The 220,374-nt window shown below is 37.2% G+C and overlaps 13 protein-coding genes across 14 annotated transcripts; 2 read left to right on the top strand and 11 right to left on the bottom strand.

Annotated features, from left to right (window-relative positions):
• Window positions 1-8,517: 8,517 nt before the first annotated feature.
• Window positions 8,518-41,929, bottom strand: LOC103047769 (tubby-related protein 1-like). Of its 2 annotated transcripts, XM_049479480.1 has the most exons (15): window positions 41,822-41,929; window positions 38,633-38,684; window positions 38,474-38,513; window positions 26,830-26,956; window positions 26,624-26,731; window positions 24,465-24,608; window positions 22,820-22,930; window positions 20,675-20,845; window positions 19,986-20,074; window positions 18,403-18,570; window positions 17,060-17,172; window positions 15,692-15,800; window positions 15,437-15,535; window positions 12,485-12,656; window positions 8,518-10,452 (listed from the first exon to the last, which is right to left on the bottom strand). In XM_049479480.1, the coding sequence occupies exons 2-15, from the start codon at window positions 38,677-38,679 to the stop codon at window positions 10,319-10,321; spliced, it is 1,632 nt and encodes a 543-aa protein (XP_049335437.1). In that variant the 5' UTR covers window positions 38,680-38,684; window positions 41,822-41,929; the 3' UTR covers window positions 8,518-10,318. The 2 variants fall into 2 exon arrangements, with proteins under 2 accessions (XP_049335437.1, XP_049335438.1); XM_049479481.1 differs by lacking the exons at window positions 38,474-38,513; window positions 38,633-38,684; window positions 41,822-41,929 and adding an exon at window positions 36,236-36,380 and having other exon boundaries at window positions 17,060-17,175.
• Window positions 41,930-82,008: 40,079 nt separating this feature from the next.
• On the bottom strand, window positions 82,009-86,496 carry LOC103022025 (adenosine receptor A1-like). The gene is made up of 2 exons (XM_007241048.4): window positions 86,146-86,496; window positions 82,009-82,812 (listed from the first exon to the last, which is right to left on the bottom strand). Exons 1-2 carry the CDS (start codon window positions 86,475-86,477, stop codon window positions 82,116-82,118), a joined length of 1,029 nt encoding a protein of 342 aa, XP_007241110.2. The 5' UTR covers window positions 86,478-86,496; the 3' UTR covers window positions 82,009-82,115.
• Window positions 86,497-94,443: 7,947 nt separating this feature from the next.
• LOC103047448 (adenosine receptor A3-like) lies at window positions 94,444-99,544 on the bottom strand. Its single transcript, XM_007241044.4, has 2 exons — window positions 99,204-99,544; window positions 94,444-96,590 (listed from the first exon to the last, which is right to left on the bottom strand). Exons 1-2 carry the CDS (start codon window positions 99,533-99,535, stop codon window positions 95,996-95,998), a joined length of 927 nt encoding a protein of 308 aa, XP_007241106.3. The 5' UTR covers window positions 99,536-99,544; the 3' UTR covers window positions 94,444-95,995.
• Window positions 99,545-108,964: 9,420 nt separating this feature from the next.
• LOC111193665 (adenosine receptor A1-like) lies at window positions 108,965-111,071 on the bottom strand. The gene is made up of 2 exons (XM_022675084.2): window positions 110,645-111,071; window positions 108,965-109,580 (listed from the first exon to the last, which is right to left on the bottom strand). Exons 1-2 carry the CDS (start codon window positions 111,028-111,030, stop codon window positions 108,965-108,967), a joined length of 1,002 nt encoding a protein of 333 aa, XP_022530805.2. The 5' UTR covers window positions 111,031-111,071.
• A 2,194-nt stretch (window positions 111,072-113,265) lies between these two features.
• Window positions 113,266-119,108, bottom strand: LOC103021694 (adenosine receptor A1-like). The gene is made up of 2 exons (XM_007241047.3): window positions 118,737-119,108; window positions 113,266-116,066 (listed from the first exon to the last, which is right to left on the bottom strand). The coding sequence occupies exons 1-2, from the start codon at window positions 119,066-119,068 to the stop codon at window positions 115,400-115,402; spliced, it is 999 nt and encodes a 332-aa protein (XP_007241109.2). The 5' UTR covers window positions 119,069-119,108; the 3' UTR covers window positions 113,266-115,399.
• Window positions 119,109-122,007: 2,899 nt separating this feature from the next.
• On the bottom strand, window positions 122,008-129,445 carry LOC111193687 (adenosine receptor A1-like). The gene is made up of 2 exons (XM_022675113.2): window positions 129,114-129,445; window positions 122,008-123,278 (listed from the first exon to the last, which is right to left on the bottom strand). Exons 1-2 carry the CDS (start codon window positions 129,443-129,445, stop codon window positions 122,624-122,626), a joined length of 987 nt encoding a protein of 328 aa, XP_022530834.2. The 3' UTR covers window positions 122,008-122,623.
• A 4,566-nt stretch (window positions 129,446-134,011) lies between these two features.
• On the bottom strand, window positions 134,012-136,943 carry LOC111193686 (adenosine receptor A1-like). Its single transcript, XM_022675112.2, has 2 exons — window positions 136,612-136,943; window positions 134,012-134,727 (listed from the first exon to the last, which is right to left on the bottom strand). The coding sequence occupies exons 1-2, from the start codon at window positions 136,941-136,943 to the stop codon at window positions 134,073-134,075; spliced, it is 987 nt and encodes a 328-aa protein (XP_022530833.2). The 3' UTR covers window positions 134,012-134,072.
• A 3,518-nt stretch (window positions 136,944-140,461) lies between these two features.
• On the bottom strand, window positions 140,462-143,896 carry LOC125802244 (adenosine receptor A1-like). Its single transcript, XM_049479625.1, has 2 exons — window positions 143,565-143,896; window positions 140,462-141,107 (listed from the first exon to the last, which is right to left on the bottom strand). The coding sequence occupies exons 1-2, from the start codon at window positions 143,894-143,896 to the stop codon at window positions 140,462-140,464; spliced, it is 978 nt and encodes a 325-aa protein (XP_049335582.1).
• Window positions 143,897-147,604: 3,708 nt separating this feature from the next.
• On the bottom strand, window positions 147,605-151,101 carry LOC125802208 (adenosine receptor A1-like). The gene is made up of 2 exons (XM_049479504.1): window positions 150,770-151,101; window positions 147,605-148,259 (listed from the first exon to the last, which is right to left on the bottom strand). Exons 1-2 carry the CDS (start codon window positions 151,099-151,101, stop codon window positions 147,605-147,607), a joined length of 987 nt encoding a protein of 328 aa, XP_049335461.1.
• A 3,269-nt stretch (window positions 151,102-154,370) lies between these two features.
• Window positions 154,371-157,010, bottom strand: LOC111193685 (adenosine receptor A1-like). The gene is made up of 2 exons (XM_049479524.1): window positions 156,654-157,010; window positions 154,371-155,570 (listed from the first exon to the last, which is right to left on the bottom strand). The coding sequence occupies exons 1-2, from the start codon at window positions 156,983-156,985 to the stop codon at window positions 154,889-154,891; spliced, it is 1,014 nt and encodes a 337-aa protein (XP_049335481.1). The 5' UTR covers window positions 156,986-157,010; the 3' UTR covers window positions 154,371-154,888.
• An 11,063-nt stretch (window positions 157,011-168,073) lies between these two features.
• LOC125802243 (adenosine receptor A1-like) lies at window positions 168,074-172,186 on the bottom strand. Its single transcript, XM_049479624.1, has 3 exons — window positions 171,915-172,186; window positions 169,659-170,157; window positions 168,074-168,079 (listed from the first exon to the last, which is right to left on the bottom strand). Exons 1-3 carry the CDS (start codon window positions 172,184-172,186, stop codon window positions 168,074-168,076), a joined length of 777 nt encoding a protein of 258 aa, XP_049335581.1.
• A 6,523-nt stretch (window positions 172,187-178,709) lies between these two features.
• On the top strand, window positions 178,710-185,095 carry LOC103047745 (adenosine receptor A1). Its single transcript, XM_007237294.4, has 2 exons — window positions 178,710-179,173; window positions 184,009-185,095. Exons 1-2 carry the CDS (start codon window positions 178,842-178,844, stop codon window positions 184,673-184,675), a joined length of 999 nt encoding a protein of 332 aa, XP_007237356.3. The 5' UTR covers window positions 178,710-178,841; the 3' UTR covers window positions 184,676-185,095.
• A 17,271-nt stretch (window positions 185,096-202,366) lies between these two features.
• LOC103040267 (adenosine receptor A1) lies at window positions 202,367-208,545 on the top strand. Its single transcript, XM_007234295.3, has 2 exons — window positions 202,367-202,816; window positions 207,724-208,545. The coding sequence occupies exons 1-2, from the start codon at window positions 202,452-202,454 to the stop codon at window positions 208,349-208,351; spliced, it is 993 nt and encodes a 330-aa protein (XP_007234357.2). The 5' UTR covers window positions 202,367-202,451; the 3' UTR covers window positions 208,352-208,545.
• The last annotated feature ends 11,829 nt before the right edge of the window (window positions 208,546-220,374 follow it).

Raw genomic sequence — 220,374 nt, 5'->3', positions numbered from 1 at the left:
TATTGTACTTTATTTTGTTTGTAGCAATGCACAAATTATTATTATATGTTCATTATTATTATACACAAGAAAAGTGCAGCAAAGTTCCTCAGTTCAAAAGAATTAAAAGGTTGTTTAGACTAGATTAACTACAGAAAATCTTTTGATATTAGGTACTTACTTTTAGGTACAATAATAAACTAGCCTAACACTAAAAAAAAGGACTTCAAAGTTAGGCCTGCTACTGCTGTGGCTGGTTTAGTTTAGAACTGGTTTAAAATAAAAATAGTTTACTTGTAGGAATGAATCACATTAAACACAAGAAAAGTGCAGCAAAATTTCTTAATTAAAAATAAACTAATTTTATTACACCTGTAGAGTAAATTCAATCATGAAATTTAGACTGGTTTAAAAGTAAACTACAGGAAAGCTTTCGATATGAAATATTTTATGTACAATAATAAACTAGTCTGAAAATGACTTAAAAGTTAGGCTTGCTGCTGCTGCTGATTTAGTTTAGAAGTGGTTTAAAAGAAGTTTAAGAAGAGCAGAATATTTCACATTATTTTATTTGTAGCAATGACCTAGTCCAGTATTAACATAACACAACATTAACACAAGAAAATAAAAGAAAAGTGCAGCAAAGTTCCTCAGTTCAAAAGAATTAAAAAGTTGTTTAGACTAGATCAACTACAGGAAATCTTTTGATATGAGGTAGGCTACTTACTTTTAGGTACAATAATAAACTAGCCTAACACTAAAAAAAAAGGGGCTTTAAAGTTAGGCCTGCTACTGATGCTGCTGGTTTAGTTTAGAACTGGTTTAAAATAAAATAAAAGTTCTTAAAGTTTAAGAAGAGTAGAATATATTTTTACTTTATTTTACTTGTAGGAATGAATCACATTAAACACAAAAACTGCAGCAAAGTTTCTAATTTTATTACGCCTGTAGAGTAAATTCAGTCATGAAATTTAGACTGATTTAAAAGTTAACTACATAAAATCTGTTGATTTGAAATATTTTATGTACAATAAAAAATTCAATCATGAAATTTAGACTGGTTTAAAAGTAAACTACAGGAAAGCTTTCGATATGAAATATTTTATGTACAATAAAAAAACTAGTCTGAAAATGACTTAAAAGTAAGGCCTGCTGCTAATGATGACTTAGTTTAGAAGTGGTTTAAAAGAAGTTTAAGGAGAGCAGAATATTTCACATTATTTCATTTGTAGCAATGAACTAGTCCAGTATTAACATAACACAACATTAACACAAGAAAATAAAAGAAAAGTGCAGCAAAGTTCCTCAGTTCAAAAGAATTAAAAAGTTGTTTAGACTAGATTAACTACAGAAAATCTTTTGATATTAGGTACTTACTTTTAGGTACAATAATAAACTAGCCTAACACTAAAAAAAAAGGGGCTTTAAAGTTAGGCCTGCTACTGATGCTGCTGGTTTAGTTTAGAACTGGTTTAAAATAAAATAAAAGTTCTTAAAGTTTAAGAAGAGTAGAATATATTTTTACTTTATTTTACTTGTAGGAATGAATCACATTAAACACAAAAACTGCAGCAAAGTTTCTAATTTTATTACGCCTGTAGAGTAAATTCAGTCATGAAATTTAGACTGATTTAAAAGTTAACTACATAAAATCTGTTGATTTGAAATATTTTATGTACAATAAAAAATTCAATCATGAAATTTAGACTGGTTTAAAAGTAAACTACAGGAAAGCTTTCGATATGAAATATTTTATGTACAATAAAAAAACTAGTCTGAAAATGACTTAAAAGTAAGGCCTGCTGCTAATGATGACTTAGTTTAGAAGTGGTTTAAAAGAAGTTTAAGGAGAGCAGAATATTTCACATTATTTCATTTGTAGCAATGAACTAGTCCAGTATTAACATAACACAACATTAACACAAGAAAATAAAAGAAAAGTGCAGCAAAGTTCCTCAGTTCAAAAGAATTAAAAAGTTGTTTAGACTAGATTAACTAAGGAAATCTTTTGATATGAGGTAGGCTACTTACTTTTAGGTACAATAATAAACTAGCCTAACACTAAAAAAAACTTCAAAGTTAGGTCTGCTGCTGCTACTGGTTTAGTTTAGAACTGATTTAAAAGAAAAATAAAAGTTTAAGAAGAGTCGAATATATTTTACTCTAGTTTACTTGTAGGAATGAATCACATTAAACACAAGAAAAGTGCAGCAAAGTTTCTTAGTTCAAAGGAAACTAATTGTATTATGCTTGTAGAGTAAATTCAATCATGAAATTTAGACTGGTTTAAAAGTAAACTACAGGAAAGCTTTCGATATGAAATATTTTATGTATAATAAAAAAACTAGCCAAACACCAAAAATGTTTTACAGATAAAGTACCACAGTTTAAAAGAAACTAATAGCATTATGCCTATAGAGTAAATTAAATTATGTAATTTAGGTTTAACACTTAATCTTTATTTTGGAATGTTAAAGACTGAATTAGGAGTTAACTACAGGAAATATTTTAGCATTGAATATTTTAGGTACAATAGTATACTATGACTTCAAAGTTAGGCCTGCTGCTTCTGGTTTAGTTTAGAACTGGTTTAAAAGAAGTTAAAACTGAGTTCAAAAGATACTACCTTTATTATGCCTGTAGAGTAAATTAAATCATGCAGTTTAGATTGGTTTAAAAGTTAACTGCATGAAATCTCTTGATTTTAAACATTTTCTGTACAATAATAAACTAGCCTAACAATGAAAAGGTTGGCCCACTTCAAAGTTTCCTGCTACTGCTAGTTTAGTTTAAAACTGGTTTAAAAGAGGTTTAATAAAAGCAGAATATGTTACATTTTATTTGTTGCAATAAACAAGCTCAGCATTAACATTAAGATTCCACAGAACCCTGGATTTATTGTTCAGTTATTAACCTTAATGCAGACACAACTGTTAATGATTTGGTAACTATTAAGTTTATCATGACTTACGGAGTCCCACAGGGTTCAGTTTTGGGGATCATAAAACTATGTTAAATATGTTATATGATAGACTTGTCATTATGGCCGTGTGGGCTTACATACACTGTTTAAGGAGAAATCCAGTGTGAAATGTTCTTGGGTTGTAGTGAAACATGATAATGAGTGCAAACTTTTGTCAAATAGCCCACCTCCATTTACCCCCAGCATTCAGAAATACAGCACTTTTAGCTGACCACTCTAAAGGCTTACAATGCTAGTGATAGGGGCATAGCGCTGCCCATGCAATGAAAAGACTATTTTTACAACATTAACAAACTCAAAGCAGCTCTACGTTTCATTGGTAGAATTCTGAGAGAACATTTTAATTTATTTTATATTTGAGAGTTTTTTGTTATTTCAGCCAGTTCTAATTTTCTGCAAATAAATTCATTTATATAATAACCAAAAAGATGCAGAGCTTTCAGACCTCAAATAATAATGCAAAGAAAACAAGTTCATATATTCATAACGTTTTAATATATTGAGTTCAGAAATCAATATTTGGTGGAATAACCCTGGTGGTTTTTAATCACAGTTTTTTTCATGCATCTTGGCATCATGTTCTCCTCCACCAGTCTTACACACTGCTTTTGGATAACTTTATGCTGCTTTACTCCTGGTGCAAAAATTCAAGCAGTTCAGTTTGGTGGTTTGATAGCTTGTGATCATCCATCTTCTTCTTGATTAAATTATATTATATTTGCAATTTGGTAAAATCAAAGAAACTCATCATTTTTAAGTGATCTCTTATTTTGTACAAATAATATGATTCTAGTGCAGCTTAGAAAACTCAAAATGCAAAACGTATGATGCATCACTAGAAGTTTTCAATTGGATAATCATAAAGGCTTAGTTTAACTGCTTATTATTATGTGGAATGTAGGATACGATTATGATATAAAGAGCTGAATCTTTAAGCTTGAGGATATTACAGTGAGTAATGTACAGAAACTGACAGCAGAAGTATTTGTGGAATTCGTGTGTGCACGCTCTGCGAAGTCCTGAATGAAAATGCTGATTTGAGCAGCTCTAAACCCTTAGAAGGCCATAATTGTCCAGGAATTCAAAGAGAATTCACTCACATTCCAGAGCGATGAGTGTGAACAGTGAAAGCTCCCACTGGTTAGCCACTTCGTCTCAGGAGAGTAGAGGAGTTGAACTTAGTGATGTAATGCTCTGGAAGAGAGCCTAAAACTATAATACTATTTCTTTTGCGAGCTGCTTCTGCCCCGATCCTCCCTTTACCCCTTTCAGAAGCACAGAGCTCCTTCTATTGGTCAAATATGAAACTTACAGCGACTCAGTGGAGCTGGAGGAGACAGTTTAGAGAGGGGAGGTTGTGGAAGAGCTCTGGGGAAACTTTAGATCAAGGGTTCTTAACTGTTTTCAGCCTAAAACCTAAATTTTCTGGCACTTTTATAGAAAATAAACCAAATTATGTTTTTTATTTTTTGAGAAATAGCCTTTAAAACGCATTTGAACATGCATATGCATGCTGAGTGAATTTAAGAGCATTTTGTTTTAAGAAACTGAGGAGGAACACTACAACTACATGTATAAAATGTGCTTCATTCAGTTTAATTACTGCAACAAAATTAAATATCAAAAGAGCAGAAACTAAATAAGGCCACAAAATGAGATATTTCACTTCTCTGCATATCTCTGCATTCAGAGACTATTAATAAGAAACTTTCTCTGTCCATTTCTTTCCAAATTTAAAAGAAGAGAACAAAATCAGATTAGCATTCATTATTATTGGGCCGTTCCACCAAACGAGTGCCATTTGCATGTTGTGACTCTTCCAAATTAAACTTTTTTTTTTTTTACTTGTTTCAACTCTAAATCTAATAACACATATATTTAACTATTCAAAACATGTACTGGTTAAACACAGACAGCGTTACTTTTATTTTTTCTACAAGGTTTCTAATCTGAAAATGGTTACAAAACTTATGTGAAATTTAAAAAGCATATTTAAAAGGAAGTTCTATAAATTCCTTTGATTTTCTCTCAAGAAAGTCTTTATTTAAAGAAATGATTGACTGCATGTTCACATAATTGATATTTATGACAAAAAAAATCAATCCTGTTACTGATACTCTTTACTTCCTGTTACTGGAACTCATTCATGTTACTGGTATTTTTTATGTTTTGAGTAACAGGAATTAAAGTAACAGGAATGAGTTTTTGGCATAGAATAAGCAAAAACATAACATAAAAAAATAACCAAATGGCTTGTATTTTAAAAATAAACAAATAAAATCTAAGAATTAATTTAGTTAACAGGACTGAGTGTTGAGATTGAGCTCCTCAGTCATAGTTAAAATAAGATCAAATATACAAAAAAAAAACTAATGAGGGAATTTTTAATGTTGGTCTTCCCATGATCTTCAGAAAAAACAGCTGATGTCACTTCCTGTTGTAGATGTGACTTCCTGTGTAGAATGTTCTAGATCAGGGGTGTCCAAACTTTTTTTGTTGGGGGCCAGAAGGAGAAATATATTTGAAGTCACGGGCCACAGACTCTGTAATAAAACAAATAATCAAATATAGCACTTTAAATAATACTTTTTTCCTGATTATTTCATTTACACACCATTTTACTTGACTAACTATCTTTATCTTTGACAGTGTTGTGTAAACTAAGATTTTTCAAATTGATGTTTAATTTCATGATGTCTCTTAATATTAAACTCCTTACTTACGGCAACTTTTAGACTCTTTGGACCGTTTTTCTGCGCTAGAAATGCGCACCCTCTCCACTTTTAGACTCTTTGGCCCGTTTTTCTGCGCTAGAAATGCGCACTCTCTCCGCTTTTAGACTCTTTTCCCTGTTTTTCTGCGCTAGAAATGCGCACTCTCTCCGCTTTTAGACTCTTTGGCCCGTTTTTCTGCGCTAGAAATGCGCACTCTCTCCACTTTTAGACTCTTTGGCCCGTTTCTCTGCGCTAGAAATGCGCACTCTCACCGCTTTTAGACTCTTTGGCCCCGTTTTTCTGCGCTAGAAATGCGCACTCTCACCGCTTTTAGACTCTTTGGCCCCGTTTTTCTGCGCTAGAAATGCGCACTCTCACCGCTTTTAGACTCTTTGGCCCCGTTTTTCTGCGCTAGAAATGCGCACCCTCTCCGCTTTTAGACTCTTTGGCCCCGTTTCCCTGCGCTAGAAATGCGCACTCTCACCGCTTTTAGACTCTTTGGCCCGTTTTTCTGCGCTAGAAATGGGCACTCTCACCGCTTTTAGACTCTTTGGCCCCGTTTTTCTGTGCTAGAAATGTGCACTCTCTCCGCTTTTAGACTCTTTGGCCCGTTTCCCTGCGCTAGAAATGCGCACCCTCTCCGCTTTTAGACTCTTTGGCCCGTTTCTGACACCTAGCGTTCAAACTTTGAATCTCACATTATAAAAACCTGCTTAACAGCGGGCCAACTTTCATTCTATTTCTAAAATACCTCGCGGGCCGCTCCAACAAAGGAAATGGGCTGGAAATGGCCCGCGGGCCGTAGTTTGGACACCCCTGTTCTAGATGTTTAAGATGGGGTAATGTGTTACGGTAACAGGACTGAAATGTAAAAATGTGTATTTTAACTTAAATATTATGTATTTTTGAGTCACACAACAATGCAAAGAAAAACATCTTGACATCATTTATATATACAGGAAATTATATTTCATGGTAAGGTTTATAGTTAGAGAGTGCAGACAGCAGCAACAAAGGCTATTTTTTGAGTGTTATAAGTAGTTTCCATTCATTTTTAAATGACATATCTTACTTTTGCAATTAGGTCAATGTACAAGACACTATGTTTAATAATAAAATGTATTTAAAAGTTATTTTGTGTGCACATTTATACAGGTACTTTTTTGGAGACTGAAATGGCACACATTCTGTGGAATGGCCCTCTTTTATACTATTTTTACGTATTCATTTTTTATTAATTAATTTTGACCTGCCCAGAATGTGACTATACGACCCACTTTTGGGTCCCGACCCACCAGTTGAGAATCACTGCTTTAGATTTTGCTCTTAAACCCGTGAGTTAACGTGACGAGTCGAGCAGGCTGAGGCAGGTCCTTCTCTCTCTGGCCTGAGGGCCTCAGTGCTCAGACAGGTTTTTCATCCTCACTGCACCTGCACTATCAGCGCCTCCTTAAAATCAAACCTTTGCTTGTTTTAAAGGAGCCATAGACGGTCTAATTGCATTTATCTTGGCAAAGTTGAGTAATAAGAGTTCAGTACATTAAAGTGACAAACAGAGAACATCAGACAGTGTTGTCTCATCATTAAAAAAATCAAGCATAATCAAAATAAACGCCCAAATTGCCGTGAACCAGTCCTTACATGCAGTATTTACTGAAACAGTAATACAGGGTAGTGACCAGAGTTGTGCAAAATTCAGATTTTAATTAAGTTTTAATTAAATTGGTTCATTATTACCAGTCTTAAGCATTAAATCTCTATATTTGCACTAATGTTTATACAGTTCTGTTTGTACTGTTACTGTCATTCCTTCTTTAATCCCTTCATCATACCTAACTGGTAAACTTTACACTTTGTTGTGTCTCTCGCTCACATATATCTATGTTTGTTAACTTTTAAAGTATCGTTTTAACACATAAAATGTTTATCAGCACAGTTTTTATTTAAATTACTTTTATTGCAGACATATAGGCTCCTACACATTTAGTAAAAGTACAATTTTATCATAAAAAGCACAGTTTTATGATAATATTCACTGTATATATTTGTATTATTTATTTATTTATGTATTTATTTTTTTATTATTTATTAAGTACATAACCAGTACTAAATTAAGCGCAGCCAAATAAAGTATAGAACATATAAAAGTAAAGAACTGAATCCTTAAATTAATATTAAACAGGTAAAAACAAATATTATTAGGAGAAAAAGTATATTTTCATTACTCTGCATATTTTGCATTTTTTGCACTTTTGCATTTTTCATATATTACTGCTCTTGATAATCATACTGTCATATCCATAATATATTACTGTTATCATGTACATATTTCCATCCTGGATGTAAATTTGACACCAATTTAATATTTATATTTAGTTAGTTATATTTTAATCTTATATATTTTTATTTTATATATTTTTATATTTTAGTTATACTTTTATCTTTATGCGGCATAATTGGCGAGGAGCAAAGAAAGGAACGAGGAATCTTGTTTCTTACTGTGCACATGACAATAAACTCTTTGAATTGAATTGAGTTGAATTGAGTTAAATATAATTGAAGCACACTTTTATTATATTAAAATATACAGCTTTTTCACAAAGGTATTCAGATGCACTGTTGCTAATTGCATTATGCAGTCAGAGGGTGTGAAATCAGACTGTTGGCGGGGTGCAAGATTAAGGTCCTTAACCTTTTAACATTTAATATAAATTCAATTTCTCTCAAATTTTATGTAACTATGTCTATTTGAGCAGTTCTTAAATCAGCATTCATGGACTGATATATTTATAAAGAAAAGAAATGCAAAATAAAGATAAGCAAAAAAACAGAAAACAATCATTGTGTATGCAAGCATTTTATTTCATGCCAAATTACTGTTTGCTACTCTACACATTTACAGTAAATTCTCCTTATAATTAAACTAAATATGGATAATCAGGATTTTATATAAATTACAATTACCCCGACAAGGCTACAATGAAAATATAAAAGGCATTCATCTTAAAACAAAGAAAAAAAAAAGGAAATTTCACTACTAAAACAAGGGTGGTACAAAGAGAGATTTCTGCTTATTACAACACCTATGTATTTGGGCATGTGCAAACAGAATCAGAATCAGAATCAATGAGGAGAGAACAGAGTTTATTCAACATATTCATGCAAACACAACACTCATACTCTCTGACACACACACAATCACACACACTCATTAATAAATAAATAATGAAAACTAGTGTAGTTTCTAAATATCTGTACAGTCTGGTTTGCTTATATAATCATACCATAACCCTTTCTGACTCTGCGTTCATTGCAATATACAGCTCTGGAAAGCCACTTAAAAATGATAACTTTCTTTGATTTTACCTTATTGAAAACCTCTGGAATATAATCAAAATTTTTATCGGCACAGTTTTAATTTAAATTACTTTTATTGCAGAAATATAGGCTCCTTCACGTTAGTAAGAGTAGTAAGTAAGTAAGTTTTATCATAAAAAGTACAGTTTTATAAAAAATATATATTTATTAAGTACATCACGAGCACTAAAATTAGCACAGCCAAATAAAGTATAATTTTTGAAAGGATACTGAATACTGAAATACAGATTAAGCTGGTAAATTTATTACTTTTTACCAATTTTTTACCAAATTGAAAACCTCTGGAATGTAATCAAGGGGAAGATAGGTAATCACAAGCATCAAACCAAACTGAACTGCTTGAATTTCTGCACCAGGAGTAAAGTAGCATAAAGTTATCCAAAAGCAGTGTGTAAGACTGGTGGAGGAGAACATGATGCCAAGATGCATGATTAAAACTGTGATTAAAAACCAGGGTTATTCCACCAAATATTCATTTCTGAACTCATAAAACTTTGTGTAATAATAAATGCTCTAAATGACAATATTTTTATTTAGAATTTGGGAGAAATGTTGTTTGTAGTTTATAATATAAAATAAAACAACAATGTTCACTTTACTCAAACATAAACCTGTAAATAACAAAATCAGATAAACTGATTCAGAAACTGAAGTGGTCTCTTAATTTTTTTCCAGAGCTGTATATCATGTGTTTTCTTTATTGTGGTGTACTCTTGCGCTCTAGTCTATTCTATCAGAATATATATATATATATATAAATATATATATATGTTTTTATTAACCAATCAAAGAGCAGCTTAGCCCCGCCCACTGCATCATTCCAGGTAATGAGGCAGAGTCAAAACTTTTCCTCATCATGTTATGTTGGGTTGAGTTTATTTTACTGCTTAGGAATGATTTTTAAAATAAAAAAAAAAGTTGTATAAAAGTTTAATAAAATTACGTTGTTTTTTTTTTAAGAAAGGGTTAAGCGTCTTTGCAAATCTGGGATATTCACTTCCACTGAAACAAGAAAGCCAAAGTAAATCAGACTTCCCTCATTTTATCACTTGTGTCGACTCACTCAACACAAAACACTGCATGAGAAATCTCACGAGGTCGTGATCATATCCTGCCAAAGTACAGCAACTCTGAACCTTAACGCTTTCTTTATCAGGCATCTTCACTCCCAGTCCTCTCAGTGAAATCTGGAGGAGTCTGCTGAAGAGCTTCTGGCGGGTGGTGTCTCAGACTGTGCTGAAGGCTGTGTGACGCTGGAGGCTCTTTACTCACAGGCGATTTTACCGTCGAAGCTGGACAGGGCGATGGCGAAGGCCTGCACCGCACACAGAGGGTAGTTATAGTCCAGAGTGAAGGCATCGTCAGCAACTCTCCCAAACTGCATCACAATGTAGTCCTCTGAAATCACATGACAAACATCTGCAGTCAGATTTGGATACACTGCATTTATAGTCATGCCACAGTTTACCAGTGGCATGCAGTTAATATAGTGGGAACTCCTTTTGCAACCCACCAACAATATCTGTCTTATTTGCCGTCACAATTCCATGATAGTTAGCTAACTATTGAACTAATCCAGCATGCCAGCGCTCCGTATTACGACTAACCGATGCATAGCCCCTTCATCAGAACGCTGCTGATGTGTGACTTTGCTAACAGACTCAGACAAACCAAGTCTCCCTGAAGCTGCGGGAGTCTCCCGCATTTCGGTAGTGGCTCCCTGATGCCCGCGAGTCACATATAATCTCCCTGAATTCAGAACGAGTGCGACAAACGCGCACACAGGCCACAGACTTTTTTTCTCTAATCGTGTGTGGGAAGGAGAGAGAGAAAACAGAGAGGGTTCTGATTGGCCTGTTCTCTGCAAAGAGTCTGTGAGACAGCCAATCAGTTTTTAGTGTGGGCGGGCAGTGTTTTTCCCCCCTCCCGGACGGGATTTGTTCAGTGAATGAGAGAAAGCAGATCATGGCGGAGGCATTATTAATAATTATTGTAATATGATATGAAATGTTTTTGATGTTGTGCAATTTCTTGTGATATTGTAACTGTCAATTTTTGTCAAATAAAGGCTTTTTTTCCAAAAAAAAAAAGGAAAGCAGAGGCAGGGCCTTCCAAAAAGAAAAAAGATAAAACTCATTTCATCTCTGAATACTCTAAATTTAATTTAAAAAAAAAAGTAAAATTTATTAATATAAAAGTAAAGTTTCGTTATCCTTTATTGTGTGTGCAAGTTTTTTTTTTTTTTGGCCCTGGGGTTACCTCCCTGAAATCAACTTTTGCAAATTGGGATGTCTGCAGACTCATTACTACACCCTTCTCAAAATCAATAGAAGGGTCACACAGACACACTGGGGCAGAAGCCATTTTAAAGTTTTGATTGGTTAGAATCGCTGTCAGTCAGATAAGAGTCCTGTAGCAACTGAAAAACACAGACTAATGTTTTTATTTCAGTTAATTTATAAAATATATGCTAATAGTTTACAATAACTATAACATATATTTCCTTATTAAATATTATGTAATGATTTACATGCACCTATTGTCACCCCTTCTCTGAAGGGTTAGAAGGGCCTTACTGCACACCACTGCAGTTTACACACTGACTTCAGAGGTTATATTACTTCAGAGACCTAGAGCCGTATTTTAGCATTCTGTAGCTTTGGTATCATGAGGGAGCAAAAAATAAAACTTGCGCGTCTTGAATCTCACAAAGGGCATGAACTACTTCTCTTAATTAATCATGGGTGTGTTTTGGGTGTAACGTGAAATAAACCAATCAGTGTGTTAGTTGTCATTCCATTTACATTTACATTAAAGGTGTTTAGCAGATGCCCTTATCCAGAGTGACTTTTTAACAGTGCTTCGTTGTTTATTTTAAGATAGCTTTAGCTAGTTTGTAGAGACTAGGATCAAGAGATACACCAAGCTTGATAATGTTTAGAACCCAAAGAGATTTTTTTTGAAGATTAGTTTAAGAAGTCTTTGGAAAGATGAGTCTTCTGCCGGCGTTTGAAGACCGCGTGTGACTCTTGAAGCTGATCTGACACCCAGTGGAAGTTTGTTCCACTACCTTGGTCCTCCAGCACAGAGAAGAGTCTGGATGTTTGTTTTCTGTTGGTTTTGAGGGATGGTGGGTTGAGCTGAGCCATACTGAAAGCTCTAAGAGCTTTTGGTACAGAGCTGGCTTTGACCATCATGCCATCAAGTATGAAGGAGCTGCTGGTCCATTTTTGGTTTTGTAGGCCAGTGTCTGAGATGGTTTTGAATTTGATGCAGGCGGCAACAGGAAGCCAGTGGAGGGAACGCAGCAAAGGCGAAACGAAGTCCACATGAATAGACTTCAGTAAACAAGATACAGGTTTTGTGGAGGTTTAAACATCTGAAATAAGAAACAACATCTAAAACAAAGAAAGGTCTGGGGCTAGCTTACGGTCTTTGCTGTGCACAATCTGGAAGTTCTTGATGGAGGCCTGTGTGACCCTGCCGTTGAAGTTCAGTACGTGAGAGCATGTCTCCTCGTTCCACACGGGCGTCTTGTTGCGCAGCTCGATCATGTTCTCCATGTTTCTGTTCTGGTGGCGAATCAGAAGGCCATCGTTTTCCTGTGGAGACCAAGACAATCAGATTTGTGTTGTAGTGATATAACCACCAAGCAGATCACATGCAGCTCTGGAAAAAAATAAGAGACCGCTTAAAAATTACGAGTTTCTTTGATTTTACCTAATTGGAAACCTCTGAAATATAATTAGGAGGAAGATGGATGATCACAAGCCATCAGACCAAACTGAACTGCTTGAATTGTTGCACCAGGAGTAAAGCAGCATAAAGTTATCCAAAAGCAGTGTGTAAGACTGGTGGAGGAGAACATGATGTAAGATGCATGAAAACTGTGATCAAAAGATTTCTGAACTCTTAAAACTTTATGAATATGAACTTGTTTTCTTTGCATTATTTGAGGTCTGAAAGCTCTGCATCTTTTCCTCATTTTCTGCAAATAAATGCTCTAAATGACAATATGTAACACTTTAGCCCATGTCTGTCTTCTGTTTCTCCCTTATTTGGTCTCTTGTGCTCCTGCCCCTCTGTTTTCCTGTCAAGTGTTCCCAGCCATGTGCTTGTGTTGTTGTTTTTGTACCTGTCTCCACCCTAGCTCTGCCCCAGCCCTGCCCTAGCTATTAGTGTTCTCACCTGTGTCTTGTCTATAACCCCGCCCCCTCGTCATCCTAGCCCAGGTGTTTCTCACTCTCCTCTTGTATTTAAGCCCCTCTGTTTGAATGTTCAGTGTCAAGTCTTTTGTATCTTTGTATCCTTATATCCTTGCTGTCCGTATGTATCCTAGTCAAGCCTTTGCTGTGTATGTGTCAGGTCGGTTTTTGTTTCTTAGTCTTTGTTTCTTAGTCTTTGTTTCTTAGTCTTTGTTTCTTAGTCTTTGTTTCCTAGTCTTTGTTTCCTAGTCTTTGTTTCCTAGTCTTTGTTTCCTAGTCTGTGTTTCCTAGTCTGTGTTTCTTAGTTTGATATTATCCTAGCCTTGTTTTATGTAAGTTTTTTTGCGTTACCCGCGTTTTGTTTATTGTTTTTATTTATCTTGTTTGTTTAATAAATAAATATATAATTTGCACTTATGTCCATCCCTTCTCCCGTGTAACACAATATTTCTATTTGGAATTTGGGAGAAATGTTGTTCATAGTTTATAGAATAAAACGACAATGTTCACTTTACTCAAACATAAACCTATAAATAGCAAAATCAGAGAAACTGATTCAGAATCTAAAGGTGGTCTCTTAATTTTTTCCAGAGCTATATAGATCAACTCTGGACTGGATTTTCTGCTGGTGCTGTGCTGGTTGGAGGCAGCAGAGGGCAGTAGATATCTGTAGAGTGTGAGAAATTGTAAAACCATGGCTGTGTCCCAAATGTTTACTACACACTTATACTGTATGGCATATACTATATTCTAATCTTAGTAGTGTGCATTTGGCAGGGTAATACACCAAATATTAATAAACTAACTAGTTTTGTACTAACAAAAATGAGATTAAAAGGATTTTTCCCTTTTATATATCATGAGAATAGTTTTAGAACTATAAAAAGAAGTATTTTTGGACTATATGGCGCACTGGATTATAAGGCACATTAAGCAACACTAGTAAGGATGCCACATCGAAGTGAACAAGGGTTTCACCATGTTTCCCTTTTAACTGAGAAGCTGGGGGAAGCGCCTAAGTAAAATTGCAATTCTTAAAAAGTCAAAGGAGAGCTGAATGTCAATCTGCACAGATTTCTCTGCTAAAAAACATTTATTTTGGTAAGTAAAGCACTTTCGTTTATTTACAGATTTCCAATATTTTTGTCTAAGAGTGAGTTTTCTGTGAAGCACTAAGGAAGGCTGGGTGCAGCAGCATTAGCATTAGCCGCTAACCACAGTGCTAATGGGACGTAAATGCTGCCCGATAGTGCTAGACAAAGGAACCCTGAGTGTTCTGGTAACCCAGGGCGCTATCAGCTAGCGGTTTGGCCCATGTTTTGGCTTGTTTTAACATGGAAAACATGCAGACTACAGTCAAATATACTCCCCTCTTAACAGCGTAAGAGCTATCTATCTATCTATCTGTCTGTCTGTCTGTCTGTCTGTCATTGCATTTCGCACGGGTTCTCAGTATGAATTTTGGATTTTTAAGTATTTTCAATCTTAATTGAATTGGTACCACTTTAAAATAAGACTACCTTTATAAAGGGTTTGTAAATGGTTTAAAATGAGTTTATTAATAGTTGCTAATTAGGTTGTAAATGCCTTAAAAATTGCATTAATAATCATTTATAACACATACATAGAAAGGGCAACAATATAGATGGCTGTGGGTTCACTATTTGGCAAACAACAGGTCATTGTTGCCCTTTCTATGTATGTGTTATAACTGATTATTAATGATTTTAAGGCATTTACAACCTAATTAGTAACTATTAATAAACTAATTGTAAACCCTTTATAAAGGAAGTCTTATTTTAAAGTAGTACCATTTAATTTATAGTACATACTTTATACTCAAAAACTAGTTAGTATAAGTAACAACTTAACAATTTGAAACACAATAAATCCTGTCTTGATGGCTTTCTGCCCACACTACTGCAGTGTAATGATGGAGGACTCCCTATCTGAAGTCTTGATGCTACTTAAGTATGGACAGGTCTTCTAGGTAAAAGCATTTTGTGTTGTTTTCATTAGCCGTTAGCATCCTAGTCAAATAAAATATAAGGTTAGATCACTCAACTTCAATTCAGACATGACTGAGCTCCTTCCTGTCTCAGAATCCTGCCTAAAAAGGCTGCATTTCCTACGTTTCAGACGCAGCCCATGTATGAATTGAGTAAAGTTTCTCTTACGCTGCGTGGTCGTATGGGTACTCGCTCTCCGTCCTTGTTCATGCCGGGGATAAGGACTGTCATCCTTCTCGGACCTTTCATTCCCAGAACGTTGGTCTCCTGGAAGCCAAAAAAGATAAAGACAGATATAAAGTCCAGCCTGAGCAAAGGAGAATGTGTATATATTTTACATTATACACTGATCCATGTTCATTAGCATTTGGTGTTAAGGCTGACTAAGTCATCAGATGAGTTACAGAGACTTAAAGGACTTACGTAGATTATGGCTGCTAACTCCTGCCGTGCGTTCGACAGGTCTGGAAGGGCTCTGTCCGGGTTCAGTGCGTTATCAAACACTGTGAATTTGGTGCCCATCAGATTAGACCTGAAACAACAATCCTTTACAATTAAAGGACTAATACAGCCAGTGGGCAACCTGCATACCCCTTTTTACATATTACATAAATTTATATTTATGTACTATTAATCAATGCTATATACACTTACACACACACACACACACACACACACACACATATATATATATATATATATATATAAATGGTATACATGTTTAACACTGTCACAGTTTAGCCCATGTCTGTCTTGTGTTTCTCTCTCATTTGGTCCCTTGTACTCCTCCCCTCTGTTTTCCTGTCAAGTGTTCCCAGCCATGTGCTTCTGTGTTTTGGTCCTGTCTCCACCCTAGCCCCACCCTGTCATTAGTTATTTGTAACCCCGCCCCCTCTTGATTGATCCTCAGGTGTTTCCAGTTTCCTGTTCCCTCCTCTTGTATATAAGCCCCTTTGTTTCAAGCCTTCTTTGTCTAGTCTTTTGTTGGTTTGTTTGCTGTCTGTGGTCAGGTTTGTCTCATGCTGTTTGTTAGATTCTGCTTTCTAGTTTAGTGTTCTTTAGTTTTGTATCCAGTATAACTTCGGTTTAACATGTTTGTTTGTTTGTTTGCTTGTTTTTTAGTTTGTTTTAGTTTGTTTATTTAATAAATATAAATATAATTCTGCATTTACGTCCATCCCTCTTCATCCCCTCACTTTCGTAACAAACACGTTTTGTTCATTAAATAATTACATATATTTTTCTTCATAGTTTTGATGACTTTAGTAGTAATCTACATTTAAATAAAAAATAAATAAATAGTCTGAAACTAATCTGAACAAGAGAGCTTGGTTCAGAAATGTTTTAATGAACATGATGATTTAAATCCACCACTTTCTGTACAAGTGTTGTTTGTATTTATTTTTAAATTATATAGACAGATAAATAGATTTTTTTTTTGGTTCATTTATTCAGTTATTGCATTCTTATTTTTGTATTTCCTTTGGTTTCATGATGCCTACTAATTTATTATTTCTGTCGTATTTGTTTTATATCTTGTTGTAAAATATCGTATATATCTTGTAAAAATGCTTTTTATTTATTTATTTATTTATTTTTTTAATTGATTGCTTGATTTATTCATTAATTGGTATGTAATAGATGGGTGGATGGATGGATGGATGGATAGATAGAAGTACTACACCGTAAAGACCGTTCTTGTAAGGTGAAGATCTGTTGAATGAGCTGAGGTCAGTAGTAGTGAGCTACTGACCTCACACAATCTCACTTAGAGTAACACAGTCTGCTTACCTCAGTTTCCCTATGAAGTTTTCACCGCCTCTGGAGAGATCAGTCGGGTCAACTGAGATCAGGTAGTTGGACGTGGTGCTCTTCTTACGTTTCCTGCCTGCCAGCAGAAAGACCTGCTTGTAAAAGGAAATTACAAGATTAAACCTTCACATTCATCTCAAATATTTTCACGCTGAGTTAACTTAAACCGCAGTTCTTCAAACTGAAAGCAGTAGCATATCTAAGTTGGGAGGGGACAAAATATTGAAATAAATGGCATTAATGTGCTTCTGCAATTGTCCCTGCAAAGGCAATTATATTGAAACTGAAAACAAGAGTGGTCTGGTAGGCCTTTCTTGGAGTTCTTCTGATCATGACAGCATTTGCTGGTTATTAGACCACCCACTGTGATGCTAATGTTGCTAATACGAGAGCTACTGCAAAAATAGGGATATTAGAACAGCAAACTCAGTATTTATCTGCGTAATCACACATTGTTAAACATCCCTTTATCTACAAAATTTGTCTGGGTGCAACTTTGGGTCCTATTTTAGTGCGTTTTGGGCATAACATGAAATAAACTTTTAGGAGACAAGTGCACTTTGACTTTCGCACATTGATATCTTAAAAGTGCGGCCCTTCTTTGTATCTCAGCAGATGAGACTTACATGCACGTTCACGCTGTAAACAAACCCCAGCACCTAATTTAAGGGAAGAGCAATGTTATTTTATTCTTTATTTTGTTTATTGTTGATGTATAAGCTGGATTTGCACTTCTGACTGTTGACAGTTGTCAGGGTTTAAATCGGTCAGTGGCGCACGTTTTTCTCGCCGCCAAAAATTTACCTGAACACACCACACTTCTAGACCACCACGTCCATCGGCGTTGATATATTCATAAACTCTGACAATATTTTAACAGTGTGGGCGCAAGGTGTGAAAATACACTGTTGGCGGGGTGCAAGATAGCAGTGAGCATCATAACACGCCTTGCAGGGTGTACGATAGGGCTCTATATGACTTCTCCTTGGCTGATGAGAGCTTGCTCACATAAAGGGGTATAAAAAGTCATACTCGATGTGAAAGAGCCTTAACATTGGCCCAAATTAATCAAGAATTAAACAAGAAAAACTTGTTTATGTGAACTGTGATGATGTGATCCATATCCCTATTTAGAAGTCAAGCAGACACATTCAGTTCTAGGTAAATGTCACACACTGATCTCAGATAAGAATGTTTAGTCTGAGAAGTTTGATAATTTTTAGTTAGGTATTGTAAGGTATTGTAAGGTTTCCTAAGAAACAGGACTTTTTACACAATGGAGAAACCTGTTGACGACCACAAGACCACAGGACTTGGCTGACCTTCTTTTCATTGTCTAGGTGGAGGTAGTAGGTGGGATAAAGGCCCCGGTCCATGCCTCTCTTGTCCCGGGTCACTTTGCATTTCACTGTGACTCCCTGCTGTGCGGGCTGGAGCACGAACTCCTCCAGGTCGTCGAACTCGATGACCGGGGAGGGCGGCCGCTCCTCCTGTAGAGTTTCAGAAAGGGGACATGGTTTTATTCCTCACTTAATAAACCAATAATATAGTATATAAATATAAAAAACTTAGTTATGCCATAGTTAGTTATGCCATGCCATGTGCACACTAAGAAAAGTAAGTACAGATTTGAACTTAAAAGAGTACAAAGCTTGTCGCTGGGGCTGTACCTTATATTGAGGTACAAAAAAGTACCTTTCAGTGAAAGTCCTTTTTTGTACCCATGGTTTTTGTGCCAGTAAATATTATAAAAATTATAAACATTATCATCAACTGAATATGGCTCAAAAACTTGATGATCGAACTTGTCTGGCTTTAAAAAATGTCTGCAATTAAAATAAATATTGTTTATTAGTACAGTGATACAGAATACTGAATGTACCTTTTGGCTGCAGGTTAAATGGTACAAATCTGTACTTATTTCTGTTAGAAATCACTTTGTACTTCAGAGGGAACAAATCTGACCCTGTAAAGACCAATATTGTACTATTGAGGGTACAATTATGAAAAGTGTACCTTTACTTATATCATACCTCTGTTTTTAGAGTGTAGCTACAACACATGTATACACTATTATTATGACTACAGTGAGACAGTAGGGATATAATGTAACACAGTTTTTTTTCCTACATTGTAAATTAATAGTGAAGTCATCTAGACTATGAAGGAACACATAAGGAATCATGTAGTAACTTAAACAAGTGTTAAACAAACCAAAATACTCTGTGAAGCATTTAGGTGCTCTTATCCCTTGTGGTTTCTGAGGCTGGTAACTCTAAATAACTTATCCTGTACAACAGAGTTCACTCTTTTTCTTCCTATGACTGATGAGTGCCAATTTCATCAGCCCAATTTGACGGTCTTTGTGACTGCACTTGAGGATACTTTCAAAGTTCTTGAAACATTTCGGATTGACTGACCTTCATTTCTTAAAGTTATTTTTTTCTTTACTTAATTGATTAGATCTTGCTTTTCATAATATGGAAAAGATCATTACTCAAATAGGGCTATTCACATACTATTTCCTATAGCAATAATAACCACAGAACTGTAAGTTATATTAGCCAACACATTGTGGTGCATTTCCACTCTATAAAATTCACAAAAGTCAAGTAGGTCGCACTTCTATCTAGGGGAGTTCTACCTAAGTTGAAGAAGTCAGTTGAAACTGTTGATTACTGTTGAGTACCCTTATAATGTAAATAGTAAGTCTTTACTGCTTTGTTTTTTACAACCAATTTCTGCAGCAGATTATATAAAGCTATGATAAATACTAAATACTCACTAAACCGAAAATAAGCATTTAAAAATGTTGCTTGTCACTCCTCAGTGGAGCAGCAATGTTTCCTTCCTTCTGTTAATGAAAGTAACGTTTTCACATGTCAGAAATAAAACCATATTTTACCTTTTTGCCCTTTTTTCCTTTCCCCTTTTTCTTCTTCTTTTCTTCTTTCTCAGAGTCAGACTCATCACTCTCTTCTGCTTTTGCAGGACCTGAGGAAAGATACAACGATACAAAGTCCTTTATTATTTTTTCCATGTTCTCCACAATTTATCTGGCCAATTGTCCCACCCATTCAGCTGTTACTCTGCTGTATATCCCCTATCACTAGTGATGCCACAACACAAGGAGGGTGAAGACTAGCACATGCCTCCTCCGACACATGTGAACTCAGCCACCGGCTTTTTTACGAACAGATTTTTGCTGATGCAACATTACCGAGTAGCATCACAGTGCACTTGGAGGAAAGCGCAGCAACTCATTTCTGATACATCAGCTCACAGAGGCAGCCTTGTGCTGATCTACATCACCCTAGAAAAAGCACCATCTATCCACCCAAAGAGAGCAAGGCCAATTGTGCTCTCTTGGGGCTCTGACAGCTGATGGCAAGCAGCATGACCGGGATTTGAACCTCTTCATAATTATTTATTTAAAAGTATAGCAACGGTATGTATTTTTAAAAAGGTATGTTTTAGTTAAAGTGTAGGTTTAAATGTGAAAACTTCTGAGGAAAGTTAACCACTGGTACCAATATTTGGATAAATGAAGGTCTAACCATAATATGATAATATTAAAAGATTGCCACAACTCACTTTTGGACTTCTTGGACTTTTTATCCTTCTCCTTATCCTTGTCTTTGTCCTTCTCCTTGTCTTTGCTTCCACCAGTCTGGAACATGGACGCTGGATTCGAGCTGCTCTTCTTCTTGCTCTTGCTGTTTTTACTTTCAGCCTCACTCTCCTCTTCACTCTCTGATTTGGCAGCTGATGCCAGTCATTCATCACATTACCATGTAACACAGAACAGAACAGAACTCAATGGGTTGACATGAAGTTTGGAGGTGTGTAGTAGTGATGAACTCTGAAGCTACATGAAGTTTGGAGGTGTGTAGTGATGAACTCTGAAGCTACATGAAGTTTGGAGGTGTGTATTGATGATGATCTCTGAAGCTACATGAAGTTTGGAGGTGTGTAGTGATGATCTAATCTGAAGCTACATGAAGTTTGGAGGTGTGTAGTGATGAACTCTGAAGCTACATGAAGTTTGGAGGTGTGTAGTGATGATGAACTCTGAAGCTACATGAAGTTTGGAGGTGTGTAGTGATGAACTCTGAAGCTACATGAAGTTTGGAGGTGTGTATTGATGATGATCTCTGAAGCTACATGAAGTTTGGAGGTGTGTAGTGATGATCTAATCTGAAGCTACATGAAGTTTGGAGGTGTGTAGTGATGAACTCTGAAGCTACATGAAGTTTGGAGGTGTGTAGTGATGATGAACTCTGAAGCTACATGAAGTTTGGAGGTGTGTAGTGATGAACTCTGAAGATACATGAAGTTTGGAGGTGTGTAGTGATGAACTCTGAAGCTACATGAAGTTTGGAGGTGTGTAGTGATTGGTGTAGTGACTCTGCAGAAAGTTGGTGAACTCTGTGCACTATGCTCCTCAGCATCCGCTGACCCCGCTCTGTTATTTTACACTGACAGAGCACAGAGTCGCTGTCGTTCCCAGTCTCTTCCACTGTGTTATAGTATCACTGACAGTTGGCTGTGGAATATTTAGTAGTGAGTAGTGACATTTCATGACTGGACTTGTTGCACAGGTGCTGCATCCTATCATGGCACCACAGTGCTGGAGTTCACTGAGCTCCTGAGAGCCTGAGACCCATTCTTTCACTAATGTTTTATTTCACTAATGAATTATTATAGACCTGTGGACATGGAAGTAATTGGAATCTGAATTCAATTATTTGAATGGGTAGGTGAATACTTTTGACAATATAGTATATATATATAAGTTTTAGAAGTTTAAGAAATATTTCATATATGGTTGTTCATTGGAAAACCTCAGTTACTGTGGACAAAGTTATATTTCTTGTACAAATACTGTATGGCGGAGCAATATAGTAATATATATGGTCATTTCAGTGTGTGGTAATGAACTGTTCCAACTGGGATCCTTAAGTAACCCTTTGCTATATCATTTGCATGGTTAGTTGCTCTAGATAAGATTCAAATGTTATAAATGTACAATAAAGTAAGGGTATTGTTTATTTTACACCTATACATCTACAGCAGGGGTGTCCAAACTTTTTTTGTTGGGGGCCAGAAGGACAAATGTATTTGAAGTCACGGGCCACAGACTCTGTAATTAAACAAATAATGAAGTATACCAATTTAAATAATACATTTTCCTCATTACTTTCATTTACACACCATTTTACTTGACTTACTTTATCTATCTTTGACAGTGTTGTGTAAACTAAGATTTTTCAAATTGATGTTTCATTTCATGATGTCTCTTAATATTAAACTCCTCAATTACGACAACTTTAAGACTCTTTGGCCCGTTTTTCTGTGCTACAACTGAGCACTCTCTCCGCCCCTTTTTTTTGCGCTACAACTGAACACTCTCTCCGCTTTTAGACTCTTTGGCCCGTTTTCTGTGCTAGAAATGCGCACCCTCTATGCTTTTAGCCTCTTTGGCCCGTTTCTGACACCTAGCATTCAATCTTTGAATCTCACATTATAAAAACCTGCTTACCAGCGGGCCAACTTTCATTCTATTTCTAAAATACCTAGCGTGCCGCTCCAAAAAAGGAAACGGGCCGCAAATGGCCCCCGGGCCGTAGTTTGGACACCCCTGATCTACAGTATACACTATATTTTGTTGCAGTTACTCAAATATTAAGGGTAGGCATAAAATAAAACTACAGTAAGTTAACACCAATCAGTACTGACCTTTCTTTTTACTCTTGGTTTCAGGCTTTTCTCCATTTATCTGGAACATAGACGCTGGCTCCTTCTTCTTGGTTTTGGACTTTGCTTTACTGTCTTTGTCTTCTTTGTCCTCTAAGAATTCCCGGCATAAGTGAGACATAATCAGTGAGAAATAAGGTAGAAATAAGAAACAAGGTTTCTATACAGAGAGCTTCAGTATGGCATCAATATTGGACTAAAATTCAGATAAAATGAAAATGTTGATTGGTTTCCTCAATTTAGAGTCAATCCAGTGACAAAATAGCCCAGGTGTATTTTTAACATTCTATATATTCTCCTTGTTCTCAAGTTTAAAACTGACCCAAAGACAATATATCCCTACCCTGGTGATGGACAGCTTTCATGTTTCACTTTTCTTCAGCTAAAAAAGTTGATTTCTCAGTTTTCTTAAAAAAATCCAAACATGTTTAACCTTAGGGAAAAACAAGGGTTTTTTTGGGGGAACAACAATGAACAACACAAAACCCCAAAACAATGACTAATGTAGCTAAAAAGGTGATTTTTGAAGATTTTAAGAGTTTAAAACACAAAAGCAGCTTATCTGGCTGGCCTAGACTATTTTAGAACTGACGACTGAAAAATAATAAAAACTAAAACATTTCAGATCTCAACACTATAATAGCTGTGAAGTGTCCAAGAACATATTGAAGTTAGAGATAACACAATATTACTTTTCCTTCAATATTGTAATTTTAAGTCTTAAGAAATCTTATTTCATATTTCTTTGTTTTACTGTGTTTATCTTTATTGTCCTCAAAAAATTCACGGCATGAGCAAGACAAACTGTGAGAAATAAGATAGAACAGGGTGCTTTAATTAGAGATGACATCAATATTGGACTAAAATTCAATTAAAATGAAAATGTAGATTGTCATCAGTAATTAAGAATGTAATACTGAAGGAAAAAGTGATATTTTGTCATCTCTGACTCATATTATCTGAAAATATTCCTGAACTTTTTACATCTACTACAGTGTTGAGATCTAAAATATTTTAGATAGTGATGATTTTTCATTTGTCGGTTCTAAAACAGTCTAGACCAGTCAGATGAGCTGCTATCAAACAATGAACTCATCTTCAAAAATCATCTTTTTAGCTTTATTAAAGGCCATAATTGTGTGGTTTTTGTCTTGTCAACTTTTGTTATGTCATAAGTTTAAACAATGCAGTTTTAGCTGAATAAAACTGAAACATGAAAGCTATCCATTACCAGGGAAGGTATATATTGTCTTTGGCTCAGTTTTGAACCTCAGAACAAGAAGAGTATTCAGAATGTTGATACTACACCAGGGCTATTGTGTCACACAAAACAGCTAGGCCAGCAACAGCAGTGTGGTCATTTTCTAGAAGAAAACTGATTAACCTGACTGGAAGACTGGCTCCAGATCCAGCATGTCCAAGGATATCAAGCCTAGCCTAATCCTATTACATAGCTAAAAGCCTAGTCCAGAGCATGTGCTCTCCAGAATATATCCTTCCATTCTTACAATAAAAGCACAATAATCCTGTACAATCCAAGCCTCATAACATTGGGACGATTTAAACCCAACATGGAAGCTGATTATACTAAAATAAGTGGGGAAAGAAGAGTAAATGTGGAGTTTACCTTTAGATTTAGATTTCTTAGAGTCCTTTTCTTTTTCCTTCCCATCAGAACTGTCCTTTAAAGGCTTTTTTTTCGTCTTTTTCTGTGCAGTAGGCTCTTCTTCTTCCTCGTCATCCTCGTCTTCATCATCATCTTCAGTTGAGCCTAAAGCACAAGATATAAAAATGTGCAGAGATCAGAACAGATCTTAAAACGTCATATTTATTTCTACAAAACCAAGAAATAACTGAAGATACTGAGCAGAGATTAGCCTCTCAAGCCAACCACATAACCACATTATTGTCACAATTGACATTCTGCCAACATAACAATTCCAAATCAGAGGGACAAAATAGGGACAGTATGGAAAATGAACATCTGTTTATTTTTTCTAGTCTATTTTCCTTCTTCCTCTCCTTCACTCCTCTATCCTATTACTCCCCTTTGTCCTCCTTTTATCCCTATCCAAAGATGTTTTACCTTTAAACTTATTTTACATTGTACTTGACTACTGTAAGTCGCTTTGGACAAAAGCGTCTGCCAAATGTAATGTAATGTAATGTAATATTTTCATACATAAAGTGCATCAGATTATAAGGCGCATAAAGAGACACTAATAAGGATGCCTACATTGATGTGAGCAAGGATGTCGCCATGTTTCCCTTTTAATAGGGAAGAAGGGGGAAGCCCTTAAATAAACAAAACTGTAATTCTTAAAAATATATATATTTTAAAGTTAAACGAGCGCTGGATGTTAATCTACACAGATTTCTCTGCTGAAAACTGTTTATTTGGGTGAGTAAAGCGCATCAGTTTATTTACAGTAAGCTTAGATTTCCAGTATTTGTTATGTAAGGGTAAGTTTTCAGTGAAGTTTCTCCAGCACTAAGGCTAGGTGCAGCAGCATTAGCATTAGTTGCTAGCTGCAGTGCTAGCAGGACGTAAATGCCGCCTGATAGAGCTAGACTAAAAAACCCTGAGTGTTCCTGGTAACCCAGGGTGCTATCAGCTAGCGGTTCATCCCACGTAGCTTGTTTTAACACAGAAAACACACAGACTACAGTCTAATATAGTCACCTCTGAATGGCAAAAGATCTAGCGCAGTGGTTAGGGGCTAATGTTAATGCTGCTGCACCCAGCCTTAGTGCTGGAAAAACTTCACTGAAAACCCAACCGTAGAACGCTGTACTTCAGCAGAGTGACTTTACTGCTCCTTAATACCTGACTGGTAAAATTTATACATAAGGAGCACCGGATTATAAGGCACACTGACGATTTTTATGAAAGTAAAAGGATTTTAAGTGCACCTCATAGTGTGAAAAAAACGGTGCTATCATTCATTTGGTCTTTTATTGGATTTCCAACAGTATTAACCCAATATATTTCATGTTTTATTTTCTGAACCTACATTTAAAACCTTCAACACTTTCCAAAAACAAGACGATAGAGCATTTGGCTCTATTCCTTCTCACAAAGTGATTAAATGTTTTAGGTTTTATTTAGTCCCATTAGTTAAGTAACAGAAACAAAGCTGCCAACTTGAGTCAAAGAACAGGAAATGATATGTGCAGCAAATGGATTTACATTGTTTTGTTGAAAAATGCTTGAAATTAGGTAATTTTAAAGGCAGCATATGTTGTTGTCAGATCTCAGTGTACTTTTCTTTATTAATATCGATCAGACTTTAGCTTTTGGACTTGCTGATGCCAGTCTAGGTGGTCCTAAAAAAGGATGCCGCTTTTGTACCAAATAACAATTATAGAATTAGTATCATCAGTGGACGTGACCTATTTAAAATCAAAGCACTGTTTAGTTTATTGTCCTAAATTGCATGTCCCAACTTTTTTTTAATGTTTCACAGGTCTGAAATTAAATAAATTAAACAAATTAAACTATGGTGAACAGACAAAACATACAATTTTGTTTGGCATGTCATGTCTGAAATGAAACATAAACAATTCTGAGGTAAATGTAAAAAGCACTTTATTCAATATTATGAAATTATTTTTACAATGCCCAAATTTTTTCCTATGAGACTCTACATGATGTGCCAAACTGCATGGTTACCAAATAACAATCACAATAGTTTCTGCATTAGTATTTATAAATTAATAATACATCTAGAATTCAACAGGTTAATAACTTAAGTATGTACTGTTATTATACATGAAATAACTTACTCTTCTTCTTCTTTGGGGCACTTTTGGGTTTCTTTTTTGGTTCTGCTTTCTCCTTCGACTCCTTTTCTTTCTCCTTCTCTGTTTTCTTTTTCTTCACTTTCTCACCATCTATTTAAAGGATTTTGTGTTAAATTTAGCATTTTATTGCTTCAGAACCTTGACAGAATAAGTGTACACCAAACACTGAGGGTTAAACTTGGCCTTACTCTGAGTAGCAGGGCTGCTCTCTGACGACAACTCTCCGTTTTTCTTACTCTTCGTCTTTTTAGGTTTTGCTTCTGTTCCATTGGTCTCTGCTGGGATAGACTCTGGCTTCTTCTTCTTTATGGGTTTCTGGTGATTTAAACTGATGAGCAGAATGAGAGAATAAAAGTGATCCATCAGCAATAGAATATAAATGAATTAAACTAATGAAAAAAAAATGTTTGCACTAAAATGAGGTGGTAAATGAAACATAAAATATTAAACTTACCATTTAAATGAACAACAAAGGCAGCAGTAGAAGGAACAAAAGAGGAAAAAGATTTAAAATTGTAAATTATTATTTTTGTACTTCTACCTTAACATATAGGGAATAATCATAATCATAATATATATATATATATATATAATTTTTAAGCATAAAACAGGTCTGTAGGGGTCTGTATCCAACATATATATATATATATTGTATGCTATGTTGTTCCCTGAGGTCTACTAGTAATATACAGGGGTTGGACAATAAAACTGAAACTCCTGTCATTTTAGTGTGGGAGGTTTCATGGTTAAATTGGAGCAGCCTGGTGGTCAATCTTCATTTATTGCACATTGCACCAGTAAGAGCAGAGTGTGAAAGTTCAATTAGCAGGGTAAGAGCACAGTTCTGCTCTAAATATTGCAATGCACACAACATTATGGGAGACATACCAGAGTTCAAAAGAGGACAAATTGTTGGTGCACGTCTTGCTGGAGCATCTGTGACCAAGACAGCAAGTCTTTGTGATGCATCAAGAGCCACGGTATCCAGGGTAATGTCAGCAAACCACAAAGAAGGACCAACCACATCCAACAGGATTAACTGTGGACGCTGTAAGAGGAAGCTGTCTGAAAGGGATGTTCGGGTGCTAATCCGGATTGTATCCAAAAAACATAAAACCATGGCTGATCAAATCACGAGAGAATTCAATGTGCACCTCAACTCTCCTGTTTCCACCAGAACTGTCCGTCACCACAATCAATTATTGTGCTCTAAAAACAGGTGTTTCAGTTTTATTGTCCAACCCCTGTATTTTTACATGGCCATTTTTGTTTTTGCTACTGTCACTTTTAAACCAGAATACAGTAAGTACATGGTAAACATCACTGCCCTTCCAGTGCCTGAATATGATTAGATTTTTTTAATTGTTTCCACAAGCATTTAATCTTTATGCTCCATAGCAAACTAAAAACGTTTTAACTGGTTAGTCTCGCTGTTAAATGGTTTTCTTAAAGCTTCACAACAAATCCTTGGAGTTCCCTTAGCACTTCCAGTGGAATTATGTTCATGTATAAAGCTTTTCGATCGGACGTACGAATTTCGGTAAATTTCCACCTAGGAACATCTTAGCAACCACTTAATGACACCTTAGCAACCACCTAGCAATAGCACCCACCTAGCAACCACTTAGCCACACTATAGCAACCACCACAGAAACCTTGGCAACACCTTAGCAACCACCTATCAACCGCTTAGCAACGCCTTAGCAACCACCTATCAATCGCTTAGCAACCACTTAGCAACACCTTAGCAACCCCTTAGTAATATCATGGCAACCAGCCAGCACTGCAATCACACTCACAGTTTCAGCAGGAACTGCAATCTAGTTGTCATTGTTCTGTGTAAAGCTGGCCAATGGTAACACAGGAAATCACTAAGGACCCTTCATATAATTAGCTTTAGGTCACATGAGAGCAGAAATTGTCCTGAACATTTTTATATAAAACATGTGGGTATTATCATATATGCAAGTGCCTTTAAGAGTACATTTAAAAGATATAGAAAAATTAGGACAATACCCTTAATTTTCTCTTTTATTGGGGTCCTCTGTGATTTTATTCTTGTCCGGAATGACCATGTACATGTTTTTCTCAGACGTCCTCTAAGAAAATTACAGAATTATCTACTGTTTTTCTCTGAACTCCATGGTCCTCCGGTAATTTTAGTCCTGTCCGGACGCACATCTCTTTCGCCTCCTCACGTTTAATAAAATACCTATTTGTCTACTGCTATGCACCATAATTACACTTTTAGTGCTCTTTTCCACAGCGATCCACATAAACACAACAGCGAGTGGAAATGCAGGAGCTACTGAACGTGAAAAACTCACTGGTCCTCCTGTTTTTTCAATTGCAATCCGGATGAAAGAGTTTCATCACTGGGTAGAAGTGTGAAATATGTTTCACAGACGTCCCCCTGAGACACTAATCCTGTCTGGATAGAGCTTAAGACCCTGAGAAGCTACTCCCTGCATCAGTTAGGGTTATGGGAGGCACTTAGCTATTTGCTTAGTTAAATCAGTATGGATATTTTCTGTTGGACGGCAGTGTATTACTCAAAAGTAAAAAAAAAAAAAAAGGCTTGAGTCCTCACATCATCACAAGCATTTAGAGGTAGCATGACGAATTAGGATTACTGACCCATGTACTGCCATATGAGTACATATAAATAACCATCCCAACCCACATCAGCTTTAGCTTCTTTTGAGTTGTTACATGAAGGTGCCATTATTTACTATCCCACAGTCTCGCTTTTAGCTGAAGCCTCACTGCAGCAGAGCACAGCTACCTTACACAACTCGCCCTGTTCCTGACATGAGTGATTAGTCAGTTGTGGAAAACACATTGCATCACCAGCACACATAATGCACTAACCCGCCTCAGCGCCAAGTCCTCACACAGGAGGTTTGAGTTGAGTAAGCCCACATCAGCCAGAAATCTCAACAATATTTATGTGTTCAAATCAGTGAGAATCATAAACAGCTCACATCTGAGCTTTACGTTCTCTATGGTGAACTCTACTGTGGTAAATGCACAGCTAAATCAGCTGAGCTGTTATTATTAACACTTTCAGACCCTGCGTCAATTACAATAAACATCATGTCATTTCTTTTTTGTAATGTTTTTTTGGACAGAACACTAATTGAGACCTGTTGTCCATTAGAAAAGATCATAAACCAGCCAATGAAACAATAGCTTAGCCCCGCCCACTGCACCTGACCCAAATGTTATTAGCGCATTGTTACTAATTCTCTGTTATTTGGAACATATTTTATCATGTCTAGGAATAAAACATTTTGTTCATTTGATTTATTTTACTGTAATATAGATTTTATATAAGGATAGTAGTGTCTTATATCGTGTGCATTACAGTCAGAAAACAACATTCATACTGCCCAATGAAAAAGAAGTATCTCTATTTAGTAGATTTTTAGTTTACTTCATACTTCAGTTACACTGTCATAATTTCTTGATGAACGAAACAATAAATATACTTCAAAATGACCTCAAAATAAACTCTTTTCACATTGACTTCCATTGAAAGTGTAGATAGAAGATACTTATCTTTAATTGGACAGTGACCATATATTTTTCAATAACTGGAATATAATTCAGGTCTGAAAGGGTTAATTAATTAAGAGTCCCACTTTATAGTAACTGTATCTAATAGCTGTGTAGATACGCATTAACAATACATATATTAACCCTATAATTACTGTTGTAGTATGCATTGTTACAGATTTATTACAGTTGTACAGGTTATGTAATGACACATGAATATTAGTGTCAGGTAAATAGTTAAATATGTGTTGCCACCTTATGATAAGTGTGTCTTATAACTGTGTAGTTACACATTCACAAGCAATGTTATAACAGTATAACTACTGGTGGAGTACACACAGTTGTTACATATCTATTACACATGTGTGTAAAGGTCAGATAGACATATCAAAATATGTTGTTCATCTTGCCATAATGAAATTGGAGTTATGATTTTTAGTCATTTAAAACCAATTGCAGCACTAATTACATACCACACAAGAGCTGTTACAGAAATTTATACACACCATTACATAATAAAATTATTGCATTTATATATAAATATTACATAGATTGTTAATGTGCAACTACACAATTATTATAAATATTTAGACCCATGATAAAATCTGAATAATGATTTTTAGTATTTAAAAAAAACAGAGCTCTAATTACCTACCAGACACAAGCTGCTTGGGAAACAAATATACACTAATTACACAACTAATTACACAGCTAGTTACACACTATTATGCACTTTTACATGGGTAAATTAAAATTCAAACAAAAACACTATGACACTTACATGGGTTTTTAAAGTGTAACTACACAGTTATTTCACTATTAGTTCACTATTATTCTGTATCTGCTATGAATAATCTAATAGCCACAATGAATTATTCAATATCTGCTTATTAAGTAACTATATTAACTCTTCCCAATATCCACTATGAGTTAATCAAAATCAACTATGAATTATTTAATATCTGCTATGATTAATTCAGAATGTTTTATTTAGTAACTACTGTTCAGAACAGCATCAACATGATTTAATTCAATATCCACTGCAAGTTATTCAGTAACTGTAAAGAACAGTTCAGTTTCAATAAGTCAGAATGTGCTCTGAATTATTTCATATCTACTCTGAACTATTAAGTATCTATTTAGTTCTATTCCGAATCTGCTCTGTACTTTTCAGTATATATGCTGTTCTATTTAGTATCTACTAAATAAATAACTTTGAGCTATTTAGTATCTACTTTGTTCTACTAAGTATTATTTATACTCGAAATGATTCTGTATCTGCTCTACATTACTCAGTATCTACTCTGTTCTACTAAGTATTATTTATTACATTACATTACATTACATTACATTACATTTGGCAGACGCTTTTGTCCAAAGCGACTTACAATATTGAAGTGCAAATAATAGAAGAGGTTAAGTACAAAAATAATAGAAGTTAAAAATAAAGCATCTATAGATAGGGCCTTAAGGAGGTCAGAGGGAAATAATGGGATAGAGGAGTAGAGAAGAGGAAGAAGGAGATGAGGTTAGAATTAGTTAGTTTGTTAGAGGTGTTAGGAGAGTAAGTGCTCTTTGAAGAGCTCTGTCTTCAGGAGTTTCTTAAAGATAGTGAGAGATTCTCCTGATCTGGTAGTAGAAGGTAGTTAGTTAGAGGTGTTGGGAGAGTAAGTGCTCTTTGAAGAGCTCTGTCTTCAGGAGTTTCTTAAAGATAGCGAGAGATTCTCCTGATCTGGTAGTGGAAGGTTGTTTGTTCCACCATTGGGGAACTCTGTATGAGAACAGTCTGGATTGCTTTGTGTGAGTGTTTGGCAAAGCGAGGCGAGGTTTATTGGAGGAGCGCAGCAGCCGGGAGGTAGCGTAAGCCTTCAGGAGCGAGTGCAGGTAGGAAGGAGCCTATACTGTCATCACCTTGTAGGCGATTGTAAGCGCTTTGAATTTGATGCGAGCAGCAACCGGTAGCCAATGGAGCTCAATGAGCAGCGGAGTGACATGTGCCCGTTTTGGTTGGTTGAAGACCAAACGTGCTGCTGCATTCTGAATCATCTGTAGTGGTTTTACTACGCAGGCCGGGAGGCCAGTTAGTACGGCATTGCAGTAGTCGAGGCGTGAGATTACCACAGCTTGTACCAGGAGTTGGGTGGCCTGTTGCGTCAGAAACGGTCGAATTTTTCCGATGTTGTAAAGCGCAAAGCGGCAGGATCGAGCAACTGAGCCCACATGGTGCGTGAAGAGAAGCTGGTCATCAACCATGACACCCAGGTTCCTAGCAACCTTTGTCGGTGAGAGAGAGAGAGAGTCGATGGTTATGGCAAAGTTGTGTTGAATAGAAGGTTTTGCTGGTATGACCAGAAGTTCAGTCTTTGAGAGGTTTAGTTGGAGGTGATGTTCCTTCATCCATGCGGATATGTCTGAGAGACACTGTGATATTCGTGCAGAGATTGAGTGATCATCTGGTGAGAACGACAGGTATAGCTGAGTGTCGTCAGCAAAGCAGTGGTAGGAAAAACCATGTGAGCGGATAACCCGACCTAGAGAGGTGGTGTATATTGAGAAGAGAAGAGGTCCCAGTACCGAACCCTGGGGAACCCCAGTGGGTAACGAGTGGGCTGGGGACAGCCGTCCTTGCCATGACACCCTGAACGAGCGCCCAGTGAGGTACGATCTGAACCATGATAGCGCATTGTCTGAGATCCCCATGTTCGAGAGTATAGTTAGGAGGAAGTCATGGTTGACTGTGTCGAAAGCAGCCGAGAGGTCCAGCAGAATGAGCACTGAGGACTGACCTGCAGCTCTAGCAGTTTTTAACGCTTCTGTCACAGATAACAGAGCCGTCTCAGTAGAGTGCCCTTTCTTGAAACCAGATTGGTTCTGGTCCAGGAGGTCATTTTGGGTGAGGAAGCCAGAGACTTGATTGAGAGCTGCTCTTTCTAATGTTTTAGAGAGAAAGGGCAGTAGTGAGACCGGTCTGTAGTTGTCAACCTGGGCGGGGTTGAGAGAAGGCTTTTTAAGCAGTGGTGTGACCTGTGCTTGTTTAAAAGCACCAGTTGTTAAAGAGGCATTGATCGTGTGAGTAATAGCCGGAATGATTGCAGGTGCAATAGTTTGCAGAAGGTCTGAAGGAATCGGGTCAAGTGGACACGTAGTAGGACGGCTAGTGGACACGTAGTAGGACGGCTAGTGGACACGTAGTAGGACTCGAAATTATTCAGTATCTGCTCTACATTATTCAGTTTCTGTTCTACTAAGTATTATTTATACTCTAAATTATTCAGTACATGCTCTACATTATTCAGTATCTACTCTGTTCTACTACGTATTATTTATACTCTAAATTATTCAGTATCTGCTCTACATTATTCAGTTTCTGTTCTACTAAGTATTATTTATACTCTAAATTATTCAGTACATGCTCTACATTATTCAGTATCTACTCTGTTCTACTAAGTATTATTTATACTTTAAATTATTCAGTACCTGCTCTGCATTATTCAGTATCTACTCTGTTCTACTAAGTATTATTTATACTCTAAATTATTCAGTACATGCTCTACATTATTCAGTATCTACTCTGTTCTACTAAGTATTATTTATACTCTAAATTATTCAGTATCTGCTCTACATTATTCAGTATCTACTCTGTTCTACTAAGTATTATTTATACTCTAAATTATTCAGTACCTGCTCTACATTATTCAGTATCTACTCTGTTCTACTAAGTATTATTTATACTCTAAATTATTCAGTACCTGCTCTACATTATTCAGTATCTACTCTGTTCTACTAAGTATTATTTATACTCTAAATTATTCAGTATCTGCTCTACATTATTCAGTTTCTGTTCTACTAAGTATTATTTATACTCTAAATTATTCAGTACCTGCTCTACATTATTCAGTATCTACTCTGTTCTACTAAGTATTATTTATACTCTAAATTATTCAGTACCTGCTCTACATTATTCAGTATCTACTCTGTTCTACTAAGTATTATTTATACTCTAAATTATTCAGTATCTGCTCTACATGATTCAGTATCTACTCTGAACTATTCAATATATACTAAGAATTATTCAATATCTACTCTGAATGATTTAATATTCACTATGAATTGTTCAGTATGTGCTTTTTACTGTTCAGTAAACACTATAAAATATTCTGGATCTGCTATAAAGGATATAAATAGATAAGTAAATATATGTGCTGTTCATTAGTAACACTGTGAGGGCTTTAATGCGGCTGGTGTTCACTAAAACTCACAATAAGTGTCACACTTTGCACACAGCAGAGTTTTACAGTCCTAAACCAGCAGATTCTCAGTTCTGTTTTAAGGACCAGCATTGGCTAACCTCTCATGGTTTTGTGGTTGCGCTCTGTCTCTCTCTCTTCCTCTCTCTTCCTGTCTCTCTCTCTCTCTCTATCTCTCTCTCTCTCAGAAGGAGGTCACTATGAGTCTGGCACAGTGTAACACTGGCTGTCTATGAGTGGCTGAGTGTGTGAGATCCACTTATGAGGCCATTAGAGCAGTGCTATTAATACCCTCACCTACCAATCCCCTGTGTGTAGGAGACAGACATGACCCTTATTCAATCAGGCTCTCAGGGAAGCAGCAGTGGGTGATACAGCAGAATTAGATATAGAAGCTACAGGACACAGTGTGCATCCTGATATTTATATTTTAGACGCTTGGTTAGGTAAAGTAGACAAAAAAGAAGCAATAAAGTTTTAAAATATTTATTATTTTTACTCATCCCCGCATTGAAGCATTATTCCTACCTGCCGTAATGTTTAATCATTCTGTATTTTTTTTATTGTACCTACAGGATTTTTTAGAATAAAATCATTAATGCTTAAAGTTCATTATTTAGAAAAATAATAAGTCCAGTTTAATTGGATAAATAATAATTACACTACTAAAGTATTAAGTATGGGATTTTTAAAGAACTGTCACTTCTTGACTGTGATCATTTGTATCGTGATATACTGCATATCTTGTATCGCGAAAATCTATTTTTAAATATTGTAATATATAATTTGTGTACCATATGTATATGTATATAATATATTGTCACTGTTACCCAAAACAAACCCTGTCAAAATGACATCTTTACAGGTGAAGTAAAAAACAGCCTTCCTAACCTCCAGTGGACGACTGTGTAAAAACGATATATTATAAGTAATTTTGGAGCATTTATTTTAGTCTATCCATTATTATATTTTGACACAATGTAAAGAATAAGTCCCAGATTCACATTAAGTAAAAATAGGGAAAAAATGCAGAAATTGAGAAATAAGGTTTTTGTGTTACAATTACTTACAAAAAAGGTGAATGGTTAAATATTTTTAAATATAACATGTTTTTATCTGAACTAATAAAAAACAATAAAAATATCTTAACGGATTTTTTAAAATACAGATTACTTTTATCTGTAATTATAATTGTGAAGTGATTTATTGGTACACAACCTAACTAGTATTTGGTAGTATTTACTAGTTGGCAACTTTGGGCCTAGTTAGTGTTATTGACAGTGGACCAGAATGTATATATGTTTTATGGAGAATTACAAAATAGTATTAACTTTTAATGTTTTTTTAAATAATAATAATACATTTCATTTTAAGTAATTTGGGGCCATTTTAAGGAATGCATTAAATGTTTTGTACTGCCTAAAGATCAAATGATGTCAATAAATATGTCAATAATTTGCTATAGTGTATCTCAGAAGTCCTAATAAATCATATGATCAAGAATAACTTTTCCAAAAGGCGTAAATACAGTTGATATATATAATTATAACAGCTTACATAATAGTTGTAAATAAACTTTAAACTATCTGTGACCTAATCTGATAGAAACTTCTTTATTTAAAATAAATTATTTAAAATGATTCTTTGTGTTAAACAGTGTTTACACACTCACTCCTCCATCTCTCAGAACTTACTCAAACCATCTGTATCACACTCCCACTTTATCACAGTTCTATAGTCTACAGTTAAATAATAAATACAAATTTCACAGCAACCCATATAAACTCACCTTGTCGGTCGACATGCTTTCAGCTTCACCAAATTTTGAGTTCCACTCGCTCTGGTGCTACGCTAAGGTCTAGGATACGCTGACGGTCTACAGGCTGGAAGCTCTAATCATGTGATGAGAAAGTGTGGAGCTTTACTCAATGAATCACCATCAGCAGAAAGTTCCTAAGAGGATTTTCATTCTGACCCATCTGCTGCACCAACACCTCAACCTGACCAACCACTTGCTGGGAGGCGAGAGGGAGGTTCTCCAGATCCAGAGAACTCAGTTTATACCTCTATCACTGATCTGAGGTCAGTTGGCTTATTCGTGATTTATGTCAGTGTGATTCTGATGAAGGATTGGTTTATTAATGATCAGAGATCAGATGTAAAGGTACCAGTTGTTGGGTGTTGCTGTGTACAGGTGATGAGCTTAATACCAGAATCTATCTAAACCTAAATCTGATTAAATGAAATCAATCTCAACAAAAATGACCCATGTGCAAATTTGATATGTTGCAATCAGAGACGTATAGTATGGAACTACTTCACTAATGTACTTAAGTACTAAAATGCTGTATCTGTATCTACTGGAGTATTATTTTTACTTCACTACTGTACTTAAAGGAGAACTCCGATATAAAATGGACTTTTGTTGTAGTAAAACATGATAAAAAGTACTTTTTACGTTTGTTGAATAGCCCACCTCCACTCTCCCAAAGCTTTCTAAGATACAGACATGTTGTGCTTTTTGCCCAGCAGTCTGTACAACGTCCGCTCAGGGGCAGATTTTGCCCCAATAAATTGCTTTTTACATCGTTATCCAGACTCAAAGTAGCTCCACACCTCATTGGTAGAATCTGGAGAGCTCTCTCTCTCTATATATATATAGGGGTTGGACAATAAAACTGAAACTCCTGTCATTTTAGTGTGGGAGGTTTCATGGCTAAATTGGAGCAGCCTGGTGGCCAATCTTTACTAATTGCACATTATTGCACCAGTAAGAGCAGAGTGTGAAGGTTCAATAAGCAGGGTAAGAGCACAGTTCTGCTCAAAATATTGCAATGCACACAACATTATGTGTGACATACCAGAGTTCAAAAGAGGACAAATTGTTGGTGCACGTCTTGCTGGAGCATCTGTGACCAAGACAGCAAGTCTTTGTGATGCATCAAGAATCATTACTACATCTCTGCTGTTTGTAACAAACCAAACTGTGTGAAAGTTGTGAATATTACATATGTATTAAACACCTTCCTCAGTACAAATAAATGCACTGGGTGCTGGCTGCGACACCAGGAAGCTGGCTATGCAGAATCTATGTGTATAATGTCTGTCATTATCAGTACAGTGATGGAGGCGTCTGGAGCTGCAGCTTGCAAACAGAGCTGCAGTTGTAAACAGTGGTTTTTAATAAACTTGTTGTGCACTTTTAAAGTTATTAATGCCTTGTTTTAAATGTCAGAGCTCTTCGGATTCTGCCAAGGAGGTGTGGAGCTACTTTGAGTCTGGATAACTGTGGAAAAAGTGATTTATTGGGGCAAAATATGCCCCAAAGCGGCCATTATAAATAGTGCTGGGCAAAAAAGCACAAAATTACTGGATCTCAGAAAGCTGTAGGAGAGCGGAGGTGTGCTATTCAACAAAGGTTAATACTTTTTATCAAGTTTTGCTACAACCAAAGTCAATTTTACACTGGAGTTCTCCTTTAAATAAAACGCTGTATTTGTATCTACTGGAGTATTATTTTTACTTCACTACTCTATTTAAGTATTAAAATACTGTATATGTCCCAGCAGGAGTATTATTTTTACTTGACTACAGTATTGTACTTAAGTACTAAAATACTGTATATGTCCCCTATTGGAGTATTAGTTTTACTACACTACTGTAGTTAAGTACTAAAATACTGTATCTGTATCTACTGGAGTATTCATTTTACTTCACTACTGTAAGTAAGTACTAAAATACTGTATCTACTGGAGTATTATTTTTACTTCACTACTGTACTTAAGTACTAAAATACCATATCTGTATCTACTGGAGTATTATTTTTACTTCACTACTGTACTTAAGCACTAAAATGCTGTATCTGTATCTACTGCAGTATTATTATTAAAGTTCTCCTGTATGATCAGTGGAGCTAAAAAATACTGTAGCCAAATTGTAAACTTTATATAGAAAGGAAACCTACTAACCTGAATAAAATTTTAAACTAAGATGCCAAAAAGAAATGCTAAAAAGCTAAAGAACCTACCCGATGCAGATCATTAGAAAGCAGAGTGTCGCCATGAAGCCTATGAAAGAATAGTCAAAAGGAATCAGGTTGTTTTATGTCACTTTACTTATGTATTTAAAAGTTTGAGAGATTATTTCTGTTATTTTTATTTGCTAGAGATGATGATAAAATGCTCACGTTTTCTCAGTCCAGACTTCTCTAAGAATCTCCTTCTGAAGCGGCATGATCACTGCGGACAACAGAAATCAACACAACATCATAAATATAATATAATAGCAAACAGAACCAGAAAAACTAAAATTAATTATTATATGAGTATTTTTATTTCTTTAAACCTATTTAAACAGCATGTCCCTTTTAGAGGGAGAGCTGGCCAAGACAGCTCACTGTTTCCAATTACAGACAATTACATCAGACAATTTACATAAACACATTAAAAATAAACAAAACACACACACACATACACACTTAAAAATGATGAGTTTCTTTGATTTTACCAAATTGAAAACCTCTGGATTATAATCAAGAGGAAGATGGATGATCACAAACCATCAAACCAAACTGAACTGCTTGAATTTTGGCCCCAGGAGTAAAGCAGCATAAAGTTATCCAAAAGCAGTGTGTAAGACTGGTGGAGGAGAACATGATGCACATATATATATTTTAATTTGTCATTGTTTCTAGTATTTTGTTTCTTATCTTATAATGTGCTATGTACAGCACTTTGTTGCAGCTGTTGTTGTTTTTAAAGTGCTCTATAAATAAAGTTGAGTTGAGTTGAGTTGAGATGCCAAGATGCATAAAAACAAGGGTTATTCCACTAAATATTGATTTCTGAACTCTTAAAACATTATGAATATGAACTTGTTTTCTTTGCATTATTTGAGGTCTGAAAGCTCTGCATCTTTGTTATTTCAGCCATTTCTCATTTTCTGCAAATAATATTAGCAGAATAATATGCTATTATCAGAGCATCCTGAGCAGCTGCATCACTGCCTGGTTTGGGACCTGCACCGTCTCTGACCGCAAGACCCTCCAGCGTATTGTGAGGACAGCTGAGAGGATCATCGGCGTCTCTCTCCCCTCCATCACGGACATTTACACCACCCGCAGCATCCGCAAAGCAACCAGCATTGTGAATGACCCCACCCATCCCTCACACGAACTATTCTCCCTCCTGCCTTCGGGAAGAAGGTACCTCAGCATCCGGTCCAGCACGACCAGATTCTGCAACAGCTTCTACCCCCAAGCCATCAGACTCCTCAACTGCAGAGACTGAACTGATGGTTTTTCTGTACATGCACACACACTCTTACCCCACTTACCCCAGAAAATGGAAAGCACTAAAAACCCTACTACCTCACTGGACTCTATTGCACACTGTGTAATAGAGGTAATTACTACCTCACTGGTCTTTTTTGCACACTTTTTGCACACTGCATAATTTGCACACTGTCTTGTTATTTATTATTCTTTGTCTGTATTGTGTTGTATTGTCTGTCTGCACTTTTGTACTGTTGCACTATTGTTCTGTCTACACTGTGTTTATGTGCACCATGGTCCCTGGAGGAACGTTGTTTCGTTTCACTGTGTACTCTGTATATAGCTGAAATGACAATAAAAACCACTTTGACTTTGACTTTGACTTGACTAAATGCTTTAAATTACAGTATTTTTATTTTGAATTTGGGAGAAATGTTGTCTGTAGTTTATAGAATAAAACAATAATGTTCATTTTAATCAACATGTACCTGTAAATAGCAAAATCAGAGAAACTGATTCAGAAACTGAAGTGATCTCTTATTTTTTCCAGAGCTGCATGTGACATACATCTTAAACACTGATTTTAAATAGATAACCATGCATATTCCATGGCACAAACATATATTATTATAAACTGTTCCAATTTATTACAGGTTTTGTATATAGTTTGTACATATATGTCCATTTTTACACATATGTACATTTTTACTTCGGGTTGTGATTTATGTCATATATGACAATATCATATACTATATGTCATTATTTTGAGATAGTATGTCATTATTCTGAGATACTAAGTCATTATTTTGAGATACTTTCTCAATATTTTGACATACTAAGTCATTAATTCGAGATAATATCTTAATATTTTAACATACTAAGTCATTAATTTGAGATACTATCTCAATATTTTGAGATACTGAGTCATTACTTTGAAATAGTAAGTCATAATTTTGAGATAACATCTTATTATTTTGAGATACTGAGTCATTACTTTGAAATAGTAAGTCATAATTTTGAGATAACATCTTATTATTTTGAGATACTGAGTCATTACTTTGAAATAGTAAGTCATAATTTTGAGATAACATCTTATTATTTTGAGATACTGAGTCATTATTTTGAGATACTATATCAATATTTTCACATACTAAGTCATTATTTTGAGATAGTATCTTATTTTTTTGAGATACTGAGTCATTATTTTGAGATACTATATCAATATTTTTACATACTAATTCATTATTTTGAGATAGTATCTTATTTTTTTGAGACACTGAGTCATTATTTTGAGATACTTTCTCAATATTTTCACATACTAAGTCATTAATTTGAGATAATATCTTAATATTTTGAGATACTAAGTCATTACTTTGATATAGTAAGTGTGTTTGCTTTTAGGATTACATTTACAGAAGGATAAAAAAGATATATCAGTGTTGCTGTCTTCTTATGCTTCATGAAGGCCAAGAGACCAAGTCATAAATCATACAATGATGTGTGTGAGATAATGACTATAATGAATAATGAATAATGTCCTATTTAACTATTACTTTTAAAAACCTATTTTTATTGGATGATATATTTTTACAGAAATAATTGCAATGTTTAATACATTATTAAATTGTATAATACAATAAAATAATAATGCAATAAAACACTTTTACACTCATTTTATTGATTTTAGATAATAATAATTTGTAAGATGTGTACTTTTGGTCCCCATAATCAAAAACGCTTAAAATATAGCTTTTACAAGTGTTTTTCTTGGGAGCTTTTTTGCATTTAAAATAATAAAAACCCAATGTAGTCTCAATTCTTTTTTAACAGAGAACCTATGAAGAGCCTATCGTCCAATCAAATCCTCTGTTTCCTGTATCCAAAGAATATATAAATCAATTTATGTACAAAAGCATTTTATACAGGTCAGCAAAATATAGGCTACTCACCAACACATTCATCAACATGTCATGTCCTAAGCATATGGAACAATTAGTTCCCACAGTGACAGCAAAACCAGCACACACACACACACACACACACACACACACACACACACACACACACACACACACGCACACACACACACGCACACACACTTACCCTGAGTGGTCTGATGTGGATCCTAATTCAGTGTATTAGATGTTTACGTCCCGTGTGCCCACTCTACTCTACTACTGCAGAATGGGATGTTTGGCCGCCCACCAGAATAAAGCTCCCAGACTCCTAATAGGATTTATTCTGGAGACAACAGAGCCCACCTCCCCCTTTATAAAACATTTCTTACAGTGTAATCCTCACTGTTAGTCTCAGTCAAGCTAAACCACAGCTCCATCCATCTGTGGAGCTCTGACTTCAGGCCCAAAGCCGTATTACAGGCCTGCTACACCCTGTGGCTCTTCATCACTGCAGGTTCTGAAGGTGCAGTTTTTACCCCACTGCAGTACGAGCACTAAACAGCAAGACATAGCACTCTATAAGTGCAGTTTTTAATAGTTAAATAGGGCAGCGTGCAATCTGTCAGTATTTCATATTAAATACATACAAAAATCACATTTTCATATAACTTGGGACTGTGCAATATTTTTTTATATTTCAAGATTTTAAATATTTTATTGTTGAATAGGGCAGTGGGCAATCTGTCAGTATGTTGCATCTTATTCGTTTTTGCTGTTATCTTCTTTATGTAAATCTTTTATATGCTATTTTCCAATTGTTTTAATTCAATTTTAAGCTTCTGTGGAAAACGCACAAAGATTTTAGTCTTTATTATAAACCTCTTAAACTAATACATGATAAAAGACCCCCCCCCCCCCCCCCCACACACACACACACACACATTTTTTTTTTTTTTCTATTGGTGCACCTTTCTTTACGGAAGCCCATTCCCACCACTTAAAAAATAATCCATCATATTTTAAAATTATTATTAAGTAATTATTAAGTAAACTGCTATCTCATTATTTTGTGAAAGTAAGTTATTATTTTGAGATGGTAAGTAATTATTTCGAGATAATAAGTCATTATTTTGAGACTCTAAGTCATTATTTTGAGATACTATCTCAATATTCTGAGATACTGAGTCATTATTTTTAGATACTTTCTCAATAATTTGACATACTAAGTCATATTTTGAGATACTATCTCAATATTTTGAGATACTGAGTCATTACTTTGAAATAGTAAGTCATAATTTTGAGATACTATCTTATTATTTTAAGATACTGAGTCATTATTTTTAGATACTTTCTCAATATTTTGAGATACTTTCTTAATATTTTGAGATACTAAGTCATTATTTTAAAATAGCAAGTCATTATTTTGATATACTATCTCAATATTTTGAGATACTGAGTCATTATTTTGAGATTCTAAGTCATTATTTTAAGATACTATCTCATTATTTTAAGATTGTAAGTAATTATTTTGAGATAGCAAGTGATTATTTCAAGATACTATCTCAATATTTTGAGAGAAAAATATATATATTTTGAGGGAAAGAAAAATATATATTTTTTTCCTCCAAGAAAGTCTACCATACATAAGCCACAGCCACACTCTTCTACACACTAAAATAAAGGTCCAGTGTGTTTTATTAAATGAATCTCTTCTCTCTGGAGGTCCGGAGGTTTATTTTGATATTGTGTGATTCCTCTAAAAGCACCAATATTTCATGATTTGTGAATCCACGTCTGAAGCAGTCCTCAGTGATAGAATCCATTTTGCATCTTTGTCTCACCTGCTTCTGTCTCTGTACAGTCTACTAGTATCTCAAAATAATGAGATAGTATCTTAAAATAATGACTTATCTTAAAAGAATATCTCAAAAGCAAGACTTATTATCTCGAAATAATGAGATAGCAGTTTACTTAATAATAATAAAAAAATGTGCTGCATTTTTTTTAGGTGGTGGGAATGGGCTTCCATGTTTTTATGTGTAGTAATATATTTATTTGTGCCGTATTGTAGGTAAATTGCACTTTTCTTTCTCTGTATGTATGCATTTTTGTTGTTCAATAAAAATAAAAATAATATATATATATATATGTATATATATATATATATATATATATATATATATATATATATATATATATATATATATATATACATATATATATATGTGTGTGTGTGTGTTCTGAAGGAGCTGGGAGATTCTCGTTCCTGCCACTAAGGGGAGATATAGCCGCAGATCTTGAGGAAGAGTGCAGTGCTGAGTCCTGCAGTGAGGTGGCGCTGTTCTGCACCTATTTGCACACTGTGATCCGGAAGAGAAGAGCTGCTTGTGTTTCTTCAAGGCCTTATATTCACACAGATCCTGGCAGAGGGCCTGAGGAGGGCCGCTGAACTCTGGGGAGTCTAATAGACACAGTCAAACTCTTAAAGAGACAGAACTGGATCTGTTCTGGACCATGTTGTTTAATGCTGAGATGAGAAGTGAATAAAACTATATTTATATAAAACATATCATCGCTGTCCAATGAAAAACAAGTATCTCAGTTTTTGTAGATTTTTACTTTAATACATAATTTAAAAAAAGACAAACTGTCCCTTATACTGTGTCAAAATGTCTAGATGAACAGACCAATAGAAATACTTCAAAATGACCTGAAATAAACTATTTTTACATTGACTTCCATTAAAAGTTTAGAAGGTTTTTTCTCTCTCCTGTAAAGTCACTCTTTTGGAGATCCAGCTGCATGATCCACAATTGATCTGTGCACTATAGAGTGGTAAAATAGGGCCCATATGAGTAATTTATTTATTAAACCTTTATTATACTAAAGATTAAAGAGAAATTAAAGATTTTTTTGACATGAGAAGTGGCTAAAACAGCACACCATTTCAGTTACATAAAAATATCAGACAATCAGACACTTTAAGCACTCGGCAGCCATAGTTGCGGTTCCTGGGAAAACGTTTATTTTTATTTTTTTAACAAAGTTTTAAATTTACTGATTTAGATCGAATGGTACAAAAAAGAAGAAAGCTTTTCTGCCCAATTCTAAACTATTTTTCTGAAATAAACTCTTTTTACATTGACTTTCATTGAAAGTTTAGAAGTTTTAGAAAGTTTCCCTCTCTCCTGTAAAGTGGCTGTTTTGGAGATACTTGTTTTGGCACCACTTTAAAGTAAGGCTCCTTTATAAAGGGTCTGTTACTAAATAGTCTCTGAGGTTTATGAGTTTATTCATGGTTAAAAATCAGGTTGTAAATACTTTATAGACTAACTAATTATAACACATACAACTACTACTATCCTACTTAGTTGTTTTTTCCATCAGTTAAAATAATAAAGAAAGTCAGTTATTCAGTTATCAGTTGAATTTTTGCACCAGGAGTAAAGCAGTTGGAGCAAAGTTATCCAAAAGCAGTGTGTAAGACTGGTGGAGGAAAACATGATGCCAAGATGCATGAAAACTGTGATAAAATAACAGGGTTATTCCACCAAATATTGATTTCTGAACTCTTTAAGCTTTATGTATATGACATTATTTCAGCCATTTCTCATTTTCTGCAAATAAATTCTCTAAATAACAATATTTTTATTTGGAATTTGGGAGAAATGTTGTCTGTAGTTTATAGAATAAAACAACAATGTTTGTTTTACTTAAACATACACATATAATTAGCAAAATTTAGAGAAACTGATTCAGAAACTGAAGTGGTCTCTTAACTCTCCTGTTATGTTCTGGGTCAATTTGAACCGTTTTAAATAGTAAATATAAAGTTTTTTTTCAGTATTAAACTTCTTCTGCTTGCTTTAATTATTTTAATCAACATATAATATGAAAATGGTTAATCTGAAATATTTGCAACCCCCCCCCCCCCGTGCAAAAACTACAACAAAATTGCAATAATGTTATGTTTTAATGCTATACAAAACTATTTTGTAACTTATTATGTTGGTCTTAATGGAACATTAAAAAAGTTGGAACATGTATTTTTTTTTATGAAAATGAGTAAATTATCCTAATTGAAGCATTACCTGTTAGAGGTAAGAAACACTATTGCACTAAATATTGATAGAAGAATTAGTAATGAAGTTAGTAAAAAATATATTTTTTTAAGTTTGAGACAAATAAACATGCACCGGGTCAAATTAACCCCCCGGAACACCATTGCTGTTCCTGACAAATGAACATAATAGATATAATTAATATTTTAATAATTAATATTTTCCCTTTTTTTCCATAAAGTAGAGGTAGAGTTGGTATACAGTGAATAGCCCTGTTCTATTACTGTCTATAGTTTGAATAACTTATTAATGTATTAATTTACAGTGTAGAAATCGTTGAATTTAAGTCTAGTTTAGACTCTTTCCTGTTAATTCATGCATTTTTACAGGCTGGTTACTGGTATCCAGGGCAGAGAGTAAACGTTTAAAGAAGAGGAAGAGTCGGCTGTTTGCTTGACCTATGAGTGCTGAAGCAGCGTGACTGTGAGGACATGAACTCAATCCACCAGATGAATCACACACACACACACACACACACACACATGCTCCCATCTCAGGAAACGCAAACAATGAGGACAGCCCAGGGAGATGTGGGTCAGAGAAGCACACACGGGCTCTTGAGGGAGTCAGGGATGCCTCTGTGTGTGTGAGCCTGGACTCATACAATACAGACAATGGCAGGAGGTCTGTGTCTCACAGTAAAGTAAACCCAGAGAGTCAAGGCCAAGCCATCGGAGACCAGGGCAGCCCACAGGATAAAAGCAAATACAGTACATGCCTGCCCTCGGTTACCCCGTCCCAGGGTATCGGCCAGGGGGATGTGCAGTCTGACCGTTTCTGATATTTGAGTATCCGCAACTGAACGGATATTCAGAGCTCAGGAAAACTATGCCAAACTTTTTCTACAGGCCGGATGTAGTTACTCACTTTACTCAAACAAACATGGTAAACCAATGCATTCAACCACTAAACAGGTATACTGTATATATATATATATATATATATACAGTACCAGTCTAAGCTTGTTCTGCAGTGTAGATTTAATACTAAAGACATTCAAACTATGACGAAAAACAAACAAAAAAATGTTAAACAAACCAGAATATACAATATTTTATATTTTAGATTCTTTAAAGTAGCACCTCTTGCTTAGATGATCAATTTTGCACATCTTGGCTGGATTTTCTCAGTCAGCTTTATCAGGTAGAGTCACCTGGAATTCAGGCTTTCAGTTAACAGCTGTGCTGAACTCATCAAGAGTTAATTAAACTTGAATTTCTTGTCTCTTAATGTGTTTGAGAGCATCAGTTAAAGTAAAGTAGTGATGAGGTAGAGTTACAGGTGTACAGTGAACAGCACTACCTCTAACAGGTAGTGGTTCAGTTAGGATAATTCACTCGTTTTTCATAAAAAAAATGTTTAAACTTTTTTTAATGTTTCCCTACTTGTTGAAAGACCAACATATAAAACAATAGTTTTACATAATATTGAAACATAACATTGCACTTTTGTGTTAGTTTTAGTTTTAGTTTTTGCAGGGGGTGGTTGCAAATATTTGAGATGAACCATTTTAATATTATATGTTGATTACACTAATTAAGGCAAGCAGTACAATTTTTTAGATCTTTAAACTTCAAGACGGGTCAATTTGACCCAGAACATAACAGGATTGTTAAGTACAGCTAAGTATATATATATATATTTTTATCAAGGAACTGGAGTCTGCAGGATCGGGAACCATAATGGCCTGATAATGACCTTGGTAGCATATGCCACTCTGGCACTCCATAGGGTCATTATGTCTGAGGCAGCTGAGCTGTCGGAGCTCAGCAGAGCAGAGCGAGGGAGCCAGAATCAGCTTGTTTACTCTCACACAGGAACGCCACTTGACCTGAGACGCCCTCGCGGCCCAGCCCTACCCAGATCCCACTAGGGAGCCTCCGCTGAAACCGCAGCGAGCACAGCGCTGATCCCGGATCAGGTTTCACCCTCTTTATATCGATCTTGGGTCCGAACCAAAACTGATCCAGAAAAAAGTGGCATGTGGCAATGACCCTGCGTTGGGTATTTTTCCAGGGAACGCATCGACATTGTCGAGCTTCCAAAAAAGTTTTTTCTGAGTGTGAGCTCGCGGTTTCGCAATGATGAATGACGATCAACTGCAGATGCAGCTATGCGCTCTCTTGACGACAGCCCACAAAAAACATGTGCTTACTTGACTGGTGTGTAATATATTCATCACTGTTAAATAGGGCAAGACTACAGAAACAGATATACGCCATATTTCTTCTTTAAACAGGCGCAGTTTAAAGAAGCTGTTTTCTTGTTCTTTGTGAAACACAGTAGGTCTCTCTGAGTTGTACAGGGGTTGGACAATGAAACTGAAACACCTGTCATCATTTTAGTGTGGGAGAATTCATGGCTAAATTGGAGCAGCCTGGTGGCCAATCTTCATTAATTGCACATTGCACCAGTAAGAGCAGAGTGTGAAGGTTCAATTAGCAGGGTAAGAGCACAGTTTTACTCAAAATATTGCAATGGACACAACATTATGGGTGACATACCAGAGTTCAAAAGAGGACAAATTGTTGGTGCACGTCTTGCTGGAGCATCTGTGACCAAGACAGCAAGTCTTTGTGATGCATCAAGAGCCACGGTATCCAGGGTAGTGTCAGCATACCACCAAGAAGAACCAACCACATCCAACAGGATTAACTGTGGATGCTGTAAGAGGAAGCTGTCTGAAAGGGATGTTCGGGTGCTAACCCGGATTGTATTCAAAAAACATAAAACCACGGCTGATCAAATCACGGCAGAATTCAATGTGCACCTCAACTCTCCTGTTTCCACCAGAACTGTCCGTCACCACAATAAATAAATCATTGTCCAACCTCTGTATATGATGCTGCACATGAAACTCTTCCTTGACCTCCATTTTGTCTGCAGTAGCTAGTAAAATAAATTATTCAGAAAAACAAGTCGATCAGGAAATGCATGTCAAATAGTCAATGAGTATTTATGGCCTCAGGAAGCAACACGTCTCGTCGTACAGGAGCTAACAGTACTAGGAACAGAAGAGCATGGCAGTTCATTCATGTGTTATTTGTGCAAATAACACATCAGTGTTATACATATGCTTTGTCCAGTAATTCAGAGCTAAGGAACAAATGGTTAGAATTTGTCTCTACGGAAATCCACCAGTTAAGTACAGTTGAGATAGGTAGGTGTGTATGCCTAAAACATTTCTGTTTACATTAGTTAAAAGTAAAAATCCACCCTGAGGTTTTGTTCCAACTGCCTGTGCGTCTCTTCTGTGGCTCAGTCAACAAAACCCCAGGGTGGATTTTTACTTTCTGGACCTGGACTATCCACCCCCTGTGTGTAACTATAGGTTTACATAGGATCTCCGGTGGATTTGGTGTTTTACTCAATTTGGCAATACTCTTAGACTAGGTCAGTGGCTGAACTGCACTAAACTAGCAGGGCATTACACATGTTGTAAAGTAACATATGACATTACATAACAATACATAACCAATCAGAGGCGATATCTATGCATGTATGAATATAGATAGATAGATAGATAGATAGATAGATAGATAGATAGATAGATAGATAGATAGATAGATAGATAGATAGATAGATAGATAGATCTATAAAGATAAATAAAAAATACTTTATTAATCCCGAAGGAAATTTAGGCATCCAGCAGCAACAACACAATACAATAAGTAACATATTCTAACATAAATTAAAACAAAGAAGAATAGAAAATATATAAGGCTATAAAAATTACTATACAAGGTAAAGATATACCTGTAAACAGAGCAGTGCAGTAGACGTTGCTAATGGTCATTAAATAATTAAATAATTAACAGAGCAAAGTGCAATGTGCAATGACATTGATTATGAAAGTGACTGACATAGAAATATAATATAAATATGCATCTGTAACAAATATAGTTCTAAAAAGAGAATGTAAATATGTAAATACCCAATCATGAGTAAAGTGTACTTGAATGTAAGTGAGGTTGGGGAAGTGTTAATGTAAATAATTAAGTGGTTGAGTCTCCCTCTTCCACACACACGCTCCTCCACTGGACTAAAGCAGTGTTATACTGGATCACGAGAACACTTTTTATATATATTTTTTTTACAAATAACAGCTCACATGGCATTCATTCATTTATACTAGAGACCATAACTAGACATTTTAAAATGAATAAAAAAAAACGATGAAATGAGACCTTAAAGAACTTAAAACCTCTCAAATAAGCTTCGGCCACAGAACGACCTGCATTTCCATTTCGTCCCAAAGCCGTTTGCTCCACATTCTAGCGTAAAGTCAGCCCGTCACAAAGGCGGAAAGGTGGAAATCAAAGGTTAACTCGACCGGTTGTGTCAGCTCACCTCAGTTGACTCTGCTAAGAATCATGTGATAGGGCCTTGGGGGAAATCCTAACATGACAATCCTGTTCTTGTTGCTGCTTTCAGAGACGTGGAAGGTTTTTGTTTAGCTTTGCACGTTTGATTCAGACCTTTCCAAATGTGGATTAAATCTTAAAGTTTTAAATGCAGCATGTCGAATACATTCTTTATAAAGAAGCACAAACGGGAAGAGAGACGCATTCCAAGCCCACGTGAAAAATAATACAAAAAAACACTTGTGCACTTTGACGGAAACCACAACACACATCAACACACTGTTAGTATTAGGGCAAGTTGCCATAACCTGCTAAATAACACAAGCCACATACTGTAGACAGTAAATACTAGACTGCATTTGCTTAATGGTGTTAAAAAGGCATGCCTGAGACTGTCTAGCAGTCGGATACAATATGATACCATATGATCAAATGTTTTAAATAAAAAAATGCATGGTGATAATTAGTGAACTTTACACTGATTTTGACACAATTTGTTTGTTTTTTTTAAATACACAATCAAGTCAAAACTTTGTAGGCCAGGGTATGGAAATTGAAGTTCAATATGTCTGGATAATAAAACAATAGGGAGCAGTGAAATGGGGAGAATGGAAGGTGAGTCAGTTTGTCAGTTTATTCCTGTAAACAGTTAACCAGTTGACTCTGATCTGAACATATAAAGAACTGCAGGTCTTGCTTGCTCTGTTAAGTAAGGTAAGTATTAATGATTCAATACTAAGAAAGAGAAATGGTCTCCAAGGGAGAGATCATCTTGATGATCCGCAGGATTTCGGGTAAATATTCTTTGGATTGACGTGTCAAAAGCAGATTTTTTTGTGTGTAAAACTAGCACACAATTTCATAAAAAGAACATCATACTGAACGTAGTAAAACATGGTGGTGGTAGTGTGATGGTCTGGGGCTGCTGGAAAACTTGCTGTGATAGATGGAACCAGGAATTCTGCTTTTTATCAGACAATCCTGAAGGAGAATCAGAATCCGGCCATCTGTTCGTGACCTTAAGCTCAGGAGTACTTGGGTTCTGCAGCAGGACAATGACCCAAAGCACACAAACAAGTTCACCTCTGAATGGCTTAAAAAAAAAACTAATTGAGATGCTGTAGATGATCTTAAACAGGACGTTTATGCTGGAAAATGCTCCAATGTGTCTGAATTAAAACAAAATTAATTGCCAGTTATCAGTAACCCTTGATTGCAGTTGTTGGTGTTAAGGGTGGCAGAACCAAGCTATTAGATTTAGGAGGCAAATACTTTTTTACACAAGGCTAGATTGTTTTGGATTTTTTTTTTTGTTCCTTTAATAAATAAAACAATAATTTAAACAGTGTTGTTTATATATATATATATATTTACTTAGGTTATCTTTGTCTGATATTTTCATGCCACTGTATATACAGTAAGTTTCTCCAGAATTAATGATTTCACAACATTCTACTCTGAATCACAGAGTAGTGAGTGAATTATTAACACATTTTAAAACGTTCTCTATTAAACTGTAATCTACAGACCTACCGACGCTTTCTTTCTGCTCAGGCTGCAAACGACTGAAAAATCGTCTGAACCAGAGTTAAAGGCCAGTGACAGGTGACAGCAAAAGCAGGTAACCAGAGGATTTTAATGACTGTTGCCATTAACATGGCCTGAGGTGACTTCTCATTCATTCATTGAGGAAATGACATTGGAGTAGCAATCCTTAGGGATTCTGCCCCTTCTAAACAACTCCTGGCTCAGGCAAGGCTTTTAAGCTTGGCAGAACCCTCCCCCCCCCCTCGCTGTGAAAGGGGAACTTGTTCCCCTCGCCCTCGTCTGCTTCCCCCCCATACAGTCATTAAGTGTCATTAAGGCAGTAGGGTCATTTGGAGAGGCGTCACAGCAGAAGGCAGGATTATCAGTCCATCAGGGCCAATTTACAGTCTACAGGCCTGCTAAGATGAGGTCATAGTTAAGGCACGCAGAGTGTGGTAAAGCAATTGCAATGGTTCTAAAAGTACTCAGTACAGGTTCAACTGCATATTTCATTACAGAGACTATAACTAGACCTGTTTTTCTTTATGTAGTGCAGCAGATTTGGAATAAAATCATGAATCATCTACCAGATTTTCTCAATTTTCAGTTTGGTCGAAAGCAAAACAGCAGGTGTTTTAAGGGGGGCACAAACCAAGAGTTTGGTCTGAACAAAAAATTGAGGTGGTCTCGATCTGGATCTACTGAACCGTGGTCTCATTCATCTGGGTGGTTAAACAACTTTAGACCAGGGGTGTCCAAACTATGTTAAGCAAGTTTTTACAATGTGAGAGTCCAAAAGCGGAGAGAGTGCTCAGTTGTAGCACAAAAAAAAGGGGCCAAAGAGTCCAAAAGCGGAGAGAGTGCGCAGTTGTAGCGCAGAAAAATGGGCCAAAGAGTCCAAAAGCGGAGAGAGTGCTCAGTTGTAGCGCAGAAAAACGGGCCAAAGAGTCTAAAAGCGGAGAGGGTGCTCAGTTGTAGCGCAGAAAAACGGGCCAAAGAGTCTAAAAGCGGAGAGGGTGCTCAGTTGTAGCGCAGAAAAACGGGCCAAAGAGTCTAAAAGCGGAGCAAGTTTTTAGTTGTAGCGCAGAAAAACGGGCAAAAGAGTCTAAAATTTGGCGTAATTATGGAGTTTAATATTAAGAGACATCATGAAATGAAACATCAATTTGAAAAATCTTAGTTTACACAACACTGTCAAAGATAAAGATAGTAAGTCAAGTAAAATGGTGTAAATGAAAGTAATCAGGAAAAATTTATTATTTAAAGTGGTATATTTCATTATTTGTTTTATTATAGTCTGTAGCCCATGACTTCAAATACATTTCTCCTTCTAGCCCCCAACAAAAAAGTTTGGACACCCCTGCTTTAGGCCTATTAAAATATGTTGAGGCAATCTGTCCTAAGCCCTAAAAAAACAAACCGTAGGAAAAAGGAACCGGTGTTGTGCAGAAATCTGACTCATTGTGGTTGGTGTGGCACAGTGTATAGCACCCCAGCCTGGGTGACTGAATGCTGCGCTACACAAATAAGAGTCCTTGGGGTAGACTCCTAACACTACACTGACCCACCTCTGTAATAGGAATAACATTGTAAGTCGCTCTGGATAAGAGTGTCACAAAAAAGCCATTAATGTTAATGTAAATTATGCTTACAACAGATTATGCTGGCGATTTCCGTATCCACTGTAACTGTAGATTAACCCTTATCAAGAAAGAGAAATAAAGGGAATCCGACGGGAATCATTAGGCTACGCTCATTCTGCTGCATGACATGGAGTCAGATTTTGGCAGAGAGCTAGAATTCAGCATAACACCTGGAAAAGGTGCGACAGCATTCTACAAACCAGTCAGTGTAAAGTATAGAAAGACGCAGGTCATGTATCTGATGATGACAGGATGTAGCTTTAGGAAGTGCTTCAGTGCTAAAGTTCATTAAACGTCAGTGTGAAAGCAAAATTAACCAGACTAAATGTAACAAACCTGTGTACCTTGATGTGTTGTACAATTTACATCCTTAAAGAAAAAAACAATTACAAAACTACAGTAAAATGTATTTATTGCGCAACAATAGTTTTAACATCACAGTAGACACACCAACAAAGTGCAATACATTGTTTTCATTACATATATTTTGCAGTGGTGGCCCTCACTTATTTTGACTTGTACCATTATCTAAGTGAGTGGGCTGGTTGTGAGCAGGTTAGCTACAATGCTAACATCTAGGTTAAAGCTACAGTGCTAGCAGACAAATCCTCGGGAAAAAGTTTAAGTGGAAAGACTACACACAGATGGTGAATAAGGCTGCCAATGGGAAGGTGTGAGATTTAACTCATCAAGGCGTGCAAATTCATAGTCATGGCAGATTAAACCTTCTGAATTTGAATTAATTAGATCTCTAGATGTGTAGAAGAAATAATAAAGAAATAAGCAATGATAAAATATCAAGAAAAGCTCATTCATTTAGGTAAAACGTATGAAAAACGCATATATTGTGCTTAAACAAACAGCCCCTTAAAACAATGTTTTCTGAGTTTTGAGTACACTACACTTGTCAAGCTTCTCTGGAGTAGAGGTTAGATCGGGCCCAAAAAATCCAACCCGACCCTGCCCGAGCCCGACCCAACCCGAACCATAAACTATATATAACTATATATAATCAGAATTATATTAATTAACACTGTAACATGGAAACATAGAACTATTATTTAACTAAAATGATTTTTAAGAACAGCTACACACAGTGCTGCAAGTCAAACGTGGGGGAGTTCACATGCGAGAGAGAGAGAGAGAGAGAGAGAGAGAGAGAGAGATTTGCGTGTTCTGGTGTATGAGCTACTCACAGGTAAAGGTTCTCACATACTGTATCTCCTGTTTCTCTTTTATCTCCTCGTGCTCATATTCTAGTCCCACACATAATTCTGCAGCTCCCTCAGTGTTTTCTGTCGTATTTTGCGGCTAGCGCGAGCGCTTACAACTAACACCGCGGACCACAAGGTGCTGCCGGGCTGCCACTGTTGTGCCGAATCCGACTCCCTGCTGAATCCGACTCCCGCTTCGCGGACAGAATCGGCCCAACACCCCTCGCTGTAGAACTGCGGGAGTGAAAACAGCGATTATAAATAAATTAGTTTTTTCACTTTCAGTTTTCGTTATTTGGTTCGTTTTCGTTATCAATAATTGGTTACTTAGCAACATTGTGATTATCACACCAGAGCTTTATTTAAAAATAAAAAATATAATTAAAAAACAGATGCCTACATCTCAGACTATTTTCTGGAGCCCGACCCGATGCGGCCCGAGGAATGTGGTGGAAAATCTCGGCTCCTACCGATTTTGGGTCGGGCCTTGGGTCAGGTCGGGTTCAGGCAGACAATCTAAGCTCTACTCTGGAGTCACAACAGCAAAGCAGCGGCATGGTTGATGAAAAAGCCGAGCCTTGTGTTCTCTTGTCAAACACATGGCCTTGCACTCTCTCTTTCTCTCTCTCTCTCTCTAAAAGCTTGGTGAAGCCATCTTTGATATGGGAGCCCTTTTGGTACAGTTGAAAGGCATGTCTGGAATGAGTCTAATGCACTTCGTCACGTGCAAGAAGATAAACATCACCTTAGCGGTGGTCTTCCTATACCGCACAGTTTTTGTGTATATGTGTATGGGTGTGTATGTATGTGTGTGTGTTTTGCTGTGAGCTTCCTCAGAAGTGGTGCAACATCTGCATGGTGCTGTGCAGCTGGGGGGAAATGTGTGCATGCATTTGCGGCCGCAGAGGCATGTGGGCGAGCGATGAGGGTATGCGCATGTGTGTCTGTGTGTGTGTGTGTGTGTGTGTGTGTGTGTGTGTGGACTGAGACTCATATGGTGGGAGAAGGGCAGTGTCCTGAGTTGACACCTGCAAACCACACGGCTGTGCAAACAAGCAACAGGTGGCCGAACCCAGAGCAGACAGTTGATAATGTTACTGCAGATAACGACACTGTGCTGTGCTTTTACTAACTTCTCCCACAATCTCTCTCTCTCTCTCTCTTTCTCTCTCTCTCTCTCTCTCTCTCTCTCTCTCACACACACACACCTTTCACACACTCATAAAAGGTTTTGCATTAACAGATAAGTGCCCAACCCCTTCATATGAAATCCTTTTTACAGACCATGATCTAGCCCGCACTGGAAAAGCAGAACAGCCAGTGCAAATGCTCTATAGAAAATCTATATTTACATTACAAGCCTTACGTAGCTTGCATAGCTCTGCTTTTTGCTCAAATCTGATCTCAAATTCATGCTTTTAACTGACCCCCAACCACCATATCTGCCATTAGTGTAAACACGCCTCTGCACTATGCTCACTTGTTGTCACAAGTTGGCTGATCCTGATACAGTATGCTGTGAGCAGTAATTAAAGGCATTTAGTAAGTAAAGCCGTCAATCGTGCATCGTGCAGCTTGTTTTAGGGCGTGTCAGTGTGTCTTTGCTATCATAACAACAGGAAAAGTACACCTTGTGTGGCTCAAAACTCTGCGTGAGCGGGAGACCTGGCGGACGTGTGCTGCGGAGGACTGGGAGCGTCTGGGACGACCCCGAGGTGCCCCCGGGGTGCCGGCTTGCCGGGGTAGCGAGCGTGGAAATCAGCGAGAAGAGCAGGATCCAGCACGTTCCCAGCAGCAACCCAGCTACGCTCCTCCGGACCGTAACCCTCCCAATCAATGAGGTACTGAAATACGCCACCTCTCCGGTGAGAATCCAGCACCTCACGAACCGCGTATGTGGACGAATCCTCCCCCTCCACTGCCGCGGGTGGTACGTCACAAGGAGCCCCCTCAGCGAGCGGACCCGGGACCATAGGCTTGAGGAGAGAAACATGGAAAGAATTATTGACTTTATACTGTGCAGGGAGCTCCACCCGGTACGACACTTCATTAATTTGAGACAGTATTCGAAAGGGGCCAATGTACTTGGGCAGGAGCTTCCTGCAGCACCCCTCAAACCTAAAATCCCGGGTCGAGAGCCACACTCGGTCACCAGGTTGAAAGTGGGGGATATCGCCTCGGTGCTTGTCAGACTGCTCCTTGTATCGCTGCAAAACCTCTGAGACCTGCCGGTGAGTCTCCTCCCACACACGCTCGCTGCGATTCATCCAGTCATCCACAGCTGGCACATCAGAGGACACCACTGTCCATGGTGCCAATGGGGGTTGGTATCCCAGAACACACTGAAAGGGAGTGAGACCAGAGGTGGAGTTAATAAGTGAATTTTGTGCAATTTCAGCCCAAACGAGATAATGAGACCAGTCTGTAGGGTATTTAAAACAGTATATACGCAGAAACTTTCCCAATTCTTGATTTACCCTTTCACATTGCCCATTGCTCATCGGATGAAAACCAGAAGTCAGACTAACATGAACACCAAGGTGTTCAAAAAAGGCCCTCCAAACTCTAGACGTGAACTGGGGTCCTCTATCAGACAAAATATCCTCCGGAACACCAAAATGACGAAACACATGAGTGTAAATAGCCTGAGCAGTTTGAAACGCAGTAGGTAAAGCAGTAAAGGGAATAAACTTAACCCCCCGAGAAAACCTGTCTACAACAGTAAGAATTGTGGTATAGCCCTCAGACACGGGAAGATCCGTGACAAAATCCACGGCTAAATGCGACCAGGGTCGCTCAGGTACTGGCAAAGGCATGAGCTTACCGGCTGGAAGGGTTTTTGGGGTTTTACACTGTGCACAAATAGAGCACGAAGTAACGAAAGCATGCACATCAGCTCTCATAGTGTCCCACCAATACCGAGAGGAGATTAACTGCAGCGTGCGAGTAACACCAGGATGTCCAGAAGATAACGAAGAGTGAGCCCACGTGATAAGTCTATCTCTGAATTTTGATGGAACGAACGTTTTGTCTGGAGGACAGTCCTCCGAAGATGGAAATTTTTACTGTCAGGTCTGGTGCTAAAAGCACTGCTGTCTCTCCCACATTCAGCGCTGCAGACGATCTCCAGTCTCCCAACTACACTTCCCAGAACACACCACACTCTGACATCACGCACTCACCTGTTCACCTGCCACCACCCGGAAGCCCTGAATATTGATTACCCACACTATAAAAACCCCCTTCACTTACACTCTGTGCCGAGTAATCGATTGGTTAGCCCTCATTACAAAGCATATTCTTGTTATCTATATTTTTGATCTCCTGGTTTTGACTCTCTGGTTTGTTATTCTCGATTCTGATTTTTGCCTTCTCCCTATTGTTGGAACTCTGTGTATTACCTGGACTGTTACCGTTTCTGATTGTTTGGATTATCCTCTCTTGTTTGCCTCCCCGTGCATGAACTTTGGACTGTCCCTCACTCTGGTTAGTGCTTTTCCTCTCTGGTTGTTGTTTGCTCCCGCTGACCTTATATTTCAGTCTGACTACCCTGTTGTTATTATTGATATCTGCTCTATTTAATAAAATATTCTTTATACTGCACCTGCGCTTGTCTGAGTATATCTGATCATTACAGTTTAGGGCATGTCAGTGTGTCTTTGCTATCGTAACAACAGGAAAAGCACATCTTACGTGGCTCAAAACTCTTAAAAGGCATTTACTAATTCTCTTAATTAATCATTAATCATAGGTGTGCGTTGGGTATAACATGACATAAACCACTCAGCATGTCACCTGCCATTCTCTTTAAGAGTCAGGTGAGCTCTGACTTTGGCGGATTGCTATTTTAATGGTACATGTCCAACGCTTCTCAGCAAAGGAAACTGACCTGCTCATTCATTCTGTAAAGGTGCAATGGCAACCCATTTATAGGAACAGCAATGTTATTTTATTTTGTATTCTGTTCAATATTGATGGGTTTGTGTCTCAGAGTGTCACAAATAAAGATGATTTGCTGTTTGGACACTCCCTATTCAGTTCACTGTGTGGCAATAAGTGTATAAGCATACACCTATTGGCACTATACCTAAAGCCAGGGGTGGGCAAGGTCAGCCCAGCTTAAATTGAGTCAAAATTATTTTATTATTTAAAAAAAAAATCTGTATTGTAGATTAATACTAAAGTCATGCAAACTATGATGAAAGACATATTGAATTATTTGTTGTATTAAAAAAAATGAATATACAGCTCTGGAAAAAATAAAGAGAGCACTTCAGTTTCTGAATCAGTTTCTCTGATTTTGCTATTTATAGGTTTATGTTTGAGTAAAATGAACATTGTTGTTTTATTCTATAAACTACAGACTTTCTCCCAAATCCCAAATAAAAATATAGTAATTTAGAGCATTTTATATAGTAGCACCTCTTGCTAAGATTAGACATCTTTGCACAGCTTGGCTGGATTTTCTCAGTCAGCTTTATGAGGTGGAGTCACCAGGAATTCAGGCTTTCAGTTAGCAGCTGTGCTGAACTCACCAAGAGTTAATTACTTGAATTTCTTGTCTCTTAATAAAGTGTTTGAGAGCATCAGTTAAAGTAAAGTAGTGAAGAGGTAGAGTTACAGGTATACAGTGAATAGTGAATATTTGAGTAATGTTCCAATCCAGATTATGCCAAGAAGGACTTAATTAAAAAAAATTGAAGGTCAGTCCATTTGAAGCATTTCAAGAAATGTCACTACCGTTTGATGAACACTTTTAAGTTACTATATGATTTCTTATGTGTTCCTTTATATAGTCTGGATGGAAAAAAATAATACTGTAATACAGCCTTAATGATATGAATGAATGTTGGTCAGGGCAGCCCTTCCCTCCTCCTTCTTCTCACTCTCCTCCTCCTCTAAACCCTCCTCCTCCTCCTCCTCTTCTCTGATTCACAGACCTCAAATGACCCCAGAGTAGCTGCAGCTGGCATGCCCCCACCGCCAGCCTCCCCAGCCTCCCCAGCCTCCCGCCTCCTAACCTGTCACCATGCAAAGCCCACAGACCATACACACACATGCACCTCACTGACCCCCCCCCCCCCCCCTCCACCACCTTCTCCACCCCCCCAGCCCCGTCCTGTCCTGCTCTCAGATGCTCCCCACGCTGCTATAGAAGCAGCCAGCCCTCTTCTTGAACTGCTGCCAATGGAGGCTGGCCCTAAGCCGTCGCAGCTGAAAGTTTTACAAGCTCCCTGCTCGCGAGAAGGCAGGCAGAGAGAAAGAGAGAGAGAACGAAAGACAGAGAGAGAGAGAGAGAAAGAGAGAGACTGTCTTTTTTAATTTCGTCTACATTTTTCACCACCGTAACCGTAACACACTGTAGGCGAGAAAACTGCTGTCAACTCAGGAACTGCCTCTTTCCTCTTTCTTCGCCTAATTTTTCGGGACGTGGTTTTTTTGGGGAGGGTGCTGAAAGTGTGTGTGTGTGTGTGTTGGCTGCAGAGGGGAGGAGCTGAGGAGTACAGTGGGGAAAGAGAGAGAAATAAATGAACAAACAACAAAAGAGAGAGAGAAAGAGAGAAAGAGAGAGAGAGAGAGAGAGAGAGAGAGAAGGGGGCCGTGACATCACACAGTGAGCTGCCCTGGACAATGCCTGAGAAAAGGATGAGTGGAGACGACTGAAGCACTTGTCTAGTAGACTCTCTCTTTTTCTCTTTCTCTCTCTCTCTCTTTCTCTCTTTCTCTTTTCTCTCGCCGCCTTTGCCCTAGGAGGAGGGCGAGGCACACTTTTTGGCAGGGTGGATTATTTCTGGAACTCTCCCCTCTCTTGCCAAGCCAGCTGCCTGGATTTGCGAACCCTGCTTTTCTCCCAAGATTCATCGCAGACCTGCCACCAACTACTCCCACAAGTCAGCCGGTGGCGTTTTTCCCTTTTTTTAACCCTTAGTTTTAACTTTTTTTTCCCGCAGCCCAGCTGATCGTCATCCCGGATGAGCGGAAAGCAAAAAGACATGGACGTTTCTTTTTTTATTGCAAAGGCTCTTCGTGAAAAATCAGGACTTCTCTTTCACCTGCTGCGCCGCGTCTCAGAAGTGACGTGGTTGGATTGTTTCGTAACTTTTTTCCGCAAGATTTGGTGGATCTTTTGTTCGAGAGATGATGAACATGTTCTCCCAAGGCAGAACCTCGTGCAGATTCGTGTGCGCTTGTGTCGGCGCCAAAAGGAGCTCGAAAGTTGAAAAGTGAAAATCGTCTCTAAACGGCACAGGCAGCGGCAGGACAGCCAAAGACACTGCGATGACTTCTGTAGAAGGAAAACGGAGAGGCATGTACTACCTGGGACGGATGCCAAATGCTGACAAAAGACTTCACCACACTCTCTCTTTCTCTCTCTCTTTCTCTCTCTCTCTCTCTTTCTCTGGGAGAAGCCGTGATTCTGAGCCTTTATTTTAAGAGGCATCTTAAATCCTTAAAGACTGTTGTATCTCAGTTGTATCTTAGCTGCTGGACTCCAGGAAGAGAAGCCAAAGACTGCGTAAGTACGTCCATCTCTTTTTCTGATTTTCTGATGTCCTGATTTCCTGATTTTCTTTCTTCGTGGTTTGTTTGTGTTTTTTTTTTTTTTTCGCAACGACCTTGCATCCCTTTTTGGTTGTATACCCCTGCTATTTCCTGCTATCTCTTTCTTACAATCCGTTCTACACAAAGTACCAGAGGTTGGATGTGTTTAGAGATTGAGGTTGTCATGTTGTTGAGTTTTGGAGGGAATTGATCAGATCCTTCTTTTCGAGGCCTTGCCAGGTGACGCCGCTTGTGGCGTTCGAGGCCTGGATCAGAAGAACTGATCAGAAAAGGGGAATTACGCTAAATATACTGCCTGTTTACAATGTAAACGCAATGCAATGCAATGAATCAAATGCGGCCGTGCTCTTTTCTTCTCTTTTCTTCGCTTTTATTTTCTATTCTTTTCTTCTTCTCATTTCCTACAAGAAGTTAGGTTGTGCTCCAAAACTACAGTATATCTACAGTAGATTATGGGTATATGGCTTATATGACTATATCTCTTTTCTCTTGCCTTCTTGAGCTGTGGTGACCTCATGCTCTCTCTTTCTCTCTTTCTTTCTCTCGCTCTCTCTCTTTCTCTCTTGCTCTCTCTCTCTCTCTCTGTCTCTCTCACTCGTTTTTTGGCAAACTGACTGAAATGGGCATGGCCGGATAGCCTGGCCGCTCTCAGGCTCCAGCCCTCTGCGAGCGCGAGGGTAGTCCACCACCGCCTCTCGCGCTCTCTGCCTTTTTCTCTCACCACTGCCAGGGAGCAATCCAGACGAGGCCTCCCTTCGCCCTCTCCTCCTCTTCCTCCTCCTTCCTCGCCCGTTTGCCCGTCGCCCTTCGGTCCAAGCCTCGCTCAGGTATTTCCCCACTTTTTCCTTCGAGTTTCGGGACGCCGCCCCATGCAGCTCGCCTAATGCTCTGCCCTTCTGCTTTCCTCTCCAGCGCTTCTTTTCTCTCTCTCTCTGTTTTTCGCTCATTCTCACTTCTCCTCATCCTCCTGCACACGTGTCTGCCTTTCCCTCTGCCGCCATGCAAACGCGTCCGCCATTACGGTACGTTTTTAAATCACGCTTAACTTTTTAAGACCCACATTTTGAGCGAAATATATCATCGATTGAACACGAGACGAGGGAACCTTGCACCTTGTGACGATGGCTTTGATTTTAATAGATTTCAGTTTGGTTTCTGTTCGATCGATCTTCGTTCGATCGGGGTTCAATTTGTGTATTCCAATCGAAGCTCGAGTCGCTCTTTTCTGGGCACGACCCGCTTGTTTTATGTCGTTTTTTTATATATGTTAACATGGGTGTGTATATGTGTTTTTTGCAATAGAAGGCAACAAAATAGGGCCTCCCAAAATCGTTGAAGTGTTTTTACTTCAATGTCAAAGCAAGAGAGACACAGAGATTGTCATTTCTGTCGTTTCAGTCGTTTCAATAATTTCGAGTGTAATCAGTGTCCTAATAAATTATTGCAACACAAATACCCTCAAAACAAGCGGCCTACTGCAGGAGATAAAAGTTGGCGGGATAAACGTAAAGACAATGTAACGTTCTCTTTGATTTGGCGTTCAGTCGAGAGCTGTAAAATTAGCCTCCACTCTTCAGGCTGATGTTTAACTGGGCCTTTAGGTCTGAAATGTGTAGATATCGTATGTGTAGATAGAAGAATTTAAAGCTCTATATGCTCTACATCAGCTCCAGCCTTGTAACGAAGACATTACCAGTAATCTCGAAAATGGGCGAACAAAAGAAAGTAAGAAAACAAACAAATAAAAAAAAAGAATACATATGAAAAGAACCAGAATAATTTATTGTACATCCTTGTCTTTGTGTTTATGATTCGAATATGGCGAAGTCGAAAAAAGATGAATTGTTTAAATAGTGAGAAATAGTGAGAGTTTATTTGCATGCATGTCTTATCATGCCTCTACTAAAAATCAATTTACAAAAATACTGCATACTATGAAAAATCATATTATGAAGTTCAGAAGCACAGTTCCTTTGTTGAAGATTGTCGATGTTTATATTATATTTTTTTAGTTTTTGATTTGATCAGTCGTCCAAAAGATTTGAATCGGAAGCATTTGAAGATTTGAATAATGCTTACCGCTTTATTAAATTATTGTTTTTGTTGAAAAGTATGAATGTATTGAACTTCTGCACACTCCCTGCCACGCTGATTATCCTCCACACTCCATCATGCTAATAACTACTGTATCATGTTACTGTATGACACAGAAAACAGTCCGTTTCCAGTTTCCAACTGTAGTAAATGATACGAGCGTATAAAACAGGCGTGGGGTGTCCAACAGAAAAACAGAAATGGAGACGCAGAGAGCAGGAGAGAGATGAAGGGCGGGGTGATGGGTAGAAAATGAGAATGCTTTCTCCTCCCCTCTTAGGCTATCCTCAGATGAACTCGCCATGTTACTTGATGATATTTTCCTTCTGGCCCGCCATCTCTACTTCCTGCTATTTTTATGTTCCCTCCCCCTCTCACTCTCTCTCTCGTTCTCTCTCTCTCTCTTTCTCTCTCTCTCTCTGTCTGTCTCTCTCTCTTTTTATTTATATATATCTCTCTCTCTCTCTTTCTCTTTCTCTGACTAGTATTGCTGTGCTAACCAGGAACAAAGTCACACTTCCTTCACCAGGAAACAGATTTCAGCTGTGGACTGTGATTATAAGACTGGACTAATAATGATAATAGAACGGCAGTAATGAAAAAAATATATATATATTTTTAGGTTTTTATTAAGCTATAGATACTATATATTCTCCAACTGTGATGTATGACTGATTCTAATGACTGTATGCTGTATTTTTATATTATATTAGGCAGTAAAAAGAGCCCTGTCTGAGCCCTGGGACTGTCTTTGACTCTATTCCCTGTACAAACACTATTAAAATGTAGTTGTTTAGCAAGGACAGTGCACTGTGTGGATTTTGACACTGAATTTCAGACCAGCGTTGGGACTAATATACAGCTGCAGAACTTTGAGCAGGAGTTTCCTCTGCAAGCTGAATGAGTCTTCACTGTTTACTGCAGTTTTATGACAGAAAAAAGGAGAAGCCAGTTCTTCTGAGAGCTGTTTTTTTTGTTCGGCATGCTACGCCGCTATCAGAGAGATAAGAGGTAAATGTCGAGGGACCTCGAGAACACAGGACGGAGTCAAATCAGGTCGACGGCAGGCAGACTTCCTGTTTTGGGACGCTATTTTTGTACGCAGGGCGTTTTCCCCCCTTCGCTTGCGCCGAATGACAGATTGACTCGAAAAAGTAGCCAGAGAGATCTTCAGCTTCAGCTTCTACAGCTTCAGCTGCAGCGGAGTAATGTCACATTGTTGTCTAGACAGATTATTTTAAGAGAAGTTGAAAGAAATGATAGATTCTGACCTGGATATCAACAGCTATTGTGAGGACGAACTTTCGGCGAACTGAAAAAAGGGGTACTTTCCACCATATTGCAGCATATTGCACTTTTTTTTAAGTTGTTATGCTGTTGTTGTTGAGAGGATTGTTTGCAGATCACACTGAATAAAAAAGAGGTAGGTCTATACTTTTATTTATTTAAAAAAAATAAGAACTACTCTTAAAGTAAGCTCTAAACAAAGTAATTTTTACTTTATTTGAATCACCGCTTAGAAGTGCCTCTTGCTGCAGCCATACTTGTTGTAGTTGTTTCACCACCATGCCACGTTTTCTGTTCCTTGTATAATCTCTCTTCTCAACCTCAAGTTCTTGGTCTCTTACTTTTGGTTTCTTACTTTGCTCAATGTTTCTGTTGATGGTGTTCGAATGTTGAGGCTCTACAATCGTTTATTGCATCTACTTGAGCAATTTCATCATTTTATCATAGTTTATCATAGTTTATCACAGTGCCAGGGACACAACAAAACTCATAAATCTGTTGATCTCGATGGCAGCATGATCTTTCAACTCAAGCAACTAATCAATTTTAGCACCCCTAAGGCAGTGTGATCCAGCAGCTTTGTGTGGTTGTGAAAGCTTGCTTGATTGAAACTAGCTCTCGTCGCTTATCTCTTGTCATCTAACCAAGCTAACCAAGGTCATTTGACGTGTTTGGAGCGATGCAAAAACTGCAAAACTGTCCCAAAAGTCTCTGAGGCAACACTGTAAGAAGTACTGAAAGAATGCACTTTAGCTGTTACTACATACTGTAGTTGTTGGTGCAGCAAAAGCTTGCCAAGCTCTAACACTTTACAGCCAAGATGTCAACTTGCATGTTTTGCCTTTTCTCTTTTTTTTCATGGCTCTAACATTCTTTTAAAAGTTCCTTGTCATAAAATGCGACTCTCTTCCTGATAGAGTTGGGGAGCAGATACAAAAACCAGTATCAGAGATGTGGAGATATAAGGGTTTAAAGGGTTTAAAGCTACATTTGAGGTTAGCTTGTCTTGCAAATGTTTGCATAGAGAGGCACATTACACCTAACATATACAGTCGCCCACAAGCCACGAAGAGAGACTCAAGAGCCTCGTGTTGACATAGGCATTACTATGCTCAATGGCCCATGGGCTTCAGCAAGACACGGACCATATATAATGATACAACAACAAATAATTCTTTCGAGATCCAAAGAAAATGAAAAGCAGGGCTGCACCAAGAGGCCACGGGGACCGTAAATCAACTGCACGGTCTCGTGAGGAAAAAAAATACTTTACGCATCTAGTTTCCGCATATGTTCAAGAAGATGACTGCATGATACTGCTTGAGGAGGAAATTGTAGTGGTAGATATCATAGATATTGTGTGTTCTAAGACCTTAAACTAATGGAATTGACAAAATACTGATGGCTTACATCCATATGTTAACTTTTTTAGAGTTCCTAACTTTTCAGAAGATTATTTTAGAGATGTTTTTGACCGTTTTTGAACTTTGGCAGCTGTCTTTTTTGATAGAAGAGTGTTAAAAGTAAGTAGCTTCCAAAGTAGCATCATTCTCAAAATGGTTACCTATCTGAAACCATTCATCTAATTTAATCACTGTCTCAATCAATGTCTCAATTAAGCGGCTCCTATTTATTCAATTCCTTCATCCCAAAACATTTAAATCACGGGAAAGTTGAAGCAGCTTTAAAGTAGCGTCATTCCAAAAGTAGCTACTGATCTGAAACCGTTCACCTAATAATAACAATCTCAATCAATGTTTCAATTAAGAGGCTCCTTTGATTCCTTCAACCCCCACCTCCCAACAATCACACTGTTTCCTTCCAATCCATCGACAATTGCCAAAACATTTAAATCTCTGCAAAGTTGAAGCAGCTTCAAAAGTAGTTACAGATCTGTAACCATTCACCTAATTGAATCAATGTCTCAATCAACGTCTCAATTGAGAGGCTTATGTTCCTTCCCTTTCTTTAGTTCCTTCGATTCCTTTGACCCCCACCTTCCAACAACCATGCTGTTTCCTTCCGTCCGATCAACCAGAGCCTATCTTTAGCTTGGCCCATGGCTATGCCAAAATATTTAAATCTCTGAAAAGTTGAAGCAGCTTCAAAAGTAGCATCCCAAAGTAGCTACCGATCTGAAACCGGTCACCTAACTGAATCAACGCCTCAATCAACGTCTCAATTAAGAGGCTTCTGTTCCTTCCCTTCCTTCGATTCCTTAAAGCTTCCACCTCCCAAAAACCATGCTGTTTCCTTCCAATCCATCAACCAGAGACTGCCTTTAGCTTGGCCCACGGCCACACCAAAACATTTTAATCAGTAGAAATTTGAAGCAGCTTCCAAAGTAGCATCATTCCCAAATTAGCTACTATTTGGAAACGGTTCACCTAACTGAATCAACGTCTCAATTAAGAGGCTTCAATTCCTTCAATTCCTTCGATTCCTTCGACCCCCACCTCCCAAAAACCATGCTGTTTCCTTCCAACCCATCAACCAGAGGCTGCCTTTACCATGTCAAAACATTTCAATCACTGGAAAGTTGAAGCAGCTTCCAAAGTAGAATCATTCCCAAAGTAGCTACCAATCTGAAACTGTTTACCTAATTGAATCAACGTCTCAATCACTATCTCAATTAGGAGGCTTTTGTTCCTTCCCTTCCTTTAATTCCTTAGAGCTCCCACCTCCCAAAACCATGCTGTTTTCTTCCAACCCATCAACCTGAGGCTTCCTTTAGCTTGGCCCATGGTCACACCAAAACATTTTAATCAGTAGAAATTTGAAGCAGCTTCCAAAGTAGCATCATTCCCAAAATAGCTACTGATCTGAATCCGTTCACCTAACTGAATCAACGTCTCAATTAAGAGTCTTCAATTTCTTCAATTCCTTCAATTCCTTCGACCCCCACCTCCCAAAAACCATGCTGTTTCCATCCAACCAATCAACCATCGGCAAAACATTTCAATCACTGAAAAGTTGAAGCAGCTTCAAAAGTAGCATCTTTCCCAAAGTAGCTACCGATCTGAAACCATTTATCTAATTGAATCAACTTCTCAATCAACGTCTCAATTAAGAGGCTTCTGTTGAGCCTTCCCTTCCTTCAATTCCTTCAATTCCTTTAAGCCCCCACCTCCCAACAACCATGCTGTTTCCTTCCAACCCATCGACCAGAGGCTGCCTTTAGCTTGGTCCGCCGCCATGCCAAAACATTTCAATCACTGTCGCCATTAATTAGGCCAAAGAGGAATTCTGAATGTTAATGAGCTACTGTGGTGCTTTTCACTGTCTCTGGTTCACATGCTAATTTATGCAAAACGACAGGGCAACCGCTCCGCCTCTCCCCCCTCGCATGGCGGGCGATTGTTTGGCCTGCCCCCGTGACCCTCGTCTGCCAGCCTCTCGGGCACAGCTCCATGCCAGGGCCTGGCATTGTCCGTCTGCCTCAGCTGCCACCGCAGACGCAGAGTTTATACAATGAGATCTGGGGTTTATTTATGTAATTATGAGCTAAGGATCATATCTTCCATGTATAATGTATTGTATTAGTATTAGTATTGAATTACATTGGATTTATGTTGAATTTAAATCATGAATCACAACAATTTGAAAAGTTTAACAATAAATGCCAACAAAAAAAAGAGTGGCACATATGTGGTGTTTTTATGTGATTTGCAATGTAATTGTAAACAGTAAAATCAGTGATGAAAATGTTTACAAAGCTCTATGCCAATAATAAATCAATGTTAAATTTTAACATTAATTCCAAAGCATTACATAATATTGAACAAAAACCTTTACAAGGTATCATCGCAACAATTTAATCCAAAAATAAATAAAATAACATAATAACAGAGGGTACCCCTTAAAAAAAAGCTTCTTTATAAAGGGTATATGAATAGTTTATTAATGCTTAAAGTTATAAATTAAGTTGTAAATACCTAAAAAAAACTAAACAAGTTTAACTTACAACACATAAATAGAAAGAACAACGGTAAAAATAACTTTTTTAACATATCTAATAAAACAATATAGAAAGTCAGATTAGTCATTTAAACCTTTCAGACATTGCGACCATTACAATGGACATCACATTTTTTTAAAGATGTTTTCTTACATATAACGCTAATTAAGACATATTGTTCATTTGAATAGAACATCAACCAGCCAAATATATTGTATTACATTATTTAATGGACCATTTTGTATTTTTTACTAAATAATAAATCAATAATTGTAGAGGTAACAGATCAGTAACAAGTTAGTAACATTTATATTTATTATTTTTCTTTTATTACTATTTTTTGCATCACTTTACGATAACTGTGTAGCTACACGCTAACAATACATCTAATAACAGAGTAATAACTATTGGTGAAGTATGTATTGTTACAGATTACCTACAGATTTATTACAGTTGTACAGTTGTACAGTAATTACATTATTTAATTAAACATATGTATTAAGGTCAATTACACAAATATTGCAAATATATTTTTTTGTTTTTTTTTATTTTAAGTATGCAAAAACAATCATAACAAGCCCTCATAGAAAACACAACACACAAGAACTGTTAGAGAAATTAAAATTTATATACAATTTATTCTACACGCACTTTTACAAGTTAAAATTCACACACAACATGCCCTATAAAACATGTAAAACATGTCAAAATTCATTCTAGTACATGTGTAATTACAATAACAATAAAACTGTAATAAATCTGTAACAATGCATAATTCAGCAACAGTTATTATTATTATTATTATTATTATTATTATTATTATTATTATTATTATTATTATTATTATTATTATTATTACACTGTTATTACATGATGTTAATGTGTAACTATACAGTTATTAGAGACACTGGTCATATTATAATTATAACATATAATTATAATATTATCAATTATAACCAGTTATTCACTGACATTAATAACGACATTATTAAACATTACTAACATTTATTTTGTAAAAATGGCGTAAATAATTTTAAATAAAAAATCTATCTATCTATCTATCTATCTATCTATCTATCTATCTATCTATCTATCTATCTATCTATCTATCTATCTATCTATCTATCTATCTATCTATCTATCTATCTATCCTTTCTGTGGTACATTAGTGCTACCAAACCAGGTTGTCCTCTGGAATAAACTTGCATTGTCACATATTAATTACAGATTTGTTACAGTTGTACAGTAATTAAATCATGTAATTAAATGTGTGTATTAAGGTCAGTTACATATATATCTTCACACACTTTTAGAAGTTAAAGTTTACACCCAATACTCTATAAAAAATATATATAAATATACATAATATATAAAAAAACTGTAATAATGCATAATTTACTAATAGTTATTCCACTGTTATTACATGGTGGTTAAAGTATAACCGCACAGTTATTAGATACACTGGTAACACTCTACAATAAGGGTCAGCATTAACAGTACTAATACATTAATACTAATTATAACTAAATATTAATTGGTGCTAGTTAAGACGCTATTAAACATTACTAATATTTGCTTTGTAAGAATGGTGTAAACAATGATTGTAATTGTTGTAATAATTATTAATGACCTAACTACTGTTAATTAATGTACCAGTTTATAAAGTGCTTCAGAGGCACTTTTATAAAAATGGAACCTAACTTGTAACCTGTTACCCTGTAAACCAGTTATTAGCATGCTAGCTGGCTGGTTTAAGCCATAACACTTCCATTTTCCAAAGATATGTGTCAGTCAGGCTGCACAACAGTTACTTAGCGTTATCTGGCAACTGATAAGTCAAGTCATCTTTATTAATTAAGCAGATTTAAAAGACAATGAGTGCCGATAAAAGTTCTGTACAATAGATCATCAGACATAAAAGAAACAGGGGGAAAAAATACTAGCAATAAAACAATCAAATAAAATAACCGGATAGAACAAGACAGAGCAGACCAAGGCAAAACAGTGAACTAACAGCGTAATCCACTCAGAATGCTGAAATGCCTGAGAGTTAGATAGATTTTGCTTACTTAATACCGACTGTGTCTGATTCCTTTATAAAAAGTAGAAGATTATTCCAAATTTTTTAAAGCTGCTACAGAAACGGCCTGATTACTTTGAATTTCAGCTGAAAGCGAGGAATATTTAAACACAATATTGTATTAAAGTTGCAATATTTTCATAATTTCATTAAATAAACTTACTTTAGTTAGAATAAATTAATCAATAGTGTATGTTTGTTTAAGGCCTCATTCAGACATTAATAAATTAGTTGTGTTAGGTCTCTCAAGGTAGATTTTGGAGTCTTCCGGGCTAACAGAAAAATACGACTGTTTTGTCTTCATTTTTGTCCAGAAAGTGCCTGAAATGTTTTTTTCCCTTTGACTTATAACATATTGACTGAAAACCTTAATGATCATTTTCTAATTATTATATAAAAATTGTATGTTGAGGGCTTTGACTGGTCCAGCGGTCTAAAGCGCTGCCACTATGATCGGGAGATTGCTGGTTCGAATCCTGCTCATGCAGCTTGCCGTCAGCTGCCAGAGCCCAGAGAGAGCACAACTGTCTGGTCTTGCTCTCTCTCTCTGGGTGGGTACAGTAGATGGCACTCTTTCAACCAAAGGGTCGACATCACTCCAAAGGGTGATGTCGATCAGCACAAGGCTGCGTCTGTATCAGACCGAGTCGCTGCTCTTTCCTCCAAGTTCTGAGTCTTCACTGAGTTTGGTAATTGGCCTTGTAAAAAAATTTGAAATAAATAAAAAACCCTATTCTTTTAGTTTTTGGGGTACATTTTTTTTTTATATTTCATGCTGTGCCTATGTTTTATTTTAATATTCACAGAGCACAAGTGAAGTTTTCTTTTTACAGTGTGAGCACTACAGTCGTACAGCGTAACTCGAAACTCCTCAAAAAGCCTCGTGTTTTTTTTTTTCTTTCTAAAATCGTTAAACTAGATTGTGGGATCACAGATGTTTTCACATGAGAGCCAAACACATTACCTAAAATGGCAGGAGGGCGGCCATTTTGTTGGAGTCCTTTCCCCTCCTTATCTGTGTGTCTATACGAGGCAGTTCGCGGACGCGGCAGGGTTGGGGCAGCTGAGGAAGCCGTGTGTAAATTCAGCTATTTACCTCCGCCTGTTAAACAGCAAGCTTTCATGGGCTTCTATGGGCTACAAAAGAGCCAAGTTCTTGCAGAAAATGGGCACTATTTCCTGGCGCAGATTACCCGTATTACGTGCCAACCACACTCAACGGCAGTGAGTTATGCACAAGGCTTACACAAATTAGCGCACTTTCTGTTGTGATTTTATTTCGGGTGCTGATTAGTTTTATTTTTTTTCTAAAAGAGAGCATAAAAAAGAAATGCATGCACAAAAGAAGAGCCTGATAATAAACACTTCTGATGGTGGATGTTTGTTGATGATTGCTGTGATGATTTGCTGTAAAACCACTGAAATCTGAAGCAAGATCACTTTTATTGAACTTTTAAAGAGAGCTGAATGTGCTTTCCTCCACAAACTCCAGCAGGTTTATAAAGAGGAGAGAGGAAATCGCTCCCTCAAGCTAATTTGCTGTAAAACTGCTACCAGATTCCCTCCCTCGGCTCTTTAGTGAGCAGAGTGTCATTATTCAGAAGTGAGGATGTGGATGTGACCTGCTATGAATCTAATCTGAAGATTAGCATCTACGCCTTCCTTATTTAACTCTTCGAAAGACATCAGTCTTCTCTTTTACTCGTCTGCCTTTGATTTTAGTTTGTTTATTTAACACACATTCATTGAGTATCCAATGAATCAGATTATTAACAACATCCAATCCAGGTCAATCTATATAATAGTGCAATAATTTCATTGGTGGAATGGCATTTATGACTATTGACTATCAATATATAATTGACCCTACACAATAGTAGGGTACTATAGGTACAACTAGAGTGAGAATGTTTGTCTGAGAAGATAGTGTTTGATTTATTTACTAAAAAACGCAAATTAACAAATTTAAACTCTATCTTAATTACATATCTTAATTTTTAATTAATATCATGAAAAGCAAGAAAAAAGGGATTTTAACCAACTTTTTTCACGAGGTTCAACCAAAAATAAAAAATGACTCATCGTCAAAAATGGTGCATCAATCACTCTGTAGCATAATAAAGCAAAATCAAGTTTTTTATTCAATTAAAAACCTTCATAAGATATAACCATATTCTCATAATATCAATAATATCAACACCATCTGTCCTGTCATGAGATTTGTATTAGGAGGATAAGAGTTCATTTGTGATAATAGATAGACGTTATTCTTATTGCTTACATTTATCTAATTGTGTTACATTTTTAGAGTGGCTTCTATTAAACCATTAAATCTTCAGCTTACTTCAATGTAAATTTATCTTTTTACAGATACATTTTATATACTCCAAAATAACCTTTTTTAAATAACCAAGTTGAATATTTACAGTGTAGTTTATCTAATCTAGTCCTTCATCTAAATAAAATAAAATGTTTAATTAAACATCTCCATCAGATATTCCCATATTCTCAAAATATTAATAATATCAGCATGTAATCAGAATTTTATTAAGACAAGACCAATAGAAATACTGCAGAGAAAAAAAATAGAGAAGAAAAGTGAATTTGTTAGAACGATAGGTGCTTAACGTTAAAGCTTGAATTTTTCTTCAACCTATTTTTAATGTGAATTTACCTTCATATAGATACATTTTATATACTCCAAAAGTTTCAATAACTTTTGTTTTCAATCATCTTGATAAAAAAATTATAATTTTAACTTTTGCAAGTTGGAAATTTACATTCAAGTTTGTCTAATATAGTTATTCGTCTAAATAAATCAGATGTTTAATTAAACATCTTCATCAGATGTTCCCATATTCTCATAAAATATATATAATATCAACACCAACTGTCCTGTGATCAGAGTTGTATTTAGACAGGAACAATAGAAGTAGTGCAGAAAAAAATAGAGAGAAGGAGTCATCCTTACATTTATCTAATTTTGCAAATTGCATTTTTAAACCCTTTTTATAGTGGCTTTCATTAAACCAATAAATCTTTAACTTACTTTAATGTGAATTTACCTTTTTATAGATGCATTTTATATATTCCAGTTTTGTTTTCAATCATTTTGAATTAAAATGTAATATGAATGTAATTCAAACTTTTGCAAGTTAAAAAAAATGTAGAGTGTATTTTATCTAATCTAGTCCTTCATCTAAATAAATTAGATGAGCTGCTGGTGGATCTGAACTAATCCATATCGATCAGCACCCAAACCTGGATTTTTTTAACTGTATTTCTGATGGTGTTCTTCTTCCCAGTGTTTCAATCCCATGTTTTGATCATTTGGTTTGATTGGTTTTGGTTTGATTTGATTGGTTCTAATTGAACTAATTATTAATATAAACCAACAGTAAAAGATCAATGTTAAATATAATAGCTGTAGCATGACTTATGATTTCTGTCCTCTTCTTATCTTCATCCAGACTCATGATGGGATGAGATCACAGCCTGGGTGTGGAAGCTACTGTCCTTAAGGCTGAGGTAGTAGATTGAATAGTTGTGGGGTTTTAATCCTCCCTCTGAGATAACTATACAATCTACTGTCTTTCCTAAGGAGACAGACTGATCTACGCTCTGCTCATAGGCGAATGGACATTGTGTTGGTGCAACATGATCAACAATCTCAGGTGTTCTCTTGATACTTTGATTTAAGTCATCAACTTAAATTCAATGAATTCCATCGCTGTCCAATGGAAAAACAGGATTTTAATTTTTAGTTTACTACATAATTAGAACACACAAGTTGTCCCTTGATGAATAAACCAGTTTAAATTCTTCAAAATGACCTGAAATAAACTTTTTTTTATTTTTACATTAACTTCCATTAAAAGTTAAGAATGTTTTATCTCTCTCCTGTAAAGTTGCTGTTTTGGAGATTCAGAGTTTTTCATTGGACAGCGACAATTTATACAGCACCATATTTTTTTAGAAATCAGACAAAAAGAGACAAGACAAAATAAGGTTTGTTCCTAGAAATAAGCATGATAGAGACCACTAGGGATACTCGTCCTTCTTTGGTCAAAAATATTATTCATTACTAAATAATATAAACCCCGAAATGCAGCATATTCAAATATTCATTTTCTAAGGCAGGCTGGCACCAAGCCATGTCACTAAGTTTAGTACACTAGTTGTGTTGAATGCTAAAATCTAATGACAAAACAGCTAAATGTTCATATTCAGGATGCAATTTTTTGTGGATATAGAGGTCTGTATTACAACTTTGCATTTAAAACCAGGCAGCAAACCAGCTAACAATGAACATTAAAAGAATGTTTAGCAACGTTTCGAAAAGATTTGGGAAAAAATTGCTTGCAACTTCACAGACATAATGCTTTAAATGTTCTAAAAACGTTCTAAAAAGGTTCTAAAAAGGTTCAGGTGTGACATAATAAAGCTTTGCATCACTATGTAATCAGAACATACCGAAAGCAATTCGGTAGGCAGCAATTTTAGCTTTAACTTTTAAGTTAAATAAACTTTTAAGTTAAATAATAAAAAAAAAAACATTGTAAGACCATCCAGCAAACTTAGATAGATAGATAGATAGATAGATAGATAGATAGATAGATAGATAGATAGATAGATAGATAGATAGATAGATAGATAGATAGATAGATAGATAGATAGATGGTCCATTATTTATGTCTTGTAGATCCACTGTCTACAACTAACATTCAACTAATTCCATTAAATTATAAGTTAAAGTCCATTAAATGCAACTGAACTCTATATGTTAAATGTAAATGATTTCCTATTAAATGTAACCCAACACCTTAATCTATCCCCATATATCCTAATTTACTCTTTGAGTGTTAAGTTTAGGGTCAAACTTAAGTTTTAGGTTATTTTAGGCTTGCGGTTAGGTTTTAAGGCTGATTTAAGGTTAGGTTTAAGGTTAAAATAAGTATTAGGAATCATATACATCCAGCTGAGAGTTCAATAACATGTTTAATATAATTTGAATGTTAGTTAAGCATCTATGAAGCATCTATAATAGAGAAGGCATCAAGTCAGCATTTCTTGTATTCTGGAAACAGTGGAATTCACCTTATAATCACATTATAACCAAAGAAAAGTAGTATTTAATTTGATTTGGGCTGAAGTTGTATACATGCCATGTGTTCCTGAACTGGATCTGGAATAATATCAGGAGCTCTGTCTATCTGGAACTGTGTTCCCGCGAGGTGAGGTAGTAGGTTGTATAGTTTGTGGGAGGAATAACATCCTATTGCGGTGATAACTATACAGTCTATTGCCTTCCTTGAGAGACCCGACAGCACAGATGATAAGAAAAAGTGGATGAACTGCTCTTCACTGATTATCAAACTGTCTGGAAACATCCATGAACAACTGAATAAAACAACAGGTACTGTGCTTTTAATTAATAGTGCAAACAGTGTAAATAAATATAAATTAAATGTATGTAAACAGTCTTTGTGAAACCTTTGTCCAACTTTCTTTACCTTGTATAGATTTTTTTTATACCCTTATATTTTCTATTCTTATCTATCTATCTATCTATCTATCTATCTATCTATCTATCTATCTATCTATCTATCTATCTATCTATCTATCTATCTATCTATCTATCTATCTATCTATCTATCTATCTATCTTTGCAACATGTGCTGTGTTTCTTTTGAGTGATTTGATTTCTTAAAAAAATAAAAATCTATTTTAACATGATTTGTTGTGTCTGTGTCTGTTTTTAAATAAATTAGCCTATTTGATAAATAAACTCTATTGATTTATTGACTTTCAGGTGATATATTGAGTGAATATGACCTTATTGGCATCTTTAATAGAGTAAAATGGTTAAAAAGTCTAATAACATAGTCATTACCATGTAATAACCATTTTATTATGCTACACTATCTATATTTGTCATGAATGCATTCAGCAACTTTAATATACAGCTTGTCTAGACATAATAATACAAAAAAGCATCAAAAAACTAAAATTTAAAACTTTGAAACAAGTGGCATTGCAGCAACATTAGATTTAATATTTAAAAATTAATTAATTATACCATGGTTATTTCCAACCCTGCAATGTGATTGGCTGAGAGGTGTTCTATAAGTGCCATTATCAGCCAGTAATGCACTGTAACCAGTTAGTTAAACAGTTACAGGCACCACTTTTGCATTATTTCTATACAATTAAAATATAATAAGTACCAATTTTTTTTTTTTTAATTAAATATAACTTTAAATATAGTGATTAATAATAATGTGGCTACAAGAACACTTTAGTTCTCTATAGCATAATAATGATTAGTATACTGTCTACTTTTTTTCAGTAGAGTTAAATTGTGAAGTGAATTAATTCAGTTATCTTCTATTGACTGCACAGAACAAAGTTGTTTCAAAGAAATATAAAGAGTTTAGAGTTTAGATTATATCTGGTGTTTGGACAGTATAACCTTTCCAGAAACTCACACTGTTTCCCCTCCCTTACCATCAGTTTATAGTCATCCCCCCAGGCTACCTTCACCACTTACTGTGAACTCTTAAGTTATTTGAACTCAAATAAAAGTAATCTGTTGTATGCAAATCAGGATATTCCCACACATCACTCAACTGATTCACTTAAGGTGAATATTTGTGGTTCGGAGGTATTCATGAAGGTCATTTTTGTAACGGTTGACTGCCAGGTCTCTGTGTTTTTTTAGGTAATTAGTTTCCTCTATGCTGGCTGTGTCCTAGCATTCACATAAGTGCTACACCAGGATTATACTGTTAATGAATGAAATAATAAAACAAGATTGAAATAATTCAATAAAATAATTAGGACAGTTGTTTAAGTACATTCAACAACAAAAAAAATCGGTCCCACTTTATAATAAGTGTCCCTAAGTACTATGTAGTTACGTGGTAACAATCCATGTAACTACAGTGTAACTACTGATGAAGTACACATTGTTACAGGTTAACTACAGAGGCACAGGTTATGTAATTACACATGTGTATTCATTTTTATTTTGACTTGTGTAAGTACACATGTACCAGGGTGAGCGTACTTACACAAGTAATAGAGCAAGTGTACTTACACATGTGTAACAATGTGTGTGCACTCAATCAGACCTAATTACATACTAGACAACAGCTGTTGGATCTGTTTATACTCAACTTATCACACACACATTGTTACACATGTGTAAGTACACTTGCTCTATTACTTGTGTAAGTACGCTCACCCTGGTACATGTGTACTTACACAAGTCAAAATTAACCTTAATACACATGTGTAATTACATAACCTGTACCTTTGTAGTTAACCTGTGACAATGTGTACTTCATCAGTAGTTACACTGTAGTTACATGGATTGTTACCGTGTAATTACATATTACTTAGGGACACTTATTATAAAGTGGGACCAAAAAATCATATTTTATTGGGTTTCACGTTTTTTGCAACAATATAAAAACATACAAAACTACACAGCAAAAACAGGAGAGTTGAAATTTCAGAGTTAAACAGCTGAGAGTTGATTTTCACTCTCAAAGTGTAATTTTAGCTCATTCATTCATTTGACAGAGTTGAATATTTTAGTGTTAATCCCACTAAACCCAATAAATACTGACCAACTCCACAGAGATTTAATTAAACCCCGCCCAGTTAAACACGTCATTTGCATAATGGGTGTGTCCCCCAGATCCTAACTTACCATCAGTGTGAACTCTTGCCCACCAGGGCTCCCTTCCATTGGGTTGTGTGTTATATTTTGTTTAATGGTTGTTTGTCTAGCCAATATATTGTAGGCTATAAGAGCAAGTTACCATCCTTTGTACAGTAAATTGTGATAAAGTGTTGGTAATGCACTAAGAAATACAATGGAAAATTACACGCTAACCTGTCCTGAATAATAATTAAATAATAAAAAGTCATATTAATTGACTAATTATAATTTTTTTTAACTCTTTCCATTGTTAGTGTAACAATTTAGGAAGTTAAAGAAATACAAATGTGAGTTAAGAAGGAACTCTGGCAAGGTGTTAAATGTTTAACTATTTTGAAAGTGTTGATTTAACTCCAAAGAGTGTGGACCTATATAAACCCTGAAAAAGAGTTAAAATCAACTCTGTGGGAGTTCATTTAACACTTGCAATTTTGCTGTGTATACAGTATAGTCCAGTTTAACAGTATAAATGCAGATGATAAATAGATGAAGATGAAAGTTTGTGTCTCTTAATGTAGTAAGTATAAGAACACCTTTTCCTCAGTTGCCAAGTATAAACACAGAGGGGACATTGCCTAATAAGATGCACTATAAAATGTGACTTTGAGTTTTAGTCAGAATAACTAATATAATATTAATGCATAAACATGCTGGCCAGTATAATTCAATTAAAATGAGTTCTGAGAAAACTTAATTGTTAAGCCAATGAAAAATGGGATTTTAACCAATGTCCTCCAAACCTTTAGTTTTATTATGATTGTCTAGCTTTTATGTCTATTTTAAACCAGCAGAATTTGGGTTGATTCCTATTACTGGAGTAGATAATAAAAAAACAGGCATTTTCTTCTTAAAGTGTTCTGTAGAAGATTTCAAACCCTCAAATAAATTATTTTACTGCAGAAAAAAAGGGTTTTGTACACCTGTAGCCTGTAATCGGGACAAGGCATTTTAAGGTGTTAAGGTTAGGTCTAGGGATAGATTAAGGTGTAGGGTTTGGTTCTATATAGTAGACATTCAGTTGTATGTTAGTTGACCATCTACAGTATGAGGCATCTACAATGGTCCACCCAAATACAGTGTTACCAAAAGTCCATCTTTAACTGTATGAAACTGTAACTTCTGAAGATCATTTTATCTTACTAACCTATTCTTACTCAAATATCAATTATTAACTATCATTATAGTTATAAACTGTTATGAACAGTATAAGACATTCTGACTATGGCTGCTAAAACCTTTGCATGCTACTGTAAATACAGTATTTAACAGTTTACAGAAACTTCTGCTGCTTAGTGTCACACTGAGGTATCTGATTAATGTGGTGTTCGGAGACGACCTGCTGGACAAACAGAGTTACTGCAGGTCATTTGTTTAAATGAAATGAAAAGTACAGAAAAGAAAAGAGCAAAGATTAATGTTAGTTTTAGCTTTAAAATAACATTAATGCCAACTAAAACTAGAGGATATTGTACAAATGTCCTTAACCCTCCTGTTACCTTTAAATTTATTAACATCTTTTGAACCCAGCAATAACTTTTGGAGACAGACCATAATAACTTAAAAATTTTGGAAGGTAGTGTACTGGTGTATCTAAAAAAAAAGGGGGAATATTATTGAAAAGTTACTTTATTTCAGTAATTTCAAGTTGAAAATGTGAAACTCTGTGTATTACACACAGAGTGATCTATTTTAAGCGTTTATTTAGATTATTACATAAGACCAATTGATACTCTGGGCAGTGTGCCAAGTCCTGCTGGAAAATGAAAACCGCATCTCCATAAAAGTTGTCAGTAGCAGAGGGACGAAGCATGAAGTGCTGTAAGATTTTGTGGGAAAACAAAACTGCACTGATTTTAGACTTGATAATAAAACACAGTGGATCAACACCAGCAGATGACATTTCTCTCCAAACCATCACTGATTGGTGGAAACTTCACACTAGACCTCAAGCAGTTTGGACTGTGTGTCTCTCCACTCTTCCTCCAGACTCTGATCCCTTGATTTACAAATGAAATGTAGAATTTACTGATGATCAGTGATGGTTTAGAGAGTCATGTTTTTACCCAGTTGTCCCCATTAAAAAACACTAAACCCTAAACCATATTTTTTCCATTAATACCTGAAATGTGTTTATTTGAAGTAATACAACAAACCATTCCTGTTTACAGTTATTTCATAACTAAAAAACTCTTTTATTGTGGACATTTCTGCCTCTCAGGTTCAACTGTGCTATAGATAAGGGTGATGTGTCCACTTACTTTGATATGTGGGCACTCAAAATATGTAAACCATATAATAATAATACCGCCCCCTCTAGAGATGTCCAACCATCTGCGTCTCACTGCTATCAGAGGCACACTGCTCAGCCCAATCAGCACTCCCACCTGCCCTGCCCCTAAACCCATACATCACTCCCCTAAACCCATGCACCTCCCATTTGTTTTTTTAAATCATTTTTCAAATTTGAGCTTGAGAGTGGAGTCAGCTAAAATCAAGAAGTTTAGTTACCCTTTAAATTAGTGAAAAGTCATTTAAAATAAATGTGTTCCTCGGAAGTAATGAAACATACCAGTTCTGCTTAAAATGTTTTATAAACATTTCCTAACCTTTAAAAATATAAAAAGTTGAGAAAACTCTAAATTTCAAGGCAACTTACTGCACTAGATTTTTGAGTTTTAAGACCAACTCAAACTTTTAAGTTTTAAAGAAAACCACATGCTGTTTGCCAACTAGAAATCTTTAGTCCAGATGTATTATATGTATTGAAACTTCAAATATTAACTCTCATCAACTTAAACGTTTAATTTGTGCTTTTAGTTGGCCTGATTTAAGTTTTATGAAATGTGCATTAACGTGTATAAGTTTCGCTGACTATCATTTAGGATCAATTAAAAAAAAATAAGTTGTGCCAATAAAAAGGTGTACATTAATTTAATCATTTAGTGGGTGCAACACTATATTTTGGTTAATTTAACAAAGCAACTGGGGAATTTATTTAGTCTATTTCATACCTGCCTTATGGTCAATCATATAAGATTGCAAATAATGCAAATGTTCCCAGCTGGACTCAGCCAGTATATAGCCTTCAACACTGAGGCCAGGCTGCTAATAGTATATAATACATATGCAAATTCCATAAGAAGGCAGTCTGTGGGGAATGACTACACACTAATGGTGAGTGAGAGGTGGAAGGACACGCCCAATATGCAAATACCATGACCAACATCAGGTGAAAACCTCTGCTGAATTGCTTCGTAGACCCCGTTCAACTAAAAGGTCAATCTGAGCATGTGCAGTAGAGCAGCGTAGTTGGCTCGGCCTCAACTAGAGTTCAACTACAATTTGTCAATTTTGCAAACACAAATGATTTAGTTCAGCCAATTTTTAACAAGAATTTTAAAAACGTTAGTTGAGGCAACTAGTTTGGTATAATTTAGAGTACAATTCAATATTTTTTGTTCAGCTGACTTAAAAATCACCTGAAGGAGAACAATTTTAAGTTTTGTTTTTTACAGTGTATCAGAGGCACACTGCTGCTGCTGCAGCTCAGTCAATCAGCTCTCTACCTGCCCTGCCTCTAAACCCATACATCACCCAGTGTACCTCCCAAACTACTTCTTCCATTTCTTTTAAGCATTTTTTTTTATTTGAGCTTAAGGGTGGAGTCAGCTTAAATCAGGAAGTTTAGTTACCCTTTAAATTAGGAAAGGTCAATAAATATGAAGCAAAAAAAGAACAATAATAATTTATTTAAAGACTTTAAACAATAAATGGGGTAAAATTAAACCCCAAAATAATAATAGGGGTTAAAGTGCGGAATAACAATATATGGCATTTTTTTTACAATTTAGACAAATAAAAAATGTGACATAATATAATAATTATAGTACACTCAGAGCACTTTAGGTTTACAGTTTGTCATGAGTTATGAGTAGCAGCTGGAGTGTGTACTGCCCCCTCCAGTATGGTACTGATATTTTTTGCATTGCTGCCTCTATTGCAGTCAGCACCATCACTGTGTTTATTTCCCAGCTGCTCTTTGTGGTAAAATCTCCTCCACAGATTCACACACGTCTCTTTTATCTTGGGGATCCTGAAGGCGTATACTATGGGATTAAGAGCTGAATTAACATGAGACAGAACAACACCTGAGTGAATGATAGCAGAGGAAACCTTAATGCTGCGAACATATAATCTGACAGTCAGAATAATGAACAGAGGGAGCCAACAGACACAAATCAGAACCAAGACCAGAGCCAATGAGATGGCCAGCTTGTGCTCTTTATGATAATCTGTGCTGGACACTGGAGTCTCACCGATATGGGCTCTTAACTGCCTTCTAGTGGTCAGAAAGACGTACAAATACAACCCTGCCATAATAACTAGAGAAGGAAGTAAAGAGCTGAAGAATATGAAGTTTACAAGATATGAAGTGGGGATAATGGTCATGAAACTGCACTCGAAGCTGGTGGAGTTTCTACTGCTTTGGTTTTCTCTGTCCAATGTAGTGTAATCGTTCCATCCGAACAGAGGGATATATCCCCACACTGCAGCAATGCCCCAACAAAGAACTACCATCATCCAGGAGCGTTTATGAGTGACTGTAGATTTATACCTGTAGAACAAATAGAAAAAAAAATCTTTAATTTGGGAAAGAATAAAACATAAAGACAATAGAATAAACCTTTCTGCTCTCATTGTTCCATTAAGAGGTTGAGAACAGCATCTAAAATCATTTTCTATTAAGATAAAAAAGGTGCTGCAAAGGAAGATATGAACCAAAAATCTTTGGCTTTTTTAACCTTAATAGAGTATAATTTTAGATGCTATTAAAGCACAAACAGTGCAAATGTGGCCTCAAAGGTAAGAGATGGTCCTTCAGATTCAATTAAGTAACTTAAATGTTGGAAAAAATAACTGCAAATTAATATATTACAAATACTGTTAACACTTTAAAGTACACAGTAAAATTTACTCCCACCAAGTCGATTTATTAATAATAATAATAAAAATAATAATAATAATAAACTTTATTTATATAGCACCTTTCATACACAAAAAATCAGGTCAAAGTGCTTTACATAGGGAGAAAGAGAGTTAAAAAATGCACACAAGCAAGCAAGACATAAAAAGCCAATTAAAATGAACACCAATAAAATATGATATTTAAAAACAAATGAATGAAAATTATGATAGAATAAAAATAACAATCAAAACCAGACAGATAATAAAAAGGACTAATTAAAAGCCAGAAAAAAATAAAATAAGGTAAAAAATAGTGTAATAATAAAATCAGAACCAAATAGTAAAACAGTTATAAAAAATAATAATAAGTAGGATCTAACTAAAAGCAAGAAAAATAAGAATAAGGTTTAATTAAAAGCTTTTTCTTAAAAAGACAAATATTTATCAGTAGTGTTTTCCTGATATTTAGTGCATTTTTGACAATTTCAACTCTTTCCCAGGATATATAATAATGATAATAATAATAATAATAATAATAATAATAATAATACTAATAATAATAATAATAATAATAATAATCATAATAATAATAATAATAATAATAATAATAATAATAATAATAATACATTTTATTTTTATAGCGCTTTTCAGGAAACTCAAAGACGCTTTACATTGCATAAAAAAACACAATATAAAAATACATATTAAAATAATCAACATCATCATCATCATCATCATCATTATCAATACCATACAATAAAAATCAATAGCGCAAAACAATAAATGCATAAAAGATAAAAAAAAAAAAAAAAAAAAATTAATAAGTAAAAACAGATGAAGAAAAGGAGAGGAGAGGAAAAAGGAGAGGCACATAGAAAGGTTGCATCATGTGTTGAAAGCAGATCTGAAAAGGTGAGTTTTGAGGAGAGATTTAAAAGTGGGAAGATCAGAGCAGTCGCGGATGTGTTTTGGGAGAGAGTTCCACAGGGAGGGGTCAGCTATGGAAAACGCTCTGTCGCCCCAGGTCCGGTGCGTATATATATATATATATATATATATATATATATATATATATATATATATATATATATATATATACAGTAGCTCCACACTCTTTAGAATTAAATCAACACTTATTAACACAAATAGTTTAACATTCAACACTTAAGAGCCAGAGTTCCTTTTTAACTCACATTTGTATTTATTTAACTCACTAAAAATTTAATTAGAAGAAGATTAGTCAATTACTCTTATTATTCAGAAGAGGTAAGCTTTTGTTTTTGGGTCCTAATACAGGATAAATACAACACTTTGTCACAATTCACAGTACAGAAGATGATAACTTGCTCTTATAGCCTACAACACATTGGCTAGGCAAACAACCATTATATAAAACATATTTTCCGACAGTTAGTTCAGACCCTGCAATGTGATCGGCTGAGAGGCGTTTTACGAGTGCCGTTATCAGCTGGTAATGCACTGTAACGAAGTGCTCCATGTATTACTCCGCCACATACAGGTAACCTAGCAACGATGCAGCGCTTACAAGCCAAACAGCACAGCTACAAACAGAGCAGCAATAGAACTATTTTACCTGGCGAAGTTTTATAACCGAACAGATCCTATTTTCTTCTCCTCTTTAACTCAAAATCTTTCAATAAACAGAGATAATGTAACTGTGGTATAATCACAATAATACCCTTGAGGTTTGCGCTATAATTTGTAATAATTGTCACATTGACCGCATCACAGGAGTGCCAATATTACATGTTATAGCCCAAACCTTAAGGGTATTATTGTGATTATACCACAGTTCCATTATTGCTGTTTATTGAAAAAAAATTGAGTCAAAAAATTTATTTCTGTGAATAAATGCTTTAAATGAATTTGGGAGAAATGTTAGTTTCAGACCTGAATTTTGTGCTTGTGTTGAAAAAAATATATAATAATAATAATAATAATAATAATAATAATAATAATAATAATAATGCTGTTTTCTGTCTGCAATGCACACAATGCACACAAAGGAACATTCCAATATCATAATATAAAATTTACATTAATATTAAATCTACTTATCTAGTAAGTAACTGTTTTTATGTCTATTGGATTGGAAGCCTGTGCTTAACATTTTTATTTTAGATTTGATATTGACCTTTTTGTTCACAAGCCATCCCTAAACACTACAGTACAGGCCAAAAGTTTGAACACACCTTCTCTTTTTCAATGCGTTTTCTTTATTTTCATGACTGTTTACATTGTAGATTCTCACTGAAGCATCAAAACTATGAATGAACACTTGTGGAGTTTTATGTATTTAACAAAAAATGAGCTGAACCTCCACAGTCACCTGACCTGAACCCAATCCAGATGGTTTGGGGTGAGCTGGAGCACAGAGTGAAGAAGGCAAAGGAGCAACAAGTGCTAATAAACACCTCTGGGAACTCCTTCCTTCGAGACTGTTGAAAAACTTTTCGTTTCAGGTGGCCACCTCTTGAAGCTCATTGAGAGAATGATGCCAAGAGTGTGCAAAGCAGTTATTAGTTGTTTCACTATTTTTTTGTTAAGTACATAAAACTTCACATGTGTTCATTCATAGTTTTGATGCTTCAGTGAGAATCTACAATGTAAATAGTCATTAAATTAAACAAATTGTGTGTCCAAACTATTGGTCTGTGTTCTAAATTACATTCAATAGGTAAAAATTATGTCTTTTAATTTTGCTCTAGTGATGTTTTTTTTTTTTTTTTTCAGTGCAGTGCTATTGTTTCACTGGCTTAAAACGTTTTATTTGGCTAATTTATATTATAGTCTATTATGATAAATAAAAAAAAACTGGCCTCAATTAGTTTTACGTGCAACAAAACATAAAAAAAAGAAAATACGTGATGTCTATTGTAATGTTCATTTTACTCAAACATAAACCTATAAATAGTTAAATCAAATCCAAATAACAAAAATAAAAAAGAATCATTTAACTCACCTGAAAGGGATGTAGACTCTGAGAAAGCGATCCACTGCGATGGCCAGGAGTAAAGCTACAGAAACTATCTTTACCATAATGAAAGCGCAGCACATGAACACGCAGGCGTGAAAAGAGATCTTCAGATGAATGTCCACCAGAACAGACAGAGGAATGGCCGCCGACCCCACCAGAAAATCAGCCACTGCCAGAGCCGTGATGAAGCAGAAGGTGGGCTGCCTGAGAGCTCCACCTGTTCTCACTGCCCAGATCACCAGCACATTCCCCAGGCAACATGCTGCAGCAATCACCCCCTCAAGAGGTATGTAGCTCCATCTGCTACTGCTAGCCATGGAAAAAACAAGAGAATAAGATCCAGCAGATGAGAAAGCAGATGCTTTAGATGAGCTGGCTATGACAAACTTTCCTGTAAACCTGTAAGTGTGGGGACAGCCCACAGGAAGTTCGATAAGTAAAAAAAAAAATTACTTAGAAAAGAGAACCACAGACCAAACACCACAATCACCCTTAGCAACATATATCTCATACAAACTACACTGAACAAAAATCATGAGTAAAATTTACCTAGTTTCACAACTTTCTGCATTTGCTTTTTTTTTTTAAGTAAATTTAATTTCAGATAAATTTAAGTAACTTCAACTCGGTTTCAAGACTTAAATGTTACATAGAGTAAATAAGTAAACTGAACTCCAGTCAGTCCTTTCTTTTAATAAACTTTTACTTCATTTCTGCATATAATATTATATACAAATAATATTACTCAAATAATTTAATATAATATTACTTAAATAATTTATGATACATAATATATTGTAATACATGGATGGCATAAAATACATTCTTTTTAGTATACTATAAATAATGTATTACATGCTATCCATGTGTTGAGACAGTATTTTTAAATTATAGGAACTATAATATATTGTGTATCATAAATTATTTGAGTAATATTGTATAAATTAAGTAATTGTAATTAGGTAAAATTGTATTGTATTGTATTGACTGAAGTTCAGTTCATTTATTTACTCTATGTAACATAAAATGTTTGAAACCTTTAAGTCTTGAAGTTACTTAAATTTATCTGAAATTTAAATTTACTTAAAAAAAGCAAATGCAGAAAGTTGCGATTTACTTTTTATAAGTAAATTTAAATCATTTAACTTTTTTTTTTTTTGTAGAAGAGCTGTGCTGACCTGTGTCAATGACTGCAGAATTATCGACTGCAAAATAGTTGATATAGTTGAAGAATGATTTGATGTAATGAGTTGATTTAATTTTAAAATAAAACAATAAGAATTGTTGATCTATATACACCATGCTTTGTATAATGCTTTGTATAATTGTTTTTGGAAATGATCTGATAAACACAGGAAGTGTACTTTTAGATGAATTGCACAATCTTCACATAACCAACCGATCACAAAACCATCAGTGACATAAAAAAAAAAAGTGCCAGAGCCAAGAAATAGGTCAGATGCTTATAGATGTAACGGCGAGAGTTACTGTAAGTTTAATACACTGCCTGACCCAAATAAAAGTCTCCACCTGGATTTAAGTAAGTAAATGATGTGGGGTTGGTTGGTTGATGCTGCAGTTGGTCTGCAGGTTTAGGTTCAGCTACAGTATGTGCTGAAAGAATGAGGTCAGCTGACTCTACCTGAACATACTGAATATTATAGACCAGGTTATTCCATCAATGGATTTTTACTTAATATTCCAAGATAACAATGTCAGGATTCATGGAGCTGGAATTGTGAAAGATTTCAGGATTCAGGGAGCATGAGATCATCATTTTCACACATGGATTGAGAGAGTTCACCACAGAGTCCAGATCTTAACCTCATTGAGAATCTTTGGGATGTGCTGGATGGAGAAGAGCTGCTTTGTGCAGTGGTCAGACTCTACCATCATCAATGCTGCTGCAAGATCTTGGTGAAAAATTAAGCCAGCAACACTGGATCTAAATAAATCTTGTGACATTGCAGACTTATAGAAACAATGCCACAGTGAATGTGTGCTGCAATCAAAGATAAAGATAAAGATATAAATACTTTCAAGTACTCAAAGGTACACTTTTTTTTATATAATTGTACTTTCAAAGGTATAATATTGGTCTTTGCAGGGTCAGATGTGTCCCTCTAAAGTACAATGTCATGTCCTGTCCCTGTTTCCTGTCTGTCCTCGTGCCTGTGTGTTATCCCCATGTGACCTGTGCTCCTCTGTGTCTCTTGTCAGTAGTTTTCCACCACTTGTTTCTCATTTGTAGCTCCGCCCCTTCCCCAGGTGTTTCCAATTCTAGTGTGTTTCCTGTTTGGTTAAATAGATTCCCTGTGACACTTGTCCTTCGTCGGTCTTTGCACTAACCCATGTTGTTTGTCTCTCCTCCTTTCTCTGTTTTCATTGCCTTCGTTTTCATAGCCCTAGTCCCTTGTTCTATTTTTGATTCATCTTCTTGTTTATTTCTTGTTTTTCCTAGTTCATTTCTCCATGTTGGTTTCTTGTATATTGTCCCTGTTTATTTTGTTATTTTTTATCTCTTGTTGGTTTAGTTTATGTTCTCTTGTTTCACTGGTTTGTTTTGGTTACTGGTTATTCGTTTATCTTTTTTTTACGTGTTTACTTGTTCCTTGTTTCTTTGTTAATTTGTTATTTATGTATTAAATTATTTATTTCGCCCTACCTGCACTTGCGTCCGTCTCCTCGTCTCCCTGCCTGGGTCAACCTGACATACAAAGTCTTTCCTAACAGCAGGAAGTACAGATTTGTACCATTTAACCAGCTAAAAGTTACTTTTGGTATTCTATATCACTGTAGTAATAAATAATATATATTTTAATTATACATTTTTCAATTTCGGATCATCAAGTTCTTGACAAATATTCAGATGATGATAATATTTATAATCTTTTTAATCTTTACTGGTGCAAAAACATGGGTACAAAAAAAGGACTTTCTCTGAAAGGTACTCTATTGTACCTCAATATCAGGTACAGCCCCAGCGACAAGCTTTGTACTCTTTTAAGAACAAATTGTCAAGGATTGACCCAGGCAGGGAGACCAGGAGACGGACGCAAGTGCAGGTAAGGGCGAAACAAATAATTTAATAAATAAATAACAAAGATAAACAAAGAGACAAGAAACAAATAAACAAGTAAACATAAAACAGGGAGAGATATATACAAGGAACTGGGGAATAAACTAAATAACTGAAAACAGATAAACATATAACCAAAAACCAAAACAAACGAGAGAAACTAAAGAACATAAACTAAACCAACTAGAGATAATAATGAGAAAATAAACAGGGAATATATATTCAAGAAAATAAACGAGAAACAAGGGACTAAGGCTTAGGAAACAAGGAAAACACTGAGAGAAGCTATGGAACACTGAGAGAGACAAACAACAGAGGTTAGTGCAAAGACCGACGAGGGACAAGTGGCACAGGGGATCTATTTAAAGAAACAGGAAACACACTAGAATAGGAAACACCTGGAGAAGGGGCGGAGCTACAAATTGACACAGGTGGAAAAGTACCGAGACAGAACACAGGGGCACAGGTCACGTGGGACACACACAGAGACATGAGACAAGGCCAGGACGTGACACAAATCTGTACTATTTTTTTTATGTGTGTATAATGTAAACCAAAAGCCAAATTAGAGGTCAAAGCAAACAACAATTAGAAAAACCGAAAACAATAAGAGATTGATAACAAAGAGCAAAATACAAAAGAGCATGCATGATACTTATAAGTTGTACAAAGAGGTATTTCTACAGATGGAGCCACACATGGAAAACTGATGTGTGTAATCCCGTGGTGTGCAGTGAGGCCCTTCTAACTCTTCAGAGAAGGGTTGATAATAAATGCATGTAAATAATGACATCATTTTTAAGCAGGAAATATATATCATAGCTATTGTAAGTGTAAGAATTTATTTTATAAATGAACTAAAATAAAAAAATAACAAAAACAGCAACTAATTTAAAGCATCAGTCTGTGTTTTGTTTAGTCGCTACAGGACTCTTATCTGACTGACAGCGGTTTTAACCAATCAAAGCTTTTTAAAATGGCTTCTGCCCTCACGTGACTGCGTGACCCTTCTCCTGATTTTGAGAAGGGTGTAGTAATGAATCTATTAGCAAAGTCGAAGCAAGTCTAACCAATCAGATTCATGATTTTCACTACGGGGGCGGGACCATGGCTGTTTAACCCCTTCTCAGTGCTGTGCTGAAGGGGTTACGTGTTGCTTAGTCATAAACGGAGCTCATACTGGATTAGTTCAATAGTTAGAGAACTATCATGAAATTGCGGCTGAAAATCAGACAGATATTGTGTCATATTATATTAAAAAGCCTTTTTAAAGGCTGTCCTTCAATGTGCAACTAAATCACAGTAATAGGCCGCCTGACTGGTGAGTTTTTGTGTGTACCTAATGTTTTGGCTGCCCTAGTGTACTACCGTCATACAAATGAGTGATATTTGTTGAACGGTTGTACTTGTAGGCAAATTAAGCATTGATTGTTGGGTCTATTGTATACTTTTGTGGTTTGTAGCTGTTGTATTTGTGGGCTGTTGATTTGTATTAAGTTAATATAACTAAGTCAAGAGAATATGTAGTTATTGTAATATTTATCTATGTGTCGATCTGTGGTTGCAGAAGGGGTTCCCACTATATTCACTGCGCGCCACTGGTGTAACCTAATAGTTGATTGGGTTCGTGGGAAGTTTCTCTGTCTCTAAATGGAACGTGACAAAAGAAAGAAAAAGAAAAAGATGATACCTATTATTTAAATCAGCTAAATAAAGCACTTCTAATATTTTCTTGTATAAGAAGCACAAGGATCAGAAGCGTTCAGTGCTGTCGCAGACCATGTGTAAGCTCTGTGTATCAGCACACCAAAAAACACTCCAAATAAGCATTAGATTAAGTGTTTCAGATCAAGTTTAAATCCTTTTTTTTAAACGGGCAACTGGTAGATAATGTGTTTACAGGCCTCACTGACATTAACATGATATTTATCTCACAGTGAGGAACCACTGTGAGGAAACATAGTGAGGAAATGGAAGACCACAGCCACAGTTCTAATTTAGGCCTGAAGTAGCAAACCAAGAAAAATATATGATAAGTAGAGGTGAACTGAAGTATTATCAGTTTTCTTTAAGATAAAGGAGCAGTATAGTTCAGAAGGTGCTCTAAAGAACTATTTCCACACAAGATAATGTGTGGAAATACGACACACACTCAAAAACTAGTCTAGATCAGTGTAGATTTTTCTTCCATATATGTCTAAAATATTTAGTTTACTGAGAAACTGCTATTTTTGCCTTAAAACAATCAAAATAGACATGTTAGATCATTTAATGTGTGTAATACTCACCCACCTTAAAGAAAAATTCATAGGGCTACTTTTAACTTATTTACTCACTTAAAATAATGCATTTAAACATCGTTGTAACATACAAATGCTGTAAAGACACCAGTTTGCAGCCATTGTTACTTAGGATTGTAACAGAAATATGATAAATAAATTAAACGCAAATGTTTCATGATCAGACAAGACTCAGACACACGCAGATACAATAAACATACTTTATTATTTATTTTTTATTATTAACAGACTTTATTCATTATTATAGAAATACAGAGAGCAGTCAGAGCAAGCCGAGTTAACACCAGTAAACAGAAGTAACAGGGGTTTAACATTCCAAAAATGGAGACAGTTCAGGGGTCAAAACAAGGCAAGGCAATATTAGAGGCAAGGTCAGAATCAGGGTCAAAAAAATACAAAACAAGGCCAGTAAACAAGAGAGAGGAAATGAAAGAGCTTTGTGAAGTGGCAATATTTGGTGTGTGTGTGTGTGTGGAGTGAATTTGTATTTATAGTGAGGTGAACAGGTGAAATCAATACTCTGGTGATTCTGGCTTCTGGGTAGTCCCATTGCATGGCAATATGTGCAATACATACAACACACCTCAGTTAAAGCATCCATATTAATTTGTCAGTATTTAGCCATATATTTAGCCATTTATTATACTTTTTTTTAACCTCCAGCCAGTTACATACCACAAAATTGGCTGTGTTGCTTTATAAAATGCATTTTGAAAGGTCACCAGTGTATCTTCAGCATACTTTACAGGATTAGATCTGCTCTGGGAACAGCAAAGAATCAGTGGGTAAAAATGATTTGAGTCAATATGTTCATACATCAGTGTTAGTTTATTTACAGGATTAAAATGAAATAATAATAATAATAATAATGATTAGCAAAGTTATTTGGGGGACCCCCAAATTGTACACTTAACAACTGTCCAGTAAAACAGACAAACTTTTTTTTTTCATGCTATTCACCATACATTTGAAATTAATTAAGATACAAAAGGCTTAAATAACTAAAATACTTTCCAAACAATGACATATAAAGAAAATATAACAAAATGTGAGCCATATATGGCAGCGACAGTGAGAAGTGTCAAAATATAGGTCAACAAACTTTTACAAAGTACCTACAGACTACTAATTTCTGCTACGATGTGTTTATTTAATGATACATTTTATTAAAGTTTATACATACATATTTTACTTGAAGAATAAAAAAAGCTTATTTTGAAGCAACAACATGCTTTGTTAAATGTATAGAGTGGTAGGAAACATTTTGGGCACCCCTGATCATTTTCATGATTTTTTATTAATAAACCCTTGGTTGTTCAGATAAGCAATTTCAGTTAAATATATCATATATCAGAGAAACACAGTGTTATTTGGGAAGTGAGATGAAGTTTATAGGATTTACAGAAAGTGTGCAATAGTTCTTTAAACAAAATTAGGCAGGTGCATCAATTTTGAGTACCTTAAGCACTAGTTTTTGGAAAATTGCATGTTTTTTCTCCACTTTGCATCTTCGCTGAAGAGTGGCAACATGGGAGCCTCAAAACACATGTCTTAAATCATCTGAAAATAAAGATTGTTCAACATCATGGTTTATTTAGAGAAAGGATACAAAAAGCTCAAATCTCAGAGCTTTCAGCTGTCAGTCTCCACTGTGAGGAACATGGTGAGGAAATGAAAGAACCACAGGCACAGTTCTAGTTAAGGCAGACCAAGAAATCTTAAACAGAGGAGACCACAGACCAGCTCCAAACACCTACATCATCATCTTGTTGCAGATGCAGAAGGTGTTACTGTGCATCGTTCAACTATTCACTATTCAGTGCACTTTGCACGAGGAGAGGCTGTATGGGAGAGTAATGCAGAAGAAGCCTTTAGTGTGCACACGCCACAAACAGAGTCACTTGAGGTATGCTAAAGCTAAAGCACATTTAATCAAGCCAGCTTCATTTTGGAATGAGGTTCTGTTGGACTGATGAATCTAAAATTATGGAGTTGGATGGTTATAGAGGAGGATGGTTATTTATGCATGGTGGAAAAAGAAAACAGCATTCCAAGACAAACACTTAAAAAAGCTCCCCACAGTAAAATTTAATGGTGGTTCCATCATGCTGTAGGGCTGTGGGACCAGTGCTGGTACTGGCAATCTTGTTAAAGTTGAGGGTCTCATGGATTCCAGTCAATATCAGCAGATTCTTGAGAACAATGTTTAAAAAATCAGTGAGAAAGTTGAAGTTAAAGCGCCGGGGCTGGATCCTTTAACAAGACAACGACCCTAAACACCCTAAACACTGCTCAAAATCTACAAAAGCACTAAAACATTCATCAAGCAGAGAACAAATGTACAGCGTTCTGGGATGATCATCTCAGATCATCTCAGAAACCTGAATCAAACCTGACTGAACTGAACTGGAGATGTTTAGCAAAGAAGAATGGTCCAAAATACCTTCAACCAGAAGCCCGACCCTAATTGGAAGCTTTAGGCCAAATAAGCCCAAATTTATACACCTGCTTAACCCTTGTGTGGTGTTCGGGTCTGTGGGACCCGTTTCATTTTTCATCAAATGATACTAAAAATATATTTTTTCTAACTCAAACTCATTGGCATTGGCTCATTTTTTTGTGAAAAACACATATCAAAACATATTTTCAATAAACACACACTGTACACCCCCCCCCCCCCCCTACACATTTATATTACATACAGTATGTTTGGCCAAGGGCTAATAAACATTGCTTCATTTGTAAATTTGAAACTAAACAAATTTTCTACTCATATCTTGAGTTTAATTCATTTTCCTTTACATTTTATAAAAAAAAAAACTAATAAAAAAAGAGTAGCACAAAAATATGAACACCACACAAGGGTTAATTGTGTTAATTAAAAAAAATATTGCACACTTTTGTAAAACTTTTTTCCTATAAACTTCAATTCACTTCTCAAATATCGCAGTGTTCATCTGTTGATTTTTATATTTACCTCAAATTGCTGATCGGAACAACCAATGATTTATAAAGGAAAAGGAAAATCATGACTATTACAATTACCAGGGATGCCCGAACTTTTTCATACACTGTAAAACTTGACAAGTTAAGTAAATTCAAACGATTTGAGGAAAGCGATTGCCTTAAACCATTTAAGTTTAAAAACTCAAACAATTTGAGCATAAATTATTTTTTAAAAGAGTGTGAATAATGCACATAATCATTATTATATAGAATTGAATAAATCAAGTGACTTGTGCTAACCATGTTCACAGTGTAATTGTTAGTTTATTTAACTATTTTGGACTCATGTGCTCTTTATAAACCCTAATAAGTTAAGTCTACTCAAATCGTTTTTTGAGGAAATTCGTTGTCTCAATGAATTAAGTAAAAAAAAAATAGTTATTTTGAATACTGTGTAGAGTTCAACAAAGTTATCCTCAAAATTATGAATTCACATAAATTACCTACAGAGTGAACAGTATTGAGAGCACAGCCAATAGAGAGTTACTGTAGCAGCTCAGAAAAATGCTGCTTGTTCTTACAGCCTACAACAAAACAGAGACCAAGCAGTTAATCATGATATTTGAGCTACAAGTTTATCTAAGGTAGGCTGGGGGGAATGACTACACACTGATGGTGAGTTTCAGAAAATGGGGGACACACCCAGTATGCAAATAGATTTTACCAGAAACCAATGGAAACCAATGGTTCAACTCAAAGATCACCATTTGGATGTATATAATAGTTGTGCCAACGTGTTAAAATTAAGTATGCCTGCCTTAACAGGCATGCATTACTTAAATTCAATTTAACTTAAATGTACTGTTTTTACACAACTCCAGCAAATCAAGTTGAGCTAACTTATTTACAACTAATAAAGTAAAATATAGATTATAAAATGTAGTTATAAAAACGTCCTATCAAACGGCACCAACTTATTTTATTTGAGGAATCCGATTGCCTAGATTTTTTTTTCCCTTAAGTTACATTAACTCGAATCAAACATTTAAAACAAACATTTTTTTAAAGTCACATAATTTTCACATAATTTTTGAGTTAGTTTGACTTTATCAGCATAAGTGATGCCAAGTTTCTGTGATAATATTTAAGTTATGCTAACTTAAATTAGTTCAGTAAGAAATGCAGTTAGGTTTTACAGTGTACCCACTGTATTTTACTGACAAAAAAAGTTAACTGGTATTTCTTAAATTGTATTTATAATACATTTATCATTGTTAACTGTTTGATGAATAGAGAATTATTCTGGTGCCAATGGCATTTTTAAAAGATAGCGTACAACCAATAGACACTAACAGTTGTGTAACTACTTAACTACTGATCTGTTACCCAACGTTACTGCAACGCTACAGTTCCCTATTCTCGTAATGTCTGTTGTGTAATACTGTGGATTTTCTACCTTTTTTTTGGTATTGCTGTTTCTGCTGTTTTCATCATCATTCTGTTCATCGCTCTAAAACTGCTCTTCTCTGCCGTGGTAATGTCTGCGCCACATCTTAATGCACGTCTCCTTTATCTTGGGGATCCTGAATGCATATACTATGGGATTTACAGCTGAATTAAAATGAGACAGAAGGACACCTATATCAATCAAGGTTGGAGGTACAGTGATATTGTTACCGTAAAGTTGTGCAGTGTTCATAAGGAACAGAGGGAGCCAGCAGACGGCAAAGAGAACCAAGACCAGAGCCAGTGAAGTGACCAGCTTATGTTCTTTCTGATAATCTGTGCCAGTTGTGGTAGTTTCACCTATATGTGCTCTTAACCGCTTTCTAGTGGTCAGAAAGATGTACAAATACAGCCCTGTCATAATAACCAAAGGAGGAAGTAGACAAGTGAAGAATATGATGTTTACCAGAAAAGTAATGGGTATAACAATTAAAAAGCCGCATTGAAAGTTGGCGGAGTTTGTGTTGTTTTGTGCTGTGCTGTCCAAACTGTTCTGGTTGTTCAAGCCAAACATCGGCATAAAACCCCAAACTGCAGAAATAATCCAGCAAAGAGCGATCACAATCCAAGCGCGTTTCGCAGTGACTGTAGAACTGTACCTGCAAGAAAGAAAAAATAACAAAAAAAACTTTACTCTAATTTGTATTTGTATTTTGTGTCAGTGCAGGTTAGGGGTGGAAATAATGGGAATCTTGCTATACTTTTCCAATGATATACAGCTCTGGAAAAAAAGAGAACTTAAAAATGACGAGTTTCTTTGATTTTACCAAATTAAAAACATCTGATAAATAATCAAAAGTAAAAGCCATCAAACCAAATTTTTGCACCAGGAGTAAAGCAGCATAAAGTTATCCAAAAGCAAAAGTGTGCAAGACTGGTGGAGGAGAACATGATGCCAAGATGCATGAAATACACTGATTAAAAACCAGGGTTATTCCACCAAATATTGATTTCTGAACTCTTAAAACTTTAATTTTAACATAAATGTAATCAATATTTGAATAGTTGATGTAAAAATAAAGCATTTTTGTATTTCAACCTGTAGTAACTACTGTAGACTAAATATTATAAAGGCTTTAATTTTACATTATTTACAATCTAATTATGCGAATTGTTTTATATATCTACATATTAAGTTATACAGCTCTAGAAAACAATAAGAGACCACTGAAAAATGACGAGTTTCTTTGATTTTACCAAATTAAAAACCTCTGGAATATAATCAAGAGGAAGATGGATGATCACAAACCATCAAACCACCAAACTGAACTGCTTGAATTTTTGCACCAGGAGTAAAGCAGCATAAAGTTATCCAAAAGCAGTGTGTAAGACTGGTGGAGGAGAACATGATGTCAAAATGCATAAAAACTGTGATTAAAAACCACCAGGGTTTTTCCACCAAATATTAAATTCTGAACTATTAAAACTTTAATTTAAACATAAATGTAATCAATATTTGAATATTTGATGTAAAAATAAATATGGACTTTTTACATTGCAACCTGTAGAAACAATTGTAGACTAAATATTATAAATGCTTTAATTTTACATTATTTACCAGCTAATTATGCTAATTGTTTTATACATCTACATATTAATATATACAGCTCTGGAAAACAATAAGAGACCACTGAAAAATGATGAGTTTCTTTGATTTTACCAAATTAAAATCCTCTGGAATATAATCAAGAGGAAGATGGATGATCACAAGCCATCAAACCAAACTGAACTCCTTGAATTTTTGCACCAGGAGTAAAGTAAAGTTATCCAAAAGCAGTGTGTAAGACTGGTGGAGGAGAACATGATGCCAAGATGCATGAAAACTGCGATTAAACACCAGGTTTATTCCACCAAATATTAAATTCTGAACTCTTCAACCTTTAATTTTAACATAAATGTAATCAATATTTGAATATTTAAAGTAAAAATAAAGATGGACATTTTTGTATTGCAACCTTTAGTAACTACTGTAGACTCACAGTTCTCATATATTGAGAATATTACTGAATATTAAGCCGTCAAACCAAGCTGAACTGCTTGAATTGTTGCACCAGGAGTAAAGGTGTAAAGTTATCCAAAAGCAGTGTGTAAGACTGGTGGAGGAAAACATGCCAAAATGCATGAGAACTGTTATTCCACCAAATGCTGATTCCTGAACTCTTAAAAATATATATAAATATGATGAATATGAACTTGTTTTCTTTGCATTATTTAAGGTCTGAAAGCTCTTCATCTTTTTTTTTGTTATGTCAGTCATTTCTCATTTTCTGCAAATAAACGCTCTAAATGACAATATTTTTATTTGGAATTTGGGATAAATGTTGTCTGTAGTTTATAGAATAAAACATAAATGTTAATTTTATTGAAACATAAACCTATAAATACAAAAACCAGAGAATTGAGATTCAGAAACTAAAGTGGTCTCTTAATTTTTTTTCAGAGCTGTATATCGCAAGATTATTCTCTACGATACACAATGACGTCATGACGTGTTACTGAAATTATGCCTATACTGGTGTCAGTTTCACATAATTCGACAATGAATATTCTTCTGAAATTTTAGTCAAATTAGGGAGTTTGAAGTGCCAATGCTTCAATAAAAATATTGATATTCGATGCCATGCATCGATATTATATGATTTAAAAAAAAAGATATGGTACAATACGTTGTGTTTAAAGAAAAAAATATTGTTAATATTGAGTTTAATATGTTAGGTATGTTTATTATTTGATGCTTTTAAGAGCAAACAAATTGGGACCTGGGTCAGATAGGCCAGTACAAGGTTATTTCTCTTATGTGCTCTTATGTGCATTTTTTACTTCCGGCGCCGACGCGAGTGGCTGCCTGTTCCAGTAGCTCCGTCTCTTTGTGTGTTTTTCTGAGTTTTTTTACGTTTCAAGAATTTCCCCCCGGGGATCAATAAAGTATCTATCTATCTATCTATCTATCTAGCTAGCTCTAAAACACAAATTCTAAATTATCATATTTAGAATTACAGAAATTAATCTTATTTTGGACTTTTTGTTCCATTAATTTTTTAATTCACTCTGTATTTGTTTGAATAAAAATATATGATGCCAGTAAAGACCCCTCCTAATTAATTTAATCTTCCTGTTTTTAGGGAAACACCAGATCAGCACTTTTCCAAACTATTTATTTAATATTTCCATATTTTCTTTTAATTTTTAAGTTCTTAAATAATTCAACTCACCTGAGAGGGATGCGCACCAGGAGAAACCGGTCCACTGCGATGGCCAGGAGTAAAACAATAGAAGTTATCGGCAGCATTAGCAGAACACAGCACATGAAAAGGCATCCATGAAAAGAGGCCTTTACTTCAATATCCAACAGCATGGCCAATGGAATGGCCACAAACCCCACCAGGAAATCAGCCACTGCGAGGGATGCAATGAAGTAGAAGGTGGGCTTCCTGAAGACTTCACATGTCCACACTGCCCAGATCACCACCGCATTGCCCAGGCAACACGCCACAGCAATGATCACTTCGAGCAGTATAAAACCCCATCTAGCACTGGCATCCATCGAAAGAAGAAGAGATCCAGCAGAAGATACAGTGGTACAGTGGTGGTGATGATGTTTGTGGAGGAGAGTGTGGTACAATGTCCTTAAAAGCACTTGTGAGAGGTTTTATAAGTAGTGAGATCAGGAAAGTCTCACTATTAACCACGCCCATTAACAATGCCCACACAAAATGTGTGTTAACAAATAAGAGGAATTGGACTAACCATGTATGGAGGACACAATCACAATCAGTGTCTCAATGTCAGCATAATGTCTCATCAGAATAACTTTATGCAGAAGGAAGTACCTTACACCACTTGTTTAACATTGTTTGAAGTCAATAAAGCCAAGGTTATTAGCGATCTGCCTCGTTTTGAATTAGTAAGTAAGGCACTCTTTGTAAATCACATGATGAGCACAGGATGTACGATTATAGAAGCACTGTGAAAACCACAAGTACACGCTCCTTCACCTTTCAGTAGAAACAAACATTTGGTACAGTTAGAAGATTTGAGATATGACTAATAACACCATCAGCATCCATAAACAACCGCAAACATTTCAACATTTATGGATGCACCATTGACCCCAAATGGCCAACAGGTCAAATAAAATTAGCCAAACCGCGTAACATGCAATAAACCAATCAATGTGTCTCTTTCCACTCCCTTTAACAGCCAGCTGAGCTCTGAAATGGGCGGATTGCTATTTTAACAGTGCAGCTACCTGAAATGTGATATGACTAAAAAAAAAACATCCATAAACAACAGCAAACATTTCAACGTTTATGGGTGCACCATTGACCCCAAATGGCCAACAGGTCAAATAAAAATAGCCAAAGCGCGTGACATGCAATAAACCAATCTATGTGTCTCTTTCCACTCCCTTTAAGAGCCAGCTGAGCTCTGAAATTGGCGGATTACTATTTTAACGGCGCAGCTACCTGAAATGATATATGACTAAAAACTCATCCACATCCACTAATCAACAGCAAACATTTCAAAGTTTATGGATGCACCATTGACCCCAAATGGCCAACGGGTCAATTGAAAGTAGCCAAATCATTTTCTATCATTATCAATTGTTCTCTCTGCAAATTTGGTATGTAGTGCATTTTGTTTAGCTTTTATATATTGGCAGTCCATGTTCCAGTTTGTTGCGAAAAGTACTAACTCTTTCAAATAAATATGGCTGTGTTTTAAGCATAACGCAATAAACCAATCAATGTGTCGCTTTCCATTCCCTTTAAGAGCCAGGTGAGCCCTGCTTTTGGCAAATTGCTATTTTAACAGCGCAGCTACCTGAAATGAGATCTAACTAAAAACACATCCATTATCAACAATTATCAATTGTTCTGTAAAGCTGTTTTGTGAAATCAGTTGTAAAAAGCGCTATATATATATAAATTTGATTTTATTTGATGTTTGCAAAGGTAAACACATAATTTTAAGACCACTACACCTACTAGATAGATACTAGATACTACTACATAGATAAACAAAAAAATGTACACACCTTCTCATATTTCCTACACCGTAGATCATATGTCGGGAATAGGCGGCTCAGATGTGTCCCGCAAGCATGAAACATTTGGGCCTTGATGTTGTTTGAACTATAGTGACTGATAATGAAAAAAAAAAAAAGCTTTTGTTTGTCTCTCTGTTGCGCTCGGCGGGACTTTAGTTTCCACCTGTTCTCATTTTTACGCCTGTTTTTGGGCTCCCTATATATTAATCAGTGCATTTTGTCCCGGGTGTGTCCCAATTTACTAGCTGGGGCAGCAATAGTGTATTGAACCGCGGCCCTGAAGACACGGATTTGATTCTGCACGAGGAGTGTGTTTATTTATTTATTTATTTTTCTTTTTTCTTGAGTTTACCTGATTTAAGATCAACTGTTCTGCAACTGGGTTCAACAACCCTCTGGGCTGGAGAGCTACTAGTCTGTAGCACTCCATCACATTACACTTCATTTTCCAAAACAGATTTTGTTTTTTGTTGCCCCCCGCGTAATGGCTTGAAAAAAAAAAAAATCTGGCCTGCGACCAAACTTAATTGTCGACCCATGTCTTGGATTAATATTAAAGGTAAGAAAATCATTAACTAATAAAAAGTAATGTGTCTGGCTTTGATTTGATTTGGAATGAGCTGGAGCTTCACAACGTGAAGGAAAAGCAGCAGCTATTGTTCAGCACCTCCAGGAACTCCTTCCTTCAAGATGCTGAGAAAACTATTCCAGGTGACTCTCCCTCATGAAGATACTGAGATTAAAATCTCACCAAGAGTGCGCAGATCTGTCCTCAAAGATAAATGTACTACTTAGAAGAATATAAAGTATAAACTATGTAAATATGTTTAACACTTTTTGCTTACAGAATAATTCCACACTTAACTGTATAATTGCAATATGGTCTTCAACATTAAATTTATAATGTAAAAAAATATTTTAGCCCAAATCACTCTCACTAAAGTTATTAGGAGCATTAAATACATGACTGCTTTCTGATTGAGTGCATACTGATATACAGAGGCTGGACAATGAAACTGAAACACCTGGTTTTAGACCACAATAATTTATTGTCCCGACAGACAGTTCTGGTGGAAACAGGAGAGTTGAGGTGCACATTAAATTCTGAATACTGTTGAATACTCTGTATCTGAATAAATATAGAAATACTATGCAGAGAAAAAAAACATATAAATCTATCAGTCTGGACTTCAGACTTACCATATTTTTAACATTTTATATTTTAACCCTTGTGTGGTGTTCATATTTTTGTTACTCGTTTACTTTGTTATTTGTATTTAATTCAGCAAAATTAAGCAATTTTACATTAAAATGCTTTACACATGCTCGCTTCACCTAAATTGCAAGCAATATAAACAGCTTACATGGTAAATATTTGCCCTTTACCTTTCTATTGTTACATTTCTTTTAAAAAGTGCTACTCTTTTTTTATTAGTTTTTAAATAAAATGTAAAAGAAAATGAATTAAACTCAAAATATGAGTAGAAAATTTGTTTAGTTTCAAATTTACAAATGAAGCAATGTTTATTAGCCCTTGGCCAAACATACTGTATGTAATATAAATGTGTGTGTGTGTGTGTGTGTGTGTGTGTGTGTGGGTGTGAGTTTTTCAAAAAAAAAATTTTTTGTATCATTTAATGAAAAATGAAAACGGGTCCCACAGACCCGAACACCACACAAGGGTTAAATATGCATGTTCCTTATGCATACTGCCCACTAATCAATGTCAATTCCGTTATTTTCATTATAAATCCATTACTATGCATGAAAAGTAAACTAAAAAAAACAATAAACTATTGTTCAGCACCTCCAGGAACTCCTTCCTTCAAGATGCTGAGAAAACTATTCCAGGTGACTCTCCCTCATGAAGACACTGAGATTAAAATCTCACCAAGAGTGCGCAGATCTGTCCTCTAAAGTCTAATGCTACATCTAAAGTCTAAAACATATTCTGGTTTGTTTAACACGTTTTGCTTACAGAATAATTTAATATGTATTCCTGTACAACTTTAATACAGTCTTCAATATTAAATTTACAATGTTAAAAATCATAAAAAAAGAAAAAAAAAAACATTAAAAAAGAAAATGTATGTTCAAACAAAGAGGAACTGTAAAGACCAATATGAGGTGACTCAAAAATATCTCAGAACAAGAGACGTACTGTAACATGATGAAAAATCTAATGGAACGATTTCAACATGTTATAAAAAGGATATGGAAGCTGTGATACATGCTAATGTAAAGTCCCTTAAAAGTATTGGAACAGTGAGGCGGATCCCTTTATTTTTTTCGTAGACTGAAAAAAATTGGGTTTGACGTTAAAAGATGAAATATGAGACAAAAGATCAACATTTCAGCTTTTATTTCCAGGTATTTAAATCTGGGGCTGATACACAGTTCAGAAGCTTCAGCACCTTCTATCTGAACCCATCTATTTTTCTTGTAAGCAAAATTATTGGATCAGATCAAATTGAAAGTAAATTAAAGTGGATATGACTTCATATGTAGCTGCGAATCCTTCGCTTGCAGTAATTGCATCATGTCTGTGACCCAATGACATCACTCAACTTCTGCATTCTTCTTCTGATCTGTGATGATTTCCAGGCAATGTGTTTTGAGTCATTATCTTGCTGCATGATGACATATCTCCTGATCAGATGGTTTCAATTTTTCTTTAAATTCACAGAAAAAATGTTTCTGTAGACTTCTGAGATCATTAAACATCAATAAAGCTTATTGAGATTGTCCCAGTGTAAGCAATGCAAGCTTAGGCCATGATACTACCTCCACTGTGTTTCACAGATGAGCTGGTATGTTTGAGATCATGAGCAGATCCTTTCTTTCTCCAAATCTTAGCCTTTTCATCACATTAGTATCTGTCCACAGGTTTTAGTCTTAGTACTTCTTAGTAAATTCCATCCTGGTCTTCCTATTCTTATTGCTGATTAGTGGTTTTCATCTTCTGCTGAATCCTCTGTACTTTTATTCATGAAGTCTTTTTTTCTGTGAACAGTAGATTATGATACCTTCACTCCTGTCCTTTGGAGGTTGTTGCTGATGTCATTAACAATTGTTTTAGGGTTTTTCTTTACAGAAATCCTAATGTTTCTGTCATTAACCTGTTCATCACCTGCTACTTAGTACACCAGTGATGACTTTCTTCTTCAGGACATTCCAAACAGTCTTTTTCTGGCTATGAACAATATTTGTGCTCAGATAAAACCCAAATCTGAAACTGAGCAATTAGACATTCAGTGTTGACCTAGAGATCAACTTTGTCACTGACGTTTCTCCAAAAATTGCTTATAAGGAACTTCATCAGAAAACAGTGAGACATAAGATACTTCTGATGGTAATTTGGCTTTAGACACATATGACACATGGGAAGATCCATTATTGGTATACCAAACCCAAACCCATGTCAAATCCACAATCGTGTCGTCGATGTCCCAGTTTTCTAACCACAAAAATACCACTGCTTAAAACTAGCAGCGTTATTCAGAAGTTAAGCACTAAAGTTTTTTAACCCTCATTAAACAGATTTTGTTTAACTGGAACAACTGTTCATTTAAATTCATGTGTGTGTATATGTTTTCTCATATATATATATTTTTTTTGTCTGAGTTTACTCCATCTAGTGGCTGGGGTGAATATGTCATTGCTAAAAATGACAGGTGCTGTTACCAGGAGGGCGTGGCCACTTTCTGTGGCAACTTTCTGTGGACTTTGGATTTAGAGAAGCAGACATTTTGGTACCACTTTAAAATAAGACTACCTTTATAAAGGGTTAATAAATGGTTTACAATTAGTTAATTAATGGTTACTAATTAGGTTGTAAATGCCTTTAAAATCATTAATAATCAGTTATGTTGCTGTGGGTTCACTATTTGGCAAACAACAGGTCTATGTACATTTCTATATGTGTTATAACTGATTATTAAAGATTTTTATGGCATTTACAACCTAATTAGTAACCATTAATAAACTAAACCCTTTATAAACCCTTTATAAAGGTAGTCTTATTTTAAAGTGGTACCGACATTTTTTCCTATACACCTTAGTGGTTATTAATTGACTCACAAGATGAGAGCAGGACCTAGCAAAAAAAACTTACCACTTCTACACTGAAAAAAGTGATGAGTAAAATTTACTTTAAAAAGTTTCGCAACTTTCTGCATTTGCTTTTTAAAGTAAATTTATTTTCAGATAAATTTAACCCTTTCAGACCCTGCATCCATTACAATGGACATCTTTCTTTTTATTTCTAAATCATTTGTTGCATATAACACTATTTGAGAGCTGTTGTCCATCAGAATAGACCATGAACCAGCCAATGAATAAGTTTTTAAACCAGCAGTACTAGAAACAGTATAAAAACAGTAGTACTAGAGTCACTGAGGCAAAGTAACAGCTCATTTTTACTAATTTAATGTGATTTAGAACACTTTTTCATCATTGTTTTTTTTACAGTTTAAAGATGATTTCTGAAATAAAAAGGTCAATATGAAATATAAAATATTACACAGGGGCTTTCAATGCAATGGAAATAAAACAAATATTAAATATTATATAGATTTTAGGGTGAAATATTAGAGTCTCATTTTCTGTGCATTACAGACAGAAAACAGCATTTGTAGCTAGTTTTTTCTTCACTCAATATAATTCAGGTCTGAAGGGGTTAAGTAACTTCAACTCGGTTTCAAGACTTGTTACATAATAAGTGAACTGAAATTTAGTCAATCCTTTCTTTAATAAATTTTGCTTAATTTATTTTTGCTAAATCAATCATTTCTTTTAGTAAACTTTACTTAATTTCTGCATAAAGTATTCCCTAATTACAATTACGTGATTTATACAATATTACTCAAATAATTTATGATGCATAACATACTATAATTCCTGAAATGTAAATACTTTTAGTTAAAACACACATTTTACACTGTCTCAACACATGGATGGCATGTTAGATATTTTTTTTAGATAGCAAGACTTGGTCTGTTTACAAAATAATAAAAAATATATAAAATAAATTATTTGAGTAATATTGTATAAATTAAGTAATTTTAATTAGGTAATATTGTATGCAGAAATGAAGTAAAGTTTACTAAAAGAAAGGATTGACTGAAAGTCAGTTCACTTATTTACTCTATGTAACATTTTAGTCTTGAAACCGTGTTGAAGTTACTTAAATTCCTCTGATATTAAATTTACTTAAAAAAAGCAAATGCAGAAAGATGTTTTTTAAGTAAATTTTACTAATCATTTTTTTCAGTGTATGTGGAGTGGGAGAAAGACTATTTTTTATGATGTCAAACTCCGAATGCATCTGCTTGATTTGCCTTTTAGCCATCACACTTTCCACAAAGGGTAACATTGAGAGGCTTTTTTGACCAGTGCACGCAAAGCACAACAACAGATTTCCACCCAAAAGTGAGCTTATGCTCTTAAAGATCAAGTTTTTTAAAGTTCTGCTAACTGACATTAAAATGAAGTTGAGGGCCTCTGCTGGGCAGTTTTGGAACTAACTGGCTGAAGAAAAATATCCAAACATGAGAAAATGTGCCTCATATCTGACAGCATTTTTCTTCTTTGTCTTCCAATCAGATCTCAGATTGTTGTCTCTTATCGTTATTTCTCTCATAAAAATATGAATCACCCTAGAAAAGAAATTTCCATTGTTGCAATCACAGGATTAGCCACTGGACATTATTCACAAAGGTAAATTATGGAGTTTCACAAGCTTCTTTTTTAGGAGTGTTAATTGGAAAATTATGTATGAATATACTATATTTCCATTGGTCACATAATAAACAGGCCAACACCTTTTACTGCTGTGCTGATTAGACCAAGCTGTATAACATCCAAACTAGATCATTACCCCTCTTTTCCAATTTAACAATTTACTGTAGATAAAAGACTTACAGTTACATGAGAGAAATGTGCATTCGGAGATAACAGTCTAGTGCAGCACACCATGGCAAGGACCACTTTAGAAAGCCGGATGATCCACAGGAAAGGATCAGCCATGAGGACAAAATAAGTTTAAACATTAGAGATGGTGAGAATTTAGAATAAGTAAGTGGCTATATCAAGATTTCCTCTTAATTCGGGCGAAACATCCCATGACTTTTTAAGACATGTCTTTATTTACAGCTCTGGAAAACAATGAGATCACTTAAAAACAATGACTTTCTTTGATTTTACCAAATTGAAAACCTCTGGAATATAATCAAGAGGAAGATGGATCATCACAAGCCATCAAACCACCAAGCTGAAGTGCTTAAGTTTTTTTTGCACCAGGAGTAAAGCAGCATACAGTTATCCAAAAGCAGTGTATAAGACTGGTGGAGGAGAACATGATGACAAGATGCATGAAAACTGAACGTGAGGTAGACACATGCAGATACTTAACACAAAGTTTATTAATCAAATGGTTAAGCTTACAAGAGTAATAAGGGACAGGCATGGTCAATATTAATAGATCAGAGAGAATAAACAACATGCAGGGAGAGTAGTAAAGGAAACCAAGGTCATACAAGGAAATTCCAACACAGCAAAAGGGTGAGGGAAAAGAGGAGTCAAAAATACAGAAAAGGGTCGGCAACTTAACGAACAATAAATTGCAAGGCAAGGCAAAAACGAAAGCCAATAGTACAAAAAAGGGTCAGTTACAAAAGGACAAAAAAAATAAAAATAAATAAATGCATCATAGAAAAGGTACTAAACTTGATACAATACTTGGCAACCAGGAAAGCAAACAGAGGAGTATTTATATACAGGAGGTCACATGGAAACAATCAGAAACTCGGAGAGCGGGAACATCGTAGCGTCATGTGATCAGTGTGAGTGCATGCTGGGAAGTGGATGAAGTTCATTTATTTCTTTTTTTAATGTATTTAAAATTGCTGCATTGTAGATTAACCCTTAGAACCCTACAGATGGATTTTCCATCCAAAATCGCACCTTGTGTTCTCAGCTTAATTACTCAGGAATCCCTTCACACATCAACAAAATCCATATATGGCTAGAAAGGGTGGAAATAAAAAGCGGAAAAAAGCATCTACAAGAAACACGTTGAAAAAAACACCTAAAAAAGTGAGATCTCATTCCCCAATTAATATTATTTACCTTTAGTGCTTTAAACATATTTATATGATGTTTCAAATCAAATAATATCAATAAATAAAGACTCAAAAGTGTCCACAGAGAATTTTACTCAAATTAAAGCTAGGTATGGTGTGCACACTACTTTATATAGTTTTTATTTTACTTGCACATTTTTACTAAGTAGTTATTTTGCACTAAACATTTTTTTTTTATTTAGACTAAAAACTTTACATTTTGTATATAGTTTTCTTTGTGTGTCCTGATCAAAATACTGAAAGGCATAGGCTGCTCTGAGTGTCAGGTTTTTAGTATCTACATGTATTCTAGAGGTGTGATTATTGATTATCAAGAAAAATAAATCCGCCTGATGCTGTTTCTCCATGTATTTTGTGAAAGTAATAATTAATAAGCCATGTAATGAACTCAAATTATCAATATTCTTATGCTTTTAACACATAAACACTGAATAGATTTAAAGTCTATACATTCAAAAAAAAAAAAAAAATTGACCAGAACACGATCAGTTCCAGGAAAATATAACAATTCTGCTTCCTTTTGCATTTTAAATGATTATATTTTTGAGCAGCCGTATGTCTTCTGGAGTAAAAGAGATCAGGGCGTGTGACTGTCTGATATAATTACTGTGTTATAAGACCTGAAAGAGAAACTGAAAACAAAAATGGATAAAAAACACCCCAAAACAACCTAGAGTTGTTAATATAGTCTTCAATATTAAATTTAAAATGTAAAAAAATCATAAAAAGAAAGAAAACACATTGAATGAGAAGAGGAGTGTCCAAACTCACAGCAGCATCACTACATGCTGTTCTGGTCGCTCTCCTGCTGATCTTCTCTGCAGTGATAAAGTCTCACCCACAGTTTTATACAGGCCTTTTTGAACTTGGGGATCCTGAAGGCGTATATTATGGGGTTCACCGCTGAATTAGCGTGAGACAGGACAACACCAATGCGAATGGCAACAGGAGGCACTGTGATCTTTGGATTATAGTATTTGATAGTGTGCATGACGAACACAGGAAGCCAACTGACAGCAAAAAGAACCAAGACCAGAGCCAGTGAAGCCGCCAGCCTGCGTTCTTTAAGGTAATCTGTGCTGGATTTATTAACAGTCTCGCCTATATTTGCTCTTAACTGCCTTCTGGTGATCAGAAAGACGTACAAATACAAGCCACACATTATAGCCAAAGGAGGAAGATAACAGCTGAAGAAAATGAAGTTTACTACATAAGAACGAGTGTTTACAGTTAAGTAACTGCATTTAATATTGCTGGAGTTCGTCTGGGTTGTGTTGTTCCAAGTTGTGTGGTTATGGTGCCATCCAAACATAGGGACGAAACTCAGTAATGCAGCCACGAGCCAGCAAAGTACAACCACCATCCAGGAGCGCGTCTTAGTGATTGTAGCTTTATACCTGAAGGAAAAAAAAAAATATATATATACGTATATATATATATATATATATATATATATATATATATATATATATATATATATATATACGTATATATATATATATATATATATATATATATATATACGTATATATATATATATATATATATATATATATATATATATATATATAGTATAATCAAGAATGTTGCTTTTGACAGTGTGTCACAAGCAAAACTTTCATTTTTAATTTACAACTGACTTTATAATCTTGTTAAAAGTTGGTCAAACTAAATAAAATTTTACATTTTTAACTCTTGTTGATATTTTTTTTTTTCTTCCAAACTTAAAAGTTTGATTTGGCCTCAAAACTCAAAATTCTAGTGTGGCAAAATTGTGAGATTTCTCAACTTTTTCATTTTTACAGGGTTTAGTATACTCAAGTAACATAAAATTAATGATAGATAAATATGGACAAAAAAAGTATTGAGAAACTTGGGAAGCTTTTTGTTGTTTCTTGTGAAATTCACTTTAACTCATGAAGTCCCTCAGTGACATAAACTGAATATCCTGAAAGCATCACAGGAGAGAGACCTTATTTTCAGACTGTTAGGAGTGCTGGGTTAGTGCGTGAGATAAAACTAGCTCTTTTTAAAAGTAGATTTATTGATTTTATAGATCTGTTCCAACCATTTAAACAATTCAGATGATTTAATAAAATGCTAAATAAAAGAAAATGAGGTAATTGGTTGAGCAATCTTAACACTGCAAAAAATGTGTAAATTTAGACATATGTGCTTATATTAAGCAAAACAAAAAATCTACGAATGGGGTAAGACATATTTTCTCCGTAAGATTTACTAACCACCATGCACATCAGTGTAGATTTATTCCTTAACTCAGGCACTATATTAACGGTGTGGGCACAAGACATGAAAATAGACTGTTGAAGTGGTGTAAGATAATAAAAGCATCGCAACGCACCTTAAGCAGGTTGTAAGATTGGGCCCATACTGTATCATACTAAACCTCAAACAAAAGGTGTAGCCAAATTAAAATATGAAATAATTTATCGTTACTTACGTGAGAGGGATGCGCACACGGAGAAAACGATCTACTGCGATGGCCAGGAGTAATGCACCAGATGTCAGCTGTAGCATGATGAACACACAGCACATGAAAAGGCAGCCATGGAAGGAAGTCTTCGCACGAGCGTCCCACAGCACAGCCACAGGGATAGCCACAGACCCCACCAAGAAATCAGCCACAGCCAGGGAAGCGATGAAGCAGAAGGACGGCTGCCTGAGGGCTCCACTTCTCCACACCACCCAGATCACCAGCGCATTGCCCAGGCAGCACGCCACAACTATGAACACTTCTAAGAGTATGAAGATCCACATTGAACCAGCAGCCATCAGAAAACACCACAGGAGGACTTTGCAGAACAAGCAAAGAGATCTCTTCAGCATCTATGCAGAGACCAGATGCAGATGCCCCACGCCTGCAAAGACTAAAGGAAGTGATCTAATGCAAAGGGCCAGGTCTGAATAAAACACAGTGCATGGAAACTGTCATATAAAAATATTGTTTATAAAACATGGACTACTACATTTTTTAAAAGATTTTTTTATTAATATTAGCACATCCATATTAAAATGTAACGTAAAAAAAGTAGTTAAGGATCCATTATTTGAATTGGCAAGTAAACGATTGCACGTTTAGAACTTTTTCGATGCATCTCAGAGGTGGAAGGTTGTGAAAACCACAATCAGATGCTAAAGCCACATACAGGAAAAGACCTAATGTGCCCTGAGTAAACTTCACCGGGGGGCATATTAAATTACCCTGCTTAAGCCTTCCTTTACATTCTATTTAAATATAAGGGACTGTTTTGTGGACAAAAAGTAAAGCTACATGTTCCATCACAACTACACTGACCGGCCACTTAATTAGGTACACCTTACTAATACCGAATTGGACCCACTTTTGGCTTCAGAAGTGCCTTAATCCTTTATGGCACAGATTCAACAAGGTGCTGGAAACGTTCTTAAGAGATTCTGGTCCATATTAACATGAGAGCATCATTCAGTTGCTGCAGATTTATCAGCTGCACATCCATGATGCAAATCTCCTGAACGTTCCACCACATCCCAAAGCCGCTCTATTGGATTGAGATCTGCTGACTGGAGGACATTAGAGTACAGTGAACTCTCTGATTGTCGTGTTAAAGAAAAAAAAAAAAACTGAGATGATTCTCTAGCGCTTTATGACATGGTGCATTATCCTGCTGGAAGTAGCATCAGAAGATACAGGTACACTGTGGTCATAAAGGGATAAAGGACATGGTCAGCAATAATACTCAGGTAGGCTGCGGCGTTGATGCGACACGATGTTCAATTGGTATTAATGGGCTCAAAGTGTGGCAGGAAAATATCCCCCACACCATTTCAGCACCACCACCAGCCTGAACCAGCTGTTGGTGGATGGATTCAGGATGGATTCATGCTTTCATGTTGTTGATGCCAAATTCTGACCCAACCATCTGAATGTAGCAGCAGAAATCATCAGAGACTAATCAGACCAGGTAACATTTTTTCAATCTTCTATTGTCCAGTTTTGGTGATTCTGTGTGAATTGTAGCCTCAGTTTCCTGTTCTTAGCTGCAGGAGCTGCACCCGGTGTGATCTTCTGCTGCTGTAGATCATCATCCGCCTCAAGGTTGGACGTGTTGTGCTGATGTTCAGAGATGCTCTTCTGCAGACCTCGGTTGTAACGAGTGGATATTTGAGTTACTGTTGTTGTTCTATCAGCTGAAACCAGTCTGGCAGTTCTCCTCTGACCTCTGGCATCAACAAGGCATTTGCTCACACAGAACTGAACTGCAGCTCACTGGATATTTTCTCTTTTTTGGATAATTCTCTGTAAACCCTAGAGATGGTTGTGTGTGAAAATCCCAGTAGATCAGCAGTTTCTGAAATACTCAGATCAGCCCATCTGACACCAACAACCAACCATGCCACGTTCAAAATCACTAAAATCATCTTTCTTCCCCCCATTCTGATGCTTTGATGGTTTGAACTGCAGCAGATCGTCTTGGCCATGTCTACATGCCTAAATGCATTAAGTTGCTGCCATGTCCTTGGCTGATTCAACATTTGCGTCAATGAGCAGTTGGACAGGTGTACGAAATGTCTTTATCCCTATTAGCAATATTTGCTGCTACTCCCAAAAACTATAAACTCTGTACCTTAGAAACTGCTGTGATTATATATGTTCTATATGTTACAGTATGTTACACATCTCTGCACCTTGTCCTCACTATACACATTAATATACCGTATCGGTACTGCACTGTCCTGTCTTTAAATTGTCTCGTCTTTTGTATTTATTGTATTTATTGTTATTTAGTGTTATAGTTTTATCGTCACTCCTGCACTTTATGTTGTTTATTGCTTGTTGTTCTATGTTGCACCATGGTCCTGGAGGAAAGTAATTTCACTACACTGTGTACCTGTACTCAGATGTAATGACAATAAAAGCCTCTTGACTTTAATAAAGTAGCCAGTGAGTGGATTTTTTCAATGCATTTACTACAGGTTAAAACTGAATTGAACATATACTCTTTATTTTTTCATATATATATATATATATATATATATATATATATATATATATTTATATTTTAATGTGTAGTCCATGGGCAGTTTTCAAAACTTCAATCTAAAATATGACATATAGAAAATGATACAACAAAAAATGCATCAAAAATAAAAATAAATAAAAAGCCTCACATAGGAGATTACCTTCTATTCAGCAAATAATAACACATACCCACTCTTAATACATTACAGTCCTTTAGGTAAAAAACAGTTTTACCTCACTTTTTTCTCATATACAATAAGGTACATATCCAGTGATGTGAAAATGTGTTTCGCCCTTTCATGATTTTTAATTTTTTTGCAAGTTTTTCTCTCTTAAACCTTTCATAAATTACATAAATAAGCATAAATTAAGGATTTCATTATTAAGGGAGAAAAAAAATCCAAACCTACATGATCCTGTGTGAAAAAGGGGTTGTTCCTTAACTGCGGTTTCTGACACCTAAATTCAATTTCTCTAACCACATCCAGACCTGATTACCGCCACACCTGTTCTCAATCAAGAAATCACTTAAATAGAATCTGCCTGACAAAGCAAAGTAGGCCAAAAGATGCTCAAAAGCTAGACATCATGCTTATATCAAAAGAAATTCAGGAACAAACAAGAAAAAAAGTAATTGAGGTCTATCAGTCTGGAAAATGTTATAAAGCCATTTCTAAAGTTATAGGACTCCAGCTGACAACAGTGAGAGCCATTATCCACAAATGGTGAAAACATGGAACAGTGAACAGTGAAGATTCTGTGTTAAACTGAGTATAGCTGTGCAGTGTGAAGCTGCTTTAACACACAATGCTAAAAATATAAACTGTGTAAACATATATAAACGTATAGTGTGTAAATAGAATGGAGCAGCAGCAGAGACAGCGTTTGCTCATTACAGTATATTATCTGTCTAATATATCAGATTAAAAACTGTTCCTTATCAGCAGTTTAGCTCTATTAAAAGGAAGTATATTTATTAGCTGGGTCAGATTGAGGGCAGATCACATTCTAGCCACAAGCGAACCGCTCTAGAAAAAAAAAAATTAATCAGGCATTGGGGGAGGGTGGGACAGATTACATAAAAAACATAAATAAAAAATGCATTACAGAAATTAATTGTGTGTGTTACCAATTTAACGTTGACAGTGCTCACATATCTTTTTTTATTTTTATAATATTCTTACTATTTTTTTCCCATTTTCTCAACAATTTACACGGCCAACTACCCAACCCTCTCTTCAGGACTCCCCTTATCACTAGTGATACCCCAACACCAGGAGGGTGAAGACTAACACATGCCTTCTCTGACACATGTAAAGTCAGACTCTGCCTCTTTTCGAGCTGCTGCTGATGCAGCATTACCGAGTAGCATCACAGCGCTAACGCTCGGAGGAAAGCGCAGCAACTCGGTTTGGATACATCAGCTCACAGACGCAGCCTTGTGCTGATCCACATCACCCTAGGAGTGGTAAGGGGGAAAGAGCGTCATCTACAGTACCCACCCAGAGAGAGCAAGGCCGACTGTGCTCTCTCAAGGCTCCGGCAGCTGATGGTTAGATGCAGGACCAGGATTCGAACCAATGATCTCCTGATCATAGTGGCAGCACTTAGCCCTTACATATATATTGGGCATTGGGGGTTGAAAGAGAAGGAAGGGGGTTGTGGTCTGAAATCAGTTACATTAGTTTCTTCTTCTTCTTCTTCTTCTTCTTCTTCTTATTATTATTATTATTATTATTATTATTATTATTATTATTATTATTATTATATAAAATATATAAAAGTTAGTTTTAGCTTAACTTTAATTGCTTTTTTGGTGTATTCATCTTATCTTCTTTTGATTATTAGTATCAATTTTTATCTGTTATTAACTGTTATTTTAAATATAAATACAATATTTCAGCAGTTATTAACTGTTATTTTAAATATAAATACAATATTTCTATAATTTTCTTTGTCATGCCAATCCTTGTATGTGTAAATGATCAGCTACACTGAAAATAAACAATGTACTTCCCAGCCAATATAAAGGTTGATTGGTTAATTGATTGACTGATTGATTGATTGATTCATTGATTGGTTGATTCATTGATTCATTGATTCATTGATACTGCTGTGTAGTCTAAGACTAGGCTTAATACCTGTTGAAAAACTGACCCATACTATTTGTTTAAAAGGTCACTGGCAGCAGAAATATTACACAACTGATTCAGATACTGTACTGCTGGTTACAGCAGTGTTTTTCTCTGGGTTGTTTTTATTGCTGTTTTCATTTTTTATTGCATCATTCGGTTTGCTCTGTTTCTGACTAAGTCTCAGCCACAGCTTTATAAAAGTCTCTTTTATCTTGGGGATTTTGAATGCGTATACTATGGGGTTAATAGCTGAATTACAGTGAGACAGAAGTACACCTACATCAATCACGGAGGAGGTCACGTTGATATTCTTACAATAGAATCTTATAGTGACCATAAAAAAAAGAGGAAGCCAACAGACAATAAAGAGAACCAAGACCAGAGCCAGTGAAGAGGCCAGCTTGTGCTCTCTATGATAATTTATGGTGGAATCATTGGCTATTTGTGCTCTTAACTGCCTTCTAGTGGTCAGGAAGATGTAAGAGTACAGTCCGATCATTATGGCCAATGGAGGGAGGAAACAGCTGAGGAATATGAAGTTCACTAGATATGAAGTGGGGATCACAGTGAAGAAGCTGCATTTGATGATGGAGTTTCCAGAAGTTGTACCATTTAAAGTCTTTTGATTGTTCCATCCAAACATAGGAATAAAACTCAGAACAGCAGCAGTGAACCAGCAAAGAGCGACAACAATCCATGATCTCTTCTGGGTGACTGTAGACTTATACCTGTACAGAAAAAAGGGAAAAAAAGGGTATAAATACAAAATATGCTAAATGATTGCTTTTGTTTTACGTCAAAACAACCTACCCTTACACATTAGACAGACCTCTTAACTGTCTGTTTTTTTTAATTGTCTTCAAAATCATTTTTATTCTTTGGCTTTTTGTCTTATTTATTTAGTGTTTTTTATTGTTATATGATTATTTATGTACAGCACTTTATTTCAGCTGTTGTTGTTTCTAAAGTACTTTATGAATAAAGTTGAGTTGAGTTGAGTTGATTATTGTTGCACAAGACCAGGGTAAGGATCCAAAAGCAGGTTTATTTTACTAAAATACAGGGGTTGGACAATGAAACTGAAACCTGGTTTTAGAGCACAATAATTTATTGCGGTGACAGACAGTTCTGGTGGAAACAGGAGAGTTGAGGTGCACATTGAATTCTGCCGTGATTTGATCAGCCGTGGTTTTATGTTTTTTGGATACAATCCGGGTTAGCACCCAAACATCCCTTTCAGACAGCTTCCTCTTACAGCGTCCACAGTTAATCCTGTTGGATGTGGTTGGTCCTTCTTGGTGGTTTGCTGACATTACCCTGGATACCGTGGCTCTTGATGCATCACAAAGACTTGCTGTCTTGGTCACAGATGCTCCAGCAAGACGTGCACCAACAATTTGTCCTCTTTTGAACTCTGGTATGTCACCCATAATGTTGTTTGCATTGCAATATTTTGAGCAGAACTTTGCTCTTACCCTGCTGATTGAACCTTCACACTCTGCTCTTACTGGTGCAATGTGCAATTAATGAAGATTGACCACCAGGCTGCTCCAATTTAGCCATGAAACCTCCCACACTAAAATGATGACAGGTGTTTCAGTTTCATTGTCCAACCCCTGTAACTAATCCAGGCAGACAAAAGCAGACAGGGGAATTCCAAAAATCAAGGTCAAAAAAACAAAAGTAGAGATAGAATAACCAGAAAAGACAAGATCCACAAAATGCTTCGTAATACTAGAATAACCAGACAAGACATCGCACCAGGATCCAGGTGTGACACCTATTTATACACAGAGTAATGAGCAATAAAACACAGGTGTGCCCAGGTGTCTCTAGAACTGAGAACCTGGGCCATCAGTAACAATTACTTTTTAACTTATACTGCTTTGCAGGCATTAAGATTAAGATTCCGCCAGCAGGCATCGGGCGGAAGGCAGGATACACCCTGGACAGGCCGCCAATCCATCGCAGGGCAGACAGACACAGACAGACACACAGACACATTCACTCACACACTCACACCTAAGGGGCAATTTCAATCAAGTTCCAATTAGCCTAAACGTGCCGTCTTTGGACTGTGGGAGGAAACCGGAGAACCCGGAGGAAACCCACAGGGAGAACGTGCAAACTCCACACAGAAAGACCAGGGTCTTATATATTAATGAATAATAATTAATTTATGATTTGGTGTATTTTTTACATAAAATAATTAAAAGTAACTATGTAACTTTTACTCAAAGTACATTTTAAATTGAGTACTTTTTTGCTTTTGCCCATTGCCCAGTTCTACCCTATTTTTCACTAGTAGTTCATTCATTTACTGTTTACTTATCTTTTTCACTGCTAAATTTAAATTATTATGTGTATTTGCACTTTCTGTATGGCTGACATCAGTTATCCTTACTTTTTGCACATCAACTGGTGTTCACTGTCTATTGTGTTCAACTGTACATCTCCATTCTCCATTACACACACACACACACACACACTAAAGACTGTACTATATTTTATTGTATTTATGTGTATTGTTATATCTTATCTTTTTGTAACTTTGTGTACTATACATATCTGCTGCTGGATGCCTAGAATTTCCCCTTGGGGATCAATAAAGTATCTATCTATCTATCTATCTATCTATCTATCTATCTATCTATCTATCTATCTATCTATCTATCTATCTATCTATCTATCTATCTATCTATCTCTCTGCCTGTCTGTCTGACTGTCTGTCTGTCGCTCCGTTTATCTAGCTTTCTATCTACGTGTATCTATCTATCTATCTATCTATCTATCTATCTATCTATCTATCTATCTATCTATCTATCTATCTATCTATCTATCTATCTATCTATCTATCTCTCTGCTTGTCTGTCTGTCTGACTGTCTGTCTGTCGCTCCGTTTATCTAGCTTTCTATCTATGTGTATCTATCTATCTATCTATCTATCTATCTATCTATCTATCTATCTATCTATCTATCTATCTATCTATCTATCTATCTATCTGTCTCTCTGTCCATCTGTCTATCTATGTAGCTTTCTATCTACGTGTATCAATCTATCTGTCTGCCTGTATCTATCTATCTATCTATCGATCTGTCTGTCTGTCTGTCTGTCTAACCATCCATCTGTATGTCTATCTATGTAGTCTATCTGCCTGTATGTCTCTATCTATCTATCTATCTATCTATCTATCTATCTATCTATCTATCTATCTATCTATCTATCTATCTATCTATCTATCTATCTATCTATCTTTTACTCAAGTAGATTTTTAGATGGGTACTTCTACTTTTACTTGAGTAGAATTTATCAACATAAAGGTACTTTTTCTTAATTACAATTTTTCAGTACTTTTTCCACTTCTACAGACATAAAAACAGCTCACAGGACAACTCACAGGAGAGGGATGAGCACACGGAGATATCGGTCCACTGCGATGGCCAGGAGCAATAATACAGAAGCAACTTCTACCAGTGTGAAAACACAGCACATGAAAAGGCAGCCATAGAATGAGGTGTTGAAATGAAAGCCCACCACCCCCTCCAGAGGGATCGTCACCGAGCCCACCAGGAAATCAGCCACTGCGAGAGCTGCGATGAAGCACAAGGCAGGCTGTCTGAGAGCTCTACAGGTCCACACGGCCCAGATCACCAGCGCATTGCCCAGGCAGCACACCACGGCAAGGACCACTTCAAAAAGTAAGATGGCCCAATTCAAATAAACATCCATTAAAAGAAGAAAAAGGTAAAAAAGCTGAACAGCAGGAATTGGTGAGAGTCTAGAGTGGGTAGATAACGGACGTGGGAAGTGCTGTTAGTTAGAGTGAATCATTGTGAAATATTTTGAGAAGCATCGTCACAATCACAAACCACAGACAAGCAGGACTTCCTCAATACCACTCAAAGTCCTGTACAATATAAACAATATAAATACTACACGGCTAGAATGCAAATCTACGCCAGCCGTCATTTAAGCATTTATTCACAGCTGAATAAGTGTTGAATAATGTTTTGATTTTAATTGATGAATCAACATTGATATTGCAACAAAGTATATAAATTTTTAAACATTTAATAAACTCTAGATTGTGTCCCCTATTCATTGTACATTGAAAACTCTTAAAAAGTAAAAACATATATATATTTAAGCAATAGAACACGAGAGGGAGTGTGTTATCACGAATAACATCACGGCTGTGATGCGGTCGTAGGCACGAGCCGAAGGCGAGTACTGTAGATCATCACAGCCGTGATGTTATTCGTGATAACACACGACCTCGAGTGTTCTATTGCTTTTATACAACAGTTTCTTTTTTACTAAATGAATGAAGAAAATAAATCAAAGAACTTTAAGAAATTCAGTTCGAATATGCTTTAATATGGAAATATTAAATAATATGAAATAATGCTAATACTCTCCTCTCCTGCTCCATGGAGTCATCTTCAGGTGAATGCTGCGTATTTTTTGAGCATTTCTGTTTGTTTTGCTGGGTCGTGTTGGTTAGCTTGCCGGTGTGGCTGGACTGTAGGGTAGGTGACCGGAGTCAAGCTATCCGTGCTTTGGAAATTCACAGTCATCCTGGCTTGCTTAAGCTCAGCATTAACTTAGTTTAGCCTAGCCTGACTGGTTAAGTTATCCTTCTGGCTGTCAGACGGCATTAGCCGAGCGATTTTCCTTCCCTTTTTTCCACGAGTCAGCGCTGCAGGCAAGTGTGCCGCGGCTGAGCGCTAGCCTGTGCTAAGCTAACGCTGCTGTTGGTGCCGGTGGAGGCCATGGTTCAAAACTGTACTGTGTGTATACACCGTTGCTCGGCAACGCGTCGGTGGAGTGATACAGGTTTAGTGTGAGAAGGCTGTGATGTTATCACGAATATCATCACGGCTAGAACACTTATCAACCAATCAGATGTGAGGTCGGAACTAACTGTTGTGTATATATATACACAATATATATATATATATATATATTTCTATGTTTCTCCCATTTTTCTCCCCAATTTATGTGGCCAATTGTCCCATCCATTCTGCTGTCAGCTATATCCCCAATCATTATTGATGGCTAAACACAAGGCAGGTTAAAACTAGCACACACCTCCTCCGACAGATGTTAAGTCACACTCTTTTTGAGCTGCTACTGATGCATTGCATTGTCTGTTCTGATACATCAGCTCACAGACGCAGCCTTGTGCTGATTGACATCATTCTCTTGGAGTGATGAGGGGAAAAGGGTACCATCTACTGTACCCACCCAAAGAGAGCAAGGTCAATCAGGGCTCCGGCAGCTGATGGCAAGCAGCATGACTGGGATTCGAACCAGCGATCATAGTGGCATATGATGACAAATTAATTAAATGTCACACAGTCCAAGCAAAAGACAGACACTTGTAGATACCAAACAAAGTATTTTTTTATTTTTTTATTATTATTAATGTAATTAGGCATTAGGGGATAGTGAGGGATAAGCAGGGTCAATAACAAAACTACAGCACTGACAAATCACATACCAAAAAAAGGAAGTCAGGCAGTCCAGGGTCAAACATAGTAAAACCAAATCAGAGGAAAGGCTTAGACAAGTTTTAAAAAAATGGTCGTACACATGGCAGGCAATAAAACAGGCAAGGCAGAGGGGAACTCATAAACAAAACAAACTGGTTACAAGAAAGCAAACAAGAAAACATGTTGTTTGAAAGTTAAATAAATAGGTGCAATACTCAGCAAGGACAGGCAGAAAGTGAGGGAAGGATCTTCAGATGCAAAAACTGTACAGATTTAATCATCTTGCTCTTTGTTTGATTTGATTTGACATTTTTTTTCACCTTGAACTGAAAGGAGAAGGATGATCTCAGAGGTTTTAGGCATAAGCTGCATAAGATACAGGAAAAGGGAGGAAGTGGGTACGAAGTTGTTCAACAAGCAGGTAGGGAGGAAGTGAGGGTTTATATATAGAGCAGAGTGAGCGGAGTAAAGGGCGTGGTTCAAACTTCCAAAATAAGTTCTATTCATAACTTTATATCATTTTATTCTATAAACTACAGACAGCATTTCTCCCAAATTTTCAAAAAAATAAGAAATAGCTGAGATAACAAAAAAATATGCAGAGCTTTCAGACAAATAATGCATAGAAAACAAGTTCATATTCATAACGTTTTAAGAGTTTACCAATAATCAATATTTGGTGGAATAACCCTGATTTTTAATCACATTTTTTTCATGCATCTTGGCATCATGTTCTCCTCCACCAGTCTTACACACTGCTTTTGGATAACTTTATGCCTTTACTCCTGGTGCAAAAATTCAAGCAGTTCAGTTTGGTTTGATGCCTTGTGATCATCCATCTTCCTCTTGATTTTATTCCAGAGGTTTTCAATTTGATACAATAAAAGAAACTCATTATTTTTAAGTGTTTTCCAGAGCTGTATATATATATATATATATATATATATATATATATATATATATATATATATATAGAAATAAGATAAGGCAGGTTACAATAAAATCCATCATTTATGGTGTAGACACTTTTCTCCTCCTGGTCTGATTGATCCTGGCAGATTATAATTGGTTTGACTGGTTTAAAACTGTGATTTTGAACATTTCAAAAAATATTGTCTACTTGGATTTGCACAGATGAAAACTCTGTGTTTGGAGACACCTTCTCATTCAATGTGTTTTCTTTATTTCCATGACTATTTACATTGTAGATTCTCACTGAAGCATCAAAACTATGAATGAACACTTGTGGAGTTTTATGTATTTAACAAAAAATGAGCTGTCCTCCACAGTCACCAGACCTGAACCCAATCCAGATGGTTTGGGGTGAGCTGGAGCACAGAGTGAAGAAGGCAAAGGGGCAACAAGTGCTAATAAACACCTCTGGGAACTCCTTCCTTCAAGACTCTTGGAAAACTTTTCATTTCAGGTGGCCACCTCTTGAAGCTCATTGAGAGAATGATGCCAAGAGTGTGCAAAGCAGTAATCAGAGCAAAGGGTGGCTATTTTGAAGAAACTAGAATAGAAATTCTTTTTTATTTCACCTTTTTTTTTTTGTTAAGTACATAAAACTCCACATGTGTTCATTCATAGTTTTGATGCTTCAGTGAGAATCTACAATGTAAATAGTCATGAAAATAAAGAAAACGCATTGAAAAAGAGAAGGTGTCCAAACTTTTGGCCTGTACTATATATACAGACATTTTTAGACTTCAGTCAATGGCAGTCTATTGCTCATGTGTTTGCCTGTTCATTTGATGGATTATTTAGTTAGATCCTCCGTACATGTGTTTTATGTGGTGCTGTTTTTGGTGTTGCTGTCTGTATTTGTCTGTACATTATTTGGATCATTCTGCTGCTGTGCTCTACAGTGGAAGAATCTCACCCACAGCTCCCTAAAAGCCTTGTTTATCACGGGGATCCTGAATGAATATACTAATGGATTTAGAGCTGAACTAGCATGAGACAGAAGGACACCAACGTGCATAACAGAAGAGGGCACTGTTTCAGGTTTAGAATAGAGTTTTACAGTGTGCATGAGTAACAGAGGGATCCAACCAACAGCAAACAGAACGTAGACCAGAGCCAGTGAAGCAGCCAGTCTCTGTTCCTTTAGGTAATTGGTGCCGGACTCTATGCGAACACCGATTTGAGCTCTTAACCGCCTTCTAGTGGTCAGGAAGATGTAACAGTACAAGCCGGTCACTATCGCCAACACAGGAAGGAAAGAGCTGAAGAAACAGAGTTTTACTACATATGAAGAGGAGACGACAGATAAGAAGTGGCATTTAAAGCTGGTGGAGTTTGAATGAACAGTACTGTCCAAGTTGCCCAAGTCTTCAGATTTGTTCCATCCAAACATAGGAACAAAACTGATTAATGCAGCCATGAACCAGCAGAGTTTAACCACCGTCCAGGAGCGTTTTACAGTGACTGTAGTCTTATACCTGTTAAAGAAAGAAAAAACTGAATATTTTTTGTTCTGATTCTTTCATGTCAAGAAAAAAGTTTAAGAAAAGCAATCCTTTACACCAAGAACAACTTAGAGCAAAGGTGTCAAAGTAATTACATTCATTACGCAGGTAGAAGTAGAGAAATTAGGGTTTAAAAATACACTGTAAAAAATGCTGTAAAATCCGTAGTAGTATACTGTGTTCCAGCACAATTAAATATTGTAAATACTTTAACAGTATTATACTCTGAATGCAGCGAAAAAACACAGTAATTATCTTGAAAATGATAAAATCACAGTACTAATCCTACTACTGTAGACAATTACAGTAATACACTGTAATAATCCACTAATGGACAATAAAAAGGGGGCAGAAGTCATTTGGATTCATTTTAGATTCAACTCACTTTCAACCTGAAGAAGAAGAAGAAGAAGAAGAAGAAGAAGAAGAAGAAGAAGAAGAAGAAGAAGAAGATTAAGAAGAAGAAGATTAAGAAGAAGAAGAAGATTAAGAAGAAGATGAAGAAGAAGAAGAAGAAGAAGAAGAAGATTAAGAAGAAGAAGAAGAAGATTAAGAAGAAGATGATGAAGAAGAAGAAGAAGAAGAAGAAGAAGAAGAAGAAGAAGAAGAAGAAGAAGTTTGAAAAGTGGAGCAGCACTGAAGTGGGTAAAGTATCACATAGCACAATGCTGTCTCTGGACTAACTAAAATCTAAATCTAATCATATTTTTAATGTCAAAGTAGTCAAAGGCACTAAGCTAAGGTAAATTCTAATTAGATTTAAACATTTGCCAGCCTGGCCTGTTTAACTTTGAAAACTTGCTCTTTAGTGTTTTGTGTTTGTCCTATATTTTTTCAACAAAAAAAATGACTTTCCATAAGAGCCTCTAATTAACATAATGTGCTCAACAAACCAGTTTTGTGATTGTGTAAATTAACTTTCATTTTCGTTTCTGTTTGATTTCTTGTCAGAATGAATCCTGACTCCAGCAAGTGCAGTGAAAAGTTCAAGAAAAGCCAGAAAACTGGAATAACTGTAAAGCGGAAAACATCAGATATGAACCCATGCATCATTTCTTTCACAAGGGACTTCAGAGTTGGACTGGCAAACCAATTAGATCAACCTTCACATACTGAAGAAAAAAAAATAGTTAAAAAGTATTGTTTGCTGTGTCTCTGCAGATTTTGTTAAACAATAAAAAATGTCATGCAGTACACGGTGTCAGGGTGCGTGAAGGAGGGACGAGGAGAGCGGATGCAAATGCGAGTGTATTTATTATACAGATAACAAAAGACAAAAATAAACAAATAAACGGAAACTAAACAGAAAACAAGAAACATGGAGAACAGAGACGCAACCACAACAGGCTAACAAAGCACAAGAACCGACACGAGGGAAAGGGAGCACGGACTATAAATAGTGTAACACACACGGGAAACAGAGAACACCTGGGGCTAAGGGGCGGAGTTACAAATGATACACAGGTGAGGGCAAGAAACACTGAGGAGCACGGATCACGTGGGAGACACACTCACAGGCACAAGCAGAGACAGGCACAGAAAAAGGTAAATAAACACAGAAACACGAGAACAGACAGGGACCACGTGACAGAACCCACCCCTTAACGCGCAACTCCTGGGGCGCGAAAAACAAACCCCCAGGAGCCGGTCAGGAGAGGGTGGAAACCAAAAAACAAAACAAAACACAAGACTAGAACAGAGGACACCCGAGAGGAGACTGAACAGAAAACGGGGACTGGACTGGGCAAAGGGACCGGAACGAAAACAGTAATGGGGACAGAAACAAACACGGTGACGGGGACTGGAACAAAAAAACCACGAGTGACAGAGACTGGAACATAGACAGAGACGGGAACCATGACAGGCAGAGACAGGGGTACGAGAAACATAGATGGGTACCCAGGGCTGGACAAAGTCTGTGGGGGTAGCCTGGGTACACCATGGGAGGCAAAGTCAGGGGGCCTCGGAGCAGGCCTGGAAAGGCGGGGCCTGGGAGTGGGCGTGGCGGCGGGAGCCACGGGCACAGGGGTAGGTGCAGAGACCGCTGGTCCGCCGGTGAAATCCGGCGCGGATAGCGCTGGTCCGCCGGTGAAGTCCGGCGCGGGGAGCGCTGGGTCGCCGGTGAAGTCCGGCGCGGGGAGCGCTGGGTCGCCGGTGAAGTCCGGCGCGGGGAGCGCTGGGTCGCCGGTTAAGTCCGGCGCGGGGAGCGCTGGTCCGCCGGTGAAGTCCGGCGCGGGGAGCGCTGGTCCGCCGGTGAAGTCCGGCGCGGGGAGCGCTGGTCCGCCGGTGAAGTCCGGCGCGGGGAGCGCTGGTCCGCCGGTGAAGTCCGGCGCGGGGAGCGCTGGTCCGCCGCCGAAGTCCGGCGCGGGGAGCGCTGGTCCGCCGCCGAAGTCCGGCTCGGAGAGCGCTGGGTCGCCGCCGAAGTCCGGCTCGGAGTGCGCTGGGTCGCCGGTGAAATCCGGCTCGGAGTGCGCTGGGTCGCTGCCGAAGTCCGGCTCGGAGTGCGCTGGGTCGCCGGTGAAATCCGGCTCGGAGTGCGCTGGGTCGCCGGTGAAGTCCGGCTCGGAGGGCGCTGGGTCGCCGGTCAGGAACCAGGGCGGACAAAGGCATGCGGGAGGCAGGACTGCCCCTGGAGGCAACGGCAGACGGGCTGGTGTAGGGAGGTAATCTCCCTCCTCCTCCTCCGAGCTGGACGCAGGTGTGAGGAAGTCTACATAGTCCCAGAAATAAGACTCCTCACAACCTGCGTCCCTGCCAACACGGTGCGCCCCCCCAAAAAGTGCTCCCCCCTTGAGAGGGTCCTCCTCGGGCGAGCGGGAGCGCTGAGAACGCCGCTGCCGTCTTTTCCTCCTCCGGCGCCGGCTAGCTGAGGAGTTGAGAGGAGGCTGCTCCTCCAGCACGCCGCGAGAAAGGGAGGTGCGGCGGATCGCCAATCTGGAACCCAGGTAGACGCCACTCGCTGCATCCATAGTTCGGTCGGTTCTTCTGTCAGGGTGCGTGAAGGAGGGACGAGGAGAGCGGATGCAAATGCGAGTGTATTTATTATACAAATAACAAAAGACAAAAATAAACAAATAAACGGAAACCAAACAGAAAACAAGAAACATGGAGAACAGAGACGCAACCACAACAGGCTAACAAAGCACAAGAACCGACACGAGGGAAAGGGAGCACGGACTATAAATAGTGTAACACACACGGGAAACAGAGAACACCTGGGGCTAAGGGGCGGAGTTACAAATGATACACAGGTGAGGGCAAGAAACACTGAGGAGCACGGATCACGTGGGAGACACACTCACAGGCACAAGCAGAGACAGGCACAGAAAAAGGTAAATAAACACAGAAACATGAGAACAGACAGGGACCACGTGACACACGGCATTAAAGAAATGCTTATTTTTAACAGTGATTTAATACTGACTGTAAAATAAAGCAGTAAGGTATCATTCAGTTGTAAAAAAAAAACTAATGTATATATATATATATATATTTTTTTTTTTTTTTAAAGTCTGATCAATAAAACTATACACAAAAAATTACAGTATGCATGAAACATTTTTACAAACTAATTTACTGTTCAGCTGCTGGCAGTTTTTTTTTTTTTTTTTTTACAGTGATATTTGTAAATTACTGTAAATTACCGTTTAACTACTGCCAGTTAGGTACTGTTATTTTATTTCACAGTGAATTACTTGTCAATTATTGCCATTTACTTACTGTAAATTTCACAGCACATGTTTACAGTGTACCCAACTCAAACTTTTTACTCCAGTAAAATGTAAAAGTACTGGTTTCAAAACTACTTTAAGTATAAAAGTAAAAGTAATATAAGGGGGGCAAAGTAAAGCCATTGAGGACAAAAGCTTAGGCCTCACCACAGAGTTCTATAGTGCACTGCATTTTCATGATATTTCTTTATAAATCATTGGTTGTTTAAATCAGTAATTTCAGTTAAATATATCTTATAGCATTCATCACAGTTTAGAGAAAGAATACAGAAGGCTATCTCAGAGATTTCAGCTGTCAGTTTCCACTGTAAGGAACATAATGAGGAAATAGAAGACCACAGGCAGAGTTCTAGTTAAAGGAGAACTCCAGTGTAAAATAGACTTTTGGTGTAGTAAAACATGATAAAACAATTCTTTGTTAAATAGCCCACCTCCACTCTCCAACAGCATTCTGAGATCCAGTAAATTTGTGCTTTTTGCCATTTCAGGGCATATTTTTGCTTTTTACACCGTTATACAGATCAAAGTATCTCCACACCTAAAACGAGGCTTTTATGATATTGTATTGTAATATCAGCAGATTCTTAAGAACAATGTTCAAGAATCAGTGAGAAAGTTTAAGTTAAAGTGCCAGGGTTGGACACTTTAACAAGACAATGACCCTAAACACCCTAAACTCTGCTCAAAATCTACTAAAGCACTAAAATATTCATCATGCTGAGGAACACAGGAAGTACAACGTTCTGGAAGGATCATCTCAGATCATCTCCGTCCCCAGACCTGAATATTACTGATAATCTGTGGTGTGATTTAAAGCAGGCTGTTTATTATCAGGAACCTGAATCAAACCTGACTGAACTGGAGATATTTAGTAAAGAAGAATCGTCCAAAATACTTTTAACCAGAAGCCAGACAGAGTTTAGAGGCTGTTATTTCTGTAAAAGGAGGATCTACTAAATATTGATGTCATTTCTCAATTGGGGACCAAATTTATGCACCTGCCTAATTTAGTTTAAATAATTACTGCACACTGTCTGTAAATCCTATAAACTTCATTTCACTTCTCAAATATAAATGTGTTCGTTAAATAAAGTATCTATCTATCTATCTATCTATCTATCTATCTATCTATCTATCTATCTATCTATCTATCTATCTATCTATCTATCTATCTATCTATCTATCTATCTATCTATCTATCTATCTATCTATCTGTCTGTCTGTCTACCTATCTACCTACCTATCTATCTAAACTGAAATTGCACATCCGAACAGCCAATGATTTATAAAGGAAAATCATGAAAATAATCAGGGGTGCCCAAACTTTTTCATACCACTGTATTTTTATACATCTTATCCAACCACTATCAGATTCACTCTATCTGAATGGGGAGATTTATCTGTATAGGGTTTCTTTTTAACAATAAGAAGCAGGAATGAAAACAAGCTGAAATTAAATAGGAGTAACAAGGCTATTTTTTAAGATATGTAAGAACAATTGGTAAGGCTTTATAATACAGTTCAACACTGTACACTACTTAATACAGACGCATATATATATATATATATATATATATATTGTATTTTAGTCTTTAGCTGCTCCACCCTTGACAGTTTTAAAAGTATAAATAAAATTCTCATCTTCTTTTTCAAACTCATAAAATTATGAGGACAAAATTATTAATATATTATTATATATTATTTTGTATGAAAATTGTACCACAAGCTTAGGGAAATTGCAGGTTCTACTGGGCTTCATTTGTACCTAAATTGGGTAAGTACAAGGTAAGTTTCAGAAAGTTACCTAGTTGTTACTCTCTTGTTCCTGGTTGCCTGTAGGACACGGTAGGTATTTTGAATGTACTGGTTCATCCAGAGAAGTTACACCCTAAGTAAAGGGATCTTGCCCTCTAAAACACGGGCTGTATTATAAAGCATTACCGGATAATTGTGTAAAATGTAAGGAGTAGAAGTAAAAATCACCTGAAGAAGAATTACTTTAGTAAAGTATAGATAACTAACATTTCTATTTAAGTAAAGTATTAAAGTATTTGTACTTTGTTACTTGATAACTCACGTGAGAGGGATGTGCACACGGAGAAAGCGGTCCACTGCGATGGCCAGGAGTAAGATGACGGATGCAGTCTCTATCATTATTAGATTACAGCACATGAAAAGGCAGCCATAAAAGGAGATCTTCATACCAACGTCCACCAGCACACCCAGAGGAATGGCCACCGACCCCACTAGAAAATCAGCCACTGCGAGAGCTGTGATGAAGCAGAATGTAGGTTTTCTGAGGGAGCCGCCTGCCCTCACTGCCCAGATCACCAGAGCATTGCCCAGGCAGCACACCACAGCAACGACCACTTCAAGAGGTAAGAAGATCCACACAGCATTCTCACTCATCGTGAGAGAAAGAGATCAGGAGTGTCAGAAGTGATGCTGTTAATCCAGTGTAGGAATCTGACCTTTACTTCCCTATTACATTACTTCAAAGTAAAGACCACATATGAAAAAAGCATTAGTAAGCATAAACAGGAAATGTCATTAGAGTGGTTTGAGGTTTAAGCACCGTGTGTGAGAACCAGATGAGACAGATTACCATCATGATCAATATCTGATTTTTTAGAGCAGCTGTTGGCCTGTTAATAAACTTAGCATGTTGTAATAAAACATGATAAAAAGTGCTTGCCTTTAATGAATAGTCCACCTCTGTTCTCCCACAGCGTTCCAATTTTCAGATATTTTAACAGTTTGTTCGAACACTCTTCAGACTGGGTGACCATTTTTACACCTCCTTGCTAGAATCCAGAGAGACCCGACATTTAAAATGAAGCATTAACAACTTAAAAAGTGCACAAGAAGCATTTAAAAAACACTGATTATGTCCTTTAAAGCTAGCTTTCAGCTCCGAGCGCCACCATTACTGTAGTGAAAATGACAGACATATGTACATATATATGCCTCCTGGTGCCGGCTGCTACACTAGGAAGCAGGCTATGCGGAGTCTATGTATATATGTCTATGTGGTGCTCAGAGCTGAAAGCTAGCATTATGGGATGCAAACAGTGGCTTTTAATGAGCTTCTTGTGCAGTTTGTAAGTTATTAATGCCTCGTTTCAAATGTCAGGGCTCTCTGGATTCCAGCAAGGAGGTATGGAGTTACTTTGAGCTGGGTACCGGTGGAAAAGGCGAAAAATTATGCCCCGTGTCACTCAGTCTGAAGGGTGTTTGGACAAACTGTTAAAATTTCAGGATCTCAGAACACTGTGGGAGGATGGAGGTGTGCTATTCATCAAAGGTAAGAACTTTTTATTATGTTTTACTACATCAAAATCCATTTTACACTGGAGTTCTCCTTTAAGTAGAAATATTGTTTATCTATACTTTACTGGAGAAAAAAAAAACTATACTACTTTTTACATTTACTTCTTACGTCAGGGTTGTAGTGCAAGAGCAAGGACAGGACGAGGAGAGCGGATGCAAATGCAAGAAATTTATTACAAAACAGAAAACCAATAACAAAACGAGGAAAACAAAACATAGAAACACTGGTTTGGCTGGGTACAGAGAGACTTTGAAACCACACAACCAAACAGACGGTAGATGAACAAGGACCGACAAATGAGAAAGGAGTGGTGGACACAAACGGGAAACAGGAAACGCCTGGGACTAGGGGGCCGAGCTACAAATGAACACAGATGACAACAGTAAAGGTAAAGACGCGGACCAACACTGGGGCAGAGCTACAAATGAACACAGACAGAGCACGAGGAACAGGTAAACAAAAACAGAAACACAAGCACAGACAGGAAACAGAGAAACAGAGCAAGGACATGACAGAAGTCCCTCCCCTAAACGCGCAGCTCCCGAGGCTCGTAAAACCGAACCCCGGGGGCCAACGGAAGAGAGGGGCCAGGAAAGACAAGGGATGAGACCGGGGACTAGACCGGAGTGCTGCGAATGCAGGATCCTGTGTGGCGTGAGCCATAGAGATGTGGACCCGCACTGCTGCTGTCTGTACAGGCGCCTCGGACATGGAGATCGGAGCTGCAGCCGCGGAGCCGCCGGGATTCACCGATGCAGTGAGCGCAGAGCCGCCGGGATTCGACGACGTGGGAAGCGCAGAGCCGCCGGGATATGAGAATGCGGGGAGCGCGGGCCCGCCAGGACAACCCTTTGCGGGAGGCGCGGTGCCGCCGGTAGAATCCGGCACGGGGCCGCCGGTAGAAGTGGGTAGAGGTTTCGGGGCAGCGCAGTAAACCAGGGAGGACACATGAAGTCAGGAGGCAGGACCGCCCCCGGAGGAAGTGGCAGGCAAGCGCAGGCTGGTGCAGTGAAAGGGTCCTCTTCCTCCGAGCTGGACGCAGGTGTGAGGGACTCAGTATAGTCCCAGAAGTAAGACTCCTCACAACCTGCGTCCTTGCCAGCCTCACCTCCCCTGCAGTGAGGAGCGAGGCCGGCTACACCAACCCTTAGCGCCTTAGCACTTTTTAATAGGACATAAATACAAGAATTAATACAGTATAAATACAAACTACATCCAGAAGGAATCAACCAATAGACATGTGACTGGCTGGTTTGAGTGTGACATTTTAAAACATGCAAAATATTCATGTTTTTTCCTCTGCTGTAAATGTGACCACAGCAAGGAGGAGCCTTATCTCCTGATGATCACCTGACCACATATGAAAAAGTTGTCCTTTCAGAATAGGGCCTTAGACTTAGCCTTAAACTGTAACACATCATCTCTTAGGGCAATCAGAGAAAGTAAGTATAAAACATATTGTAAGGGTCACACAAAAATCTTCAAAATAGCAGTTATACTGTATTTTATTTATTCTTATACAATTTTATATACTGTACATATAAATACATTTTACAACTGAAATGAAAAAATATAGACAGACAATTAAAATACTTTTACCACATTTTGTAAATTCTATACAGGAAAAAAAATAATTAAAAAAATCTACTTGAGTAAAAGTAAAAAAGTACTAAATTTAAAATTTACTTTGAATAAAAGTTACATAGTTACTTTTATTTATCTGATGTAAAAAAGTACAAATCATTAAATAATTATTAAATTAAATAATTTGGACCTTTCAGGCAGTATTTGTTAAGAACACCCCATAAAACATTTTCAAGAACAAGAGACATAGGTTTCTATGATCCATTTTTTTTTCTTTACTGTTAAAAAGATATGGTAATATATGTGACTATAAACCATATTTTCATAGTTTTAGAGTAACATTATTATTTTTTAACTTGCCGATGCTATGCTTTAACTATTATTTACATGTTTTTTTTTTTTTTTTTTAACATCCAAGCCGATTGTTTAATGTTCCCAATAAAAACTTAAGGAATTATTATGAAAAACATGAAATCATATAAAGAATGTTGGTTGGCGCATGCGCAGTGCTGTAAAGAAGCACATATCGATAGGTAGCATAACTCGACAGAACAAAGTTTTCCCCGAGCCAAGCACACAGACCCCCAGGCAACACAGCTGATTTACACAGCGTCTCCCCGCTAACTGTAATAAACACTGCATGAAAAAGTTCAGCTGCGTGAACATGGAGAACAAAACTCAATTTTTTTTTTTTTATTCAGACAATTTTTGTTTCACAGCATTTCATTTTTTATTCAGGAACGGGAAGTTTTCCAATGTAGCAAAGTAAATTACTTGTGTCAAAATGTACTTGAGTAAAAAAATTACTCATAAAATCTTCTCAATTACAGTAACGTGAGTAAATGTAATTGGATACTTTCCACCTCTGCTTTTATCTCACGAGAACATCCTTTTTCACTAAATCATTTTAAACTCCTAATGTCTAACCACCTTCAGACAGCCTGCCACTGTTTTAGCTCATTTTATTTTTTTATGATCTTGGGTATGTTTTAAGTTTCTTTATTTATGATTTTTTTTTTTTTTTTTTAGTTAACTTTTTAGTTTTTTGTTTTAGTTGGTTTGTTTTAGCGGGTCTTATTTATTTTTAGTTTCTTACTTTTTCTTTTATTATAGTTATTGCTTGTTTATATTTTACTATTTTATGTCTATTTTTTTTATTTATTCATCTGTAGTTGAATTTTGATTAGTTTTTAATTATTTTTTCTTTTTTTTATAATTCTTATAATGCTGTTTTTTAATGCTTTTTTATTACTTATTTTATTCTATTTTTTTGTTGTTGTTGTTGTTTCTGTCAATCCCTTCCCTATGTAAATGCTCGGCTGCATTGTAAATGAGGGCCACCCTCAATGTACTCCGAGTTTAAATAAAGGTTGATTGATTGATTTTCAAGCACCGCCCTCTGGCTGGGTGATCAGTTAAGCTGGAGCACAGTGGCCAGGAGTCAGCACTGCGGTGGAGTTTCTGTAAAAAATGTAAGTAATTTCCTCCTGTATTTCCATTCACTGCTGCATGTGGTCATCCAACTAGTACATTTTACATTGTTTTGTGTTGTTTTCCAGTGTTGTTTCCACCTGACCGGTTGAATCTACTGTTATATTAGCGAGTTATCCAAATCACTTCAGATTCAGATTACTATATCATTTTCATTTTGCTTGTTGTTATTATACTATCACATCTGAACTCGTGGATGTGAGTAAATTTCAAACTTTTATTTGCAAATAAAAAAGAAATGTATGAAGCATGTTATGTTTATGTTTTATGTAACTAAAATATCAGCATATACATTTATACAGCATTGTTAAAAATGTTGGCTTCTGAAGCCTCATTAATGTTCTGGAACCACGTTATGTTTTACCCACACATAACATTTGAGTAAAGTGGCCAGTGTCGCAATTAGCTAAGCTAAATCTATATAATATAAACACTAATATTTTAATAATGAAAGTTTGAGTGTTCCTCGTATAATAACATTTCATATTTAAACTACAATTTTTATTGTAACTAAAACGTTCCTAAATGGATCAAACCAGGACCTTGTGAATCGGAATCGAATCGAACTGGGGATACAGTGACGATACCCAGCCCTAGTCTACTGCTCTTGATTTTGCTTTTTTATGTATTTTATGTGGTGCTGTTTTTTGTGCTGTTGTCTGTATTTGTCTGTACATTATTTGGATCATTATCTTGCTGTGCTCTACAGTGGAATAATCTCACCCAGAGCTTCCTAAAAGCCTTGTTTATCATGGGGATCCTAAATGAATATACTACAGGATTTACAGCTGAATTAGCATGAGATAAGAGGACACCAACGTGCATAACAGAAGAGGGCACTGTTTCAACTCCATAATAGTGTTTTACAGTTTGCATGAGTAACACAGGAATCCAACCAACAGCAAACAGAACATAGACCAGAGCCAGTGAAGCAGCAAGTCTCTGTTCCTTTAGGTAATTGGTGCCGGACTCTTTGCGAACACCGATTTGAGCTCTTAACTGCCTTCTAGTGGTCAGGAAGATGTAACAGTACAAGCCGGTCACTATCGCCAACACAGGAAGGAAACAGCTCAAGAAACAGAGTTTTACTAGATATGAAGTGGAAACCACAGCAAAGAAGCCACACTTAAAGCTGGTGGAGTTTGAATGAACAGTACTGTCCAAGTTGTCCAAGTTGTCCGAGTTGTTCCATCCAAACATAGGAACAAAACTGATTAATGCAGCCATGAACCAGCAGAGTGTGACCACGATCCAGGAGCGTTTTACAATGACTGTAGTCTTATACCTGTTAAAGAAAGGAAAAAGAGAATATTTTTTGTTCTGATACTTTCATGCCAAGAAAAAACTTTAAAAAAGCAATCCTTTAAACCAAGAACAACTTTAACAAGATTAAAAGTAATAACATGTATTACTCAGGTATAAGTACAGATACTAGGGTTTAAAAATGCTTAACTCAATCTTTTTACGCCAGCAAAATGTAAAAGTACTGGTTTCAAACTAATTTAAGTATAAAAGTAAAAGTAATATAGGGGGAAAAAGTAAAGCCATTACGGACAAAAGCTTAGGCTGCACCATATAGTGCACTGTCCCCCTCTGTTACAGTTTAGTGGGTGAGGTGGACTCAGATGCAGAGTTGTTTTATTTATTTATTTATTATTATTTGTTATTATTTATTTATTATTTATCAATATATTTTATATTACTTGTGCGTCTGTAGATGATTTACTGTATTTGGGATGGAGTGGTTGAACCAGGGTTTGAACTCCCAACCTTTGGAACTGCAGACGGGTGTGCTACCACTAAATGTGGCAGTGGAGAAAAAGGACGGGAAAATCAAACAAAGTACCTGCTGCCACATGGCATGGCCCAAACAAAGCAAATGAAATCAAAGTTAAAGAAACTTAGGAAAGGCTTCTTGAAAACTAAAACTAAAAAAAAAAACACTGACATCTTTTGTCTCTCTTTTTTTGTGGCTTCTTTTAAGATTTTCTTTTTTTGTGAGCCTTTGTTTCTTTTGAGATCTTCTTTTTTGTGGCTTTTTTAAGATCTCTATTTTGTGAGCATTTGTTTCCTTTAAAATCTTTTTTTTTGTGGCTTCTTTTAAGATCTCTCTTTTTTGTGAGCTTTTGTTCCTTTTGAGATAATTTTTTTTGTGGCTTCTTTTAAGAGTTCTTTTTTTTCTAATCTCTTTTTTCTTTACCCACTGTTACCCGTCACCCCTCTACAAAGGTGTTACAGTGAACTGAGGTTTGGCTGGGGTTTTTAAGCAGTGTTCACAGCTGAGCCTGATTTGCACTAATTACTGCTGGGGATTCTGGGACTTTGAGTTTTTTGCCCCAGATCCACCAGCTATTCCACTGCAGTGTCCAGGCCCTCTGCTGGTGGTTGGCGGCACATTAAAATGTTAATGTTGATAATATAATTTGGGATGCACTAGGCTCCCTAGTGTTTCAGCTGCATATATGCTGATTGCAAATGAATGTATTTTAGTAGAATGTAAATTTATTAAAGAAGATTAGTTGGACTGGAGTTTGTTTGGAGTTCTCTTGAGTCTCTGGACAGATCGTCTTTATACAAGGCTACATACATCTGCTGTGTTCTTGCTGGAGTGTGGAGTCTCAGAGATTTCAGCTGTCAGTTTCCACTGTAAGTAACATATTGACGAAATAGAAGACCACAGGCAGAGTTCTAGTTAAAGGAGAACTCCGGTTTAAAATGGACTTTGGGTGCATGATAAAAAGTACTTACCCTTGTTGAATAGCTCACCTCCACTCTCCTACAGCTTTCTGAGATATATGATATATTTAACTGAAATTGCTCATCCGAACAACCAATGATTTATAAAGGAAAATCATGAAAATAATCAAGACTGCCCTGATTATTTTTCATAACACTATATGTTTATACTTCTCATCCAACCACAATCAGATTCACTCTATCTGGATGGAGAGATTTATCTGTATAGGGTTTCTTTTTAGCAATAAGAAGCCGGAATGAAAACAAGCTGAAATAAAATAGGAGTAAAAAGGCTATTTTTTTAAGACATAAAATGTAAGAAGTAGAAGTAAAAATCACCTGAAGAAGAATTACTTTAGTAAAGTATAGATAACTAACATTTCTATTTAAGTAATGTATTAAAGTATTTGTACTTTGTTACTTGATAACTCACGTGAGAGGGATGTGCACACGGAGAAAGCGGTCCACTGCGATGGCCAGGAGTAAAGTGACGGATGCCATCTCTATCATTAATACATTACAGCACATGAAAAGGCAGCCATAAAAGGAGATCTTCATACCAACGTCCACCAGCACACCCAGAGGAATGGCCACCGACCCCACTAGAAAATCAGCCACTGCGAGAGCTGTGATGAAGCAGAATGTAGGTTTTCTGAGGGAGCCGCCTGCCCTCACTGCCCAGATCACCAGAGCATTGCCCAGGCAGCACACCACAGCAACGACCACTTCAAGAGGTAAGAAGATCCACATAGCATTCTCACTCATCGTGAGAGAAAGAGATCAGGAGTGTCAGGAGTGATGCTGATAATCCAGTGTAGGAATCTGACTTTTACTTCCCTATTACATTACTTCAAAGTAAAGACCACATATGAAAAAAGCATAAACAGGAAATGTCATTAGAGTGGTTTGAGGTCTAAGCGCCCTATATGAGAACCAGATGAAACAGATTACCAGATTAATAAACCCTGAACCCTGACATTTAAAACGAGGCATTAATAACTTAAAAAGTGCACAATAAGCATTTTAAATGCTAGCTTTCAGCTCCGGGTGCCGCCATCACTGTACTGAAAATGACAGACATATATACATACAGGGTTTGGATATTAGTCATTAGTGTGGGAAGTTTCATGGCTAAATTGGTGCAGCCTGGTGGCCAATGTTCATTGATTGCACATTGCACCAGTAAGAGCAGAGTGTGAAGGTTCAATTAGCAGGGTAAGAGCACAGTTCTACTCAAAATATTGCAATGCACACAACATTATGGGTGACATCCCGGAGTTCAAAAGAGGACAAATTGTTGGTGCACATCTTGCTGGAGCATCTGTGACCAAGACAGCAAGTCTTTGTGATGTATCAAGAGCCACGGTATCCAGGGTAATGTCAGCATACCACCAAGAAGGACCAACCACATCCAACAGGATTAACTGTGGAGGCTGTAAGAGGAAGCTGTCTGAAAGGGATGTTCGGGTGCTAACCCAGATTGTATCCAAAAAACATAAAACCACTGCTGATCAAATCACGGCAGAAATCAATGTGCACCTCAACTCTCCTGTTTCCACCAGAACTGTACATCACCACAATATATTATTGTGCTCTAAAACCAGGTGTTTCAGTTTTATTGTCCAACCCCTGTAGATTCCTCATAGCCTGCCTCCTGGTGCCGGCTGCTACACTAGGAAGCAGGCTATGCGGAGTCTTTGTATATATGTCTATGTATATATTGTGGTGCTCGGAGCTGAAAGTTAGCATTATGGGATGTAAACTGTGGATTTTAATAAGCTTCTTGTGCACTTTTTAAGTTATTAATGCCTCGTTTTATATGTCAGGGGTCTCTTTGGATTCTAGCAATCAGGTGTGGAGCTACTTTGAGCTGGATTACGGTGGAAAAAAAAGCGATTTATCGGGCAAATTATGCCCCGTGTCACCCAGTCTGAAGGGTGTTTGGACAAACTGTTAATTTTTTTTAGATATTAACAGAACTTAAATATTTGATCATATAATGATCAAAAAAGTACTTCCAAATGAAATAAAACAGTCCACCAGAAATGACAGATTATGCATCAGAGCTAATGGCTAACTGGCAATGCTAACTGTTTTCTAACCTGCCTAAAATAAATCACTTAGTGCTGATAGTGTCTGTAGGAAACATTTTTTAATAGGAAATTTTTTATATGTCAGAAAAACAATAATTAATACAGTATAAATACAATCTACATCCAAATGGAATTAACCAATAGACATGTGACTTGCTGGTTTAAGAGTGACATTTTAAAACATGCAAAATATTCATGTTTTATGCTCTAATGTAAATGTGACCTCAGCAAGGAGGAGCCTTATCTCCTGATGATCACCTGACCACATATTAAAGGCTGTCCTTTCAGAATAGGGCTTTAAATTACAAACAGTAACACATCATTACTCAGGCCAATCAGAATAATAAGTATAAAACACATTGTGATCAAAAATCTCCAAAATATATGCAGATATACTGTATTTTATTTATTCTTATACATTTCTATATACTGGACATATAAATACATTTTACAACTGAAATTAAGAAATGCACACAGACAATTTAATTCCATATTGAAAGAAACAGTTTTATATAATTGTATTTTTGCTAGTATTTCCCATGCCCATTTTGAGCTGAAGCCCATACCCCCCAGATCCCCGCCCCCCCCCACACCCCCCCCACCCCACCACCAAAAACCCACAATAAAAGATACAGGAAAAGGTAGAAAGATGGGGAGGAAGTGGGTGCGAAATTGTTCGACAATTAGGTAGAGAGGAAGTGAAGATACCTATACCTATATATATATACCTATATATAGGGCAGAGTGTGAAGAGTAAAGGGTGTACATCAATCTCCTGAAATTAAGTTATATTCATAACTATACATACATGTTAAATATATATTTTGCACATATACACGCACATCATATAGAAATAAACTAGGGCTGTTTGCTATAAAACACAGTTCTCTTCCTCCTGGTCTGTATGGCAGATTATTATAACTTTGTGTGACTGGTTTAAAACTGTCATTTTGAACATTTCAGAAGACCTGGTCTACTTGGGTTTATGCAGGTGAAAACTCTGGACTTTCCATCTACAAATACAGACATTTTTAGGCTTCAGTAGATGGCAGTCTACTGTAGGGGTGTTTTAAAGAAAAAAAAAGATTTTTCGATTTAAATCATTAAAACATTTGAATGATCTAATATTGATTCATATAAACCCAATATCTATCCTTAGAATTAGCTCTTTTCCCCATATATGTATACAGTTTTAATGTCTTGCGTTTTATCTCACGAGGATATCCTTTTTCAAGCCCTCTGGCTGGGTGATCAGTTAAACTGGAGCACAGTGGACTGGAGTCAGCATTGCGGAGGAGTTTCTGTAAAAATGTAGGTAATTTCCTCCTGTATTTTTACTCACTGCTGCATGTGTTTATCAAACTAGTACATTTAACATTGTTTTAAGCTGTTTTCCTGTGTTTTTTTCACCTGTACGTTATATAAAGTAAGACCAGACTGGGTGAAACTACTGTTAGCTTAGCGGGTTAGTCAAATCACCGGTTAAGCTAATCCACCTTTAGCCGCGGCCGAAGGCTAAGCTAACTCCCACCGGTGCGCTAACAGCGTCAGGCAGCCATACAGTGGGACAGGTTTAACTATTAGAGACAGAGGCTCTTATTATGGGGGAGAAGCGCTCCGTTTAGACCGGCTGGTTTTTCCATTGAATTAAATAAAGTTTAATCTCTTAACATTTTTAATTTTGCTTGTTGTGTTTGTATTATCACTGTGCTTATTATAGTATCACATCTGAACAAGTGGGTTTGGGTACATTTCACACTTTTATTTGCAAATAAAAAAGAAACGTATGAAGCATGTTATGTTTTTGTTTTATGTAACTAAAATATCAATATATACATTTATACAATTTATACATTTATACAGCATTGTTAAAAATGATGGCTTCTGAAGCTGCATTAATGTTCTGGAACCACGTTATACCCACATGCAAATATTTGAGTAAAGTGGCCAGTGTCGCAATTAACTAAGCTAAATCTATATAATATAAACACTAATATTTTAATAATAGAAGTTTGAGTGTTCCTTTTATAACAACAACATTTCATATTTAAACTACAATTTTTATTGTAACTAAAACGTTCCTAAATGGATCAAACCAGGACCTTGTGAATCGAAATCAAATCGAACTGTGGATACAGTGCTGATACCCACCCCTAGTCTACTGCTCTTGATTTTGCTTTTTTATGTATTTTATGTGGTGCTCTTTTTGGTGTTGCCGTCTGTATTTGTCTGTACATTATTTGGATCATTCTGCTGCTGTGCTCTACAGTGGGTAAATTTCAACCACAGCTCTCTAAAAGCCTTGTTTATCATGGGGATCCTGAATGAATAGACTATCGGATTTAGAGCTGAACTAACATGAGACAGGAAGACACCAACGTGCATAACAGAAGAGGGCACTGTTTCATTTCCATAATAGAGTTTTACAATTTGCATGAGTAACACAGGAATCCAACCAACAGCAAACAGAACATAGACCAGAGCCAGTGAAGCAGCCAGTCTCTGTTCCTTTAGGTAATTGGTGCTGGACTCTTTGCGAACACCGATTTGAGCTCTTAACTGCTTTCTAGTGGTCAGGAAGATGTAACAGTACAAGCCGGTCACTATCGCAAACACAGGAAGGAAACAGCTGAAGAAAACGAATTTTACTAGATATGAAGTGGAAACCACAGCAAAGAAGCCACACTTAAAGCTGGTGGAGTTTGAATGAACAGTACTGTCCAAGTTTTCCGAGTTGTTCCATCCAAACATAGGAACAAAACTGATTAATGCAGCCATGAACCAGCAGAGTGTGACCACGATCCAGGAGCGTTTTACAGTGACTGTAGTCTTATACCTGTTAAAGAAAGGAAAAAGAGAATATTTTTTGTTCTGATACTTTCATGCCAAGAAAAAACTTAAAAAAAGCAATCCTTTACACCAAGAACAACTTAGATTAAAAGTAATAACATTTATTACTCAGGCATAAGTACAGATACTAGGGTTTCAAAATCTTTTTATGCCAGCTAATTTAAGTATAAAAATAAAAGTAATATAAGGGGGAAAAAGTAAAGCCATTAAGGACAAAAGCTTAGGCTGCACCACATAGTGCACTGCCCCCCTCTGTTACAGTTTAGTGGGTGAGGTGGACTCAAATGCAGAGTGGTTTGATTTATTTATTTATTATTTTTTATTATTATTTATTTATTATTTTTATTATTTATCAATATATTTTACACGTGGCAGTGGAGAAAAAGGGCGGGGAAATCAAACAAAGGACCTGCTGCCACATGGCATGGCCCAAACTAAGCAAATGATCTTTTCTCTCTCTCTTTTTTGTGAGACTTTGTTTCTTTTGATATCTTCTTTTTTTGGCTTCTTTTAAGAGTTCTTTTCTGTCTCATTTTTTTTTTCTTTACCCACTGTTACCCACTGATTCCTTCTGCCACTGAGTGCCTTCTGCCAGGCCCTGCGACACCGACGGACACACTGCTTAGCAGAGGATACACCCACCTCCCTCTCCTGTTCCACAAATAGCGGAGAGGAGAACCCAAATTAGCATTTAAAAGGTGACATACCCAAGGATGAATGCCACAGGGTGTTGTGGGCATACTCTGCCCAGAGCAGTTGGTCAGTCCAGGATGTCGGATTGCCTGCAGTGAGGCAACGAAACAGTTGGCCAAGGTCTTGATTGACCCGCCTAGTTTGCCCGTTCTACTCCTGGTGGAAGCCGGAAGTGAGACTCACAGTGGCTCCCATCAGCTTGCAAAAGGCCTTCCAAAACCGGCTGGCAAACTGGGGCCCCTGGTTTGACAAAAGACCCGGGGGCATGCCAGTTCCTATGCCATGTCCTATGTGTTCCTCCAGTGACCAGCTGTAAATCAGTATGTCGTCAAGGTAGACATATACATACTGGTCCAGGGCCTCCTGCAGTACATCATTAATAAAGCGTTGGAACACTGTGGGGGCATTCATGAGACTAAAGGGCATTACGTGGTACTCGTAGTGCCCTGTTGGGGTAATGAAGGCCGTTTTCCATTCATCCCCCTGCCGAACTAGGTTGTAGGGTAACGGTCCTTCACAGTGATGGCATTCAGTCCTCTGTAATCAATGCAGGAATGAATTCCACCATCTTTTTTTCCCCACAAAAAAATCCAGCCCCTGCTGGTGATGAGGAAGGCCGTATGAAGCCCGACTCGAAGACCTCACAAATGTAGGTGTCCATTGCAGCGCGTTCAGGAGGAGCAAGTGCAAACAATCGACCACCAGGTGGAGTTGTGCCTGGTAAGAGTTTGATTGTTGTCGTATGGCCTGTGTGGGGGCAGGACCTGGGACTGTTTTTTTCTGAACACCTCACAGAGGTCCCTGTATTTCTTAGGAACTCTGTCTAAGTGTGGTATGGGTATCTCCTTTGGTGAAACTGCCGGAGGAACTGCTTCATTGAGCTTTAAACAGTTCCTCCGACAAAATGGGCCCCAAGCATAGACTTGTGGGACTAGTGGGTTGACCAGTCTATACATATGTTGAGAAGCTCCAACCAGGGGTACCCAAGCACCAGCTTTAGGTGGGGAGCCTGAGTCAGGTATAATTCCACCTGTTCCACACCTGGAGGATTATTGGTTTGGTTCGATGGGTCACAGGGCCAGAGCCCACAACCCTCCCGTCTATAGTGAGGACAGGTAGCAGATGCTCTAAAGGCTCAACTGGAAGGCCCAAACTAGCTGCAAGGGAGGGGTCAATGAAACTTCCTGCAGTCTATGAAGGCTGTTAGTGAGGTATGTTGTCAGGGGGCCCAGGCTAAATTTACAGAGAGATGCAGTCCTGACATGGGGGATACCACAGGGTCTAAGGCCGATTCCTCCACCCAGATTAGACTCTGACATTTCCCGACCTGCAAGGAGCTGTTTTAAAGCCTTCACCTGCTGTCTGTTGGGCTGGGGAATGAACAGGTAATTCTCCTACAGCTTTCTGAGATATATGATATATTTAACTGAAATTGCTCATCCGAACAACCAATGATTTATGTTTATACCACTGTATGTTTATACTTCTCATCCAACCACAATCAGATTCACTCTATCTGGATGGAGAGATTTATCTGTATAGGGTTTCTTTTTAGCAATAAGAAGCCGGAATGAAAACAAGCTGAAATACAATAGGAGTAACAAGGCTATTTTTATAAGATATAAAAATAATGTAAGGAGTAGAAGTAAAAATCATCTGAAAAAGAATTACTTTAGTAAAGTATAGATGACTAACATTTCTATTTAAGTAATGTATTAAAGTATTTGTACTTTGTTACTTGATAACTCACGTGAGAGGGATGTGCACACGGAGAAAGCGGTCCAGTGCGATGGCCAGGAGTAAGATGACGGATGCAGTCTCTATCATTAACATATCACAGCACATGAAAAGGCAGCCATAAAAGGAGATCTTCATACCAACGTCCACCAGCACACCCAGAGGAATGACCACCGACCCCACTAGAAAATCAGCCACTGTGAGAGCTGTGATGAAGCAGAATGTAGGTTTTCTGAGGGAGCCGCCTGCCCTCACTGCCCAGATCACCAGACCATTTCCCAGACAGCACACCACAGCAAGGACCACTTCAAGAGGTAAGAAGATCCACACAGCATTCCTACTCATCGTGAGAGAAAGAGATCAGGAGTGTCAGGAGTGATGCTGTTAATCCAGTGTAGGAATCTGACTTTTACTTCCCTATTACATTACTTCAAAGTAAAGACCACAAATGAAAGAAGCATTAGTAAGCATGAACAGGAAATGACATTTGAGTGGTTTGAAGCGCAATGTATGAAAATCAGATGAGACAGATTACCATCATGATCAATATCTGATTGTTCAGAGCAGCTGCTGGCCAGTTGCTAAATGTAACATAATAAGTTCATAGATGTCAAGAAAGAAAGTCCAAATAATTAATTAGCTTATTTAAAGAAGAACTCTGGTGTAAAATGGACTTTTGTTGTAGTAAAACATGATAAAAAGTGCTTACCTATAATAAATAGTACATCTCTGTTCGTCCACAGTGTTCTGAGATCCAGAAGTTTTAACAGTCCCTTCAGACTGGGTGACACAGGGGATAATTTGCCCCAATAAATCATTTTTCCACCAATATCCAGCTCAAAGTAGCTCCACAAATCCTTGCCAGATTCTGGAGAGCCCTGACAAATAAAACGAGACATTAATAATTTAAAAAGTGCACAAGAAGCTTATTAAATGCTAGCTTTCAGCTCCGGGTGCCGCCATCACTGTACTGATAATGAAAGACATATATACATACAGGGGTTGGACAATGAAACTGAAACACCTGTCATTTTAGTGTGGGAGGTTTCATGGCTAAATTGGAGCAGCCTGGTGGCCAATCGTCATTAACTGCACATTGCACCAGTAAGAGCAGAGTGTGAAGGTTCAATTATCAGGGTAAGAGCACAGTTTTACTCAAAATATTGCAATGCACACAACATTATGGGTGACATACCAACCACATCCAACAGGATTAACTATGGAGGCTGTAAGAGGAAGCTGTCTGAAAGGGATGTTCGGGTGGTAACCCAGATTGTATCCAAAAAACATAAAACCACTGCTGATCAAATCACGCAGAATTCAATGTGCACCTCAACTCTCCAGTTTCCACCAGAACTGTACATCACCACAATATATTATTGTGCTCTAAAACCAGGTGTTTCAGTTTTATTGTCCAACCCCTGTAGATTCCTCATAGCCTGCCTCCTGGTGCCGGCTGCTACACTAGGAAGCAGGCTATGCGGAGTCTTTGTATATATGTCTATGTATATATTGTGGTGCTCGGAGCTGAAAGTTAGCATTATGGGATGTAAACAGTGGATTTTAATAAGCTTCTTGTGCACTTTTTAAGTTATTAATGCCTCGTTTTATATGTCAGGGCTCTCTTTGGATTCTAGCAATCAGGTGTGGAGCTACTTTGAGCTGGATTACGGTGGAAAAAGTGATTTATCGGGCAAATTATTCCCCGTGTCACCCAGTCTGAAGGGTGTTTGGACAAACTGTTAATTTTTTTAGATATTAACAGAACTTAAATATTTGATCATATAATGATCAAAAAAGTACTTCCAAATGAAATAAAACAGTCCACCAGAAATGACAGATTATGCATCAGAGCTAATGGCTAACTGGCAATGCTAACTGTTTTCTAACCTGCTTGAAATAAATCACTTAGTGCTGATAGTGTCTGTAGGAAACATTTTTTAATAGGAAATGTTTTATACGTCAGAAAAACAATAATTAATACAGTATAAATACAATCTACATCCAAAAGGAATTAACCAATAGACATGTGACTTGCTGGTTTAAGAGTGACATTTTAAAACATGCAAAATATTCATGTTTTATGCTCTAATGTAAATGTGACCTCAGCAAGGAGGAGCCTTATCTCCTGATGATCACCTGACCACATATTAAAGGCTGTCCTTTCAGAATAGGGCTTTAAATTACAAACAGTAACACATCATTACTCAGGCCAATCAGAATAATAAGTATAAAACACATTGTGACTGTCACACAAAAATCTCCAAAATATATGCAGACATACTGTATTTTATTTATTCTTATAAATTTCTATATACTGGACATATAAATACATTTTACAACTGAAATTAAGAAATGTACACAGACAATTAAATTCCATATTGAAAGAAACAGTTTTATATAATTGTATTTTTGCTAGTATTTCCCATGCCCATTTTGAGCTGAAGCCCATACCCCCCAGACCCCCCCAAACACACACCCACAATAAAAGATACAGGAAAAGGTAGAAAGATGGGGAGGAAGTGGGTGCGAAATTGTTCGACAATTAGGTAGAGAGGAAGTGAAGATACCTATACCTATATATATATACCTATATATATAGGGCAGAGTGTGAAGAGTAAAGGGTGTACATCAATCTCCCGAAATTAAGTTATATTCATAACTACACATACATGTTAAATATATATTTTGCACATATACACGCACATTATATAGAAATAAACTAGGGCTGTTTGCTATAAAACACAGTTCTCTTCCTCCTGGTCTGTATGGCAGATTATTATAACTTTGTGCGACTGGTTTAAAACTGTCATTTTGAACATTTCAGAAGATCCGGTCTACTTGGGTTTATGCAGGTGAAAACTCTGGACTTTCCATCTACAAATACAGACATTTTTAGGCTTCAGTAGATGGCAGTCTACTGTAGGGGTGTTTTAAAGAAAAAAAAAAGATTTTTCGATTTAAATCATTAAAACATTTGAATGATCTAATATTGATTCATATAAACCCAATATCTATCCTTAGAATTAGCTCTTTTCCCCATATATGTGTACAGTTTTAATGTCTTGCGTTTTATCTCACGAGGATATCCTTTTTCAAGCCCTCTGGCTGGGTGATCAGTTAAACTGGAGCACAGTGGACTGGAGTCAGCATTGCGGAGGAGTTTCTGTAAAAATGTAGGTAATTTCCTCCTGTATTTTTACTCACTGCTGCATGTGTTTATCAAACTAGTACATTTAACATTGTTTTAAGCTGTTTTCCTGTGTTTTTTTCACCTGTACGTTATATAAAGTAAGACCAGACTGGGTGAATCTACTGTTAGCTTAGCGGGTTAGCCAAATCACCGGTTAAGCTAATCCACCTTTAGCCGCGGCTAAGCTAACTCCCACCGGTGCGCTAACAGCGTCAGGCAGCCATACAGTGGGACAGGTTTAACTATTAGAGACAGAGGCTCTTATTATGGGGGAGAAGCGCTCCGTTTAGACCGGCTGGTTTTTCCATTGAATTAAATAAAGTTTAATCTCTTAACATTTTTAATTTTGCTTGTTGTGTTTTTATTATCACTGTGCTTATTATACTATCACATCTGAACAAGTGGGTTTGGGTACATTTCACACTTTTATTTGCAAATAAAAAAGAAATGTATGAAGCATGTTATGTTTTTGTTTTATGTAACTAAAATATCAATATATACATTTATACAATTTATACATTTATACAGCATTGTTAAAAATGATGGCTTCTGAAGCTGCATTAATGTTCTGGAACCACGTTATGTTTTACCCACACGCAAATATTTGAGTAAAGTGGCCAGTGTCGCAATTAACTAAGCTAAATCTATATAATATAAACACTAATATTTTAATAATAGAAGTTTGAGTGTTCCTTTTATAACAACAACATTTCATATTTAAACTACAATTTTTATTTTAACTAAAATGTTCCTAAATAGATCAAACGAGGACCTTGTGAATCGAAATCAAATCGAACTGAGAAATCAGAGACGATACCCTCCCCTAGTCTACTGCTCTTGATTTTGCTTTTTTATGTATTTTATGTGGTGCTGTTTTTGGTGTTGCTGTCTGTATTTGTCTGTACATTATTTGGATCATTCTGCTGCTGTGCTCTACAGTGGGTAAATTTCAACCACAGCTCTCTAAAAGCCTTGTTTATCATGGGGATCCTGAATGAATAGACTATTGGATTTAGAGCTGAACTAACATGAGACAGGAAGACACCAACGTGCATAACAGAAGAGGGCACTGTTTCATTTCCATAATAGAGTTTTACAATTTGCATGAGTAACACAGAAATCCAACCAACAGCAAACAGAACATAGACCAGAGCCAGTGAAGCAGCCAGTCTCTGTTCCTTTAGGTAATTGGTGCCGGACTCTTTGCGAACACCGATTTGAGCTCTTAACTGCCTTCTAGTGGTCAGGAAGATGTAACAGTACAAGCCGGTAACTATCGCAAACTCAGGAAGGAAACAGCTGAAGAAAACAAATTTTACTAGATATGAAGTGGAAACCACAGATAAGAAGTGGCATTTAAAGCTGGTGGAGTTTGAATGAGCTGCACTGTCCAAGTTGTCCAAGTTTTCCGAGTTGTTCCATCCAAACATAGGAACAAAACTGATTAATGCAGCCATGAACCAGCAGAGTGTGACCACGATCCAGGAGCGTTTTACAGTGACTGTAGTCTTATACCTGTTAAAGAAAGGAAAAAGAGAATATTTTTTGTTCTGATACTTTCATGCCAAGAAAAAACTTAAAAAAGCAATCCTTTACACCAAGAACAACTTAGATTAAAAGTAATAACATTTATTACTCAGGCATAAGTACAGATACTAGGGTTTCAAAATCTTTTTACGCCAGCAAAATGTAAAAATACTGGTTTCAAAACTACTTTAAGTATAAAAATAAAAGTAATATAAGGGGGAAAAAGTAAAGCCATTAAGGACAAAAGCTTAGGCTGCACCACATAGTGCACTGCCCCCCTCTGTTACAGTTTAGTGGGTGAGGTGGACTCAAATGCAGAGTGGTTTGATTTATTTATTTATTATTTTTTATTATTTTTTATTTATTATTTTTATTATTTATCAATATATTTTATACATGGCAGTGGAGAAAAAGGGCGGGGAAATCAAACAAAGGACCTGCTGCCACATGGCATGGCCCAAACTAAGCAAATGATCTTTTCTCTCTCTCTTTTTTGTGAGACTTTGTTTCTTTTGAGATCTTCTTTTTTTGTGGCTTCTTTTAAGAGTTCTTTTCTGTCTCATTTTTTTTTCTTTACCCACTGTTACCCACTGATTCCTTCTGCCACTGAGTGCCTTCTGCCAGGCCCTGCGACACCGACGGACACACTGCTTAGCAGAGGATACACCCACCTCCCTCTCCTGTTCCACAAATAGCGGAGAGGAGAACCCAAATTAGCATTTAAAAGGTGACATACCCAAGGATGAATGCCACAGGGTGTTGTGGGCATACTCTGCCCAGAGCAGTTGGTCAGTCCAGGATGTCAGATTGCCTGCAGTGAGGCAACGAAACAGTTGGCCAAGGTCTTGATTGACCCGCTTAGTTTGCCCGTTCTACTCCTGGTGGAAGCTGGAAGTGAGACTCACAGTGGCTCCCATCAGCTTGCAAAAGGCCTTCCAAAACCGGCTGGCAAACTGGGGCCCCTGGTTCGACACAAGATCCGGGGGCATGCCAGTTTTACAAATGGACAGTTCTCCAAGAGCAACTGGAGAACCCGTCGGACATGTCCTATGTGTTCCTCCAGTGACCAGCTGTAAATCAGTATGTCGTCAAGGTAGACATATACATACTGGTCCAAGGCCTCCTGCAGTACATCATTAATAAAGCGTTGGAACACTGTGGGGGCATTCATGAGACTAAAGGGCATTACGTGGTACTCGTAGTGCCCTGTTGGGGTAATGAAGGCCGTTTTCCATTCATCCCCCTGCCGAACCAGGTTGTAGGGTAACGGTCCTTCACAGTGATGGCATTCAGTCCTCTGTAATCAATGCAGGAATGAATTCCACCATCTTTTTTTCCCCACAAAAAAATCCAGCCCCTGCTGGTGATGAGGAAGGCCGTATGAAGCCCGACTCGAAGGCCTCACAAATGTAGGTGTCCATTGCAGCGCGTTCGGGAGGAGCAAGTGCAAACAATCGACCACCAGGTGGAGTTGTGCCTGGTAAGAGGTTGATTGTTGTCGTATGGCCTGTGTGGGGGCAGGACCTGGGACTGTTTTTTTTTGAACACCTCACAGAGGTCCCTGTATTTCTTAGGAACTCTGTCTAAGTGTGGTATGGGTATCTCCTTTGGTGAAACTGCCGGAGGAACTGCTTCATTGAGCTTTAAACAGTTCCTCCGACAAAATGGGCCCCAAGCATAGACTGAGTGGGTTGACCAGTCTATACATACGTTGAGAAGCTCCAACCAGGGGTACCCAAGCACCAGCTTTAGGTGGGGAGCCTGAGTCAGGTATAATTCCACCTGTTCCACACCTGGAGGATTATTGGTTTGGTTCGATGGGTCACAGGGCCAGAGCCCACAACCCTCCCGTCTATAGTGAGGACAGGTAGCAGATGCTCTAAAGGCTCAACTGGAAGGCCCAAACTAGCTGCAAGGGAGGGGTCAATGAAACTTCCTGCAGTCTATGAAGGCTGTTAGTGAGGTATGTTGTCAGGGGGCCCAGGCTAAATTTACAGAGAGATGCAGTCCTGACATGGGGGATACCACAGGGTCTAAGGCCGATTCCTCCACCCAGATTAGACTCTGACATTTCCCGACCTGCAAGGAGCTGTTTTAAAGCCTTCACCTGCTGTCTGTTGGGCTGGGGAATGAACAGGTAATTCTCCTACAGCTTTCTGAGATATATGATATATTTAACTGAAATTGCTCATCCGAACAACCAATGATTTATGTTTATACCACTGTATGTTTATACTTCTCATCCAACCACAATCAGATTCACTCTATCTGGATGGAGAGATTTATCTGTATAGGGTTTCTTTTTAGCAATAAGAAGCCGGAATGAAAACAAGCTGAAATTAAATAGGAGTAACAAGGCTATTTTTATAAGATGTATAATGTAAGGAGTAGAAGTAAAAATCATCTGAAAAAGAATTACTTTAGTAAAGTATAGATGACTAACATTTCTATTTAAGTAATGTATTAAAGTATTTGTACTTTGTTACTTGATAACTCACGTGAGAGGGATGTGCACACGGAGAAAGCGGTCCACTGCGATGGCCAGGAGTAAGATGACGGATGCAGTCTCTATCATTAACATATCACAGCACATGAAAAGGCAGCCATAAAAGGAGATCTTCATACCAACGTCCACCAGCACACCCAGAGGAATGGCCACCGACCCCACTAGAAAATCAGCCACTGCGAGAGCTGTGATGAAGCAGAATGTAGGTTTTCTGAGGGAGCCGCCTGCCCTCACTGCCCAGATCACCAGAGCATTTCCCAGGCAGCACGCCACAGCAACGACCACTTCAAGAGGTAAGAAGATCCACATAGCATTCTCACTCATCGTGAGAGAAAGAGATCAGGAGTGTCAGGAGTGATGCTGTTAATCCAGTGTAGGAATCTGACTTTTACTTCCCTATTACATTACTTCAAAGTAAAGTCCACAAATGAAAGAAGCATTAGTAAGCATGAACAGGAAATGACATTTGAGTGGTTTGAAGCGCAATGTATGAAAATCAGATGAGACAGATTACCATCATGATCAATATCTGATTGTTCAGAGCAGCTGCTGGCCAGTTGCTAAATGTAACATAGTAAGTTCATAGATGTCAAGAAAGAAAGTACAAATAATTAATTAGCTTATTTAAAGAAGAACTCTGGTGTAAAATGGACTTTTGTTGTAGTAAAACATGATAAAAAGTGCTTACCTATAATAAATAGTACATCTCTGTTCGTCCACAGTGTTCTGAGATCCAGAAGTTTTAACAGTTCCTTCAGACTGGGTGACACAGGGGATAATTTGCCCCAATAAATCATTTTTCCACCAATATCCAGCTCAAAGTAGCTCCACAAATCCTTGCCAGATTCTGGAGAGCCCTCACAAATAAAACGAGACATTAATAGTTTAAAAAGTGCACAAGAAGCTTATTAAATGCTAGCTTTCAGCTCCGGGTGCCGCCATCACTGTACTGATAATGAAAGACATATATACATACAGGGGTTGGACAATGAAACTGAAACACCTGTCATTTTAGTGTGGGAGGTTTCATGGCTAAATTGGAGCAGCCTGGTGGCCAATCTTCATTAATTGCACATTGAACCAGTAAGAGCAGATTGTGAAGGTTCAATTATCAGGGTAAGAGCACAGTTTTACTCAAAATATTGCAATGCAAACAACATTATGGGTGACATACCAGAGTTAAAAGAGGACAAATTGTTGGTGCACGTCTTGCTGGAGCATCTGTGACCAAGACAGCAAGTCTTTGTGATGTATCAAGAGCCACGGTATCCAGGGTAATGTCAGCATACCGCCAAGAAGGACCAACCACATCCAACAGGATTAACTGTGGAGGCTGTAAGAGGAAGCTGTCTGAAAGGGATGTTCGGGTGCTAACCCAGATTGTATCCAAAAAACATAAAACCACGGCTGATCAAATCACGCAGAATTCAATGTGCACCTCAACTCTCCAGTTTCCACCAGAACTGTACATCACCACAATATATTATTGTGCTCTAAAACCAGGTGTTTCAGTTTTATTGTCCAACCCCTGTAGATTCCTCATAGCCTGCCTCCTGGTGCCGGCTGCTACACTAGGAAGCAGGCTATGCGGAGTCTTTGTATATATGTCTATGTATATAGTGTGGTGCTCGGAGCTGAAAGTTAGCATTATGGGATGTAAACTGTGGATTTTAATAAGCTTCTTGTGCACTTTTTAAGTTATTAATGCCTCGTTTTATATGTCAGGGCTCTCTTTGGATTCTAGCAATCAGGTGTGGAGCTACTTTGAGCTGGATTACGGTGGAAAAAGCGATTTATCGGGCAAATTATTCCCTGTGTCACCCAGTCTGAAGGGTGTTTGGACAAACTGTTAATTTTTTTTAGATATTAACAGAACTTAAATATTTGATCATATAATGATCAAAAAAGTACTTCCAAATGAAATAAAACAGTCCACCAGAAATGACAGATTATGCATCAGAGCTAATGGCTAACTGGCAATGCTAACTGTTTTCTAACCTGCCTAAAATAAATCACTTAGTGCTGATAGTGTCTGTAGGAAACATTTTTTAATAGGAAATGTTTTATACGTCAGAAAAACAATAATTAATACAGTATAAATACAATCTACATCCAGAAGGAATTAACCAATAGACATGTGACTTGCTGGTTTAAGAGTGACATTTTAAAACATGCAAAATATTCATGTTTTATGCTCTAATGTAAATGTGACCTCAGCAAGGAGGAGCCTTATCTCCTGATGATCACCTGACCACATATTAAAGGCTGTCCTTTCAGAATAGGGCTTTAAATTACAAACAGTAACACATCATTACTCAGGCCAATCAGAATAATAAGTATAAAACACATTGTGACTGTCACACAAAAATCTCCAAAATATATGCAGATATACTGTATTTTATTTATTCTTATACATTTCTATATACTGGACATATAAATACATTTTACAACTGAAATTAAGAAATGCACACAGACAATTAAATTCCATATTGAAAGAAACAGTTTTATATAATTGTATTTTTGCTAGTATTTCCCATGCCCATTTTGAGCTGAAGCCCATACCCCCCAGACCCCCCCAAACAAACACCCACAATAAAAGATACAGGAAAAGGTAGAAAGATGGGGAGGAATTGGGTGCGAAATTGTTCGACAATTAGGTAGAGAGGAAGTGAAGATACCTATACCTATATATATATACCTATATATATAGGGCAGAGTGTGAAGAGTAAAGGGTGTACATCAATCTCCCGAAATTAAGTTATATTCATAACTACACATACATGTTAAATATATATTTTGCACATATACACGCACATCATATAGAAATAAACTAGGGCTGTTTGCTATAAAACACAGTTCTCTTCCTCCTGGTCTATTTGGCAGATTATTATAACTTTGTGCGACTGGTTTAAAACTGTCATTTTGAACATTTCAGAAGACCTGGTCTACTTGGGTTTATGCAGGTGAAAACTCTGGACTTTCCCTCTACAAATACAGACATTTTTAGGCTTCAGTCGATGGCAGTCTACTGTAGGGGTGTTTTAAAGAAAAAAAAAGATTTTTCGATTTAAATCATTAAAACATTTGAATGATCTAATATTGATTCATATAAACCCAATATCTATCCTCAGAATTAGCTCTTTTCCCCATATATGTGTACAGTTTTAATGTCTTGCGTTTTATCTCACGAGGATATCCTTTTTCAAGCCCTCTGGCTGGGTGATCAGTTAAACTGGAGCACAGTGGACTGGAGTCAGCATTGCAGAGGAGTTTCTATAAAAATGTAGGTAATTTCCTCCTGTATTTTTACTCACTGCTGCATGTGTTTATCAAACTAGTACATTTAACACTGTTTTAAGCTGTTTTCCTGTGTTTTTTTCACCTGTACGTTATATAAAGTAAGACCAGACTGGGTGAATCTACTGTTAGCTTAGCGGGTTAGCCAAATCACCGGTTAAGCTAATCCACCTTTAGCCGCGGCCGACGGCTAAGCTAACTCCCACCGGTGCGCTAACAGCGTCAGGCAGCCATACAGTGGGACAGGTTTAACTATTAGAGACAGAGGCTCTTATTATGGGGGAGAAGCGCTCCGTTTAGACCGGCTGGTTTTTCCATTGAATTAAATAAAGTTTAATCTCTTAACATTTTTTATTTAGCTTGTTGTGTTTTTATTATCACTGTGCTTATTATACTATCACATCTGAACTAGTGTATGTGGGTACATTTCACACTTTTATTTGCAAATAAAAAAGAAATGTATGAAGCATGTTATGTTTATGTTTTATGTAATTAAAATGTCAGTATATATGTTCATACAGCGTTGCTGAACGATGGCTTCTGAAGCCTCATTAATGTTCTGGAACCACGTTATGTTTTACCCACACATAAATATTTGAGTAAAGTGGCCAGTGTCGCAATTAACTAAGCTAAATCTATATAATATAAACACTAATATTTTAATAATGAAAGTTTGAGTGTTCCTCGTATAATAACAACATTTCATATCCAAACTACAATTTTTATTGTAACTAAAATGTTCCTAAATAGATCAAACCAGGACCTTGTGAATCGGAATTGAATCGAACTGAGAAATCAGAGACGATACCCTCCCCTAGTCTACTGCTCTTGATTTTGCTTTTTTATGTATTTTATGTGGTGCTGTTTTTGTGCTGTTGTCTGTATTTGTCTGTGCATTATTTGGATCATTCTGCTGCTGTGCTCTACAGTGGAAGAATCTCACCCACAGCTCCCTAAAAGCCTTGTTTATCATGGGGATCCTAAATGAATATACTACAGGATTTACAGCTGAACTAGCATGAGACAGAAGGACACCAACGTGCATAACAGAAGAGGGCACTGTTTCATTTCCATAATATAGTTTTACAGTGTGCATGAGGAATAGAGGAAACCAACAGACAGCAAACAGAACATAGACCAGAGCCAGTGAAGCAGCCAGTCTCTGTTCCTTTAGGTAATTGGTGCCGGACTCTATGCGATCACCGATTTGAGCTCTTAACTGCCTTCTAGTGGTCAGAAAGATGTAACAGTACAAGCCGGTCACTATCGCAAACACAGGAAGGAAAGAGCTGAAGAAAAGGAGTTTTACTAGATATGAAGTGGAAACCACAGTGAAGAAGTGGCATTTAAAGCTGGTGGAGTTTGAATGAGCTGCACTGTCCAAGTTGTCCAAGTTGTTCCATCCAAACATAGGAACAAAACTGATTAATGCAGCCATGAACCAGCAGAGTGTGACCACGATCCAGGAGCGTTTTACAGTGACTGTAGTCTTATACCTGTTAAAGAAAGGAAAAACAGAAGCGTTTTTGTTCTGATTCTTTCATGACAAGAACAGCTTAGAGCAAATGTGTAAAACTACTGGATTCAAAATACACTGTAAAACCCAATAAGTTGACTAAACTCAAAACTTTTGTTGTAACCGATTACCTAATAAATTTTAAGTTCATGTAATATAATCTTTATGTACAATGAACAATGTACATACTACAACTACAATGAATGAGCTATCTATCTAATTTATTTACCAGCTTCTGGGTTTACAGTTTAATAGTAAAAGTAATCTAAGATGAAAAAAATATCATGCCAATCCACAAGGTCCTATAGTGCACCCCCCACCCCCCCCACCCCCCCCCACCCCCACAAAAAAAAAAATCTAAAAGCCATAATGACTACAATGTTATATTAAAATATTTTACAGCTCTGGAAATAAATAAGAGACCACCTAAAATGATGAGGTTCTTTGGTTTTACCCAATTGAAAACCTCTAGAATATAATCACAAACCATCAAACCAAGCTGAACTGCTTGAATTTTTGCACCTGGAGTAAAGCAGCATAAAGTTTTCCAAAAGCAGTGTGCAAGACTGGTGGAGGATAACATGATGCCAATATGCATGCAAACTGTAATTTAAAACCCAGTGTTATTCCTCCAAATATTGATTTCTGAACTCTTTCTTTGTATTATTTAAGGTCTCAAAGCTCTGCATCTTTCTCATTTTCAGCAAATAAATGCTCTAAATGACAATATTTTGGTTTGGAATTTGGGAGAAATGTTGTCTGTCAATGTTCATTTTACTCAAACATAAACCTATAAATAGCAAAATCTGAGAAACTGATTCAGAAACTGAAGTAGTCATCGTCATCAATTTGGGATGCACTAGGCTGTTCCCTATTTCAGCTGCATATATGCCCATTTCAAATGAATGTATTTAAATACAATGTAAATATATTAAAGAAGCTTAGTTGGATGTTTGTAAGACATCTGGATAATAATTACTCTGGTAAATAATAGATAGAACCAACATTTCTACTTAAGCAAGGTATTATAAGCAAGTAAGTACTTTGTTACTTGATAACTCACGTGAGAGGGATGTGCACACGGAGAAAGCGGTCCACTGTGATGGCCAGGAGTAAGGTGACGGATGCCATCTCTATCATTATTCGATTACAGCACATGAAAAGGCAGCCATAAAAGGAGATCTTCATACGAATGTCCACCAGCACACCCAGAGGAATGGCCACCGACCCCACTAGAAAATCAGCCACTGCGAGAGCTGTGATGAAGCAGAATGTAGGTTTTCTGAGGGAGCTGCCTGCCCTCACTGCCCAGATCACCAGACCATTTCCCAGGCAGCACACCACAGCAACGACCACTTCAAGAGGTAAGAAGATCCACACAGCACTCTCACTCATCGTGAGAGAAAGAGATCAAGAGTGTCAGGGGTGATGTTGACAATTGAGTGTAGCCCTGATTTTTACTTCCCTGTTACATTACTTCAAAGTAAAGTCCGCATATGAAAGCATGCATTTCCGTTAGTAAGCATACACAGGAAATGACATTAGAGTGGTCTGAGGTCTAAGCACCATGAGTGAGAACCAGATGAGACAGATTACCAGATTATAAGAATAAATATCTGATTGTTTGATTGCCTGTGCATGCATTCATAACCTCGAGGCTGGATTACTGCAATGCGTTTGATCACATTACACCTATACTTTCATCCCTACACTGGCTACCTGTTAAATTTCGTATAGATTATAATAAATCCCTCAATGGTCTGGCCCCACATTATCTAGAGAAACTACTTACACCTTATAATCCGCCACGTTCACTCCGCTCCCAAGACGCTGGCCTGTTATTAGTCCTGCGTATTAAAAAAAACTATGCAGGAGGAAGAGCTTTCTTTTATAAAGCTCCCCAACTTTGGAACAACCTCCCTATTAATATACGGGACTCAGACACACTCTCAATCTTTAAATCTAGACTCAAAACATTTCTATTTGCTCAAGCTTTTGAATAATATCCGATCGCATTTTCTGTAATTTTTCTCTTACTGTTGCCCTTCTAACTATTTCTCTTACAGCTTATCCAGCAAATATAAACCCAACCCTGACCTAATCATCTGCTTTCTCTTTCTCTCCCCATGTCCTGAGCTGCTGCCTCCAAGTGCCCATCCCACTCCAGCAGAGTTTTATAAAACCATTCTAACCCCTTTTTCTTCCCTCCCCTCTCTGTTCTCTCTCTCTATCTTTCTCACATGTGCTGAGATGCCCGGCCGGTCTGCCTGGATGTGTCCGTCTGTGGTTCCAGCTTTCAGGAATCAGCCCTGTCCTTCTACTCAGAATTATTACACAGCCCTTCTAACTCCTGCTTTTTTCTCTTTCTTTCCTTTCTGTTTTCTCTATCTATCTTTATTACATGTATGGAGATGCCCTGTTCGTGATGTTCCCAGCCTGGCTCTCCACTGCCACTGTGTTGTACTTCGGCTCTGCAGCCCTGCACTGATTAACATTAACACACTCAGTATCTGTTTCTGTATTAGCCATAGCTCTATAGTATTGCCATCGCATTTGTATAGTCATAGATTAGTACCTGCTATAGCTATAGCTCATTCTCTGTACTGTTTTGTTCTGTTATTTGTTTGTTGTTTGTTATTTGATTGTACTGAGCGGGTCGACCCGTGTAGGATGGGTTCCTCTGACTGAGTCTTGGTTCCTTCCAAGGTTTCTTCCTCTTAAAGGGAGTTTTTCCTTGCCACTGTGCCACCATAAAAATTGGCATCCCTCTGGTGCTGTTCATAAGATGCGTGGACCTGTTTTTCCTGTAAAGCTGCTTTGTGATAAGTTTTGTTGTAAAAAGTGCTATATAAATAAAATTGCAAATTTAAATTTAAATTGAATAGAGCAGCTGTTGGCCAGTTGCTAAACATAACATAGTAAGTTCAGAGATGTCAAGAAACAAAGTACAAATAATTAATTAGCTTACTTAAGTAGAAATGTTGGTTATTTATACTTTATTGGAGTAATTATTTTTACATTTACACACAATTATCTAAACTATCTACTCCTTACATTATAAAAATAGCCTTGTTTCTCCTATTTGATTTCAGCTTGTTTTTATTACGGCTTCTCATTGTTCAATAAAACCTCTATACAGATAAATCTCTTCATCCAGATAGACTGAATCTGATTGTGATTGGATGTAGAGAAGTATAAACATATAACCTTCTGAGTCCTGTGAAACACAGTCTGCTTAAACTAATACCAACAAAAATATATATGTTTGTGTGGCAAGAGAGAGTAAGAATACTAATAAATATTTATAGTAAATAGTGCACGACTACGCCACCTAAGGGAATTTCACCCCTAGGAAATATAACTGGCCCTTAAAGCCAAGAAAATTAAAGACACGCAGATCTAGAACACTTTGAGACCAGAGACGGAGTTCCAAATATTTAAACACAATTTTATTAACAATTATTTTTAAAACATTCACACACACACACAAACACTGGACAGACAAATTAATATTAAGACTCAGGCCAGGACTGGACTGAGGGCTTACCGCGGCAGAAAGGAGCAGAAAAAGGATACGAGGTCACCTACACTACACACACCACACGTGACTGCACTGCATATCTCAAACACCAAGTGCTCTACACTACAGAATGGTGAAAAGATACTCCACACCCCAAGCTCTGTCGCTTTGGCCCACAGCTCCTGTCCAGCCAAAAAAGAAACAAAATTAAGTATGGCAAATGGTAGAGGGGAGAGACCACTAATAATTTTACCAGAACTATATTTCAAATTAAAACTACACAATTAATTACGACAACTATATAAAAGAGAAAAACACTTATCTTATTTAGTCCTGGTCTCTCGCAGCCCCTCTTTACCACACCACAGTACAACCACCACACACACACACACACACACACAGTTCTGCTAAACAGAAGAAAGAGAAGAAAGTCCAAATAACCAAAATTAACCCAAATTAAAGTAATCCAAACACAAAATACAAAAATCAGGAAAGTGCAGTCGACTGACTGCACTAATCTTCAAAATAAAATAATCCCACCAAATTAACCAACACTCAAACTCAAATTATAAAGAAATCAAATATATGAAACAAATGAGAAATACTTAATAAATGACAAGACACCAAATCATAAATGAGAAAGTAGTCAATAAGAAATCAACCCTAATTCCATACAAAACAAAAAGAAGCCACAGATAGTTAGGGTTGATAACGCAAAGCAAAATTATAAAAATAGAATACAAACTCAGGCAAAACAGAAACCAAATTTAAACAAAGATATAATAATCCAAAACAAAGAATGAATAAGACAGAAAATAGCAAAAGAAAATTAACAACAAAAATAGAGAAACAAAACAGCAGCACTGTGAGAAGCTAAAAGCCACAATCAGCACAGTCTGGGTGAGAAAACAGCATGCAGTTTCCCCAAACAATCAGGGTTAGAGTGCAGAGAGCAGACAACACCACTGGCAATCACAGCTGGTGCAGCAAACAGCAGCTAGCAGAAAATGGCACGGCAGACACAGGAAATGGCCACAGCAGACGATCAGCTACAGCACGGCAACAGCACAGCCACACGGCCGCTATCCCTTATGAAACTGAAAGTGAAACTAGACCCACAAGAGCACAATACAACGCTGCTGGGCCGGCAAAACAGCCGAAAATCTTCAAGTCTTCTTTGGAAGTGAGCCAAAAACCGCGCTAAATCAACCAAGCTGAATGCCGCTGGACCGGAAGTGAGACGCTCCGGGAGAGAGAGGAGTGGGGGACAGGAAGCGCACACCAAATAAGGGTCCCCCATCTATATATAGGGGATAGAAATCCCGCCCAGCACCTTAAAGCTGGGGTAAACAAAACCCCTCCTGCTACATTTGCATGGTTTTATTGAACACAACATGTTAACATTCACAGTGAGGGTGGAAAAAGTATAAAAACCCCTTGGCTAATGACTTTTCTAAGAGCTAGTTGGAGCCAGGATGTGATGAGATTAAAATGTGTGTTGGTTAAAGCTGTCCTGCCCTTTAAAAAAAACACACACCAGTTTTGAGTTTGCTGTTCTTAAGGAGCATTGCTTGATGTGAATCATGCCTCGCACAAAAGAGCTCTCAGAAGGCCTACGTTCAAGAATTCTTGACTTGCATGAAGCTGGAAAGGGTTCTAAATGTGTCATGAATCTTGATGTTCATGTGTCCATGGTAAGACAGACGGTCTACAAATGGAGAAAGTTCAGCTCTGTTGCTACTCTCTCTGGTCATCCTGTAAAGATGACTGCAAGAGCACAGCGCAGAATGATCAATGAGGTGAGGAAGAATCCTACAGTGTCAGCTAAAGACTGGGTATGGTTGTAACACTTTTTGCTTTAGCACCTGTAACTCACTGAATTTTACCTATACCTATATTTTAACTATACACACATGTTTTCTACGAACGGCCTCAATTCAAATCTCTCCATGATAACCATAGACCTGGAGAGTTGATGTCAAATACATGGTGTTCCTTTGTTAGAACCTACCCCATTACCAGGGTAGGTTGTAACACATGCTGAGGTAAGTTGTAACAATTAGACAAAAGAAACAAAACCAGAGGCCACTTCCTGAAATGTGGCTGGGGTGCCGCTTTATAAAGAATGTGAAACAGTCAGGCCCTGCCATCTGCTTCTCATCCCATGTTTATGCGTGTTTAATGATATATACTACTGCCAGTTGATATGCAAACTTTCTGACCTAAAACAAGCGGAATAGAAAACCTCAGTTCATAGACACAAAACAAAATAGTATTCAGTTATCCTTGGCTCTCCAGTGCCTAACCTGTCATAAGCTTACATCACCCAGAGTGAGTCCATAATACAGGTAAGCTGCCTGAGACCATTTTCATCCACTTTCCTTCTTATTATTGAATAATTAACACTGACCTTAATTGAGGCTTTAGTGAGACCTGCAGTTCTTTAAATGTTGTTCAGGGTTCTTTTGGGATCTCCTGGATGAGTTGTTCATCCAGGGTGAGTGACGCAACTTCCGGCCTGCGTACCTGCTTGCTGTTTGTTTAGCTCCTCTCCGTTTTAGCTATTTGTTTACGTTTTCTACTACTTATTAACTTTTAACCGTCTTATAACCTTCCTAAACTTATAAAATCCCTCAGGTAGCCATTATTTTTGTGTTATTTATCGATTTTTGCCGTTTTTTTGTGTGTTTTGTGCTTACTTCGAGGTAATGGCGTGTGCGGAGGATCGTGCTCTCCTGACACTTAGCGAGGAGCTCGTCCGTCTGGATCAGCAGAACCACCGCCTGCTCGAGAGGCAGTCGGAGCTCCACAGGCAGAGGACGAGGCTGGAGGAATCCCGCGACACCGCCTTCGCGGCCGTCTCCAACCCGGTGCTGCCGGCGCGGCGGACCCCGGCGGTCGTTTGCTTCACCCCCGCTCCGGGAGGGGCCTGGGAGCGGCAGCGCGGCCGAGGAAAGTGGGTTTCCCCCCTACCTTCTCAGCCGGATTTTGCCTCCGCAAACCGGTTTGAGGTCCTCAGCTCGTCGCCGTCGCCTCCTTCACCTCCCCCAGCCCCGAGGAAAACAGATAAGGGCAGTACCCTCATTGTCGGAGATTCCATTGTTAGGCATTTAAAGGTGTCTAACGCTAAGAGTAATGCTGCAGTGTCGTGTTTTCCAGGAGCTCGGGTCCTGGACGTCGCCCGGCGGCTTCCTACGGTGCTTCGGCATCGCGGGGACCCCGGCACCGTCATCCTGCATGTGGGTACCAACGACACGTCCGCCCGGCGCAGTGAGGTCCTGAAGGAGCACTTTCGCACTCTTCTGGACACCGCTCGCAGACTGACCCGCGCCCGCCTCCTCATCTCTGGTCCGATGCCCACCTACCGCCTCGGGAGCCAGCCGTTCAGCCGCCTCTACGCTCTCCACTGCTGGCTGCGGGACTGGTGCTCTGCTAGTGGAGTTGGCTACGTGGACAACTGGGAGAGTTTTCGGGAACGTCCAGCCCTCTTCCACCGAGACGGGCTTCACCCCAGCCGCCTGGGATCCACCGTCCTCTCTGGTAACATTGAGGCGGTGCTACGCCGGGACTGACTGGCTCTAACCAGTCATACCGGCCAGGTTAGTGGTCTAAGTAATGGGCAGTTTAGTAATATACATTGTTCTAATGAGTTATCTTGCCACTTTCCTGTGCATAAGGCTGTGAGTTTTAATTATGTGCCTTTTTCAGATACAAGTGCATTTTTACCTTGTAGGATTGTCTGTCCCCCGTGTCGCTCGAAACCGAAAAACTCAGAAAATCTGTTTTAATAATCTTATTAAAATTAAAACAACAGCATCCGTCTCTCAGAGTACCAGCAGCGTCCGTATGAAACTAGGGCTATTAAATATAAGATCGCTAGCACCAAAATCTGTTATTGTTAATGATATTATTACTGATAATCACCTTACTGCACTATGTCTGTGTGAAACCTGGATTAAACCTGATGAATATATCGCTTTAAATGAGTCTACCCCCCAGGTTTTAGCTATTTCAGTTACCCACGCAGCTCTGGTCGTGGCGGCGGTGTTGCCACAATCTATGACTCAATGTTAGGTATATCTCAAAACTCACAAATGGATGCTAAGTCGTTTGAAGTTCTTAGTCTTAAAGTAGCAGGCCCGTCTCCTGCTTCCAAAACGCAGCATTCGTTTCTGCTTATAACACTGTATCGTCCTCCTGGACCATACTCAAATTTTATTAGTGAATTTGCTGACTTTCTAGCAGCAGTAATTCTTCTTTCTGATAAGATCATAATTGTTGGAGACTTTAATATCCACTTTGAAAAGGACCAGGATCCACTAAAAATTGCATTTAAATCAGTTTTAGATGCTCTAGGCTTTAAACAAAATGTAATTGGCCCCACTCACCGATGTAGTCATACATTAGACTTAGTTTTGACACTGGGTATTGAGGCTGAGAATATAGTTACTCTTTCTCAACATGACTCAATATCCGATCATTATCTAATTATGTTTGAAATAGTTTTTAATCAAAATATCCTCCTCCCGCCCCGCTATATCAGCAAGCGTAAAATAACAACCGCAATTGCTAATGAATTTGTAAATAAACTCCCCGACTTAACCATCTCCCTTCCGTCCTATGAGCATGATCTCGAGCACAAAACAGAAAATCTACAAACTGTGCTTCGCTCTAACCTTGACCGCGTAGCGCCGACAAAAATAAAACAAATCAGGGATAAAAAGCTAGCACCGTGGTATAATGACCACACACGTACATTAAAACAAACCGCTCGTAACTTTGAACGTAAATGGCGACACACAAAACTAGAATTTTTCCGGCTAGCATGGCAGCATAGTCTCACAGACTACAAAAAAGCCCTAATTAAAACAAAATCCCAGTATATTTCATCGCTTATTGAGAAAAATAGAGACAATCCTAGATTCCTTTTCACTACTGTGGCTAAACTCACCGGCAGTCAAAAACAAACTAGCTCCGTTATCCCTGTCGACATTAATAGTAATGATTTCATGAAGTTCTTTGATGATAAAATTAATAGCATTAGACAAAAAATTCAGTATCACCCCCAAAATTTACTTATAGATATCGATGAATGCTGCTCCAGCTCTGAGACACACCTAGAGTGTTTCAGTCCGGTTACAGAAAAAGATTTACTTAGTGTAATTAACTCATCAAAATCAACATCATGTATATTAGATCCAGTACCCACACAATTATTGAAACAGGCACTGCCAAAGGTGGGAAAATCATTACTAGAAATAGTAAATTCATCCCTTAGCATGGGCTACGTACCCAATTCTTTTAAATTGGCGGTCATTAAGCCCATTATCAAAAAGCCAAATCTGGACCCCCGCGAGCTTGCTAATTATAGACCAATTTCTAATCTTTCCTTTATAGCCAAAATCCTAGAAAAAATTGTGTTTAACCAGCTGCACTTGTATCTACAAAGTAATAGTATGCATGAGGTTTTTCAATCTGGATTTAGACAAAACCATAGTACTGAAACAACTCTACTTAGAGTAACTAATGATTTACTTTCAGCTCTTGATAGGGGCAGTACTGCCATCCTTGTACTGCTAGATCTAAGTGCTGCCTTTGACACCATAGATCACGCTATTTTACTTGATAGGTTAGACAATCTTATAGGAATTAAAGGATCAGCCCTCACCTGGTTCAGATCTTATCTGAGAGATCGATTCCAGTGTGTTTACTTAAATAACGAATGCTCTTATCAGTCTAGAGTAAAATATGGTGTCCCTCAAGGATCAATTCTGGGTCCATTACTCTTTACTCTTTATATGCTACCACTGGGTAAAATTATCCGTAGGCATGGTATTAACTTTCACTGCTATGCTGATGACACGCAACTTTACATATCTGCTAAACCCAACGAGGAGCTCTGTACAAATCAAATAACAGACTGTATTAAAGACATTAAAAATTGGATGACACACAACTTTCTCTTACTTAATTCTGATAAAACTGAGGTCCTTCTATTAGGTCCTAATATTGATAAAAACATAAATGTTAATACTGTAGACATAGATGGTCACTTAATTATACCTGGTAAAACTGTGAGAAACCTTGGGGTCATCTTTGACCCAATTCTTTCGTTTGATGCTCACATATGTAGCATAGTCAAAATTGCATTCTTCCACTTAAGAAATATAGCTAAAATCCGCAGTATACTCTCTCTGGAAGATGCTGAGAAGCTGGTACATGCATTCATAACCTCCAGGCTGGACTACTGCAACGCGTTGTTGGCTGGAAGTCCACATAAATTACTCCATAAACTCCAGCTAGTTCAGAATGCAGCCGCAAGAGTGCTTACCAGAGCTAGAAAGTTTGATCACATTACACCTATTCTTTCATCCCTACACTGGCTACCTGTTAGATTTTGTATAGATTATAAAATACTTCTCCTGACGTATAAATCCCTCAATGGTCTGGCCCCGCATTATCTACAGGAACTCCTTACTCCTTACAATCCGCCGCGTTCACTCCGCTCCCAAGACGCTGGCCTGCTATTAGTCCCGCGTATTAGAAAAAACTATGCAGGAGGAAGAGCGTTCTTTTATAAAGCTCCCCAACTTTGGAATAGCCTCCCTATTAATATATGGGACTCAGACACACTCTCAATCTTTAAATCTAGACTCAAAACATTTCTATTTGCTCAAGCTTTTGAGTAATGTCTCATTACAATTTTCTTCCTCTTACAGCTTATCCAGCAAATATAAACCCTGTCCTAATCATCTGCTTTCTCTTTCTCTCCCCATGTCCTGAGCTGCTGCTACCAGTGCCCATCCCACTCCAGCAGAGTTTTATAAAACCATTCTAACCCCTTTTTCTTCCCTCCCCTCTCTGTTCTCTCTCTCTGTCTTTCTCACATGTGCTGAGACGCCTGGCCGGCCGGTCTTCCTGGATGTGTCCGTCTGTGGTTCCAGCTTTCAGGAATCAGCCCTGTCCTTCTACTCATCAGAATTATTTCACAACCCTTCTAACTCCTGCTTTTTGTTTCTCTCTCTTTCCTTTCTGTTTTCTCTATCTATCTCTTTTACATGTATGGAGATGCTGTTCCTGATGTTCCCAGCCTGGCTCTCCACTGCCCGCTGTGTTGTTCTCCGGCTCTGCAACCCTGCACTGATTACCATTAACACACTCAGTATCTGTTTCTGTATTAGCCATAGCTCTATAGTTTGTGCCCATCACATTCTTATATTCATAAATTAGTACCTGTTATATTAGCCATAGTTCACATTAATTCTCTGTACTGTTTTTGTTCTGTTATTTGTTTGTTGTTTGTTTGTACTGAGCGGGTCAACCCGAGTAGGATGGGTTCCTCGGAGTCTTGGTTCCTTCCAAGGTTTCTTCCTCTTAAAGGGAGTTTTTCCTTGCCACTGTGTCACCATAAAATTGGCATCTCTGTGGTGCTGCTCATAAGAGGCGTGGACCTGTTTTTCCTGTAAAGCGGCTTTGTGACAACCTTTGTTGTAAAAAGCGCTATATAAATAAAATTGAATTGAATTGAATTGAATTGTTCATGCCCTTTTGGAGCAATTTTGGTCGGCCGGTCACTCCTGGGAAGGTTCGCCAGTGTTCCATGTTTTCTCCATTAGTGAATAATAGTGAATCACTGTGGTTCTCTGGAGTCCCAACGCTTTAGAAATGACTTTATAACCTTTTCCAGACTGATAGATGATCAATGGCTTTGTTTTCTCATCTGGTTCTGAATTTATTCAGATCAGGGTAAAATGTGCTGCTTTTTGAGATTCAGGTTCTATTTAAGTGATTTTTTTTTATTTTATAGGTATGGCAGTAATCAGGTCTGTCAAATAGTTTTTGCTGCTCCTGTTACACAGTGAAGATCACTGGCCTCTCAGCTCGTGCAGTGATTTGCAGTATCTGCTGATCTGAGTGTTATATGGAATATCCCATGGGCCTTTGCAACCGATATGACTGACTTGCCTTTTTTGTGACCTCATCAGAAGTTTTTTTTAACATTTGCAGGCAAACATATGTCAGTCTTTTTGTCATTTTGACAGAAAAACTACTATTTAATGTAACATAATTCACATGGTTGTATCTGCAATAATATACGTACTAAACAAAATATAGTCTTTTGATTATTCCAATCCAAACATAGGAATAAAACTTAGAACAGCAGCAGTGAACCAGCAAAGTGCGACAACAATCCATGATCTCTTCCGGGTGACTGTAGACTTATACCTGTACAGAAATAAGAAAAAGTGATTGTATTTGATTAATGACAAAACTTTGATGTCAAAATGAATTAAACATCAAAACACTAATACACTATTGCATTATTCAAAGAAATTATCACATTTTTAGTTTTCACATTTTAACTATCACAATTGACGGCTGAGGCACTAAATCTAAGTTATCAACATTAACATTTTCATATAAAATTATAGTCATTATGGCCTTTTGAAAAATGTGTTTGGAAACGGTATTTTTCCCCTTACATTTTAAACACTAGTATCTATACTTCTACCTACAGAGTAATAAATGTGAATATTTTTAACATCATTGAGTAAATTTAACTACTTACTTTCAAATTTACAGTAGAAATTGGATTTTTAACACTTTTTTCACGCTTGTTTTGTCTGGAAAGTTTGGTTTGAACCAAAATAGCAGGTCTGAAAGGTGCCACTAACCATGTTCTCGACCAACCAAAAGAGGTTGGTACTGTATATGAGGCTATATGACCATACAGCTATATGTGGATTATCATGATTTGTTTTTTATAGCTTAATTGTTCCACTGTTCTCCCCCAAAATCATTAAGGCAAATATATCTTTGTAACACATCATTACTCAGGCCAATCAGAATAATAAGAATAAAACACATTGTGACTGTCACACAAAAATCTCCAAAATATATGCAGATATACTGTATTTTATTTATTCTTATACATTTCTATATACTGGACATATAAACACATTTTACAACTGAAATTAAGAAATGTACACAGACAATTAAATTCCATATTGAAAGAAACAGTTTTATATAATTGTATTTTTGCTAGTATTTCCCATGCCCATTTTGAGCTGAAGCCCATACCCCCCAGACTGCAACTGGTTTAAAACTGTCATTTTGAACATTTCAGAAGATCTGGTCTACTTGGGTTTATGCAGGTGAAAACTCTGGACTTTCCCTCTACAAATACAGACATTTTTAGGCTTCAGTCGATGGCAGTCTACTGTAGGGGTGTTTTAAAGAAAAAAAATATTTTTCGATTTAAATCATTAAAACATTTGAATGATCTAATATTGATTCATATAAACCCAATATCTATCCTTAGAATTAGCTCTTTTCCCCATATATGTGTACAGTTTTAATGTCTTGCGTTTTATCTCATGAGGATATCCTTTTTCAAGCCCTCTGGCTGGGTGATCAGTTAAACTGGAGCACAGTGGACTGGAGTCAGCATTGCGGAGGAGTTTCTGTAAAAATGTAGGTAATTTCCTCCTGTATTTTTACTCACTGCTGCATGTATTTATCAATCTACTACATTTAACACTGTTTTAAGCTGTTTTCCTGTGTTTTTTTCACCTGTACGTTATATAAAGTAAGACCAGACTGGGTGAATCTACTGTTAGCTTAGCGGGTTAGCCAAATCACCGGTTAAGATAATCCCCCTTTAGCCGCGGCCAACGCGCTAAGCTAACTCCCACCGGTGCGCTAACAGCGTCAGGCAGCCATACAGTGGGACAGGTTTAAATATTAGAGACAGAGGCTCTTATTATGGGGGAGAAGCGCTCCGTTTAGACCGGCTGGTTTTTCCATTGAATTAAATAAAGTTTAATCTCTTAACATTTTTTATTTTGCTTGTTGTGTTTTTATTATCACTGTGCTTATTATAGTATCACATCTGAACTAGTGGGTTTGGGTACATTTCACACTTTTATTTGCAAATAAAAAAGAAATGTATGAAGCATGTTATGTTTTTGTTTTATGTAACTAAAATATCAGTATATACATTTATACAATTTATACATTTATACAGCATTGTTAAAAATGATGGCTTCTGAAGCCTCATTAATGTTCTGGAACCACGTTATGTTTTACCCACACGCAAATATTTGAGTAAAGTGGCCAGTGTCGCAATTAACTAAGCTAAATCTATATAATATAAACACTAATATTTTAATAATGGAAGTTTGAGTGTTCCTTGTATAAAAACAACATTCCATATTTAAACTACAATTTTGATTGTAACTAAAACGTTCGTAATTGGATCAAATCAGGACCTTGTGAATCGAAATCAAATCGAACTGGGGAATCAGTGATGATACCCTCCCCTAGTCTACTGCTCTTGATTTTGCCTTTTTATTTGGTGAATTATTTCATTAAATCTTCTGTACATGTGCTTTCTGCTGTGCTGTTTTTGGTGTTGCTGTCTGTATTTGTCTGTACACTATTTGGATCATTATCTTGCTGTGCTCCACAGTGGAATAATCTCACCCAGAGCTTCCTAAAAGCCTTGTTTATCACGGGGATCCTGAATGAATATACTACAGGATTTACAGCTGAACTAGCATGAGACAGAAGGACACCAACGTGCATAACAGAAGAGGGCACTGTTTCATTTCCATAATAGAGTTTTACAGTGTGCATGAGGAACAGAGGAAACCAACAGACAGCAAACAGAACATAGACCAGAGCCAGTGAAGCAGCCAGTCTCTGTTCCTTTAGGTAATTGGTGCCGGACTCTATGCGAACACCTATTTGAGCTCTTAACTGCCTTCTAGTGGTCAGAAAGATGTAACAGTACAAGCCGGTCACTATCGCAAACACAGGAAGGAAAGAGCTGAAGAAAAGGAGTTTTACTACATATGAAGAGGAGACGACAGATAAGAAGTGGCATTTAAAGCTGGTGGAGTTTGAATGAACAGTACTGTCCAAGTTGTCCAAGTTTTCCGAGTTGTTCCATCCAAACATAGGAACAAAACTGATTAATGCAGCCATGAACCAGCAGAGTGTGACCACGATCCAGGAGCGTTTTACAGTGACTGTAGTCTTATACCTGTTAAAGAAAGGAAAAAGAGAATATTTTTGTTCTGATTTTTTCATGCTAAAAACAGTCTTATCGTATACTTTCCTTCCACAAAGACTGATATATTTCAAGTGTTTATTCATTTTAGTTTTGATTATTATAACTGACAGCTAATAAAAACACCACATTCAGTCTTTAAGAAAATTAGAATATTTTGAAAAGGTTCAATATAGAAGACACCTGGTGCCATACTAATCAGCTGATTAACTCAAAACACCTGCCAAGGCCTTGTCTCTCAGTCTTGTTCTGAAGGCCACACAATCATGGGGAAGACTTCTGACTTGACAGCTGTCCAAAAGATGACCATCGACATCTTGCACAAGGAGGGCAAGATACAAAAGGTGATTGCTTAAGAGGCTGGCTGTTCGCAGAGCTCTGTGTCTGAGCACATTAATAGACAGGTGAAGGGACATGAATAATGAAGAAATGTGGTAGAAAAAAGTGTACAAACTATAGGGATAACCGCACCCTGGGAGAGTTGTGAAACAAAACCCATTCAAGAATGAGCAGGAGATTCACAAATGGAGTGGACTGCAGCTGGAGTCAGTGCTTCAAGAACCACCACGAAGAGACGCATGAAAGACATGGGTTTCAGTTGTCGCATTTCTTGTGTCAAGCCACTCTTGAACAACAGACAGCGTAAGAAGCGTCTCGCCTGGGCTAAGGACAAAAAGGACAGGCCTGCTGCTGAGTGGTTCAAAGTTATGCTCTCTGATGAGAGTAAATTTTGCATTTCTTTTGGAAATCAAGGTCCCAGAGTCTGCAGGAAGAGCGGAGAAGCACAGAAACCACGTTGCATGAAGTCCTACTGCTAATTTCCAGCTAACCAGCTCTGTGGGTGCACACACATAGTTTGTAGCAATAGTTTAACAAAAGTACCACAATATAGTTGAATAATCACACACACACAGGTTTTCAATGTTTTTTTCTTAGCGTGGTGAGGGGGAGCCACGTTTGTTTGTCTGTCTTTTCTCTCCTGCAGCACTTCCGGGTGACCAAAGGACCAGAACTCTGGAAGTCAGCTGGCTTTGTAGTGCCTGCCTCGTTATGATCCATGATCTCATCCAATTGCTGTTAATTAAGAGTAAATTAAGGGTTGTGAAGAGACTAGGGTTTTGTAATGTGAACGGATGTGTTGTATGTAATATGTGTAACAATTTGACTATTTGTAAATCTTGCCATTGTTTTGTAAATTGGGAGATTAATGGGGTTTTGTAGGTCTGCAGCTGTTTAGGGTTAATTGTAGGGGAGGGGCTAGTTGGTATTTAAGCCCTTAGAAAGGGGGGTTGGGGTGGCCATTTTGCAACGGCAGTTTGGGTTGTAGTTCTGAGCTGTGCAGTTTGTTTTTCAGACTGGGAAGTTTGTACTTTATGTTAGTTATATGTTTGTTTTCCTTTTGTTAGTTTCATTGGCCTATATTACTTGTAGCACTTTGAAATTTCAACTTTATTTTTGTTCATTTTTGTTGTGTTCATTTGCTCACTTTTGGCACACTCGGACTGTAAATAAACACCTTCCTTGCTTTGGAGTTGCAACTTTTGGCTGTGTCATCATTTTGTCACGGAACCCATGTGACATCAAGTCAAGAGTAAGTATATTAAAGAAGCTTATTTGGATGTTTGTAAGTCGTCTGGATAATAATTACTCTGGTAAATAATAGATAACCAACATTTCTACTTAAACAAAGTATTATAGGCAAGTAAGTACTTTGTTACTTGATAACTCACGTGAGAGGGATGTGCACACGGAGAAAGCGGTCCACTGCAATGGCCAGGAGTAAAGTGACGGATGTCATCTCTATCATTATTAGATCACAGCACATGAAAAGGCAGCCATAAAAGGAGATCTTCATACGAATGTCCACCAGCACACCCAGAGGAATGGCCACCGACCCCACTAGGAAATCAGCCACTGCGAGAGCTGTGATGAAGCAGAATGTAGGTTTTCTGAGGGAGCCGCCTGCCCTCACTGCCCAGATCACCAGAGCATTTCCCAGCATGGGCGTGGTAGTGGGGGGAAAAGTGGACCTGACTACCCAGGGCCCGAGTAGGGAGAGGGGCCCATGAAAATCCTGATTTTTTTTTCACTCACTTTCCTTTGTTTACTGGCATGGATAGGGGCCCATTAACATAGAGGGTGTACAGGGCCCAGAATTTGCTGCTACGCCCCTGTTTCCCAGGCAGCACACCACAGCAACGACCACTTCAAGAGGTAAGAAGATCCATGCAGCACTCTTACCCATCGTGAGAGAAAGAGATCAAGAGTGTCAGGAGTGATGTTGATTATTCAGTGTAGGAATCTGACTTTTACTTCCCTATTACATTACTTCAAAGTAAAGTCCACATATGAAACCGAGCATTTCCGTTAGTAAGCATAAACAGGAAATGTCACTAGAGTGCTTTGAGGCCTAAGCACTGTGTGTGAAAACCAGATGAGACAGCCCGTGGCGGACTTAGCAATTTGGGGGCTCAAGGCGAATTTAGCTTGGGGGCCCATCAATAAAAAAAAATATTGATCAATAAAATACTAAAAATATTTAAAATGAATAAAAAATAATTAATATAAAATAAAAACTCATTTAAAACACAATCAAAAGCTATCTGATAGTGTGCAGAATAATATCAGTTTCAGTTAGTTTCAGTTTCAAATAATTGAAACAGCTCACCAAAACCTCAACCTATCCTTTATATTTGACAATATTTGATTAACTTTACAGGTCCTCACTCATCTTAATTTATTTAACTAAACTGAGTTTTCAAATTATTTCTAGCCTCCCGCTGAATTCAGTTCCGCGCGGAAGAGAGAGAGAGAGCGAGAGAGAGAGAGCGCGCACGCAGTGCGGCACGGCGCAGTGCGGCGCATTTTGCCTGATTTCTCTTGTTTAAATATCAATAAATATGTGAATTTAATATTTTTTACTACCATATATTTTACTTCACTTGATAGGATCTTATTTATTTATTTTTTTAAATGCAATGCCGCGCGTGCTTTCCATGTGACTGATGCTAAACTGTTTGATGCAGCTGTTATATTATATTATGTTATATCAATACCATTTTAACGTTTTTCGTTTCTATGTTTTGAAATTCGTTATATTATATTTTTGTCAACATTTTGGGTTTATTTTCGTTTGTTATTTTTCTAATAAAAATAATAGAATTTACATAATTTAAAGTAAGTCAATTACTTTTACTAGTTACATTTATAGTGGGGTAACTCCGTTAATAACTAGTAAATATAACTAATTTTTCAAATTAAGGTGCCCAACACTGGTTAACAATGAGCAAGTTTCCCGAAGCACAACGAGCATGCTTATTCTATTTGCCTGAATAACATAAAATGTTTAAAATTAATACAGACATGTAGAAAAAACGAAGACAAGCTGTAACCTAGATATAAATAATAATAGAATAATAATAATAAAATAATAATAAATAATATAATAATATGCCAATTAGGCATATTTATAGCAGTAGTGTATTTTAATTTTCATCCCTGACTCTAATTCATTTAAGTTATATACCTGATTTGATATTTTTCCATACAATCCCTGCTAAAGTTTTAGGTGAAGGAGACCCAAAGAAGGTCAGTGCATGTTTCTGGAAAAACAAAAAAGTGGGGATGGTTCATAAATGACGATATGGCACCTCCTCGTCCTCCTCCTCCAGAAAAACCTTCGGGTCCGGTGGTGCTGACACTAAAAAAGCTTATCAGTTTTGAAAGAGCATCTGTTTTTAGTTTAGCCTCTTCCTTCTTTTTTTCTTTTTTCGCTCACATCCCACTTGTACACTTAATTTCACCTTAATTCCGTCTTTCACAAGCAGCGCGTTCGCGGTTCACCGGCATGACCACATGGCAAGGATGGAATATTCCATTTTAACGCGAAAGAGAGGGGGTGTGGACGGAATCTGTATTTCTTTGTAATTTATTGTGTTGTCATTGTTTCCATTTTAAACACACAAAAATCACCAATTATGAACTCACTATCTGAATTACTGTCCAAAGGGCCCCAATTACCAGCTGTAGGCCTATGGGAATTTGCAGCTAAGTATGGGGCCCCTACAGTGGGCTGCAGTGGGAGGGGCCCAAGGCAGTTGCCTAGCAATGCCTCTATGCAAAGACCGCCTCTGGAAACAGCTTACCAGATTATAAGAATGAACAGCTGATTGTTGGCCAGTTGATAAACATACCATAGTAAGTTCAGAGATGTCAAAAAACAAAGTCCAAATAATTAATTAGCTTACTTAAGTAGAAATGTTGGTTATTTAAAATTTACTTGAGTAATTATTTTTTACATTTACACACAATTATCTAAACTTTTTACTCCTTACATTATAAAAATAGTCTCTTTACTCTTATTTGATTTCAGCTTGTTTTCATTCCAGCTTTTCATTGTTCAATAAAACCCCTATCCATATAAATCTCTCCATCCAGATAGAGTGAATCTGATTGTGATTGGATGTAGAGAAGTATAAAAATATAACCTTCTGACTCCCTACTTATACCAGTGTACAGTTTCAAGAAAAAGTATGTGAACCCTTTGGGATTACTTGGATTTCTGCATAAATTGGTTATTAAATGTGTTTTGATCTTTATCTAAGTCACAACAATAGACAAACACAGTCTGCTTAAACTAATACCACACAAAAAGTATATGTTTGCATGGTTTTATTGAACACATGTTAACATTCACAGTAAGGGTGGAAAAAGTATATGAACCCCTAGTCTAATGACTTTTCTAAGAGCTAATTGGAGCCAGGATGTGATGAGATTGAAGTATGTGTTGGTTAAAGCTGCCCTGCCCTATAAAATAACAGTGTTGCTACTCTCCCTAGGTGTGGTTGTCCTGTAAAGATGACTGCAAGAGCACAGCGCAGAATGATCAATGAGGTGAGGATGAATCCTACAGTGTCAGCTAAAGACCGGGGAGACCGGGTATGGTTGTAACACTTTTTGCTTTAGCACCTGTAACTCACTGAATTTTTGAGCTAGAGCTCTGAAACCTTTATATAAACTATACACACATGTTTTCTACGAACGGCCTCAATTCAAATCTCTCTATGATAACCATAGACCTGGAGAGTTGATGTCAAATACATGGTGTTCCTTTGTTAGAACCTACCCCATTACCAGGGTAGGTTGTAACACATGCTGAGGTAAGTTGTAACAATTAGACAAAAGAAACAAAACCAGAGGCCACTTCCTGAAATGTGGCTGGGGTGCCGCTTTATAAAGAATGTGAACCAGTCAGGCCCTGCCATCTGCTTCTCATCCCATGTTTATGCGTGTTTAATGATATATACTACTGCCAGTTGATATGCAAACTTTCTGACCTAAAATAAGCGGAATAGAAAACCTCAGTTCATAGACACAAAACAAAATATTATTCAGTTATCCTTGGCTCTCCAGTGCCTAACCTGTCATAAGCTTACATCACCCAGAGTGAGTCCATAATACAGGTAAGCTGCCTGAGACCATTTTCATCCACTTTCCTTCTTATTGTTGAATAATTAACACTGACCTTAATTGAGGCTTTAGTGAGACCTGCAGTTCTTTAAATGTTGTTCAGGGTTCTTTTGGGATCTCCTGGATGAGTTGTTCATGCCCTTTTGGAGCAATTTTGGTCGGCCGGTCACTCCTGGGAAGGTTCGCCAGTGTTCCATGTTTTCTCCATTAGTGAATAATAGTGAATCACTGTGGTTCTCTGGAGTCCCAGCGCTTTAGAAATGACTTTATAACCTTTTCCAGACTGATAGATGATCAATGGCTTTGTTTTCTCATCTGGTTCTGAATTTATTCAGATCAGGGTAAAATGTGCTGCTTTTTGAGATTCAGGTTCTATTTAAGTGATTTTTTTTATTTTATAGGTATGGCAGTAATCAGGTCTGTCAAATAGTTTTTGCTGCTCCTGTTACACAGTGAAGATCACTGGCCTCTCAGCTCGTGCAGTGATTTGCAGTATCTGCTGATCTGAGTGTTATATGGAATATCCCATGGGCCTTTGCAACCGATATGACTGACTTGCCTTTTTTGTGACCTCATCAGACGTTTTTTTTTAACATTTGCAGGCAAACATATGTCAGTCTTTTTGTCATTTTGACAGAAAAACTACTATTTAATGTAACATAATTCACATGGTTGTATCTGCAATAATATACGTACTAAACAAAATATAGTCTTTTAATTATTCCAATCCAAACATAGGAATAAAACTTAGAAAAGCAGCAGTGAACCAGCAAAGTGCGACAACAATCCATGATCTCTTCCGGGTGACTGTAGACTTATACCTGTACAGAAATAAGAAAAAGTGATTGCATTTGATTTATGAAAAAACTTTGATGTGAAAATGAATTAAACATCAAATGATATCACACCACTTGAAACCACATGCAAAACACTAATACACTATTGCATTATTCAAAGAAATTATCACATTTTTAGTTTTCACATTTTAACTATCACAATTGCCGGCTGAGGCACTAAATCTAAGTTATCAACATTAACATTTTCATATAAAATTATAGTCATTATGGCTTTTGGAAAAATGTGTTTGGAAACGGTATTTTTCCCCTTACATTTTAAACACTAGTATCTATACTTCTACCTACAGAGTAATAAATGTGAATATTTTTAACATCTTTGAGTAAATTTAACTACTTACTTTCAAATTTACAGTAGAAATTGGATTTTTCACACTTTTTTCACGCTTGTTTTGTCTGGAAAGTTTGGTTTGAACCAAAATAGCAGGTCTGAAAGGTGCCACTAACCATGTTCTCGACCAACCAAAAGAGGTTGGTACTGTATATGAGGCTATATGACCATACAGCTATATGTGGATTATCATGATTTGTTTTTTATAGCTTAATTGTTCCACTGTTCTCCCCCAAAATCATTAAGGCAAATATATCTTTGTTTGACAACAAGCCATGGCAACAATCTGTGGAAGGATCTTCAGATGCAAAAAACTTGACAATGTTCATTGTCCTGCTCATCCTTTCATTTAATATAATTTTCGCCTTTTTAGTATGGGGCTTCCAACCACATTGGGATGTTTGTTGTTTAAATAATTAGGGAGTCTGTATCTTATGTGTTCTAAAGTTTGTGTCCTAGTTCCTGGTTCCATCTATTACAGCAAGTTGTCCAGGTCCTGAAGCAGTAAAGCAAGATACTACCACCACCATGTTTTACATTTAATATGATGGTCTGGGAATCATCAAGATGTTTTTTTTTTTTTTTTTTTTTTTACAAATGTGAGATGGGCTGTCGTGTTCCTTTGGTTAGCAGATTTTTTTTTATCTTGAAATTTTCCCATGGAGACCATTTTCATCCACTTTCCTTCTTACTATTGAATCATTAACACTGATTTTAACTGAGGCGAGTGAGACCTGCAGTTCTTTAAATGTTGTTCTGGTTCTTTTGGGATCTCCTGTATGAGTTCTTCATGCCCTTTTGGAGTAATTTCAGTCGGCCGGTCACTCCTGGGAAGGTTCACCAGTGTTCCATGTTTTTCTTCTCCATTAGTGAATAATAGGGAATCACTGTGGTTCTCTGGAGTCCCAACGCTTTAGAAATGACTTTATAATCTTTTCCAGACTGATAGATGATCAATGACTTTGTTTTCTCATCAGGTTCTGAATGACTTCAGATGGGGGTATAATAATATTGTGCTGCTTTTTGAGATCTTTTATCTGCTTCATGTTGTCAGACAGGTTTTATTTAAGTGAATTCTTGATTTTACAGGTCTGGCAGTACTTTATTTTACTGGTTGTTGTCAGTAAAGAAATTGAACTTTCTTTTAATCCTTTTAATTAACAGTTAATTTATGGGGGGTCAAACACTTTTTCACACAAGGCTAAATTGGTTTGGATCATTTTTTCCCCTTAGTAAATTAAATCATCATTTAAAAAGTGCTTTTTATATTTACTTAGGTTATATTTGCCTGATATTAAATAATCGGAAAAATGTAAGTTTGATAAAAAAAAAGCAAAAACAAAATCTGAGGGGGGGACAAATACTTTTTCCCGCCATGCTATATACAGTATATGCAATGTCTTCCAATAATTCACTCATTTTACAAACCTTGCTGATGTGTTAGTGTTTTTTTATTTTTTATTTTTGCAGTATTTAGTGACATAAACAAGGCGTGTTTTAAATCTTGCTGTGTTTAGAAGGTACGTGCCTTTTTTTTTTTTTTTTGCTGATATATGGTTTTAATCTCACCCACGCACACACACTCACACAGCTGCTGGCATCTTTCCTTTACAGTTTATTGAAGATGGAATATGGAGCTAGCATTCATTTCATTTCATTGCCAAAAAAAAATTTAAATGTAAACATCACAATAAACGTCATGATAAACATTAATTTTACAATAATTTAGGGTATAATAATAATAGGGTAAAAACAGCCCACTAATTTTACTTGTGCCACCACAACCATACACACACACACACAGTTAGGCTCTTCAGAGTCATGGCTTTCAGTTCTTTCAGTCCTCATGTTACTATGTGTGTGTGTGTGTTTGTGTGTGTGTAACTGTTTGTATCTGGAAATGAGCGAGCGATTTTGTGGCGCAACAAGCTTCCTGTATCACCACCACAACCTCAGAGCAGCAGATATTCCAGCAGCTGATGTAGTTCTATGTCTGAGCTGCGATGGCTGATGGTGGAGAGGTGGTGTACACGGCTCTGGAGGTGATCATTGCTGTAGGCTGCTGTCTAGGGAATGTGCTGGTCATTTGGGCGGTGTGGACGTGTGGAACCCTGAGGCAGCCCACCTACTGCTTCATCGTGTCCCTGGCCGTGGCCGATTGCCTGGTGGGGGCGGTGGCCGTGCCCCTGGCCGTGCTGGTGGACGGACGGGTGGAGATGCCTTTCCACGGCTGCCTCTTCATCAGCTGCGTGGTGATCGTCCTGACCCAGGCTTCAGTCAACTCCTTACTGGCCATCGCTGTGGACCGATCTCTGCGGGTTTACATCCCTCTCAAGTAAGAAGCTTCTCATGGACGTGTGTTCTAATAAAGGTGCATGGTTTAGTAGAATAAAGGAGACTATATGATAGAGTTGATAGAGAAGGTTGGTCCTCACTAGCTGCATGATGAGAATCTCATTGGCTAATTTTTATTAATAAATTACTTTCTGGACACTTTAACCAGTTTATATCTCTTCTCTGATCTCAATTAATAACAATAATTATCATGTACATGATACATTATCATGTATCATGAGTTTTAATGTATAATTTCTTATCATTTTACTTTACTTTTACTATTATTACCTTTTTCTTTATTTTATGTTTTATAAATTCTTTACTTTTTATGTCAGTTTTTTTATGGTCTTTATAGAGATTTTCTATTTTGTTTTTTGTTTTTACACACACATACAGGGGTTGGACATTTTTTTTCTTTTTATTCATATATATATTTATATTAAATATTGATTTGAAATTGATATTGATAGTATTTATTTTATTTATTATTTTTTACAATTTTGTTCCTTATAATTTCTTATTGAACTTTTTCAATCCCTTTTATATTATAAATGGCAACATTACATAAGTAAATGAGGGTCACCCGCAATGTCCTCTCAAGTGAAAATAAAGGTTAATTGATTGATTGATTGATTGATTGATTGAAGTGATTATCAGTCACTTCTGTTGTGTACATTATACTTTAATCTGACATTTTTAGTATGGGGCTGCCAACCCTACTTGGGTGTTTCATTATCGTGTAAATAATTAGGAATTCTGTATTTAATGTGTCCTAAAGTTTAGAGAAGTAGGCTTGTTACTGGAAGGTCCTGAATTCCAAGCCACTCAGCCATTCCTTGGCGGATTTACTGGAGTTTTGGGTCATTGTCATGTTTTATGGTCCACTTCCATTCAGATTTTAATTTTGACTAATAGTCTCACATTTTCCTCAAGCCACTTCTGATACAGTGAAGAATGTTAGACAATATATTATACTTTCATCTTTTGAGAAGATTCAGAGCTTTTAGAACTCAAATAATGCAAAGAAAACAAGTTAATATTCATAAAGTTTTAAGAGTTCAGAAATCAATATTTGATGGAATAACCCTGGTGGTTTTTAATCACAGTTTTCATGCATCTTGGCATCATGTTCTCCTCCACGAGTCTTACACACTGCTTTTGAATTACTTTATGCCTTTTTCTCCTGGTGCACAAATTCAAGCAGTTCAGTTTGGTTTGATGGCTTGTGATCATCCATCTTCCTCTTGATTATATTCTAGAGGTTTTCAATTTGGTAAAATCAAAGAAACTCATCATTTTTAAGTGGCCTTTTATTTTATTCCAGAGCCGTATATAACTATACTAAAATAACGTACAACTTACATTACAACTTTACAAAACATATTTATTCTACATATAATATTCTTTTTACATTGGCAACATGTGAAAAATGAAGTGCATTAACTAGATATATAGAGTTTTAAATTACAGCGATATCGTTTTTATGGGCTAATTTGAAGCCCAAAGATTAAAACTGATATTACTTTGCACACAGGAACGGAAGAAGAGCTCAAGATGTTATCTCAGACTACTTCTAAAGAGTGGCTGCAGTTGTGGTTGCTCTCTTACTCACGGGCCGGTAAAAATGCTGCTGAAACTGTAGATATTGCAGCGCAAACCTTCTGCCTGGAAATGCAGTCAGTATAAAAGGAAACCACTCTTTAGTCAGCTCAAAGGTTACATGCGTTTAGCAGCTCTGCTCTTTTTAAGAGCTGTGGCATATATTACTACATGTAGTTCTTTGAAAGTTACCTTTTAACTGTATGAGTGAGAAAAGTGCATAAAAAAGTATACTTACTATAAAAATTAAATGCTAATACTAGCATTAAAACTTTATACATACTAGAAGTACTATTTTTAAACAATTTATGATAACTATGGTCTATTTAAATTTTAATTAAGCTAGTTTAACTGCAACTTAAAAGCCTTACTTTGTGTGTTGTGTTGAAAATAATTGTAACTACGAGTGAAAAATATTATAAATGTACTATTTTATGTTTTAATGCACATCCTTTATGCACATCTAAGGTACTGCTAAAGAATCTACACTGGTGTGCACTTTAAATAGTATTAGAAAATTTTAATTGTATGTTTTTTTTTTATAATTATCTTCCTAATCATCTTCTAAACAAGAGCTGTGGCATATATTAATACATTTAGTTCTATGAAAGTTACCTTTTAACAGTATGAGTGAGAAAAGTACATTAAAAAGTATACTTAATATAAAAATGTAATGCTAATAATAGCATTAAAACTTTATACATACTAGAAGTACTATTTTTAAACAATTTATGATAACTATGGTCTATTTAAATTTTAATTAAGCTAGTTTAACTGCAACTTAAAAGCATTAAGTTGTGCTTTTGAGTGCTTTATTTGGACAACTTCAGTGTAAGTGGAGCTGCAATATATTATAAATGTACTTTTTTGTGTTGTAATGCACATTCTGTATACACCTCCATGCTACTGCTAAAAAAATCTATACTATTTATACCTGCACTTTAAATAGTATTAGAACAATGTATGATTTTTAATAATGATTTTGCTAATTATACTCTGATGGAATAATTTAGCTTTTGCATTAAATGGTCTCTATATAATTTGTCATTGAAAAAAAGTCACTCATTAACTTTTTTTTAGCCATTTTTAATAGAAAATGTACTTTTAAACTGTAACTCTCCTACAGCATTAGTGCTGTAGGACCCAGACCAGCAGCTTTTTTATTTTATTAATATCTTATCAAAAACTTTATTACTGCAGTTCACCTGTCAGACTAAATCTAACTAGTTCTCTCCACTGCTGAAACTGAGACTCAGTCCATATAATCATGTTAATCTGAGCGAAAGGCTAAAACTGCTGTTTTCATGTGGGTCAGCCAGCCGTCTTCCTGTAGCAGTTTTTTTCTCCAGTTTCCAAGAGTCTTTATTTGAAGGTGTAGGAAACAGTACTCACCGCTCTCTGGCTTCATCTGTAATTTCTCTAAAGAAAGTACTTCTACTTTTAATAGTAACAGAGTTCTCTGTGTTTCTGTTTCTTTTTCTAGTAATTACAATTGATTGTGAAAGTGTGAATGTGATTTCTGTAAGTGTGTAAATGCTATTTTTTTCAAGAAGGAAGGTCTGTTCTTTTAACAGTAAACGATGATTCCAGTCTCGACACATGTCTGACTCACATGCAAATTAAGATCTGCATGATTTGCATTGCACTAAAAATAGGCAGACACTCTTTTGATTTGTAAATGTATTTTTTTTCTTTATCGCTTTCGTATTTGTGTGGGTTGTTACTAAATCTTGAGAAATATATGCCAAGTAGTGGTGAGTCACACCAACTTGTGTTATAATCACAATCATCCCAGGAGCCCTGAACTATTCACCTTGTCTGTTCAGTTCACGCCTGCAGATAAATGAAACCAGAGAGATATCAACCACAGAGTTTTAAATTACACTACTCTAATGAATCAACCCAGTTTTTTTTTTTTTTTTTTTTTAAACAATAGAAAATTATTTGGAACTTCTCCCCACTGATGCATTATTCATTTAATGCTAATTAAACAAAAATTAAAACAAATAATGTAAATTACTTTCAATGTGTTTAGTTCACTCCTACAGAGAAATGAAACTGATATCAACCACAGGGTCATGCCTGACTGTAAACAGGCAGAGAGGAATAAAGAGACACTGCTGGGATGTAAAACGAAGCAGTACATTTATTTAAAATAAACAACAAAACTACAAAATAAACAATAATAAAGTGGAATAGAGCAACACACTAAAGTTAGGCAAAATAAGAACCAAATTTAAAAACTGTCATAGGAAACTGGACTGGGCCAAAAGAAACAGGGACTAAGGAAACAAGGAAAAAGTGAAACTGCCAAAACATTATAACCAGGAAGTGGTACAGGGAATGGGGAAAAAAAAGGGAGCACTAGACTGACAAATGGCAAACAGAGCTTAGGAAAACGGCTAGACTAAAATAGTAAACTGGGCAAACAAACAAAACAAGAAATTAAACAGGGATACTTAGGCAGGGAGGAGTCCAGGGAAACACCAGGAACCAGGGAGGACAGGCTTGGGAATGAGGACGCTTTGTACAGCTGCAAACAGGCTAGAACCACAAGGAACCACAAACCATGAGAGCAACCAATACTCGGCAAGCGCAGAGAGAAACAGGTGCTTTTAAGCAACTCTGGCCAGGTGAAGCTGATCTCTAATCAGGGCTGGATGGCTGCTTGTGCGTGCCCTGATTAGAGGAAGTCCTTTTTTGGGCATGGAGTGCTTGGCTTGGCTGGACGGGCCTAACACAAGAGTTTCAAATTCCACTGAACTCCAGTGAATGAACACTGTTTATTATTTTTAATGCATAGGTTCCAGTTTTTGATCAAGAAAAAATAACTTGGAATTTTTTCATGCAAATTAACAAATACATGAAACAAAAACTTCTGCAGAGTCACGAAACTGATATCAACCGCAGAGTTTCAAATTCCACTGAACCCCAATGAATGATCACTGTTTATTAGTTTTAATGCGTACGTTACAGTTTTTTAAAAAATTGAAAATAACTTAGAACTTTTTCTCCACTGCTGCATTATGTTTAATGCAAACTAAATATACATAATTATTGTAATTCGCTTTGGATAAAAGAATCTGCTGTTGCATCTTTAACTTTTTGCTTTCTGAAAATTAATGAGGTCCTGAGATTTTTCCTGCCTCTGTTTATTCTGTTCAACATTTCAGCACCATACATACATTCAGCTGAGATTTGCTAACTCAATGTTTCTGATATTTTATTTTTCAGGTACAAAGGGAGAGTTAAGCTGCTACACTCCTGGATTATAGTAGCTGTATGTTGGGGAACTGCGACTGCGCTGGGTTTTACTCCGATGTTTGGATGGAACAACCGTGAATCCTCTAACTCAACAATAGTGTGCAGGTTCCTGACGGTCATACCCATGTCCTACATGGTCAAATTCAACTTCCTCAGCTGCCTCCTTCCTCCTATGGTCATCATGTCAGCCCTGTACGTCTATATTTTCTGCACGATATCGAGGCATCTCAGAGGAACCATGGTCAGGACCGTCAAGCCCAGTGCATATTACGTTAAAGAGCGGAAGCTGGCCAGTTCTCTGGCTTTAGTTTTGGCTCTGTTTGCTCTGTGCTGGCTGCCTCTACACATCATGAACACTATAGAGTTTTATAGCCAGGGTGGACGTGTTCCTCATTTAGCTTTTTACGTTGGCATTTTACTGTCTCATGCAAACTCAGCAGTGAATCCTGTAGTGTACGCCTTCAGGATACCGAAGATAAAGCAGGTGTACAAAACGACCCTGAAGAAGGCTTTCCCATGCCAAAGAGATCCGCAAAATGATCAGAGTAGGCAGGTGACAGACAATAACCCCAGTAGCAGCACAAACACCACGGCAAAATCGTTCTCTAATCCTGCGGAACAGAGAGTCACAGCGTAGAACAAGCTCAAAAAGTTATATACAAATATCCCCATTCATTACTCTGTAGGTAGAAGTATACTGCAGATACAAGGGTTTAAAATACTTCAGTAGAAGTTGAAGATGTATCAACTCAAGCTTTTCACTCTTTAAGTAAAAGTGTTAAAAAAGTACTGATTTCAAAATGACTAGTTTTAAAGTATAGAAGTAAAAGTAATGCAAAGCAGAAAAAAATAAAAATGGCATTAAGAACAAAAGCTTAGGCCGACCACGGAGTCCTAAAGTGCACTAGTTTTTTTTATTCTCAAACCGCCAATTTGTTTTGAGTAATTGTGTTTTCAAACTAATTATGACTGAATTTAGAAGATGATGACTCTGGACTTTACAAAAACATAAAGACAATGTTTGGGACTTTTTCTCTTTTTAATTACAAAAAATGATCTTGGGTTTATATAATGCATTAATGTAAATGTTGTATTGTATATTTTTATGTAAATGTTTTTTTTAATGGATAAATAAAATTTCTATACAAAAAAAAACAAGGGAGGCAAAGGCCTTGGGAAAAGTATATAAAAAGTAATAGGGTTCTTAGACACTAGACAGACAGACAGACAGACAGACAGATAGATAGAGACATACAGGCAGATAGACTACATAGATAGACATACAGACGGATGGTTAGACAGACAGACAGACAGACAGACAGACAGACAGACAGACAGACAGATAGATAGATAGATAGATAGATAGATAGATACAGGCAGACAGATAGATTGATACACGTAGATAGAAAGCTACATAGATAGACAGATGGACAGATAGATAGATAGATAGATAGATAGATAGATAGATAGATAGATAGATAGATAGATAGATAGATAGATAGATAGATAGATAGATAGATAGATAGACGTAGATAGATAGACGTAGATAGATAGATAGATACACGTAGATAGAAAGCTAGATAGACGGAGCGACAGACAGACAGACAGACAGGCAGGCAGATAGATAGATAGATAGATAGATAGATAGATAGATAGATAGATAGATAGATAGATAGATAGATAGATAGATAGATAGATAGATAGATAGATAGATAGATAGATAGATACACGTAGATAGAAAGCTACATAGATAGACGGACAGATGATTAGACAGACAGACAGACAGACAGACAGACAGACAGATAGATAGATAGATAGATAGATAGATAGATAGATAGATAGATAGATAGATAGATAGATAGATAGATACACGTAGATAGAAAGCTACATAGATATACAGACGGAAGGATGGACAGACAGACAGACAGACAGACAGATAGATAGATAGACGTAGATAGAAAGCTACATAGATATACAGACGGAAGGATGGACAGATAGATAGATAGATAGATAGATAGATAGATAGATAGATAGATAGATAGATAGATAGATAGATAGATAGATAGATAGATACATAGATATAGATAGATAGATAGATAGATAGACAGAAAGATAGATACACGTAGATATAAAGCTACATAGACAGACAGACAGACAGACAGACAGACAGACAGACAGACAGACAGATAGATAGATAGATAGATAGATAGACAGGCAGACAGGCAGACAGAAAGATAGATACACGTAGATATAAAGCTACATAAATAGACAGACAGACGGATGGTTAGACAGACAGACAGACAGACAGACAGACAGACAGACAGACAGACAGACAGATAGATAGATAGATAGATAGATAGATAGATAGATAGACAAGAATAAAGAGTAAACTAATTAAAGATATACTGAGAGTATAGTAAGCCAGGATGCTTTGTGATTTTAGCAGATTGGAACAGCTTCTTCTCTCTATGCGTCACGTCTGCCATAACTGAATGAGAATGCTGAGACACTGGCTGCTGTTTTTATAGTAGTTTTTAGGGTAAGATGCATGAATTCAGTCAATAAATATTAAGTTAGACTGCTCACTCTGGCAGATGCTTAGCCGTGGTCTATTTAATTGATTTGGTGGCACAGGGCCATGTGGCGGTGAGTGCGGAGGATAAAACAGCTGGGGAATGTTAAAGTGGGCTCAGGGGAGTAGAGCGCGTGGCCTGCCTGTGTAAGATGAGCTATGGTCATTATACTGATATCAGTTATCATATACAGTACAGTGTGGGATCTCTGGAGGTCTGCTGCAGAACAGGCCCCGGGCTCGGCCACTGCAGTAGCAACAAGTCACAGTTTATATTAAATTATTTCAGCTAATTTCAAGCTTGAGCTGATTCTGCCAATTGGGGTTTGAGGTTCACTGAATACCTGGATAAGTAGAATTTACTTAAATAATGTTTCTGAAGACTTAAAATGTTTATTTATTATGCCTTAATAAGATAGTAAGTCATTTTTAGGTCCATTTGCAGCATTTATTATGATTATGTAAGGAGTAAAGTGTTCACATAATCTACCATGATTTGAAGCCCTAAATTCACACTTTAAAACCTTAAAGACCCACTAATAGTCTTTATTTGTGTTGATACAGAGTTCTATTCAAGATATATTGATATAAGCAAAGAAAATGGCAAAAAATGGAGGAGTGGAAGAAAAAACAGAAAAGCAAAAACAAACAAAAAAAAAGACAAATTATCATACAATTGAAAAGTTACTTTATTTCGGTAATTTAGTTCTATGTATATTATATAGATGTATAACACACACAGTGATCTATCTTAATTGATAACCCAAAAATCAGTATCTTAGCAAACTAGAATAGTATATAAGACCAATTGGTACTGTTGGCAGAGTGCCAGGTCCTGCTGGAAAATGAAATCCACGTCTCTATAAAAGTTGTCAGTAGCAGAGGGAAGCATGAAGTGCTGTAAGATTTTGTGGGAAACAAAACTGCACTGACTCTAGACTTGATAATAAAACACTTAAATGTAAATTTTACATTTCATTTGTAAATCAAGGGAGCAGAGTCTGGAGGAAGAGTGGAGAGACACACAGTCCAAACTGCTCGAGGTCTAGAGTGAAGTTTCCACCAATCAGTGATGAATCTACTTGTAATTTCATGGCCAAGTGAATAAAATGGACTTAAAGTAAGTCTTATTTAGTCTTATTTGATTTAAAGGAAAAAAATGGCACACAGCCAAAACAGAATCAGCAGCTCAGAAAATATTGCTTATTGTTACAGCCTACAACAACATCAAGGGCAAGCATTGGCATAGGAACCAGGGGCAATCAGAAATAGGTGGATTTGCAAATGATACCACACAAAAAAACAGAAATTGTTTTAAAATAAACTTTTATTATTAAAGCACACTGAAATCTGCAACTCTGCCATGAAAGCCCCCCCCCCCCCCCCCCCCCCCTTCTTGGGAGTGTTACTATTTAAAGTTAGCTTAAAAAGTATCTTGGGTATTTACATTTTCTAAGTAAAGTCAAAGCCAAGAAGATGTGTTTTAGAGGGGTGCTTTTCCTGGCGGGGGTGCTGAATTCGGCACAACACTGGCTTTACACGCAAGGTCAGCGATTAGAGGAATGAATCAAACAATAACAATATATAAAAACACAGGACCCAACGCGTAGTAATAATAATAATAATAATAATAATAATAATAATAATAATAACCAAATCTTTTGTTATTTTTTGTGATTAACTGTAATTTTAGAAAATGAGGGGGGAATGACTACACACTGATGGTGAGTGTCAGAAACTGGAGGACACACCCACTTTGCAAAAAGATTGTGCCAAAAGCCAATAGAAAAGAAGCAACGAATGAAGACAGATTAAACTAACCTCAAAGATCTCCATTTGAATGTACCGTAAATGCATCCACAAATATTTAGCTAACTAAAAATAGTAGATTAATGTTTAGAAATATCCAATTTTATTTTATTTAACAGACTTAAAGTATTTGAGTTCAAATAAATTAGGGGTTTACAGTGTACAGCTGCATAATACATTACATAACACAAGCACCTTTATCCTGCAGCAGTCAGCAATTCATAGATCTTTATAATAAGGCAGTTTGTGCTACAAGGCAAATTATATTTCACACAGATGAGTATACAGACCTTCTAAACCTCTATAACTTTAATCAATAATATTTAATTATCAGAATGGTATGAGACAGGACCTGGGCACTGAGCTGGACCTGTTAGCATTAATCTGGTGCTTCACTGTTAATTTCATTCTCTCAGCAAGTCCAGAGCCATTAAGTGTTCTGCAGTGATGTGTGAATTCAGTACCATTTCATTATGGAATGGAGGAAAGCCAAATGCTGACTGATCGCATTCACTGCCTGTGAAGGTAGCGCCGTAAATCCCGCCTCTTCACGACTCGCTGCTTATTTGATGGGCTAGAAGAAACTGGCTGACAGGTATTGTGATTTATTTCATGATTTATTCCCTGAAGAATTCTTTTTGTGTTATTTTTACAATAAAGATTTATTTTTACCCTTTATCTTTATCCCTCTAGGCTGTTTTGGTTCGTTTTCTCTTCATTTTTTGTCAGTTCCTCTTTCAGGTGTTATAACACAGTAATTATATCAGACAGACACACGCCCTGATCTCTTTTACTCCAGAAGACACACGGCTGCTCAAAAATATAATCATTTAAAATGTAAAAGGAAGCAGAATTGTTATATTTTCCTGGAAATGGGTCATGTTTTGGTCAAAAATTTACCAAGCGCCAGTTTTTTTTTTTTTTTTTTTGCTTATTTTTGAATGTATAGACTTTAAATATATTCACACCTAAGATATATTTTTATATATTTTCATATATATTTTTTGCTTATTATTACTTTGACAAAATACATGGAGAAATAGCATCAGGCGGATTTATTTTTCTTGATAATCAATAATCACACCTCTAGGATACATGTAGATACTAAAAACCTGACACTCAGAGCAGCCTATGCCTTTCAGTATTTTAATCAGGACACACAAAGAAAACTACAATATATACAAAAATGTAAACTTTTTGTCTAAATAAATAAAAATGTTTAGTGCAAAATAACTACTTAGTAAAATGTGCAAGTAAAATAAAAACTATATAAAGTAGTGCGCACACCATACCTAGCTTTAGTTTGAGTAAAGCAGGTAGTTTCACACTTTTTTTTCTGTGGACACTTTTGAGTCTTTATTTACTGATATTATTTGATTTGAAACATCATATAAATATGTTTGAAGCACTAAAGGTAAATAATATTGGTTGGGGAAGGAGATTTTTCACTTTTTCAGGTGTTTTTCCTCAATGGGTTTCTTGTAGATTTAGCTTTACCGCACTGGGATGTGATCACTATTTTTAGAAAGAGTAAGCTCCGCCCATTCTAACCATATATGGATTATGTTTATGTGTGAAGGGATTTCTGAGTAATTAAGCTGAGAACACAAGATGTGATTTTGGATGGAAAATCCGTCTGCAGGGTTCTAAGGGTTAATTCTTACATTTCCAGTCAAAAGTCTTAAAACACCCCTATTGTCTAGTATTCCTGTAGCAGTGCAGTATGATCCAGACAAGCTGCTTTTTTATTTTATCATCTTATCAATGACTTTATTATTACTGCACTTACCTTCAATTCTTACCTTAAGCTCTGTCCGGACAGGAGTATTTTCACAGGGGGATGTCTGAGAAAAATATTTCACACTTCTACTCAGTGATAAAACTCTTGCATCCGGACTGCAATTGAAAAAACAGGAGGACCAGTGAGTTTTTAGGCTTTCTTGGTCACAAGACATCGAGTTCAGTAGCTCCTCCATTTCCACTCAAGCTCTCTGTTGTGTTTACGTGGATCTCCATGGAAACGTGCACCCAAAGTGTAATTACGGTGCGCGGCAGTGGACAAATAGCTATTTTATTAAATGTGAGGAGATGAAACTCAGAGATGTGCGTCCGGACGGGACCAAAATTACCGGAGGACCACGAAGTTCAGAGAAAAACAGTAGATAATTCAGCCTGTAATTTTATCAGAGGATGTCTGAAAGAAAAAACTAGAGAAAAACACGTACATCGTTCCGGATGGGAATAAAATCACAGAGACCTCCTATAAGAAAAAAAAATACCCCAGGACCCCATGAGAAACTAATCCTGTCCAGATAAGGGCTTTATTCCAATGTTAATCTGAGCTAAAGGTTAAAGCTGTTTCCATGTGGGTCAGCCAGACGCCTTCCTGTAGCAGTTTTCTCCAGTTTCCAACAGTCTTTTGAAGGTGTAGGAAAAAATACTCACCACTCTCTGGCTTCATCTGTAATTTCTAATCTAAAGAAAAGACTTCTACTTTTAATAGTTACAGAGTTCTCTGTGTTTTTGTAACGCCACAGACGGGAGTCAGACGCTCGCGGTAAAAACAAAACGAGGCTTTATTATAAAGCACGTAAGCTGATAGCGTAGTCTGATAACAGGCGTCGGTCAAAGCCAGAAAAACAACCAACCAAAACATCAGAGCCGAATCACAAACCGAAAACGAAACCATAAGACAGAAGCAGAGTTCAATAAACCAGAAAATCACAAAACAAACAGAACAAAAGGGTAAGGCAGAAACGTAGTCGAAAAAGAACAAAACAAAGGTCATACACGGGTAATATAGAAGGAAGAAGAACGCTCAGTATATCGCTGGAAATACAGGGAAAATACCTCGCAACACGCGAGACAAACAGACTGATATTTATACTAAAACTAAATTACAAATACCTGAACACAGTCTAAAATTCCGGTGACGTAGAACGCCTGAGTGAGCCGCGGTTGGCTGAGTCCGAGCGCGTGGTGTTGACAGGTGCATGCTGGGAGGTGTAGTTCCGGACCGGGGATTGTCCATAGAAGGGAACGGCAGAGTCAGAGAAAGGAACTACAGAGTCTGTGGCAGGCGTGACAGTTTTATCTGTATATATTTTCTAGTTATTATGATAAAAGTGTGAATGTGCTGTGAGTAAGTGTGTAAATGCTGCAGTATAGAGTAAATTAACAGCATTTGTTCCAGCACTGCTTCTTCACAACTTAAAAAAAAAAAATATATATATATATATATATATATATATATATATATATATGATTTTCTCAGTTTTTTTTTACAACATAGGGTAACACTTTGCTTGGATGGTCCATTTGATGCCTTTTTTGATGCTCAACTGACATTCAACTAACATTCAACTGAATGTCTATTAAATGCAACTTAAACATATGTTGAAAGTAAATTATTCAAAATAGAACATAATCCTACACCCAAACCTAACCTTAACCCTTAATCAACCATAAACTCTAACTCTACACTTGACCTTAACCCTAACCCTAACTTTAAATCTAACTCTAAACCCAATGCTAAAATGTTAAGATTAGAGTTTGGGTTAGAGTTGGAAGTTGGGTTACATTCAATAAAGAATCATTTACTTTCACCTTTTAGTTCAATTGCATTTAATAGAAATTCAGTTGAATTTTAGTTGAATGTCAGTTGAGCATCATAAAATGAACCATCCAAGTAAAGTGTTACAGATTAATTTATTTTGCTTAGAAGTCCTGGCTGTTTACTGATAAATTTTGTACACTGGACTTATTTATTAATTAATTTACAGTTTTTCTCCATTGGTTTGGCTCATTTCTTGAAACTGAGATGACATTCTCAAAATAACATGGACAAATTCCCAAACTAACTTGCAGTTTCTCATAACAGAATGGCATTTCTCATTGCTTTCATCACATTTCAAATGCTTTGTACATGTCTCAAGCACTTAGTACATCTTTGCAAATGGTTATGTACAAGTAGCCTACACTTAACACAATACTCCTACATTTAGTACATTTTCCAAAATAATGCATCTTGTTGATCTATCTTAATTGGTTAGTTCTCAGTGTAATGGTTGTTCTCTTCAAAACATGTCAGCACAATTTCACTGTATAAGTCATCATCTGCAGAATAGTCTGCTCAATTCTCAAAATGAATTAAGAAATTGTAATACAATACAGAACACATATTTTGGAACATTTCATAAATTCATTACAATCAGGTGAGTAGGTAACAGGTGAAAGCAGGTTTTGACGAAAATGAGTGTCCCACATTACTGGTGACCAATCCATCAGTTTGTTGTCTATTATTTTGAATGCTGGCATTGCTCTATATACAGTGGATATAAAAAGTCTACACACCCCTGTTCAAATGCCAGGTTTTTGTGTTGTAAAAAAATTAAAGCAAGACAAATAATTTCATAACTTTTTTCACATTTAATGTGACCTATAACCTGTACAATGCAATTGAAAAACAAACATAAATCTTTACAGCGAAAAAATATAAAACAAAAAACTTAAAATCACCTGGTTAAATACATATAACTAATACTTTGTTGCAACATCTTTTGCATTTATTACAGCACTCAGTCTTTTTGGGTAAGAATCAGCGTGACACATCTTGATGTGGCAAAATTTGCCCACTCTTCTTTGCATAACTGCTCAAAATCTGACAAAATGTGAGGGCATCTCCTGTGCCCAGCCCTCTTCAGATTACCCCACAGATGTTCAATGGGATTCAGGTCTGGATTCAGGCTGGGCCATTCCAAAGCCTTAATCTTATACCGCTGAAGCCATTCTTTTGTTGATTTAGATGTGTCCTTTGTGTCATTGTTGTGCTGAAAGATGAAGTTCCTTTTCATCTTCAGTTTTCTACCAGAGGCCGAAGGTTTTTGCCAATACTGACTGGTATTTGGAACTGTTCAAAATTCCGTCCACCCTGAATAAAGCCCCAGTTCCAGCTGAAGAAAAACAGCCCCAAAGTATGATGCTGCCACCACCATGCTTCACTGTAGGTATGCTGTTCTTTTGGTGACGAGCAGTGTTGCTTTTGCGCCTAATATACCTTTTGGAATTATGTCCAAAACGTTTAACCTTGGTTTCATTAAACCATAACACATTTCCCACATGCGTTTGGTAGATATCAGATGAATTTTTGGAAAATTAAGTAGAGCTTAGATGTTTTCTGGATGTTTGTTTTGCACAGACATATGAAGAAGTCGGCAGATTGTTGTCACATGTACTACACAGCCAGTACTTGCCAGAAATTCTTGCAGCTCCTTCAGTGCTGCTGTCGGCCTCTTGGCAGCCTCCTTGACCAATTTTCTTCTTGTCTTATCATAAATTTTTGTCAAATGTCTTGTTCTTGGTAATGTCTTGTTGTGCCATGTTTTCTCCACTTGATGATGACAGTCTTCAAAGTGTTCCATGGTATATTTAATGACCTTTGTAGCCTTCACTTGACTGATATCTATGAATAATGAGATACCTCTGATGCTCTGGCATCTCTTTGTGGACCATGGCTTGTGCTGAAAGATGCTACAAAATATCAGGACAAGCCTACTAGAACAGTTAAACTTTATTTGGAGTTGATCAGAGGCACTTTAATCGTTGACAGGTGTGTGCTGACTCCAATTTAAAGTGAGTTTGAAGGTTATTGGTTAAATTTGAACACAGCAACACCCCTAGTTATAAAAGGGTGTGCACACTTATGCAACCTCAATATCTCAGTTGTTTATTTTTACTTCACCTCCCTGAAAGATTTATGTTTGTTTTTCAATTGCATTGTACAGGTTATAGGTCACATTATAGGTAGAAATTATTTGTAGACTTTTTCTATCCACTGTATACATCTTGGCCTGGTGCTAGTTCTTTGATGCTAGTCCTGTGATTATATAACGATGATATAGTCCTGTGATGATATAATGATTATATAGTCCTGTGGCGATCAGTGTAGAGGATGGCTCAGGCATTCTTCCCACAGTGCATTGCTAAAGAACATATCAGATGCAATGTTGATGAGAATTTATGGCCAAACAGACTGCAGCGGATGGATGGCCAGGAAGGTGATGGAGAGAGGGGAGTGACACAGAGTAGTCAGAATGTTACTGTATTGCATTTGTGATGCTTGACTATTTTTTTACCTACTGTAATGTATTTTGTTTTGTTTTTGCAGGTTTTTGTAATTTGTATACATAGTATATTTGATACATTTTCCTTAGTATTTTCTTTTCTTTCTACCTACAGTAATGTGTAAAAATGTACTTGTAAATAAAAATAGTTACAATTTCCTCAGCAGAAAGAGTGCAGTGTGTGTGGTGTGAAAATGGTATTCCTTTAGCTAGACCTCTGCCATAAAGACAAAACATCTAAGCATTTTGACTTGCAGTACTTACACAATGCCAAAGGGACAATGCATTTTGGGGGCACTGATGATTTGTGTGAGAAAGGAAATCAGTTTTGACACATGGGTAAACTGTTTTTGGAGCGATATGAGCAGTGATGAGGATCCATGTAGTTTTGCTGCACCGTCCAGTTTGTTTTGACAGATGGACAAAATTAATGAAAATGTGCCAAAGCAATTGAGAAGGATCTATGCCATTTTTATGGTACTGACTATTTATATGGGAGAGGGACTTCATTTTGAAGCAAGAATGAACATTTTGGGAGACATATGACATTTTGCTGGTTATCTGAAGTGTTGTGAAGAACTGTAAGTCTGTTTGGCCAATTTACCTTTTAGTTATAGGAATGTCATCTCAGTTTCAAGAAATGAGCCAAACCAATTGAGAAAAACTGTAAAATTTTTTAACTCATTTTGATAATTGAGCAGACTATTCTGCAGATGATGACTTATACGATGAAATTGTGCTGACATGTTTTGGAGAGAACAACCATTACACTGAGAACCAACCAATTGGGATAGACCAACAAGATGCATTATTTTGGAAAATGTACTAAATGTAGGATGATTGTGTTAAGTGTAGGCTACTTGTACATAACCGTTTGCAAAGATGTACTAAGTGCTTGAGACATGTACAAAGCATTTGAAATGTGATGAAAGCAATGAGAAATGCCATTCTGTTGTGAGGAACTGCAAGTTAGTTTGGGGATTTGTCCATGTTATTTTGAGAATGTCATCTCAGTTTCAAGAAATGAGCCAAACCAATTGAGAAAAACTGTAACCGGAATGCCCGTCCACCTGGAGGACTGCATCCAGCACTGAGGAGTTAATAATTATGCCAATCCATTTCTGGACATACAGTCACACACACATTCACACACCAGGGTATTTAATGTTCTGTTTTTTTTATTTTCTGCATTTAGAATATCCAATTTAGCAGATCTCCATGTAGACAGAAACTACACCCAGACAGAGACTTGAACCCACTGGGAGGTGAACATGTTAACCGCTAAGCCACCATGCCGCCCACAGATGGTGGTCTATGAACATTCAATCTTAACCGACTTCTAATCACTTATTTCTCATTACTATACATTAACTGCAGGCTCGGCCCCAGCCTACACAAGTCAAGCCTTTCCATTATGCATTAAACTGAGATGAGATACAGCTGTGGTCGAGAATTAATATATACACTCGGACATTTATATAGGACCCTGACCTTGTATTGATCTCATGCACCAAATTTCTGTTACATTCTATTGAAGATTGGTCATATAATGGTTGTAAAATTAATGAAAATAATAAATAAAAGCCCATTTTTACTCTGCTCTGCTTGTGAGTGTTGGTACTGTACAACTGGGCAATGCCCCAAGACTGTGTTCCACTGTAATAAACATCAGTGTAATCAATATTTAAATATTTGATGTACAAATAAAGATGGATTTTTGTATTGCAACCTGTAGTAAAAAACAATGTAGACAGACTATTATAAATTCTTAAATTTTACATTATTTACCAGCTATTTATGCTAATTATTTTATACATATTTATATCAATACATATAGCTCTGAAAAAAATAAATAAGAGACCACTTAAAAAGGATGTATTTTTTATTATTTTACCAAATTAAAAACCTCACAAGCCATCAAACCAAGCTGAACTGCCTGAGTTTTTGCAGCAGGAGTGGCATAAAGTTATCCAAAAGCAGTGTGTAAGACTGGTGGAGGAGAACATGATGCCAAGATGCATGAAAACTGTGATTAAAAACCATTTTATTATTTTTTTTTATTATTTATTAGCATTTATTATTACGAGTTATTCCACCAAAAATTGATTTCTGAACTCTCAAAACTTTATGAATATGAACTTATATTCTTTGCATTATTTGAGGTCTGAAAGCTCTTTTTTTGTTGTAATTTTAGCCATTTCTAATTTTCTGCAAATAAATGATCTAAATGATGATATTTATATTTGGAATTTGGCAGAAATATAGACTTTATGGAGAGTAATGTGATTTTGAACCTCTGTGTCTTCTGTACATATGCAGTTTTGACAATAAAACTGCTTAACTTGTTAGCTTAAAAATGTTTATGTATTTATTTGCAATTAACTGTAATTCAACAAATGTTGTTCTAAGTCAAAATACACTATACAGTGTATTTTTATATATTATTTTTATATATTTTATATATTTTATATATTATACTACCTTATCTTCAGTGGAATTAGCGTGTAGCTAATATTTAAGAGGATATGATATTTTATATATATGATATTTTAATATAAAAATACCCCAATGTCACACCCCCTCCTATACACAATAGAACACAACAGAAACCAGGTGTTTATTTGGTGTTTATTTGAGCCGAGAAGTCGAAAGCGTCTGCATTTGGTTACAGTGGAGGAGGCACAGCTAGGATATTGGTAATGTCTTACTTAATTGCACCCGGTGATTAGAGTAGTTTTCCATTTACTCCTATTAGCTGCAGCTCACATCATCACCAAGCCCAGTATGCCTATAATCAGATTCATTATTGCTGCTGGTTCGCTCCTGGCATCTCTGGGGTGCAACTGATGCTTGACATGATGCTCGAAACACGAAGAGTCTTGTTACAAAGCAGAGCTGAACGTGCTGAGGGTGTTCTATTAATACTGCCGTGTAGAAATGATCTCAGAGATGGAGTTAGAACAGAACGCAGTGTTAAAATACTGTTTACAACAGACTTGGGTTATTGAGGGTTTCAAAACCATTCAATTTTCAAGATGTCGGTTATAATTCAGTGTTTCCTCTGTATTGTATTTGGTGTGGCGTCTGTTAGTGTTAAGAAGCCAAAGCTGAAGAAAATTACAGGTCATGGTGGTTACAGGGGCGAGTAACACAAAAGTAACGCAATAGTTACTTTTACTGGTAATTAGTTACTTTTATAGTGGAGTAACTCAGTTACTTTTTTGGAGAAGTAACTAGTAACTATAAGTAATTACTTTTTCAAAGTAACGTGCCCAACACTGGCAAATACAAAGAGATTCTTCTTCTTTTTATATATATATATATTTTTTTTAATACCATTTTCTCCCCAATTTACACGGCCAACTACCCAATCCACTGGAATCCAGGGACTCCCCCTATCACTATAGATGCCCCAACACCAGGAGGGTAAAGACCAGCACACGCCTCTATCAATACATGGTTCTGATGGTTCTGATACATCAGCTCACAGATGCAGCCTTGTGCTGATCCACATCACCCTAGGTGTGATGAGGGGAAAGAGCGCCATCTACTGTATCCTCCCAGAGAGAGAGAGCAAGGCCAATTGTGCTCTCTAGGGGCTCCAGTAGCCGATGGCAAGCTACATGAACAGGATTCGAACCGGCGATCTCCTGATCAAGATTATTCTTGTTTTATTGGATTAGCTGCCCCCACTATCCTGTGGAAAGAAGACTAGGTTATACTAGGTTTTGCATCCTTGTATCATCCCCAAGTCCCCAGTTTATTCCAAAATTATTGCATGGAGCTCCATCAATCCAGAGAACAGCTCAATACTGGGCACTCACAGTATTGCCCACACCTGGCATTAGGCATGATGCCAGTGAGTTCAGCTAGATAAGTAGCTGAATGCTTTCATTAGCAGGAGTGTCCACAGACATTTGGGCATAAAGTGCAGCTTCACTTACTGAGAACAGGATGAAGGTTTCTGCTTTAATGAAACCAGCCCAGCCATTGAATTTCATGCAAAGGCTGAAAAGGAAAAAGTCTATGAGCAACTTGCATAGAATTTGCAAACCACTGTCCAAGCTAAACTGGGAAAAACTATTTATATTGAATGCTGTATAATGTCAGATTGGCTTCATTTCCTTCCACAGCTACGCAACGTTAAGCTGTCAATCACTTTCTTCTCCATCCTTAACTCAAAAGGTCTGCAAACACTCTTCGTGATTCATCCTTATGAGAAACATCCATTTATGACATTAAATCTTTAATTTATTGGACGTTATCAGTGAGAGTGCTGGGTTGGTGTATTTTCTATAGAGAGTGAAATGGACACTGTCCAATTACAAGAGTTCTATAATAATTAAAAGTTCTCAGGTTTGAAAAAGACAATGCAATTTTGGCATTACATTTTTTGAGGATTTCACTGTACTATTTCTATAATAGTGTTCGTTCTTTAGATTTTTATTAAAACAGTGATGATATGTTTTTTATCTTCAATTCTGGATGTACAAGAAAGTCATATATTCTAAAAACCAACAGTGACTTAAAAATCAAGTTTCAACTTTTGCCAGAAGTTGAATTTTTATTTTTGACAAACGGTAGATTTTATTTTTGCTTCTCTTTTTCAAATATTATTTTTAGCTGTGAAAAAAAAAATAGGTTGACAAATAATATTTGTCATAGTTTTCATTAACAAAATTAGAACTTCCTACTTCCCAACATAAACTTAAACTTAAATGACAGTATTTTCATAGTAATGATATGTTCATTCTTCATCTTTAAATCTAGATGTACAAGAAAGTCACATAAACCAAAACAGTGGTTTAAAAATCAAGCTCCAACTTTTGCCAGAAGTTGAATTTTTGTTAGTTGAGAAACAGTACAATAGATTTCATCATAGCTTCTGTTTTTTAAATATTATTTTTAGCTGTAAAAAAATAGGTCAACAAATAATATTTGTCATAGAACACTTCCTACTTCCCAAACCAAAACCTAAACTTAAATGACAGTATTTTCTCAGTTCTTCTTCAAGTGCATGGCAGACAGGTTGCGTGTACTAGGTAAAAGAGTTGGTTCACTCACTGGATGGGAGCTAGTTGTGTGGATTATAAAATGTGTTTGAAATATTATGCAAAAATGATCTGTTACTTGGGGTACACATTTTTAATGTTGGTGTAATGCTTTTTGGCATAATGCTGAGAAGGTTATTTGAGTTTATATTTTATATTTGAGTTACTTTAAACTAATTACCAATATCTGTTGATCTTGAGGGGTAACTATATACTGTTTAAGTTGTTAGATATATATATAAGAATAATCCTATGGAACTCAATATATTTACAGTAACCAAAGGTAACTAGACACAGTACTTAAAAATAAATCAGTCATATTCTATTAAAAACTGTACTTTAAAGACAGTGAATCAAAAAGTCAAACTCATAACATGAGGTACTTATTATTAGCACTTACACTTTCCTCTTTTCCTAAACTCTTTTTCTTATCAGTTCATGACATGTTTTCTCTTTAACTGTGCACTTCTGATACTTCTTCTTCTTCCTTCTTCTTCTTAATCTGGAAAATTTCTCAATGTTCAGCAGTTTCCATACACACAAAAAGTGGAGTTATGTGTCATAACTAAGTTTTGGGAGTGATCCACGCCCTCACTCCTCCCACTTCCATCCCTATTTAAACCGTCACTTCCTCTCTACCTACTCATTGAACAAACCTCGCACCCACCTCCTCCCCATCTTCCTGCTTCTTTAATTTTATTCTCTTCTCATGTTTCTCTTCATGAGAGGGGGGGCTTCGGCTTCACGCTTTACAGCGAAGCTGCCCCGATCTCCACCCCAAATACTCTGAGTTCGCTCCCCCTCTTTTCTTCTTCTTCTCTGCCCAGTCAAGGGCGTGGGTCAATACTAGCAAAATAGTTTTCTGCAGAACCATCATGTGAAAGTTTTTTCGGGACACAAAAATGTTTTTTTTTAGAGTGTCACAAATAACCTTACGTGACACCTTTATATTTAGAAAAGAAACTTCTGAATATAAGTCAACAGTATTAATCATAAGCACAGTCTAGTGCATTTTCAATTATGCATTTCAATTATGCATATGTCTTTTATGTATTGATGCTCCGTGATAAAGTGAAAATCAATAGTTCCTAGATGATTTGGGAGAGGACAGATGTGTCACTGAAAAATGAGTGAGCCTTAAGGCTCAAAATTAAAATTCAGAGGTTGTGTTGTAGTTGCAGCTTGTTTTTGTGGCATTAATATGCAAACATTTAACAGAAAGGCTTGTTCCTATATTAAGAAACACTTACTAAATTCAGCTGAGGTAAAGATTTTTTTTAGCTATAACTGTATTCAAACTATGTTTTTCAACTGTATTTTACAGGATCAGAACACCTGTCATTTTAGTGTGGGATTTAAGGTTTCATGGCTAAATTGGAGCAGCCTGGTGATCAATGTTCATTAATTGCACATTGCTCCAGTAAGAGCTGTAAGAGTGTGAAGGTTCAATTAGCAGGGTAAGAGCACAGTTCTAAATATTGCAATGCACACTATAACATTATGGGTGACATACCAGAGTTCAAAAGAGGACACTGTGTTGCTGCACGTCTTGTTGGAGCATCTGTGACCAAGGCAGCAAGTCTTTGTGATGTATCAAGAGCCACAGTATCCAGGGTAATGTCAGCATACCACCAAGAAGGACCAACCACATCCAACAGGATTAACTGTGGACGCTGTAAGAGGAAGCTGTCTGAAAGGGATGTTCGGGTGCTAACCCGGATTGTATCCAAAAAACATAAAACCAAGGCTGATCAAATCACGCAGAATTCAACGTGCACCTCAACTCTCCTGTTTCCACCAGAACTGTCCAAAATCAGGTGTTTCAGTTTCATTGTCCAACCCTGTATGTAGCCTAGTATGAAGATGACCCATGCAGAGACACAAGATACTCCAGACAAACTCCAGTCCAACTAAGCTTTAACTTTAATATATTTACATTCTACTAAAATACATTAATTAACAATGGGGCATATACGCAGCTGAAACAGGGAGGAGCCTAGTGTATCCCAAATTATTTTATCAACATTACCATTTTAATAGAACATTATAGTCATTATGGCTTTTAGAATAATGTGTTTTGGTGAGGGGGTGGGTAGTGCATTATAGGACTCTGTGATTCAGCCTAAGCTTTTGTCCTTGGTGGTATAAAAATCTTTTACCCTTTCATTACTTTTACTTTTATACGTTGAAAGTACTTTCGAATCCAGTACTTTTACACTTTTACTTAAAGAGTAAAAAGCTTGAGTTGATACTTTAACTTCTACAGAAGTTTTTTAAACCCTAGTATCTATTCTTCTACCTAAAGTATAGAGAAGTAGGAGAATCCAAATAATGATAGTAAAGATAGAGCATTCTAGTGATACTTCATTACTATACATCTCTGATGGATGTGCAGAAGAAAACAAGAGAATATTAGAGAGTCAAAGAGAGAGAGAGAATCAGAGAGAGGCATAAAGAGAGGCGAGGGTCCCTGAGAGAAGCACTTGTGGGAGGAGAAAAGAGGAGGATAGTGCTGCAGTGAGCTACTTACCCCTCCCATTTAAACCAGCGAGAAAGACTGCAACACGAAGTGAAAGAAGGAGGAAAAAGAAGAAGAAGCAGCTGCTTGACAAACTTCTTTACTTCTCGTTTTCCATGCATGGCATCCAGACAGCCAGTGTTGAAGGCAGCTGGAACTGGTCACTGAACTAGTTGCATACATTAAAGGCTGGAGAACAAACAAGATCACAAGAAAGAGAGGAGAAAAGAAGAAGAGAGGAAGAATAAAAGCGAGGGAGCATGGGAATGTTCATCTGGATTTGTATAAAAAGGAAAATAGAAGGCTAGAGTGCCTCTGAGATACCAAGATCTGGAGCAAAGATGACGGAGTCGCCGTCCTCTCCAGGGATGGAGCGCTGGGAGCATGCGGACATGCTGTACATCTCCATTGAGAGCACCATCGCCCTGGCCTCGGTGATGGGGAACGTGCTTGTGATTCTGGTGGTGGCTTTAAACAGGGCACTCAGGGACACTACCTTCTGTTTCATTGTGTCTCTGGCACTGGCCGACATCACCGTGGGCGTCCTGGTGATCCCGTTGGCCGTGGTCATCAGCTTGGGGCTGAAGACGCAGTTCTACACGTGCCTCTTCCTCTCCTGTCTGCTGGTCATGATCACCCAGACTTCCATACTGTCCCTGTTGGCCATCGCCATTGACCGATTCCTGCGCATTAAGATTCCCACCAGGTGAGTTTTCACACAGCAAATCCTGTTTTTTGGAAAAAAAACTCTCTGAGAGTTAATATCAACTCATTTTAAGTGTTGCCTTTATGCGTGACCGTCCAATACACTCTATCACAGTTAGAGTTAAAGTAACTCCTCTTTTGTGGGAGTTTTCTGGCCTTTTAACTCTGTTCAGGAGTTAAATCTGAACTGTTGTGGGAGTTAAAATATTTACCCCATCTAGAGTAAAATACAGCTCTCTGTATTTATTTTAATTTTACCATAAACTCACGTAAACTTCACAGTGTTGAAAAAATAATGCAAAAATATGTGTAAAATAAGACTACCTTTATAAAAGGTTTATTAATGGTGTATAAAGGAGATTATTAATTGTTAATAATTAGGCTGCGAATACTTCATAAGTCATTTCTACTGTCAAACCTCAGATATTTCTAGATACTGATCTTACTTTGTGTGTTCCATAAACCTGTCATATTAATATATTTGTAAGTATGTTTACCTCTTTACTATAACTTAAATGACTAAGCAAACAACAGTTTAATGTTGCCTTTTTAATTGATGTGTTGTAACTGCATATCAATGGTTTTAAGGCATTTACAACCTAATCACTAATACTTAATAAACTCATTTATGAACCATTTTAAACCATTTATTAGAGTGGTCTTATTTTGAAGTGGTACGATGTTATTAAACTAATATTTTAAAACCCGGGAACATTTTGGAGTAAAAATGACAACAAAAAGCATCACTACTGGTTCCATAACAATTTCATACTCAACATGTGTATGCCAGTGTATATTTTTTCATTGCATGACAACTTTTATCTGCATTGCAATTCTTAATGCATTTCCAGCACTTTGTCACACTTAACAGTGCAGAAGACGGTAACTTGCTCTCATAGCCAACAACACGCCGGCTAGGCAAACAACCATTATATAAAATATAATGAAATACCCCATGGAAGATAGCCCTGGTGGGCAAGACTACACACTGATGGTGAGCTGGGATTGGGGGATACGCCCATTAGAGAGTTCAGTCACGCTCCTCAACACCTTGGAATAAACTCTGAAATACTCTGATACACCACCAAAGAGTTCCCCTCAACTCAACTTGTAGTTTAATTTGGAGAATAAACTCACACAGTTTAACTTTTTCACTCATTTTTGTTAAACTCCCAGAGTTACCCAGAGTTTATTACAGTATGCAGTTCACCACTTACCGCTCTAGCTCTAAGAAGTAATGAATGGATGCCTTAGAACAGAATTGAATTAAAAGAGTCCATGTGAGTCATTGAGATGCCTCCTGGGTTTTGCTGACTCCTGGACATAACCTTCCGAGAAGCCGAGTGTGTCTGACATGGCAGTAAGTCATCAGATGATTTGTTGATAAGATGCAGTAAAAGAGAATTGTGAATCAGCCTCCCCCAGCATCATGTTTATATATGAAGGCATACCAGCAAGACATTTATGACTTCAATTATAAATTATCCTCAGAGACTCACATAGACTCTGTGGATCCATCAGAACAAGTGTATCAGTGGTACCTTCATTAGATTTCTGCCTTAGACTACTAAAGAAGAAGAAGAAGATGAAGAAGAAGAAGAAGAAGAACAGTACACTTCTGCCCAGTGTGATGCAAATCACAGGGCTGGATATGCAAGGCTTTTAACTAAATTAAATTGCTCCTGTCTGTCAGGGGAACGATGCTTGCTGCTGTTTGCATTTTGGCAGACCACTTCATTTGTTTCTTATTTTAAAAGGAAGCAAGGCTTTTTCCAAGAGAAGAGACACAAAGACTAATGGAAGGAAGCGTGGTCTTGTTTTGTATTTGTGCCAAGTTAAGAAATATTTTATGGGCTTCCAATGCTGGCCTACAGATATCTACTTTTTATGCCAGAGTAAACATAATATATCATAATATCTGCAACACAATATACGGTATGTGTTGCTATGAAAGTAACATCAAGTATAATACCAGAGGGATATCTATTATAGTATAAAGCATTAAAATTAAAACAATAATAATTATAAAAATAACGCTGGATGTACATGTACAGTAAGTATCAAACAATAAGGGTTTATTTGGGGTAAAATGCAACACAGTATTTTGGTGCTTGCAGTCTCCCAGACACACATTAATGTAGTAGTCATTGACCAGACTGCATGGCTAATGACCAATCACCATTGGAAATTCTGATAAGTCTAGGATAAAGCTCAAGCTGGAGCCTATATGTAGTCAAAGCAAATTTTATCATAGAAACGTAATTTTAAGTTTTTTTTTAGTTCAACATAATTATTTTTATTTCTATAATACTCTGTAAATCAACTATATTTGTGTTTTACATAATCATCCAGTGTATCTACTGACCTGTCCTGCTGCTCATCGTTTTTTAATAAACAAAAAGTTGTTCACAAAAAATGGACAAAAAAAACTGGTAACACTTCCTATGAAGCCTGTATTCATAATGCATTATGAGTGTATTTATAATGCGTTATATGACATACATAATGCCTTATAATGACTGTAATAAGCTTGTATAATAACTCATAAGCGCTTACAATGACATTCATAACACATTATAAGCTACAAGTATAAGGATTTATAAAGCCAGGGTTTATAATGCCTTATAATGTCTGTTCATAAGAACGTTGAACATACTAATGTTGTAATGCACTATAACACATATATGGTATATTCTAGTATCACAAGTTATAATACATTATAATGTGCATCTTTAATTTTTAAATTAAAGTACATAACACATTATAAAGCATTATATACAGTCATTACAGGCTTTAAGTGAAGTGAGTTTTTTATATGCCTTTTACATGTAAATTTTACTATGCCTTAATGTAATGCCTCATAGAGCATTATAAGTGCTCTTTACTGGCTTTAAGTGAAGTGTGTTTTGGTAATGCTATTATACTTAAAGAATATTCGCTTGAATTAAAAAAAACTTACAAAGCATTATAAGTGCTCTTTACTGGCTTTAAGTGAAGTGAGAAACGCACATAGATTCACAGAATGGATTCACAAACAAGACATACAACTCATTCAAAAACAAACGATTCAAAAACATAATTTATTGTAGTTAAGCAATTGCACATATTGTACACAGAACAATTGTGTTTCTATTTCTCTCAATACATTTCAGTACAGTCAATGTGTGAGAATGCAAGTATCAGTACAGTTAAATTGCGGGAGAACTGTTCACAGCTTTTTCGAGAACTTTCTGATGTCATGCAGAAGTCGTCCAAGGATCCCGTACCTGTGCTTTCTACCAAGCCAGTGGGAGCACTGTACTGATACTTGCATTCTCACACATTGACTGTACTGAAATGTATTGAGAGAAATAGAAACACAATTGTTCTGTGTACAACTATGTACAATGTGATTTGATCTTGATAAATATATGAGGAAATCCTTGCTTAATCTTTTACAAAATACATTGCAATTGCTTAACTACAATAAATTATGTTTTTGAATCGTTTGTTTTTGAATGAGTTGTATGTCTTGTTTGTGAATCCATTCTGTGAATCTATGTGCGTTTCTCACTTCACTTAAAGCCAGTAAAGCGCACTTATAATGCTTTGAAAGTTTTTTTTTAATTCAAGCGAATATTCTTTAAGTATAACAGCATTACCAAAACAGACTTCACTTAAAGCCAGTAAAGAGCACTTATAATGCTCTATGAGGCATTACATTAAGGCATAGTAAAATTTACATGTAAAAGGCATATAAAAAACTCACTTCACTTAAAGCCTGTAATGACTGTATATAATGCTTTATAATGTGTTATGTACTTTAATTTAAAAATTAAAGATGCACATTATAATGCATTATAACTTGTAATACTAGAATATACCATATATGTGTTATAGTGCATTACAACATTAGTATGTTCAACGTTCTTATGAACAGACATTATAAGGCATTATAAACCCTGGCTTTATAAATCCTTATACTTGTAGCTTATAATGTGTTATGAATGTCATTGTAAGCGCTTATGAGTTATTATACAAGCTTATTACAGTCATTATAAGGCATTATGTATGTCATATAACGCATTATAAATACACTCATAATGCATTATGAATACAGGCTTCATAGGAAGTGTTACCAAAAAACTTATTATTCCTTAAGATTAAGCCCGAAAACTGTTTTGTGTTTTTTTCAGCAGAAGCTTGTTTGATTACATGTTTGAGTTGACTTTTGTGTTTAACTTGCATAATCAACTTTTCTATTGTTTTATTGATACTCCACCCACTTATACCATATTATTATATGAAAAGGCACATGAATGCATATGCATACCTCACAGTAACAGCTATTCAGGTTAATGTACAGCCTCCGCACTGGGGGGTTAGTTTTACAACAGTATGTGCAACATGTAAAAACTACTGTACCTCAACCAATGAAAACAATAAGAAAATACCATACTTTCCATATTCATTCAAAACAGCTTAGCACCAAACACCATAATTAATTTCAAGTGAATGAGCTACTGAGTTCTGAGTTTCCCCTTCTGAAGTCTCCATTGCTCCACCAGCCACTCGCATTCAGTAAAACTGAGCCGGATCGTCTTTTAGAGTCTGTACGTGTGACATAAGTACTTAAAGATGTGTGATGTGGCCAGAAGAAGAATAACTTCCACGAAAAGCGACTCGACACCCCAGTTTTTAGAATGAATATATTAGGTTTAGCAGCACACTGGTACCTTTAAACACAAGATTTTATCCATATTTTTCTCCACTCAGAAATGCTTCTGATTTCAGTTTAGAAACAAAATAATACAGACTGCCACTTTAAATATTTACTAAATGGTTGTAAAATGGTTTACCAATGTTAGTTTGTGCCCTGATCTTCTCTCCTCTCCAGTGTTCAACACTGTTTCTTGGTTTTGTTGGCAGGTACAGCATCATTGTGACGCAGCGTCGTGCATGGGTAGCAGTAGGCCTGTGCTGGCTGCTCTCTGCCATCACCGGATTGGTTCCGATGTTCGGCTGGCACCAGGACGTGAACATCAACAGCACATCACCTATCGAGTGCCAGTTCACCTCAGTCATACGCATGGACTACATGGTGTACTTTAACTTCTTTGGCTTGGTGGTGGCCCCCCTCACCATCATGACCGGGCTGTACATCGAGATTTTCCGCGTCATCCGGCGGCAGCTTAACCGCCGCGCTGAGGCTACCAGCGACTCCAGCAAATACTACCATAAAGAGCTGAAGCTGGCCAAGTCCCTAGCCCTCGTACTGTTTCTGTTCGCCCTCTGCTGGCTGCCACTGCACATAATGAACTGCATCACGTACTTTTGTCCCACGTGCCCGATGCCGAAGAGTGCTATATACGTGGGAATCTTCATGTCACACGTAAACTCCGCCCTCAATCCTCTGGTTTACGCCTTCCGGATCCAGCGTTTCAGGGCCACTCTGGTTCAGATTGCCCATCGCTGTGTGCTCTGCAGAGCTCATGACCCCAGCCCATGTTCATCTGGACCTCCAGCTATCACTGAGAAAACTCAACATGACCTGTAGCAACATCAACTGACGCGGACTACCTGCTACATTTGGACAAATCCTGAAGTTTACAGAGCTGGACTTTACATTTAGTGCCAAAGACTAATAAAAAAAACATAAAGAACTATGACTAAAAAAAAGTTGAGTTGTTCAATTTAAAGGTAGGGTATCACTTATATGTACAGTGCTGAATAAATGCAATCTCCTGCCTTAACTGAAATGTCCTTATTAAACGTATTAAACAGTGTCCAGAGCTCCATGCTGAGCCCATTCAAGTTCTACTAACCTGCTGCTGTTCTGACGCTGAAGCCAGCAAAATAGTTAGATATAAAAAGGAGTAAATACAGAAAGAGAATTTGATGCACTGATTTGGGATTTTAGGTCATTATTGCTTTGTTTCTTTCTACACAGTTCATCCAATGGTTAACAGTGTTACCGTGCATCCACACCAAACGTGACATGAAAGACAAAGCAGACAAAAGTCATTTAAAATCACTGCTCTGATTTTTTCAGTTTCATCTGAAGATAGAGGGAGGTGCACCAACAGCCAACAAGACAAACCCTCTTAAATCCATAGCAGAATTTTGAGAAGTGTTCAGAATCTATGTAGGATAGTTACCCTTGATTTGTTTAGATTTTTGAGGGAACATTGATAATTGGTTAAAAAAATCAACATATTCAGTCGCAGTTTTTTATTTTTTTATTTTTAAGTTTTGGGAGGTAGTGGCCTTGGGAGCAGAGGGCTCACCTCATTCATGGAAAGTGCCACAAATGCCAGACATGGGTGAGACAAATGTGGATTAGAATCAGAGAATTTATTAAAGATGGTAACAGTACTACAAGGAAAACCAAGCTCAGGTGTATCTAACAACAGTAAGGCAGCATAAACAAACAACATACCAAAGTGATTGAAGCAGAAGGTCACACACAGAAGATTAACAATACAAACCATGAGCGAGGAAGAGAGCAAAGTCTAAAAACATGGATAAACAGAAACATAAACAGAAGGGCTATGCTAAAGCAGTAGTCGTTAAAGAAACAGGCAGCGGTCATACACGAAAGACAAAGAAGATAAATAGAACATGAGGTAGAAGAGCTAGAGACTAGATTCGATACCGGGCACAGAAAACAGGAAATGAGGGGTATTTATACAGAACTGAATAGGTGAGAACATTGAGACTAATCAGTATGACGGAGAGTCTGGGGAAGCACAGGGGGATTCTGGGGAGTGTAGTTCTGAGTCACTGAATTAGAGTCCACAGCAGGCAGACAGGAAGTGGCTGGCCTGACAAAAAGAAGCCAGTGTAAACACATTTTTTCTGAAGATCGGCATACTCAAGTTATTTTTTTAAGTTTGTGAACATTTTAGTGAATAAGGCATGCCCAGTTTGCTTATGGTTTCTATAATGATATAATATAGTTTTTACTTGTCATCATGAAAAATGTTTTAATTCATAAATAAGGAGATGCATAGATGATGCTTTTTTATGAACATGTGCATTTCAAATAATTTGAAATGTTTTTACAAGTGTATAATGTTTCGAAATTGCGTACCCGTGTTTGGAAAACGCCTACTAGTGACAGCTTGTTCTGAGTGAGACACGGCCCCAAGCTTCTCATAACCTGCTGCATGGGCGACATGGTTAGTGATAGTTTGAAATGTTTAAATGATACAAAAACATAGTTTGGGTTTCCAAATATAGTGACACAATTATTATTTTTTTGTGTGATTTGTCACGCAAATCAGAGCTTTTACATACCTGTGTGCCCAGCCAACAGCAGTTTAGCTCCACCCACTCACACTGAAGTTATAAGGACTGTTTCAGCCTCGACTGCTAGCATAGCAAGCAGGCAGCCAAAAATGTAAAAAATGCTGTTCATTTATATACAACACAGTACAACAACACAGTAATTACAGGTCAGACAATCAGCCAGAATTTAGCTGCCCGCTTCTTATTGATTGATTGTTTGACCTGTAGTATTTAGAGAGTTTTCGCTGATTACTGTGTTGTTCAAGCTTGTAAAATTAGAATTTAAATTGGGAAGATGTTATCTCTTGTGTTATCTCTGAGTGCTAAAACGCATTGGTTCTACCATGTTTGTATATTTAATAAAAACAGCAAAGTCAGAGTCAAAGTCAAAGTGGATTATTATTACTTTATTGTAATCTAGAATACACAGAGTAAACAGGACACTTATTTATTTATTAAAGAAGACCTTGTTGTACAGTGAAGTCGCACCAGATTCTTCTACTTTCATATTGATGAACAGTCAGAAATATCCCTTTCCTAGCCCCCTGAAACAGAACCCTGTGATGCTCGAAAGAACACAATAAACCAGAAGGATTTCTGGATTTCTGCCACAGATTTGTGCTTTTTAGCTCTCTGGTTAATTTCCAGATTAGAGTATGTCTGTTAGAGAGTAAACTGAGATGGATTCTAACTACTGTTCCCCACCACTGAATCTACATAATTAAAGGTTAAATTCTATATTTTAATGCCTAAAAACTTTACACTCCTAAAACCATTAGGGCCCTGTCTTACACCCTGCGCAAGAAGCTTTGTGATGCTCTTTGCTGTCTTATACCCCATCAACAGTCTATTTTCACACCTTGCACTCACATCGTTTAAAATAACGTCAGAGTTTAGGAACACATCTATGCCGATGGGCATATGTGAAACTTGCAAGCTGAAAATACAGGTGCGTCACTGACCCATTTAAACCCTGACAACAGTAAATAGCCATACCAATCTTAGCTACACAGGTGTGCAGTGAGCGAGGCATCCAGTTTTTACATTAACAATAAAAAGAATACAATATAAAACTACTGTTCCCATAGATTACCTGCTGGTGTATCTTCACAGTGTGAATGCAGAGGTCAGTATCCTCTCCTGAGACACGCAAAGTGCTACGCTGGTAAGATACAAACACGCCAAGGTCAGAGCTCACCTGGATCTTAAAGGGAATGATAAACAAGTGACACACTGGTTGTTTTTTTCCCATCCTGTCCAAAACACACCCATCATTATTATTTTTTAAATTAAACGCATTTTAAGCTGTGTAAGCTATGTTTTTTGCATCCTCTGAATACCAAAGACACACCAACACACCCTAAATCAAGCTGTGTGGTGCTCGGTTGATGGCTCTCCTATAGATCGCTAAAACAGGGCCATTAATGTACACACAGTTGTGACTTTTTTATTTATGTTGAAACAGCTCTTCTTTTTAATCCATTTTTCTTGCATATTAAAATGAGCATTTTGGTTTTAAATGTTACAGCAATCAGGAATCTGACACGTCAACATGTCAAACTCCAACCGAGGACTAAAGCAGTTACAATAAACATAAAAAAGGTACCAGAATATAAAACTAAGACAGATTTTATGTACTATAGGTGCAGTTTCAACTGTGTCTTTAGTTTAGACTTGCTTTATAGAAGCTTCAGAATTAAACACTAAATCTTGAAGGGGGTGTACTATAAAAAGAGGCCACTGACCACAATCAGGTCAATTTAGATTTCATAGGATATAAACCACTGGCCATAATCTTTGTTATGCTGTAGTGGGCATCCAGCTCATATTTGCTATGTTGAACTGAATTTCTCAGTAACAGAAATGAATGAGGTTCTTGGTCATTTGCAATCACACCCCTGTGATAAACTTGATGTTATTGTCCCATGTACATGTTTTAATTCATATAACATGTAAGATAACATTAAGACAAGGTTGAATGAATGTGCGTCAACTGCACACTAGCAGCTTCTCTAACTTGATTCCACTGCTGCCAAAGCAGCTTTACTGACCTCATTTCTAAAAGCTTTCTGGGGGTTTTGTGGTATTTTGGTCGGGCCTTAACTAGGATACCCAACGTATTACTTTCAAAAAAGAGGACACTACAGGCACAAAGTGCTTACTGTGGTCAGAACGTTGTGGCCGAGGGAGCTTCAAGTAGGTGTAAATTGTTGGATTGTGTGTGTCATTAATAAATTAAAACCCTTTTTATAATTTACTGATACTAATACATAAATGGCCCTTGTGACCAAATAGTCCCCTCTCTGTTCCATTCTCACAAGCAAAAAAATCTAAAATATATTGTTTTGTATATGTTCATGCTAATATATAAAAGCAATAATACAAAAAAATAAAGCCAGTGGATATAAATATATCCTATATTTTAATCGGACACAGTTTTCATACAAATATAAATCTCTCTCTCTCTCTCTCTCTCTCTCTCTCTCTCTCTCCGTGTCTTTCTCTCTTTCTTTTTCTCTCTTTCTATGTGTCTCTCTGTCACTTCTCTCTTTCTCTCTCTGTCTCTCTCTCTCTCTGTCTCTCTCTCTCTCTCTGTCTCTCTCTGTCACTTTCTCTCTCTCTTTCTCTCTGTCTGTCTCTTTACCTATCTCTCTTTTCCTCTGTCTCTCTCTGTCACTTGTTTCTCCATCTCCTTTACCTCTCTCATTTAGACAGATATCATCCCTTCTTCTTCTTCACTCCTTGTCTTTCTTTCTTAATTATGTCTTTTTCTTTCCCTCTTGCTGTGTGTCTCTCTCTCTTTCACTCCTTCTCGCTGTCTCTCTCTCACCCTCTGTCTCTTTCTGTCACTTTCTCTCTCTCTCTCTCTCTCTCTCTCTCTCTTTCTGTCCATCTCTTTGTCTATCTCTCTTTTCCTCTGTCTCTCTCTGTCACTTGTTTCTCCATCTCCTTCCCTACTCCTCCTTCTCTCTCTCTATCTCTTCTCTTTACCTCTCTCATTTACACAGATATCATCCCTCCTTCTTCACTCCTTGTCTTTCTTTCTTAATTATGTCTTTGTCTTTTACTTTTATTGCTGTTTAATTCTTCATCTCCTTATAAGTACTCCTCTCTCTCTCTCTCTCTCTCTCTCTCTCTCTCTCTCTCTCTCTCTCTCTCTCTCTCTCTCTCTCTCTCTCTCTCCCTCTCTCTCTCTCTCTCCACAGGTACAGGTGAAGGTGGAGATGGTGTGCGGTATGCTTTGTGAGTGTGTGTGGTTTTTCATGTATGACAGTATAATAAGATACATTTGACAAAAAATAAAAAACATGGGAATCCTCAAAATAAAACCATATTTTACTGGTGTAGGGGAAAATCAGCATTTAATTTTGTTATTGTGAGATTAATCAACAAATAGTACATTTATTTCCCTATTGCCTATCGTTTGAGAGATTTGACTCTTATTTTGCACACTAAGAAAAGTAAGTACAGATTTGTACTTAAAAGAGTATAAAACTTGTGGCTGGGGCTGTACCTTATAATGAGGTACAAAAAAGTACCTTTCAGTGGAAGTCCTATTTTGTATATATATATATATATATATATATATATATATATATATATATTTGTGCCAGTAAAGATTATAAACATTATAAACATTATCATCAAATGAATATGAGTCAAGAACTTTATGATCCAAAATTGTCTTGCTTTCAAATAAAAAATGTGCAAATAAAATATATATTGTTTATTAGTACAGTGATGCAGAATACTGAATGTACTTTTTGGCTGCAGGTTAAATGGTACAAATTTGTACTTATTGCTGTTAGGAAAGACTTTCTACTTCAGAGGGAACAAATCTGACCCTATAAAGACCAGTATTGTATCTTTTAGGGTACAATTATGAAGATTGTACAACTGAGTACAAAAAAAGTATTTTTAGAGTGAAATGCATCATGGAAAGTTCTGATGGGTTTAAGAATCTTTGAACTCTGTAAACCCTAGTTTAGAATGAGATCGCCTTATATTTTGGTCAAGATGGCGGCGCGTTAACACGCAGCGGCCGCTCCGGGTCCGTTAAATGGTGCTTTTGTGTTACTATTTGTCGTTTTTTCCGTTTATTTCCTGCAAATATGTGCATTGGAACACCCGTGCACATGTTGTACCACCGCCAGACCCTGCTACAGTGGAGAAACCAGCCAGAAAACACGCTACTGGACGAGGTTCTGCAGAAGCTACTTGAGCTTAGCCTGCTAAGAGACCCAGGCCGCCAGCCCGCGGTGTTTCCTGATGCCGGAGCCCAGCGGAAGTGCCATCGCAAGCGGTGCGAGCGAAAGCGGAAGCGCGGAAAGAGAGCTGGGATCCGCGCGAGGCTAAAGGCTAGTCCTAGCCGGCCGGCTATACCATCGCTCTTTCTGGCAAACGTCTGTTCCCTCGACAATAAACTGGACTACATCCGACTCCAGCGAACTACCCAGCGTGAGTTCAGAGACTGCTGTGTTTTGTTTTTTGTGGAATCGTGGCTTAACGACAACATTCCAGACAGCGCCATTCAGCTAGCCGGGCTAACCGCGTTCAGAGCGGATAGGAGCGTGGCTCTATCCGGGAAGACCCGCGGTGGAGGCGTGTGTGTTTACATCAACACGGAATGGTGTAACAACACTGTGACTGTCGCCAAACACTGCTCTCCGCTGGTGGAGTTCCTGATAGTCAAGTGCAGACCTTTTTATTTAGTACGGGAGTTCTCCGCCGTGCTAATAGCTGCTGTCTACATTCCACCCAGCGCTAGCATTGGTGCTAATGCTAAAGAGGCTCTGTGTGAACTCTATCGGACTATCAGCGATCTGCAAAACAAACACCCAGACGGACTGTTTATTATCGCCGGAGATTTCAACCACGCAAATCTCAAGTCAGTGCTCCCTAAATTCCACCAACATGTGGACTTTGCAACGAGAGGAGCGAGCGCGCTGGATCTTGTTTACACAAACATCCCCAGCGCGTACCGGGCGGAGCCCCGCCCCCACCTCGCTTTCTCGGATCACATGTGTGTTTGGCTGACACCAACATACACACCACTCATCAGACGCTCCAGACCAGTTCAGAAGCAGGTGAAAACCTGGCCGGCAGGCTCCATCTCTGCCCTTCAGGACTGTTTTGAGTGCACTGCAGGGAGGCTGCTACTGAAGGCGATTCTGTTGATTTGGAGGGGTATGCAGCATCAGTCACTACATCAGCAAGTGTATTGATGATGTCACTGTCTCCAAGACCATCACCACACGCCCAAACCAGAAGCCTTGGATGACTGCTGAGGTACGTGCGCTGCTGAGGGCCCGCGACTCCGCCTTCAGAGTGGGTGACAAGGTGGCCCTGAGGAAAGCTAGAGCTGACCTGTCAAGAGCCATCAGAGAGGCAAAGCACGCACACGCCCAGAGAATCCACAGCCACTTCAAGGACACGGGTGACGCGCGGCGCATGTGGCAGGGCATCCAGAGCAGGTGTTGTGCCTGACTGCAGTGGATGTGAGGAACACTGCGCAGAGTCAACCCACGAAAAGCTGCAGGACCAGACAACATCCCCGGCAGAGTGCTCAGGGGGTGCGCAGACCAGCTGACAGATGTTCTCACGGACATCTTCAACATCTCCCTGTGCAGCGCCACTGTCCCAACGTGCCTCAATTCCACCACCATCGTCCCCGTGCCGAAGAAGTCCACAGTGTCCTGCCTCAATGACTACCGTCCCGTTGCACTTACACCCATCATCATGAAGTGCTTCGAGAGGCTAGTCATGAGGAACATCAAGACACAATTGCCCTCTTCACTGGACCCCTGCAGTTTGCGTATCGTCCCAATCGCTCCACGGACGATGCCATCACCACCACCCTTCATCTCTCCCTCACCCACCTGGAGAAGAAGGACACTTACGTCAGAATGCTGTTTATAGACTTCAGTTCAGCATTCAACACCATCATCCCACAGAACCTCACCAGGAAGCTAAGCTCGCTTGGCCTCAACACCCCCCTCTGCAACTGGATCCTGGACTTTCTGACAGGGAGACCCCAGTCAGTCCGGTTCGGGGGCAGCACCTCCAGCACCATCACACTGAACACGGGGGCCCCCCAGGGCAGTGTCCTGAGTCCTCTGCTGTTCACCCTGCTGACTCATGACTGTGCTGCAAAACACAGTTCTAACAGCTTTATCAAGTTCGCCGATGATACAACCGTGCTGGGTCTCATCACCAAAGGCGACGAGTCAGCATACAGAGAGGAGGTGCAGCGGCTGACAGACTGGTGCACAGTCAACAACCTTCACCTGAATGTGGACAAGACAAAGGAAATGGTTGTTGACTTCAGGAGAGCACAACACACCCACTCTCCACTCAACATCGACAGGTCCTCTGTGGAGATTGTTAAGAGCACCAAGTTCCTTGGTGTCCACTTAGCAGATAACCTCACCTGGACCCTGAACACCAGCTCTACAGCCAAGAAAGCCCAGCAGCGTCTCTACTTCCTCCGGAAGCTGAGAAAGGCCCGTCTCCCTCCACCCATCCTCACACTCTTCTATAGAAGGACCATTGAGAGCATCCTGAGCAGCTGCATCACTGCCTGGTTTGGGACCTGCACCGTCTCTGACCGCAAGACCCTCCAGCGTATTGTGAGGACAGCTGAGAGGATCATCGGCGTCTCTCTCCCCTCCATCACGGACATTTACACCACCCACAGCATCCGCAAAGCAACCAGCATTGTGAATGACCCCACCCATCCCTCACACAAACTGTTCTCCCTCCTGCCTTCGGGAAGAAGGTACTGCAGCATCCGGTCCAGCACGACCAGATTCTGCAACAGCTTCTACCCCCAAGCCATCAGACTCCTTAACTGCAGAGACTGAACTGATGGTTTTTCTGTACATGCACACACACTCTTACCCCACTTACCCCAGAAAATGGAAAGCACTAAAAACCCTACTACCTCACTGGACTCTATTGCACACTGTGTAATAGAGTAATTACTACCTCACCTGGTCCTTTTTGCACACTGCAAAATTTGCACACTGTCTTGTTATTTATTATTCTTTGTCTGTATTGTGTTGTATTGTCTGTCTGCACTTTTGTACTGTTGCACTATTGTTCTGTCTACACTGTGTTTATGTGCACCATGGTCCTTGGAGGAACGTTGTTTCGTTTCACTGTGTACTCTGTATATAGCTGAAATGACAATAAAAACCACTTTGACTTTGACTTTGACTTGACGTGTTGTATGAATAAGTATATGTTTGGTGTAGATTAGGTATAGATAAAAAGCAGGAGGTATAACAAAAGTTTGTAAAGGAGATAAGATCCACTTTATTTAGGTCTCTTTTCCTTTTTATTTTTTATTTTATTTCTTAACGCAATGACGGGTGTCACGACTCATCAAATATCCATCATTCTGGAAATGATGCTTATTATTCCAAACATTTGCATTTGTTACTGAGTCCTTTGTCTGATTCTATTAATGGATCTCAGTGGTTTCTTTGGTTCGTGAATGCAGGGAATACACTACTACACTATTACTGTGGTTTGTTTTAATCTCTATTGTGTGGAGATGCATTAAAGGAGGAGTTACTCAGAGGAATCCTGTGTGATGAAGTGAATCAAAAGAGGCACTAGCTGTTTATAATACTAAATCATAAAGAAATGATCAATGCAGCTACTGATGATTTACTACATGTAGAACAGCACTGCAGCAGAAATAAGAGATTATAAGACGCATGAATAACTTCACCTTCAATCTGTCCAAGTATTGATTTCAGATTTTGCTCGGTATTCAGATCCAGAGCTCATCTGTTTAAAAAAGATGTCCTAGTCAAGGCTAGGAGATTAGAAACAGCTGTGAATGAAAGTAATGTGAGTGCTAAACAGAAGCTTATTGGGATTGTAGTCAGAGACAGGCCAAAAGTATAATGGATGGAATAGAAGTTTAAAAATGGGAATGTGTTTTTTGATACTTGTTGTGCTGTTTTACTATCAAACACAGTTTATCCCATTTAGTGGTACCTGCAGGGCATCACATTACATTTAATCCACTGGTGTGGTATCTGTAGGAGAACCCATACAGCCCTAAATCCCATTTACTCTACTGAAATACTGAATACAGTGGGTCTCTCTGAGTTGTTTATGATGCTGCACATGATGAAACTCTTCCTCAACCTCCATTGTCTACAGCAGCCAGTAAAAGAAAATGTTCAGAAAAACGAGTCGATCAAGAAAAGCACTGTGTCTACGTCAACTCGTGAATTAGTATTCATGGCCCCGCCCACCTTGGCTTAGGACCGCCCACAGGCAGAGCTGAAGCCGGGCAGCGACACCGTCTCGTCAGATAGGAGATAACCAACAGCGCTAGGAACAGCATGCAGTTCACTCCTGTGTTATTTGTGAAAATATCACATCAGTGTTAGCTATATGCTTTACCCAGTATTTCAAAGCTAAGAAACTAATGGTTAGAATTAGTCTATGGAGCAAAAACACCACCAGCCAAGTACAATTGAGATAGGTAGGTGTATGTTTAGAACAGGGGCGCAGATGGAAATTTTGAACTGGGGGGGACCAAGCTGTAAAATCATATATATATATATATATATATATATATATATATATATATATATATATATATATATATATATATATATATGCTGCAATAAACTTTAGAATGTTCACTTTTCTGATCAACACTAGCCATACTGAAACTGTTATTGGTCTGGTATGTCAATATGTCCCCAGTGCCATCTGCGCGCATTATTACACCATGATGCCAAATCACTGACAGCCTACTATTCCATATCACACACCAAAACTTCATGCCTTCTGCAAATTTTTATTTTAACATTTGCTGATGTCAACAAGATGAAAAATCTCAATCTCAGCACAGAAACTTGAAAATAAACTGAAAGAAACTGTATTATAACAAAAAATCAAAGAACCTATGTGCAAAAATAATAATAACAAAATAAAATTGAAATGATTCACAAACATGCCTTCATGTAAATGATTATAAACAAAACAATGTGTATGAAAACACTTAACAGACAATCGGCCTATGATACTTACATTGTTTGGTTTTTGAAAAAACGCTGTTATTGTTTTTTGTTTCTTCATTGCTACAGCCTAGGCAAGACCAGGAAGACAATGTTAACATTTTACATCTTATAATTTCAGTTAACAGCGACTGCTTACTAAAATAACATCATAATAACATCATACATAAAATCAATGGAGAGAGCCGCTGCATGCCTCGGTTCATGCCGGGTTGCGTTGCGTTTAACGCAGCTCCGCCCTCCGGCTCAACTTTATTCAAATAAATCCGGCTGCCGCACTGTGTCCAGTCCAGCCAATCAGGGAAAAGCAGGCTGCGTCCAGCCAATGAGGGAAGAGCAGGCTGCGTCTTCACACACACACACACAAGCCTCTTACACACACACACACACGCAGAACAGGCGCCTTTCAACCACAGAAGAGAAGCTGAAAGTGGCAGAATATGGATTTATAGAGCTATAGGTTACAGTGAGGTTGGTAAAACAATAAAAATATTAAACTTATGACTGTCTACTTCTGTTGCTTCATTTTAATTCAAAAACGAGCAAGGAGATCCAGCGCAGCGGATTGCGTTGAAAAAAAGTGCCAGTGGACACGTACCGTAAGGAGCTGGTAACTGCCTGTGTCTGTAGTCTGTACAGGCAGTTACCAGCTCCTTAGAACCTGAGAAGGTGCGTTAAATTTACATTGGAACTGGAACACGGAGCTCCGAACAATGTAACCTCTGAACTGAACGCTTCCTAGTTTAAAAACGAGGGCATTGTGGAACACAGAATTCCACAAACGTACAGTTAATTAAATTAAAACCCCAACGTTTATGCTTGTAGATGCTAGATTTCGGATGAGGTCAATATAAATCTGGGGGGGACATGTCCCCCCCGTCCCCAGTGCCATCTGCGCCCATGGTTTAGAACAGTTCTGTTTACACAGGGTGGATTTTTTACTTTCTGGACCTGGACTACCCACCCCTGTGTGTTAGTAATGAAAGGTTTACATAGGATCTCCGGTGGATTTGGTGTTTTACAGAGACTCTAAGACTAGGTCAGTGGCTATCTGCACTTATTAGAGCATTATACGTTATAAATATATATGTTGTAAAGTAAAATATGACTGTGATTAGTGTAAAAATGTCTTTATTTTAAAAGTTTCTGACTGTCGTCCGTCTTGCTGTAAACCAATCAGAGGCGATATGTTGCAAGTAGGAATATTCATGAGCTCAAGCCGACATCCTATCAGCTTCACCAA

This window comes from Astyanax mexicanus, chromosome 5, assembly GCF_023375975.1.
Source record: "Astyanax mexicanus isolate ESR-SI-001 chromosome 5, AstMex3_surface, whole genome shotgun sequence".
NCBI classification, from domain to species: Eukaryota; Metazoa; Chordata; class Actinopteri; order Characiformes; family Acestrorhamphidae; genus Astyanax; species Astyanax mexicanus.
The sequence above is the reverse complement of the archived record's forward strand: the minus strand, read 5'-3'. Positions and strand labels throughout refer to the sequence as shown.

Bases quoted from the DNA above. Each gene is read 5' to 3' on its own strand.
- LOC103047769 (XM_049479480.1), bottom strand. From the start codon at position 38,679: ATGCCGCTTCAGAAGGAGATTCTTAGAGAAGTCTGGACTGAGAAAAC. The intron at 17,173-18,402 runs GTCAGCCAAGTC...TTTTACAAGCAG, and splicing joins ACCTAGACAATGAAAAGAAG to GTCTTTCTGCTGGCAGGCAG. The intron at 15,801-17,059 runs GTAAGCAGACTG...TTGTTGTTTCAG, and splicing joins AACTTCATAGGGAAACTGAG to GTCTAATCTGATGGGCACCA.
- LOC103022025 (XM_007241048.4), bottom strand. From the start codon at position 86,477: ATGGCTAGCAGTAGCAGATGGAGCTACATACCTCTTGAGGGGGTGATT. The intron at 82,813-86,145 runs GTGAGTTAAATG...TTTGTTCTACAG, and splicing joins AGAGTCTACATCCCTTTCAG to GTATAAATCTACAGTCACTC.
- LOC103047448 (XM_007241044.4), bottom strand. From the start codon at position 99,535: ATGGATGCCAGTGCTAGATGGGGTTTTATACTGCTCGAAGTGATCATT. The intron at 96,591-99,203 runs GTGAGTTGAATT...TCTTTCTTGCAG, and splicing joins CTGGTGCGCATCCCTCTCAG to GTACAGTTCTACAGTCACTG.
- LOC111193665 (XM_022675084.2), bottom strand. From the start codon at position 111,030: ATGCTGAAGAGATCTCTTTGCTTGTTCTGCAAAGTCCTCCTGTGGTGT. The intron at 109,581-110,644 runs GTAAGTAACGAT...TTTTTCCTTCAG, and splicing joins CGTGTGCGCATCCCTCTCAC to GTATAAAGCTACAATCACTA.
- LOC103021694 (XM_007241047.3), bottom strand. From the start codon at position 119,068: ATGGATGTTTATTTGAATTGGGCCATCTTACTTTTTGAAGTGGTCCTT. The intron at 116,067-118,736 runs GTGAGTTGTCCT...TTTTCTGTACAG, and splicing joins CGTGTGCTCATCCCTCTCCT to GTATAAGTCTACAGTCACCC.
- LOC111193687 (XM_022675113.2), bottom strand. From the start codon at position 129,445: ATGAGTGAGAATGCTGTGTGGATCTTCTTACCTCTTGAAGTGGTCGTT. The intron at 123,279-129,113 runs GTGAGTTATCAA...TTTCTTTAACAG, and splicing joins CGTGTGCACATCCCTCTCAC to GTATAAGACTACAGTCACTG.
- LOC111193686 (XM_022675112.2), bottom strand. From the start codon at position 136,943: ATGAGTGAGAATGCTATGTGGATCTTCTTACCTCTTGAAGTGGTCGTT. The intron at 134,728-136,611 runs GTGAGTTATCAA...TTTCTTTAACAG, and splicing joins CGTGTGCACATCCCTCTCAC to GTATAAGACTACAGTCATTG.
- LOC125802244 (XM_049479625.1), bottom strand. From the start codon at position 143,896: ATGAGTAGGAATGCTGTGTGGATCTTCTTACCTCTTGAAGTGGTCCTT. The intron at 141,108-143,564 runs GTGAGTTATCAA...TTTCTTTAACAG, and splicing joins CGTGTGCACATCCCTCTCAC to GTATAAGACTACAGTCACTG.
- LOC125802208 (XM_049479504.1), bottom strand. From the start codon at position 151,101: ATGAGTGAGAATGCTATGTGGATCTTCTTACCTCTTGAAGTGGTCGTT. The intron at 148,260-150,769 runs GTGAGTTATCAA...TTTCTTTAACAG, and splicing joins CGTGTGCACATCCCTCTCAC to GTATAAGACTACAGTCACTG.
- LOC111193685 (XM_049479524.1), bottom strand. From the start codon at position 156,985: ATGAGTGAGAGTGCTGTGTGGATCTTCTTACCTCTTGAAGTGGTCGTT. The intron at 155,571-156,653 runs GTGAGTTATCAA...TTTCTTTAACAG, and splicing joins CGTGTGCACATCCCTCTCAC to GTATAAGACTACAGTCACTG.
- LOC125802243 (XM_049479624.1), bottom strand. From the start codon at position 172,186: ATGCTGGGAAATGCTCTGGTGATCTGGGCAGTGAGGGCAGGCGGCTCC. The intron at 170,158-171,914 runs GTGAGTTATCAA...TTTCTTTAACAG, and splicing joins CGTGTGCACATCCCTCTCAC to GTATAAGACTACAGTCACTG.
- LOC103047745 (XM_007237294.4), top strand. From the start codon at position 178,842: ATGGCTGATGGTGGAGAGGTGGTGTACACGGCTCTGGAGGTGATCATT. The intron at 179,174-184,008 runs GTAAGAAGCTTC...TTTATTTTTCAG, and splicing joins CGGGTTTACATCCCTCTCAA to GTACAAAGGGAGAGTTAAGC.
- LOC103040267 (XM_007234295.3), top strand. From the start codon at position 202,452: ATGACGGAGTCGCCGTCCTCTCCAGGGATGGAGCGCTGGGAGCATGCG. The intron at 202,817-207,723 runs GTGAGTTTTCAC...TTTTGTTGGCAG, and splicing joins CGCATTAAGATTCCCACCAG to GTACAGCATCATTGTGACGC.